The following is a 288,358-nucleotide window of genomic DNA, read 5'->3' as shown; positions in this document are numbered from 1 at the left end:
AGTGAAGTGTTTGATACTCAGTGGGGCAGTTTATTCTGTTTTTAAAACTATAGTCAGTTTCTCTTCAACCATTATGCAAGAAGATGTGGGAGAAGCCACACATCAAGAGGCACCTTTTGGAAATCCACCAGGAAGGTTGATGGAGCAACCTGGAAATACAAGGCTAACAGCAGGCAAGGGTTCCAAAAAGCCTTGTTCAGACCTGTCTCTGTGCTTCTCTCATGAGGAGGTTCACAGCTACCTTACTGCTCAAAAAGGGACTTCTTGTCAGGTGAGGCCTCCTGACCACCTCCCCAATCTGGCAGTTTGACAAAATCCCATAGATTTTAAGGTGCTCATGGTGTGAAGTTTTGGGAACCTTCCAGACTGAGTCTCTTTCAGTTCCTCAAGAGTTCCACGCTTGTTACCTGCCGGCCTTTGCCCATGTGGTCATCTCACCTTGGAACACTCTCCCCATTGTTCACCACTCCATTTGCCTAAATCCTGGAGAGTACAACTTCCTCCAGGAAAAAAACCATCTGGAGGAAGTTGAGATGAAACTTCCTCCAGATGGTTTTCCTCAAGCCTCCCCCATCATCTTAAAGAATCAGGTTGCCCTCCCTTGTGCCTTCATTGCCCACCGCCCCCATTACAGATAATGCCCCTTTCATTACCTAGCTAATGAACAGTCTGGAGAGGAGAGAGAAAAAGACATGAACTCCTGAAATCATGTGACATTTTAAATTTATATCTGTTATTTACTTTATAGCCAGGCATTATTCGAAGTACTGTAGACAGCTGATAATATTATAGGATGGATAGGTGAGTGCGACTGCAGGCCCTTGATAAGTCAGGTGTGTTGTTTGCACAGAGAGACTGTGACCAGGGAAGGCCTAACCTATAGGTTTTGGAGTATTCAAAGGTTTGAGGGACATGAGAGAGTAATGCATCCTTAGTAGCACAAGGAGGGTAAAGCCTCCTCTTGTCCCTGGTATCTGACTGCAGCAGCTTCTCCAGCTGATTCTCCAAAGGCATCCAATGGCTAGCTGTAATTTACATAGCCACCCTCTTTATTTTTTTTCATCTTAGGTTTATTTATTCACTTTTTATTAAAGTATAACATGGCTACAAAAAAAAATACACCTAAGTGGCAATTGGACGAAGTTTTACAAAATATACACACCCACATAACCAACACCCAGATCAAGAAACAACACCTTCCTACATCTTAGAAGTCCACCATGCCCCTTTCCAAGTTACTCTCTCTGTAACCCACAAGTTTAACCTTTATCTTGATTTCTAACTGCACATAATAATTTTGCCTGTTTCTGTTCTTCAAATATAGTTAGCCTTTTATATCCGCAAGTTCTGCATCCACAGGTTCAACCAACCACAGATTGAAAATATTAAAAAAAGACACAATGATAAAAGTAATATAAATAAAAAATACAGTATGACAACTATTTATATAGCATTTACATTGCATTAGGTATTATAAGTAATCTAGAGATGATTTAAAGTATACAGGAGTATGTGTGTAGGTTATATATAAACACTATGCCATTTAATATAAGGGACTTAAACATCTGTAGATTTTGGTGTCTTTGGGGAGTCCTAGAACGAATCCCTTGCAGGTACTGAGGGGACGACTGTAAATGGAATTATCTAATACATGTATGTGTCTTTTGTGTTTGATGAGCTCCCTTTTCAAATATAACTTAGGATTTATGCTTCTTGTATGCCATGATAAGAACACATTAAAAAGATAATAAAAAATCTTAAAGGGTATGTCGATGAAAAAGTAAGAAAGGAGGTAATGTTAAATTTTAATGATCTTATTTTTAACTGAAAAACATCCATGAGAAGTGAAAAAAAGAGTTAAAAATTGAGTAAAGATAAAAGGCTAAGAGTTGAAATACAATAGTGAAATAGTCTGGAAGAGAGTAAGAATAAGATAAAATACTAGAAATTGAAGGGCACCAGAATATGCCACCTTGAACTCTACCTCTTTGACATATGGACTGTTTTGACCTAAAGGGAATTGAGTATCAGAAGCAGCAGGAAGAGCTCTTTACTCCTTCTTAACTGCCTAAATATAGAGTATAAATTTCCCCTTTTAGCAAGGGAAATGTACATGTATAAAGGAAATTTGTAAATGTGTCTCCTCCCAGGAAGAAAGCTACTCCTTGGGACAGCTCTTATAACTTCAGAGCCTCTTACTTGGATCACCAAACAGCCCTTGTGTATCACACAGTCCCCCCTCACCTTCCCATAACTTACCTCTTGTTTCCAGAAGCCCAAACCCCACTTTTCTGCTCCCAGAAGCCCAAACCTGCCTTTTATTTGTTTACCCTAAGATGGTATACTGGCCTTCATCATCTGGTCACTTCCTGAAGTTTTCATTTCTTTGTGAACTCCGCTGCGTGTGTATATAATTAAATTTGTTTTTTCCCCCGTTTCTTGTTAATTTGATTCAAGGGTCCAGCCAGTAAAGCAGGAGGATAGGGAAAAGAAGGGGTTTCCCTCCATACAAAATTAATGAATACAAATATGAAAATAAAAGACATAAAGGATAATGACTATAGATCATAACAGATGAGGCGAGAAAGTTAACATATAAGAAGTTTTTTTTGAAGTATGAATAAGAAGTTAAAATCTAAAAATATAAGGGTAAAAAGTTAAATAAAATGTACATAGACATAGTGAAAGGATCATATAGAATTTTTTTGAAAAAATAATAAAATTTTTAAAAATATGAGAGAGTGGGGAGAAAGAGATTAAAAACAAAGTAGGTGAGCTTTAACATAGTCCTTAAAGAGGCCGGGCACCTCTGGCCATCCGTTTAAGCAGCAGAGACTCTGGTGGGCAGAAGTCAAAATGGTGGCCTTAACTCTCCCACCTTCTACCTCCCCAGAGGCATCACTTCTGTCAAACAGTTGGCAGGGACAACGACTTTGGGTGATGGTTCAAGCTGTGGTCACCATAGTGTTAGCATTTCTCGCAGTTATATGGGACAACTCAATGAGTTGGCTGACAAATCAACACTTAAAAGCCCTCAGCACCTTGGTGGTACGTGGTGGGTATCTGCTAAGTTTTTTAAAGGATTAGGTGCTAGGTGGAAAGGAGCAAAAGGAGATATAACACAGTGTTCACGTCCAACCCCACTTCCCAGGAAATTGCTGAGGCCTCAGATAATTGTTTTATGATGGTGATGATAACGGAAATTATACATATTTGTCCCTAAAGTGTGTCTGACACTGCACTAGGCATTTTTCCACAGATGGCCTCATTTTTAGAGCTCTCAACAACCTTGCAAATGCTGCATTTCATAGATTCTAAGACTCCATGTTTCCATATATTAATATCTTTAACATCAAGTTGAATCTTACAATCTATGTGATGAGAGTCTTGTATTGTGATTTAATTGTCAAGCTTATTTTTTGTTTCTCTTTTGCTAAGTGTACATAAAACAATGGCAAATCTTACAGTGTGTAGTGTGCTAGATTTGATGAAATACAGTAGATGTGACTTTCCATGCTCTCCAGATGAGAAAACACGTACTCAGAGGCCAAACAAGCTGTCTAACATCATATGCTGGTAAATGCCTGGTGTGACATACATACTCCAAAACTTTTTATTTTTCTTTCCTGGAAACCCAAGTGCTAGAAAGTACCTGATCTGTACTGGGAAGGTTGAACCCCAGAATGTGAGAGCTGAAAAGCTCCCAGGAGTCAAGCTTGTGCTTGGCACCAGGACAGAGGTGGCCCTGGACTCAAGCTGTGGCTTTCCTCTCCTCCCAGGTCACAGTACCACACTGTCTCTGTCCCAAGACCTTGTTTCTGCTTTTTCTCTTTCCTCTGTTCCACCTCCTGCCCCCCCCCCTTTTTTTTGACACCCTTTGGTGTTTTGGATGTTTCTTGTTATTTTTTGCTTTTATCTTACCAGCTGCTGGTTTCACCAAAGAGACAAAGAGACACCAGCAGGATGGGAATATCAGGCTCCCATTCTTTTTCTTTTGCTCCTTTCCAGTTATGTGACAGCTGGTTGGCTACCTCTGGAAATGTATTATGGCCTCTGAGATTTGATGAATCGGAGAAGTATGAGCAGACACACACATCCATTGCCTTACCAGGCCAGGAGAAATAATATTATCTCCTTGTGGGAACAGTTTATTCTCAGAGTGCTTTGATTTAAGCTTACAAGGAGAAATGCCCAGTTACGGAGCAATTTCCCAGAATATTCTGTTTTAGCTGCCTGGCAGTCCTTTGTGCTAAATGATAATGGCCCACATCTGGAGAAGCGTGGTGGGGGTCTCCCTGGATGCCTTGGCTTTCTGGTTTCAATCAAAGTGTCTTATCATTCTCTCACAGGTGCTTGGAAATGTAATGAACTTGTGAAGAGCAAAATGAATATGCAGTGCTGAAAGGGATCTTTTGATCCAAGCCCTTTATTCTGTGGATAAGGAAAGGGAGCCCCTGAGAGATGAAGTGGCTTGCCAAAGTCAGCCAGCAGATTATGGCCAGGATTATAATCTAGGTCACCGACTTAAAGTCATCCAAAGGTTTTCCTTGAAAAGAGCTATAGAAAACGTACAGTAATGTTTGCTGTGACTCTTTCTCGTGAGTCCTCCTTGAGCTCGAGCAAGCCACTTGTTTGCACTATGTATCAGCTTTCTAACTCATCTCCTTGCTTCCAGCTCTCCCCACACTAATAAACATCTTTATTAGTGTGAGATTTATCTTCTAGGTTGAGCTTCTAATCACTTCTCCCTCTTCAAAATACTTGGAGGCTCCCAAAGAATAAAGACCAACTTCTTGGCATTGAAGCTGCACTTGGTCTGCACCACTTCACAACACTTCCTTAATGTCCTCACTCAGCCTAAACTGCTTGCCGTTTTCTTTTCAAGGCTTGAAGTCTTTGTTCATGCTGTTCCAGCTACTGAAACATACTTCACCATAGTTCCGTCACTCCCTTAAGCCCTGGTTTTTTGTCAGGGAGGTCCATTGTGGCAGATCCTGGGAGGAGGGGACATGATGGATTCTGCCAATTTGCTATTGGCAGACTTCTTCTCTGCCCATTGAGTTATGCAGGCAAGTAGTCACCATGAGGCAGTCCACTGCAGGACATTCAGTGGAAAGATAGAAAGACAGTTTGGGGACAGTCTGGCAGCAGATGGTAGGTAGGTAGTGGGCATGAAGACAAGCCACTTGACAGCAGGTTTCAGAACTCCAGCTTCTGGGATGGTGCACTGTGGTGTCAGGTTTTGGGGACACAGAAGTAAACCACACAAATGTGGCCTTACCCGCAAGAAGCTTGCAGTTTGGTGGGTAGGACAAATGTTAGACGATTTCATCAAGTACTCAAAATCTTATAATTTTCATTTTACAAATAAGAAAACTGAGTCTTGGAAAGGTTGAAAAATTTCCCAAGGCTGCCTAGTTCGTTAGTTTTAGAGACAATTCCAAAGCCTATGCTCCCTTTAGTCATAATTTCACTTCTGGGGAAACAAGGGGTCAGGGTTGAGTAGTGAGGCGATGATTTAGGCCTGGAGTAAATACTGTTATTGTTCGTAATAGGGACTATTCATCATGGGAGAACACGCTTTACATATGCTATTTTTAAATTTCACAATAACTCTGCAGTAAGAATTAGCCTTTCCATTTTACAGATGCAGAAGGCAAAGATTAGCAAAGACAAAGAATATATCTAAAATCACCTACCTACAGGGGAGAAAGGTGTTCAACCTAGATCTATCTGACCATCAAATCTGTGTTCTTTCCAGTGGACTAGGCTGCCTCTCCACCACCAGTTACCTAAAAACCATTGAGAGCCTCTTTTTTTCTTCTTCTTCTTCAAGGGAAGGAGGGAGAAGGAGAGAAAGTGCATGTTGACAATAAAAATGAAGAGATTACAAATAGTTTAAATGTAAAAATGTCATGTTCCCCTAACTCAGATTTAGAAAACCCACCACAAATCTTGGGAAATTCTGCCTTCCATAATGGGAACTGTCACTTTAAGGCCTGTAGTTTTACCAGATTTGCACAAGGGGAGCTTTGAATCACAATCTTCACTTATTATCTTCATTTATTGTGCAAGTTTTCTCTTTCCTGTCTGGGCATCCACATTGGTGGAAAGTTCTTAGCGTCATGTTTAAGATTAATCAAATGAACAGAGATGCCCTTTACACCTCCCTTCTAGAGGCCAATGTGCAGAACTTCAAAGAGGCCCAACATGTTCCAGGTCTGTTCCTTATCGTTGGCCATACTCAGGGCACTACCTTGACATTGGCACTGCACACTCATGACAGGGTGGAGTATCTTGTTCAAAGGGGGCCCATCTCATGCATTTGTCTTGGCTTTTCCTTTACAAAACTTGATTAGATTCTGTTCTGTGGCTATTTCAACTTTGAATGGAGATGTAATCTCTTGGGTTTTTTTTAACCTAATAATTCAATTCTCCTCCCCCATCCCCCAACCCAGAAAACCATCTTTCCATAAGGCTGAGAACAATTAAATATTTTTATTGTTTTGTGCTTGGTTTAATGAGAATCTTCTGTGGATGTATTAGTCCATTCTCATGCTGCTATAAGGACATACCCAAGACTGGGTAATTTATAAAGGAAGAAAGTTTAATTGACTCACAGTTCCACAGGGCTTGAGAGGCCTTAGGAAACTTACAATCATTGGCAGAAGGGGAAGCAAACACATTCTTCTTCACATGGTGGCAGGAAGGAGAAGAATGAGAGATAGCAAAGGAGGAAGTCCTTCATAATCCCACCAGATCTTGTGAGAACTTACTCACAGTCACAGGACTAGCATGGGGGAAACTGCCCCCATGATTCAATTCCTCCCACCAGTTGCCTGGCACGCATGAGGATTATGGGAACTGCAATTCAAGATAAGATTTGGGTGGGGACATAGCCAAACCATATCATTTCACCCCAGCCTCCCCTAAATTTCATGTCCTCACATTTCAAAACACAATCAGGCCCTTCCAACAGTTCCTCAAAGTCTTAGCTCATTCTAGCATTAACCCAAAAGCCCAAGTCCAAAGTCTCATCTGAGACAAGGCAAGTCCCTTTGGCCTATGAGCCTGTACAATCAAAAGCAAGTTAGTTACTTCCTAGATACAATGGAAGTACAGGCATTTGGTAAATTCACCTGTTCCAAATGGGAGAAATTGGCCAAAATGAAAGGGCTACATGCTCTGTGCAAATCCAAAATCCAGTGAGGCAGTCAAAACTTAAAGCTCTGAAATGACCTCCTTTGACTCCACGTCTCACATCCAGGTCATGCTGCTGCAAGAACTGGGCTCCCATGGCCTTGGGCAGCTCTATCTTTGTGGCTTTGCAGGGTATAGCCCCACTTCTGGGCTGCTTTCATGGGCTGGCATTGAGTGTCTACAGTTTTTCCAGGTGCATGGTACAAGCTGTCAGAGGATCTACCATTCTGGGATCTGGAGGACAGGGGCCCTTTTCTCACAGCTCCACTAGGCAGTGCCTCAGTGGGGACTGTGTGTGGGGGCTTTGACCCCACATTTCCCTTTTGCACTGCCCTCTCAGAGGTCTCCATGAGGGCTCTACCCCTGCAGCAGACTTCTGTCTAGACAACCAGGTGTTTCCATATATCCTCTGAAATCTAGGTGGAGTTTCCAAACCTCAATTCTTGACTTCTCTGCATCTGCAGGACCAACACTATGTGGAAGCTGCCAAGGCTGGGGGCTTAAATCCTCTGAAGCAACAGTCTGAGCTGTACCTTGGCCCCTTTTAGCCAAGGCTGAAGTGGCTGGGATGCAAGGCACCAAATCCCGAGGCTGCACACAGGACGGGGGCCCTGGACCCAGCCCATGAAAAATTTTTTCCCTCTTAGGCCTCTGGGCCTCTGATGGGAGGGGTGGCCATGAAGTTCTCTGACATGACCAGGAGACATTTTCCCCATTGTCCTGGTGATTAACATTTGGTTCCTCATTACTTTTACAAATTTCTGCAGTAGCTTCAATTTCTCCCCAGAAAATTGGTTTTTCTTTCCCATTACATCACCAGGCTGCAAACTTTCCAAACATTTATGCTCTGCTTCCTCTTAAACTCTTTGCCACTTAGAAATTTCTTCTGCCAGATACCTTAAATGACCTCTCTCAAGTTCAAAGTTCCACAGTCTCTAGGGCAGGGGCAAAATGCCACCAGTCTTTTTGCATAGCAAGAGTGACCTTTACTCCAGTTCCCAACAAGTTCCTCACCTCTATCTGAGACCACCTCAACCTGGACTTCTTTGTCCATATCACTATCAATGTTTTGGTCAAAGCCACTCAATGAGTCTCTAGGAAGTTCCAAACTTTCCCACATCTTCCTATCTTCTGAGCCCACAAAATCTCTAGAAAGTTCCAAACTTTCCCACATTTTTCTGTCTTTTTCTGAGCCCTCCAAATGGTTCCAAACTCTGCCTGTTACCCAGTTCCAAAGTCGCTTCCACATTTTTGGGTATCTTTATGGTAGCACCCCGCTCTCTGCAGTACCAATTTACTGTATTAGTCCATTCTCTTGCTGCTATAAGGACATACCCAAGACTGGGTAATTTATAAAGGAAGGAGGTTTAATTAACTCACAGCTCCACAGGGCTGGGGAGGCCTCAGGAAAATTACCATCATGGTGGAAGGGGAAGCAAACACGTCCTTCTTCTCATGGTGGCAGACTGAGAGCAGAATAAGAAGAAGCATGAGAGCCGAGCAAAGAGGGAAGCACCTTGTGAGATCATCAGATCTCATGCAAACTTACTATCATGAGAACCGCATGGGGGAAACTGCCCCCATGATTCAGTTACCTCCCACCAGGTCCCTCTCACCACACATGGGAATTATGGGAACTACAGTTCAAGATAAGATTTGGGTGGGGACACAGCCAAACCATATCAATAGCCAAACCATATCAACATTTCTGAACCCAAAATGCTCAGAACTATTTTGCACCCCCTCAGGTAAAGATCAATGGTCTAGGGGCCAGGAAAAAAAAGCACTGGGTACTAGGCATTTTTAGTATAATTTTCTATGTCCTCATCATAACTATTTTATGGAGGAGGAAATTAAGGCTCAGGGAGTTGCTCAAGGTCACACAGTTAGCAAAGAGCAGAGCTGGGATCCAAACCCAGGTCTTTTTAATTCCAAAGCCCATGCTGGAATAGCTACAGCATACCCTCTGATTTTCTAAGAGACATAATGCAGTGGCCAATATGCAGGTCCCAGTCAATGGGAGCTTGAGTAAGTCAATGTGCTATCTTGAGACCCTCTATTTTCTTTTCCTTTATTCTGCAGGCAAGAAAAGAAACTCAAAGTTTCTATAATTCTAAACATTTCATGGTTTGAGTATTGTTTCTAAAGCCCCTCGTTCTCGTCACCCAGAACCAAAGCAAAAGAGGTTCACGTTCAAATCTTGCCTCATATGTAAATCTTTTCTTTATCTATTTAGTTTTTGCTTTAAGAAGAAAGGAAACCTGACTTTTTAAAGTGGAACTTTGACTCTACTGAGGAATTTTTTTCATTCCTGAAACTTTTCAAAACGTATTTACTTTTGAAGAAAGGAATGACTTAGTTTTCCCTTTACCACACGTGTCCTCTTTGTCAAAATAAAATGAATTCTTCTGTGACTATTCCACCAAACCTTTCCAATCTTCTCAACTAGTGCCCAGGACTTTCTGTATTTATTCAATAAACAGTTCCTGACAGCCTGCTCTGTGCCTGTAGGGTGTGTGCATGCGCGCGTGCATGTGCTTCTCTAAGATGGCTAAGGGAACACCCTAGCAGGAGAGACAGACACATCTAAAACTGAGTACACAAAGTGCTAAATGCTATAACAGGGGTGAAATTTCACTTCTTGCTACTTTGGGTCCAAGAAGCGGGGACCTTATGGGAGTCAGCACATGTGAATCAGATAAGAGGGTGGTGTTCATATGTCACTACCAGGGGTTCAGGGATAAGGTCTGACCCTAGGGAGGATGTCATTGAAAGTAGGAAGGACCCTGGGTCAGGTCACCAGGGCCCTAACCCTGGGTTGGGGATTAGGGGTGAACTCTGACCTGGTTCAGGACTGGGATGCTGGGCAGGGCCACAGATCTTAACTCAGAGAGAGTGACCCAGGCAGAGCCCTGAACCCACAATTCAGGCCAAACACAGGAGTAGAATCTCAACTTAGAGCTTAATGGATAACTAAGCTTAAACTTCAAGGGTTCCTTTAGCTCTAAAGGAGGAGGACTGGGTTGGAGGGAAAGAAAGGAGTGGAGCAGCAGATTGGTGTTTAGGTCTTGCAGACCAAGTACCCAATCTTTCTATCAGCTTGTACAGATGTGGGACAAGCCCAAAAGATGGAGGGTGGGGCCTGAAATCTGTCAGTGGTCAAATACAAAACTTCAAATCAGATTCTTTATTTTGTTTTTTATTTTTAGAGACAAAGACAAAGTCTCACTCTGTTGCCCAAGCTAGAATGCAGTGGTGCTATCACAGTTCACTGCAGCCTCAAACTCCTGGTTTCAAGTGATCTTCCCACCTCAGCCTTCTGAGTAGCAGGGACTATAGTCTGACGCCACTGTGCTGCACTTAAAAAACAAAACAAAACAAAACAAAACTGTAGAGATGGGGTCTTGTCATGTTGCTCAAGCTGGTCTCAAACTCTTGGGCACAGTCAATCTTCCTGCATCAGCCTCTCTGTGCCTGTAGCGTGTGTGTGGGGTTACAGGAGTGAGCCACCACACCTGACCAAGATGTTTTATTACAAGATCAACTACCTATTTGGCATTTTATGTCTAAGAAACATTCAAGTTCATCATGGCCAAAGCAAAACTTTTGATTTACAACTCCTTTGCCCCTCAACTTGTCTCTTGGTCCTCCCCGTTTAATAACAGGGCACTGTAATTCACCCATGTGCTCAGGCCAGACACCTAGGAGTCACCTTGGATTTCTCGACATTGCTTATTCCTGCATCGGCTAGGCTCTCCCCTCTGTCTCTCCTATCACCACCTTAAGTGTCGGTGGCTGAACGGGTAGGGCACTTTGTGGGCAGCACATAAGCCAACTCCTGATCATTAAGTGAGGATAGTTTGGTAAAATCACTTTCTGTAGGTTTAAGCCATCGTGATCTACTGGGTCCCTGAAATGGTCACATAGCTGATGGCTGCATTTCTGTTGTTGCTCCTCTGTGATCAGGCCTCTGTGTGGCAGTCAAAGTGACCCTTGAAAACATAAGCCAACCATGTCATTCTCCTGTTCAAGACCCTCCCAGAGGCTCCTAATCACTCTCAGAATAAATTTCAGTCTGTGTTACGGCTCCCTAGGACCTGCCCCTGAGGTCATTTGCTATCCCTCTTCCTCACTTTACCCTGGTCTACCTGGCTTGCTTTCTGTTCTTTGACTGTATCAACCTTATTTCTGTCTCAGGGCCTTTTTGCTTGCTGTTTTCTGTAGCATAAATACCCTTGTATCTGCTTATTTGTGGCTGCCTTCTTTTAAATCATGTCTCATTTCAAATGAGAGGTCATCTTCTCAGAGAGACCTTCTCTGATTACACTCTGTGATGTAGCAACTTGCCTTCCCACAACCCCCTCTAATTTCCACGTTCTATTTTTTCCACATTTTGCTTATCTTTACTTGACGTTTGTTTACTTACTTGTTTATTGTTTATCTTACCCATGACACCAATAAAATGTAAGCTTCCTGAGAGCAGGGACTTGTTTAGTCTTTTATTTCCAGCATGTGCAACAGAATGTGGCACCTAGTAGAGAGTCAATAAATGCCTTGAAATGCTTTAAAACTTCTTACCTCCATGCTCCAGGGCATGGTCTTCATTCCAGAGAGTCCATAAGACCACATCTCCTTAGAGGTGATGAGGGTTGGGAAGCGCATGGTAACAGAGCAGTGTAGATCAAACACATTGGGTGTAATCACATCATGTTGTCATTTATAAAAAATCCAGAATATGTATTGAGCAGGAAAGAATGAAGAATTTTACTGCCTCCTAATACATAATACATCCCAATGATTTAACATATAAGAGAACTTTGTAGACAAACCTTAGGCCAGGAAAGGAGTGGCCTGAGGATCTAATTTTCTCCTGCAGTCCAAGTGAAGAAGAGCGTTTATGACTGCCAGGCAGAGGTGAATTTACCCTGAAACTAATGACACTTAAGCTTTAGGGTTTCTCACTTGTATAGGTATCTTTCAAGGCTCTGAGAAGGGCTCCAGCAATGCGTTTGCATAGTCATATAAATGTGTGTGTACAATGTTCAAAAGTAAGGCATTACTTAAATTAGCTCAGGCCACTGCCTCTCTACTCCAACTTCTAATATGTCACACTTCCCCTTGTATTTGCTGGCATTGGAAAGCTGTGGGCATTGCTGGAATTTGGTGAGGCGAAGTTGAGTTGGGGATGCATTTGGTTTGAGTTTCATGAGATTTATTGATGTGAATCACTGTCTCCTCCATTCATAATTAAGTTGTGATAGACATCCTGTGGTAGAAAAGTCTTCCAAAACCATTTCTACCACCCACTGTGCTCTGGCAAAGCCAGAGGCGGGATCCCAATATGAACATGTCTGCTATTCTGTGGCAGCAGGAATACATGAATACAGGAGGAGAAACAAAAAGGGATCAGTAGCTAGTTTGTGGAAAATGCCTAAAATGATCAGATGTTAAAAATTCTAAGTGGTGGATTTGGTTCTCCTTGGCACCTAAGTCAAAATGGAAGTTCTCATCCACAAGAAATATACTCAACAAAGCAGTATGTGCAATTAAAAGTGCCCCCTGCATTAATTGTGTGAAATAAGAGGTTTTTTGTTTTGTTTTGTTTTGTTTTTTTTTTTTTTTTAAATGAGCATTCCTGTATTCACAGGGCACAGACCTGTATCAGTATTACCAATAGCGAGTACCTCAGTGTGAGGTCTCATGTCTTATGCATCCCAAACTGTCAAGCCCCATCTTAGATCATCTGGATTGTCTTAATGATGTGTCTGACACATCTGGTTCTCACAAAGTGTGATTTGGATCCAGAAGAAATGGAACCTAAAATTGTCGCAAATGCAGTGATATAGCCTTGTGGGACAGGTGTTTCAGTGGCAACATTTCTGTACATGCTCATCAAGTCCCTGCATACTGTTTAAGAATAATTTAATAGTATAACTATGTAGCTAAAAAACTAGAGATAATTTTAAAATGATTCAAATGTTTTGCTATATCTCAGTTTTAGATTAATTTTGTATCTTTTTTCAGAATTGTTGATTATACATGAATTCAAGTCTTACGAGACAGAACTATTTCAGTGGAAGCCAAAAGTGTAAACTGAAAAAAAAGAATCCTGGCTGAAACTTTAAATGTCAAAACTCTCTTTTATATCACAAAAATAACAAAATCTCTGCTGGTCAAAATTATGAAGATAAGAAAAGAATTACAATAACAAAGAAAATAGAATGAAATTGACAACAGAGGTAAAAAGATGATGACGAGAAGCAAGACACTTCTAGACAGAAAGCACAAAAACAAAGAAATAAAAATTATGGCAAAGAATAAGATAATGTATGCTCTCAACAGAACACACAAAAAGGTCAACAGTAGCTTTATTTTGATGAATTCCTTGTGCCCCTTTTATTGCGTCCTGTTGAAATGAGCAGTAATTTCATTCAACTCGATTTGGTGAAAGACAGTTTTTCTTTAAAAGAAAAATAGCAAAACTCTTTATATACCACATAAGGACATCAGCATCAAGCTAGTTAATCAATGTCGTCAACTCAAAAAGTATTTAAGGTTGGTCACACACAATAAAACTTGAAATGCTCTAAAAATCTTACAGCTCATGTATGAAAGAAACTGTATAGATATTTTTTTCTGACTTTGATAATCCTGAAATTTTACATGAAGTTCCCAGTAACAACTTACGGAGCTGAAACTTTTTCTAAAGGTTCCACAATGAAAACAAATTTCAAGACTCCACACTAGAGGAAGAAGAGTTCAATTTTCTGTTCCTTCTGCAGAAAATACCATAAAATTGCTGCATGTGAAAAGGTGAACAAGACGCAGCCAAAAATGGGAAAAAGTTAAAAGCAAACATTTGAGATTTTATATTTGTCAGCCTTTAAAAATGTATAGCCTTTGGTGATTTATTTTCTCATTCTAAATAAATATTCACTCTTGAACCTAATTTTGTGTTTACAACTTTGTATTCTTTTTCTCTAGGTGGACCTCCACAGGAACAAATCAGATCCATGTCAGGCGGCACCAAACCTAAATCTGCTTCTGCCTCAGCAGACAGGACATGGTAGCTGTGGCTGCTGTGGCTTCTGTGGCACTTGGGATGGAAAAACGTGGGATGCAAACCTATTCTAGCAATGCCTAGAGATGCAGGGGATAGAAATTTCTTCTGTCGACCGGGCGTGGTGGCTGAAGCCTGTAATCCCAGCACTTTGGGAGGACGAGACGGGCGGATCACGAGGTCAGATCGAGACCATCCTGGCTAACACGGTGAAACCCCGTCTCAACTAAAAAAAATACAAAAAACTAGCCGGGCGAGGTGGCGGGCGCCTGTAGTCCCAGCTACTTGGGAGGCTGAGGCAGGAGAATGGCCTAAACCCAGGAGGCGGAGCTTGCTTTGAGCTGAGATCCTGCCACTGCACTCCAGCCTGGGCGACAGAGTGAGACTCCGTCTCAAAAAAAAAAAAAAAAAAAAGAAATTTCTTCTATCATAATGTACTAGATAAAATTTATATTCGTTGAAACCATTAGCTACTCCTTGACCAACAAGGCAAGAGCTCTACTATATGGCATCACTCATGTAGATTGCGAACAAGAAAGCATGATTTGATCTGACCACCTCAAAACATTATTTTTGTCTCCTATTATATGAGGTTGTCCCCACAAAATTCATGTCCACCTGAAACTCAGAATTTGGAAATAGAGTCTTTGCAGATGTAGTTGTTTAGGTTAGGATGAGGTCATACTAGATTAGGATGGGCCCTAATATGGTGTCCTTACAGGAAAACTAGGTGAAGAAAGACATAGAAGCGGAGGCCATGTGAAGAGGGAGGCAGAGATTGGAGGTATACTGTCACAAGCCAAGGTGACACACCTGGGGCCATCAGGAGCCAGGAGAGGCAAGGAAGAATTTTCCCCTAGAGGCTTGGGAGGGAGTACAGCCCTGACAGTACCCTAATTTAGCACATCTAGCCTCTGGAACTGTGAAAGAATATATTTCTGTTGCTTTAAGCCACATAAGTTTGTGGTGATTTGTTATGGCAAACCTAGGACGCTAGTGTACTTGGTAGCTGGTATACTTTGGGTGAGACTGGAGCAGGTACTGCTAGTGGTCAGAATTTTAAGAGAGGCAAGCAGAGAAACCCCTGTCTCCATTGCCTCATGACTTTGTTGCAACACAAACATTCATGGTGCTTTCATTATACACAAATTGCCTGCACAGCAAGGGGATGGAGGAAGCAGTTAGACACAGTCTCCTGGCCTCATGGAGCTTATGCTTAGGCAGAGAGATGGCAGGATAAAAAGATGGCTGCTTCACAAGGGAGAAAAAGCAGAGCAGGGACCCAGCCTACATTTCCCACAGGGATTGCTGGAGTGGGGCAGGTAAGGGGGCATGAGTGGTTTGAGACTGAGCTGGCAACAAACTGGAGAAAGGCCTGAGTGCAGGGGGTAGGAGAGAGAGGGAGGGAGGAGATGGACTTAATCCATTTTCCAAGAGGATGAAACTGGGAGGAGACTGGAAAGTGTTTCAAGGTGATTTTTCCAAAGGATTTCCAGATGGGGTGCTGTTCAGTGACTGGTGGTGTGCTTTTGACAAAACCAACAGTGAAACTCTCCATTATTACCTAAAGCTTTCAGAGTGAGACCAATGTTCCTCTGATGTGGCATCTTATAGATACATGGTCATGAGACCTGGCTTTACGCGGGTTACTCATAGACACAGATATTCATAGTAGAAGGTGGGATGTGAGCTGGGCAGGAGGCAGGCTGCAAACAAAGCAGCAATTGAGGCCAGAAAAGGTGAAGGCACATTCCGTTTGGGAGCTAGTATTTGCTTCCCTAGGATTCTCCACAACCTAACATAGCTACAATCAAAAGGCAATTTATTGCAAAGTAAGTGATATGATTTGGCTGTGTCCCCACCCATCTTGAATTGTAGCTCCCATAATTCCCATGTGTTGTGGGAGGAACCTGGTGGAAGATAATTGAATCATGGGGGCGGTTTCCCTCATACTGTTCTTGTGGTAGTGAATAAGTCTTACAAGATCTGATGGTTTTATAAGGGGAAACTCCTTTTGCTTGGCTCTCATTTCCTCTTGCCTGCTGCCATGTAAGATGTGCCTTTCACCTTCCACCAAGATTGTGAGGCTGCCCCAACCACGTGAAACTGTGACTCTATTAAACCTCTTTTTCATTATAAATTACCCAGTCTTGAATATATCTTTATCAGCAGTGTGAGAATGGACTAATACAGTAAGCAGTTTTCTTTCTAGGGTGATTGTAACTATTGATGCTAACATTGGTTCCCAACTTCACTTCCCTGGCAAAGCAGGAAACAGCTAGAGTCCACTGCCTTTAGAACATGCTCTTAGAATTTTTTCAGTCTCATCAAAGCTTCATGGAAATCCTAGCTAAGTTTCTCTTTCCATTCAGGTGTAACCTCTGAAAGCCCCCTGCAAACTCTTCCTTTTCCTTAATTATCCTTTCAACCTTCAGAGTGCATTTGCCAGGGGTTCTGAATAGATCCTTAGTTGCAAATGTGGTGTGTTATTTCTAAGACTTGTATTTTATAAAGTACATCATAAAATTGTATCTCAGGGCCCAGGTGGTTAAGGGAATAATTCCAATGTTCTATTTATTCAGAAGCAAGGGGGGCTAATCCTAAAAAAAAATTCCTTTACGTATTGGCCAAGTCCCTGATGTACAGTTGGACCACATTATAAAAGGTTGTTAAATGGTTATGGCCAGTGTCAGTGGATTGAATCATCTCCCTATGCAGATGATGAGTCTTTGAGATTGGGGCTGTTCACAAACCCAGATAACTTTAGAATGCAAACTTGGGCACCTGGGGAATTGGCTGCAGCCACCTGCTTTTTTGGAAACTAATGAGGAAAAGGCATCTGTCAATTGTGTTCCCTTGGTACTAGCCCCAACTGATTCTAAAAACAACATTTAGTTGAAAATAAGCTCCCAAATGATGTCAGAGTTGGGAAGAAATTTCATCCCAAGTATCACTTATGGCCAACAGTCAATTTTTAATTTTTCCTTTGTGTCTCTCTTTTGTCTTTCCCAGGAAGCATATTCTCTTCTAGCTATGGCTCAAAGTCTATAAAACTTGCATCTTCTACCTTAGTGTGAACTTGCTGAACTCTAGTTGCTTTCACTGCAGGGAAGGGACTTTAGACCCGTCTCTGCTTCTTGATGGTTTTGTGAACCTGGATAAGTCACTTTCCTCTCTGTCTTGATTTTTCCCAAATGTAGAGTGAAGGTGGGAAAATCACAGATTCTCCACATTCTGATGGGGAGAAGGTTTTGCTTTCTTCCAGAGAACCAGTGATTCTGATCATCTACAATGTTTTACCTCTTACTTTAGGTGTCGCTGACAATTTTAGCAGTGTAGCATCATTCCAAATGTCTTTTATCTACTCTATCAGCCAAACTAGATATGATGGGTGATTTCATGTGTCACCTTGACTGGGTGAAGGGATGCCCAGATATCTGGAGTAAACATTATTTCTGGGTGTATCTGTGAAGGTGTTCCTGGAAGAGATTAGCATCTGAATAGGTAGACTGAGTAAAGAAGTTCCACCCTCACCAGTGAGGGTAGGTATCATCTAATCTGTAGATGGGCAAAATAGAACAAAAAGGCAGAGGAAGGGTGAATTTTCTCTCTTTGCTTGGGTTGGTGCATCCATCTTCTCCTGCCCACAGATATCAGTAGTCCTGGTTCTTGTGCCTTTGGCTTCAGCCTGGGAATTAGAACATCAGTTCTCCTGGTTTTCAGGACTTCGGACTTAGACTGAATTACACCATTAGCATTCCTGGTTCTTCAGGTTTCAGACAGCATATCATAGAACTTCTTGGATTCCATAATTGTGTGAGGCAATTTCAATAATAAATCTCCTCTTATGTGTCTATATACATCCTATTGGTTCTGTTTCTTCAGAGAATGCTAACTAATATACTAGATGATTAAATGGCCTCTGTGGGGTTACTGCACCAAATAGCTCCAACAGAGTCAATCACATTATATTCCACATATAAATGGCACCCCAGAGTTGTGCAATGTGGCAGGTAGGGAGGATGTGGTGGGAATCACTATTTCTGCATTTTGCCATTCTTTGATGAAGATAGTATCCTCAGTAATTTCTGCCTCCAGGGATGTGAAAGGGCTTTTTGCATACATTTTGCTGGGGAAGGGGGACTGCAGGGGACTTCCTTGGCATTTCCTGCTTGGGTCTTTCTTCACAGATTAGGAAGCCAGTGTGTGGAAGCCAATGTGAGTGCCTGATAATATGTTTCTAGCACTATATTCAGAAATTCCAGGATGGAGTTGATGTTTCTGCTGAGCTTACAATGAAAGTTGAATTAAAATTTCATTTATTACTTGACCTCTGTAAACCCTTACTCTGCCTGCTGGACTGCAGTAGGTTCTGGGTCCTAGGATTTAGTGTTTAATTAGGGCCAGTGCCTAGTAATTCCTCAGAGATCTTTTTATCCTGTTAAAAAGGCACTAATATTCCACACTACAAAGAATTACCCACAAATAGGAAAAGCAGTTGAATATTGAGCAGGAGAAAAACAAAACCAAAAATAGGACCACTATGACATTTTTTCATTCATTCAGCAATCATTCACTGAGTACTCACTATGTTATATTCTAGGCTGTAGTTTTCAACCACAGGTATCCTAGTATTGCTTACAGGTACATTAAAGCATTCTGTAAATAATGAAATGTTTCCTGCCAAACCATGAAAGTTAAATAGCCTGAGTAGTGTTCCATTACTTTTATCATGCCAAGTGCAATCCCACCTGATATGGTTTGGCTGTGTCCCCACCCAAATCTCATCTTGAATTGTAGTTCCCATAATCCCCACGTGTCATGGGAGGGATCCAGTAGGAGATAATTGAATCATGGGAATGGTTACCCCCATGCTGTTCTTGTGATAGTGAATGAGTTCTCACGAGATCTGATGGTTTTATAAGGGGCTTCCTTAACCCCACTTTGCCCTGCACTTCTCCTTGCTGCCACCATGTGAAGCAGGAGTATTTGCTTCCCCTTCTGCCATGATTGTAAGTTTCCTGAGGCCTTCCCAGTCATGCTGATCTGTGAGTCAATTAAAACTCTTTCCTTTGTAAATTACCCAGTCTTGGGTAGGTCTTTATTAGTAGTGTGAGAACAGATTAATATAGTAAATTGGTTCTGCAGAGAGTGGGGCGCTGCTGTAAAGATACCTAAAAATGTGGAAGTGACTTTGGAATTGGGTAACAGGCAGAGGAAGACAGGAAAATATGGGAAAGTTTGGAACTTCCTAGAGACTTGGAGGGCTCAGAAGATAGGAAGACATGGGAAAGTCTGGAACTTCCTGGAGGCTTGTTGAATGACTTTGATCAAAATGCCGATAGTGATATGGACAGTGAAGTCCAGGCTGAGGTGGTCTCAGGTGGAGGTGAGGAATTTGTTGGGAACTGGAGCAAAGTTCACTCTTGCTGTGCAAAGAGGCTGGTGGCATTTTGCCCCTGCCCCAGGGATCTATGGAACTTTGAACATGACAGAGATGATTTAGGGTATCTGGCAGAAGAATTTCTAAGAGGCAAAGGGTTCAAGAAGAAGCAGAGCATAAAAATTTGCGGACTGATGATGTAATAGAAAAGAAAAATCTATTTTCTGTGGAGAAATTCAAGCCTGCTGCAGAAATTTGCATAAGAAACGAGGAGCCGCAAGATGGCCGAATAGGAACAGCTCCAGTCTCCAACTCCCAGCACGAGCGACACAGAAGACCGGTGATTTCTGCATTTTCAACTGAGGTACTGGGGTCATCTCACTAGGGAGTGCCGGACAATCGGTGCTGGTCAGCTGCTGCAGCCTGACCAGCGAGAGCTGAAGCAGGGCGAGGCATCGCCTCACCTGGAAGCGCAAGGGGGAAGGGGATCCGTTTTCCTAGCCAGGGGAACTGAGACACACAACACCTGGAAAATCGGGTAACTCCCACCCCAATACTGCGCTGTAAGCATACAGGCACACCAGGAGAATATATCCCACACCTGGCCGGGAGGGTCCCACGCCCACGAAGCCTCCCTCACTGCTAACACAGCAGTCTGCCGCGATCTATCCGCAAGGTAGCAGCGAGGCTGGGGGAGGGGCGCCCGCCATTGCTGAGGCTTAAGTAGGTAAACAAAGCCGCTGGGAAGCTCGAACTGGGTGGAGCTCACAGCAGCTCAAGGAAGCCTGCCTGTCTCTGTAGTCTCCACCTCTGGGGACAGCGCACAGCTGAAGACCAACAGGGGAAGTAGCGGGAGCCGGTGCAGACGCGAACGACTCTGTCTGACAGCTTTGGGGAGAGCCGTGGATCTCCCAACGTGGAGGTTGAGATCTGAGAACGGACAGACTGCCTGCTTAGGTGTGTCCCTGACCCCTGAGTAGCCTAGCTGGGAGAAATCCCCCACTAGGGGCAGTCTGACACCCCACACCTCACAGGGTGGAGTACACCCCTGAGAGGAAACTTCCAAAGGAAGAATCAGACAGGTACACTCGCTGTTCAGCAATATTCTATCTTCGGCAACCTCTGCTGCTGATACCCAGGCAAACAGGGTCTGGAGTGGACCTCAAGCAATCTCCAACAGACCAACAGACAGTCCTTCTGACTGTCAGAAGGAAAACTATCAAACAGGAAGGACACCTATACCAAAACCCCATCAGTACGTCACCACCATCAAAGACCAGAGACAGATAAAACCACAAAGATGGGGAAGAAGCAGGGCAGAAAAGCTGGAAATTCAAAAAATAAGAGCGCATCTCCCCCTGCAAAGGAGCGCAGCCCATCGCCAGCAACAGATCAAAGCTGGTCAGAGAATGACTTGGACGAGAGGAGAGAAGAAGGCTTCAGTCCATCAAACTTATCAGAGCTAAAGGAGGAATTACGTACCCAGCGCAAAGAAACTAAAAATCTTGAAAAAAGAGTGGAAGAATTGACAGCTAGACTCATTAATGCAGAGAAGATCATAAACGAAATGACAGAGATGAAAACCATGACACGAGAAATACGTGACAAATGCACAAGCTTCAGTAACCGACTCGATCAACTGGAAGAAAGAGTATCAGTGATTGAAGATCAAATGAATGAAATGAAGCGAGAAGAGAAACCAAAAGAAAAAAGAAGAAAAAGAAATGAGCAAAGCCTGCAAGAAGTATGGGATTACGTAAAAAGACCAAATCTACGTCGGATTGGGGTGCCTGAAAGTGAGGGGGAAAATGGAACCAAGTTGGAAAACACTCTTCAGGATATCATCCAGGAGAACTTCCCCAACCTAGTAGGGCAGGCCAACATTCAAATTCAGGAAATACAGAGAACGCCACAAAGATACTCCTCCAGAAGAGCAACTCCAAGACACATAATTGCCAGATTCACCAAAGTTGAAACGAAGGAAAAAATCTTAAGGGCAGCCAGAGAGAAAGGTCGGGTTACCCACAAAGGGAAGCCCATCAGACTAACAGCAGATCTCTCGGCAGAAACTCTACAAGCCAGAAGAGAGTGGGGGCCAATATTCAACGTTCTTAAAGAAAAGAATTTTAAACCCAGAATTTCATATCCAGCCAAACTAAGTTTCATCAGTGAAGGAGAAATAAAATCCTTTACAGATAAGCAAATGCTTAGAGATTTTGTCACCACCAGGCCTGCCTTACAAGAGACCCTGAAGGAAGCCCTAAACATGGAAAGGAACAACCGGTACCAGCCATCGCAAAAACATGCCAAAATGTAAAGACCATCGAGGCTAGGAAGAAACTGCATCAACTAACGAGCAAAATAACCAGTTAATATCATAATGGCAGGATCAAGTTCACACATAACAATATTAACCTTAAATGTTAATGGACTAAATGCTCCAATTAAAAGACACAGACTGGCAAACTGGATAAAGAGTCAAGACCCATCAGTCTGCTGTATTCAGGAGACCCATCTCACATGCAGAGACATACATAGGCTCAAAATAAAGGGATGGAGGAAGATCTACCAAGCAAATGGAGAACAAAAAAAAGCAGGGGTTGCAATCCTTGTCTCTGATAAAACAGACTTTAAACCATCAAAGATCAAAAGAGACAAAGAAGGCCATTACATAATGGTAAAGGGATCAATTCAACAGGAAGAGCTAACTCTCCTAAATATATATGCACCCAATACAGGAGCACCCAAATTCATAAAGCAAGTCCTTAGAGACTTACAAAGAGACTTAGACTCCCATACAATAATAATGGGAGACTTCAACACTCCGCTGTCAACATTAGACAGATCAACGAGACAGAAAGTTAACAAGGATATCGAGGAATTGAACTCATCTCTGCACCAAGCGGACCTAATAGACATCTATAGAACTCTCCACCCCAAATCAACAGAATATACATTCTTCTCAGCACCACATTGCACTTATTCCAAAATTGACCACATAATTGGAAGTAAAGCACTCCTCAGCAAATGTAAAAGAACAGAAATTATAACAAACTGTCTCTCAGACCACAGTGCAATCAAACTAGAACTCAGGACTAAGAAACTCAATCAAAACCGCTCAACTACATGGAAACTGAACAACCTGCTCCTGAATGACTACTGGGTACATAACGAAATGAAAGCAGAAATAAAGATGTTCTTTGAAACCAATGAGAACAAAGATACAACATACCAGAATCTCTGGGACACATTTAAAGCAGTGTGTAGAGGGAAATTTATAGCACTAAATGCCCACAAGAGAAAGCAGGAAAGATCTAAAATTGACACTCTAACATCACAATTAAAAGAACTAGAGAGGCAAGAGCAAACACATTCAAAAGCTAGCAGAAGGCAAGAAATAACTAAGATCAGAGCCGAACTGAAGGAGATAGAGACACAAAAAACCCTCCAAAAAATCAATGAATCCAGGAGTTGGTTTTTTGAAAAGATCAACAAAATTGACAGACCGCTAGCAAGGCTAATAAAGAAGAAAAGAGAGAGGAATCAAATAGATGCAATAAAAAATGATAAAGGGGATATCACCACCGAACCCACAGAAATACAAACTACCATCAGAGAATACTATAAACGCCTCTACGCAAATCAACTAGAAAATCTAGAAGAAATGGATAATTTCCTGGACACTTACACTCTCCCAAGGCTAAACCAGGAAGAAGTTGAATCCCTGAATAGACCAATAGCAGGCTCTGAAATTGAGGCAACAATTAATAGCCTACCCACCAAAAAAAGTCCAGGACCAGATGGATTCACAGCTGAATTCTACCAGAGGTACAAGGAGGAGCTGGTACCATTCCTTCTGAAACTATTCCAATCAATAGAAAAAGAGGGAATCCTCCCTAACTCATTTTATGAGGCCAACATCATCCTGATACCAAAGCCTGGCAGAGACACAACAAGAAAAGAGAATTTTAGACCAATATCCCTGATGAACATCGATGCAAAAATCCTCAATAAAATACTGGCAAACCAAATCCAGCAGCACATCAAAAAGCTTATCCACCATGATCAAGTGGGCTTCATCCCTGGGATGCAAGGCTGGTTCAACATTCGCAAATCAATAAACGTAATCCAGCATATAAACAGAACCAAAGACAAGAACCACATGATTGTCTCAATAGATGCAGAAAAGGCTTTTGACAAAATTCAACAGCCCTCCATGCTAAAAACTCTCAATAAATTCGGTATTGATGGAACGTACCTCAAAATAATAAGAGCTATTTATGACAAACCCACAGGTAATATCATACTGAATGGGCAAAAACTGGAAAAATTCCCTTTGAAAACTGGCACAAGACAGGGATGCCCTCTCTCACCACTCCTATTCAACATAGTCTTGGAAGTTCTGGCCAGGGCAATCAGGCAAGAGAAAGAAATCAAGGGTATCCAGTTAGGAAAAGAAGAAGTCAAATTGTCCCTATTTGCAGATGACATGATTGTATATTTAGAAAACCCCATTGTCTCAGCCCAAAATCTCCTTAAGCTGATAAGCAACTTCAGCAAAGTCTCAGGATACAAAATTAATGTGCAAAAATCACAAGCATTCTTATACACCAGTAACAGACAAGCAGAGAGCCAAATCAGGAATGAACTTCCATTCACAATTGCTTCAAAGAGAATAAAATACCTAGGAATCCAGCTTACAAGGCATGTAAAGGACCTCTTCAAGGAGAACTACAAACCACTGCTCAGTGAAATCAAAGAGGACACAAACAAATGGAAGAACATACCATGCTCATGGATAGGAAGAATCAATATCGTGAAAATGGCCATACTCCCCAAGGTTATTTATAGATTCAATGCCATCCCCATCAAGCTACCAATGAGTTTCTTCACAGAATTGGAAAAAACTGCTTTAAAGTTCATATGGAACCAAAAAAGAGCCCGCATTGCCAAGACAATCCTAAGTCAAAAGGACAAAGCTGGAGGCGTCACGCTACCTGACTTCAAACTATACTACAAGGCTACAGTAACCAAAACAGCATGGTACTGGTACCAAAACAGAGATATAGACCAATGGAACAGAACAGGGTCCTCAGAAATAATATTGCACATCTACAGCCATCTGATCTTTGACAAACCTGAGAGAAACAAGAAATGGGGAAAGGATTCCCTATTTAATAAATGGTGCTGGGAAAATTGGCTAGCCATAAGTAGAAAGCTGAAACTGGATCCTTTCCTTACCCCTTATATGAAGATTAATTCAAGATGGATTAGAGACTTAAATGTTAGACCTAATACCATAAAAACCCTAGAAGAAAATCTAGGTAGTACCATTCAGGACATAGGCATGGGCAAGGACTTCATGTCTAAAACACCAAAAGCAACGGCAACAAAAGCCAAAATTGACAAATGGGATCTAATTAAACTAAAGAGCTTTTGCACAGCAAAACTACCATCAGAGTGAACAGGCAACCTACAGAATGGGAGAAAATTTTTGCAACCTACTCATCTGACAAAGGGCTAATATCCAGAATCTACGAAGAACTCAAACAAATATACGAGAAAAAAACAAACAACCCCATCAAAAAGTGGGCAAAGGATATGAACAGACATTTCTCAAAAGAAGATATTCATACAGCCAACAGACACATGAAAAAATGCTCATCGTCACTCGCCATCAGAGAAATGCAAATCAAAACCACAATGAGATACCATCTCACACCAGTTAGAATGGCAATCATTAAGAAGTCAGGAAACAACAGGTGTTGGAGAGGATGTGGAGAAATAGGAACACTTTTACACTGTTGGTAGGATTGTAAACTAGTTCAACCATTATGGAAAACAGTATGGCAATTCCTCAAGGATCTAGAACTAGATGTACCATATGACCCAGCCATCCCACTACTGGGTATATACCCAAAGGATTATAAATTATTCTACTACAAAGACACATGTACACGTATGTTTATTGCGGCACTATTCACAATAGCAAAGACTTGGAATCAACCCAAATGTCCATCTGTGACAGACTGGATTAAGAAAATGTGGCACATATACACCATGGAATACTATGCAGCCATAAAAAAGGATGAGTTTGAGTCCTTTGTAGGGACATGGATGCAGCTGGAAACCATCATTCTTAGCAAACTATCACAAGAACAGAAAACCAAACACCGCATGTTCTCACTCATAGGTGGGAACTGAACAATGAGATCACTTGGACTCCGGAAGGGGAACATCACGCACTGGGGCCTATCACGGGGAGGGGGGAGGGGGGAGGAGGGAGGGATTGCATTGGGGAGTTATACATGATATAAATGATGAATTGATGGGTGCTGACGAGTTGATGGGTGCAGCACACCAACATGGCATAAGTGTACATATGTAACAAACCTGCACGTTATGCACATGTACCCTAGAACTTAAAGTATAATAAAAAAAAAATAATAAAGAAACGAGGAGCCAAGTGTTAATCACCAAGACAATGGGGAAAATGTCTCCAGGGCATGTCAGTGACCTTCACAGCAGCCCCTCCCATCAGAGGTCCAAAGGCCTAGGATGGAAAACTGGTTTAATGGGCTGGGCCCAGGGGCCCCCCTCCTCTATGCAGCCTTGGAACATAGTGCCTTGCATCCCAGCTGCTTCAGCTCCAGCTGTGGCTAAAAGGGGCCAAGGTACAGCTCAGGCCATTGCTTTGGAGGGTGCAAGCCCCAGGCCTTGGTTGGTTGCAGTGGTGTTGGGCCTGTGGGTACACAGAAGTCAAGAATTGAGGTTTGAGAATGTCTGCCTAGATTTCAGAGGATGCATGGAAACATCTGGATGTCCAGGCAGAAGTTTGTTGCAGGGGCAGAGCCCTGATGAAGAACCCCTGCTAGGGCAGTACAGAAGGTAAATGTGGGGTCGGAGCCCCCACACAGAGTCCCTACTGGGGCACTGCCTAGTGAAGTTGTGAGAAGAGGGCCAGTGTCCTCCAGACACCAGAATGGTAGATCCACCAACAGCTTGCACCATGCATCTGGAATAGCCACAGACACTCAATGCCAGCCCATGGAAGCAGTCAGGAGGGAGGCTGTACCCTGCAAGGTCCCAGAGGTAGAACTGCCCAAGAACCATGGGAACCTACCTCTTGCATTAGCATGACCTGGATGTGAGACATGGAGACAAAAGAGATCATTTTGGAGCTTTAAGATTTGACTGCCCCCACTAGATTTCAGACTTGCATGGACTTACAGCTTTTTCATTTTGGCCAATTTCTCCCATTAGGAATGGGGGTATTTGCCCAATGCCTGTACCCCCATTGTGTCTGGGAAGTAACTAACTTGCTTTTGATTTTTACACAGTCATAGGCAGAAGGGACTTGCTTATTCTCAGTTCCCATAATTCCCACATGTTGTGCAAGGGACCTGGTGGGAGATAATTGAATCATGGGGGCAGTTACCTCCATGCTGTTCTCATGATAATGAGTGAATTCTCACAAGATCTGATGGTTTTATAAGGGGCTTCCCCTCCTCCCCTTCGCTCTGCACTTCTCCTTGCCATCATCACGTGAAGCTGGGCGTGTTTGCTTCCTCTTCTGCCTCATGTTCCTGAGGCTCTCCTGGACATGCTGAACAGTGAGTCAATTAAACCTCTTTCCTTTATAAATTACCAAGTCTCAGGTATGTCTTTATTAGCAGTGTGAGAATGGACTAATACACCACCTCTGGGCCTTGGCACCTGCAGCTCCCTTTGCTTGGAAGTCTTCTCTTACAGAGAGCACATGGCAGTTCATCACTTCCTTCATTTTCTTGATGCACTGAGTTATGTCAACTTGGTTAAGATGGAAACTGCATTTTCCGTAATTTCTATTCCTATGTCATTCTAGGTTACAGCTGGCAAAAAAGGAACGAGCATGAAATTTGGCAGGCTGAGGTAGAGCAGTAGGCCTTACTCTAAGAAAGTTATTATGGGCAGATGTGGTGATGAACAGACACGTTCCCCACTTGGCAGGTCCCCACTTGGACACATTCTCCTTCCTCTGCTCCCAAATTAATCCTTAGCCATGGCCTTGTAGAGGTGGTAGCTACACAGAAGGAACAGCTTTGTATAGAACTTTCCATAAGCTTTCTTCATGTTATTCCTTTAGTAGCTACACATCATGCCTTGTGAGTCCGCAAAGAAAGCTTGTGGAAAGTTCTTTGCAAAGCTCTGTGCCTCTGTTCTTTGCTCTGAAAAATGGAATGAGATTAATAGTCACTACATTATAGGGTTTACATGGCTTAACACAACCAAAGTGCTTAGGTCAATGCCTGGCACATGGGAAATGTGCAGTGCATGTTAGGTTTCACTATTGTGGTCACACTATTCAGCTTCTTATTGTTTGGGTTTAGGAACCTGAACTTAATGATGAAAGCAGGAACCCTCTGATGTTGAGCAGTGGAGTGACAGGAGCACTTTGGTCTTAGGATGATTAACCTGCCAGCTTGTTTTGAATGTAATCAGAGACCACACAACTGAAAGCAGGAGGCTTTAGTGGATGCCCAGGTGTGAAGTATCTAGCAAATCTCTCTGTCATAGGTACAGTCAACTAATGCCAAAGTTCCCCTAAGGATCAACAGACAGCCAAAAAGAAGTTCTTTGGCACTGCCTGCCTGGCCTCTGTCCCCAAGAATATTGTTCTCAGACATTGATAGCCTGATGCTTTAGGGACTTAAAACTAGAAGGAAACCAGCTATTTACATTATTTAGTAATTTGGTATAGTCAAGTGAACATAGGCTTAGACTTTTAGATTGGCATTTGTCTCCTGTTTTTGGTGAACCTTGGTGAGTTTCTTTACCTCTCTGAGCTTTAGGAGGTTTACATCTATAAAACAGAGAGAATATATCTACCCCATAGTACTTTTTAAGAATTAAAGAAATTAATGTTCCACTGTCCCCGGTACAGTACAAGGCTCTAAGTAGGCCTTCAGTAAATAGTGTTTTGAACTGAATAATAGTATAATATGTTTATCATAATAATTATAATTAGATAGGTTGTTGTAAGGAGTAAAAGAGATAAGGTATGTAAATCATCCTGTATGGTATTCAATATGCAGTAGGTGCTTAATAAATGCTAGTTTACATCTGTCCTCCCCCTCATTGAGCTGTTTGTCTTTTCCATGGGGTCTATGTGGTTGCCAATGGTAGGCAAGGCTTATATACCCCATCTCTAGCTCATGGTCTAACAGCAAAGTGTGAGGTCTTAGCTCCTTGATTCTCAGCTGCTCACGACAACTGTCTTAGTCAGTTTGGACTGCTTTAACTAATTACTATAGGCTGGCTGGCTTAAGCAAGAAACATTTATTTCTTACAGTTCTGGAGACTGAGAAGTCCAGGATCAAGGTGGCAGCAGGTCCAATGTCTGGTGAGGGCCCACTCCCTGGTTTGCAGATGGCTGACTTCTCACCATGTCCTCATGTGGCAGAAGGCATAAGCTAGCTCTCAAGTCTTTTCTCATAAGGGCACTAATAACATTCATGAGGGCTCCACCCTTATGACCTAATCACCTCTCAAAAGCCCCATCTCCAAATACCATCCCAGTGAGGATTAGATTTCAACATAGGAATTTAGGGAGACAGAGTCAATCTATAGCAATGACTTTCCCTGAGGCAGTTTAGAAAGCCCCTTTGTGCTGTGGACCAACTGGCCAGCAGCACTTCTCTTATCCTTCAGCGACTTGCATGTTAGCAGCTGCAGTTTCTCATGGACACAGGCCCTGTGTGATCTCAGCTGGACACGTCATCCAGACCATTTCCCTAGCCCATCTTGGAACTGTTGAGACAGTCAAGCTGCACTCTGTCGCAGATTCTTTGCCAAAGCTCAGAAGCAGCTGCCTATAACTCAGATTATCATTGGGCTTTGAGAGTAAAGTATGTTTTCTATACAAACACAAGAACTGGTTTTAAGCACTTCTTTTGTCCTTTGTGTGTGGCTTTATATTTTTAAAAGTTCCATCCCATCGATTATCATCTTTGTAAATATATTTATTATCTAAGGTTGCTAAATCAATACCCAGATTTGAATACACAGTTCTGAGTTAAGATATCTGGTCCCCTAAAAAAATCTTGCAAATTTGCTCACCAGATTTAGACTGAGAAGTTAATTAAAATCAATTGAGGGCACTGATAACACTAAAGGCTTTTACTGTTTTGTTTTTAGAAGCAACCAGGGGGGTTAGTACAAGAAGAAGTGCACAGGTCAGCCTTCAAAAGAAAAGGTTGCTATGTTTAGTTGTTCATTTGACAATTATCTATTCAGTAACTCCAATGTGCCAGACATTCTTCTAGGTGCTAAAGATAAGATAGGGGCACCAACAAATAGAATTTCTTACCTTCATGAAACTTACATCCTAGTGGGGGAGATAGAAATTTAACAAATCAAATAAGTGAAATATATAATGTGTTGGGTAATAGTAAGTTTTAAGGGACAGAATTAATCAGAAAGAGGAGTATACATCATTGGGGTTGGCACTGTGAGTGCATTGAGGGTGGCCTTGGGGGTGGTAAGAGGGTTGAAATTACTGAGTACTCTATTGGACACTGGGGATATGTGGAGGAGGAGTAAGGCAAAGTCACTGCCCTCATGGGAGTGTGGCAGCAGCTGTAAGCTTTCCACCAAAATGTGTTCTCTCCTCTGGTAATAAGATCATAACTGGAACAGATGTGGCTTCCAAGTCAGGGTCTACATTTCCCAGCCCCATCTTGGAATTAAGAGTGGCCATGAGAATAAGTTATTTCTAGTGGAGTATGAGTAGAAGTGACTTGGGTCCTACCAGGAAGGTGTTAAGATGGCATATGTGCCTCCTTCATGCTTGAATGTTGTCAAAATCAAAACTGAGTCACCAGTGTTATAAAAAATCCCTGACAAATAGAGCCAGAAAAGGCTATAGAGTTCTTAAGCTTGTATGCTTAATAACAAAACTATCTCAAAGACTCTACAGAAACTACAACTTTACACAAAGGTCACAGTCTTACATAAAAAATACTTCTGCAAGGACATCTGCCCAACAACTGTCTGTCCAGACTTGGACTGGCATCAGTCTTGTTATTGATCTTTGTAGCCAAAGATAATGATGTGTAATCCTCATTTTTTCCTTTAGAAACCTTAGCCTTTTTTATACCTCCATGAATATGCACATAGTTTACTATGGCATGCGTATTCCTGTTGCAATGCCATACTCCTGAATCAATAAATATCTTTTTTTTGGAGTACCTTTCTCTTTCATTATTTAGTTTGACAATGTGTTCTTCCTTCTGAGTCCTTGACTGACCACATGGAGGAGAGCTGCCCACTGACCTGGAATACCCACTCTAGACTGTTAAATAAGAGAGAAATAAACTTCTAATTTGTTAGTGGTATTGCACTTTTGGGGGTCTAGTTGGTATCACAGTTTAACCTTAACTAATTTATGGACTGTCATGTGCGTCCATGTGAAGAGACGACCAAACAGGCTTTGTGTGAGCGATAAAGCTCTTAAATCACCTGGGTGGAGGCGGGCTGAGTCCGAAAAGAGAGTCAGCAAAGGGAGATAAGGGTGGGGCCATTTTATAGGATTTGGGTAGGTAAAGGAAAATTACAGTCAAAGGGGGGTTGTTCTCTGGGGGGCAGGAGTAGGGGTCACAAGGTGTTCAGTGGGGGAGCTTTTTGAGCCAGGATGAGCCAGGAAAAGGACTTTCACAAGGTAATGTCATCACTTAAGGCAAGGACCAGCCATTTTCACTTCTTTTGTGGTGGAATGTCATCAGTTAAGGCAGGGGCAGGGCATTTGCACTTCTTTTGTGATTCTTCGGTTACTTCAGGCCATCTGGGAGTATATGTGCAAGTCACAGGGGATGCGAGGGCTTGGCTTGGGCTCAGAGGCCTGACATGGACCACTAATATAACATATCTTTAAGACTAAATACTACTTATTTATTTTCATGGTTGATTGCTATATTTTAGTCACATGGAAAGAAAGAGATATGGTAGCAGAGGAAAGGAATGTTTAATTCTGTCAGCAGTAGGTAGGTTAGGGTCAAGTTGGGAAAACCATGACAAAAAAAGATGATATTTGAGCTGAGTCTTGAGGAATGAATGAGTATTCACTTTGGGGAAGAAAAGGGGAAAGGGCACTTCAAATCTAAGTCACAGCATGAATAAAAGCTTTCATGGAGGCAGGAAAGTCCAGATTTGGTGTTACCTGTTGTTTTTTAAAATTCCCTGTAATCAGAAAGAATGGAAAGAAAATGTCATAGTCCTAACCTATTGTATCTCATTATTTGATTGCAAATTTTTGAATGCAGGAAAATAAAACACTGTACGTGTTAGAAAGCTACACGTAGCGGTTGGTTGTATTGTTTCCAAAGATTTCAAAGATGACTTTCACAAGGTTGTGAAGAACGTTTTATTCTATTCCAAATGTCTGAGTGCCCTTAGGTATGGGGGCTTTAGGTAGTAGGCTAAACTGCAGAGCTTCTTCTCTGAAACCTGAATGCGATCATGGTTTCTAAAAAATAGATACCTGCAATTGCAAAGATCCAATGAACATGGCTAATAAGATTACCTTTTCCAGTATAGACACAAAGGACTTTTCTCTAGTTATTAGACTGTGCAAAATTCTATTAGTACATTAGTTAGAAATAGATTTCTAACATATTTAACCCCTTCTGTTGTTTCCTTTTTGTTTGGAACTACCATTCACTACACTCTATTACTGAACTATGTGTCCAGCACTGTGCTAAGAGTTTCACATACCGTAAGCCAGATTATTGTGTATCACTGTTCTCAGGTGAGAAAACAAAGGCACATAGGTTAAGTACTTGTTCAAAGTTATATGATTACTGAATCCCGTAGTAGGGGCTTGAGGAGGTCTGTTTGACACTGAAACTCATTTTATTAACAAAGAAATTCCTTCTTTGCTTCCCTTTAACATTTATTTTTGATTTCCATGGTATATATTTTTTAAGCCTTGTTCAGGTTTTGGAGATATCAGACTTTTATTTTTTGAATTATGTGTTTAGTTATCGTGTTTTCAAAACATCCATCAACAACAAGAATCCTTTCTCAATTCTGCCCTCTGGGGCCACGCTGACTTTTCGTTGAGCCATGACTTGAATATAACAATGTGTCTCAAGTATTTCACAATACAGGGCAATTTCCTTTGGCCAAAAGTTACCTTACTGGGTCACAGGATACCCAGATTATGCAAGATTTCAAGGCATCCATATATCAGCATAAATCATCCTTAAATCTCTGGGTAAAACAAGGTCACCTTAGTCTTAATTCTTTTTCTAATTTTGGGGTTGACTGGTTAAGCTTTGATATTCATTGTCAGGAAATTAGTGGGTTTCTTGAGAGAAATGCTTTACTAGTTTCTGTTGTGTATCAATGCTGGAGAAGCGATAAGGAGGGGCTAACAGAAACTCAGAGTGAGCCATGTGTCAGGTAACATGTTTATGCTCTTGTATTTAATCATCACCACAAGTCTACAAGAAAAATACTATCATTTCAGTTTTTACCAGTGAGGACCATGAGACTCAGCTTTGCCTGAGGTTACCCAGTTAGTAAATGGTAATTCTGCAATTCAAACTGAAGCCCATTAGATTCCATCCAATATCTTTTCACGGCATGATGCTTGAGTGATTAAAGTGTTCTATTTAAACCAATTATTCTAGCCTAATGTTTTCCAAACTCTGTGGTCATGAAATCAATTTTATGGATTGCTATTGGCATTAAAAATAGTAGAGTAAAAATATTAGAGTGTATTCCATAAAGAATGAACAAACATTTTGTAAAACGTTTGTTTTAGTTCTACAGACAAACGTGTATTCAGTTGTGTCTAAGGATGCGTGACCTGGCTTGCCTTGTAAGATGTAGCTGCAGCCAAGAATCCTCTATCCTGCTTCTCTTTCTTGTGCCCTAGCCCACACACTAGACATGCTGTAGACCCGTAGAGTTCACAGGTTGAAACCAACCTTCCCCTGTGCCTCTGCAGTCCTGCTTCTCTTCCTGTGTTCTGTGTTTCAGGTAGGAGTGTCATGATCATCCTTAACAACTGCCTCTTTCTTAGCTGTTGCATCTAATTGTCAGATCTTTCAAATTTACTTAGGAAATAAGTCTCAAAACTGTCCCTTCCACTCCATCACTCCCTGTTGTTGGAGGCAAGAATGCGGTTTTATCCAAACCCTTTATCCTGAGCAACTAGACACCTGCAACCCTTCCTTCATCTTTCCCTCTTCAACCTATCTTTGACGGTGCTGCCAGGGTCTATGCCTTGGATGTTCATGTGTTATTGAAGAATTTACACATTCACGCCCTCACTGAATCCATACTGAGCAAATGGCGACTCTGAGCACATTGCCCCTGCTAAGAACCCTTCTGTAAATCTTATTTAGAGCAGAGGGCTCTACAGAGGGGTGTGTGTTTCTCAGGAGGTGCTCAAGGCAATTCTTTGGTATATAGGAAGAAAACATTTCTTCTCATATTTCATCTATGGGTAGAGAAATACATGAATGTAATTTATAAACATTTAAATATGCACATAAGATTTGAATATACTCATTTCTATTCTCTTTATGAGAAAAACTGTGAAATCAAAAATGTTTGGCCACTGTAGTGTATATACACTAGCAGTACCTTAGCTTTTCATATAAAGCCCTTTGTAATCTGGTGTCAATTTTGTTTTCTAAGTCCATGTCTGGTTGTTTCCTACTCCTTTCTCCCTCCATTCACACGCTCTGCTTCAGCTATACTAAGCTAAAATGTTTTTTAGATTTCAAGATATATATTTTTCACACTCTTAACATTTCTGGGATGCATTTTGTAGTTATTGTTAAGATAAATTTGCCAGTGGCCAGTTAGGGGAGCAAGTTGTGATAAAGTGGCCTTTTAATATATGTGTACATATATGAATATGTGTGTGTATGTGTATGTGTGTGTGTGAATGTGGCCTCAAAATCAATTACAGTCACAAACAATGTTATGGTCAACAACAGACCACATATACAAAGGTGGTCCTATAAGATCACAATGGCACTGAAAAATTCCTATTGCCTAGTGATGTGGTAGCCATCATAGTGCAATGCATTACCTTTTCTGTTTAGATATGTTTGGACACACAAACACTTACCATTGTGCTACAACTGCCTACAATATTCAGACCGGTAACATGGTGTACAGGTTTGTAGCCTAGGAGCAATAGGCCATACCACATAGCCTAGATGTGTAGTAGGCTGTACTTTATAGGTTTGTGTAAATGCACTAATATTTGCACAATGATGAAATCACCTAAGGATGCATTTCTCAGAAGGTATCCCCATCATAATGTTATGATCTACACTGATGGACTTGGGTGTCACACAAGTGCTAAATTCCTATTTAACAAAGGCCTCTAGTCAACCTTTTTAGGTGTGTTTTAAATAAATTTTCAATGTAGTGGTACATAAAATAAAGAGTAAAAGAATATTAAAAATGCTAGCAGAAGTTACCTATGGATAGAATTAGAAGTGTTTTTTTTTAAATATAGACCTATATTCAGATTTTGTACGGTGCTCATACAAAGAAGTACTTTTTATTGAGACATATTTCATTCATAGAAATGACTGTATTATGTATATAGCAGGTATAAAGAAAAATAAATCCTCATGTGATCGCTCCTTACTTTTAGAAACAGAAATTCTTTTGAAGTCCCCAGTGTGCTTCTCCTCTACTGTATTCTTCTCTTTTCTCCCAAAGGTAACCATATTCAATTACCCAGAATTTGTGTTTATCATTATGTTGCTTTTCATTATGTCTTAATAAGATATCTTAATTAGATATTAAGATATAATTAGATATATAATTTGTATATTATCTTGAAATTTGTTTCTCCCATTGAGTATTATGTTTTTGAGATTTGTCTACATGGATACATGAAGCCATAGTTCATTCATTTTCACTGCTACACAGTGTTTTATATCATCAATTCCTACTCCATTTCCTGTGACATTTATACTATTTCTAGTATTTTAAAATTATAAACAATGCTGTCCCGAACTTTCTTATGAACATCTCTTGCCACAAAAGTTTAATAATTTCTAATACCTTGTTCCTTATTTCCATCTGAGACCTTATCAAAATGGTCTTTACTATCCATACTTTTATCAGTATTCTGGTTATGACCACTTAAGTAATCTCTCAAAAAATTCAAGATTTCCCTACATATTTTTTCTGAGTCTTCACCAGAATTGCCCTTAGTGTTCATCAGTTCATGGCAATACAGGCTATTTCTAGCCTGCCCTTCCAAATTATTCCATCCGCTACCCATTACCCAGTTCCAAAGCTGCTTCCACATTTTCAGCTATTTGTTATAGCAACAAACCCACTCCTGGTACCAATTTCCAGTCTTAGTCCATTTTTGGCTGCTATAATAGAATATCATAGACTAGGTAGTTTATAAAAAACAGAGATCAATTTCTATAGTTCTGAAGGCTAGAATGTCCAAGGCTGAAGGACTGCATCTGGTGAGGGCCTTCTTGTTGTGTTATAACATGGTGGAAAAGCAAGTGGGCATATGAGACAAGAGAGAAAGGCACCAGCAACCAAACTCACTTTACAGCAACCCACTCTCATTAGAACTAATCTGCTCCTGTGGTAAAAATATTAATTAATTCATGAGGGCTCTGCCATCATGACCCTATCATCTCTTGATAGGTCCCACCTCCCAACACTGTTACATTAGGGATTAAGTTTCCAACACATGAACTTCTAGGGAAAGCATTCAAACCACAGTATAAACCAAGTTGCAATGTATTCAAGGATGGTATCTGGGTTCTCTCTTCTGTCATATCAGTCAGTCTATCCTTGCTGTATTACTTCAGTGTGTTAATGTTATACAGCTTTACAAGCCATCTGATATGATAAAAATTTATATAATCTAGGTACAAATCTTTTTAAACTTCATAAAAAACTTCTTGTTGGAATTTTGGTTGAAACAATTGATACTATGACATCTTTATGATATTGACTCTTCCTATCCATGAACATAGTAAACATTTACATTTACATTTATTAGTTTTTAATAATAGTTTTCTGAATTGTTTTAAAATTTTCTCCCTAGAGGTCTTGTATGTATGTACACATAACTCCCCCAACATATTATACTTATGCATTTTATGTTTGAATAGATGCTGTCTTTTAAAAGTTTACTTATTTCAAGTGCTTCCTCAATCTTAATTTGTAATTCACTTTTGCATATTGATGTTATATCAATCACCTTACTATCTTATAATAATTTGGATATTTTTTCAGTTTTTGACAATTGAAAATTACCAAATACACTATGAGTTTTCCTTTTCTTATCCTTTTTATTTCTTTTCTTGACTTACTGCATTGGTTAGGACCAATATTGAACAGGGAATTATTGTTTTGTTCTTTTCTCCTAGTAAATTGTTTCTAACATTTTACCTTTAAGTATACTTTACTATAGATTTCTGATAGGTAACTTTAATCAGATTAAAAAAGGTTTTCCTGGACTCCTAGTTCTATAATAATTTTAAAGTATAAAAATATTCTATTTTATTGAATATTAAAAGCATTATTGGGGTTGATAACTTGTCTTTATTATTAATAAAATGAATTAATTATGCTGATGGGTTTTAGATACCAAGCCAAACTTTCATTCCTGAGATAAATGAAATATTATCAAATTGTATTATGTTTTTTATTCATTGGTAGACCCAACTTGAAAATATTGAGTTTAGAATATTTGAATCTCTGTCCAAGAGAGGCAATGGTCTGTAATTTTTATTTTTCATATCATCCATGTCTGGATTTGGCATAGAAAGTGCACTAATCTTATAAAACTAGTTTGAGACTATTCCTCCATCTGTTCTCTTAAGGAATTTGAATAAAATTGTAATTATTCCTTGAGAGTTTGGTAGAACTTATTAAAATCATCCCTTTAAGACTGGAGCTTTCATAGCGGCAAGGAGATTTAAAAACAGTGACTCAATTTCTTTAATAGTTATGGTAGTATTTACGCTTTCTATTTTTTTTTTTTTTTGACTCAGACAAAATGGATGAATCATCAAGAGATATAATAAAACTAAGAGAAGTTAATTTCTAGCATTGCATAAATCAATTAAGGGGAGGAAATTTATGAGTACTATGAAATGGGCAATGCAGGCCTGGCGTGGTGGCTCACATCTGTAATCACAGCACTTTGGGAGGCTGGGTTGGGTGGATTACCTGATGTCAGGAGTTTGAGACCAGCTTGACCAATATGGTATAACCCTATCTTTACTTAAAATACAAAAATTAGTCTGGCATAGTGGCGAGTGCCTGTAATCCCAGCTACTTGGGCGGCTGAGGCAGGATAATCACTTGAACCTGGGAGGTGGAGGCCACGGTGAGCCAAGATTGTGCCACTGTACTCCAGCCTGGGTGACAGCAAGACTGTCTCCAAAAAAAAAGCAATGCAAAATGAAACTCTGGTATTTTAAGATACTTCTAAAAAGTATACTGTCAATCCTAAAGGTACAAATGAGGTCAAGATGTTGAGCATATGTTACAAAAAGTCATGAGTCATTCTTATACTATGCATAACTTCTAATGTCTAAAAATGATTCAGAAGAATCTTTGGGTTGAACATAGAACACTTTGTGACACAAAAGAAGAAAATGGTTTGTGTGGGTGGGGACAAGTGTATGCTATTATGAGTAGAAAATTTTAAGATATATTTATTTAGTGTAATGTCTTTCTTTTATATTCCCCCTTGAGAGAGTGTAATTAGTGATATGACTGGCAATGAATGAACTTTCAGAATCAAGGAAATGTAGTCCTCATTATTCATTAAAATGACTTATATTTTCTCATATCTCTGCTCTTGAGTAAGCACTTTCCTCTCCTCTTTTCATCATGTGATAAACTCCTATTTTAAAGACTCAGTTCAAACCAATAAGTCTTCTGTGACAATATTCTCAGTGTTCTCCATGTACACGGAAACCCACTCTATCAACAAGAGTAAAAACCCCTAACACAGAAATATTTGTTCTGAGTTGTTGGGTTGTTCTTCCCCACAAGACTGTAAGCTCATTGAGAAAGGGTTATATCTTAATAATTTTTGTGTATCCTGTAGACAGTGCAATGTTTTACACATCATAGCCAATTACTTTTCGGTAATGTTTAATAACAAATAAGCTGTTAGTTTATGGTCATCTCCTACTTTCTTGATTCTTTCATAACTTATTTGTCAGTAATCAGAGATCTGCATCAGAAATGAAACTGAGTATAAAATCTTAGGAGATAATTTTTCTCCCTTTTTTGAAATCCCTTATTATCTGGCTATTCAAATTGGTAGCTGGGAGGTGAGGAAGGGTCAGGCCTCTGAGCCCAAGCCAAGCCATCTCCTGTGACTTGCACATATACCCCCAGATGACCCGAAGTAACTGAAGAATCACAAAAGAAGTGAAAATGCCCTGCCCCTGCCTTAACTGATGACATTCCACCACGAAATAAGTGAAAATGGCCGGTTCTTGCCTTAAGTGATGACATTACCTTGTGAAAGTCCTTTTCCTGGCTCATCCTGGCTCAAAACCCTCCCCCACTGAGCACCTTGCGACCCCCACTCCTGCCCACCAGAGAACAAATCCCCTTTGACTGTAATTTTCCTTTATCTACCCAAATCCTATAAAATGGCCCCACCCTTATCTCCCTTTGCTGACTCTGTTTTCGAACTCAGCCCGCCTCCACCCAGGTGATTAAAAAGCTTTATTGCGCACACAAAGCGTGTTTGGTGGTCTCTTCACAGGGATGTGAATGACAGAAGTGATGGTGGCAGGCCTTCATATTTCTCCGTTTTCATTCTGAGCAAGGTCTTGCTTATTCTGGTCTGATGCTGTTGGATTTGATTCCTGTTGGCCTCCTGTAACCAGACCTGCAATGTAATCTTACACCTAATTAGACAGTCCTGCCGCAAGCCCTGGCCCTTGCCATTTGAAGGATGATTTATTTTTCTTTGCTGTGCTCAGCAAAGTAGAGGCTGCAAAGTCATTTGGGAGGTCAAACTGCTCTTTCCCCTGCTGTAATCAAGTCCTTCCAGCCTCCTGCCTTCTTTGGCCCGTGGATGGGTACTTCTTTCCAGAGGTCCCACAGCAGGTATGGGTGGGCAGAAGGGTGGTCTTTCAGTGTGGCATTCAGAGGGAGACAAAATGATACTTTTGTCTTCTGTTGAACCTGTAAACATGGATTCAATTTTATCTCTTGTCTACTTAAAATCGATAGATAGCTCCCACAAACTCTTTAGCGTGGGTAGTTACCCCTCAACATCCTGCTCTTACCTTTTTCTCCAACACTACCTCTCAGAGTATAAATTCATGGGAAAAAAATGCCATACAGCTGAAAAATTGTGTAGTTCTTCAAAGGACAGTCCATTTCGAGTCTCCTACTTTGAGCGTAGTGTTCTTCTGCCTGGAATGCTCTGTCTCTTCATCTTCTTCCTCCTCAATCCTCTTCAGGTAGTATGACTCTTCAAATTCTGTTTGTGTCTCCTTCTTCTGGAAGCCTTTCATGATTCCCCCCAGCCTGGGATAAATTCTATTCTTCCTTATTCTCAGTGCATTCTCTTGCACCATTATCTAAGGACATATATCACATTATATTTTAATTGTTGATTTAGAGGTTTTATCTTCTCACTGAGTATAAACTCTTAGAAACTAAAGAAAAATGCTATCAAAGCGCCTAGGTAGTGTCTCTTATAGAGTAGGTCCCAGGTAAATATGCTAGTCAAATTAACAAGTCAAAGAAGAGTTGAAGGGAGTACAGATGTTGTGTAAAATGCAAGAATGGGGCTGGGGAGAGGCCAGGCTGACCACGGAGTGTTGGGCAGATGGGAAGGCACAATGTTGGGTGGGTGGGTGGAGGTCATCTTGGGTGCTATTTACCTACTGGCACCTCTTAGGAAAGACAATGACTAGAGCCATTAGGTCTGATGGCTGATCTCTGGGCCAGGATCCTAGGAAGCGAGAAATAATGGGATAATGGTAACTTTATATCCTGAAGGGAAGTATAAATACTTGGCTCTGATCCAAGGCCCTTGACAGTAACTCTGGTTGTCTATTCTACTGGGCCTCTTATTGCCTCTACCAAACCTCCTTGCCAGTACACCCCAATCTCACCACACCCTTTCCTTTGGCTTTCTTCTTCCTTTCTTCCAAACAGAATTCCCCAGCCCTGTAAGTGAAAACCAGAGATGGATTAACGGCCTCATGTCAATACAGATAATGTTATGACAGCTTATAACCTGTTATTTGAGCATTAAACCTCTTATAGAGCTTCTGCTGAAGGAGAGGGCATGACTGGCCATGCTTATGTCCTGTGCCCTGCCCTTCTGGCCACCTATTGAAGTATGGAGGGGCGCCTGCCTCAAAGGCAGATTATGCATAAGAGGAGACTTGGGAAACCAGATTGTCCTTGAGAGAAACTTAAATGATAAAGTGAGTGGTGAGTGGTGACTAAGCAGAGAAAACTGGAGGGCAGAGAGGGTTGGGAGATTCTAACAGGCTCACATAGAAGTAGACGCCCCATGGCTGTATCGGTCCCTGTTGATGTTCTGTGAATTTCCACTGCGTTTTGTTTCTATGCAGTGCTCAGGTACCCCTTTGCTACCACTTCAGTTTTTGTTTTGTTTTCTTTTAGCTAGTTTGAGCATTGTCATTGCAGCCAAAGAACTGTGACTGGTTATGAGAATGTGAAATGGAGTGGAGGACTATCAGTCTGGGGTAGAGGGAGAGGTCTGGAGCATCAGAAATGAAGTTTAATGGAAATCTGAGTTGCATGGGGTGAGTTTTGGTAGAGGCCAGGTGTCAAGAATAGGTGAAGATGAGGACAGCTGTCGTCTTTTGGACCATGACAGCCACCATCAGGAATACCCTGATTAGAGAAGAAGGACTTGGATGGGACTTCCAGGCAGGGGATTGAATCATTTCTGGGACCCCTTTTCTTCAATATCTTCTCAGGCTAGCATGGCCTGAGTACACATTCAATAAACATTTGTATTTACTATGCCAGGCACTGGGATAAGAATCTTATGTGCATTAAATTATTTAATTCTTACAGTCTTTTGAAGTGTGTCTTACTATAATTTCCATTTTACAGATGGTGAAACTGGAGTTTAGGGAGGATAAGCTAGCCACCTGCTCCAAATCACACAGCAAATGTGGTAGAGCCAGGATCTGAAAGCAGGTCTAAATGTGCCAAAGCCCATGCTTCTTAGCATTACTCTATGCTTCTTTTACACATGGATCACAGTGTACTTTGTTTTAAGCCCAATGACTCTCCTGCTTTCAAATGACTGCATTAAAAAAATCACATAGTTTCCCATGCCCTGCTCCTCTTTCTACAAGCCGGGTCATGCTGGATCCTGGAGGTGCTTGTTGACTGCTCTCAACAAATGCTGCCAAGAGGCATTACCAAAATGTGAAATGATTTTCATTTGGAGAGGAAAAAACATGAGTAATAAGAAGTAGATTCCAAAAGCAACAAGCACTGGACTATTTTTTTTCCTTCAAGAAATGTTAAACTTGAAAGGGCAAGGCTATTAAATGCCTTGTTTGAAGATCAGACTATTTCTCAAACTTTCAAACTTTAAAAGATGAGACTAGCATTTACATATGAGGTTTCACACAGTCTCTATCACCCTTGAAAGACTGAATGATAGAAACCTCACTATAAGGAGGAACCGAGATGCATTTTCTTGGTTCTAACGACACTTTAGTTTCTCCAGTCACCAGCTTCAAATTTCTCAAGGAAGGCAGGACATTTTGCTAAAAATTTAATTTTAGTTCACTGTAATTTCAAAAACTGTGCTTATCTACTGAGGTAGCCTAGGTTCATCAGATCTACTTGCTTGCAGAGGGAACTTGGCCAACATCCTTAATTTCCCTGGGCCTCAGTTGTTTCTTCTGTCAAATGAAGACAGTTGTACTCACACTGCAGGGCTGCTTAGGAGGGGAAATAAGATAAGAAATATAAAGGTGCTTTAAAGTGTAAAGTGCTCTCTAAATGTAGGGGATTATTATCACACATTCTTCTAGGCCATGTTATTTATTAAGCAGGTGTTTTTGGCATGCAGATATAACAGCAAAGGAGATTCATTCATTTATTCAGTCAAGAAATATCCTAGTTATCTACTCTATATTGCTCATTACTGTATTTAAAAAGCCTAGCATAGTGACTAAGACCAATGCAATGTCTGTCCTTGCTGAGCTGAGGTCTAGCCGGAGACACAATCTACTGTGTTAGAGAAGTACATCATCATGATATATCCTGACATAATTGGAGATACGTGGGAGTACTCAGAAGTGTCTTCTCATCCAGATTTGGGGAATAGGAAATACTTAGTATTCTGGCACTCTTATGGGCTGAACTGCATCCTCCGAAAATTCCTGTGTTAACATTCTAACTCCCAGGACCACAGAATGTGACAATATTTGGAGATGGGGTCTTCAAAGAGTTGATTAAGCTAAGAGGAGGTCATTAGGATGGGTCTAATCTGATATATCTGATGACTTTATAAGGAAAGGATATTAGACATGGACACTCATAGGTGGAAGACTACATAAAGACACAGGGGGAAGACAACCATCTGCAAGCCAATGAGAGAGGCTTTAGAATGTACAGCCCCACCAACACCTTGATCTTAGATTTTCAGCCTCCAGAATTGTGAGAAAATAAATTTCTGTTATGTAAGCTGCCCAATCTTTGGCACTTTGTTATGGCAGCTCAAGCAGATGAATGCAAGTGTTAAGTAGACACTCAACAAATATTTGTTGAATGAATGAAAATGATACTTATCTGGGAACTGATTCATGACCGCAGTTAGCCATGCTTAGGGTGCATGCAAGAGGGAGGGGATGGCTAGAGTATTCCAGGCAAAGGGAACAGGATCTGGAAGGCATGGATGTTTGTGAGCAGGAAATATGCTCAGGATAACTACAGCATCAAGGATACGATGAGGTGGCAAGAGATCAAGGTGGAGGGTAAGAGAGGGGTCAGGTCAAGCTGGGCCATGCAAGCTAGGCGAAGGACTGAATAGAAGCGTCCAGGGGCTCCCAATCCCCCAAGTAGAAAGAAGTTACATAAGTTATGTCTGGGTTGTGATATACTACTAGCCTAACTACCACAGGCTAGACACATGACTTATTTAATTTAAACTTCGTGACAGACCTACAGGGTTCTATTATTGTCTGCATTGAGTAATTTTCCTAAGGACAAATGACTAGGAGGTAACACAGCAGGAATCAGACTTACACACTTAGTTTAGGGTACAAACTCTCCAGTACAATCTCTGAGTTTAGCCATGAAACTTCTTTAGGATGGGCTCAGCTCTGGCCAGTGCACCCCTTACTGGGAGGGCTGAGCCCTCTGAGTATGGGTTAGGAAGTTGTCAAGAGTAAAGGCATTGTATTTGCGGCATGGTATGTATCTGTGTGTGTTTGTGTGTGTGAGTGTATATGAGTATGTACATGTGAATGTGTACATGTGTATGCATGAATGTGTGCGTGTGTGAGTGTGTATGTAAATTTGTGTATGTGTGTAAGAGTGTGTGAATGTGCACACATGTGCACCCATGGCTGAATTACATGAGAAGAGTCCTCCATGGACAGCAGCGTTAGAAGTCAGTCTCTTCCTGCTGGAATGAAGTGATTGCTATCAGGGAGAAGGGAAGATGTTATGGCTTGGGCAAAATCAGCAACATTACTGAAAAGTTTGTGGTAATCTAAGGCAACAGAATATTGCCAGCACGTCAGCAGGAGCATTTTTCCTCGTCTCTCACCTTTCCATATGGAGGGCCTCCAGCAAGACCACCTCTCCTGGTCTCTCTGCCAGGGAAGAGGAGTGCCTGTCTGATGGTGGCTGTGGGAGGCAGTCTGTCAGTCAACGGGAGTGTGTGTCCTGGTCTGCTCACAGCCGTGCCTAGGCAGTCTGAGTCTGCCCTTCTGGGAGCCCCCCACTCCCACCATCCCCCATGCCAAGTGGGTAAGTTTAAATCCAGGCTGAAGTGTCTTGTTGACTAATCCTTTTGGCCCTATCTAAAGTCATGTTCTTTTATCAGCATAAAAGCTTTCTTTTTTTAAATCTATATCTGCCTGGCTCCTATGTCTATCTTAGTTGGCTTTGAATATACAAGAAGAAGGGTACATGATTTGTTGATCCCCTAAAACCCTAATGCATTGGATTTATAATAAAGAAATGCTTAATGTGGATGCAGGGTACTCAAGCAATGGAAGGCAGAGATATTCTAGATAATTCTCCAACTTATACACTTCCTGCCATACTCTGCATTTTCCCACAGGTTCTGGCTCTACTCAATGAGAGTGTGGATTTTTGAGAGACTTTCTGTCTATAAGCCAGCTGCAGATTTATTTTTAAATATTTTCCCTGTTAAATATTTTTGATACCTTTGTATTAAGAACGCTGATAAAAGAGTTGGATGACACACTGACTGTTTTGTAAGACAGGTATGTGTGCTGGGGGAAAGGAAGGAGTTAGAAGGGAGGGGGTATCCATTATCTCTTGCCATTGTACAAACAACCACAAAACTTTAATGCATACAGCAATAAACACTTATCTATCAGGAGTTAGCTGGGATCAGTCAGGCAACTCTGTTGATCTTGTCTGGGCCTGCTCACACATGGGGGGGTTGGCTGTTGGTTGGTCTAGCATGGCCTCAGCTTGGGTCACTGGGGTTCCTGTGCCTTGCTCTGGGTGTCTCTCATTCCTTAAAAAACTAACCTGAACATGGTCTTGTGAAAATGGCAGAGGTACAAAGTGACCCATAGGGAACATGTGGGGCCTCTTGTGGCTGATGCTCAAACTGGAACACCATTACTTCCACTTCGTCATATTGGCTACAGTGAGTCACATGGGATGGGGGAATGTACTCTGCCTTCATGCTTTTAAGCCTTCGTAAAACTCTGAAGTCCAAAATAACTGAGAGGAGTCGAGAAGGAGGGACCTATTAGTGCAATCAAGCTACCATAGCAGGGAAGTGAAGAAATGCTGGTGAAAATGACATGCCTCCATGAGTGAGCTAGGCAACTCACCTGCAGGCTGACCTGGATGGAAAGGTGTTTAGAAACCCCTGCCAGGGCTTCTCTCAGCCAGGAGGCATACTTCGGCTCTGCCAGTTGTGTTTGGCTGGTATCTATTCTGATTCACCAATGTCTGTGCTGTTCTGGCTGTTAAACCTTTTGAATGTCACCCCTGCCAACATCCATCCACTAATCTAACCTTGCAAGTCTTTAATTCTCGAAGATTTCTAATATCTATGTTCTCCTGTCTATAGATTCAGGGCCAACTCTTTTCTAGCATGGTTTCCTGCAGTTGCCTTCTAATACCTCTCCCTTTCTGTGGCCATAGTTGTATTCCTAAAATGCTCCTTCTGCTTAAAATTCTCCCTGGATGTCTTGTCCTTTCGTTGTCTATTACCTGCCCTCATCTTCAGCCTCATCTCCAGTGACTGAGATCATCACAGCAAACCACTGGGCCTTTTGTGCTCAGAAACTCTGTTCAACCTTCCTTTTCCATCTCATTCCTGCACATCCTTCAAGATGTGGCTTAGGCATTCCTTCCTCTGGGAAGTCTACCCTCCCTTTTCTCCAGCCAGGTGGAGCGAGACTTGACTCTCTGTGCGATTCTGGCTACTCATGCTTCCCTTTCTCATAGCACCTGCTATACTGCAGAGTGGTTGCCTCTGAATTTGTGCCTCCTGCTGGAGACTGGAGTTTCCAGAACAGGGACTCAGTTTTACTTGGGTCCATATCCACAGTACCCTTGACAGGGCCTGGCATACTACAGGTACTCTCTAAATGGTTTTTGTTTTAATGAAAATAGGTATTCACACAATTCGCAGTCTGTTTACTGTAAAGTACAAAATAGTCCTTCATTCTCCTTCCTCTCTCTCCAACCCTAATTTTCTCTGTCTCTGATGCCTCATAAACATACATGTACTCAAAGGGTTCATATAGAGTGTTAAGTAAAGTAATTGAAAGCTTCTGCTTTGATTTTTTCTAATTTCAGGAAGCTACTTGAACAGAGAGTAATTATTACCGTTAATAGCAATAATTTCCCCATAATCTGGTTACATGTTCTATTTCATTTTAATGATCAGAGCAGCTGTCTTTAAACAAGTCTGGACAGGGATCTGGGGGCAGAGCTTCCTGAGACATATTCTCTTTGGTCCAATTACTCCACTTCTGGAGCATGTCTGAGAAGGCAGCTGAGGGTGGGGGGCAGCATGGGGCAGTTTATGTCCCTCTGAGTCTTCTAGCACACAGGACTTTCTGGTGCTTTTCAACAGCAACTCCACTGTGCCACAGGAGGAGAGGCAGATAGGGTTTCTGATCTCATCATCTCCCTTTCTCTTGAAGCTTCCAGCGAGAGCTCTCTGGGGGCAGAGCCACAGATCCAAGCCAGCAGGTTTCCTTTCCTCTTCATTGGGAGATGATAACATGGAAAACCAACAACCCTATCAATGCCTTACAGCTTCTCAGGTCTTTTTTCTCCCCTAAAATTTGCTTTACAGGAGGAAACGGGGCCGTTTCAGATGGTTTCACTTTAAAACAAAACACAAGACTCTATGCTCTGAGCATTTGCTCAACATTTATTAAATGTCTGTAGTGTAGCTGCCAGCTCGCTCGTGCCACAGCATCTGCGCGTGCTCCGTGTGACTTCCTGGTCCGCAGTGTGTTGCCGTTCCTAGCACCAGCTCTCCAGCCAGTCAGACCTGGATTACAGTCCCTTCTCAGCCACCCATTCGGCTCCATGACCTCCAAAAGAAAGGCCCTGTATGCTTTTTCATCTCTGAGTTTTAGTTCCTTATTTGTAAAATGTGGATAAAAATATCTGCCTTGCATGGTTGACCTGAGGATCAGGCATATAGGTAGTAAATGACTGCTTCTGATCCCTATTTTACTAGTGTTCTCGGTGGGAGAGTCTTACAGAGCTGATTAAATGCACCTGGGCTGAAAATGCAAATTTCAGAAATTCAACAGGGGCAGGAATAATGGCCATTTATGAACAATGGATTTCAACTAAACTGCATCTTTCCCAATCACAAAGGCACAAAGATGACCTTTGGCATTTTCCCTGTAGTGACTTGTACCTAGCTGGCAGCTGTTTTCAATATGTTGATGATTTAGGAAAACAGTCAAAAATAATACTTTGGAAATTTTAGTCCCACAGCTATGAAAAGACCTGCAGGAAGAGAGAAGTTGTCTTTAATTAAGTCATTCCAAATTCAATCCATGGTGGGTTTTATATTATGTTTAAATGAAATAAACCTTAAGAAAAATTATTGGTCAACACACACATTTTTATATACACTTCCTGGCTTAAAAAGGGCTGGTTCCATAATTGGAGAAAATGTAAAATGTATAAAACACATGGAAACATATGTTGGCACTACTCATGGTGAGTTCTTTTCAAGACAAAATGTATTTCCAGGAAATAACACAAAATTTCCAAGCCACATGAGGTGGTTTGGATAGGATAGAGGCACCATCTTCTTTCCCTTATGCAATATTGTTAATGTTCTGGACTATAAATAGAAAAAGAATTTTTTTTGTATATTCAGTCTTTCTAGGTTTTTTTTTTTTTTTTTTGGTCTCATTATTATGAGACTATGAGGAATAAAAGAAGGAAAGCAGCTTTGGAATCACAATGGAAAGCAGTGCCTGTTGATAGGGGGTTAAGAATGATAATCATTTCTACCCTCCCCACAGGTTCTGAACCAACTGAGAAATAGTCACAAGAGACAGATGGAGGTAAGTGTTCTGGCTTCACTGATGGTAGCATTGCATTAGATGGCAGGACTTGGATCTGAGCCCCAGTAGGCTTCCTATTAATTTTCCCAAATCCAGGACTTTGGATGACACATTGAAGGGAGATTGTGAATCTGTGGAATGGGAAAATGCTTATGCATTCTGCTGCAAGAAGAATTGCTGCCCCTCAGTTATCTAGTTCCCATGGTAAGAACCACACGTCAAGGCTCTGAACTCCACCTGGTGCAGAAATGTGGACCCATGAAAGTTAGATCTGATTACTTCTCCAATAGAAAGAATTGAAGTACAGTGTGGGGAAGATGGGTTACAAGTTGACTCTAAGGCAGGCAGTCTCCTTAGGAAATACACACAGAGAAAAAAGGAGATGTAACATTGGCTACTTTTTTATTTCGTTTGAGCATTCTTTTCCCATATTATAGATGAGGTATTGGTGTTTTTCTGACACCAATTCTACAACATCAACAGGGTGTTCTACAATTCAATCATATTCCCACACTAACTACCTGAAGTTAGCATCAGACTCCACAAGCTTAAAAGCTCAGTCTCACAAGCCTGCCCTTACTTCAGAAGCCAGTCACAAGTTCAGGGCCCCCCAGGCTACCTGCACCTTGATTCTACTTGGCTAGGGATTCCCGCACCCCGCACCCTGCACCTTCAGGTCTGATAATTCACTTGAACAACTCATGGAACTTAGGAAAGTGCTATACTTAACAATTACCATTTTATTATAAAGGATACAATTCAAGAACAGTCAGTTGGAAGAGAGGTATAGGGCAAAGTAAGGGATGGCACAGAGCTTCCTTAACCTCTCTGGGCATACCATTCTCCCACCTCATGTGTGTGCTCACCAACCCAGAATTGCCCCAAACCCAGGTGTTGCAGAGCTTTTACTGAATCTTCATTGTGTTGGCATGATTGATTAAATAACGAGCCCTTGGTGATTGAACTCAATCTTCAGGCTTCTCCCTTCTACAGAGGTCAGGGGCTGGGGCTGAAGTTCAACTCTCTAATTACATGTGTTTCCAGCCCCTCCCTGGAAACTATCTAAGAGCCCATCTTGAGTCACTTTTTTGGCATTAAGTCAGATATGGTAAAAAGGGGCTTGGGATGAATATCAAAAGACACTCCTATCACTTAGGTAATTTAAAGGGCTTTGAAAGCTTGGTGCCAGAAACTGGGAGCAAAGATTTTTATTACACCATGGTACCCAATTGAAGTACCTAGGTGGCTCTGTAGAGTCTTTTGAAGATTAACTGTGTTAAAGTATATAATAACCATTTATGAACATTAAGTACCTTTTCCTAACTCACTGGTCATCAGACCTGTTCAGGGGTTCCCTAACTGTTCACCAAAAAAAAAAAAAAAAAAAAAAAAAAAAAACCTCATTTATCATAATCCAAAAATGTATTTTATACTTTTAAAGATTTTGCTTCTCAACCTGATAAATTAAAAATTGAAAAACCCCAAATTTGATAGATTTCCAATTAAAATTGAAGTCTTACCTGTGCCTTCACCTCTGGGAAACGAAAGTCTTTGTATTATGTATCAAAAATTGTTCAGAGCAGAATAAAGTACATGGATATGTTAGTATTAAAAGTTTCTATGTATGAAATTAGGGGCAATTTGGAAATACAGAAAATACATATTTTTATAACTAATGAATGCATGTCCATTTGGAAAACTTGGAAATCAGAGAAATAACTTCTAATTTTGCAAAAATAAATGAACTAAAATGGTTAATATCCTGATAGAGCTCTCAGGACCTCATTAAGATCATCTTTAAGGTTCTTTCTAACATTTATTATTTGCTTATTTAACAAATATTTAATGAGTCCTTCTTCTGAGTCAGACATTGTTCCTGACAATAGAGATAGGGAAGCAAAAGCCACTTGAAGTTCCTGCCTTCATGGAGATTATGTTTTGTGGCTCAAAATGATGATTTTATATTAATAATAATTATGACAAGCATGCATATATTACATATTATGATATGAGCAGTAACTGCCATGTATACTGGGACTGTATAAATGTTTCACATAGATAATTTCAGTTACTTTTCAGAGAAACCTCATGAGATTGGTGCTGTTATCAAATCTGAGAGTCAGAGGGGTTCAGTTACTTGACCAAAGTCACATAGTTACTAAGTGGCAGAAATGGAATTAGTCCTCAAGTCTGGTTGATCCATGCTTTTAACTCCTACTTCTTCTGAGGTAGGATTTTCTACTCCTACTTCTTGTATTTATTCCTTTTAAAGAGAGGGACTTTGAAGTATTGAAATCTCTCTCTCTCTCATGTGTATGCAAAATCAATTTTAAAATTAGCAAATAAAATAACGATTGCTGAATTTGGTCAGCTTGTCATAAAATCGGATGTTTCTGGCATTCTCTATTGGCAAGGCATCAAAGCTTCTGTCTTAATGCAAGGTTATCCTTGATTCACTGGAGCAAGCCATTAAGGAGGGAGTAGCAGCAAATTTCAGGTACAAAATTGTTGGCAGGGATGATAATGGAGAAACTGGGAATATTCAGGTTTGGGCAAAAGAAACCCTGAAAAATTTGTTTGAAGTGAGGAAAACTCCCTGTTTGAGGTTGGGTTGGGATTTTTGCCTTCTGCCTTTAGGCGATAAAGAATTAAAAGTAAAGGAAATAGCTCTTGGAAGGAGCTGGGGTGGGAGAGAAAAATAAAACCCACCTGGGTGGTTTTTCATAACAGACCTCCAAACCAAATTGCACTGAGGGGCACCCTGAGTGTTCCAACTGATGGCCTCTGAGTCTGGGGCAACCATCACCCTTGGCTGCACTTAACTTAAAAAACACCAGCAAAGGTTTCTTCTTTCATGTAGACTTACATTAGGTTTGAGCTGTAAGACAAGATGAGAAATGGTTGGGGTGGGTAGGGGAGGGAGTTGGGGAGGTGGGTGGGCATATTTTCATTCTGCCACTCTCTTTGAACTGCGTGCCACATGCTTCATGAGTTCCTCCCCTCAGGGCAATGGAAATAAAATTACCTGCCCAAGGAATTTTAGAGTGAAAAATGAACTCACACTCTCAATGCCAATATTGGTCCTGACACAAACGGTTAGTGGGGAAAAGAGAAGCAATTCCACAGACAGAAATCTGGGTCCAAGTTCTAAGCATGGTCACTTCTAGTTTTGGGGCCTCAATTTCTCCATATTCAAAACAAAAGTATGAAAGGTCAGGATCTGAAATTATCCCTTCAGTGCTCCTTAGGCTATGATTTTTGGAATTCTCCAGTGGGAAGCTGGATGATTCCAAACCCTGGAAGAGGCAGGGAGATTCTTCTAGTTCTTGGGGGAGGAGACATGAGCTTGAGGGACAGCATTTGGTGGAGGCACAAATGGAGTCCTAATTTCATGTTAGCCTGGGCAGAAGGCTGGGCTGGAGCAGAAACCCACAAGCAGAGACCATATGTCGTAGGCAGTTGCAGCCCTGCCTGGGTATAAGGAGAAGTTGGGTCCTGCTCCTTGATTATTAGAGCTTTCCAAAGGAGAGCTGGGTCTTCATCTTTCTAATTGTTAGCGTGTTATTTTCTTTAAAGAAAATTATATTTTCTAACTTTAAAGTTAGAAAAAATAATTGCCTTGATCTGTCTTTTCCAGTCTCCTTCACAATATAATACACATAAGGGATGCCAGTGTATAATCTGGATTTTATTTGCCCTCCCTTCCCTTCTCCCTCTCTCCTCCCTCCAACACCACCCCTGTTCTCCATACCACAACAAGTGGTGATTTGAGTTTTAATATGAGGCCATCTTTGATGATCTACAGTTTAGGGCAAGTTATAACTCATCCGGGTAGGCTTGCTGTCTGATAAAGGTTCCTTAGAGGGCTATTGGCTCAGCTGACAGAGGCCAGAGCCAAAGTCTCTGGATTTTGAATCCAGGGCCTTTCCTTGATAGCAACATTTCTCAGACTCTCTTAAATTTTGTCTTTGTAAGATACAGGGTCTTGTTTTGTTGTCCAGCCTGGAGTGCTCTAACCTGCAGCCTTCAACTCCTGGCTAAAGCCATTCTCCTGCCCTAGCCTCCCAAATCAAAACTATTTTTAAAACTGTTCAATCTCTCCTGGGCCAACACTTCCATAAAATTCAATAAAAATAAATTCCTGGTGAAATAAAGTGGAAAAAAAAAAGACAAACTACAAATCCCAATTTTTAATTAAATTCAATAGCCATAAAATGCTACTCTGTCACATTGCTCTAAAAGTTTCTAAATGCTCTTCTCAGTTTAGAGGCTTGGCCCTGGTGCATGGAACATGCTTTAAGCAACACTGGTGTGCAGTTCTTTCTCTACCTCTTCTCCTCTGACCATGTACCCCAGGAGGGGCAGCCTGGATTGGAGTGTGCATGCAGCACAGGTTTTGCAGTTACTCGGGGCTAGGGGTGAACCCCGGCTCCACTCAAGGGTGCTGGTGGGATCCTGCACAAGACACCTTATGTCTTTGATGCTCAGCTTTATCCATTCTGAAGTGGAGAGAATAACATTGACCTTTGAGGATTGCTTTGAGGAGTAAATGTGGTAAAATGTATAAGGCACCTAGCACACAGCAGTTGCTCCACAAGTGTTCATTTTTCTACTTTACAGAGAAGGAAGCATGGCTGATTTTTTTTACTCTTACTCTTGAATGTAGCACTTTACAACTTTCCTTTCAGTCTAGATTTTTCTTTTTTGCTCTCCATCCCTTAGCCAGCTACTACTTAACCCCTGATCACCATTCTTCACCCAGGTCATCATCCCTACCTGCTTCAGTGCCCTAGACTCCTGCTGTACTCCCCATGCCATGGCTGGCTCCTTCCTCCGGCTCACTAGAAGCTTCATGAGGGCAGGAACTAATCTGTTTATTCACCGCTATTTTTTCCATCTCCTAATCAGGTGTCTGGCACACAGCCGGTGGCTCAATAATTATCTTCTTAATGAAAATACGATGTCCTTGTTGAAAATCTGGGATTTTAGTGACAGTGAGAAAACAGCCCTACCTAGTCCTGACCAAGTGCAGATATCAGAAAGTTATAAATATTATCTTCTATTACCAAGACCCAGTAGGCCAAGGGAAGCCCTGCTGTTCAAATGGGATGTGAGTTAGTCTGCCTCTTACCAGAGCCTTGGGCTTCTGTGGAGCTAAGGGGAATAGAATTGGTTGTCTTTTCTTCCCTAACCACAAAGTCCTCACAACTGCATACACAGAATTCTGGATGGGGTGGAGGTACATGGGAGGTGAGAAGGTAGGTTGGTATAGAGGAGAGGGGAAAGTAAGATGGCACAAGATGGTTTAGAATCATAGACCTATAGAATGTTTAAGCCAGAAGGGTCCCTAGAGATCATCTAATTCAACCCTTTTGGAGACATTCTAATGTCATGCCTAAGTGTATGGACTCCGGGGTTAAATGGCCTGGCTTTAAGTCCAGTTTCAATCCTTCCCAGCTGTGTGACTTTTGAACATGTTCTTAACCTCTCTGTACCTCTCAGTTTCCTCTCTATAAATATATGTTAATATAATGATAGTATAACTAACTTGCAGGGGTATAGGAACTAAATGCAAAAATACATATAAAAGGTTTAGATTAGTGTATGATAAACAGTAAGTTTAAGAGTTAGTAATGATTTTTTATTTTATTTTATTTATTTATTTTTTTTACCTTTGGGAAAACTGAGGACCAAGATTTGCTTAAGGTTGTAGAACAAGAGGGTGACAGAGCCTAGATGAGTCTCATTCTCTCAAATTTCAGTTCTGCCTGTCCTACTTTTTTTCGAACATAGACCAAAATTTTAGAGGCCAAAATAGCTTGAATATTATCTATTTTCATGTGCCCATTTAACACATAGAAAAACCAACACCCAAAGAGGCTGAGAGACTCAAAGTCACCCATCCAGACAGTGCTAGTGTCAGAATAGAACATAGTCTTAATGACTGTATTCTCCTTCTGGGCCATGCAGAGAGGCTATTGATGATGAAAAATGGAGACAGACTAAGAATAAATGCTCATGTGCACATCCAGTCTCTCTCTGGGAAGTCTACTTAATTAGAGAGCAGTTCAGGCTTCACATGTTTTTCTAGTCAAACAGAAACTAAGTGAAAATGGCAACTTAGCTTTGGAAAGCTATGAATCCTTCAGCTTTTGGAAATTGTTAGAATTTGGAGGTAGCGTTTTCACTAAGGAGTCTTTTCTAAGGGGACAGGAATCTACGAGGGAAGCATTCAAGAGGCAAAAGTCTGGAGTTAGTTGGGCATCCTAGCCTGTGAGCATCCTGAGGACTGCAAGCCTCTCCCTGTCTTCCCCCTCCAGCTACGTACACATTACAGGAGCTATGCAAGCAGAGAAAAGTATTTTTAAAAATGAGACTAAATAACAGCACCTACCTCATAGATACAGTTGGGAGGATTAAATGAGTTATTTCATATAAAATGCTTAGAACGGTGCTGGTAGGTAGTAAGCGATCAATGCGACTCTATAGACTCCATAACCTCTGTTTCAATGGCTCTACATTATTTTATAAGATGGCCATGTTAATAGTTTTTAAAATGTTACTTACTGTGCTGGCATGATTATTGAGTGTTTATTTCCCTAGCATTTGTGCCAATGTTTCACCCTTATGGATAATGCATGAATGAACAACCTTATCTTAAAGCAGGAATCTGCAAACCATAGCAAGTGAGCCAAATCCAGCCCATCTCTTGTTTTGTAAATAAAGTTTTGTTGAAACACAGGCACCCCAATTTGTTTAAGTATTGCCTGTGGCTGCTTTGCCTACTAACGGCAGAGTTAAATAGTTGCAACAGAGCCTGTTTTGTTGTTGTTGTCGTTGTTTCCTTTTTTCTGAGCTTTTTCAGAAAATATTTCTGATGCCTATCCTAAATGAATAACCTTAAATGCACAAAAAGGTTTTCGTATTCTTTTTTTAAAAAAGTACACATACGCGCGCATGCGTACACACACACACACACACCACCCTTTCCCACTAATTTAATTCTTAAACACTCTCCATACATACTCAGTGTGTCTTTTGCAGAGAGCCATGAGGAAAAGGGAAAGAGGAAAGACAGCAGGCTCAAGTCTGGCCCTGATAGATCTGTTAGATGGCGTGCAAGCTGTTTTACATGGTTTGTTTTCTAAGTCCATTTGTCTACGTGCCCTACTTTTTAAAAATTGTCTTCAAGATTCAAGACTTTGTTACCTGTACATTTTCAGTTATCTTATGAGGAACATTTTATACTAAGGCAGTCATATGAAATAAAGGAAAGAAAACCATGTTCAGAGCCAAAGATCTGGGTTCTACACCTGTTTTTCTACTCATTTGTCACAGGACCTAGGGCAAATGACCTATATTTACAAATTCCCAGTTCACTCCCAGAGCTGGAATGTTCTGTGTGGCCCAGGCTCCAGCTGCTTTCCTCTGGATGGGGCAGTCTCCCATCACCCAGCCTCCCTGCCTTCACATCGCAGCATCATCCCACCCTGGAACTTTTAAAGGGTACCTCCATGATGTCCCTCCCTTCCTCCAAAGTGATTCTGGGGGCTTCATTTTACATGTCTTCCCCTCTCTGAGACTCAGATCCTCGTAGGAAGAACATGAACAATAACAGGCTACACCTGGATGATTGTAAAGGTCTGATGAGATCTGTAATATGTTGTTCTGCAGCTCAAGTGGGAGTAAAACTCAAGTCTTTTAACTCCTGGTCCTGTGCTCTTTTCTCCACTCTACAAGTATGGACTGGAATAGACCCCAAGAACTTTGCCCCCTTGAAACTTGGGCCAGAAATCCTACTCTTTGGGAAACTCAAATGCTGGAAGTACTTTAAAAATCTTTTTCCTCCATCCAAACTTCTGCCTCGTGGTCTGGCAGGATGCACAAGCTTTCAGCAGGCAGCTGCAGTTTTACTCTGTGCCAAGATGCTGCTTGTCCCAGGTTGCTTGGCAATACTTAATCCTTGGAGTCCCACACCTCCACACACACACGTCTATGCTTTCAGCTCTCAGTTGTTCGAAGAACACTTACAAACAGACTCATTTCGTCTTCAAATAATCCTTAGAAATAGGCATGGCATATATGATTCTCTATGGCACGTAAGAGGACTGAGGCCCAGAGCGGCCAAGTGAACTATTCAAGGTCTCACAGCGGTGTTGTGACTCAGGTAGGAGTAAAACTCCAATCTTTCAACTCTGGGTCTTGTGCTCTTTCTTCCACTCTACAGATATTTTTAAATGGCTTTTTGTCTTAAAATTTCCCACACCTGGCCTTCACGCCAAGTAAAATTTGTGTGTATAAAGTCAGTATTGTGAAGTTGGGAGGGAAGCTGGTGGGGAAAGAAATCACATGTTAATGGGCTTTGATGCTAGACAGGAACCTTTGAACTGAGAAAAAAAAGTTCTACAGATGAAATCTCTGCAGAGGAAAAGAAAATAATGTTTTACTTATTTTTTAAAAAGGAAACTGGGCCAGGCTACTGAGGTATTCTAACATATTAATTTCAAGGAATGAAAAAACTGTTGACATGAGAACTTCTTTGCAGATATGAGAAAAATTATACTTTATTAAGATTCTAAAGATGAGACAATTTCTTTTTCTACTGTTGGCCTTAGTTTCTTCTTCCATAACATGAGAGGGTGAGGGTTTCACTTTGTTTAGGCTCACTTTGGCTGCAGTAACAAGTTACCCTTGAGTGTTGTTAACTCACAACAGCAAGGATGCCTTTCTTGCTCTCTTGGGTTGGCTGTGGCTCTCCTCCAGATCTTCAGTTTTCCTGGATCACAGCTGGGAGGGCAGCTCCTCTCTGAGACATGCCAGTCTCATGGCAGAGGGGAAAAATGACAGAATCATGATTTGGCGATGAAAGTTTTTACTGGCAAATGACATCTGTCATTTTCTTTCACTTTTGTTGGTCAAATCAAGCATATGGACAAGTCCAATGTCAATGAGTGAGAATTATAATTCTTCTCAGGATAAGCCCAATAGGGGAGGGCCCTATGGGAGGGAACAACGCGTATCTTGGCAATAATACTATCTACCAAAATGGGGTCCAACTATGTACTGGACATCTACATTTGGATGTCTCACCTGAAATTCAGTATGTCCCAAACTGAACTCATCACCTTTGCTTCTCAAATGTACCCCTTTTTCTATATCTCTTCTCCATATAGAAAGCACCATCATCTCTCTATCTATCACACCACCCAAACCAGAATGGAGGAGTTATCCTAGGCTATTCCTTCTCGGTCTCACCTCCCACTTCCTACTGTTAACTAAGTCCTGTGGATTCTGATTCTGAATTACCTCTCACATTAATCTCTCCTCTGTATTTCCTCTGCCAGTGTCATAACTCAGGCGGGGGTTAGTGAGGCCTCATCTACTGTAATAGTGTCCTTCTGCATCTCCATTGCCAGGTCTGGGCATCCAGTATGGGGTATTGACTTGAGGAACAGGACATTGGGGAACCCACAGGTTATTGAAAGACCAGTAAATTATAAATAGTCAGTAATTTTTCTATTCAATTATCTTTTGCTTTTCTTCATTTTTTAAAGGAGGAAGGGGTAGGAGTCAAATACATTTAAGAGGAGTTGACATTTTCCCTGATCTAATATTAGTGAATTCTTCGGTTTTACATTTTAATGATACAAACAAAGATGATAGGAAATGCAAGCTTTTTAAAAAAGGAGAACCTCCCATGTGTGAGGCCACACATTGGAACGGTCTATTCACCCTGGAAACCTGCCCACTTGATATGAGGAATTGGAGTCATTCTTGTGCACTGCTGCTCCTCTCCACATCTGTTCACTGGCGTCCCAGGTGCTAGGAGCTCCAAAAAGAAAGGTAGAGTAGGAAGGAGGGATGGGGAGTGGGGCTTGGACCAGGAATGGTGGACCTAGGAATGCTGTAACTTCTGTCGCCTCTCCAGATGTTGGTGATGTGAAATTAGACACATAGCAGGAATAGACCTCAATTACCATGGAGTCTAGCCCCTGCATTTAAAGGTGAAGAATTGAAGCCTCCAAATGGGGAAGTGGCTTGCTCAAGATTACCTAGCAAGCTAGAAGTGACACTGGGGCCAGAACCCAGGACACCTGCCTAAGAGTGCAGAGTTCTTTATGAAGTTATAGTCTGTAAAACATACAAGAGCATGATTAAGCAGAGTCATATGCCTTGTGTATCTGACTCTTTTTGTGCATTTCTTTTTCACCTTTTTAATTTTCTTCTGCCATCATTGATGTTAACACTATGTAGTCTACTTGGAAGATACCACCAGTACTTCTAAAACTCTCCACTGGTATGTTTGCATTTGACTTGAGAGCCAGATGGGCTGCATTGTTGGGAGTGGACTGGTCTCTGAGTTAGAAGACCTGGGGCCAAACTCCAGTTGTATGACTCACTTGCTGTGTAACGTTAGGCTACTGCTTCTTCTCTCTGAGCCTCAGATTCCTCACTTAGAAAATGGGTGTGATAATGATACATATCTCTCAGGCTGCTTCTTGTAAAGTGTAAATAAGAAGTATAGAAAATTAGCTAGTACTGAATTTGATAACTCAGTTTTCATACTTTACTGTGGTATCTTCTCAGTACAAGGTACCAGGGCAACGAAGATTGCCCAGTGTCACCCAGCAAGCACTGGCCACAGGGAATGCCGTTTATACTGTCCATACCACTCACTAATCCATAGATGCAAAGTGACAAGAAGTCAGCTATAGGAGACTGCACAAGGCAAAAAACAAAGACAGGAGTGGGAGAATGATCAGTTCTTTCTGGATGGTCATAGGAGACCTTTCAGAAGAGATGGGGTCTTACTTTGTCACCCAAGGCTGGAGTGCAGTGGTGGGATCACAGCTCACTTCAGCCTCAAATTCCTGGGCTTAAGTGATCCTCCCACGGCAGCCTCCTGTGTAACCAGGACTACAGGCACGTGTCACTATGCCTGGCTATTTTTTAATTTATAGTTTTGTATACAGGGTCTTGCTATGTTGTCCAGGCTGGTCTCAAACTCCTGGGCTCAAGCAATCCACCTGCCTTGACCTCTCAAAATGCTGGGATTATAGGTGTTTGCCATCATGACCGGCCAAGAATTAGTTTTGAAAGGTGAAGCAAAACTCTTTAGGTGAGGAATTGGGGTAATTTTAGGGAATATAATACCATAAGCAAATACATAAAGGTGTGAACATGAATGAGTTTTGGAAAACTAAAGTAAGTAATTTAATCTAGGTACAGCACAGAATAGAAGCAAGGGTAGTAAATGAGCAGGCTGAGAAATGAGACTAGAAAGTTTGGGCCAGGATGAAACATGATGGGGCTGGAGTGAAAGCTAAGGAGTAGGAATTCATCCTGAGCCAGGGCTCAGAGGCTGACCTCCTGGAGTTAGCCCAACGAGGTGTTTTGCCTGACTGACATGGGGCCTTGATTTAGGTGGGGCATGCATTTTCCAGTTCTTTCTATTGTCTTCCCAGCCTTGATTCCACGCTGCTACTTCACTAATTTTTATTCCTTGCCTGGACTTTGAAGGCGTTTGAGTTTGAAAGGTTGGATGCAGAACACAGATGAAGTCAGATTTGAATTTTTGATTGATGCCTATGGCTGGATTCTTAGTGGATTATAAGTGGTAACACTGGCAGCCAAGAATTCTGTTAACAGACAGTTGCAGTACTTCATCTGGCAGATGACAAGATCCTAATCTAAGGCAGTGGTTAAGGGGATTGATAGGGAGGAATTAATCTGAGAATTATTAGGAGGCAGAACCCATAGGACTTGGTAATAAACTAAGATGAGGAGAAGGGGAGAGAGGGGAATTAGACTAAAGGGTTTGGGCGAGCAGATAGTCTTAGGACTAGGTATAGCCTAGTGCCCGAGGCAACATAGAGCCTCAATAAATAATTCTTAAATAAATAAATAAATAAATGGAAAAGGGATTTCAGATGGTTCACAGATTACTAACTTAACAAGAGACACATAATAGGTATTTGGTAGCTCTTAGTGGAATGTGAGCAGCAGGTCTCTGACAGTGATGAAGGTTTGGCTCTTATTTTAAACTCAGAACCAATTCCTCAAGATCCAGATAGCCCATGGAAGCCCATGGAAGGAACTTGGCTGGCATCCGAGGAGCATAAATTAGAGGCACTTGTTAAGAGAGATGCTGTCTGACATTTCCCTTAGGAGACTGCAGCCAAAGGAGTTCAAAAACTGAGTTCCTCAGCTTTTGGAGATAAAAGTTAGAGAACGTCCAAATCTGGGGCTGCCAGGAGGCTGGGCGCCTTCTTTTTCCTTAGCTCTGTCCTGCCATTGAAGCAATAACAAAGATAGAACCAGCAAAATAAATAAGTGCTCTGCGGATTTAAGGGATAATAATTTTACTGGCCAAATATTAAAATATCAAAGGCCCAGGAAAGGATACAGTTATGGGCCTTTGATGTACCATAAAGGCCCATTTCATGCACCAGTTGGGAGTATTTCAGGACAAAGATGGAATGATATTTTATGTTACCTCTGAGGCATAAAGAACACTTTATGAGCCAAAGGAAACCAAGTTTTCAAATGGCTGGAGACTGGCAGGTTACTAGTTTGAAATCTAAACAGCAACTCGGATTCCTAATTAAAATTACTCCCACCACCCTGTGCCCAGGAGAGGTTTACTGAGGTTGTCAGAAGGAATGAAATGGGAAGAGTATCCCAGGACCAGGCAAAAGGGATCCCAATTGGTCCAGTCACCATGGGGACCAGGGTCCCAGATTCCTATATTACTTGATGGGCTCAGGCTTACCAAGCCCTCAGGGCCAGGGAAGGACCTCCAGCCTGGAAGATTGGGAAAAAAATCAAAACAAAACAAACAAATGAAAGAGCAGTACTAGATTCTCAGTAAATGCTGCTGGGTGAATATGGAGTGAAAAGTTTTGCCTCATTCAGATATCTGCTTCAACGTTTCTTCCTTGAGGAATCCATTCCACTTTGGCCCCTTGCCTCTTTGATTTTTTTTCATTGATATATGATATAATATTAAGAAGTCATGCATGCTATTTATTTTTTTCATTGTATCTTCTTTTAGATTATAACTCCATGTGGACATGGTCTATATATTTTTCTTTGTGGAAGGACATTGCCTGACTCAGAGAACGGACTTGTAAACAACTGTTGAATGAATGAATGAAGGCCCCTTAATTGTGCTAAGGCGTGTGCTAGATGATTCAGACCTGGTCTCTCTCTTCTAGTATTCATAGAGTAGTGAGGGAGACAGACACTATGGTGTATTGAAATAAGTAACATCAATATAGAGTAATATACAGAATGCTATGAGGGTACCAAGAAAGCACCGAAGCAAGCTTGTTGGAAGAGGACAGAAGAAACATTCTGGAGAAAAGTGATGTTGCAGCCAACATCTGAAGGATGGATAGGAGTTAGCCAGATAGGGATGTAGAGAGGTTTTTGTTTTGTTTTGTTTTGTTTTTTTAACAGAGTCTCACTTTGCTGCCAGGCTGGAGTGCGGTGGTGTGATCTTGGCTCACTGCAACCTCCACTTCCTGGGTTCAACTGATTCTCCTGCCTCAGCCTCCTGAGTAGCCGGGATTGCAGGCATCCACCACCATGCCTGGCTAATTTTTGTATTTTTAGTAGAGATGAGGTTTCACCATGTTGGCCAGGATGGTCTCGATCTCTTGATCTCGTGATCCTCCTGCCTTGGCCTCCCAAAGTGCTGGGATTACAGGCATGAGCCACTGTGCACGGCTGTAGAGAGAATTTTAACAGCAGATGAAATGCCTTGTGCCAAGTCACAGAACAACGTGATGTGGCTGAGTAAAGTGTGTTGAATGAATTGATACATAAATGAATGCTTTAAAAATTACAATTTGTTTTTCTAATTATTCATTCAAGAAGCCATTCCAAAAAGCACTTTCTCATTAAGGGGTCATTTTACGGAACTGTGCATTGGCCTATTTTGTCTTTCTCTAAGAAAATATAAACTTTCCCAGGACCATGGGCAGGTTGACATAGGAACTTGGAAATAACAAAACAACACAAGAAGAAAAATAGACAATATATAATTGTTTTCTCTTACAAACACCCATAACTCACACAGCTTTTTAGAAAAGAACTGCAAGGATCAACTAGTGAGGTGTGATGAAAATGGCCCAGGATTTGAAATTGGAAGGATGGCTTCAAGTATTACATCAATCCTTACCAGGCAAGTCATTTCATGTCTCTCAGTTATAATTTCTGAGCTGTGAGAACCAAACTTTGGGAACAAAAAAGTGATGGACAAATAAAAGTAATTATTATTATTCTCACTCTATTATTTTGTTTGTTTTAGGTTGACAGTGAGAGATGCCCTCTCTTTTGGTTACAGTTCAAGGAATGTTAACACATGTGTGGATTTCTGTAACCTCAATCAGAATACAAAATAGTTCCATCACCCAAAAAACTCGTTCAGGGCTGCCAGTTCGTAGTCACACTTTTCCTGTATCCCTCGCCCCTGCAAACCAGTGATCTGTCCTCTGTCTCCATAATTTTGTTTTTTTGTATGTGTGAATGGAAACTGATAGATAAATGGACTCTTTTAGAAAACATTTTAACTTTTATTTTAGGTCCAGGGGTACATGTACAGGTTTGTTACATAGGTAAACTCATGACTGGGGGGTTGGTGTACAGCTCATTTCGTTAACCGAGTACTAAGCATAGTATCTGACAGTTTTTTTTTTTTTTTTTCTGAACACCTCTCCCTCATTCACCCTCCTCCTTCAAGTAGGCCCAGCGTCTGCAGTTTGCCTCTTACTGTCCATGTATGCAACCTTTTGAGGCTAGCTTCTTTCACACAACATAATGCCAGTGACACTCATTCAAGTTGTTCATGTGTCAACAGTTCGCTCCTTTTCATTGCTGAGTGGTTGGTGTTCCACAGTACGGATATACCACAGTTTGTTTATCCATTCACCCATTGAATAACACGCGGATTTCTACTTTTGGTGCATATGAGGGTACCTACTATAAACATTCATATATAGGTGTTTGTGTGAACATACATTTTCATTTCTTTAGGGCAAGTACCCAGTAGTGAGATTGGTATGTCACATATTAAGGATCTAATTAACTTTACGAAAATATGTCAGGCTGTTTGCAGAGTGGCTGGACCATTTTGCATATTCAGCAGTTCAATTTCGTTTTGAATAGTGGGAATGTGAGGCCCAGGGAAGTGAAGTGACTTCCTTTTGATCACAGAGCAAGTGAGGAAACATGGGTAAGAGATCGAAGGGTAGTGGCGACTCTCAATCCTGAACCTTCTTATTAAACTGAGACTGGACGCTGTTCGCTTCATGTAAGCCTAAGGACCTCTCTTGGAGGGGAGATCTATTTATTTGTTTGCTTTCTTCCATTTTATAGGTGAAGAGACAGTTGGAGAGATACGTTTAAGGAGCGAAGGGACCTGCCCAGGGTCTAACAACTTGTAGGTGGTGTATGGAGTTTGACTCCAAGCTTAGTGCTCCTCCCACTGTGCACATTTCCTGTGGATGGCTGGAAGTTAGAGCTAAAGGTTCATTTTAAATGAATCAACATTTCCACCCTCATGGTTATGGTACATTACAGAGAGAAAATTTCCATGCTTTCATAGGGTGAACTGTATGTTTATTAATAACTGTTCCTCAATTGCTTCAATTTTCACATTATTAAAAAGCTAAAGCTTGTCTCACTTGTCATTTTCTTCTCTCTGCTTGGAATGGATTTTTTAAACTGAGGCTGGAACTGAGAAATGAAAAGGATTTAGGTTTGGTGCCCTCTGTGCTTGCCAGACAGTTCCGTGCCCCAGGCTTGTTTTCTGTTGGCATTTCAAAAAAGAGTAGTTCCTACCTTGCCTTGGGTAAGGAGACAATTTGAGAGCAGGAGACCCACTCTGATTCCAACATCCCCGAAGCGTCCCATATCCAGTTTCATTGCTAAAAGGTGTTAGAGATGATTTTTAGTTCAAGGCTGCTTGTGTCAGAAGGGAAAAACTGACGGATCACTTTCAGAATTTAGCTTTTATGAGAGGCCTTAAGTCTATCCCAGGCTAAAGCTTCCTTCTTTAGCCCTACAAGCAGATAGAAAAGAAGACGAAAGCAAGGTAAAGAAGGAAGAAGAGAAAAAAAAATGGAAGAAAGAGAAAGACAAGAAAACAAAAAGAGAAATGAAGAAAAGAGGAAAGCAACTAGAGAGAGAGAGAGAGAGAGAGAGAGAGAGAGAGAGAGAGAGAGAGAGAAAGACGAGAAAAGCTACAGAGGAAAAAAAGGACTTGAAACTAGGGAGTTTATTTTGCCTCCATGGTGTTTGTTATAGATTATCCTAGACTAGCTAGAAGAGAACAGAGTAATTGGACCAAGCTAATTAGATCTTTATTTGATTTTGTGTTTGTTTGTTTGACTACTTAATTTATAACTTGGCAAGGAGCTTTATCGTATATACTCTGCTAAATGGTTTATCTAAACTGAGATTGAGCATGAACAAAATTGACGTTGGATTTGCTGCAATCAGACCACACAGCAGAGAGGAGAAAGTTCTTTTAAGTAAACATTGATGTCAAGGTGCAGTAGCAGACCTGACAGGGAGCTTGAGGGGACCGTAGAGTTGATAAACACTGGCTGGGCTGAGAGAACATAGATGAGCCCCCAGGAACAGGGTGGTAACCCTTCTAAGAATTTGGAGTTGACAGACAGATCTGAGTTTAATTCTTGCCTTGGCTACTTACTACCTTTTTGCTTTCTCTGAGCCTCAGTATTGCCACTTGTAAAATGGGAAAGTAATGCTTCCCTTATAGGACAGAGACAAGGATGAAATGAAACAGCAGGGAAGATGCTTAACATAGATATGGCTTTGGGAAAGGCTTGATTCCCCTTTACCTCCTTGCATGTGAAACACTAACTGGGAAGGCCAGGCAGAGCACATTTATGTTGCAGAAGAAGACTGCTACCAAGGTTGTAAACTGTGTCTAAACCGCTTGTTCACCCTAGTTCCCATTAGAATCCAATTCTGGGGCTTGATCAAGGTCCCTTTCTTTCTGGGTTCAGAGCAATTGACTTGTAATGCTGAGCATTTGCGGTGGCTGTAATGTGTCCTCTCTCATTTTGGGGTTCTCTGTGGAGGTGTCCTGCTCTGGTTATCTCTCTGATCTGCTCTCATCAGGCCTCTGGCTTCTGTTCTCTCATCACCTTCTCTGGGTCTCTCCTCCTGCAGCAACTGTGTGCTTTGTGCCCCTCATTGCTGCTCATTTGGCGTTCTCTACAATTATTCCTGGAAACATGCTCTTCTGTATATCATGCTTTTCTGTGTATAGCCATTTATTCATCTGTTGGAATGCAAGCTGCTTGAGTTCAGGAACTTGATTCCCATTGCTGGGTCTCCAGTTCCTAATACAATCCCTAGTTGTGTGACTCTGGGCAAGTCACTTAATCTCTTGTAGCCTCAATTTCCTCATCTGTAATAGGAGATAATTATAGCAGTTAACAGTACCTAAGGGCTAATTGACTTAATACATGTAAAGCTGTTAGTACTGTTCCTGGTTCATAGTAAATGCTAAATAAATATTAGCCACTATAAATGTTATTTTGAATGATTGTATGAATGCATAAATGTAGGAAGAAGACATGTTCCCTCCTATTGAGGAGTTTGGTCTAGTGGAGGGAACATACATAAACAACTCACAATGAAAAAATGTGATATTAAATTAGAAATCCATTTTTATAAGTATATAACAGTGTAAAGTGTTTCTGTTTCACCCTATCCATGCCAACCTCTATTATTTTTTGATTTTTTAAGTTATGGCCATTCTTGCAGGAGTAAGAAGGTATCTCATTGTGGTTTTAATTTGCATTTCCCTGATAATTAGTAATGTTGAGCATTTTTTCATATGTTTGTTGGCTGTTTGTATATCTCCTTTTAAGAATTATCTATTCATGTCCTTTGTCTTTTTTTTTTTTTTTTGAGATGAAGTTTCACTCTTGTTGCCCAGGCTAGAGTGCAATGGTGTGATCTCAGCTCACTGCAACCCCCACCTTCCAGATTCAAGCAATTCTCCTGTCTCAGCCTCCCAAGTAGCTGGGATTACAGGTATGCACCACCAGACCTAGCTAACTTTTTGTATTTTTAGTAGAGACAGGGTTTCACCATATTGGCCAGGCTGGTTTCAAACTCCTGCCCTTAGGTGATCCACCCACCTTGGCCTCCCAAAGCGTTGGGATTACAGGCGTGAGCCTCCGCGCCCTGTCCTTTGCCCACTTTTTAATGGGGTTATTTGTTTTTTTCTTGCTGATTTGAGTTTCTTGTACATTCTGGATATTAGTCCTTTGTCAGGTGGATAGTTTGTTAATGTTTTCTCCCACTGTATGGGTTGTCTGTTTACTCTGCTGATAATTCCTTTTGCTGTATGGAAGCTTTTTAGTTTAATTGGGTCTAATTTATTTATTTTTGTTTTTGTTGCATTTGCTTTTGGGGTTTTAGTCATGAATTATTTGCCTAACCCAATGTCTAGAACAATTTATTCGATGTTATCTTCTAGAATTGGTATGGTTTCAGGTCTTAGATTTAATTCTTTGATCTATCTTGAGTTTATTTTTGTATAAGGTGAGAGATGAGGTTCCAGTTTCATTCTTCTACATGTGGTTTGCCACTTTTCCTAAAACCATTTATTGAATAGGGTGTCCTTTCCCCAGTATATGTTTTTGTATGCTTTGTTGAAGATCAGTTGTCTGTAAGTGTTCTGCTTTATTTCTGGGTTCTCTATTCTGTTCCATTGGTCTATATGCCCATTTTAATACCAGTACGATGCTGTTTTGGTAACTATAGACTTGTAGTGTAATTTGAAGTCAAATAATGTGATGCCTCCAAATTTGTTCTTTCTGCTTAGTCTTGCTTTGGCTATGTAGGTGCTTTTGTGGTTCCATATGAATTTTAGGATTATGTTTTCTAGTTCTGTGATGAATGATGGCAGTTTGATGGGAACTGCATTGAATTTGTAGATTGCTTTGGGCAGTATGGTTATTTTCACAATATTGATTCTACCTATCCAAGAGCATGGGATGTGTTTCCGTTTGTCTGTGCCATCTTTAATTTCTGGTGGGAGTATAAACTAGTACAACTACTATGGAAAACAGTGTGGAGATTCCTTAAAGAACTAAAAGTAGAACTACCATTCGATAACAGTAATCCTGCTACTGGGTATCTGCCCAGATGAAAAGAAGTCATTATAGGAAAAAGACACATGCACACCCATGTTTATAGCAGCACAATTTGCAATTGCAAAGATGTGAAACCAACCTAAGTATCCATCAACCAATGAGTGGATTAAGAAAATATACTCTCTCTCTCTCTCTCTCTCTCTATATATATATATATATATATAAAATATATAAAATGGAATACTACTCAGCCATAAAAAGGAATGAAGTAATGTCTTTTACAACAACTTGGATGGAGCTGGGGGCCATTATTCTAAGTGAAGTAACTCAGAAATGGAAAATCAAATATGGTATGTTCTCACTTATAAGTAGGAGCTCAGCTATGAGGATACAAAGGCATAAGAATAATACAATGGACCTTGGGGACTCACAAGGGAAGGTTGAGAGGAGGGTGAGGGATAAAAGACTACATATTGGGTACAGTGTACACTGCTTGGGTGACAGGTGCACCAAAATCTCAGAAATCACAACTAAAGAAATTATCCAGGTCAGGTGTGGTGGCTCACGGCTGTAATCTCAACACTTTGGGAGGCCGAGGTGGGTGGATCACCTGAGGTCAGGCGTTCGAGACCAGTTTTGTTGACATGGCAAAACTTTGTCTATACTAAAAATACATAAAGTAGCCAGGTGTGGTGGTGTGTGCCTGTAATTCCAGCTTCTTGGGAGACTCAGGCAGGAGAATTGCTGGAACCTGGGAGGCAGAGGCTGCAGTGAGCCAAGATCGTACCACTGCACTCCAGCCTCGGTGACAAGAACGATACTCCATCTCAAAAAAAAAAAAAAAAAAAAAAAAAAAAAGAAATTATTCATGTAAGCAAAAACCACCTGTACCCCAAAAACTGTTGAAATAAAAATTAGTTATTTTAAAAAGTATATTAACAAGAGAAAAAAAGATTTATTTAAATTGGACCATTAAGGTAAGATTGAAAAGTCGAGAAGCTTGAAATTGGGGTGTGTGTGTGTGTGTGTGTGTGTGTGTGTGTGTGTGTGTGTGTGTGTTGGAGAGCGGGAGAGAGAGAGATAGTATATAGTGAGACTGAGGAAAAGGAGGGATAGAAAGTATAGTACCAGTCACTTAGATTACAAGGAGCTGTGAATGAGAATTCTCCAATTTGCTGTGAGTTTCCTAGCCAGGAAAGCAGAAAGTTAGGCCAATTTTATGTTAAAAAATCTTTGATCCTAGCAGTTAGATATTATCCTGGGTGATTTTTGTTCTCACAGTGACGACACTGGCATTATAGGAGGCATAATTCTTTACTGGGTGAGACTATTTCACATACTGCAGGACATGGAGCTTCCCTGGCTTCTCTGCCTGCTAAGTGCTAGTTGTATCCTCCAGGCACAACTGGACAATCAAAAAATGCCCTCATGGTTTGACAAATGCCCCTTAGGGGATGGTGCAGACCCTAGTTGAGAACCACTGAACCTAACCCATTTGGTTTCAACAAAAGAGAATGTCAAGATTCAGAGAGTATTGTAGCTAACTGTTCAGGATCACACAAATCATGTCACAGCCAGACCCAAAATTCAGGTTTCTTGCCTCTATTTTTGTTTCTATTAATGTTCCATTTCTCAGTGTTTGTTTATTTTTGTTTTTAATAGACTGTTGATTTTACTTTATCAGTCACATACTGAAGCAAACCCACCTTTTGTGTTTGAAGATTATGCTTTAACTTTCCAATCTGTAAACCATTATCCTGTATGGGGAGACACTGGAAAAAGTTTTCCAGTTATCTCTTGGGTAGAAACCAGAGGGCCGCAGTACTCTAGGAAGCTTGAAAAGTTCTGAGTGAGAAGTCAGGATGCCTGATTTCCTCTACCTAGACTGTGCCAATGTGGTATCTTGAGATTTCCCAGGCCAGCTTGACTCAATGATTCTAAGAATTTAGACAGAAAAGCCCAGGCTCTTCCTTCCTTGGCTGCATTAATGGAGGAGTGTCTGAGTGTCTCAGCCTGCGTGGTTGCTATCATGATGTTCATTCAGTGTTGGGAAATGCCTTACAGATGCTGTGCTAGGTAAGGAGGAGCCAGATGTTTTCTAGCTCCCTTGGTCAGCATAGGACTGCCTGGGACTTTTGAGGAAAGAACTTTGCATTTATATCTGAAATATGACCTGAGCGTTTCTGCCTCTACAGCCTAAGTCTGTGTAAACTTGATCAAATCTAATTCTCCCCTCAGAGCTTCACTCTGAGGGTACTGAACTCACATGGTTATTGGGGGTAATCTCCTCTGACATAATGGGAGAGTACCTTGCCTGTTTAAGGCCATCTATTGTGGCAGAGAACACTAGTGCTTACCACGGGTCTGGTTTCCTTTCTTCTCAGGCACAGAGCTAAGCCTCATCCCAGTCCTTTGCACTCATGGTAGAGACAGTGGCAGGTGGGTAGTACTGGTGTATTCTCTTCTGCACAGTACTCTATCCTCTCTTTTTCTGTGGCTGCCTTGGAGGCCACATGGTGAAGATGGCAGTGCCACATGATGGGAGGAGTCTGATCTCCGAATCACCATGAAGAAGTCTGCTGGATGAATACTTGATTGCACTGTGGAGTGGGCAAGAACTCTCAAATCTCAATGGCTTAACAATAAAGCTGTGCTTGTTATAGATATAGATGATAGCCTCCCTTGACTAATAAAATTGTTAATACAACCTAGCCGACTGTGAAAAAAGCACATGAATGAAGACTTCTGTTCTTCCTGTAGCTTTCTATCTCTATCCCTCCTCTTTTAAGGGTGATTCTGAAAAGGATACTCAGAACTTACAGATAATTTTAATTTCTGTGTGTCTTTATCCAATGGTTCCAAAATCCACCCCACCCCCTGGCACCATTGCTATTTAAAAGGCAGACAGACTTACTCTCTGTGACCTTAGGAAGGTCATCTTACAGATGAGGAAACTGGTGCCCAGAGAAGCCTGATTATTAGGTTGTGGTGAAGATTAAATGAGATCATGAATATGAAGCAAGGAGCACAGTGGCTGGCACATACAAAGTGCTCAATAATTGTCAGTCCCAACATTCTTCATTCTCCCTGAAGAGCAAAAGACTTTGCTTCCTGTCGAAAGAATCACTGAGCACAGGGAATGGTAGTTCAGGGGTGAGGTAAACAACTCCTGATCCTCTTATTCCAACTGCAGCCCTATATAAAATCTCATTTTTGTTTTTTTGAGGCACCTCAGACTGGAGCAAGTATTGTTTTTCTAGCCTTGGTGTTTTGGACAAATAGCTGCTATTCTTCTCTGGGCTTTAGTTTCTCTTTGGAACAGCAGGGCTGGACTAAATGAACTCCAAGAGCCCTCTAGCTCTGCCAGTGTGGAATTCCAACTTAATATGAGAAGACTGAAAGACTGTGGAGAGAAAGGTATCAAGGATAGGGAATGGACTGGAATAGAGGCTTAGCTGTATCACATAGCATGTCCCAAAGGACATAAGCCATGCTCCACGGTCATCCAGAACAGATTTATGGTCTTGAAGTTCATAAATAATCCCTGGATGGTGGATTCATTTAAATACCAGTGACATTGGATGCCACAATAGGGGACCAAGCCCATTCTTCTTAGAAACTGTTATTTTGAACTTTTGCAGGATTGGATTCACACTTGTTTTCTTTTCCTTTTTTGTCTTTTCTTTCTTTTCTTCTTCCTCCTCCTTCTACTCCTTCTTTCTTCTCACTCACTGTGTCTCTCCTGGCTCCCTTCTCATCCTTTCCTTTCTTCTTCCCTCTTTTCTACTCCCTTCTATTTTCCCAGTCCTGATTTGCTACCGAAAACTAACACATTTCCCTTTTTAAAATAACTTTGCTTCTTTCACTTCTTTTGATGCATGTGCTTTATTATCTGGGTTACAAACCAATTTATTTAGTTTATTATATTTTTCTCATATTTTATTTAGTCTTAGCCAAATACTGGATAGGGGTTGGGGTAAATAATTGTATCACTTTTTGGTTAAACAATCTTGGTGACCTAATAACAACACTGATAACAGACTGACTGGTTTATAAATTCGGGAGAGTGCCAGGCGCCACAGTTTTAACTATTATACTGTTGCATACAGTTGAGGTTATTGCAGAAAGAGATTATGGTAGGGAGCAGTTCTGGGAAATTCTGGGAAAAACAAGCTGAAGACAAATAGCTCTTTCCAATGCTGTTTACAGTCTTTAGGATAATTATAAATTCCAAGTTTTTGGGGACAAAATCATTAACTCTGACATTCCAATCAACCTTGAAATTAACTCTAATCTGAAACTTCAGCCACTGAGCAGACTTTTTTGATGTGCAATCATGTGCTTTTTTTCTTGGGGTAGAAAATTAAGAGCACAATTTGAAATCATATGGAGAGTGTTATCATAATATTTTATTCCCAAAATGGCCTTAATTACAATTACAGGGACATATAGAGATTTCACCTATATTAGGTCTACTTCCTACCCTACTCATTATATATTGGTTGAATATTTTAACTAGAAATGATAACACCACGAATTCTTAGCACAGTGCCCAGAAATGCTTTTGTGTACAAAAAGTCAAATAATTTTATTTTCTCAGCCACCCTGTAGCATAGGTATCACTATCACCATGTAGAGATGAAATTGCAGTAGTTTTGGACTTCAAAGTGATAGAAGTAATGATTTGATTCCCATTCTTTGATTCCAAAATTTCTCTTTCCACTCTTGTGCCCAGAAATTCTTTCTACTCACTATTGTTTTGGCTACCTCAAATCAACACCAATGTTTTCTTTTTTTCTTGTAAAATACAAAAGCTTAAAGAAGATACAACTTTGTAGAAAGGAATGCAATAATGTAAGTTTCTATTTTTCCTTTTATAAAATTTTTATTTTATTTTATTTTGTTTTATTTTTGAGACGGATTCTCACTCTTTTGCCCAGGCTGGACTGCAGTGGCGCTATCTCGGCTCACTGCAAGCTCCACCTCCTGGGTTCACGCCATTCTCCTACCTCAGCCTCCCGAGTAGCTGGGACTACAGGTGGCTGCCACCGTGCCCGGCTAATTTTTTGTGTTTTTTTAGTAGAGATGGGGTTTCACTGTGTTAGCCAGGATGGTCTCGATTTTTAATTTGTTTTTGTTTGAGACAGGGTCTTACTTCATCACTCAGGCTATAGTGTGATGGTGTGATTACAGTTCACTGCAGCCTCAACCTCCTAGGCTCAGGTGATCCTCCTGCCTCAGCCTCCTGGGTAGCTAGGACCACGAGTATGTGTTACACACCCATATAATTTTTTAAAATTATTATCTGTAGAGACAGGGTCTATGTTGCCCAAACTGGTCTTGAACTCCTGGGCTCGAGCAATCCTCCTGCCTTGGCTTCCCAAGGTGCTGGGATTATAGGTGGGAGTCACTGTGCTGGGCCTTCCATTTTTCATTAGGAAAGGATTTCATGGTTTTCTTCATTTATTCCCAATAAACTGCTATCTTGCCTTGTTATAATTTTAGTTGTTTTGTTCTCTTTCTTTTGAATCCTCCACTCTATGTCTGTAAGTACCTTGAGGAAAGAGGAGCTTCATTTGCTGTTCTCTATCCAGTGCTCAGCCCAGTGTCTGACATCTGCTGGGTGCTCACATACTGAGTACCCCTATTATGTGATTACCCTTTAACTTGTATTTGCTTTCCACATGTGATTATACAAGATCGATAAGACGACAGACGAGTGAATGTAGTTGGGGAGAGAGGATTAAAGCCTGTCACAAAGAATTAAAGATAGAGGGCACAGTGAATATTTGGGCTTATTTTCCACCAATGGGTGGAAAATACGTGAAGGGGCTGTGTTGGTTCTTCCCTGTTAGTCTCTCGAGATATGCTCTCTACTCTTCTCTGATTTGCTCTGGGCCCTCAGAGTCTGGCCCCTATGGAATGTATCACCCAGGTTCTTTCTTGTTTTCCAGTTGAGTTTGGCCAGTGAGTGCTGCAGGATACTGGAGGGAAGACAAGAGAGAAAGGTGTGAGTACGCAATCTTTCAACTCCTGCTCTACCTCACTGTGGTTGCATGTCTTTGGCAGTGGCTGCATCCCTTTCCAACAGCAGGCCTGGTGGGGCAGCCCCTCTTCCTGATCTTCCAGACTCACTGGGCAATGTTGATCCCTCTCCTTGTCCCTTTAGCCATGGGGGGGTGTGGGTCACAGCTCTTTGCCATCATTGGTGTCTGGGTATGTTACTATCTCTTGTTGGTTCCCTTAACACTGTCCACACTTCTGTAAATAATCTCTTCATTAAGTTTCCTTCAGTTAAACATAGTGGGTGTTCTGTTTCTTGTCAAGACACTGACTGATAGAAGGAACAATGGACTATGGATAATTACAGATGATGTGTTAACACAGGCTAGTCAAGCAGAGCCTTCTCCTGAAACCAGGGATGTGTCTGCTTAAGTGATAGGAAGTATACAAGCAGAGATGGCTGGCCTGGCGTTATGGTTCTGAAGCCCTCATCCCATTATTCACTCATTCATTCATGCTTGTTCAATTAGCCAGTGAATATTTATTGGGTGGCCACTATGTGTCAGGAAGTCTTCCAGACTCTGAAGTTAGATGACGAATAAAAGTGACAAAATAGCTGGTTGATTGGAGTTTACATTCTATTGAAAGAAGACATTTATTGTTTCAGGTGTGGATACAAGCTATAAAGTAGAAGAGGATAGACAGTAGGGTTGTATGGCTCTATGTTTGCTTAAAAAATTAATCCCCAGAACAAATACTTTTTATTTGTATTTGGCTCACTAAAACATGACTCTACAAAGGGTGAAAGCTTGTGTTTCTCATTTTTGCTCCTGGAAAGTGTGTTGGTTTCTTAGAATGTTCTGTGAAGAAAATCAAGTTTTCATAAAATAATGGACTGAGTTTGACATAAGCTGTTGTTCAGCTGAGGAGACCGACTCACATTTTATACCCAGAATGTCAGATCCAGAAAATAAAAATATGTCGGAAGTGCCTGGTAGAGCATCGACCAGGCAGTACATGTTGAACAGATGTTATTATGTAATCCTTATATCAATCCTTACAAGGTAGGTAAAAATGATTATATCTTGCTTTATGGATGAAAGAAATGAAGCTCAAGGAGGTTCAGAAGAAAGGGAGTAAAAAAAAAGCTTTGAAATAAGACATATGTGACAGATGACGCTAACATAAACAACACCCATGAGTACATTCAGAACTGTTTGATTCTCTGTAAACTTCAAGAAACACCATCATTTTTGTTACCACACAAATTAGCATTTTAGTATCTAAATGAAAATATAGAAATATTTGAATCTACTTTAATTCATAAAAATGTATAAAACACCCACAATCACTTCTTTCATTAATACTCTCATCAATAACAAATGACTTAAAACAAGCCCCATGGCTGATTCCAAACACTGGTGTGTAATTGTGCTACTGGGGAGAAGCATTACAAGTGATGACCTAGGTCAATGGTTCCCCAATTTTTCTTTACCAAAGACCTATTTTATTTTCTCAATAGTTGTCAATTTTTAAAAATAATTTCATAAATTTTCATTAATTAGAAAAAGAGTGCAGAATGAATATTTACTTTAATACTTCTTTAATATTACTTGCAAAAATGTTAGTACTTGAAACAGATAGGTTGAGAAGCCCTCATACTTTGTATGAACAATTACTAATGTTTATGAGAAGCCCTCGTGAATTGTTATTGCCCGTTTCTTTTTTAAGTTTTATTTCAGTAGCTTTTGGGGTTATAAGGAGTTTTTGGTTACATGAACAAATTGTATAGTGGTGGAGTCTAGACTTTAAGTGTACTCATCACCCAAATAGTGGGGTTATAAGGAGTTTTTGGTTACATGAACAAATTGTATAGTGGTGGAGTCTAGACTTTAAGTGTACTCATCACCCAAATAGTGGGGTTATAAGGAGTTTTTGGTTACATGAACAAATTGTATAGTGGTGGAGTCTAGACTTTAAGTGTACTCATCACCCAAATAGTGTACATTGTAGCCAACCAGTAATTTGTCATGCCTGACCCTGCCCCCACCCTCCCCACTTCTGAGTTTCTAATGTCCATTCTACCACTCTGTATGCCTTTACATCATTGCCCATTTAACATTTTTTTAAAAAATAATTTCAACATGTGTTTTATATTAATTGGGTACATGCACGGGTGTGTTCCGGGGCATATTGTGTGACAGTGAAGTCTGGGGTATTAATGGTTTTGTCACTCAGGTAGTGAGAATAGTACCCAATATGTAGTGTTTTGGTCCTTGTCCCCCTCCACGTTCCCACCTTTAGTAGTCCCCAGTGTTTATCCCCAGTTATTTTTCCCATCTTTATGTTCAGTATACCCAATGTTTAGCTCCCATTTATACATAAGAACATGTGGTATTTGGTTTTCTGTTCCTGTGTAAATTTGCTTAGGATGATGGTTTCTAGCTGCATCCATGTTGCTGGAAAACACATGATTTCATCCTTTTTATGGCTGCATAGTATTCTATGATATATAGAATTTATTTTATTTATTTTATTTTATTTATCCAGTCCACACTGATGGGCACCTAGGTTGATTCTGTCTTTGTTAGAGTGAATAGTATGGCAATGAACACACGAGTGCATGTGTCTTTTTGGTAGAGCACTTTGTTTTCCTTTGGGTATATACCCAGTAATAGGATTGCTGTGTCAAATGGTAGTTCTAATTTAAGTCCTGTGAAAAATCTTTAAATTGCTTTCCACAGTGGCTGAACTAATTTATACTCCCACCAATGATGTATAAGTGTTTCCTTTTCTCTGCAGCCTTGCCAGCATCTGTTCTTTTTTGACTTTTTAATAATAGCCATTCTGACTGGTGTGAGACGGTATCTCATTGTTGTCTTAATTTGCATTTATCTGATGATTGGTGATGTTGAACTTTTTAAAATATTTGTTGGCTGCTTGTAGGTTTTCTTTTGAGAAGTGTCTGTTCATATCCTTTGCCCACTTTTTAATGGGGCTGTTTTTCGCTTGTTGAATTGTTTAGATTCTTTAGAAATTGTGGATTATTAGATTTTTGTCTGATGCATAGTTTGCAAATATTATCCCTCTTTATGTAGATTGTCTCTTTACTCTGTTGATAGTTTCTTTTGCTGTGCAGAAGCTCTTTAGTTTAATTAGGTCTTGCTTATCAATTTTTATTTCTGTTACGATTGCTCTTAAAAAGACTAGCAATACATTATTTGGCAAGGCTGATATTCAGAATGGTATTTCCTAGGTTTTCTTCCAGGATTTTTATTGTTTGAGGTCTTATATCTAGGTGTTTAATCCATCTTGAATTTTTTTGTTTTTGTTTTTGTATATGGTGAAAGGTAGGGGTCTGTTTTCATTCTTCTGTATATGGTTAACCAGTCTTTCCAGCATCTTTTATTGAATAGGGTGTCCTTTCCCCATTTCTTATTTTTGTTGATTTTATCAAAGATCAGGTAGTTGTAGATGTACAGCATTATTTCTGAGTTCTCTATTCTGTTACATTGGTCTATGTGTCTATTTTTGTACCAGTCCCATGCTGTTTTGGTTATTGTAGCCTTACAGTGTAGTTTGAAATTGGGTATTGTGATGCTTCTAGCTTTGTTCTTTTTGCTTTGGATGACTTTGACTATCAGGGCTCTTTTTTGGTTTCATATAAATTTTAGAATAGTTTTTTTTGAATCCTGTGAAAGATGACATTAGTAGTTTGATAGGAATAACATTGAACCTGTAGATTTCTTTGGGCAGTATTGACATTTTAAGATAACGATTCCTTTAATTCATGAGCATGGAATGGTTTTCCACTTGTTTATGTCACCTGTGGTTTCTTTCAGTCATGTTTTGTAATTCTCCTTATAGAGATCTTTCACCTCCTTGGTTAGCTGTATTCCTAGATATTTTTGTTTGTGGCTATTGTAAATGGAATTGCATTCTTCTTAAATTTCTTTTTTTTTAATTTCAATAGGTTTTTGGGGAATGGGTGGTGTTTGGTTACATGGATAAAGTCCTTTAGTAGTGGTTTCTGAGATTTTGGTGCACCTATCACCTGAGCAGTGTACCTTGATACCCAATAGGAATTTCGAATTTCATTCTTGATTTGGCTTTCAGCTTGAATGTTATTGGTGTATAGAAATACTGCTGATTTTGTACATTGATTTTGCATCCTGAAACTTTTCTGAAGTTGTTGATCCATTTTAAGAGCCTCTTGGAAGAGTGATTAGGCTTTTCTAGATACAGGATCATATTATCCATGAAGAGAGATAATTTGACTTCTTTTCCTATTTGGATGCCTTTTCTTTGTCTTTCCTGATTGCTCTGGCTAGGACGTGCAGTACTATGTTGAATATAAGTGGTGAGCGTGAGCATTCTTGTCCTGTTCCTGTTCTTAAGGAGAATGATTTCAGCTTTTGTCCATTCAATATGATATTGGCTGTGGGTTTGTAATAAATGGGTCTTATTTTGAGACATGTTCCTTCAATGCCTAGTTTGTTAAGGGTTTTGCTTTTTTTTATCATGAAGGGTTGTTAAATTTTATCAGAAGCTTTTGTCTATGTCTATTGAGATGATTGTATGGTTTTTGTTCTTGATTCTGTTTATGTGGTGAATTACATTTATTAATTTGCATATGTTGAACTAACCTTATATTCCAGATATAAAGCCTACTTGATTGTGGTGAATTAACTTTTTGATGTGCTGCTGGATTCAGTTTGCTAGTTTTTGTTGAGGATTTTTGCATCTATGTTCATCAGGGACATTGGCCTATAGATATCTTTTGTTGTTGTTGTTGTGTGTTTGTCAGATTTTGGCATTAAGGTGATGCAGGTTTTGTAAAATGAGTTAGAGAGGAACCTCTCCTCATGGATTTTTTGCAATAGTTTCAGTAGCATTGGTACCAGTTCTTCTTTGTATGTTTGGTAGAATTTGGCTGTGAATCCATGTGGCTCAGGGCTTTTTCTTTTGTTTGGTAGGTTTCTAATTACTCATTTAATTCTGGAAGTCAATATTCATCTTTTCAGGGTTTCAGTTTCTTCCTGCTTCAATCTTAGGAGGTTGTATGTTTCTAGGAAGTTATCAATTTCCTCTAGATTTTCTAGTTTTTATACCTAGAGGTGTTCATAATAGTCTCCCAAGATCTTTATGTTTTTGTGGGGTTGATTATAATGTCACCTTTGTCACTTCTGATTGTGCTTATTTAGGTCTCTTTTTTGTTGTTGTTGTTGTTAATATAGCTAGCAGTCTATTGATCTTGCTTATCCTAAAAGCAAAACACAAATTTTTGGTTTTATTAGATGAATTTTGAGGTCTCAATTTCATTTTGTTCTTCTCTGATTTTTGTTATTTCTTTTCTTCTTCTACCTTTGAGGTTAGCTAGTTTTTGTTTTTCTAGTTCCTCTAGGTGAGAAGTTAGATCACTGATCTTTCTAACTTCTTGATGTAGATGTTTAGTGCTATAAGTTTTCCTCTTAGCACTACTTTTGCTGCCAGCCAGAGATTTTGGTATGTTTTGTCTCTATTTTCATGGATTTCAAATATTTTTTTATTTCTGCCTTAGTTTCATTGTTTACCAAAAAGCTACTCAGGAGCAAGTTGTTTAATTTCCATATAATTACGTGGTTTTGAGAGCTCTTAATATTGATTTCTGTTTTTATTTCACTGTGGTCTGAGAGTATGGTTGATATGATTTCAGTTTTGTTTTATTTCTTGAGACTTGCTTTATAGCCAGGCATGTGGTCAATCTTAGAGTATGTCTTGTGTGCAGATGAGAAAGAATGTATATTCTGTGGTTGATGGGTATAGTACTCTGAAAATGTCTACTAGGTCCAATTGGTCAAGTGTCAAATTTAAGTTCAAAATTGATTTGCTAATTTTCTGCCTTGATGATCTGTTTAATGCTATCAGTAGGTTGTTGAAATGCTCCACTATTATCATGTGGCTATCTAAGTCTTTTGGTAGGTCTAGACATACTTGTTTTATCAATCTGGGTGTTTCACTGTTGAGTGTGTATATATTTAGGATGGTTAAGTTGTCCTGTTGAATTGAACCCTTTGTCATTATGTCATGCCCTTCTTTGTCCTTCTTTACTGTTGTTGGTTTAAAGTCTGTTTTATCTGGTATAAGAATAGGAACCCTGTTCTTTTTTTTAAAAAATAAATATTTGTGTGACAGTTTTTTCTCCCTCTTTACTTTGAGCCTGTGGGTGTCATTACATGTGAGATGGGTTTCTTGAAGACAGATGGATGGGTCTCATTTTTTTTTTTTTTTTAAATCCAACCTGCTACTCCATGCCTTTCAAGTGAGGTGTTTAGCTCATTTATTATAAATTCAAGGTTAGTATTGATATGTGGAGTTTTGATTCTATTGTGAAATTGTTAACTGGTTGCTTTGTAGTTTCTATTGTGTAGTTGCTTTACAGGGCCTATGGGCTATGCACTTAAGTATTTTTGTGGTAACAGCTATTGTTCTTTTGTTTTCATGTTTAGAACTCCCTAAGGATCTTTTATAAGGCTGGTCTAGTGGTAACAGAATTCCCTTAGTGCTTGCTTGTCTGAAAAAGCTTTTATTTTTCCTTTACTTATGAAACTTAGTTTGGTGGGATATAAAATTCTTGATTGGTATTTCCTTTAAGAATGCTGAAAATGGGTCCCAATCTCTTTGGGCTTGTAAGGTTTCTGCTGATAAGAAACTACTGTTAGCCTGATGGGGTTCTCCTGGTATGTGATCTGAACTTTTTCTCTAGCTTGATATTGCCTATTTCTATCCTCACCCTTTAGGCTGTTCACTGTTTCAGAAGTACTGTTTTCTCCTCGTTCTACTATTCATTCCTGTGTACAAGAGCATGAAGCAAAGTTCTCTTCAGCTGGCTTGGGATCATGATGTACCTTTACATTTTACACAAAGTCAATTCTTTTATGTTGTTGTTGAAAATTTTTTGAATGAGAAAATGATCCTGACACTGTTTATAGGAAAATTGTTTATAGACTACAGAACCGGATTAACAATATGTAATCATTTTTGAAATTAGAAAATGTTAACACTGAGATTCCCATTGTACATTTCTATACTTTCTAGAATGTCTAAAATTAACTTGTAGAATTTTTGGTTTTTAGCTCTCCTTTTTATGACTGAAGTATAACTTACTTACATATGATAAAAGGTACAAATCTTAAACTTGTAGATTGATGAATTCTTACAAATGCATACCCCCATATAATCACCATTTAGATCAAGATATAAGTCTGTCCTAACACCTCAGAAGGTTCCCTCCTGTCTTCTATCCATCCCCTATACTCTGTAAAGGCTACAACTGTACTGACCTCTATCACCATTGATTTTGTCTGCTTTTATAGTTTCTAAAAATGTAATAATACAGTATTTATTTACTTGCATTGAGCCTCCTTTGTTATATTAGTGAGATTAATGCACGTTTTGTGTAGTAATATTTTATTTTTCATTGCTATGTGATATTCCATTCTGTGTATATGGGGCATTTGGGTCAATTTCATTTTTTGGCTATTAATAAAGTTGCTATAAGCTTCCTTACATCTTTCATTGTACAAATTAACAAACTTTTAAGTATATATCTAGATGTTAAATTGCTTGGTCATGGACTGTGCATTCTTTCAGCTTTAATAGACTCTTCTAGTTTTACAAAGGTGTTGAGACAGATTATACCACTACCAGCAGTGCTTAAGAGTTCCAGCTGCTCTACACTTTTGGAAATGCATGGTATTGTCATTTAAAACAAATTTTAGTAATTCTTGTGGATATGTAGTGACATCTCGTTGTGGTTTTAATTTACATTTTCTGATGGCTACTGATGTTGAACATGTGCTAATGGCCATTTGAACTTCCTCTTTCATGATATGCCTCTTTAAGTCTTTTCACTGACTTGAAAATTGTGCTATGTGTCCTATTCTTATTGATTTACAGGAATCCTTTAAATTTTTTGATTTTTAAATATCTCCCCCTACTTTGTTGTCTTTTCACTGTCTTAAAGACAGTGGTAACTTTCAATGAACAGAAAAATGTTATTATTACTAATGTCATATATATGCATCCTTTATGGTTAGTGTATTGTGTTCTATTAAGGAAATATTCACCTACCTCAAGGTCATGAATATACGATTGTAGGTTTTCTTCCAGAGGCTTTATTTTTTACTTATCAAATTATGTCTACTATTCATCTGGGATTTAATTTTGTGTTAAAGGTTTATTTTTCTCTGTGTTAGTATTCAATTAATTCATGACTTTTTTTATTATTATACTTTAAGTTCTAGAGTACATGTACACAATGTGCAGGTTTGATACGTAGGTACACATGTGCCATGTTGGTTTGCTACACCCATCAATTCATCATTTACATTAGGTATTTCTCCTAATGCTATCCCTCTCCCAGCCTCCCAGCCCCCAACAGGCCTCAGTGTGTGATGTTCCCCGCCCTATGTCCAAGTGATCTCATTGTTCAGTTCCCGCCCATGAGTGAGAACTTGTGGTGTTTCGTTTTCTGTCCTTGTGATAGTTTGCTCAGAATGATGGTTTCCAGCTTCATCCATGTCCCTGCAAAGGACATGAACTCACACTTTTTTATGGCTGCATAGTATTCCATGGTATATGTGTGCCACATTTTCTTTATCCAGTCTATCATTCATGGGCATTTGGGTTGGTTCCAAGTCTTTGCTATTGTGAATAGTGCCACAATAAACATATGTGTGCATGTGTCTTTATAGTAACATGATTTATAATCCTTTGGGTATACACTCAGTAATGGGATTGCTGGGTCAAATGGTAATTCTAGTTCTAGATCCTTAAGGAATCGCCACACTGTCTTCCACAATGGTTGAACTAATTTACACTTCCTCCAGCAGTGTAAAAGTGTTCCTATTTCTCCATGTCCTCTCCAGCATCTGTTGTTTCCTGACTTTTTAATGATTGCCATTCTAACTGGGGTGAGATGGTATCTCATTGTGATTTTGATTTGTGTTTCTCTGATGGCCAGTGATGATAAGCATTTTTTTCATGTGTCTATTGGCTGCATCAATTCTTCTTTTGAGAAGTGTCTGTTCATATCCTTTGCCCACTTTTTAATGGGGTTGTTTGTTTTTTGCTTGTAAATTTGTTTGAGTTATTTGTAGATTCTGGATGGATAGATTGCAACATTTTTCTCCCATTCTATAGGTTGCCTGTTCATTCTGATGGTAGTTTCTTTTGCCACGCAGAAGCTCCTTAGTTTAATTAGATCCTATTTGTCTATTTTGGCTTTTGTTGCCATTGCTTTCGGCGTTTTAGTCATGAAGTCCTTGCCCATGCCTATGTCCTGTAATTCAGGAAAAATTATTAAAAACACCATGGTTTTCCCAGTACACTATAGGCATCTTTGATATAAATCATATGACCATAGGTCTATATATCTGTTTTTGGAATTTTGTTATTCCATTCACTGTTTGTCTATTACTGCACCAGAACCACACTTGTTTTAATTAATGTAGATTTATAATATGTACAGTAAATACTCCAAGTTTATTCCTTTTCAAGTTATGTTTGTTTGGTTTGGCTGTTTGCATTTTTATATACATTTTAGCATCAGCTCATTGATTTCATGTAGTGAGCTGTGTCAGGAATTTACCCAAACCTCTTGCATCTCTTTTACTTTTTATGTTTGTCCACCCTCCACTCCGTAGTTTGTGTGTGTGTTTACTTTCTACTGCCTGCACCTGTGATTCTCACTGGAAGACTCCCTAAGAGCTACGGAGCCACTTTGCCCAACTGTACAAAAAGCAGGACATGCCTGAGAGTTTATGTGCTTCTGGGCAGATCTTAGCAACGACTAACTTTTGCAGGAGTATGAAAGCCCAGTTTATTTGCCTTGAAGGAGGAAAGCTCTGAAGTGCAACTTACACCTGTACTCCCTTGTCAGATCAGGCTGAAATAAAAAGTTTGCTTGCTTTTCTCCCATTCCATGTTCTACTTGCCCATTTTCTAATCAGTTTTCTTTTTGAGAACGTTTCCTTAATAAAGTACTTGAATACAAATCCTCATTTCAGGGTCTACTTCTGAGTAATCCAAACTGATATTCCAGGAAAAAGCTTCTGGAATTTTTGATTGGGATTTCATTGAATATATAGATCAAACTGAGGAGAACTAACAATATTAAAATATTAAGTCTCTCAATCTATGAACATGGTATATCCTTCAATTTATAAAGATCTTTAATTTTTCTCAGTAATGTTTTATAGTTTTCTATATATAGTCACACTCCACATAATTACTTTTTGATCAAAGGTGAACCAAATATATGAGGATGGTCATATGAATTATAATGGAGCTGAAAAAGTCCTATTACTTAGTGATGTTGTAGCCATCATAACATTGTAGCACAATTACTTTATGTTTTCGTAACTTTAGTGTAGCCTAAAAGTATAATGTTTATAAAGTCTACAGTAATATACAGTGATGTCCTAGGCTTTCATATCCACTTACTATGCACTCATTGACTCACCCAGAACAAATTCCAGTCTGAAAGCTCCTTGTACAGTAATTGCCTTATACAGATGTGCCATTTTTAATATTTTATACCACATTTTTACTGTACATTTTCTATGTCCAGATATGTTTAGATACACAAATATTTACCATTGTGTTGCAGTTGCCTCCAGTATCAGCACAGTAACATGTGGTCCAGGTCTGTAGCCTAGGAGCGATAGCTTATGCCATGTAGCCTAACTGTGTAGTAGGCTCTACGTTTATATTTAAACAATTTTTAAAAATTTATTTTTAATTGTATATTGACTAGATGTGCAGTAGACTATACATATATATTTTAAAATTTATTTTTAATTGTATGTTGACCTTATGAATTTAGTGGTCTAACTGGATTCACATCACTTCTAATAATTCATCCATATATTTAGATTTTCTACATACACCACATATACCATTATGTCACTTGTGTATAATAACAATCCTATTTATTCCTTTGCCATCCTTATGTTTTTTTTTTTTTTTGTTCCTCTTGACTTATTGCACTGGCTAGAACCTTCCAGTACAATAGTGAATAGAAGAGGTGACAGCACAAACAGCAAATTTCACTCACTCCGGGACATCATGAACTTGTGATTTCCAGAGTTCAAACTATCAGCTTAGAGGTATTGGAGGAATAATGTATAATCTCAGTTATAATAAACTCAATTTTATGCATTGACAAGAATTTGGCATCATCCTGTGGAATGTGTTTTATATATATATAGTCACTTAAGAACCACTGACCCAGTGTATTTACCAATTAATGTATTTACCTTCATATTAACCAATCAGTTAACTTTCAGAGATTAGGGGTGAGGCTTTTGTGTTGTTTAATTTTGATAATATTACAGTGTTCAATATTTTTGCCCAGCCAATTTATTTATCTTCTCTCTTCTACAGTGTTCCCAAGAGAACTACCAAACAATGGCTGAACTAAGAGCAAATAATTATTACACTAATGATTGTCTAAGTACTCTATTCTCTAATGCAAGCCATCTTCCACAAGAAGCCCTTCATTGACCTGCTCAGATGAACTCAGCTATGTGACTTGCAAGTTTACTCTTCCACTTATTACACTTACTTTATCACTATTTGTTCAATGACTTCCCTAAGAGCAATTAAAGCAGAAACTGTGCATGTCTTATTTGTTCAGTATTCTGTCCTAATATCCTGGCAAAAATATGTCATAGAGCTACCATTTATTGATTCTTAACTAGTATAAGAGTTAGATGTCTAAAATGTGACTCCAGCTACATGACACAAACCCCCCGGCTCACTCATTTATTCAGTCATTAAATAAATATTTCAGATATGTCAATATCTGCCAGAACTCTTGCTAGCCATTTTTTACTCAATATTTTATTTAACTCTCTCAATATTCCTGCAAAGTTGATATTTTTACCTCTATTTGATATGAGTAAACTGGGGCTGGGAGTGGCAGAGCTCATACCCAAGTTTGAATCTGTTTGAATTCAAAAGTGATGTTTTACACAAAACCGAATTTAGGCTAAAAGAAAGAATACGGTGGAGAGTAAGCCTAATGGAGGCATGGTCACTGTGTTGGAAGATCTGAAGGGCTGGCATGTGGCACCAGAAGAAACTATTTTGTATGGCTTCAGAAAGCATACCTGTAACCCATCAGTTACAAGCTCCAGATTTCAGAAAACAGGAAGAAATTTCTGAAAAGAATCATTCAATAGGAGAATGATCAACTTTATGTATGGCTTCAGAAAGCAAAACTAACCTATAAGTTACAAGCTCCAGGTTTCAAAAAACAAAACAGGAAGAAATATCTGGAAATAATTGTTCAATAAGAGAATGATCAGCTTTAGCGCTATGAGCACCTTGTGCTGTTATTCTGGTATAGACTCAGTACTAAGATATGAATACGATGGATTACTGTAATGTCAACCCTGCTTTTTAGTAGCTAATGGTCTCAAGGAGGAGCAGTACATCATGCCCCAATTAAGCATTTACTAATTTGCTGCTTGAGAGGGCAGTCCAAAGCATGACAGAAGCATAGAAGTAGGAGTGCCTGACAACTCCTCTGCAGAGTCTTTCTGGAGAAATCTAAACATAGAGAATGTTCTTACATAAAAAGTAGAAGATTTTTATGTAGAGAAGAAGAAAGGGGCATTTCAGGCAGAGGGAAAGGCATGTGAAGAAGCCCAGATGTCTAAGGAGCTTGCAGGGTGTATGGATGGAATGTCGGTAGTTTAGTTGAGCTAAGGCTAGTGTGCAGTGCTGGGGTAGTGACCTGGAGAAGGGAGCCAGGGCAGGCAGCAGATCATGAAGGACCTTGAAAACCCCCAGTGGAGTTTGGGCTTTTCCGTGAGTTCCACAAAGTAAAATTCTAAGCTGAGGCTTGCCCAGAACTGCCAGTCCATCTCCTTCATGCCTCCCAATATCTCTCAGCTAGTCCAACCTTCTGGCCCCAGTGCGGAAAACATGTTAATTAGTGATGAAAACCCCTCAGCTCTCCAGGCCGGTAAAGGCTTCCTGGGAGCACTTTGCAGAAAGAAAGCCTGGCTGTTGCTGTCAACAGTTCCAGTGACTCCCGTAGTAACAGAATTTCTGGTCCCCAGGCGTTTTCCCCATCTCTGGGGTGTGTCTGCCTTAGCTTCACTCAGAGGATCACGTCACTGTGGTCTGGTGCTCCAATGTGCAATCCATCCAGCGCTGGAACCTGTCAGGGACACAGGGAATTGCATGTGTCAGGCAGAAAGGGGCAGAGTCTTAAGGGCTAGGAGAATTTTACACGTAGCTTTTTGGCTCTGAAAGTGGTGTTTGTAGAAAAAGAATTTTTGCAGAGCATTGAGGAGCTCTCCCTCCCCTACCTTTTTGTTTTTCTTTCACAGGCCATTCTTATCTTTGTGTTGGATTTTGAAAATACGTTATAGACCAGTTGTTTTTTAGCTATAGTATCAATTAAATTATACTCGTCTGGAGCAAATTTGGCTACATTTTCCAAGCAGTTAGCAATAGACCACATTTGCAGATGAAAATGAAAGGGAAGGAAGATAAAGATTTTGGGGGCAACAGGAACCTGAATGTAATTTACTTGAATAGGCATCTGAATCCTCTACTTTCAATTTAATTGGGTAATTTCCTTAGTTAGAAATAATTCCTCCTCTTCACCCTCTGAACCATTCTCCATTCCCATCAGATTGATTACTATGATATTGATCATTTATCTATCCCCCCTACCCTCCAATCCACTGTTTTTATTACCCTTCTCTAACCTGCTTTTGCCCAGGAAGGCTGATATCTACTCCATGACCCAGGTTTTCCTGACCTCCAGCTTCTAGTTGGGTTTGGCCAATAAAAGGCATTGGCAGGAGATGAGAGAGTGGATGGGGAGAGAGGCTAGATATGTTATTTCCTACCCGTCTTCCCCTTACCTGGTCATGGTCTGCAGAGGCTGCATTCCTGTCTATGGCTATGGCTCCTGTTGAGTCAACCATCTTTCTTGGCTTCTGGTTTCTCTGGTCTGCGGCAATGCTGTTTCCTCCCCTTGCCTTCTTAGGTCTGCAGTGGAAATATCTTCCTTCTTTTGCCTGTGCCTGGATGTCTCATGTTCCTTGTTTGTTGCTTTAACTCTGCCCACACCCCTCAAGAAGGCCTTTTGTTAAGCTCTACTGGGTTAAATCAGAAGGATTTAACCAAGCCTTCTTGTCTTGCCAGACCTAGTGTGACAACATGACCAAGCCTATTAATTGCATTTCCCTGGAAACTTCCTCCTCTTTCCTCCATGACCTACTCTGCATTTCTGGGTTTAATTTGTGTAATGGCCTCCTTTTCCTGCCTGCCTTCAGTCTGGACTGCTCTCCCTTCCATCTTCATGCTGCAGCCAGAGAGATTTTGAAACTGCACATGTGAACATGCTACTATTCATGCTACTGATCATCCTTTTACGGTTCTTCACTCCTTTTCAAATCAAGGTTAAACTGCCTGCTTTCAAAGCCCTCCAGGACCTGGCCTCAGCCTCTCCTTCCATCTTCTCCTCTGTGCCTCATGGGGCCTCTGCTCCAGCTATGAGGAAGCACTCGCCTCATTCCATTCCCATCAGGCATGCTTCTGAGCTCCCAAGATAATGATATGTAAGTGATATTATTGAGCACCGAGCTATAGTTTTAATAGATAATTCCATTTCATTCTCACAACAACTCTGTAAAGCATATGGTATAACTGTTTCTATTTTACAAAGGGGGAATCTGAAGGACAGACAAATAAGAGAATTTATCTTATGGTTACTCAGCTGGGAAGTGGTGGAGACAGGTTTTGAATCTGGCTCCAGAGGGCTTGTAATTGTCCATGAGAACCTGAGAGTCCACTCTTATTTGAGATCCCAGCTCAGGTGTAATCTCCACTGAGAATTGTTTTCTGATTGCTTCCAGTTGAAGGAGTCATTCCCTCCTCTAGGTTTCGACATTTATTTCCTTAACTCTACCAAACACACTGCAGTTGTCTACATCCCTGACTGGGGATGGTATGCTTGTGCACTATGAGAACACTTCTTAAGAGAAAGCTTGCCTTCGTCTCCTTTCATTGGCAGACATGGTGTTAGATGCTGTACTCAACAACTGGGGAATGAGTGGATGAATGAATATACTTGGAACTATGGTCACTTGGCTCAAGACCATGTCTGTACATTCAGAAAAGGAAATGTCAGTTAATTATTCCTACAGATTGTGTTCCAATGTTGAAATTCTTTGAAATCTACTGAGAACCCCTCATACACTGGGTATTGTTTAAGGCAGAGTAAGAACAATGAACAAGACAGAAATCTCTGACCTCTTCAAGCTTACATTTGAGTTACTGATTAATACGTTAACAAATGTGGAATTAATAAATGAATAAAAAAGAAGGAATGCAAATCATATCTGAAGCAGTTAGATAGTAAAAATTTTAACTATGTGTATTTTTATACTAATGTAGCAATTTTCTAGTTTTTGAATATGTCCTATACGCCAGAGCTGAGCAAGATTCTTTATGTATTTAACTTACAGGGTTATAGTAAGAATGAAATAATATAATTGGTTTTTTGTTTTCCACCTGGGAAAGGGAGATAATGAGATGTGGAGAGGTTGGAGGATCTTTCTATGATCATGTAGCTGGCAAGTAGAAAGATTCTAATGTCAGCCTTCTGCCCCATCTGCCTGGTTCCACTCTGCTTCACCACTTCCGATGAGGCAAATACCAGCCTCTGGCTCTACCATTATCTTTAACATCACATGGAAGCATCCACACAGAGGGACTGATAACATTTCAGTGAAAAAAATTAGTTTGTTTAATCCTCTCTGGGAGAGGGACAGGGATGTAATTTTCTCTGTGAGCATCCTGATTTTACAATGTCAACACTGAGGCTTAGAGAGGTGAAATGGTAGTTTGTATTTCTGTGGGATCTGTGGCGATATTCCCATTTTCATATTTTATTGTGTCTATTTGATTCTTCTCTCTTTTCATCTTTATTAGTCTGGATAGCCATCTATCTATTTTGTTAATCATTTCAAAAAACCAGCTCCTAGATGCATTGATAGTTTGAAGAGTTTTTCATGTCTCTATCTCCTTGAGTTCTGCTCTATCTTAGTTATTTCTTGTCTTCTGCTAGCTTTTTAATTTGTTTGCTCTTGCTTTTTTAATTCTTTTAATTGTGATGTTAGGGTGTCGATTTTAGATCTTTCCCACTTTCTCTTGTGGACATTTAGTGCTATAAATTTCCCTTGCAACACTGCTTTAAATGTGTCCCAGAGATCCTGGTACGTTGTATCTTTGGTCTCATTGGTTTCAAAGAACTTAATTATTTCTGCCTTAATTTTATTATTTACCCAGTGGTCATTCAGGAGCAGGTTGTTCTGTTTCCATGTAGTTGTGTGTTTTGAGTGAGTTTCTTAATCTTGAGCTCTAATTTGATTGCACTGTGGTCCGAGAGACTGTTACTTATGATTTCCATTCCTTTGCATTTGCTGAGGAGAGTTTTACTTCCAATTATGTGGTCAGTTTTAGAATAAGTGCGATGTGGTGCTGAGAAGAATCTATATTCTGTTGATCTGTGGTGGAGAGTTCTGTAAATGTTTATTATATCTGTTTGCTCCACAGCTGAATTCAAGTCCTGAATATCCTTGTTAATTTTCTGTCTCATTGATCTAATATTGACAGTAGGGGGTTAAAGTCTCCCCCTGTTGTTGTGTGGGAGTCTAAGTCTCTTTGTAGGTCTCTAAGAACTTGCTTTATGAATCTGGGTGCTCCTGTAATGGGTGCATATATATTTAGAATAGTTAGCTCTTCTTGTCGCATTGATCTCTTTACCATTATGTAATGACTTGCATGGGTCCCAGAGGCAGGATTGGAACCCTGTTTTGTCAACTCCAGAGCCCATGCTCTCTCTTCTATACCAGCACTATCTAACAGAGCATTCTGCAGTGGTGGGAATGTTCTATATCTTCATTGTGCAATATAGTAGGCTCTAACCACCAGTGGCTATTGTGTACTTGAAACGTGACTAGTGCAATGGAGGAAATAAATTTTTAATTTTATATAATTTTAATTAACATAAATTAAAATCATCTTATACAGTTAGTGACTGCCATAGTAGATGGCTTACCTTATACCATAAAAATTAACTATGACAAGGACTCAGTTATATACCTCCTTACCTCTTTTTTCTCTTCCTCCTATCCCTCTCCTTTTTCCTACATTCGTTATTTACTGAGGTCCAACCATATATAAGGCAGATCATGGATGAGGGGGTGGGGTGGAGAAAAGATGGTCAGTCCTGGTGTCTGCTCTGGCTTCTGTTCAAGGTAGGGAGATTAGACGTGTGCATAAATAACTAAAATACAAAGTTGAAGGTTTAATGTTCTAAGTGCCCTGAGAGAGGAACAGATAAGGGGTGAGGAGATAATGAGGCTCACCCTGGCTCCTTATGGACTGTCAGGGGAACACGAGATAACTGCCATGAATGTGTGTTAACAGTAACATGCTTTGTAAATTGTCAAGCGCTCTGTAGACATGAGCTATCTAAAACATTGTCTTAACGGTGTGTGTTAACAATATTCCATCTATGATCTCATTTGATCTTTGCAAGCCCACTATGAGGTGTGCAGCATCACATTCTGTTTCTGAGACACGGAAAGGGGTGATCAGAAAGTGGAAGCACCTGTCTAAGGACAAATAGCTGGTGGGGACAAAGCCTGGTGTGTGGCTGTAGGTTTCTTCATTCCAACATGAGGAATCTTTGCACCTCCTCACTGCCCTTGACAGATTTTGAGAGTCATTACTATCTATCCGCCCTTATTACTGGCACCAGCTTGGCTCCTAGGGAAATAATTCCTGAGGTTTAGGTAATTCTGCTGAAGCTAGCTGGATGTGCTACAGCTACGCCCCTGACCTAGGGCAGGTCTTTTGAGTACACCAAGGTCTTTGTCATAACAGAGGATGTGCCAGAGAATGAGATCAGTGGTGAGGCCATCGTGGTGTGTCCACAGTGGATCCAGATTCCACAGCCCCACAGATTTTCCAAATGGGCAGGCTACTGAGGGACTCATCAGCCCTCCTGGCATTTATTCTTGAAGGATCTCAGCCCAGGAGAATCATAAGCTGGTTATCTAAAAGGCTCATAAGTGCCTTCCCATCTTTCACCCAGCTCCCTCCTTTTGTGGAAAGGTAAAGGCCTCAAGAAAGGCAAGAGCTGCTCAACTTTCACTTCTGTTGTGTTAACTCTGTACTTCTTGACTCCCAAACCTGTCTCCAATCAAATCAGTTTAGGTCTTTCTTCAGGATTTGCTTTCAAATTTCATACAGAAGAACACTGTGTGCAAATGATTACATAATTGCATTTGTTAATGTCTTCAGGAGATGGCTGGTTGGTGAGTGCCCATGGACTAGAGTGCCTGAGCTAAGAGGGCCCTTGGGCCTCATCCATCAAACCCTCTATCTTGCAGATGGGGAGACTGAAGTTCAGCTAAGTATAGTGACTTGCTCAGGCCACATAGCAAACTGATGTCTTAATTAAAAGGTTTGTGTCCATTTCTGGTGCCAGAAGTGTACAATCCAAGAAGCTTGAAGGGAGGGCACATTCCGTTCACACAGATCTATTCCCTGGGGGTTCTGATGGGGAGCCATGTGGGTGGCACATACGGATCGCCATTGTCCCTGCCTCATTATGAGCCTGGAGTCCAGCCTGAGGTTCCCATGCAAACTCAGTGTAGCTTCACCTTCAAGGTCCAGTTTTAATTCTGCTCCCTCCAGAAAGAGGTCCCAAACTTTTCTAGCACACACCAATCCCTCTCCTCATTCACCTCTTTACATTTTTATTGTCTATCCCACACTACTTTGTCTTTCTGCTGGGTACACAGCTCCAAGGAAAAAGAATTAGCAGGTATTTAACACCTGCTCTGGGCCAGGATTTGCATGATTATCTCATTTAAGCCTCTCAACAACCCATGAAGAGGATGTCATTATCCCTTTTTTGGAAGGCAGGGTGCTAATTCTCAGAATGGAGAGGTAGTTTGCCCAAGACTACACAGTAGTCTCATGAATTTAGTCAGTAAAATTTTATTATATACCTGCCATGTACAGGCACTGCTGTAGGTGGAGCAAAGCCCTTTATTTCATGCAGCTGATTTTCTAGTGAAAGAGACAGAAAATAAAAAGTAGACCAATTTACTTAAAGCTTTAGTCAAATGAAGTTACATATTGTTCTTGAAAATATTCCACAGTTTTCCCAATTTTGTTCCTGCTTCTTTCCCCATCGGGAACTCTAATTTATGAATTTAAAATCTACACACCCTCTTGCCCCTCAAAGTGGGTCATAAAAGCTGACATTTATTGAGCATTTACTATGTGTCATAACAGAGGATTTAAGCTCATGATATGCTTTATCTCTTATCCTTGCAAGAGCTCAATGAGGTCAATACTATTATTATCCAATTTTACAGACAAGGAGACTGAGGCTCAGAAAGGCCAAACTTATCCCTTATTGCCTCCTTGTCAGCTGTGTCTAATATGTGGTAGAGTTAGGATTTGAATCTAGGCAGGTTGTGTCCAGAACCCATGTACTTAAGTATTACTTTATCTCGGTCAGACAGAACTCATTTCACCTCTTAGCTACGTTGGAGGATGCTGTATGAGGCAGTGTGGTGTGGGGAGAGATCATAAGAATGGTACACAGAAGGTCCAGGTCCGAGCCCAAATTCAAGCAATTATGTCACCTTTCTGGACTTATATTCAAGACAAGCTGAGAGGTTCAAATATTCATCATACAGGATGATCTGCATAGAAATACCTTCTGATATAGTCCCTGAGATTCATAATAGATATTCAATAAGTGCTTTTTTGCTGAATCTGAATCTGGATGGAGTATATATCATAGTTTTCCTCCCTGGCACATTGTGACTCTCCAATAAAATTCCATTGATAATCTCTATCACTCCAACATGTCACCTTAGGAAAAGAATTTTTTTTTTCTTGTTTATCGTCTGATTCATCTACATATAAACTTTATGCCGACTGGACCATATCTTAATCACTTCCATAAACACAGTAGTCATCCAGCATATAACTTGCATAATACATGCAATAATTGTTTAATCAATGAAATGATTCCAAATAGCAAAGCCTGTTGCATTTGAATACCTGCCTTCCTGGCCACATATCCAAAGCTGCTGGCCCAACCTGAATCCAGTGTCTATCCCGGGTCCATTTGATTTCTTTCTCTGAGGAATTTGGAATTGAGAGTTGGAGATGGAGTCAGTTGACTGTGGGAAACAAGGCTGAGTCCTGTGAAGTTCAAGGCTATTTCTGGCTATAAAACAGATTACCTTAGTAGTGTACATCAACCATTTATTTAGCTCATGGATTCTGAGGGTCTGGAATTTAGAAAGGGCACAGTGGGGACAACTTATTTCTGTTCTACTATATCTGGGGTCTTATGTTGAACATGTAGAAGTCGGAGGCTAGAATTATCGAAAACCTTATTTACTCATGTCTGGCTGTTGATGCCAGCTGTCAGCTGATGGCCTCAGTACCTTTCCACGTGGTCTGATCACATGGGCCAGTCTGGACCCCTTTAAAACATGGTGACTAGATTGCAAGAATGAGTGTCTCCAGAGAGCGAGAAGCAGGTGGAACCATACTTCCTTTTCTGACCTAGCCTCAGATGTCATTCCATGTCACTTCCATTGCATTTTATTCATCAAGGCAGTCACAAAGCCCTGCCCAGAAATAGACTCTGCCTCTTGATGTGGAGTGGCCAGTTTCTGGAAGAACTTGTAGAACTGAAAATGTTGCTGTAGTCAATTTGGAAAATACAATTTGCCACAGCTGCTGAGTAGGCCTTATGGAGGGTCCCATGATGGGTTATACCCAAGAAGAAAAGTTAAAGATAGTTCACAGGAAGAGAACTGTTGAATGGAGCAGAGAAACCAAGAAATGCAGAAAGAAAATACCATTTGGCCAGAAAGAGTCAGGGGTTTGCAGGTTGGGTTGTCCGAAGGAGATACTTAAAGTTTGGGGTTTATTAAGGATCAACCCATGGGAAAGGAAGTGGGAAAAAGAAATACTGGACAGAGGGAGAAGTTGAGCCATCCTAGGGGCCTGACAAAGCCTCACCCAATCCAGCAGGTGATCTGGGGTGAAGTTTGCCTATCAGAGTTGCTCATTGTAAGGTTGAAAGGACTGCGCCTTTACACCCTACCTTACTTAGTCATGGAATGTGGGCTACCAGCAAGGGCATGGATGAGGCTGGTCTCTGTAGCTAAGGCAGTCCTGAAGGAGCTGGCAGCTGGAAACTGCCTGCTGATGGCACTCCCCTCAGCTGGGTACTGAGGTAAGTTTTACCTCCCAGGGGATCTGTGTAGTGCATCTCTATGTCTAACACTGGGGGAGGACTTTCCATTTTCTGTGTGTTCTGATTGTCTGTCCTGTAAGTGGATTCCATGAAATTCCCTTCCCTATTTTCAATACAGCACTCTCCATTCAGCTGAATGTATTTCCATATCTTGCAACTCAATATGTCAGCCTGAGGCTCTTGGTCTGTCTCTCTACCTGTAGAGTGGGAGGTTGGATGGACCTTCCTGTTTTGCAATCTGGTGATTCTTATCCCCTTGGCTGATGCCTTTTACATAGCCAGCTCTGCAGAAAATGAAACACAGCTCACTTGTTGCCAAGTGCTTCTTATCAGATACAGACCCAGACAGACACAGTCTGGCTTGGCTGTCCACGTGATTTATTCATCCAGTTTAGAAGAAAGCACCAGGTGATATCTGAGCTGTGGCAGCAGCCAGCTGGCTCCCAACACATTCCAGGTATAAAAATAGTTTACAAGGAGCACCAAGCTCCAATAACTCTTACTTCAGACTCTAGGAACACCAAGACAGCCTGGAAAGTGTTGGCAAACTCAGTTCCTGCCTTGAGTCCTCTGGGTTCTCATTTTCTGAGGCAGAACAGTGCCAATGGAGGCAGACTGCTGAGTGCACTTAGGATGTGGGTACTGAGAAGTTCCAGTGGTCAGACCTGATCACAGCGTTGTTCCAAGGAGCAGAGGTACACAGATTTGGGCAACACAGTATTGGAGTTGCACAGACCTGGATTTAAGTTCTTCATGCATCTTGTACTAATGACCTCACCATAGTCTCTGTTTCACCTTCTTAAAAGTATATCTAAAACCTAGTTCGTGGGCTTATTCTAAACAGTGACAAAACGATATGTTATAAAGCATCTAATATAATGCCAGGCATATTCTTGAATATTGCTAGTGTCAAAGAGAAACATAAACTTCCAGTTGTTGAGGATGTTTCAGGCACCATGACAAGTGCTAGGAAAATGAATATATCAAAATATGCTTCTGACCTCAAGGAATTTCAGTAACATGGATAATAAATTATTGTTCTAATAGAAACTCTGTCACATCCCAGCTAGGTGACCTTGGATGAATCATTCCACTTTTGTGGGTCTCAGTTTTCTATAAAATAGAGAAAATTATGCCTAATTCATAGCATTGCAGTGATGACTAAATGAGATGGCGCATGACAAGATGCCTGGTACAGGGCTGCCATTTATGAAGTGTCTCTCATTACATCACGAGCTCTGATCTGGCCTGTTTGCCTTCATGTTTCCAAGGGCCACTCCCCAGAAGAGACTCCTAAACACCCTGAAACCTTAGGGAGCCTTGCCCAGCCTCCTTGGCCATTTGACCCTGCTTCATACTTTACAGGCCATGTTAAGGAAAAAGTTTGAAATTACAGTGGACCAGGAGCCAGGAAACCCCAGGTTGAAGCTCTTGATTTGCCACTTTGAGGCTCAGAAAAATTAAAGTGCCACATAGTTATCGTTTCCGCATTTATCGGGGGAAGAGATTTGGAGTCGGGCAGCTTACTGTACTGGTTCTGCTCTTACTATGTGAAATCTGATGGATGAGTCTCTCTTCGAAGCCTCAGCTTCCTTGTTTGTGCAATCTCTCTAGGCTACCCCTGCTTCATGGGAGTATTGTTGTATTCAGTGAGAGCATGTTTTCGACATATTTAGTACATTACCTGGCACAGAGTAGATGGTTAATACATTTTCTTTATTATTATCGAGTATTTTTATAAGTCAAGACAAACTTATGAGGTATGTAATAAAAATAAAGCTATAAGATGAAGAAATTAGTACTCAGAGAGGTAACTTATTGTGATGTTTCATATACGTCATTTCAATGCAGGACACCTAGGAAGCGCTCGATATATATTTGTTCTGTCCTTCTCCAGATAAATGTCATTTTCAGTCCATGTATCACTTCTGGGATGCATTGCTTTTTTTTTTTTTTTTTTAACATTTTTAGTCTGACTTTTTTTTCCCCCAAGGAGCTGAAATCCTCTCCCTGTGGATAAAAGTTATTTTTTCTGACTGGGAAGCTTCAGGCAAGATATTCATTGGCAAAAGTTACAAAGGAAGCAAGATGTATGCTTGTTATCGATCATGAATCAGGCCTGGGAATCCAGGGCCCAGATTACTTGGCATCAAGTCACACTCTAGGCCACTCATAGCTTTGTTATTGCTTTTGGTGATTCGTGTAGAGGGAACGAGTGAGTCCCTTGTACTGACACGCACATGTACAAACTTCTAATGACTCACATCCTCTCCTAATGACAGCTGATCATCGTAGAAAGCTGGAGGGCTCCAGGGAGAGGGGCTCCAGTGGAGTGCCTCTCTCGGCCCCAAAACAGACTATATGGATATGGTGACTCACAGCTCAAAAGGCACTGAGAGAGAACGCCAGGGTCTGCTTGGCTACTGTGGATGATCTTGGAAACTATGAAGTCTGAAGATAGATCACATTTCTGGGCTTTCAAAAGAACTCTGAAACCCTCTAAATTTAGATTGGGCTCTCTCCTGGGATCGGTCATCTTAGAGAGATGTCATTTCATTAGGAAAACCTGAACTGAAATCATAATAGCTCATCATGCTGTGAATTCATATGCCCCTGGCCCATGGAGCTCAGCCGGCAAGACCTCCAGTTCACTTGCAGAGTTATTTTCCAGACCAAGTTCTAATCATCCCCAAACTGCTTAAAAGGTGCTAATAATTTCCAAGTGCCTCTCATGTCCTCTGTAGGCTTTCTGTTCAGTCTCCTGGTTAACCCTCTCCACACCATCACGAGGTAGACACCATTGTTCCCACTTTGCAGTGAGTTTAAAAAGACTCTCATTGTTTAAGTGACTCACCCAGGACCTCACAGGGGCAGAGCTAGGAAGTAAACCTTAGTTGGTCTGACTCTACAATCTCCTCTCTTTTCACTCAATCACATGGGACAGAGTTGTGGTCCTGCCTCCTTCCCAAGATTTCTGCACCCCATGTGTCGTTGTTAGATCCTCTGCTAACTTTAGATTCCAGTAAGATAGCCCTGTTCCTGACACACTGTAGATACCCAACCAAAACTTAACTGAAATGAAAATGTAGTGAAGTGTGTGATATTGGGCAGGACCCAGGTTTTTCTATTCATAAAATGGGAGGTTGATGAGATGGTTGATGAGAGTTGTATGCTTTAGGGCAGTGGTTCTCAATACAGGCTATACATTTGAATTTCTTGGGGAGCTTTTCAAAAACACCAATACCCAAATATTTTTCTAGAAGTTTTGGTTCAATCAATTTGGAGAGGGTCCCAGACGTAGTATTTTATAAAAGCATACCAGTGATTCTAATAGGGAGGCAGGATTGAGAAGTACTGAGTTAGAGTTCTCCAACCCTTCCATTCTTGCACTTGGTTGGTAAAAGTGATTGACTCATTGCTACGGTCAACTCTGTTCTATCTTACCACTGTCACATCTAATCTCACAAATTTTTCCACCTCCAATATTTGCTCCAATCTTCCCTGCTTTTTCTCTCTCTCTCCTGCTCACCCTTAACCCAAGACCATTATTCTTCTGCACCATTGCAGTAGCCACTGTGGTGGGAACTGGTGGTTGTCCATTTATTATTCACGTCCCTCTCCTTGTTCTTAATTGAAACTTGATTTTGTGTAAGCATTAATCTCTCCCACATGATTCAGGGAAGCTACCATCACCTCCAGTGGTCTAGTAGCACCACTCTTGGCATGGGATCCCCCCAGCAAATAGTATTAGACTTGGATTAGGCTTATGACCTAAGTAGCTTAATTAGATTGAAGGGAGGATAAAATTCTCCCTCTTTTCTGCTGCATATAAGCAAGGAAGCATATAGACTAGAATGCCTCTTGTAGCCATGCTGTGACTATGAAGAGAAACAGCTTTAGGCTGACATGGATTGGAGATATGTGTGTATATAATTATATATATATGTGTGTGTGTGTGTGTGTGTGTGTGTGTGTGTGTAGTGACTGTACTTAATATAGTTTCTGGCACATATTAGACATGCAATAAATATATGATGAACTATGAAGGAACAAATGAATGAATGTGCTCATCTCATTGGAATCAAGTCAGTCTGGGTCTCAGTATGCTCTCGAACAGGGGTTTGTTGGTAAACTTTTCCTGCAAAGGGACAGTTTGTATAATTTTAGGCTTTGTGGAGCACAGAGTCTCTGTTGCAACTACTCAACTCTGTGGTTGTAGAGCAAAAGCAGCCATAGAAAATATGCAAATGAATGAGGGCTGTGTTCCAATAAGACTTTATTTATAAAAATAGACAGTGGGCCTGATTTGGCCTATGGGCTGCATGTTTGCTGACCTTTGGTATAGCGGGGAAAAAAGTTTGGATGAGGTTAGGGATGACAATTCTTGGCCTGCCTGCAGACCCTCTGGCTCCCATGACAGACATCCCTAATCAATCATGCCCCCTTTTCATGCTGAGGGGCTGCATTCTCTCTCCCACACCTCAATCTAGCCCTAAATCAATCAGAGTTGGTTCGCTGAATGCAAACTCTTTGCCATCTTTATCTAGATAGTACTTTAAGTTTCTTACAAAAGCTGTGGTTTGGAGCTCACAGAACTGGGTTTTAGACCTGGGTTTTCCACTCATGTGCTGTGTGGCATTATCCTAGATATTTTCTCTGTGTCTCAGATATTTCTAATGTTGAGTTTTGCTGACAGACCTGAGAGATTACCTAGGTAAAGATTCCATAAAAAGACCTGCCTGGTTTTAACTCTCCCTGTTGCTTTGTGGGTAATTAGGCAAGGAATAATAATTTAAGCCAGTTGTGATAACAGAGCTTTAGAACCTAAGCTCATGTTTTTTGCTGAGTTATTAAGAGCATACCATGGCTTTAGTGGCAGAGAGCGGCCAGCGTCCCATTCCAGAATGCCACCTTTCCTCCCATTGTGCCACTTGTCAAGATTTCCAAATATGCCCCCTTTCACCCTGCATTTCAATGTTATTTTCATTCCGAGGTTCCTGACGTGTTTAATTCCTTGGCTAAGCCCTTTCCCCATCCAAATGTCGCCACCCTTGTCATACAATTTATTTTCTACACACACATAAAATCAAACCTGAACATTTTTCTTTACTGTGAACTCTTGAGAAATAGCCTTTGGAGCAGCCATCCATCACAGTGGCAATCACACTCCAAAAGCAAATTCTTTTTTATTTGTTTAGCACTTCCCATTCTAGATCAGATTTCATCAAGGGCAGCCTGTGTCAGCAGGAAAATGCCCCTTCCTTGGGTATGCATCTATCCCATAAATCAATCAAGGAAAGAGAAAAACAACTGTGAAGCACCTACTGTGTGCTAGTCATGTTGCTATGTGTGTTTACATACCCAGTTAATCTTCAAAGCAGTCCTGAAAGGGAGGGAGGTCAGTCCCCATCATGCTGATGAGAAAATAATTTCAGGGAGGTTAAATGATAAGAGAGGAGTTTGGAATAGGTTTGCTGAATCTTAGTTGTATCAGGGTTCTCCAGAGATACAGAGTCAATAGTATATGTGTGTGGATATGTGTATATATGTATATGTGTGTGTGTATATATATACACACACATATATATACATATACACACACATGTACATATGTATTCATGTGTGCATGTATACATTGCATGCATTTTCTCTATTAATCAGATGTATTTTAAGGAATTGGCTCATGCAATTATGCGAGCTGGTAAGTCCAAAATCTGCAGGGAAGGCTGGAAGTCTGGAAATTCAGTTATGAGTTGACATGGTAATCTTGAGTCTCAAATCCATGGGACAGGACAGCAGCCTGGTAACTCAGGGGGGGTTTCTATATTACAGACTTAAGGCATAATTCCTTCCCTGGGAAACTTCAGCTTTTTTTTTTTTTTTGAGACGGAGTCTCGCTCTGTCGCCCAGGCTGGAGTGCTGTGGCCGGATCTCAGCTCACTGCAAGCTCCGCCTCCCGGGTTTAGGCCATTCTCCTGCCTCAGCCTCCCGAGTAGCTGGGACTACAGGCGCCCGCCACCTCACCCGGCTAGTTTTTTGTATTTTTAGTAGAGACGGGGTTTCACCGTGTTAGCCAGGATGGTCTCAATCTCCTGACCTCGTGATCCGCCCGTCTCGGCCTCCCAAAGTGCTGGGATTACAGGCTTGAGCCACCGCGCCCGGCCGGAAACTTCAGCTTTTACACTTCAGGTCGTTGATTGGATGAGACCTCCCAAAGCATGGAGAGTAATCTGCTTAAAGTCAACTGACAAAACATTTTGTGAGTGTTAATCACATATGCAAAACATCTTCACAGCAACATCTAGTGTTTGACCAGTGCCCAGGGTAATAGCTGGCACATGGTAGACATAATAAATATTTGTTCAGTATCAAGTGAAGAGAAGAATGCAGTCTTTTCCCTTTCTCTTTTTTACACTGTTTCTAAGGCTTTTGTTCCCTCTCAAGTAAATTCTATCTGAATGTAAGTTCCTCTAAACACCTATCATTGTATCATAAATGTGACTAGGCACCATGGTCCAGCCAAGTTGGCACATAAAATTAATTATTAAAATAGTCTTTTCCCCCCTTATTTCTCATCCTTTCTCAGACTTAGGTGAGCTCTAAAGGAAAGCTTTCTTAAGTTTTCTTAGATTCAGTTGCTGATTTAGAGTGCACATCAAGACTGGCATAGGGCCGGACCTTGGGAGACTCCTGAGTAATGAATGTGGCAGATAGGATCCTTCTATGGAGGATTTTTGGTTAGGATGTTGGTTGGGATCTTTCTTAAAGGACTGGATCTTTAGCGCTCTTAGGAAAAGGTCTGAGTATCCATCATGGCTCCTAAGTCCCTTCACTATAAGGCCTCTGCCTATTTCTGCAGCCTCCTGATGATTACTCCTCTGCATTCTCAATGCTCCCACTGCAGAGACATGTCATGTTTTAATAGCCAATGCTCTTTCTTACCTCTGTGCTTTCTCATTCATTTCCTCTGATGGGAACACACTCTTCCCTCCTCTGCTCCTGCCCATTCTCACATGAGTAACTCTGAGATGATCCCTTAGGTCTCAGCTTGATTGCCATTTTCTTGGGAACCTTCCCAAGTCTGCAGTGGGGGCCCTAATCTGCATGTTTTGACCATAGTGCTTATTATACTGCCTGCTTAGCTGCGAGTTCCATGTGGGTGGGGTTGATGTCTCATTTCCTTAGGCATCTAGTGCCCAGGGTGATAGCTGGCGCATGGTAGACATATAATAAATATTTGTTCAGTATAAAGTGAAGAGAAGAATGCAGTCTTTTCCCTTTCTCTCTTTTACAGTGTTTATAAGGTTTTTGTTCCCTCTCAAGTAAATTACTACCTGAATGTAAGTTCCTCTAAACACCTATCATTGTATCATAAATGTTCCTTAGGAGGGACAATTAAAAGAACCAAGAGGTGACACTCTTCTCAGAGGAATTCATGGCAACCACACAATTTGCTCTCTTAGGACCAGGATCTGGTGAGCTGGCTTGAGCCCAAGTCATGAAGGATGAGTTGAACATGGAATCATTGCCCCATGGATGTACCCTAAAGCTGCTCCAAGAAATGACAGGAAGATGACAGGGATGTGTATTCAAAATTACTTTGAGGTGGTCTCAGTCCTATGTACTGTCCCCAGGAGCCCTGCAGACACATGAGCATCTTACACGGAGACAATGATGTATATGTGTTTAGTCTGAACTTGTCCAGCATGGCTGCCTCACTACAGCATACAGCTGCCTTGAAAAGTAGATAGATGGGGGTGTTCATCATTGTGGCAGGACAGTTTTTCCTTCCTTTGTCTATTTGCCAAGGCTGCAGGTCTGGTCACCATCTTATGGGATTTCTATTTTGCTTTTCTCTAAAAGTGAGAGCTACATCCTCCATGTTAAAAACCTTAAGGAATTCAATTCAAATCCATATATTTCAGCATTTCCAGAATATTTTAAATCTATTTAAACATAATACATTTAAACATACATTAGTTAGACACTGAATTATGCACTAGGAATGCAATCATGAGCAAGGAGTTGTAGACCCTGCCCTCCAGGAGCTTACAGTCTAGTGAGTATCTAGATGCCCAGAGAAGAAAATGCAGAAGTGGAGGACTTCCCCTCTTTCCTGTCCCCCCATAGCAGTTATGGTGTGTGGAGCACTAACTCCATGCCAGGCACTCAGCCAGGTATTTTACAGCTGTCGTCTCATTTTGTCTTCACAACAGTCCTCTGAAGTAGGTATTATGATGACTATCTGGTAAGGAAACAGCCTGAGTCCCTATAATTTGCTTAACAGCTTAAAGTCAGGAAACAGTAGCATAGATTTGTACTAAGGTCAATTGGCCTTAAAGCCAAGCTAATTCCTCATCACAGTGCCCTGTTTCTATCTAGTATCAGAAGCTTCACATTGAATGTGTTTGATTATTAGTTTATCTAGATATTATAATCAAGGTGAGGACAGGACACAGAGGACGCACAAAGGAAAAGTCATTTGGGCTGGGCTTCAGAGAATATGTAGCAATCCATCCTGAGGAAGACTTGGAGAAGGAATTCCAGACATGGGCACAGGGCTGTCCTGAAATATATGAAGGCTGTAAGGGTCAAGAGGTGGAGGGATGGAAGGAGAGGTGGGGAAGGAAGCTGTCAAGGCAGAGTGAGATCAGGTTGTAAAGAGGAATCTTGACTGTTTCCTTAGGAGATGGAAGCCATTGGTTATGTTTAAGTAGTAGAGTGACAGAATCAGAGTGGAGAGTAAGAATGAACCCGAGAGGCAGTACATAGAATTGGCCAGTAGGGTATGACAGAGAGCACAAGGCTGGGAGAACATTAGGAAGGTTGTAAATCATGATTCTATGTTGTGGACCTATTATATCAGTCTGACATGTTCCACCGGAACATGCTTTAGTTACCGGTTTTTTAGGTAGAAATGATTGTCCTACATCTCTCTTGTAATTACAGACTCAGGCCAATATCAGATTTTTTCAGCTATGAGGCAATAAAAAAATCACTAATTTATATATGATTTATATAATATATAATGTATAATTTATACAATAATGATGATGTAGGAAACACTGGGATGCATGACTCAGAACTCTGCTCTGTTCTAAAGAGGAGAACAACTGGAGTTATTCCTCCAGTTGCTCCAGTTCTTAGTCCCCTTTGAGGATTGTAGCAGTTGAAGAGCACTGCTTCTCCCAAGATCACACCCCTTTTCTGGGGCAGCCCATGTCTAGTGACTAAACTTTGCAGAGGTATAAATGCCTGACCCCCTTATCTGCATTTAGGGCAACTCTTAAAGACCCTTCAGCTTTAGAGCTTTCTTTAGTGATGGCTGAGATGTGTTGAGGCTGCACTGAAATTTATTTCTTCCTCTGCCTGACCCTGCTTCCTTCCCTTTCCTATCTCATTGGGCCATCCCAAAAGCACTCCCTTATGTAGTTTCTGCATGAACATCTCCATTTCAGTCTGCTTTTTTGGGAACCTACTCAATGGCAAATAATTGTAGCTAATGTTTGTGCCTGACTATATATGAGAGTTTATATACAGCCTCATTTTATTCTCACAATAAACATGGGTAGTAGGTTGCCTAAAATATATTACTATACTCTTGCATAGGTACCAAAGAATTTTACTGTCTATGATCTTAGGTGATTTTAATCCTTCCTGAAAGAAAGCAAGACAGGGATTCCTAACTCTTTTAGACATATTTGAAACTGAGGCCAACAGAGAAATAATTTCCCTATAATCACAAATCTAGCAAGGTTGCAGAACTAACTTTCTGGTCAATTTCAGTACATATAGATATTCCCATTTCTTTTCATGCCTTTTAATATACTAAGATCCCAGGCAGGGTGGACCAAGGATTTCTGTCCCCTGGTCTAAAAGCTAGACATTTATCAGTTAGCACCCACCTTTTAAACTCCCATTCAAAACTTGTGGCTGAAGACAGAATGGAAAGGAATGACTCAGACAATCTCAGTGGCGTGAAGGCTCTTAGCCTCTAACCCAGGGGTTTTCAAACTATTTTCTACCCATCTGCCCCAGGGACTCTAGAGAGAAAAGAAAAGGGAGAGACCAAGAGAAGAATAGGGGATAAGGCCCGAGAAAAAATAAGAAAATAGGCTAGAGAGAGAAGAGAGAGAAGGAAGAGAAGAGGAGGGAAGGAAGAAAAGAGGAGGGAAGGAAGAGAAGAGGAGGGAAGGAAGAGAAGAGGAGGGAAGGAAGAGAAAAGGAGGGAAGGAAGAGAAGAGGATGGAAGGGAGCAAAAGGCTAGCCTGCAGCTCTAGGAAATGAACAATGGCAACTTTCCTGCCCATGAGCCAGCGTGTTATTTGGGGCTTTGAACTCCTCAGGACAGTATGCTTTATCATCTGGAATAATAAACACTGACCTGGTGGCCCAAGGAGCAGGCAGGCCACGGGTTGGGGGTGCAGCTCTGTGCTCTGCCAACAACGGGCAGCCTGCTGTCTGTGTCGGCACAGAGGAGCCTGCCCGGCTGGGTGTCCAGGAGACACTGGGGCCAGGAGGGCTCCCAGCTGGTGCTGAGTGAGCTTTTCAAAGTCAACAAGGTCTCCAGGGCCAGTGGGACCCTCCCGTTGGTGGTAACTCTGACACTATGTGGGCCCTGGAAGGAGCTTGGTATTTTTAGCTCTCCAGTTGCTTTGAAAGAAAGAAACAGAGCCACAGTGTGCAATTTATTATTTTTTAGGACATAATAGCTAACAGCTCCAAAAACATTCTGGATATGCTCCACAGCTCATCAACGAGCACATCACCAAAGAATGAGGAAAGGATAAACACCATATGTATCAGAGTGCTGCTGGTGTGCACGGTGTCGAGCAACCAGATCTGCCATTGTCTCTCCTAGGGACCGAGGACAGTCACTACCCTGTTGGATCCTGTTCCTGTTATGAAAACCATTCTGGTTTGATCAGACCAAAGATGAAGTCCTAATTGCCTAGGCCACTAAGAGGTCATGGAAATCCCATGGGGTTGGAAGTGAATTCAGATCTTGAGCTATTAACCTGCTTGCTGTGGCCCTGGACACATCACATGGCTACCATGAGCCCAAGTAAAGCTCATAAATCTCTTTGCGCTTTAGCATTAAATAAATCTTCAAAAGAACAACTGTAGAGAAGTCCTGAGAGGCCAGATGGGTCCCAGTGCTCAATACAAAATAAACAAGATAAATGCTGAATGAATGAATGAACAGGAGGTACCTCAGGAGGTGTCTTAGTAGGTGGTAGTGGCCCACCTTAACCCTCAAGGGTAGAGGACATTGTTGCCTATGGCTGTCAGCTTTGTAATCTCTAACACTCCCTGGAAGGTAAAGAAGCTTTTATTTGTGGTGGTAAGCAGAGGCAGGGAGGGATAGGGCCAGGAGCTGGTAGCTGAGCAAAAGGTAGGTTCCTGGGGAACGCAGCACTCCGGGGGGGAGCTGACAAGAAGGTTCATGTCTGAGGCAGCACTTGCCCTGCAATGGGAAGAATTTTGACCCAGGATACAGAAGACCAAAGTTTACCACCTATTTGCTGTGGAGACCCTGGGCAGATCTCTCCTCTCCCAGAAGCACAGCCCATTCTGTTGTTGACTCTGCCTGAGTCTCTCTGCTGCAGAGTCCTAGGGCTGCCTGGTGCAGGCCCTCTTCCTCTTCCTCCAGGATGATCCTTCCAGCCCTGGAAATGTTCTTGCTGCCCTTTCTGCCTTGCTCTTCTCCTTTCTATCTTCTCTGCTGCCTCCTTGAAAGTGATCTTCTGACATGAAGATCAGATGTGGCCCCTTTCTGATGTACACACGTCAGTGTGTCCATATGTTTCCAGGCTGAAGTCCAAGCTTATTCACCTGGCATTCAGGGCTCTCTGAGGTCTGGTCACTGTGCTCTCTTCCCAGGCCAGTGCCTCTACTCTTCCGCACCTTAGGTGCCAGACACATTGCTGGAAGGCCCCACACTTCTCACATGTGTTCACCTTTGTATGCACTGTTCCTTCTGCACATGCCTTTCTAAAACTCATCTCAAGGTTCTGACCTTGCTTGGAGCATGGAGCTTGAGGAAGACTCAAAGAGCAAATCCCTTTCTTTGTACACAGCCCCATTATGGTCTTCCTGTTGCCTGCAATACTCTATTTTGGGAGACAGGTCAAAAGAAATCCCCATTAGAACCAGGTTATTATGGTCATGGGTGCATCCGTGGCTATCACAGTTGTTAGTACTTGGCAGTTCTCAGGAGATGATCAATTTGTGAATGTATCTATAAAATAGGGATAAAGAGCCCTTATGTTTCTACTTTATGTGGTTATAGGGAGAATCCAAAGAATGCCAAAACATTTTATAACAGTGGAAGCTGTGTATACTTGAGGGGTTGTCATTGGAATGATCTGATTCTAGAACAGAAGATAGAGGTGCAGGGTACCTAGGCAGAATTTCTTCCTTTATTCCTCTCTACACTTCTTCCTTTTCTCCCTCCTCCTTTCCCTGTCCTCTATCTTCCCCTTCCTGAACACCTACAGAAGTGTCCACCATTGCCTAAATGCCTAAGGAAATGCTAAAGAACAGGACAGACAAGATACCCCTGCCCCCATGGAGAATATTTTCTATCAGAGAAACAAAGCAAACAAACAAATAAACATGGTATATATTATTGGTTAAGCAATATGCATGAGTAGCAGGGTATGGTGAGAACAGAAGGTCCTCAGAACTAGGTAGCTGTGCTTCCAGTCAGGGCTGGCCACCCTGAGCCATGAGACAGGGAGGCTGAGAGCCATTTGCAACTTTCTGTCTGTTCCTCTGCTGGTTTGGAATGAGGATGCCCATCTCCGTGGATAATTGTGAGGCCTAAATAAAATGAAAAGACTGGTTTATGGCTTCCTAGAAACTGATCTCCTGGGGAAAGAACTTATTGAGTCCTCACCAACCTCCAACAATAAAGGGGTTTCTGTGGTTTCCTACAGGGAAAGGATGATCACCCAGGCTTTGTGTGGCAAAGGTGCCGAGTCCTCCCTTCCAGCCGAGGACCCAGCCACGCCAGGGAAACCGCTTTTCTTTGATATTTTCTGTATGGATTTCTAGAAGTTTGCCCAGGTCTTGCACCATGGCTTGCTATGGTCAGCTGTGATGGAGCTCTGACTTCCAGCTAGTTCCTGACTCCAGTTCTAATCAGAAGTGGGTGACATGGCTGACCTGCGGCCAGTCACTTCCCCTTTCTGGGCCTGTTTTTCATTTGTAAAAAAAATAGGGGATTGAATTTAAAAAAAATCACCCTTCAGTATCTTCTAGCATTGACATTCTCTAATTGTGACCTGGGAATAATTTTTCTATGAGAATACTTGGCCTCTACAACTAATGAGCTCCAATTAGCTTTACTGATCTCTATTAACTGAAGTTTCTAAGATGAAACATGGAGGCCTTGTGTACTTTACGCCTCTTTGCAGAGCAGATAATGTACTTGGTATCTTCAAGATTATGGAAACATGACATTCCTGCCATAAGGTCTTGGTAGAGTTCAGCTGGAAAAAAAACCAGAATTGGTTCAGATGTATCAGTGATCACAATAGATTGTGTTCTATTTTGTAGTAATGGCCTTGATGTGTGGTCATGTCCAAGTGTGTCTTTGCATTTGTTTACTCCAGAATCTGGATAAAAGTTCAAAGCCTCCTATAGACTCCACAATACAAGTATCTCCCATCATTCTGTCTCTTTGCCCTACAGGGTTGGAGGTTATTTTTTGTTCATTTTCTTTCATAATATATTCACTAACTACTTCTATGCATTAAAAACTGCATATATGTTACTGGCAATCCTTACACCCTCCTTGAGAAATGGGTACCATTCTTCTAGTTTTACAAGTTGAAGAAACTGATATGCAGGGAGATTCAGTACTCAGCTTAAGGTTGTATGGCTAGGGAACAGCTGAGCTGTGGCTAACTCTTGTAGGTCTAATGCCAAGGACCATAAGTCTTCAACTAGCAACCTCCTCTTGTTAATTGGATTGTCACTTGAGAGTAAGGTAGTAAACTTATGATCTCAGAGCAGGCTAATCAATCTATAAGGTCCATCTGTCAAATTCACAGACTTATTCAGCCAATTGCTAGGACATGCTTTCAAACTTTAAAGTGTATAGGAGTCACCTAGGATGATTTTCACATTTAGAGTCTCTTACTCAACACTCAGCAATTCTGCCTTTTTGGGATACAAGTTGTCTTGAACCATAGACCGGAAAACAAAGCACTCCTGGGGACTGGCAGTCCCATTTAGTGGTCAAGTCCTCAGAATTATCCCTCCTGCCTTCTGGGGGTACCCTATAGACACATTCATAACAAAACAAAAAATAAAATTCCAAGTTTGTTAAGGTCTGGGCAATCATAGAACACCCCACTGCAAAACAGTGGTAAAGGATATATTGGAGAAAGTGATGCAAACTGAAACGTGCCTTCCTTCCCCTCCTGGACTTAGATTTGAGTCTACAATTTCAGATCTGCAAAGAAAAATATCTGGTTTAGTGAAGCCAATCCCAGGTTTACTTACCCAAGCAGCCACAAGAACGAGGATGTCTTGCCTGATCCTTTCACCTTAACACAAGTCACATGGAAGAATAGTCAAGGGATGTCTCCCTGGAAAATGCTTACTGTAGGCAGACAGGAAATGGACAATAGTTCACCATGCTTGGACCCAGAATGGCAGGGGGGAAGAGCCTCCTCTTCCTCTTCATGCCTCAGGAAGCACAATAGGATGTGTTCACAGCTGCATGCTGTGTTTCTATGGTGTGTCATCACCCACTCACAATTCAGGGTATGGTACTGTTAGGATCTAATCCAACCAGGTGGACAATTCCTCCTTCTCTGGGAAGAAACTGGTTGGGGGCAGAGGCACTGAGTACAAGGATAAGAGTTGTTCTCTCCTTCATGGGCCAAGGCTGCAGTATGAGGTGAGGGATGACAGGGGTGTATTCCCGCCCCTCAACATCATCCTTTATTGAGAATCAGCTCTGTGCCAGACCCTGGGCCAACAGAGAACTCAAAGAAGAGTTCTTTTTCTCCTAGAGGAGGCATCATCCACTCCACTAATATGAGAACCTACTTCACCAAGGCACTGGCCTGGTGAACAAGACAGTCCTGGCCCCTGTCCTCATGAGGCTGGCATTCTAGATGGGGAGGCAGCCAGAACCTCTACCAAGTAGGGAAACAAAGAAAATAATGAGCAATTATGATTAGTGTTATGAAGTTCACAAGTGAGGGGCAGAGATAGAACAACGGTGGGAGAAACCACCATACACAGGATGGTCAGGGAAAGTCTCTGAGGATGTAACATAAATAAATAATACATATGTTATAAAATTTAAATTATAATACAGTGTTGAAAATATTCTGGGAGCAGAGAGGAGAAAACAGTTAACTCTCTGGCTGCGAAACTTAAGACAATTGAAGCAACTTGCTCAAAGCCATGCCGTGGGTCACAGGCAAACCCAGACTAGAATCTAGGGCCAGAAATGTTTCTTTTACTTCAAGCCTTTATCTTGCCCCTTTTATTCTTGTGTCTTGGATCACTTCCTTTGAGTTAGATTGCCTGGTGGGGGAGAGTTGTCTTCAAAGAGCTAGCCTTTATGTCTTGGAAGAAAAATCAAAGGTCATCACAAAGAAAACATGTGTCATGCTAAAAGTCTCTTCAAAAGGACAATGAAAATTTTAAATTATACTGTGAATTTAAGTGTCCAGCACTCCCTGATTATCAATGGGTTTATCTACTCTATAGACTTATTGTAGGATAAGAAAATAGATGGAAAACACTTTATAGATTATAAAGTAACATACACATGCTAGAATTGATCAGATACCTGACACACACGGCATGAATATTTACTCTTTTATCTTTAGAAAGCCTCTATTCTCATACCCTCTTTCCTCTGAGAATTAGAAACAAAAGGGACTTGGTTTAGAAGTGGTGAGAGCTCCTACAAAATGCTTTCTTCCCATCCTCCTTTTATCTTTCCCAGGGATAATCACAGCTGCCAGAAATGTGTCACTTTAAGCAGTCTTCTGCATTTCATGGAACATCTTATTTGGATAAAACTTAAATTACTACACCAGTCTTTGCACACTTTTTTCCCTTCTCTTTTCCAAAAACTGCTGTGACTAAGCTTGACAAACTATTGATTTCTACCAAAGCAATTTCAAAGCCTTTTAGATGTTAGAGACCAAAAGGATGAGAAGAGCTGAAAGCATTGATGAAATTCAGACTTTTTTTAGGATTTCAGACCCACAGCTTCCTTCCTCCAGGCAGTCTTCCCAGGTTGGCTAGCAGCTAATGGGGATTTACTCAATACCAGCCACCTGAGCATGGAAATCATGTCCTCTTTTTTTATTTTTTATATTTTGCTTTTATCCTCCCAGTCAATGACAAACCTATATTCTGGGCATTGAGGTTACAATGATGAGTCCTGTGAATAAGCTTTCAAGGCATAGTAGACATAAACAAGTAAATAGTAGACATAAATAAGTAAATAGCAATGGTAGTGTGAAGTGAAATGTTGTAGGAGCATGGAGGGAGTGGGAGAGATGATTTCCTACTGGAAGGATGAAGGAAGAGTAGACCTTAATTTTGGTTATTGGAGAAGGTGGTCTGTGAGCTGGTCTTTAAAAAATAATGAGAATCTTATAGGCAGAGCTAGGGCAGCCAATGAGGGTGGGAATGGGGAAATTTACATCATAAAAGAGTAGCTGCTGATACATTTCAGGTAGAGCAAAAGCAAGAACTAAAGAATAAAACAATCTTTTGGGGAGAAAAATAACCCTGTTTGCCTAATGCATATAATGCGTGACAAGAAAACTGAGTGAATATACTATAATGAAGAAAGCATTTGGATTTGGTAAGAGCCTGAATTCAAAATTAGGTCCATGTTACCCCATTTACTGTATAATCTTGAACATCTCTACCTATGTTTTATGTCCTTAATTATGAAGATAATCATGCTTGTCATTCAGAGTGTGAAGAATTTATACTCTAATTTATATGAAAGTGTTTAGAAGGGTGCTTGGCTCAAATTAGCTGCTCAGTACATTTGAGAGCCTTGTTAGGCCCTCAGGAGAAGGCTAGAAGCTATTGAGGATGGAAATCCAAGGACAGCTGATCTTAGTAGGCCTTCGTATCACAATTTGGGTAGTATGCCTAACCTTGTCGACTATGTGTTCTTGGGTATGTATATTAATCTCCCGTAGCCTCCATTTCCTTGTCTAGATTTGGGGGTTGTTGATCAGGAAGGGACCCTCTCCTCTATTCTTCCCACATTCCCACCTTGAACCATAGAGGGAAGAACTTGCATTCTACTCCCCTCTCAGTGCTGAATGGAACACCTATAGACTTTCAGATCCTTACACACTTCTCTTTAAAAGGAGTATCTAACGTGATATGTACCAGATTATCTAAAGTGATAGGTTCCAATGAAAGTCAAATGCTAACCCCTTCCTATTAAATGAACTCACTGCCTTGGACAACAATCCCAAATCTTTTGTTCTGTCTTCCAGCTTTTCCACCTGTAACTGGACAGCTGCTAGTCAGACTGGTACGTTATGGGGAAAGTGTAGGTCATACCATTTTCAAATGGAAACCTAAGCCATGTTCTCTAACAGAGTTAACCCATAACTCTAATTTTGAGTTATAGGGACAATAGGTTACCAAAATGGTCACATATTTTTGTGCCTGTTCTCATTCAGAGGTGGACTTCATTACTCTACCTGGGTAATCTGAACTGGCTTTGTGTCTCGCTTTGGCCAAATAGAGAAGCAGAAGTGATTATGTAAGTCCTGAGCCTGGGCCTCAAGAGGTTTTACCTGCTCCCTTTGCTCTTCTGAAACTCTGACCTTTGTGTGAACAGCCAGGTTAACCTCCTGAAGGGAGACCAAATGGAGAGAGGCCTAGTTATCTTAGCCAGCCTAGCCAAGGCCATCCTAGAATGGGATGGTTTACCCATGAGGTGGTGAAGATGTTTCAATGAGCTCAACCAAGATTGTGCCCAAATCCACAGAACTGCCCAGCTGACCTAAAGATTTGTGAGCAACAACAGATAGTTAACTGCTTTAAGCCTCTACATTGTGGGGTGGTTTGTTATGTAACAGAAACTGCCTGATACACATTATGATAACACATCTGAAAAGTGGTACTTGTTTCCCATTTGGCTGGCAATCTTCATGTAATGATCCATTTTTGCTGCAGAAGGAAGTGGGTATTGAGCACTCGGAACCACTACAGGAATGACTGGTTCCTCATAAGGTTACCAGCAATCCTAAGAGGGCTACCAGGTATGGCCACTCAAATTGTGAACAGCACTATTATAGGAGGCTCTTGAACATCCGTAAAGCAATATACACTCTATGAGATAAATGGTGCCCCCTGGATTTGTGCAATATGAGTGGCCCTTAGGATTAAGCAACATAATATATGTAAAGTCTCTGGCATATATTTGATGTAAAATAAACATTTTTATAATAATTTCTTGGTATAGAAATATTTTACTCTGTTGAACTTTATAATTAATACTTAATTATCAAATAAACTTCCATTTTCTCATCAGAGAAATGTCTGGGGAGTGATAATAGTGGCGGTGGTGGACCGGATGATCTATAAGGTTCTTTCCAGCATGGCTACTCTGTGATTCATGGGGGAACACAAATCTTCTCATAAAAAGAAGCCAAAACACATGACCAAGCAAGCTCCTTTGGTGAAGTTGGGGGCATAGCCCCAGAAGCACATCACGGCAGGCCATCCATCAAGCGGCCATGTCAGCAGCCTGAGACGCAGCCCATAAAGCTGCCAAAACTGCCCTTAGCAGTGCCCCAATCAAAGAGGAGGCAAGGGCAAGGCCCCGGTGCCAGGATACCCCTGCTTGGCAGGAAAGAGACTGTGCTGTGTTCTGAGCGGGAATCTAAACAGTTAATGGGCCACAGAAGCCACAAATAAATCGTTTGGTTTGAGATCAAAAGCAAGCAGCCTAGGGAACTGGAAAATTGATGCGACGCCTTTTTCCTGTCCCCTCCTCTGCCTCCCACCCAGCTTCTGAATGTTTACACCAGACCTAAAGCTCCCAGGGACAATTTTCAAGCAGAATTTTGCTTACTACAAATGGGGCTTTGGAAAGGACACTGAGGCTAGGAGAAGTTGAGTTTCAGTCCTGGGTTTGCTACTCACCAGCAGTGTGACCCTGGACACTAATGTGTGAGCCTCACCCCAGAAACTCTTACTCAAGCAATCTGGTCTGGGGTCTGGTTGTTAGTATTTACCAATCCCTCAAGTGATTCTCCATGACAACCAGGGTTGAGAACCACTCCACCGTTCTAGATTTTGGGTCCCTCGCCTGTAAAATGGAGACAGTAAGACCGACTTTGCAATGTTGCTGCGAGAACCAGTACAGATGTATAATAGATGTATTGCCGTCTGGCACAGCTACTTGTCTGGAAGGATCTTATGCCTTGAGCTAGGTACACATAGGTCTTAGGAAGGCAGCTATGTTCACACTTAATCAGCTACCTTTAATATGAGAAATGTCTTGGCTCTGCAGGATAGGAATCTGTGTGGGCAGAACCAAGTGGGGCCTGAGGAATGGAGTGGGATGCATTCATGATGTCCTGATCTTAGGAAATACTACCCCCCAGTCACCCAGGAGCTGGTTCCATTTGTTCCCATGTTCCCTTTATGAGTGGTAATCAGTGGCACTTGAGTGTAGTTAATATTGTCCTGTCAAAGAATGAATGAAGAAACAACTTTGCTCCATTTATCCAGCCACTGTTGGGACCTGGTCGGTGTGGGAGGTGGGAGGAGGTCAACGGAACACACAGTTGCATCCTATTTCCTTTTATTGCATGATTTATTTGGGCATACCAGCCTGAATTCAGTCAACAAGCATTTCCACGGGGCTGACTGTGTTGGGTGCCCAGGATACAGAGGTTATTTCGACCTTATCCTTGCCTTTGAGCTGTTCACAGCACAAAGGAGGCAAATCCAGGTAGCAGTGGTAAGGGTCCCGTGAGCAGTCTTCCTGTTAGTGGTAAGTTGCTTAGAGAAGGCTGATGTTGGTGCAGGTGAGGAAACGAGGAAGTCTATTTTCCCCAAAGCACAATTCGAATGGTGTCACTCTCCTGGTCATATACTTTTAGTGGCCTCCTGTCCCCTGCTGCAGAATAAGAGCCAGATTCCTTAGCCAGGTATTCACAGCCCTCCTTGGCCTGACCCCTCCCAGTTGCAGCCTCAGTTCCCTCCATATTCCTTGTGCTTCGGCTTGAGCCACATGTAACTATTTGATATTGTTCTGACACACTGTGTTCTTGCACACATCTGCCCTTGCACAAGCCTGAAATGCTTTTCTTTCTCCATACTCAGTCTCATTTTGTCATGTTAAACTATATTGGCTGTCCACTCACAATTGTCCCTTTTATGTCTGTGCACAAATTATTTCCTCCGTTGGGAATAACCTTCCTCCTGTCTTGTGTCAGGAGAAGTACCTTCTAATCTTTCAACAGATTCAAATGTTACTTCTTCTGGTGAGCCTTCTGGTCTCCCCAGTAATGATGGCTTCCTCCTCTGGGCTCCATTTGCTCTTTTGAGTATCTCTACCTCAGTTATGGCACCAGTGTAGGTGAGAAAATAAATGGACACAAGCAGTGGGTCTTTGCTCTCTTGGGAAACCCAGGTATTAAAAATTTGTTTTCTGCTCCTCTGTTTAGGGTTACCAGATAGTGGCTGGTAACTTGAATGGATTTATCTTCATATTGATCTTATCTTTCCCTGGATTTGACATCTAGCTGTTTCCTGGAATTAGATTTCATTTCCACACAAAACAGAAAATCTCTTGCAATTATATTTTTGATTTTGCAATGTTTTATGCAATTTGTGAGTTAAAAGACTTGAAGACCAAAGGATCAAATGCATTTGAGGTCGACCTGCAGAAGTTGGGGAGAAGAGCCAAGGGCGGCCCATGGTCAAGTTCTTGGAATCTGAAATTAGGTCAGAAAATTGGCTTTGAGTTTTATTATTCAGTCCCACTCCCAGGCCACAAGCAACTTAGATTTTTTTTCTCATTTTTATAACTGACAATATCAAATTTTGGAGAACTCAATTGGTTTTTGGTTAACCTTTTCTGCAATCTCAAAGTACAATGGAACGGAAAGAGCACTAGGTTCTAGTTGTCTAACATGACCATGAGTTCCTGTTCTATAGACTTGTATCTTCAACTATAAAATGAAGAAATTACAGTCTCCAAGATCTCTTCTAATTTGAATATCTTAATTAACTTATTTGCTGTGTCATCCTACAGCAGAATTTATCATACTATTCATTTTTTTCTACTAAGCACCAACCATGGGCCCTTTGTCTTCCTCTTGCCCTCTATCATCCACCAGTTAGCATCACCCAGATTGTTGACTTCCTACAATAAAATTCCAGGCAATCTGACATTCAAGGTCTTATGTAATCTGCTTCCACCTGACGTTTTCTAAGTACTACCTTCCCTCAATCACAGGCCCAATATTTCCCGAAATGCCATATACATTCAGGCCTTTATGTTTTGGAGGATGCTATTTTCTCTGCCTCTAATGCTTTTCTGATATCAGCATTTGGTGAATCCTATGCATGCTGTCCCTAGATACAAGACCATTAGGAGTCCTTATTTGGAATTTCAAGTGCATCAAGTTACCTTTTCTGCTTATCCCTTTCCTGCCTTGACCTGTTTTTGATATTCGGACTCTGCTCACCTTCCTAAAAAATTAGCCTTAGGATGTGTTTCTGATATCATGTTTTTATAACTTTTTTTGGGCAATCCAATTAAATCCAAGCCTAAAGTCTTTTCTTGCTTCTTCCCCTAATCTTAGAATCCTAACCTTAATCACTCCTTCCTCATCCAGTTAACAGATCTCCCTCCAGCTGATTGAGAGACATGGCTAAACGACAACTCTTAGTCTGTCCCTGGCTCCCTTTTACTACTGCTGGACCTTCAGAAGTGCTTCTCTTCTGCTAGGACTTTCTCCTGTTGCCACTGACTGACTCCAGCCCCAGCACTGCCCTATCCTTTCTGCTCTGGGGATGGACATGTGTTACACTGACATCAATGATGTCAGTGATTTATAATGATCCAGCACAGAGCCACACACCACCAGCGACCCCCTTCACACCCACATTGGCTCCCTTGCTTCTTTTGATAACAGAGTCTTTTCTTGGAATCAAAACCACGAGCTGGTTCCATTTGCTCCCGTATTCCCTGTTTGAGTGGTAACCCAGTTGCACTTGACAATAGTTAATATTGTCCTACCTAAGAATGAATGAGGAATAATATTGTCCTACCTAAGTGCCCCATTTACCAGCCACTGTTGTAACCTGGTCAGTGTGGGAAGTGGGAGGAGGCCTATGGAGCACACAGCTACATCCTATTTCCTTTTATTCCATGATTTATTTGGGCATATCAGCTTGCATTTAGTCAACAAGTATTCTATTCTGGGAAAGGACTTCAAGTTTAAGGACTGCCTATTGGTTAGTAGGAGCCAGACCAAAGTGGGTTCTTGAATGTCAATCAGAAGCATTGAGATCTTTGAATTTTCACCTTCTTATTGCCTGTAATACTTATAGTCACAGAGCTGACTCAATTTGTATGCATAGCAATCTAGTTTCAACATGCTGTCACTGAAAATTTTAACCACAGGGATCTTGGGAGACCTCTGCCTGAACTTCTGTGGGTAGAAAAGGAAGACAGAGCTCAGAGAGCAGTTGTTTATGAAGGTCTTCTGACAAACGAACCTGTACTATCAGGATTTCAAGAAGATTTTATGTGATTTATTTAAATTCTAAGGGATGTACATGTGTGTAGGCAGTTACTGTGATTGTAGCTGCTACTGCAACTGCTACTATTATTATTACTGTTATTACTCTTATTGATAATATTAGTGACAATTGAGAAGTATTAATGTAGTGGTTAAGGTGATGGTCATTGAAGCTAGACTGCCTGTTTCAAAGCCAAGCTCAGTTTTCTTATCATATATTTGGAATGAGGATGTTAGCAGTATCTATTTCATGGTATGTTTCTCAGAACTCAGTGTTTTTATATACATGAAGAGCTTAGGGAAGTATTTGGTTAGAGTCAGCACTACGTAAGTTGTCATTGCTGGCATGGTGTTTAGTAGTATTATCACTGTGTATAGTCATGACTTATCTTCAATTTCAGACAATCTTTAATTGATACAGAGAATCTATGAACACTCCAAATGCCTAGGACTGTCCTGTGCATATTGCCATAGCATAGTGTGAAATTTCCTGAACTTTTCAGGCACAGAACCATGCCCAAGAGATATCAGAGAATAAAAAAGTATTCAAGGGCTCATGTTTCTCAAACTTGGAAAGACATATGTGTGGGAGGAATGGTGGTATGTCAGTGCTATATACAGAGTTAGAGAATAAAGATAGCATGTTTTTACAGAATATGATATTTACTAGGAAAATGTAAGTAACTTAATATTAGGTGATATTGAATCATCCAGAAATATCACAGAATAAAGGTAAAGTTGACATAATTCTTAGAGAAGTCATTGGTCTTAGAAGGACTCTTGTAGAGCTCTGTTTCAGGCTTTACCTTTAGGACCTTCAGGGACACTTCATCACTTTTCTGTGACCTTAAGGGTCCTTTGGGAATAATGTTTGAGAAGCACCGACACCAGCTGCACCCTCTGGGGAGTGATAACAGAAGGCAGAGTATGAGCATGGCCTTGAATAGTAAGCAGGAATTCTGCAAGCAACAGGGGTGGGAATGGGCCACAGCTTTCTGAGAACAATGTGATCAGGGCAGCATTTTTTGAAGTTCGTGGTGGCAAGTTACAGTGGAGAAAAGGAAGTGAAAGGGACTAGAGTCAAGGGGACCAGTTCAGAGGCCTCTGTAGTCATTCAGAAAGTAGGCAAAGGTGTCAACTTATCATAGAAAACGTCTCATGAGGATGCAGGGTGCAGGCTGGGAGATAGAAGGTAACCTAGAAGTGAGGACCATGGGCATTTGGGTCACTTCTTCACATAACTTACTTGTGCCTCCAGGGCTTGTTTGAGCCCCATCTCCTATATGTCACTTCCATTTGATGGTAGAGTGCTGATGAACACACCCAACTTTATGGCTTGGTGGGCCAGACAACAGCCAGTTCATCATGGGAAGTTCAGGTCACATGGTAACTTGTAGCCCATGGTTAAATGTTCAATATCTACTAAGGCCCAGTAGGGAAAGCCAGATGAGTGGATATGGAGGTGGAGAGAAGGAGAACAAAGTGAGAACAGTGTGTAGGGAGGTAGAAATGACATCCATCCCAAGGTGGAAGTAAGCCAATGTGCCACTGGCCTGAGACAGACAATGCCATAGGGCTGGGGGAAGCCTTCAGAGTGTATAATCTTGGGGAAGTAACAGGACATAAATTTGTATTTTCCTTTTTCACATTTTAATTAAAATATACTGGGTGTGGAATAGATATTAGAGACAGTATTTTAGAAGTTCGCAGAAGACAGTGATAGCTTTGGACTGGGCATTGTGGAGAGGTGGAATGGGAGAAGGCTTCCAGAGGATATGGCACTTGGCCTGAGCCTCAAAGACTCAGTAGGACTTGGAGGGAATGAGAGAGCATTGCAAACAGGGGAAAGGCATTGAGTCTGAAGTCCTTAAAATAATGCAACTTGGCTCCTGACTTTGATTCATGGGGGAGGAATTCACCCAAGGCCATCAGCCAACTGGAAGAGCTAGAAGGTCAAGGACTATACATTTTTTTCATAGCATTTCTCATTTGTTTGAGCTTAAATGAAGCTGAACCCTGCAGGGAAATGAGCACACGTTACGCCTCTCCAAAGCCAGGAGGCTTCATGGCCAGGAAACTATGCTGGTCGGATAGTAATGCAAATGACTAATGCACCCTTCCGAGGTCTCATGTGGTTTGAGACCCCAGGAATCTGGGCCAGGCAGGAGACACATAGGCGGTGGCTCCGAATGAGAATGAGGGTGATTACACAAGAGGCGGCTCAGTTTGGTGAAGTGTTGTTCTGGGAATCAGGAGTGAGTTTCGCTCTCCAGTGTCCCTGAACAGGCCAGGTTCCTTCTCTGGTTTCAGTTACCTTATGAATGTCTGGATCTGACATACTAGGGGGCTATGGATGGCCTGGCAAATGTTTAGCCAGGTCTGCATCCTAATGACAGATGTTAAAATCCAACCACATAGCCTTACTTGTTGCTCCCTAAACACCTGCTTTACACATCACTATGCCTTTAAACAGTAAGTTCCCTTTACCAGGACCAGGCTCAGGGACAAGTCACTGCACATCTTCCTACTCCCCCTTTAAGATTCAGTTCATTTCTACCTTACTGGGAAGCTCTGACTCTCACAGATAGAGCTGGTCATTGCTGCCTTGTGCCCCCACAGCACTTGGGAATACAAAATTTGCCACAACTGGGATCTTGCAAAGAAATGTCAAAGGATTATCTCTTGCTTTTCTCCTGTGGGCTTTTCAAATTCAGGGAGGTCTTTGACTGCGGCTTTTCAGATCAGAATTCTCAGCCTCTAACACTGAACCTGCCTGGAAAAAGGGCAAATAAATGAGACACAATCTTCAGAGATATAAAATTGTTCCTAATGAAGTTGGAGAGACTAATCTGTTACTTGGGTCTGTGTGAGTGGGCAATCTTTTCACCTACTTGAGAGTTAAAAATTATCATGAGATAGCCTCCCGATTTACTTTTCTTTCCCAGATTTGTACATTACAGGTGCAATATTAGAAAGATCACAGGGCACAGAGTTAGACAGATGTGGATTCAAATGCAAGGTTCACCACTTGACTTGTTATGTTTTATTAGAAAATCCACTTAACCTTCTGAACCTTCTTTTCTTCATCTATAAAATTCAATAATATTGACTCCAAAAGATTAGCGTGAGGATTAAGTGAAGCAGGATACATAAAACTAGCATCAAAGGTTTTAGAAAGTATGTTGAACACCTACTGTGTGCCAGTCTGACACCGATAACCTTTAGGGAATCCTAATTGTGTATCTTGAAAGTCAGGCCAAAGTAGAGTTTTTTTCCCCAGGCAGAGGACTCAGAGGTGAATTTACTTTCTTCCTAATCAGAAAAGAATTGCAGATGGGTGGGCAAGGTTAGGCCAGCTTCAAGTCTGGCAGATACCCAGTTAGGCTTAGCTGTGTCTATCCTGGTGCCAAAAATGCTCATCCACAGAGCAGGGCTTTATCCTCAGGGAATGAGGGAACAGCTGCCCCCAGCTGTGCTTGCCACATGTGACTTTGCTCTGTTGAGACAAGCACTGCAAGTGACCTGCTGCCCAGTGATGTCCCTTCCTCTGAGGCTGGCAGGGCTCTTTCCAGAGCACCCCTCCTCAAAGGGACCAAACAGTGTGATTCAGGTAACAGCCACTGATCTCCTGTTCTTCAGCACCAGGCTGTTTGATCTGCGCTTGCTCATTGAATCTTCAACTAGCCTAAGAAATAGCCACATTGTGCCTATTTAATACATATGGGGGAACTAGAGCCAGCAAATCTGTGATACTAGAATTATTTGATTTATCTCAGCTTTAAAAACGGAATTCTTTCTTCTATATAGTAGTATAGAATGGGGAGATTCGTACTTCATCTTCAGAGGACGTTGATAATCACAACACAGTAATACAAATCACAGTAATAGTTAACAACATTCATTGAGCTATTATTGGGCATTGTGTAGGCAGCAGTGTTTTTTATTTATTTATTTATTTATTTATTTATTTATTTATTTATTTTTTAAATGAGGCAGAATCTCGCTATATTGCCCAGACTGGAGTGCAGTGGTGTGATTTCGGCTCACTGCAACCTCCATTTCCCAGGGTCGAGCATTCCCATACCTCAGCCTCCTGAGTACTTGGGATTACACACGCCCACTACCACGCCTGGTTTTTGTTTTGTATTTTTAGTAGAGATTGGCTTTTACCATGATGGCCAGGCTGGTCTTGAACTCCTGACCTCAAGTGATCTGCCTGCCTCACACCCTCCCAAAGTGCTGGGATTACAGGTGTGAGACACCATGCCAGCCTAAGCAGTGGTTTTCAATGGAAATTAATTTTGCCCCCCAAGCCCTGAAACATTTGACAATGTCTGAGACATTTTTGGAGTGCTATGGCATCTGGTGGGTAGAGGCCAGCCATGATGCTAAACATCCTACAGTACATAGGACAGTTCCCAACAACAAAGAATTATCTAGTCCAAAATGCCAATTGTGTGGATGTTAAGAAACCCTAATACAAATAATTTCAATGGATTATGTCTTTTCATTTTTATTAAGGCCAGGCATAGTGGCTCACACCTGTAATCCCAGCACTTTGGGAGGCCGAAGTGGGAGGATCATGAGGTCAGGAGATAGAGACCATCCTGGCCAACATGGTGAAACCCCATTTCTACTAAAAATATAAAAATTAGCTGGGCATGGTGACGCGTGCCTATAATCCCAGCTAACCAAGAGGCTGAGGCAGGAGAATTGCTTGAACCAGAGAGTCAGAGGTTGCACTGAGCCGAGATGGTGCCACTGCACCCCAGCCTGGCAACAGAGCAAAACTCCATCTCAAAAAATAAAACTCAACAAGGTAGATATAATTTTGTCCCTTTAAGACAAGAAATCTGAAACACAGAGAAGTTAGGTACTTCTTGCAAGATGGCACCAGGATGTAGTGATACTGGGAATTTCCCAGGAATCCTGAGGCCAGCACTCTTGACCACAACAGGGTCATTAGCTCATTTGAAGTTCCTCGAAGTACCCAATAGAGTGCCTGGTGCTTACAGAAATGAAGAGGCTGTCCTGTGAAAAGATAATCAGGGAAGTCCTCCTGAAAGGAATCCTAAGCTAAACTTAGGCTCGTCTGAGTCCCACACTAAAAGTAGGTGGCAGGCTTTGGGCCCCAACCCACCCTTTGTGCTTCTCAGCCGGGACCCTCCACAGGGTCACGCTGTGTTCAAATGAGCAAATGGATGCCAAAGTGCTTAGAAAAGGACCAGAGCTATAGGAACATGAAGGATAAATATCTCACATGGGTTTTTCACAGGAGAATGCCTTAAAGCCTTTAAATTGTACACATCTCTACAACCTACCTAATGTGAAGTATTCATGGGTGAAGGCTACAGTAGGGGAGACTCTTCAGGCAATAAACTCTTCCATATTACCACCCTCTCGAGCCCAGGGCAAGCTTCCATCTATGGCTTAATGCTCATTGCCAATCATGCACAAATGTAATCCTATTTAGGTGGCCCCAAAGCATGTGTGAACTGATTTTCTAAACTAATTGGACAAATTGGTTTTCTAGATTGGTTTTCTGGGGTTTTGATGGCTTTTTTCTTTGAGTTTTCATCAAGGTTCTTAAGTTGACAGTATTTGACAGCACCTTGTTTTCAGTTTACATTGCTATCGTCTTAGCCAAAGGAGGTCTCCCCAGTGTTTCTTACACCTTAGACCCTTAATTTCTGTACTTAAAAATCTCATGATTCTTTGCTAATAGAGCTCAGAGGGTCCTAGAAACTATTTGGTAAAATCTAAACATTTTATGGATGTGGTAATTGGGGCTCAGAGGAAAAGAAAGTGACTGCTATTATAATAATCACAATCATAATAAGCAAGAATCATCATCATGACTAATATCTTTGCATATGTGTATAAGGTTTTAAAGCTTATAAATCATTTTTATTTAACTGTTCTTGCTTGAACATCAAAGCAAAATCATTAGGCAAAAAGACAATAGTCTTACGTTGCAGGTGCAGAATAGATAGAGTTGCTTAGAATTACAGTTAAGAGAAAGTAATTCTTGTCCCTGCCCCTAAACTCAGGTCTTGTGGCTAATTATTATGTATTCTTGCCACTCCACATCTCTGCACACAGCTACTTAATAAGCCAAACCAATTTCCTAGCCTTTTTATTGTTTTGAAGGGCATGAGGAGGCCATGTTCGATGAAGTCAGACGGATCTGGGTTCAGGGTCTGTTTTTATACCCAACAGAAGTGTGACCACAGACAAACTATTTAACTTGTCTGGACCTTAATGTCTCTATCTTAAGAACATATTTTTGTATAATTATTGATCATGTGTTAGTACCTATTATAACAAAATGGTGGCTTTCACTATTAAAATGGATTACTCTGACTTTTGACTTCAACTGGCCACCAATGAGGTCACTATGTGGTGTTCTACTGCTCTTGGAGACATAAGGTATTTTTCTGGCTGAACTCTTATTCCTGTGGCAAATAATGAACCATTCTCCTTCCTTAAAGGGTGACCTCCTGCTCATGGAAAGTAAAACAAGTTATGAAGACTTGCTGCACCCAGAGGCATCCTTCATGATTAAAGGATAAACACACAAGTCTTTTGAGCAAAATAGAATGTTTCTTTACAACAATTAAAACAATCTTCCCCAATCACATACGATGGCTGTTTTGAAGCTGTTTTCCCACTCCAAGGTCAGACAGGGGCCAGGACTCTATTATTCTTTCATCTCCAGAATTCACTTCATTTGTAGCTTAATAAGAACCAAGCATGCCTCTGGCCAACAAAAAAGCTGATTACATACAAGGCTGCATTATTGCTCTACAGCCTCCAGTAGCATATCCCCCATGGCGCCTTGCTTCTGTGCATGCCTGTACATGCTACATAGTCCCTACTTCTCACTAAAAAGTGTGCTAACCCATCTTGCACACCCCCAGTCCCCACAGCCTGCTCCTTCTGGGGCATATCAGTTTCAGTGAATAACACCAACATCACTGTTGTCAATCACAACAGAAATCTGGTGGTCATCTTTGGATGGTGGAGATAAAAGAACCATTTCCTTCGGAGTTTAACTTTGAAGGGCCTTCCAAATCTAGCCCATTTCTAAGCTCCAGTCTCACTACCCTCATTATGACTACTCTCATGTCCTACTTCAACTGTTAACCATTCCAAGTCTGCCTCCAAAAGTTCAACATCACTGGAGAGTAAAGGTGAAACATATCAGAGGTCATATCATGAAGATCTTCGTATGCTGTGCTAAGGAGAGTTTATTTGGTAAGTAATGGGGAGCCAAGTGATGGGAATAGATTTGCATTTAAGAAAAATCATTCTTACTGCAAGTGTAGATGGTGAACTAAAGATATATAAGTAGAAGAGAGAGACCAGGCTACCGAGGCAATCACAATAATCTCTGTGAAATGGTAATCGTAAACTTAAGTAGTGTGGTGACAGTGGAGATGGAGCAGATGGGATGGTGTGAGAAACAGTAATGTGGTAGAAATAAAAGGATTGGCATTTAACAGGGCCCAGGGGATGAGATGGACCAGAATCTTGGATAATGAAAAGGTTTGTGTCTTAAATGGTTGGAAACATTTACACTGGAAAACAGAAAATGCAATGAGATGATGTATTTCTTTAAATACCTCAAGAGCTGTCAGAGGGAAAAAAAACTGATGATTCAGTTTCTGAATGTTTTTTGAAGGCAAAACAAAGGCGGCTGAAATTGGGAAATGTGGATTTGAGTTTGGTATAAATACAGCATTCTCTAAAAGATTTCTACTAAAGGTTGCCCCAGATGGACTCAGATGGGGAGTTCATTAATTCACAGATAGGTTCAGTCTCTAGTTGCAAAATGTGGATGATTCATTTATAAACATGAAGATTCCTTCAAATGTGATGATTCTAGGATTCTCTGTGGCCCAGAGGACTAACCTCATGAAGAGGCACAACAATGTCATCAAGACAGCGCTGGGCTGGTAATCTGGTACCCAATGTTCTGGCCCAGTTCTGTGCCTGCCTAACTTACAGGGTGACATTAAGTCAGTTGCTTTTTTCTCCCTGGGTCTTCCATCAACATAAAAAAACAAGGAGTTGGTATAAATAATAATAATAATAACAAGAATAGCAAATACCCCATGAATAGTAGCTGCTTTTGTTGTGGTCAAGCATCATGCCCCATCTTTCATGCATTTTATGGTCTTTAATCCTTACAGCCACACTATGGGCATTATTCATCTCTCCATTCTACAAACAAGGAGGCTAGGGTTCACAGAGATTATCCCCTTTGTTGTTTTTACATGTTGTGATTCTGTTGTTCCAGTGTCAATGGAAGTTGAAGCTAAGTCTTGTTATTACAGCCCACTAGAGAAAAGACCCACAAACTGCTGAAGAAGTCCCTGCCTTTTCTGGGGTTTGATTATTGCACCTTCCCTGGCTTCTGAAAGAGACCCCAAGATCCTGTTTCTTACTCAAACTAGCTGGTATTTCCACTCCACGAACCATTACAATACTCTAGTTCTCAGGTAACTTAAAGGTGGGTGGAGGATATAATTTTAAATACACAAATAGGCACAAATGGCCATCTTTCCCTCTCTCTCTCGAGATCAGGTACCATGTCTGATTCACTTTTGTTTGCCCAGTGACTAGTGCAGGGTCTCACATTTTTCAGGCACTCTACCAGTATTTGTTGAATGAAAGGCTTGTGAAATACTTCATAATGGTTACAAAAAATGTATTCACAATGGCTATTAGAGTATATATACATTCCACATCTACTATGAGCACAGAACTGAACTCAAAGTGGGAAAAGGGCAAATTTGCAGGAGAAAAAAATTTTTCCTTTTTTTTTTTTGAGACAGAGTCTTGCTCTGTCACCCAAGCTGGAGTGCAGTGGTATGATCTTGGCTCACTGCAACCTCTGCCACCCAGGTTCAAGCAATTCTCCTGCCTCAGCCTCCCGCATAGCTGGGATTACAGGAGTGAGCCACCACCCCTACTAATTTTTGTATTTTAGTAGAGAAGGGGTTTTGCCATGTTAGCCAGGCTGGTCTCGAACTCCTGACCTCAGATGATCCACCCTCCTCAGCCTCCCAAAGTGCTGGGATCACTGGCACGAGCCACTGCACTCAGTCAGAAAAATTTTTTTAAATTAGAACATATACTATTTGAGATGCCCACTGCACCCAACTGGAGCTCTCTAATAGACATCCAGATATACCAATAGCAGAGCAACACAGGAGGGTGGGTCTATGAATAGAAATTTCAGAGTGATGGTATCTAGATAGGTGGCATTTAAGTCCATGGGACCAGGTGGGATCACCAAAGGAGTAAGAGTAAAGACAGAAAATAGGACATAACCAAAGGAAAGCATCCTTAAGCACTCCAACATAGAAAATGGGGAAATGTGGGGAGGTGGGGAGGGAAACCAGTAAAAGGGACTAAAAGTCATAGCAAATGTTTAGGAGAAAAGCTAGAAGTTAAGGGAAGTGTCCCTGAAGCTAAGTGAAGAAAAGAAGAAAAAGAAATGATTGATTCAAGTGCTGTTGAGAGTTTAAGAAACATGAATTTACCATAGTATTTGGCAATGGGCAGGTGACTGGTAATACTGATGAGGACAGTTCAGAGACGTGGTGATATTGATGACAGCACAGAGATGAACATTTGCACAGAAGGCTGTGTTGATCCCTTGCTTCTTTGATTTCACATCCATCCCATTCCACACTTCTTACTTAGTTTTACATTGCAAGGAAATTCAGTTTCTAATATTCCTTGCCAAGTGGCTTCAGAGCAGATCGTATTTATGGGAGAAACTGGCAGAAAAATTACTGGTGGACAGAAGGAAAAGACCAGCTAGAATATATCTCTCCCTGCTTTGAGTAACCCCTCCAACAGGGCTTGCATCTTCTCCATGATTCTGTCTACCACTGGACAATCCTCTCTTTGTGGGTCCAAGTTCTTACTGAGTAGACCTGCTGAGGCTCCAGCTTCCTTGGAGCTTTGAAAACAATAGCTCCTTCCTCCATCTCCCTCATCCTCCTTCTGGTAGTGGCCTTCTACTGTGGTTAATATTGGCATTACCTTACCTTTTCCTGGCCACTCTTTCATCTCTTCCCCATGCAGAGCCCACTCCCAGAGACACGTCTGACTTTATTCATTTTATTTTTGGTCAGCAAAATCTGGAGCCCTGCGTTCCACACATTCTGAGCTATTATCCAGGCATCCCTGTGGTTTCCAAGCACATTTTTGAAAAGGACATGGGGACCTGATCCACTGGGTGTTTTAGGGAATGGCCCCTGGGGTGGCTGATAGCCTATTAATAGCTAGAGTAGATTATGCCTTCTCCTGAGGCATAATCCCTCTCCCAGGTGCAGTGGGCAGAGTCATCCACAGGAAAGGTTTAAGCAAATAAATGTGCTACCGTTATTTCTAAGTGTCCCATCTGAAGAATGCTGAAAAGAAGGCACACGCATAAATTAACTCAGCATGCTTTGCATAAATGAGTGGGAGGTAAATTCAGTGGGCTACAGAAATGGGAAGGGGGGTCTCAATTTCACCCAATTATTTTCTCCAGGTGAATAATGAGTTTGATATTTGAAAATACTAAAATCTGAGCTTCTTAGATTTTGAGTTTCTTGGTATAATTCTTGTATCTCTAGGACTCCCAAGTCTATTCATGTACATTGTGTCCCTTTAATAATAATAGCCCATATTTCACTGGCCTTTCCCCCAATCTGCTTCTGCAGGCCCTTTAAACCATCCCAAATGTTCTACTGGGCTGGCTTTTCTCTGTCTCCCCAACACCCCTGTCAGATGGTGCCAGTTCTCGGCTAGGTTCTGATAACACCTTCTTCCCTTCTCCCTTCTGACCTAAGGGTGGTAAATCCTTTCTTTAGGTGCTGGTCTCTGGGTGCCTCACCATCTGTGATGGTTAATGCTGAGTGTCAACTTGATTGGATTGAAGGATACAAAGTATTGATCTTGAGTGTGTCGGTGAGGGTGTTGTCAAGAGATATTAACATTTGAGTCAGTGGGCTGGGGAAGGCAGACCCACCGTTAATCTGGTGGGCACAATCTAATCAGCTGCCAGCGAATATAAAGCAGGCAGAAAAATGTGAAAAGCAGAGACTGGTCCAGCCTCCCAGCCTACATCTTTCTCCCATGCTGGATGCTTCCTGCCCTCGAACAATGGACTCCAAGTTCTTCAGTTTTGGGACTCTGACTGGCTCTCCTTGCTTCTCAGCTTGCAGACAGTCTATTGTGGGACCTTGTGATGGTGTAAGTTAATATTTAATAAACTCCCCTTTATATATATATATATATGAACCATATATATAAACCATATATATGAAACATATATATAAACCATATATATGAACCTTATATACATATGAACCTTATATATATAAAACCTTAAATATAGGGTTACATATATATGAACCCTTATATATATATGGTTCATATACATATATATGGTTCATATATATGTGGTTCATATACACATATATATAAAAAGGGGAGTTTATTAACTTACACAATCACAAGGTCCCACAATAGACCATCTGCAAGCTGAGAAGCAAAGAGAGCCAGTCGGAGTCCCAAAACTGAAGAACTTGGAGTCCAATGTTGGAGGGCAGGAAGCATTCAGCATGGGAGAAAGATATAGGCTAGGAGCCTTTATATTCGCTGGCAGCTGATTAGATTGTGCCCACCAGATTAACGGTGGGTCTGCCTTCCCCAGCCCATTGACTCAAATGTTAATATCTCTTGACAACACCCTCACAGACACACCCAGGATCAATACTTTGTATCCTTCAATCCAATCAAGTTGACACTCAGCATTAACCATTACAGATGGTGAGGCACCCAGGGACCAGCACCTAAAGAAAGGATTTACCACCCTTAGGTTAGAAGGGAGAAGGGAAGAAGGTGTTATCAGAACCTAGCTGAGAACTGGCACCATCTGACAGGGGTGTTGGGGAGACAGAGAAAAGCCAGCCCAGTAGAACATTTGGGATGGGCTAAAGGGCCTGCAGAAGCAGATGGGGGAAAAAGCCATATAAGGTTTATACATATATATATATATATAAGTTCATATATATGTAAAGGTTCATATAAAGGTTCATATATAAAGGTTCATATATATGTAAAGGTTCACATATAGAGGGAGGTTTATATATAAAGGTTCATAAAGGTTCATATTATATATATATATATATATATATAATATGAACCTTTGTGCCAGAAGGAACAGCTTTCCCATCCCCAGTAGTGGCAACGTCCCCTCCCCGACCCATGCTGCCATCAGTCTTTCCACTTTTGTCTGAGGAGATAAGCCCTGCACTGCCTGAGGCAACAATGATGGCCTCCTGTGAGGCAGTTGCCAGGCAAGATAATGTTGATTCTCTTCAGGAGTCACCTTAACACCTCTGTTTGCTTCTAGACCTACAACTAGATTAAAGTCCCAGCAGACCCCTAGAGGTGAGGTTGAGAGTGTGACCCACGAGGTGGTGCGCTACACTCAAAAATAACTGTTGGAGTTCTCTAATTTATGTAAACAGCAATCTGGACAACAGAAATGGGAATGGATATTAAGGCTATGAGATAATAGTGGAAGGAACAGAGTTGGATCAGGCTTAATTTGTTGATTTGGGCCCACTAAGTAGGGAGTCTGCTTTTGATGCAGCTCAGGGAGTTTAAAAAAAAAAAAGTTCTAATAGTTTATTTGCTTGGTTAGCTGAAATATGGATTTAAAGATGCCCCACTGTGAGTAAGCTGGAAATGCCTGATCTGCCTTGGTTTAATGAAGAGGAAGGGATCCAAAAGCTTAGGGAGTTTGGGATGGTAGAGTGGATTAGTCACTTTAGACCTACTTATCTCAGCTGGATAATTCTTTCCACAAGAATTAATTTAATTTACCCTGATACTACAAATGATTGGATAGACTGTTTTAACCATATATTTATTAACTTTAGTTACTATTATTTTAAATAAAATATTGCTAATTGAGTAGTAGAAAACATTACTTCATTTCAACAAAGTTACTAGATAGTTTGAATTTTATGCCATATCTTTATCTGTCAAGTGAATTTCTTATGTGTATTGAGTTTTAGTTGGTAACAATTAACTTTGAAAAAATAAATTGCTTTTCACAGCTTGCTTTTCTTTGTGGATAGTGCATGTCACAGAATATTCTGAATCTTAAGCTTCCTTCCCTATCCAGACCAAATTCCCAACTTCTTACCACTGAAAGATGTTTTTCATCAAGTGAGCTCAGACCTGATCACCTAAAAGGACGAGTTGTTCTTTGGCCAATGCCCTTACAAGATATACCCTTGACCAATGACTTGCAAAATAGATTTGTGAGGGCAGCACCTGCATCTTTGAAGATCCCTGTAATTGCTTTTCTCTGTATGTCAGATGTAACAGTGGGAACTGCAGTCACTCAACTACAAAATTTAAATACAGTGGGAATAGTTGGATCCCGAAGTGGCAGGGACCAAGTGGCAGCACTGAACCATCAAAGGCAAGGTGGGCCTAGCTACTGTAATGGACAGCAGTGGTAAAGCTGCAATCAGCATAGTCCGACTTGTGTAGAGCTCTGGCATTGGCTAATTAATCATGGTGTTCCTCGAAGGGAAATTGATAGGTAGCCTACTGCATTCCTACTTAATTTATACAAGCAGAAAACTAGGTCAAATGGACAAAAGATTAATTTGAATTATAAAAACAGAATCATGGCCCCTCATTCAATTTCCAGACTTGAGCCAGTTTACAGACTCAGAACCCCTTGAATGAAGGGGAGGCCGGGTCCCCTTGAGGAAGGACCCCGCTATATTACCGACAATTTATGTAGTGAATCTTCCTCCCATGCTTCCCTGAGGAGACCTCTGGCATTTTACTAGTGTAATTGTGCGTTGGGGAAAGGGAAATCAGATATTTGGGGGACTACTGGACACTGGCTCTGAGCTGATGTTGATTCCAGGGGAATCAACCCAAAACATCATTGTGGTCCTCCAGTTAAAGTAGTGGCATATGAAGGTCAGGTAATTAATGGAGTTTTAGTTCAGGGCCTACTTACAGAGGGTCCAGTAGGTCCCTGGATTCATCTTGTGGTCATTTCCCCAGTGCCAGAATGCATAATTGGCATAGGCATACTTAGCAACTGGCAGAACCTTCACATTGGCTCCCTGACTGGTAGGGTGAGGGCCATTATGGTGGGAAAGGCCAAACGGAAGCCATTAGAGCTGTCTACGTAGAAAAATAGAGAATCAAAAACGATATCAAAACAAATAATAAATCAAAAAAATAGTAAATCAAAAACAATATGGAGATTAGTGCCACCATCAAGCACTTGAAAGATGCAGGGGTGATGATTCCCACCCCATCCCATCCCTGTTCAACTCTCCCATTTGGCCTGTGCAGAAGACAGATGGATCTTGGAGAATGACAGTGGATTATCATAAGCTTAACCAAGTGGTGACTCCAGTTGCAGCTGCTGTAGCAGATATGGTTTCATTGCTTGAATAATGTGTACCTGGTATGCAGCCATTGACTTGGCAAATGCCTTTTTCTCCATTCCTGTCCATAGGGCCCACTAGAAGCAATTTACCTTCAGCTGGCAAGGCCAGCAATATACCTTTACTGTCCTACCTCAGAGGTATAGCAACTCTCCAGCTCTGTCATAATCTTATTTGGAGAGATCTTGACAGCTTTTTGCTTCTGCAAAATATCACCCTGGTTCATTACATTGGTGACATTATGCTGATTGGATCCAGTGAGCAAGAAGTAGCAAACACACTGGACATATTGGTGAGACATTTGTTTGCCAGAGGATGGGAAATAAGTGACTAAAATTAAGGAAACTTCTACCTCAGTAAAATATCTAGGGATCCAGTGGTGTGGGGCCTGTCAAGATATTCCTTCTAAGGTGAAAGATAAGTTGCTGCATTTGGCCACTCCTACAACCAAGAAAGAGGCACACTGCCTACTGGGCTGATTTGGAGTTTGAAGACAATATGGTCCTCATCTGGGTGTGTTACTATGGCCCATTTAATGAGTGACCTCAAAGGCTGCCAGTTTTGAGTGGGGTCCAGAGCAGGAGAAGGCTCTGCAACAGGTCCAGGCTGCTGTGCAAGCTGCTCTGCCACTTGGTTTACATGACCCAGGAGATCCAATGGTGCTTGAGGTGTCAGTAGCAGACAGGGATTCTGTTTGGAGCCTTTGGCAGGTCCCCATAGGTGAATCATGGCAGAGACCTCTAAGATTTTGGAGCAAGGCCCTGCCATCTTCTGCAGATAACTACTCTCCTTTTGAGAGACAGCTCTTGGACTGTTACTGAACTTTTGTGGAAACTGAACATTTGACTATGGTCATCAAGTCACCATGTGACCTGAACTGCCTATCATGAACTGGGTGCTTTCTGACCCCCCTAGTCATAAGGTGGGTCATGCACAGCAGCATTCCATCATCAAATGGAAGTGGTATATATGTGATTGGGCTCGAGCAGGTCCTGAAGGCACAAGTAAGTTACATGAGGAAGTGGCTCAAATGCCCATGGTCTCCACTCCTGCAACCCTGCTTGCTCTCCCCCAGGCTGCACCGATGAACTCATGGGGAGTTCCCTATAATCAGTTGACAGAGAAAGAAGACCTGGTTCAGAGATGATTCTGCATGATATGCAGGAACCATGCAAGAGTGGACAGCTATAGCACTACAGCCCTGTTCTAGGACATCCCTGAAGGGCAACAGTGAAGGGAAATCTTTGCAGTTGGCAGAACATCAAGCAGTACACCTGATTGTGCACTTTGCATGAAAGAAGAAATGGCCAGATGTGCGATTATATACTGATTTATTGGCTGTAGCCAATGGTTTGGCTGGATGGTCAGGGACTTGGAAGAAGCATGATTGGAAAACTAGTGACAAATTTAGGGAAGAGGTATGTGGATGGACCTCTCTGAGTGGCCAAAAACTGAAGATATTTGTATCCCATGTAAGTGCTCACCAACGGGTGACCTCAGCACAGGAGGATTTTAATAATCAAGTGGATAGAATGGCCTGTTATATGCACACCACTCAGCCTCTTTCCCCAGCCACCCCTGTCATTGCCCAATGGGCCCGTGAACAAAGTGGCCATGGTGGTAGGGATGGAGGTTATGCATAGGCTCAGCAACATGGACTTCCACTCACCGAGGCTGACCTGGCCACGGCCATTGCTGAGTGCCCAATTTGACAGCAGCAGAGACTAATCCTGAACCTTGATATAGCACCATTACTCAGGGTGATCAGTCAGCTACCTGGAGGCAGGTTGAATATATTCAACCTCTTCCATCATGGAAAGGGAAGAGGTTTGTCCTCACTGGAATAGACACTCTGGATATAGATTTGCCTATCCTGCACACAATGCTTCTGCCAAGAAGTCCATTTGTGGACTCATGGAATGCCTTATCCACTGTCATGGTATTCCACACAGCATGGCCTGACCAAGGCACTCACTTTATGGCTAAAGAACAACCTGCTCCTAAATGACTACTGGGTACATAATGAAATGAAGGCAGAAATAAAGATGTTCTTTGAAATCAATGAGAACAAAGATACAACATACCAGAATCTCTGGGACACATTTAAAGCAGTGTGTAGAGGGAAATTTATAGCACTAAATGCCCACAAGAGAGAGCAGGAAAGATCTAAAATGGACACTCTAACATCACAATTATAAGAACTAGAGAGGCAAGAGCAAACACATTCAAAAGCTAGCAGAAGGCAAGAAATAACTAAGATCAGAGCAGAACTGAAGGAGATAGAGACACAAAAAACCCTCCCAAAAATCAATGAATCCAGGAGCTGGTTTTTTGAAAAGATCAACAAAATTGATAGACCACTAGCAAGACTAGTAAAGAGAAGAATCAAATAGGTGCAATAAAAAATGATAATGGGGATATCACCACCAGCCCCATAGAAATACAAACTACCATCAGAGAATACTATAAACACCTCTACACAAATAAATTAGAAAACCTAGAAGAAATGGATAATTTCCTGGACACTTACACTCTCCCAAGACTAAACCAGGAAGAAGTTGAATCCCTGAATAGACCAATAGCAGGCTCTGAAATTGAGGCAATAATTAATAGCCTACCAACCAAAAAAGTCCAGGACCAGATGGATTCAGTCAAATTCTACCAGAGGTACAAGGAGGAGCTGGTACCATTCCTTCTGAAACTATTCCAATCAATAGAAAAAGAGGGAATCCTCCCCAACTCATTTTACGATGCCAACATCATCCTGATACCAAAGGCTGACAGAGATACAACAAAAAAAGAGAATTTTAGACCAATATCCCTGATGAACATTGATGCAAAAATCCTCAATAAAATACTGGCAAACCAAATCCAGCAGCACATCAAAAAGCTTATCCACCATGATCAAGTGGGCTTCATCCCTGGGATGCAAGGCTGGTTCAACATTTGCAAATCAATAAACGTAATCCAGCATATAAACAGAACCAAAGACAAAAACCACATGATTATCTCAGTAGATGCAGAAAAGGCCTTTGACAAAATTCAACAGCCTTTATACTAAAAACTCTCAATAAATTCGGTATTGATGGAAGGTACCTCAAAATAATAATAGCTATTTATGACAAACCCACAGCCAATATCATACTTAGTGGGCAAAAACTGGAAACATTCCCTTTGAAAACTGGCACAAGACAGGGATGCCCTCTCTCACCACTCCTATTCAACATAGTGTTGGAAGTTCTGGGTAGGGCAATTAGGCAAGAGAAAGAAATAAAGGGTATTCAGTTAGGAAAAGAAGAAGTCAAATTGTCCCTGTTTGCAGATGACGTGATTGTATATTTAGAAAACCCCATTGTCTCAGCCCAAAATCTCCTTAAGCTGATAAGCAACTTCAGCAAAGTCTCAGGATACAAAATCAATGTGCAAAAATCACAAGCATTCTTATACACCAGTAACAGACAGAGAGCCAAATTATGAATGAACTCCCATTCACAATAGCTTCAAAGAGAATAAAATACCTAGGAATCCAACTTAGAATGGATGTAAAGGACCTCTTCAAGGAGAACTACAAACCACTGCTCAATGAAATAAAGGAGGACACAAACAAATAGAAGAACATACCATGCTCATGGATAGGAAGAATCAATATTGTGAAAACGGCCATACTGCCCAAGGTAATTTATAGATTCAATGCCATCCCCATAAGCTACCAATGAGTTTCTTCACAGAACTGGAAAAAACTACTTTAAAGTTCATATGGAACCAAAAAAGACCCCGCATTGCCAAGACAATCCTAAGCCAAAAGAACAAAGTTGGAGGCATCACGCTACCTGACTTCAAACTGTACTACAAGACTACAGTAACCAAAACAGCATGGTACTGGTACCAAAACAGAGATATAGACCAATGGAACAGAACAGAGCCCTCATAAATGATACCACACATCTACAACCATCTGATCTTTGACAAACCTGACAAAAACAAGAAATGGGGAAAGGATTCCCTGTTTAATAAATGGTGCTGGGAAAATTGGCTAGCTATAAGTAGAAAGCTGAAACTGGATCCTCTCCTGACTCTTTATACGAAAATTAATTCAAGATGGATTAGAGACTTGAATGTTAGACTTAAAACCATAAAAAACCCTAGAAGAAAACCTAGGTAATACCATTCAGGACATAGGCATGGGCAAGGACTTCATGTCTAAAACACCAAAAGCAACGCCAACAAAAGCCAAAACTGACAAATGGGATCTAATTAAACTAAAGAGCTTCTGTGCAGCAAAAGAAACTACCATCAGAGTGAACAGGCAACCTACAGAATGGGAGAAAATTTTTGCAATCTACTCATCTGACAAAGGGCTAATATCCAGAACCTATAAAAAACTCAATCAAATTTACAAGAAAAAAACAACCCCATCAAAAAGTGGGCAAAGGATATGAACAGACACTTCTCAAAGACATTTATGCAGGCAACAGACACATAAAAAAATGCTGATCATCACTGGCCATCAGAGAAATGCAAATCAAAACCACAATGAGATACCATCTCATACCAGTTAGAATAGTGATCATTAAAAAGTCAGGAAACAACAGGTGCTGGAGAGGATGTGGAGAAATAGGAACACTTTTACACTGTTGGTGGATTGTAAACTGGTTCAACCATTATGGAAAACAGTGTGGCGATTCCTCAAGGATCTAGAACTAGAAATACCATTTGCCCCAGCCATCCCATTACTGGGTATATACCCAAAGGATTATAAGTCATGTTGCTATAAAGACACATGCACACATATGTTTATTGCAGCACTATTCACAATAGCAAAGACTTGGAATCAACCCAAATGTCCATCAGTGACAGACTGGATTAAGAAAATGTGGCACATATACACCATGGAATACTATGCAGCCATAAAAAAGGATGAGTTCATGTCCTTTGTAGGGACATGAATTTAGCTGGAAACCATCACTCTCAGCAAAGTACTACAAGAACAGAAAACCAAATACCGCATGTTCTCACCCATAGGTGGGAATTGAACAATGAGATCACTTGGACAGGGGAAGGGGAACATTACACACTGGGTCCTATTGTGCGGAGGGGGGCGGGGGAGGGATAGCATTAGGAGATATACCTAATGTAAATGACGAGTTAATGGGTGCAGCACACCAACATGGCACATGTATACATATGTAACCTGCACGTTGTGCACATGTACCCTAGAACTTAAAGTATAATTAAAAAAAAAAAAAAAAGAGGCATGGCAGTGAACTCATGCTTATGGAATTCACTAGTCTTATGTTCCCCATCCTGAAGCAACTGGATTGATAAGAGTGGTGGAATGGCCTTTTGAAGTCACAATTACAACACCAGCTAGGTGACAATACTTTGCAGGGCTGGGACAAAGTTCTCCAGAAAGCCATGCATGCTCTGAATCAGCATCCAATATATGACACTGTTTCTCCCACAGCCAGGATTCATGGGTCCAGGATTCAAGGGATGGAAGTGGAAGTGGAAGTGGAAATGGCACCACTCACCATCACCTCTAGTGATCCACTAGAAAATTTTTGCTTCCTGTTCCCACGACATTATGTTCTGCTGGCCTAAAGGTCTTAGTTCCAGAGGGAGGAACACTGCCACCAGGAGACACAACAATGATTCCATTAAACTTGAAGTTAAGATTGCCACCTGGACACTTTGGGCTCCTCCTACCTTTAAGTCAACAGGCTAAGAAGGGAGTTACAGTGTTGACTGGGGTGACTGACCAGACTATCAAGATGAAGTCAGTCTACTACTTCACAATGGAGGTAAGGAAGAGTATGCATGGAATACGGGAGATTCATTAAGGCATCTCTTAATATTACCATACCCTGTGATTAAGGTCAATGCGAAACTACAACAGCTCAATCCAGGCAGGACTACAAATGGCCCAGACCCCTCAGGAATGAAGATTTGGATCACTCCACTAAGAAAAAAAACACAACCTGCTGAGGTGCTTGCTGAAGACAAAGGGAATGAATACAGAATGGCTAGTAGAAGAAGGTAGTCATCAGCACCAGTTACAACCACATTACCAGCTGCAGAAATGGGAACTGTAATTGTCATGAGTATTTCTTCCTTCTTTTGCTAAAATCATGTTTGTACATGTATATACTTGTACTAAGAAAATATCTTCATTATATTTGCTTTTTCTGTATGGTGTGACATAAGATTTATTGACTTCATATCAGCATTTAAGTATTGTTAACTTTATATAATAGTATTTGGGTTGGGGATTGGTGCCTTTCCGGTTGTATGAAGGATAGTTGTATTATGTTAGGTGTAATTATGACATTATTGTCTTTATGATTATGTATGATCTCAGGAGATGTATATAGGTTCAAGTTGACAGGGGTTGGAATTGTGATGGTTAATGCTGAGTGTCAACTTCATTGGATTGAAGGGTACAAAGTATTGATCCTGGGTGTGTTGGTGAGGGTGTTGCCAAGAGATATTAACATTTGAGTCAATGGGCTGGGGAAGGCAGATCCACCCTTAATCTGGTGAGCACAATCTAATCAGCTGCCAGCGAATATAAAGCAGGCAGAAAATGTGAAAGGAGAGATGGGCCTAGCCTTCCAGCCTCCCTCTTTCTCCCATGCTGGATGCTTCCTGCCCTTGAACATTGGACTCCAAGTTCTTCAGTTTGGGGACTTGGGCTGGCTCTCCTTGCTCCTCAGCTTACAGATGGCCTATTATGGGACCTTGTGATCATATACGTTTATACTTAATAAATTCACCTTTATATATTTATATCTATGTATATCCTATTAGTTCTTTCCCTCTAGAGAACCCTAATACACCATCCTTGATTAAATCCCTTCACCCTCTCTCCATCTTTGTAAAAATTCTCCTCATTAAATTATTGTTCAGTGAAGCCCTGCTGACTTTACTGCCTCTTTCCTGCCAAGACCAAGATGCTATATAAAGATACTTCTTGGAGTCCCAGGGGGAGCCAGATTAAATCCAAGGAAACTTTTTCCTTTGCCATTATTAGCATTTAACATTGGATGTATTGATTCAGTGCCTGCCCTGGGTTAGGCATCCTCTCTTGTTCTAACTGCCCTGACTGTGGTTTCTACTTTGACACTACAGGAGGACCTCTCATCCCTGCTGGGTTCTGCTTGGCATGATTCACTTTGTGCCACATTGCTGTTGCTGCCAGTCTCCTGATGTTCACAAAGTTGCAAGTGCTTGCTGTGCCCAAGTGGAGTCATGTTTCCTAGAGCCTTCACTGTGCTGAGGCCATGACAGTTCCACCCAGGGTTGAGGAGAACATTCCCCTCTCCTACTGTGACAATCTCACTGAGCACAGCTGTCTCTAGTTACAAAAAGCATCCTCCCTCTCCATGAAAATAGTTCCCTTTGGCCTTCTCCTGGAGGCCCCCTTCCATGGTCTCGAACACAGGTTTGTGCAGCTGGTTTAGGAGTGGTAATAGTATTACGACAAAAAAGATTCTATGACCAGGTAAGTCTGGGAAACACTGGATTTAAAGAGCTAAGAAGGAAGTTTTTTTCCCCCCCCCTAATTACTCAGAGCCTCTAAGTGCACTGTGAATTTCCAAACGGGGGTTTATTCAATACAGCATCTTCCCCTGTTATTTGGCCATGAAACACTTCTATCAATGAGCATTTCACAGAAAACACTTCCATGAAATCCTGGTTAATGGTTGTATTAGTCTGTTCTCACGCTGCTATAAAGATATTAACTGAGACTGGGTAATTTATGAAGGAAAGAGGTTTAATTGACTCACAGTTCCACATGGCTGGGGAGGCCTCAGGAAACTTACAATCATGGTGGAAGGCAAAGGGGAAGCAAAGACCTTTTCACATGGCGGCAGAATAGAGAAGATCAAGGAGTGAAGGGGGAAGACCCCATATAAAACCATCAGATCTCATGAGAACTCACTCACTATCATGAGAACAGCATAGAGGAAACCACCCCCATGATCCAATCACCTTCCACCAGGTCCCTCCCTAGACACATGGGGATTATGGGAATTATAATTCAAGGTGAGATTTGGGTGGGGATACAGCCAAACCTTATCAATGGTGTCACTGCTTTCCAGTAAAACTAGTATATTAGTATTTTCACTAATTTATAGTAACAATAAATTTTTTCATGTTTTTAAATTTTTACCTTAGACAGACAGTATGGAATTGCCCATGAGGGGCTGCTTCAAGGAGAGGCAACATAGTGGAAAATAACTGGAGCTGGGCTCAGCCAGACTTGAGTTGGAATTCTCTCAGTTATTGGGTGGCATTAGGCAAATCACTTAACATTTCTGGGCCTCAGTTTTCACTTCAGTAAAATGAAACCAATATATTCCATTAAATATGATAAAAATAGAAAAGTATCTATCCCAGTTTCTGGAACATAAAGGGTGCTCAACAAATGTGATTTCCCCTCCTTAGAACAAATCTTTCACATGGGCTTATCTTTTATCAGGAGCCTCATGACTATTTCTAGATTTTTCTCCAGGATCTAAAGGATGGGTAGGACTGGAGAGGCAAACAATAGGTCTCAGTGAATTAGAGGAGATTAAATCAAGAGGGAAACAAATCATCTTTATAATCTCAACTCATTAGCTATGGCAGCAGCTGGAGTAGATTTGAATTCTTGGAACTGAATTTTGATAATACCCTTTGAGGCAAAATCTACAAGGATTTCTTTATTTCTCATTTCAAATCTGGAAAAAAGTATTTTCTCCTCTAGTTTCTATTTCTTTTTCATGATGTTACATAATCCTTGTTACAAAAATAATTCACACAAAATTCCACCACCCAAACACATCAGATATTTTCATTTTTGTTGGTGACTTTTGGTCTTTACAGTGTATCCAGGTTGATGCCTTGTCTTCAAAATTATTCCTAATTATTACATTATATTCAAAGATTATTATGAGGATTAAATTATGGTAATGTTTGAAAACAAAATCTGCTCTGATTGGTACAAGATTATGTCCCCACTATTAAATAATTTTGATGTTTGCAATCCTTCTATTGTTTTTTGTCATTATGCATGACAAGGATATTTTGAGATACAAATTTTTTTCTTCTATATCTCTGACCTCCCACTCAAACCCAGAGAAGCTGTCCTTACTCCAACCTGGAGGTAGCTTGAGGCTGGGCTAAAAGCACAGCCATCTCCAAAGTTCTTCTGTTCCTGACCTTTGTTTTCAAAAGCTTGAGGTGGGGGTGAGAGTGGAGCTGAAAGGAGAGGACAGCCAGGGGATCTGGAGAGAGGCAGAGTGTCTTGGAAAAAGCAGGAAGAACATAACTCTTCCTTTCTTTTTTTTAATGTTACTATCTCCCAAACCTCCTTGGCATATTAGGGTGTGGAGAGACAGAGAGAAAACTACATTCCCAAGAATATCCAAAATGCAGGAATCTTATGTCTTCATCCTGGCAGGACAACTGGGAAGGTGGCAAGACCTAAGAAGGGCTGGGAATGGTGTGGGATGTGGGACCTAGAGGAAAGGGTTTTTGGCCTTATGAATGATTCTTTTTCTCTTACAGATGACACAGAAACAAGAGAGGGAAGCTGAGTTCCAAGGCATTGTGAAGGGTGAGGGTGGGTAACAACAGACAACTCACCACCAACCTCTTCCTAACCCCACAGAGCTTCAGCATCACACATGATCCTTGAGCCATGACACAACTCTGTGTTTAGAAAAACCCCAATAATGGAAATTAAATTTCCAGGGCCATGGGAGAAATTGGTTTCAGAGTCAGAAATTGAACTGAATGATAGAAATAGGATGCTTATTTTACTGTGAGTGAGCTAAAATTTATATTTGCTACAAATATACATTGTTTTATTTTTTCTTTCTAGTTTGTTTGCTTAATGATTGATTGATTGGATCTAAAGTATATACATACATATGTATATAGATTTTGTATCATCTAGATTTTTGTACAATAAATTCCCTTGTGGAGAAATACTGGGTCAAAATATATAAACATTTTTAGATCTCATTTCATAGTTCCAGATTGCTTTCCACAAGAATTAATTTAATTTACTTTGATATTTAGCATGATTGAATAGACTAGTTTAACCATATATTTATTAACTTTAGTTATTAGCATTTAAAAAAATATTGCTAATTGAGTAGTGGAAAATGTTACTTCATTTCAACAAAGTTACTAGATAGTTTGAATCTTATGCCATGCCTTTATCTGTCAAGTGAATTTTTTATGTGTATTGAGTTTTAGTTGGTAACAATTAACTTTGAAAAAATAAATTGCTTTTCACAGCTTGCTTTTGTGGATAGTGCATGTCGCAGAATATTCTGCATCTTAAGCCTCCTTCCCTATCCAGACCAAATTCCCAACTTCTTACCACTGAAAGATGTTTTTCATCAAGTGAGCTCAGACCTGATCACCTAAAAGGCCAAGTTGTCCCTTTCAGTTGAGATGGACAGGTTCTAATTAAGCACTACTATGATTATAAGGAAACTATTCACTTATGAAATACAGAGGATTTGTGACAGGGAGTGAGGAAATCCATTGCATTATATAAATGGTTACAGACACCTGGGAGTTAAGAGTCACTACCATTGACTGCACATTTTCTAAAGGAAATAACCCAGATGAAAAATATGCCTTAGGTGGAGACACACACTATAAGCCTTGTGTAAGTAAACTCACATTTCAAGAAAAAATTTAGATTCAAGACATACATAGGCAGATTTGCTACATGAAGGTATCGTGTGATGCCAAGGTTTGGGCTATAATTGAACCTGTCACCCAAATAGAGAAAATAGGATCTAATAGGTAGTTTTTCACAATCTCTTCCTCCCTCTCTCCTTTTGGAGTCTGCAGTGTCTATTGGTAAATCTATATTTTATTTATAAAAATGGGTCTAGAAAAATTACAGCTGCACAAAATGTTACCCTGGAGCACTTTATTCCATTCAATTCAAGCAAGTTTAAGAGTCCACAGTGCTGAAACTGAGAAGAGCACTCGATAAGGAATGCCCTATTTTCTTCATCTGCTCCCCTTACATGGAGAAATTTTGCTCATCTTTTAGGTAGCTTGACTCAGGTATTATTGCCTCCCTGTACCATCAGGAGGGATAGGTAATCCTGATCTATGCTTTGGTTTCCATGTTCTTTTGTATTCTTGGAAATCATATGCCTCTTTCCCCCGTGTCTTCAATTTTTCACTCTCAACTGTACTTTCTTTTTTTAAAATTTAATTTAATTTTAAGTTCTGGGATACATGTACAGGATGTGCAGGTTTGTTACACAGGTAAACGTGTGCCATTGTGGTTTGCTGCACCTATCAACCCATCAACTAGATATTAAGCCTTGCATGCATTAGCTATTTATCCTGATGTTCTGCCTTCCCGTCTCGTTGATAGGCTCCAGTGTGTGTTGCTCCCCTCCCTGTGTCCAAGTGTTCCCATTGTTCAGCTCCCACTTATAAATGAGAACATGCAGTGTTTGGTTTCCTGTTCCTGTGTCAGTTTGCTGAGGATAATTGCTTCCAGCTCCATCCATGTCCCTCCAAAGACATGATCTCATTCCTTTTTATGGCTGCATAGTATTCCATGGTGAATACATACATTTTCTTTATCTAGTCTATCATTGATGGGCATTTGGGTTGATTCCATGTCTTTGCTATTGTGAATAGTGCTGCAATCAACATACATGTGCATGTATCTTTATAATAGAATGATTTATATTCCTTTGGGTATATACCCAGCAATGGGATTGCTAGATCAAACGGTATTTCTGGTCCTAGATCTTTGAGGAATCGCCACACTGTCTTCCACAATAGTTGAACTATTACACTCCCACCAATGTGTGAAAGTATTCCTATTTCTCCACGGCTTCGCCAGAATCTGTTGTGTCTTGACTTTTTAATAATCACCATTTGAATGGCGTGAGATCGTGTCTCATTGTGATTTTGCTTTGCATTTCTCTAATGATCAGTGATGTTGCACTTTTTTTCATATGTTTGTTGGCTGCATAAATATCTTCTTTTGAGAAGTGTTCTGTTTATGTCTTTTGCCCACTTTTTTATGGGGTTGGGTTTTTTTTTGTAAATTTTTGCTTAAATTCCTTATATATTCTGGATATTAGACCTTTGTCAGATGGATCAATTGGAAAGTTTTCTCCCATTCCATAGGCTGCCTGTTCACTCTGATAATAGTTTCTTTTCCTGTGTAGAAGCTCTTCAGTTTAATTAGATCCCATTTGTCAACTTTTGCTTCTGTTGCAATTGCTTTTGATGTTTTTTGTCATAAAATCTTTCTGGGCCTATATCCTGGATGGTATGGCCCAGATTTTCTTCTAGGGTTTTATAGTTTTGGGTTTTACATGTAAGTCTTTAATCCGTGTTGAGTTAATTTTTGTATAAGCTGTAAGAAAGTTCAATGTCAGTTTTCTGCATATGGCTGGCCATCAGCTGGAACCTCGCTATCCATAATCAAGCATGCTTCAGTCTCTTTCAATTTATAAAAGGCTCTCTGAAGCCCACATACACCTCCAGATACTGACATCTTTCTCTTCTTCTCTTCAGTGCTGAATTTCTTGACAAAACTGTCTATGCTCTGTCTCCACTTCATTTTTAATTCCTTCTTCAACCCACTGCAATCTGGTTCTTTCTTGTAATTCCACCAAAACAGCTATCACTAGACTTACCTTCCTGGCGCTGAACCCAGTGAACAACGAGTTACCATTGTACTATCCTTATCAGAAGAACTTATCACTGTTGAACACTGGCCCCTCTGTCTTTATTTACTCTTGCCTTGCCTCTGTGACACCACATTCCCTTGACTTTCTTAACACCTTTCTGGCTTCTTCTCCTGAGCCTCCTTTGCTGGATCCTCATCTTTGTCCTGACCCCTAGTAGATGGCAACTCTTCCACTTCAAGCACCATCTCCACTCCCAGAGTTTCTATCCATATCTTTGCCAATATCTGCTGTCTTTGTATCTCAGCTCTACTCATCACTTTTTAGTTTTACTTTTGTGTATTCAAACTCCAATATGGCCTCTCTCAAAGGAGTTTTGAAATCAGTATACTCCAGAGTGAATTCATCATACTCTCCCCTAAACTGCTCCTTCTCCAGTATCTGTCACTTAGCAATATTCTTCTATAAGTTTTGGGTTTTTTCTTTCTTGTTTGTTTGCTCAAGGATTTATTGACTAATCGATTAGATCTAAGTTGTGGTTTTTCCAACAGTCAAGGAAAAAGCTTTACACTTCATTGTCAGCCTAGAAAAACTTCCTGTTTTACCAAAATTACTTCCTCAATTCTCCTTTTGAATGTGTCCCATCAGTATTGTCAGTGATACGTAAATTCTTTGCAAATCCTGAGCCTTTTAAAAAATTGAAGATATATCTTTTTATTTTACAATTTTAACTTTGAAACCATAAATTTTCAATGCTCCTTATGCACTGGAAGTAGACTGAATGCAAATAAAGCAGAGCTTGCTTTAAAAAAAAAAAGATCTGGTGCTTTGAAATGTTTCCAACTATGTGAAAAACAATCACAAAAAGCCGATTCTATCCCCTTTGTGGCTATTGGATGAAGCTGCAGTGGAAGAAGCTGCTCAGCTGGGACATATCTTAATCATGTTTCTAGCCAAACTCTTGCAAAAACACATCAGTTAGAAAAATTCTGAATACTAATGACAATGCCTTACGTTTGCATAAGCAAAAACATGCATAAGGGATTGCTTCACAATATGCAAAGTATTTTAGAGTCATTATCTTGAGTCTTGCAGCTGTCCTGACAGATAGGCAGGGCTTACTTTATATTTTGCAGATGAGGAAACTGAGGTCCAGAGAGAAAGTTTTTCAGCATGTCGCTTATAAGCCTTACTGCAGGAGTTTGAATTCAGGTCTATGTATTCTGAGTTTAGGACTACCCTCCCTCACACTACACCTTACCCTGCCTTTGACTGCAGGAATTCCAGCAAGTATGCTGCACTGTCTTCTTTTCCAGGGAATAGAGCAGATTGGTTTTAGCAGAAGGGGAAAAACATGGAAGAGAGATAATTTAGAACACCATTATAAAGAAGCATAAAATTATTGTAATGACAAAAACTGCAATTACTTTTGCTCCAACCTAATAGGTTGGCCTGAAAATTAGGGGTTAGAGAGGAGAATAGCAGGAGATAAGGCTGGAAAAGTTGGCTGGAGTGGCACCTTAGGATTGCCTGAATTCTCTCCACACTGCAGGACACATATTTAGAAGTAACTTTCCAACATAGCGTGTTCTGACTCCTACATCCAAAACAACTGTGCAATGGACCATGTAAGCTGGGAATAATCTTCAAAGTGGCTCCAAGTCAGTATGGTAAGTGGGTAGCTAAGTTATGGTAGTCTGTGCTCACATTTAGCATATCAACTCCCCACCATCTCCTTGCACCCCAACTTTACCTTCATTCACAATTAAAAAAAGCATTGTGTTTGAGAATGTCGACCTTTCTGCATTTCAGGCTCTTTGTGGGCAGGAACTACATCGTGTTCATGTGTAATTACATGCCTTCATCTGTGCCTAATACAGAGCCTTGCACACAGTAGAAACTCAATATTAGATAAATAGACAAGTAGGTAAAAGGAATTTGGGATCTAGAGAGGTTCAGTGATTAGGGATGGAGGAGGAGGTGGCAAATTGGGAAAATAGTGGGTTTTATAGAGAAACAATGCATTTTATCGACAAATGGGGCTTTCAACTATGTTACTTGGGTAAGTTCCTTTACTACTCTGATCCTCATTTTCTTTACATGTGAATTGGAGATACTAACATTAAGTTTATATTGTTTTAGTGAGGATTACATTCAATGTAGTTAGATTAACATATAGATATTTAAATGTATCTGTCACTAAATGTTTTCACATTTCTCATATGCAATTTTCTTTCTGAGTGAAGCAGTCCATCCATTCAGGTGTGCAAAACTATATATTACTGTGTTTTGTTTTCCCCTTAAACTTCATTTTGATTGAACTTCTATCCAACTGAGCTGGTAAGAATATAAGTCTTAACTATTATTGGGGCTTTATTCTGCCAAGTGTTGTGGAATGGTCCCAAAGTCTTATGCAAGTCAAGGACAAGGGAGGTCTTCTCTGTCCATCGGCCAGCTCACCAGATTTTCTCATGACTGGCTTTTGTCTTCATGAAGGCTCTTAGCTCAAGTATGTTTTCTGGGAAGACTTCAGGACCAATAATATAAAATAACTCTTCCCCTGTCTTTTCCCCTGTCTTGCTATTTTATTTTCTTTCTAGCACACATCAATATTTTTTTTTTTTTTTTTTTTTTTTTTGAGACAGAGTCTCCCTCTGTCGCCCGGGCTGGAGTGCAGTGGCCAGATCTCAACTCACTGCAAGCTCCGCCTCCCGGGTTTACGCCATTCTCCTGCCTCAGCTTCCCAAGTAGCTGGGACTACAGGCACCAGCCACCTCGCCCGGCTAGCTTTTTGTATTTTTTAGTAGATACAGGGTTTCACCGTGTTAGCCAGGATGGTCTTGAACTCCTGACCTTGTGATCCGCCCATCTCGGCCTCCCAAAGTGCTGGGATTACAGGCTTGAGCCACCACGCCCGGCCAATATCTTTTTTTGTTTTTCTTTTTGAAATAGTCTTGCTCTCTCCCCCAGGCTGGAGTGCAGTGACACAGTCATGGCTCCCTGTAGCCCTGACCTCCCAGACTCAAGCAATCCTCCCACCTCAGCTTCCCATGTCACAGGGACTACGACATGCACCACCATACCTGGCTAATTTTTCAAAGATTTTTGTAGAGATGGGGTGTCCCTATATTGCTCAGGGTGATTTCAAACTCCTGGGCTCAGGCGATCCCTCCCAACCTTGGGCCTCTCAGAGTACTGGGATTATGGGTGTGAGCTGCGATGCCCGGCCAATATCTTATACTTTAATGTTTGATATTTCTGCCTTTACCAAATATCATGTAACCTCTATGAAAGCAGTATTTCCTGAGCCTAGAATACAATGCCCTTTTGCTGATTTGTCTCCATGGGCCTTACCATTAGGCAACACTAAGACCTGAAAACAAAGAGAACTGATGACTTTGTCTTCAAACTTTCTTCTTCCTTTGTTTTTGCCCTCTCTCCTCCTCCCCACAGATACCTGTGTATTCTTTTCAATAGACTTAGGGCTTTAAAATCTAAAGGAAGAGATATGGACTTCTGGCTGCTTCTATTTCCAGCACCCGCCAAGATATCTGAAGCAATGGATTATTAATTGGATTTTGTATTCAGAAAAAGTGAGGATTAGTTTAAGAAGAAAAACATTAGGAGAATAAAAGATTTATTCCAAAATTTCCATGTTCTCTTGATGTTGCTGTTACCCAGAATATATCTCCTTGGCACTAACTTCTACATGAAGAAGTCTGTTTCTACCAATATTCAAAATGTCCTGTCTAGGGGTGAGGTAATCAACCATCCTAGAGTGCTTAAAACTGTCCTGATTTTAGCAATAAAGGTTCTGCATTTCAGCCATTCAGTCCTAAGCAAACTGAGATGGTTGGCCACCCTACCTGGAGTAGCATGGTATTTAGCCTTCAGAAAGGGCAAGCAAGAAGTTTCAGAAAATTAATGCCCAGGAAGCAACCCTCAATGAGGAACAGGGAGTTGGTAGATAAATAACCTCTACCAAATGGCAAAAAAACTGGATAACTATAGGTGTGTATTCTTCTGTTTCTAAGAGTTCAGCAGGATTGAACCACAGTTGCCCACGGCAGTAGCTGATTTGATAATACTACGTTTATTTGCTCCCTTCTTTTCTTTCTCTTCTTTTCTACATCCCTACAGGTGTTTCCTGGCATTCCTTCCCAGATAACCTACTTGCACCTCAAATTCGTCTTAGGGTTTGCTTCTGGGAAAACCTGAAGCCAAATGACTTACAACGTGCAGAGCCGGGCTGACACTTGCATTGATGAAATCCTCATCCTGATATAACTACGTTCAAATGTACTGGATTCTTTCTCAGATTTGGATGAAGCTTTCGATAGTTGAGTACAAAACAGTTGGCGAAAACTCTACACAGGCCTAACAAAGATAGCAACCAAAGGGGGTTTTTGTGACTCTTGGCCTGTTCAACCTCAATTGTTTCTATACCCTAGAGGTGTGTATTGGGCTTAGAAGAAAGTTTTTTGAATGCAGAGGCATTTTCTTTTCTCTGGCTCCTCTGTGGATATTTTCTCATCTTAAGGTTAGTATCTTAGTCTATTTGTGCTGCTAATATGATATCTGAGACTGGGTAACTTTTAAAGAACAATTTATTTCTCACAGTTGCAGAAGCTTAGAAGTTCAAGATCAAGGTGCAGCAAGTTTAATCATTTGGTGAGGGCTGCTCTCTCTGTTCCCAAGACGGCAGCTTGTTGCTGCATCCTCCAAAGAGAGGGGAATGCTGTGTCCTCAACATGGTGGAGGGCAGAAGAACAACAGCCAAATGCTTTGTGAAGCCTCTTCTATAAGGGCCTCAATCCCATTCATGAGGGAGGAGCCTTCATGGCCTTATCACCTCTTAAGGCCCCCACGTCTTAATACTATCACATCAGCCATTAAGTTTCAACCCCTGAATTTTGGAGGGGACACATTCAACCTATAGCATTTTGCCCACTCTCCAAAAATAATGTCCTTCTCATATGCAAAATATATTAATTGCATTCCAATAGCCCCCAAAGTCTTAACTGATTCTTGCATCAACTTAAAAGTCTAAAGTGTAGAGTCTTACATAAATCAGATGTGGGTGAGACTCAGGGCACAATTCGTCCTTTAGCAAATTTCCCTGTAGCTATAAGCCTGTGAAATCAAACAAGTTATATGATTCTAAAAGGTAGTGGTGGGACAGCCATAGGATAGACATTCCTATTTCAAAGGGAGAAATAGTTAAGAAAGGGGTAACAGATCCCAAATCAGTCCTAAACCTAAGTGGGCAAACAATATTGTCTTAAGGCTTGAGAATAATTTTCTTGACTTCATGTCCTGTCTTCCAGAAACACTGGGGTGGGGGTTGGGTCCCCAAGACTCCATTGGACCATGCCCCGTGGCTTTACTAGGCATAGCCCACACAGTAGCCCTTACAGGTTGGAGTTGGGTGCCAGGAACTCTTTCAGGCTGGTGTTGCATGCTGGTGGCCCTACAGCTCTGGGGTCTAGAGGTGTCCCTTCCACCATGGATCCACAAAGCTTTATCCTAGGAAGGTTTTCTTCAGGGCCCCCCCTCCAGTGACCATTCTCTGTCTGGGCCCTGAGCTCACTGAGGCATCCTTTGAAACTTAGGTGGAGGTAAACAGTACTTCCACAGTGTAGACGCTTTGCAAGCCTGCGGAATTAGCACCATGTGGATGTCATCAAGTTTTACAGCTTCTACCTTTCAGGGTGGTAGCCTGAGCCATATTCAGGCTCACTTGAGCCACAGGAGTACCTTGGCTTAGAGGCCAAGGAGTACTGAACCAAAATGCAGGGAATGGAGGAGACATTAGGCAGTCTTGGGCTGTAAGTCCTAAGGTCTCACAGTTGCTCTGGCTCCCCACCCCACCAAAACCTGTTCTACCCTCAAGGCTCTTGTGCTCTAGGCCTGTGATGGGCATAGCAGACTTGAAGATATTTGAAATACTTTTGAGATTATTCTCCCATTGTCTTGGCGAATAGCATCTGGCTTTCTTCTATCCATATAAATCACTATCAAACAGTCACTTGGCCATACCCTTGGTTTTATGTTCTACATATGGTTTTTTCTTTACATGGCCAGGTTTAGAATTCTCTAAATCTTTAAGTTATGCTTCCTTTTTAATTATAAAGTTTGTCTTTAAATATTTTCTCTTCTCACATTTTACTATAAGCAGTTAAGAGAAGTTGCATAGCACCCTGAACACTGTCTGCTTGGATATTTCTTCCACCTAATATTTCAGTTCATCACTCTAAAGTTCTGCCTTTCACAAAGTCCCAAGACACAGTCACAATTCATCCAAGCTCTTTGCCACTTGGTAACAAGGATGACCATCCCTCTAATTTGATAAGATAGTCCTCATTTCCATTTAAGACCTCATCAGAATGACCTTTACTATTCATATTTCTACCAGTATTATGATCACATTCACTTAGGTAATTTCTAAGACAACTGAAACTCTCTCTCCAGCTTTTTTTCTGAGCCTGCATCAGAATCACCCTTAATGGCCCATTTATGGCAACCTAGGGTCCTAATATTCACTTCAAAGCTGTCTCAGCCTCTACACATTACCTAGTTCCAAGGTCAATAACACATTTTTTAGGTATTTGTTATAGTGACACCCAACTCCTGGTAACCATTTTTGTCTTAGCCTGTTTATGCTGCCATAACAAGATACCTGAGCCTGGGTAACTTATAAAGAATAGAATTTTTCTCTCATATTTCTGGAGGCTGAGAGGTTCAAGATCAAGGCAGTGTAAAGTTTGGTTGTTTGGTGAGGGGTGCTTCATGCTTCCAAAATGGCATCTTTTGGCTGTATCCTCCAGAGGGGATGAAGGCTATGTCCTCACTTGGTGGAAGACAGAAGGGCAAGAGCTGAATGCTGCATAAAGCCTCTTTTAGAAGGTCCTTAATCCCATCAAGAAAGAGAAGCCTTCATGACTTAATCACCTCTTAAATGCCCCAACTGTTAATATTATCACATTGGCCACTAAGTTTTAACACTTAAATTTTGGAGGGGACACATTTAAATCATAGCAGCTAGTGAAGAAGGCCTAAAAAAGTCCATCAAAGAGACATGCATGTGTTCCCTGAACCTTGTTCTTGACTCACATCTAGAAGTATTAAGAACAAGAGATTTTGCTATTTCCCTAATGGTGGAGTAAAGATAAGGGGCTATTTTGGGAGCAAGCCTCACTCCCCTGGTGTCCGGCCCAAAACCACGTTTCTCATAAATGCCAACCATGTGTTCTTTTGGAGTGACAAGATTGAGTATGAGACGTGACTCAAAAGGACTTCATGATGAGGTTGGGTGAAAGTGTTGTACGAAACCAGCTGCAATGTCATGAAAACATGGGAGCAGTTTTAAGAGGAGATTCACACAGCTAGGAACTGAGCCTTCAAACTAGCAGCCATTTGAATGCAGCCATCTTGGCAACATCTTTCAACCCTAGCCACACCTTCAGATGACTGCATTTCTGGCCAACGGCTTGACTGCAGCATCATGAGAAAGCCTGAGCCAAAACCAGCTAAGCTGCTCTTGGGTTCCTGAACACAGAAACTGTGTGATATAATGTTTATTGTTTTAAACTGCTAAGTTTGGGGGTATTTTATAAATACCTATGAGATCACAGATAACCAATACTTTCTGATAAAAAAAACTGTTGAATGTTCCCAAAAGGTAATCACTGAAGTGTCCACAAAAGCAGCCCACGAGTGAAAATGTCAGCTTTGAACATTTGCCAATCCCAGAGGGCACCGATGGCAAATCACAGCCATATCAGAAAGCTTTTTTTTTTTTTCTCTTGTGACCCCGCCCACATTCTGGGCTAACAAGGTGGGGAGAAAAAGTGAACTAGGGACCAGACCCAGAAAAGATGCTGACTCCTCAGATTTGTGAAAAGATGTTTTAACTTTCAAGTAGAAATGTTTGACACTTACATGCAGCTGGGATTTTTTTAATCGCTGAGATTAAAAAGAAAGACCAGAACAATTAAGAGAATTGCCCTAGCTTTCACCCACTGGGCAGGAAAAAAGTAGCCAGAGTGGGTATGAACAGACTATGGGGGAGAAGAATAAAGTTCTGTGTTTAGTGAAGTCGTTGTCTTTTAACCTTGTCCTTACATTAGGATTCACAGTCCTCCACAGCTTAGGTTCTCATCTTTTCAGCATCAACTCCTCTTTTGCTAGTGATAAACCAACTTATCTTTGCAATATAAGTATCACCTGTTCTAAGCAAGGTCTCCTGGGTCCCCAAGTGAAAATTATCTTCCTCTCCCAGGATATTTTAGCTCTTCTTGGCTGTCCCTTCCATATTGCCACACATCCTTTGTGGCATTTTTTTTTTTTTTAAGAGTCAGGATCTTGCTATGTCACCCAATCTGGGGTGTAGTGGCTATTCATAGGCATAATTGTAGTGCATTTTAGCTTGAACTCCTGGGCTCAAGTGATCTTCCTGCCTCAGTCTCAGAAGCAGCTGGCACTACAAGCACGTGCCACCATTTCTGGCTGCTTTGTGACTTTTTTTTTTTTGAGATGGTGTTTTGCTCTTGTCACCCAGGCTGGAGTGCAATGCCACAGTCTTGGCTCACTGCAACCTCTGCCTCCCAGATTCAAGCAATTCTCCTGCCTCAGCCTCCCAAGTAGCTGGGATTACAGGTGCCTGCCACCACTCCCAGCTAATTTTTGCATTTTTAGTAGAGATGGGGTTTCACCATGTTGGCCAGGCTAGTCTTGAACTCCTGACCTCAAGTGATCTGCCTGCCTTGACCTCCCAAAGTGCTGGGATTACAGGTGTGAGTCACTGCACCCAGCCATGACATTTTTAAATGTAAACAGTTCCTTAAGTTGACTTATCTTGCTCTTGTACTGGATTGTGAGCTCCTTGAATTTGATCCTATATGGATAAAGGTTATAATAGAGATCCAAGGACTAATCATGCAGAGATTAAGAAGATGATCACTTTGTATTTGAGTTACTACATAGAAAGTATGGCTGAAAGTCCTTACCTTCCAGAAAGGTATCGAGTGGGGATAAAACATTAATAAACAAAGGTCCTATAAACTGCCAGAACTCACTCAAAGATGAAAATATGGGAATTGAAGTCAGATGCAGAAGTCATAGTCAGGTGACCAGCTAGCATGCCTAGAACATGCTAAGTAAGCAAACAGGTCAGGAACCAAGTTGAAAGGAGACAGGAAGTCCAAGAAGAGACAGAATGGACAACAGTGAGAGAAGATTGACAAGAACTTAATTTTCTTCAGTAGTGTGCAAGAATCCAGTGATGAGTACATACTCCCAGAGCTCTTCAACTTGACTTAGAAGCATGGTACCCTGATTCTGATACATGATAGTATTTATAAACAGGCAGAGCTTAGGACTGCTGGCTGGATCAGAAGAGGACCCTTGTAGTACATTTGGATTTTTTTTTAATTTTTCTTTTTTAATAAAAGATTAAGACAATGTAAGCTGTTGACATTGAAAAGTGAGGGTGCACTGGGATGTTGAAGGTGATGAAGGGCCAATGATCTACTGCCACAGGCATTGCTTATGGTGCTATCCTCAAAAGCTGTGCAAAATAAGGAAGGGAGTGCATACTATAAGCTGAATGAACACAATTTCATCAGACAAACTTAAAAGTGATCCTACAGCCTATCTGGGTGTTAATATGGAGTGGCTCAGTTTCTCCTCTTTCCTTTAATACACTCTAGGCAGGAGATCAGATCTCAACAAGTCCCTCAGAGGGGGCTCCCTCAGGTTATCTAAATAGGGAATCAATCACTGCACAGGGCTGCTTTCCTCCGAATGGAGACTTCCAAGTGATTAACACCACACAAACAGCAATGGTAGGGAGGCAAGACCATAAATTTTACACTAACTTCCTTCTAATTGATGAGTTCGCCCACCACTTTCTGCCACATGAGGTTGCGATGCCTTGGCCTTGACCCAGACCCAGTTTCTCCGCACCCCATTTCCCTAACCTTCTACTCGCTCACCTTCCAAAGTGAATCAGTGCTATTTGCCTTGAAAGTTTCCAATCCTGGCTGGTTAGCAGCCAGCTGCAACCCATCAAAACTCTGATTAGGCATTTGAAAGGGTGGAGCATTTTTCATAAAATGATTGACAATGGCTTCTATCTCACACACCTGCTGCTTTAAACACCCCCATGAAATGTCAGCAGGGAGTGTAAGTGATAGATTGCAGTGGTGCTGCCCAGTGTAGGAATGTTAAGTGCTAGGAGATGGGAGTGTCTGAACCTCAGCTACTGGAAAGAAAACAAAACAAGAACCCCATCGAATCCATTTCTGAAGAGAGCCATGAGGGCACATTTCACCCATCCCAGCTTTCTTAGTCCAATGTAGCATGGTTCTCAGCACTGGTAAGCATTGTTGTTAGTGTCTGACAACCACAAGGTTGTCCCTGCCAAACGCAGGGCCTGGCTTCAGGGCATCAAGTCAGGCAGCCCTAGAGTCATTTCTGGCCACCAGGCATTTTTATGTGGTTCAGAAACTGGCCATTTAGGATTGATTCAAGTTTGAGGGATTCTGAGGGCTTTCTCGGTGCCTTCAGGGGTAGGACCTGGCCAGTGGCGAGACTCTGAGTGATAGTTTTCTTGTGGGCAGGTTGCCAAATCCAAATGGCCCAATATTAAACTCAATGCAAGTACAAACTTTTCCTCAGGCCAAATTATTCTTTCTGGATGGCCCAAGTTAAGAGGATGATGAAAAGGATTCCAGATGGAGTCTGAGAGAAAGGGTTAATGAGTTAGGTACAGAGCTGGGTCACTAAAGTTGAAGGGTAACCTGAGTCCAAACACTTTGAAGGGTGGTCTTCAGATGGGCAGAGTTCAGTGGTAGGGAACCAAGAAGGAGCAGACCTGGAATATTACTCTTGAAGGCAAGTAATAGGATGAGGTAAACCCAATTTATGTTTCATATCTGGTGGAAATGGCTCTTCTCAGTTACCAATAGTGAAGAATGGATACTAAGAACTTTATAAATTAGTTTCAGTTCATAAGTGTCAGGACATCACCTGGGGATATATACCAGATATTCTCCCTGTCCTCACAGTGCTAAGATGATATTAACTGAGTATTTATAGTCAAGTTTGATGAATGTTGGATGGAATGGAAAAAGTGCAGGGAGCTTTGAGAGTTCCAGGTCTTTTGAGCTTTGAAAGCACAGGGAATCTTGGGAAGTAAGGACATTTCTTATCAAACATTTATTGAGCACCCGTATATACTGGGTACCATAAGGGTATGGGAGACTGCCTACTACTGTAAACAACTTAGGATTTATTTGCAGTTTTTTCTCATCTCTATGTCCACAAAAGCAGAGTGTAACAAGGCAGTGTGGCCCAGTACAAGAGTAGCACAGAAGTAGGAGTGATTATAGATTTAAGCTATTCTTTTAGTTATGAAATATTCCAAATATACACAAATAAGAAAACATGTAGGTATATTCATTGTCCAGATTTAATAGAATTGTGTTGCAAAATGTGCTACATTTCTTTCTTGTGTCCAAGAATACAACAATTCCATATACAACTAAAGCCTGGCTCCTCTAGCCTGTTCCTTTATCCCTCTGAGGTCAGAGCGCTCCTGAAGTTTGTATCATTCCCATACATTTAAAAAAACGTTACAACATCTGCATGCCAGATGTATCCTATCTTGTCTTTCCTTTTCAGGTATGCTGGCTTTCATTAAAACATTTTTATTTCTAATTTTTTCAGGTTCATCAATCTCTTTATGTACTTCGTGTTTTACAAAAAATCTTTCCCTACTCTGAAGGCATGAGATACTTTTCTCTCTTGCCTAACAGTTTGAGTTTTGCTTTTACCTTTGTGGATACAAACCTTCTGGAATTTGCTTTTATAAATTTTGAATTTAAAAAAATCTAATTTTACTTTCTTCCACATAGGCAGTTTCCCCAATATTTATTGATTAGTCCTTCCTTTTCTAATAGACATCTAACGTCCTATATTATCTTCATGGTTCCCATATTTGTATAGATTCTGACTCTTCTTCTCATGGTTTGTCTATCCTTGTGTTAACACCCTACTGTTTTTTCATAACTATTCATATCTGGTAAGGTACATCTCCTACTTCCATTGCCTGGTTATTCCTGACCCTTCAGTCTATTATAAAATGTTGTGATCAACATCCTGACTTTCCTAAAAGCCCATTTTAGAGATATCACATTTAAATTATATAGATTTTTATATTAATTTATGGAAAAATGTCATCAGTATGATTGTCTTCCTTGATATAAATATGATTTTTAAAAATATTTATTTTTTGAGACAGAGTCTTGCTGTGTTGCCCAGGCTGAAGTGCAGTGCTATAATCGTGGCTCACTGCAACCACCGCCTACCAGGTTTCAGCGATCCTCTCGCCTAAGCCTCCTGAGTAGCTGGCATCACGTCCAGCTAATTTTTGTATTTTTAGTAGAGATGAGGTTTCACCATGTTGGCCAGACTGGTCTCGAACTCCTGACCTCCTGACCTCAAGTGATATGCCCATCTCAGCCTCCCAAAGTGCTGGGATTACAGGCATGAGCCACCTCACCCAGCCAACATGATTTATCTCTACATTTATTTAGATAATTTTTTGTGCTCTTCAATAAAGTTTTATAATTTCCTCAGTAAAGATGTCAACAGATACTTACATATGTTTTGAATGATTTGTGTCTAAATGCTTTGTATTGCTGTATTGTAAATGGTGTTTATAGTTTCTAAATTTTTTCAGGTTTACAGCCACAACCGAAGTTTGTTGATACAGTAACCTGAAATCATGATGAAATATTAGTTTCTATGTAGTTTGTCTTGGATTTTAAGTAGATAATTTTATCTCTGCTTATGATACAATTTTATTTCTTATCTTCTCCAATCTTGATATTCTGTATTTTGTATTTTTATATTGAAGTCAGAGTTTTGATTTATTGTGGTGTTTAGGACCTCTAGTATAATTGCTCTGCTGCATTCTGAGTAATTTGTCAGATTTTTGGTTTACTAATTTTTCATTTGCATTATTTTATTTTCTTCATTGTGTCTATAATCTATTTCATTAATTCTCTTTCACATTGATCTTTTTTTCCACAGTGTCTTAGATTAGGTTAGGTTATGCTGCAATAACAAACCATCCTAAACTTGTCTTAGAACAACAGGATTTTGTTTATGTTTCATGTCCTGACAAAATTAGTGGAATGGTCCCTTCCTCACAGTTACTTATAAATCTAAGATGATGGGACCACCACCATTTTGTTTCTGCATAATCTGAAACATGTGGTTTCTCAGTCATGATGGCAGGGGAAGAAAATATGTGTCACAGACTGAATGTTTGTGTCCTTTCACCCCCAAATTCATATGTTTAAGCCCTAACCCACAATGTGATGACTTGCAGGTGAGGGTCTTTGGGAGGTAATTCGGGTTAGATGAGGCCATAATGGTGAAGCCCTGGTAATGGAATTAATGACCTTACAAGAAGAGACAGAAAACTTGCTCTTTCTCTACCATGTGAGGACACAGTGGGACTGACTGTCCACAAGTCAGGAAGCCCTTATCAGGGACTGAATCTGCCTTGATCTTGGATTTCTCATCTGCAGAATTATGAGAAAATAAATTTCTGTTCTTTAAGCTACCCAGTCTATGGTATTTTGTTATGGCAGCCTGAGCAGACCAATACAGCATGAGGAGTCATGCACCAGCTTTTAGTGCTTTGATTCCAAAATGACAGACATTTCTGATGACTATCAGACAGAATGAGTCACATTCCTCCATCTATTTATAATGTAGCTAGAAAATGCATTCTTCCTGGGGATGAGAAAAGGAGGAGCAGATATTGGTATATAATGTCAAAGTAAACTATATGTTTTATTCTTTGTAGCTGTGATGTGTGCAGTTTTTGTATATTTCAAACATTGATATTTTCCATTTCAAATTAAAAATTTTAATCTAATTATCTCCAGTTTGGGGAGGGGATTGTCTGATCTGATCCTCTCAATCTATTTGGCTATTGTAACTGATCTTTAGCTGTATTTTCCCCACCTGATGCAATCCTGTTTGGTCTTGTTTTTTAAAGTATATCCCCAGAATATTTTGTTGTTTTTGCTTTCTTTTGCCATCTATCCCAAGGATATTACTGATCAATGATCAATTTTATGCTCATTGATTGGTGTAGTGATTTCTGAATCCCATGACTAGGTAAAATTCAGTCTCCAAATATGAGAGACTGGCAAAAAAGATAGAAAAACCTGTCTATCTCTGCATTTTGATTGGAGAGTTTAATCCATTTTATATTTAATTACCGATAAGGAGGGATTTAGGTCATGTTGCTATTTGTTTTCCATATGCCTTACAGCTTTCTTTGTTCCTCATTTCCTGCCCTACTATTTTCTTTTGTACTTTGATTTTTTGTAGTAAAATGTTTAAATTACCTTCTCATTTTCCCTTGTGTATATTCTATAGCTATTTTCTTTGTGCTTCCGCAAGAATTACACTTAACATTCTCAAATTATAACACTCTAATTTGAATTTATACCAGTTTAACTTAAAAACACAGAGACTCTGCTCCTCTGTAGCTCAATCTCCACCCCTTTGGTTGTTGTCACAAAATTATATATTTAGTTCATGGTTTGAGGCACACAATGTCTAATCATTTAAGTGCACAAGTCTCTTGAATTATGTAGAAAGCAAAATACGGAGTTGCAAACCAAAGTTACAGTAATACTAGCTTTTAGACTGTTTTTCTAAAAGTATACATTTTTAGGAAGTGCATTTAAATCATGTAGAAAACAGTAAGTTACAAGCTGTTGTTACAATAATATTGTTTTATAGTTGCCTATGTATTTACCTTTATTGAGGTGTTTATTTCTTTATATGGCTTCAAGTTACTGTCTAGTGTCCTCATACTTCAACCTGCAGGACTCCGTTGAGCATTTCTTGCAGGAAAAGTCTAGTGGTAATAAACTCCCTCAGCTTTTGTTTATTTGGAAGTGTTTTAATTTCTTCCTCTCTTTTGAAGAACAGTTATATCAGATATAAGATTTGTGCTTGACAGGTACTTTTAACACTTTAGAGGCCAGAAGAAAGTATACTAATATATTCAAAGTTTTTGATATCTGCCAATAATCTCATTGAGGATACTTTATGTGCAACGAGTCACTCTTGCTGCTTTCAAAATTCTCTTTGTCTTTAAACAGTTTGATTTTAATGTGTCTTTCTATGGGCTTGAGTTCATCTTCCTTGGAGTTTGTTGAGCTTCTTGGATGTTTATATATTTATATATTTCATTAAACTTGGGAAGTTTTCAGCCATTACTTTTTCAAATATTCTCTGCTCCTTTCTCTCTTCTCCTTTGGATCTCTGACAAGGCATATGTTGATCTGCTTGGTGGTATCCCATTGGTCCCTTGCACTATTCGCTTTTCTTCACTTTTTTTTTCTTCTTTCTAAGACTTCATAATTTCTATCATCCTATGTTCAAGTTCACAGATTCTTTCATCTGTCTACTAAAATCTGCCTTTGTGTCCCCCTGGTGAAATTTTCATTTCAATTATTCTATCTTTTAGCTCCAAAATTTTTTTTGTTTTATTTTAGGTTCTCTTTCTTTGATATTTCCATTTGGCTCATCTATCATTGTCTTATTTCTTCAGTTCTGCCTTTAGTTTTCAGAGGATTTTTAATACAGTTGTTTTAAAGTATTTGTCTAGTAGATCTGCTATCAGATATTTTTTCAGGGAGAGTTCTGTTGATTTTTATTTTTTTCTTTGAAAGGGCCATATTTTATTTCTTTGTATGCCTTGTGATTTTTTCTTCGGTTGAAAACTGAATATTTGTAGTAACTCTGGAAATCAGACTCTTTCCATTTTTTAGGGTGTGCTGTGTGCTGGTTTTGTTATTGTTTTTATTATTTTTGTTTTTTGATTGTTCTAGGCTATCTCTGTGCTAAGGATCAGCCTGAGGTATAAACTTAAGGTTTTTACAGGTTTTTCTGAACCTGCACCTTTCCCTGGGTATGCAAAGTCACTTTTTAATTTTCTTCATATATACAGTTGCATTTGAATGTCTTAGTCTCTAATATCTGGCTCCCAAAAAGGAAAAAAAAGACAAAAGGCAAGAGGAAAGTATTCTGGCCGTTTAAGTCCCTGGAAGTCACTTCAGTCAGAATGGGAGGTGCTTGTAATATGAGGAGACTTACAACAATGGCCACTGGCCCCTTTGTCTGCACCTCTGTGATCAGAAGGAGAAATCAGCAATCAGAGCACAGATCCCTGATATTTGGAGAAAGAGTCCTTTCCTATACTTCAGCTTTCACAAGCTGTATGCAGGTTGCTTCAAGAACAGCTGCCTGCCGCTGGTCTTGGGGTGGGATGGGTACTGTCCAAAGAGCTAAAATGGACCAAAATTAATGGTAATTTACCATCGAATCCCTCCCCTGAAATTTTCAAGCCTCCAATAGACTTCAGAATTCCAAAGTAGTTATATCAGATAGATTTGGTGGCACAAACATTGTCTAGATGGGGAGACAGACTGCTGTTGTTTACTACTTCTCCATCTTCTCAGAATCCTATTTTTGGGTTGATTTTATAGAAATTAGTGTAATTTTTGTCTCAGATATTCCAAAGGAAAGGAACTAGCATAAGTCTCGAGTCCCGAAATGAATGAATTCATAGAAGCAGCCTGTGTTTTCAATGTTTCTATATTTGAGCTTTGTGAGTTCCCTCATATTACAAGCACCTCCTTTCTGCAATTCAAAGAAGCTGATACCAGGTTGATAATGATGCCAATACTTTGGGTCCTGTAGTTGAAACTGACTGAGATTGTTAGCAAAGAAAGATAATTTCTATTTAATTATGTTCTAACTTTAGAAAATGTGTACAATAACTTTAGAGTTGATAATAAATTTTGCCATAATAGAAGGCCTTCAACCATGAACAATTCAATTGCTTTTATATTTTTCAATAAATCCTTTTAATCTTTACCTATAAGTTTTGCCAAATTATTAAAAATGCTTTATTTTAAAATTTGACCAATACACATATCATAGTATATTCATTAAAAATATAATTAAAACATGATTCACAACAGTTATAATTGTATTTTGTTCTGTGTTATTCCATTTATATTTCTGCAATATCTATGTTTAGCTAGTAAACAAGCTGAATTTTCTTCTTAATGGGTTTTGCAAAATATATAGATGTACTATGTTTCATTTTTATTATTATGATCAAGTTTAAAGATCTGAGAATAGCATTTCTTTTATATTTACTTTGAAATATACCTGCAAGCTATGCCTACATCCTCAGTATAGTAAGTCAGCAAAATTGTGGAATATTACATGACTGATATAGATATCTAACTTCACACTCAGAAATCTGAGGTATTATTTTTCATTGAAACAGAAGGAAACAGAAGGACTTTATTTTCAGTAACAGTGAGCAAAGCAATTGGTAATTTTCTACAAAAATTGAAAGACTGGACAACATTGTAAAAAAAAAAGTTACTTCAGGGCACTAGGGACTGACTAAAAGGCAGACAAAAAAAAAAAGAGAAACATTTACTTTTGAAAAACTTCTAGAGCTTTGGGTAAAAATAAGAACTCTGTGGTAGTCTTGTCTGGGGTTTGTCCCCTCTTTCTTCCTCCACCAGACTACTGGGGGTGGGCAGGGGTGGGGAAACTAGCTTTGTTGGCCTGGAATTGACTACCAAACCCTGCAGCTTTACTGCCAGAAGCAATGAATTCAATTTGAGGAAGGAAGCAAAAACTTACTTTGCTAGCTAAAATGACAGAGTTAGTTGGGAATGAATGGAGACAACCCACAGCACTGAAAGAACAAGACTGCCATTCCAATTTGGGTTGACTGACAGACCAGTCAGAAGCTGTATGGAGAGACTGTGGAAAGTACAAGTTAAACTTTTCTAATGTATGGAAAACTACACATGCATGGAAAGACCAGAGAGCCCCCCCACCACCAAAAAGAAAAGAAAGCCAAGGGAGCCTTGAGAATTGTCTGACACTTTAAATGTATTCCTCAACTCACATAGAATAACTGGGATGAGATGCAATAATCCAGATGTTATATTTCCTAGACAAAAACTTCAAAGTAGCCCTCATAGATACATTTAAGTATTTAAAGTAAGCCATGTTCAATGAATTAAAGAAAAATAGCCTAGCAGTAAATCAACAGAATCTAACAAGTAGAAAATTAGATATTTGAAAGAATCAAATGAAAATTCTAGACTAGTAAAGTAAAATAATTGAAAGTAATTTTTAAAAATCACTGGATGTCCTCAACAGTGTAGTTGGGAAGGCAGAGAAAAGAATCAGTAAACTTGAAGATAAGTAGAAATGATTCAAACTAAATAAGAGAGGAAATTGTTAAATTTAGTATAGTCTCAGTTACCTATGGGACAATGCCAGGTGTTACCATACATGTATCAGAGACCCAGAAGAAGAAAAAGGATCTGTTTTGAAATATAATGCTTTAAACTCCACACGTGAAATGAAAATTTTAACTTACAGATCTAAAAATTTTAATGAACCTCAAGTAGAATAAACACAAAGATAACCCCATCTAGATACAACATAGTCAAATCGTTAAAAGCCTAAAGGAAATAGAGATATTGAAAACAAAGAAAAAATAACTCATCGCATATAATGAAACAATTCATGGCTACAATGGAGTCCAGATAGAAGTGGATGATTTGTTCAAAATGTTGAAAGAAACAATTGTCAATCAAGAATTCTATACCCAGTAAAATTATTCTTCAAAAGTTAAAAGTGAAATGAAGAAATTTCCACAAATAAACAAAAACTAAAGGAATTCATTACTAGCATACTTGACCTACAAGAAATACTAAAGTTCTTAAGGTTGAAAGGAGATGATACTGTATGATTACCTGGATTCACAGAAACAAATGAAAAATTCCAGAATATGCACTTTTATTCATCTATTAATTTCTTTAAAAAATCATTAATTTCATCTATTAATCTCTTCAAAAAAGCATAAGCAATAGCCATAATTCAGTAAAATTGAATTTAGAACACATATAGTTGTGATATATATGACAATATTGGGGGAAGGAAATGAAAGAAGGGGGAGGGAAATGAAGCTATACTGGCTTAAAGTTGCCATCTTTTGCTGAAATAAAGTGAGTATTAACTTGAGATGAGTTGTGATGTTACAGATAATATTAAAATCTCTAGAGCAACCCCTAAAAACACTTCAAAACTATAGTTAAAACATCAAAGTAATTAAAATAGTATACTGAAAATATTTGTATAACACAAGAAACTAAAGGACAGAAAGGGGAACAAAAATCATGAGACATGTATAAAACAAATAAAGTGGTAGACATAAATCCATCCATATCAATAAGTACATTAGATATGAATGGACTAAATACTTTAATCAAGAGGCCTAGATTGTCAGACTGGATAAAAATGCAAGATCCGTCTTTAAGTCTTGGATTTAAAGATAAATAAGTTGAAATTTTTTTAAAAAGGAAAAAAACAAACCATGCAAACGATAACCATGAGAGAGTTGGAGTGGCTTTCTTTTTATCAGAGAAAATACTTTAAGAAATATCACTAGGGTTGCTGGCAATATGACTGAATAGGAACAGCTCTAGTCTGCAGCTCCCAGTGACATCAACACAGAAGGCAGGTGATTTCTGCATTTCCAACTGAGGTACCCGGTTCATCTCATTGGGATTGGTTGGACAGTGGATGCAGCCCAAGGAGGGCAAGCTGAAGCAGGATGGGGCATCACCTCACCCAGGAAGCACAAGGAGTCGGGGAACTCCCTCTCCTAACCAAGGGAAGTCATTAGGGACTGTACTGTGCACTCTGGCCCAGATACTGCACTTTTCCCATGGGCTTTGCAACCCACAGACTAGGAGATTCCTTCTGGTGCCTACACCACCAGACCCCTGGCTTTCCAGCACAAAATGGGGGTGGATCTACCAGTACAGTGTTCGAGCTCTGATAAGGGACAGACTGACTCCTCATGTAGGTCCCTGACCCCTGTGTATCCTGACTAAGAGATACCTCCCAGTAGGGGCTGACAGATACCTCATACAGGAGAGCTCTGGCTAGCATCCTGCAGGTGCCCTCTGGGATGAAGTTTCCAGAGGAAGGAACAGGCAGCAATCTTTGCTGGTCTGCAGCCTCTGCCTGTGATACCCCCAACAAACAGGGTCTGGAGTGGACTTCCAGCAAACTCCAGCAGACCTCCAGCAAAGGGGTCTGTTAGAAGGAAAACTAACAAACAGAAAGGGATAGTATCAACATCAAAGAAAAGAAATTCACTCAGAGACCCCACCTGAAAGTCAACGACTTCAAAGACCAAAGGTAGATAAATACATGAAGATGAGGAGAAACCAGTGCAAAAAGCCCCAAAATTCCAAAAACCAGAACACCTCTTCTCCTCCAAAGGATCATAACTCCTCCCCAGCAAGGGAACAAAACTGGACAGAGAATGAGTTTGATGAATTGACAGAAGTAGGCTTCAGAAGGTGGGTAATAAACTCCTCCAAGCTCAACGAGCATGTACTAACCCAATGCAAGGAAGCTAACCTTGAAAAAAGATTAGATGAATTTCTAACTAGAGTAATCAGTTTAGAGAAGAACATAAATGACCTGATGGAGCTGAAAAACACAGCATGAGAACTTTGAGAAGCATACTCAAGTATCTATAGTTGAATAGATCAAGTGGAAGAAAGGATATCAGAGATTGAAAATCAACTCAATGAAATAAAGGAAACAACATTAGAGAAAAAAGAGTGAAAAGAAATGACCAAAGCCTCCAAGAAGTATGGGAATATGTGAAAAGACCAAATCTATGTTTGATTGGTGTTTGTGAAAGTGACGGACAGAATGGAACCAAGTTGGAAAACACTCTTCAGATATTAACCAGGAGAACTTCCCCAACCTAGCAAAGCAGGCCAATATTCAAATTCAGGAAATGCACAGAACACCACAAAGATACTCCTCGAGAAGAGCAACCCCAAAACACACAATTGTCAGATTCACCAAGGTTGAAATGAAGGAAACAATGTTAAGGGCAGCCAGAGAGAAAGGTCAGGTTGCCCACAAAGGGAAGCCCATCAGACTAACAGCGGATCTCTTGGCAGAAACCCTGCAAGCCAGAAGAGAGTGGGGGCCAATATTCAACATCCTTAAAGAATTTTCAACCAAGAATTTCATATCCAACCAAACTAAGCTTCATAAGTGAAGGAAAAAGAAAATCCTTTACAGGTAAGGAAATGCTGAGATATTTTGTCACCACCAGGCCTGCCCTGTAAGAGCTTCTGAAAGAAGCACTAAACATGGAAAGGAACAACCAGTACCAGCCACTGCAAAAACATACCAAATTGTAAAGACCATTGATGCTATGAAGAAACTACATCAACTAATGGGCAAAATAACCGGGTAGCATCATAATGGCAGGATCAAATTCACACATAACAATATTAACCTTAAATGTAAATGTAAATGGGCTAAATGCCCCAATTAAAAGACACAGACTGGCAAATTGGATAAAGAGTTAAGACCTATTGGTGTGCTGTATTCAGGAGACCCATCTCATGTGCAAAGACACAGATAGCCTCAAAATAAAGGGATGGAGGAAGATCTACCAAGCAAATGTAAAGCAAAAAAGCAGGGATTGCAATCCTAGTCTCTGATAAAACAGACTTTAAACCAACAAAGATCAAAAGAGTCAAAGAAGGGCATTACATAATGGTAAAGGGATCAGTGCAACAAGAAGAGCTAACTATCCTAAATATATATACACCCAATACAGGAGCACCCAGATTGATAAAGCAAGTTCTTAGAGATCTACAAAGAGACTTAGACTCCCACACAACAACAGGGGGAGACTTTAACACCCTACTGTCAACATTAGACAGACTAATGAGACAGAAAATTAACAAGAATATTCAGGACTTGAACTCAGCTCTGGACCAAGCAGACCTAACAGACATCTACAGAACTCTCCACCCCAAATCAACAGAATATACATTCTTCTCAGCACCACATCACACTTATTCTAAAATTGACTACATAATTGGAAGTAAAACTCTCCTCAGCAAATGCAAATGAATGGAAATCACAACAGTCTCTCAGACCACAGTGCAATCAAATTAGAACTCAGGATTAAGAAACCCACTCAAAACTGCACAACTATCTGCAAACTGAACAACCTGCAATGGAATGACTACTGGGTAAATAACAAAATTAAGGCAGAAATAAAGATGTTCTTTGACAAAAATGAGAACAAAGACACAATGTACCAGAATCTCTGGGATACATTTAAAGCAGTATACAGATGAAAATTTATAGCACTAAATGCCCACAAGAGAAAGCAGGAAAGATCTAAAATTGACACCATACCATCACAATTAAAAGTACTAGAGAAGCAAGAGCAAACAAATTCAAAAGCTAGCAGAAGTAGTAACTAAGATCAGAGCAGAACTGAAAGAGAAATGAAAAACCCTCCAAAAAAAAAAAAAAAATCAATGAATTCAGGAGCTGTTTTTTTGAAAATATCAACAAAATAGACACTAGCCAGACTAATGGAGAGAAGAATCAAATAAATGCAATAAAAAATGATAAGGGGGATATCACCCCCAATCCCACAGAAATATAAACTACCATCAGAGAATACTATAAACAACTCTATGCAAATAAACTAGAAACTCTAGAAGAAATGGATAAATTCCTGGAAACATACACCCTCCCAAGACTAAACCAGGAAAACGTCAAATCCCTGAATAGACCAATAACAATTTCTGAAATTGAGGCAGTAATTAATAGCCTACCAACCAAAAAAAGTCCAGGACCAGATGGATTCACAGCCAAATTCTACCAGAGGGGATAAAGAGGAGCTGGTACCATTCCTTCTGAAACTATTCCAAACAATAGAAAAAGAGGGAATCCTCCCTAACTCATTTTATGAGGCCAGCATCATCCTGATACCAAAACCTGGCAGAGACACAACAAAAAAAGGAAATTTCAGGCCAATATCCCTGATGAATATTGATGCAAAAATCCTCACTGGCAAACTGAATCCAGCAGCACATCAAAAAGCTTATCCACCACATCAAAAAGCTTATCCACCACTACCAAGTCAGCTTCATACCTGGAATGCAAGGTTGGTTCAACATATGCAAATCAATAAACATAATCCATCACATAAACAGAACCAATAACAAAAACCACATGATTATCTCAATAGATTCAGAAAAGGCCTTCGACAAAATTCAACAGCACTTCATGCTAAAACTCTCAAACTAGGCATAGATGGAACATCTCAAAATAATAAGGGCTATTTATGACAAATTCAAAGCCAATATCATATTGAATGGGCAAAAACTAGAAGCACTCCCTTTGAAAACTGGCACAAGACAAGGATGCCCTCTCTCACCACTCCTATTCAACGTAGTATTGGAAGTTCTGCCCAGGGCAATCAGGCAAGAGAAGGAAATAAAGGATATTCAATTAGGAAAACAGGAAGTTTAATTGTCTCTGCAGATGACATGATAGTATATTCAGAAAACCCCATTGTCTCAGCCTCAAATCTCCTTAAGCTGATAAGCAACTCAGCAAAATCTCAGGATACAAAAATCAATGTGTAAAAATCACAGGCTTTCCTATACACCAAGAACAGACAAACAGAGAGCCAAAATCATGTGTGAACTCCCATTCACAATTGCTACAAAGATAATAAAATACCTAGGAATACAACTTACAAGGAATGTGAAGGACCTCTTCAAGGTGCACTACAAACCACTGCTCAAGGAAATAAGAGGACACAAACAAATGGAAAAACATTCCATGCTCATGGATAGGAAGAATCAGGATCGTGAAAATGGCCATACTGCCCAAAGTAATTTACAGATTCAATGCTATCCCAATCAAGCTACCATTGACTTTCTTCAGAGAATTGGAAAAAATTACTTTAAATTTCACACGGGACTAAAAAAGAGCCCTCACAAAAAAGACCCAAGACAATCCTAAGCAAAAAGAACAAAGCTGGAGGCATCATGCTACCTCACTTCACACTGTACCAAAAGGCTACAGCAACAAAAACAGCATGGCCCTGGTACTGAAACAGATACATAAACCAATGGAACAGAAGAGAAGCCTCAGAAATAATGCCACACGTCTACAACCATCTGATCTTTGACAAAACTATCAAAAACAAGCAATGGGGAAACGATTCCCTATTTAATAAATGGTGTTGGGAAAAGTGGCTTACCATATGCAGAAAGCTGAAACTGGATCCTTTCCTTACATCTTATACAAAAATTAACTCAAGATGGATTAAAGACTTAAATGTAAGACCTAAAACCATAAAAACTGTAGAAGACCACCTAGGCAATACCATTCAGGACATAGGCATGGGCAAAGACTTCATGAACACAAAAAGCAATGGCAACAAAAGCCAAAATAGACCAATGGGATCTGATTAAACTACAGAACCTCTGCACAGCAAAAGAAATTATCATCAGAGTGAACAGATGACCTACAGAATGGGAGAAAAATTTTGCAATCTATCCATCTGACAAAGGGCTAATATCCAGAATCTACAAAGAACTTAAACAGATTTACAAGAAAAAAACAACCCCATCAAAAAGTGGGCAAAGGATATGAACAGACACTTCTCAAAAGAAGACATTTATGCAGCCAACAAAGCTATATGAAAAAAAGCTCATCATCACTGGTCAATAGAGAAATGCAAATCAAAACCACAATGAGATACCATCTCATTCCATTTAGAATGGTGACCATTAAAAAGTCAGGAAACAACAGATGCTGGAGAGGATGTGGAAAAAGAGGAACACTTTTACACTTTGGTGGGAATGTAAATTAGTTCAAGCATTGTGGAAGACAGTGTGGCAATTCCTCAAGGATCTTGAACTAGAAATACCATTTTGACCCAGCAATGCCATTACTGGGTATGTACCCAAAGGATTATAAATCATTCTACTATAAAGACACATGCACACATATGTTTACTGCAGCACTGTTCACAATAGCAAAAACTTGGAACCAACTGAAATGCCCATCAATGATAGACTGGATAAAGAAAATGTGGCACATCTACATCATGGAATACTATGCGGCCATAAAGAATGAATTCATGTCCTTTGCAGGGAAATGGATGATGCCGGAAACGCTCATTCTCAGCAAGTAACTCAAGAACAGAAAGCCAAACACCACATGTTCTCATTCATAAGTGAGAGTTGAACAATGAGAACACATGGACACAGGGAGGGCAACATCACACACCAGGGCCTGTGGGAGGGTGCAAGGCTAGGGGAGGGATAGCATTAGGAGAAATACCTAATGTAAATGACAGGTTGATGGGTGCAGCAAACCACCATGGCACGTGTATACCTATGTAACAAACCTGCACGTTCTGCACATATACTTTAAGTTCTGGGGTACAATAAAAAAAAGAATTACTAAAGACAAAGAGTAATTTCATAGTGATAAAAATGTCAATATATTAGGAAGATATAAGTTATAAATGTACATATACCTAGAAAGAGAACTCCAAAATACATTTTAAAACTGATTGCATTGAAAGGAGAAAGACAATTGAAATATTGTAGCTGGATATTATATTAGCTGTGGTTCTTCAGAAAAATAGAACCATTATTTTTATATATATGTGTGTATATATATAAAGCGTATATATACATATATACACATGAATGCACATTTATATACACATATACAGATACATACACATAGATATGTATATATACCTATTTATTATAAGAAATTGGCTCATGTGATTATGGAGGCTGAGAAGTTCCAAGTTCTGCAGTTGGCAAGCCAGAGACCTAGGAAACTCAATGGGGCAAGTTCCTATCTGAGGGCAGGAATAGTGTTTCAGCACAACAGCTAGGTGGGCAAAATTTCCTCTTACTCAGCCTTTTGGTTCCACTCAGATCTTCGACTGGACAAGGCCCACCCACACTGGGGAAGGCAATCTATTTTATTCAGTCTATCAATTCAAATGTTAATCTCACTCAGAATTGCCCACAAAGACACATCCAGAATAACATTTGACCAAACGCCTGGGCACCCCGTGGCTCAGCTGAGTTAAGACATAAAATTAATCATCACAGAGCTTTCAGCAATTCCCTCTAAGTAACTGATATATATCTTTACTGATTTTCTGTTTAGCTGTTATAAGACTTGAGCAACATTATCAAGCAATTTAACCTGACATTTCCTTCTATTAGCTGTCAGATATGTTCCATATAAAGGAGTCAGACTAGCCTAAACACATAAAGTGGTGGTAACAGGGCTACCAGGTAGGTTAGCCTGTCATTAACTTAAAGCACAGCCAGACACAGTGATGGGGACAGTAGGAATGAGAGCTAGGCGTAAGGCCAAGTAAGTGGCTTATGCTTATTTTAATGATCAGGGCCACATCTTGTGCACCAGCTCTAAATGGCATCAGAAGCTAGGCTGACTTGACTACCTCAGTCTGAAGACCAACTTCAATCACTTTCAGTCGATATTATCATGGTAATCTGGTATTCACTCCCCTCCTTATAAAGGATTATACATATCTACTTCCTTGTAAAGGATTATACATATCTACCTGTTACTATAAATTTGCAGTACTTCCCTATGGGAGAACTATTCCCAGCAACACAGATGTGGTGCTTGGACATGTGATTTGGTTTAGCCAATAGAATGTGAAAGAAAGTGCCATAATTATGTCCATGCAGAAACTGAGAGCTGTTTCGTGCTTCAACATTTGTTCATTTATCTCTGCCACAAGAATGACATGTCCTAGATAGGATCTGTGTCTTCAGCCTGGATCCCAGAATAAAAAAAGACCCGTGAAACGTTCCTGCAGCTGACCCATAACCTGGAACGAAGCCACAGCCTATTTGAAGTCAGCATGTAATGTGAGTGAAAAATAAGTTTCATTATCACTGAGATGTTGTTATGGAATAACCTAATGATATCACTGGTAAACCTTGACACTGAACACCCCAATTGACGCCACTCCTCTAGCATGGTAGACATGCATTGGAATATCTTCCCAGCCACTTTTCTTTTGCAGAAGAGGGTCCTGATCCATAGATTAGGGCCATGAGAGCCATATTGATATGTTATCTCTGTAGCACCCTCTGGCTGTAAACTGGTTAAAATAGGCGACATTCTTTCCTGTGAGAATTTTACCCAAGGCCTGGAGCCTAGAAATTGGGAGTCAATTAACATACATTGAAATGCTTCCAAAAAGGTCTATAAACTACTGTGTGCCTCTAGAGAAATCCCTATTCTTATCCCATTTTGTTGTTTTATTAACTTCTTTTGGATTCCATGTGATATTCTAAGCCTTCTTTCCTGCAAAAGCTTTTAAACCCAAATCAGTGCTGGTTGGTTTCTATTTATTTGAAACCAAAAGAACGTTAACTAATATATCAAGCACATAAAGCTACCTTGATATTACTCAAATTCATTCTTCAAATGTTGGCATAGCAAAAGCCAAGTCTTGCCAGGGCTGCTCCTACAGTGGCAGGGGACGTGGAAAGAGCCCTGGGCTAAGGGAGTTGGCCAGTCCTTAAGTCTGGCCAGGAACAAAGCAGAGCGTGGACTTCCTAAATTCCATCCCTGCATTATAATCTCCACATGATATATTCTTGTTTTCTTCATTGCCTTCCTAAGTAGGGTCCAGGTTTTCAGCAGGCTTGGGGGTCCCTTCCCTGGACCACTGGAACAATGGATGGGGCAGAACATGTATGATACAGAGCTCTCTTGCTGTATGAATGGGTGGTCTCTGGCAGGGTTGTTTTTGGCCAAGTACGTGCTGTGTATTTCCAGTTACAGTTGCATATTGTTGCCTGAAACTTCTTGGCAGTATTTCAACCAAATGCATTAAAATATATTTGCCTTTATTAAGAAAAAGAACAGACATGCATTAACACAGGGTTTTGAAAAATTAGGGGCAGCTAACTAATAAAATAAGTTTGTAAGAACAAGGCATGGAACTGCTTTTATTGGCATTTCCAGAATTTTTTTTACTTCTGGGCATCTGAAGAGAATGTCTATCCAGTTACCAAATTTTCTCTGGGGTGCCTGCCAGATTTCTGGACACAAAGCTTTAAAATTTTAAAAGGTGATAGGACAATTAGAGAGGATGTTTCTTTTTCCCATGTGGTTCTAGCCAAACTGTCCTGATTACTCTCCTGAGCTTTAGATTCATGTATCTAAATATCTGCTTAATATTTCCAATCTGGAGGTCTGTCCCCACCAGGCCTAAGCTCACTTTGGTGCAAGCAAAATTTATCACTCAGTCCTCAACTCTGATATTTTTCCTTCAATACACTCAATTTATATTGTTACCACTATCCACCCATACAAACCAATTAGAAATCTCTTCACTATTTGACTCCACCCTTTATAATATTCCACATCCAATTAGTCACTACCTTCTATTGATTTGACTTTTAAAATAGTTTGAGTTTGCTATTTCACTACCTCAGTAGAAATAATGCTGATCATTAAAATAGCTTTTCAATCAGCCTCTTGATTAAACACTCATTGTAATGCCTCCTATCCCATCAGTTATTCACATTGCTACCAAAGTGATCCCCCTAAAGTTGGGGGATGATACTTGTTATAAATCTTTGAATTTGATGCTTGCTATAGAACTAAATGTTTGTGCCCAAACCCCAGTTCATATGCTGAAGTTTTAACACTCAATGTGATGGTATTAAGAGATGGGTGGTGGCTTTGGTAGGTGCTTAGGTTATGAGGGTGAAGCCCTCATGAGTGAGATTAGTGCCCTTTAAAAGAAGATTCCAGAGAGATCCCTTGCTGCTTTCCTTATATGGAGACACAGCAGGAAGTTGTCTATGAACTAGGAAGCAAGAGGCTTCATCAGATATTAATGTGACAGCACTTTGAATGTGGACTTAAGCTTCTAGAACTGTAAGAAATAAGTTTCTTTTGTTTATAAGCCACCTAGTCTACGGTATTCTGTTATAGCAGCCCAAATGGACTAAGACAATGCTGTAGGCAATGTGAAAACATTGAAATATTTAGAAGGGCATTTGAGACCCTCTAATTATCAACCTTTATTTTTCAAACACTATTTTGTGAAATGATAAAAAAAAAAAACTGTTAAAGCAATGAAAAAGCCAAAGTTCTGAGAACTATGCTCTTCTCATGTCACACATTTATCATGTGCCCAAGTAAATAAATGGAATAAAGAGTTATGTTCCTCCCTTGAATATGAGCCTTTATCAGTCCTCATTTTCTGTCCTGGAAGGAGCCACAGTATTGAAAAGTTTGATTATTGTATAGCAATGAGTATGCAGTTGAAGCCAAAGACTGGTCAGAACACATTCTTTTTTTTTTTTTGAGACAGAGTCTCGCTTTGTCACCCAGGCTGGAGTGCAGTGGCACGATCTCCGTTCACTGCAAGCTCTGCCTCCCAGGTTCACGCCATTCTCCTGCCTCAGCCTCCTGAGTAGCTGGGACTACAGGCACCCGCCACCACGCCCGGCTAGTTTTTATGTATTTTTAGTAGAGACGGGGGTTTCACCATGATAGCCAGGATGGTCTCGATCTCCTGACCTCGTGATCCACCCGCCTCAGCCTCCCAAAGTGTTGGGATTACAGGCATGAGCCACCGCGCCCGGCCAGAATACACTCTTTACAGGTGGAGGAACAGGGCAAAAAAGGTACAGGAATTTTTTCTCGAAAAGAATAAACATTTCCTGTTGTCAAACACCACCATTTTCTGTGCTGTCTTGAGCCAGCTTATGGGATATCTGCAGCACAATATCACTCAAGCCTCATTAGCTCCCATCCAGATCTTTCTTATGGGCTTTCTAGCAGCATGAAGAGAATATCAGATGTGCACATCCCTCCTCTGGATCTCCCTTTTAAAATCCTGGGTGCAATTTCTAACACCTTGCCTACCCATTATTGCTGGTTCTCATGTGTGTTGAGATCTGTTCATAGAAAATAAACACTCCTCAGCCCAACACTTGCTTTTGGACACCAGCTGCATGACATAGTCCCACTCTGCCCTTTTTTTTTTTTTTTTTAAATCTACTGTTCCCTCAAGCTCTAAACACCTGCCTCCACTATGGAAATCCGATAAGCCTCAGCTCACTGTCACCACAGCTGATGCCCCAGCTAGAATTTGTTGCTGCCCTCTCTGGCTTGCACTGCATTTGATATGAGTGCCTCGTTAGCATTACTTCATGTTGTTAAGTGTTAAAATTAGTTGAATATGCTTTTACTATCTCCAGTAGATTGAACCTAGGAATTGTGACCTTTCTATATCTGTACCCCAGAAGACTGAGCACAATGATTACTGATTGAGTGGATAACAAAGCCCCCACCCCCTAGGTCTAGTTAGTGCAGGAGTCCTATCTGTGCCATTTTCTTTGATTTGTGAGCTCCCTTGTGAATGGGAATTTAAACACCAGGGTCCTGGCCCATTGAATCAAAGGAATTGAGTGGGAAAATATCATTTCTGGCATTTTAGAGTGGACAGATTTGCCTGCCATCAGCAAAACCTTTCTGAGAGAGGTAGTATAATATATAACCTTCAGGGGCCACATAATGAAGTTTTGGGTGATTGTATTGTTCACAGAATGGGCCAGAGATTTTCCTCTTACTATAGGTAGAGTGACACATGAGCTATTACCAAGGTGGGACGTTTGAGTACACTAAAATAATTAAAATTACAAACTTAAAAAAATTGATTAGCATCTGTCAATCTAGAAATTGTATTCACAAATTATTTTTGAAAATAAAATTATTTCTTAAGAGTAATGTCTGATAACTGAACATGTCTTTATATTGGCTCTGTGAACATTAGAAATATAAATTATATACACCCATATATTTTAATTCCTCCACAGTATCCCTCTGATGGAGTCATTTATTCAGTATAGTCTTATTTTTTTCCATTAAATTGCCTGACCATTCTTCAAGTTGTAATTTTTTTTTTTTGCTTAATAAATTCAATTTGATTTTTGTTTAAGAGTATAATATTTTTAATTGAGAAAACTCTACCAGTATGTGGTAAGCTCAGGAAATTCTGTTAAATGGAAATATTTATAATTTTTATTTTTATGTATTGAAATATGTATAGCCCCAATATTTTCATGGATACAATCTTTTCCCATCTAGAAAAGTTTTGACAAATATTTTTATAACTCATCCAATAGATTCTTACATCACCAAATTTAGATGTTTCAAAAATATAAGTATTCTCAATATTGTATTCTGGCACAGAATACATATCTATCCAATTAGAAATAGTAGCTCCAGCAAAAGATCCTTTCCCCAAGTCAAGATATTCCAAAGTGCACTTACAGAATTTCAAAGTTAAATGTTGCAGACTGAGTTATCATTGTCTAAGTGGTTTGGTTTCTCCCTTGCTTACATGGAGATACATTTCAAGCTGTTTGTAAGCTTTGTTTTCTATCACTGCAATTCACTTAGGGTTTCAAAAGCTGGTTTTTTAATGCTTTTTCTTTGAATGATTAAAAACTACGAAAAAAATGCAATCACAGTTTAAAGTGGTAATTTACAAATGACTCTGAAGTTGATTTACATAGCTCTTCCTAGGCTCAAACATTTCTAAAATCTGATTGATAATGGGACAGCAAAGAGCTCAGTCATATTTTTATAAATATACAAATTATAGATATGAATTACTAAAGATATGTATTATTATTAATTTCTGTGTTTGTGAGAACCTGAAAGAGCCAATACCTTAAGATGAATGCTGAGTGGCTAACTGTGCCTGATTTTAAAATGGAACCAAGGGGCCATTTGCTGACTAGAGGTCACACCCATACTCTGAGGTCCCAGAAAACCCTCACCGCTGCTTAACTTTGGGAATGTGATGGCCGACTGTTCCTGTTCACATCACCTGAACCAACCAGTCAGAACTCCGCTGCTTCTACCAATCAGACCTGAGCAAGTTTGAATCCTTACTTTGCATAAACAGACCTGATAGGGAACCTGGACAGGAACTTTGTATAAAAGCCAAATACTGCCTTTGTTCTCTTTTGTGTAAAGCCCTCATTATTACAGGGAAGGAAGCATCTCCCCTGGTTTGCAAACTGTTCTGTGGAATAAAGTTTTTCTTCTAAATTCCTTTTCAGAAAAAAATTTGTTCATTTCAAATTCAACATTATCTTTGCTAAATTTCTCTGAAGATATGGATACATTTTGATAACTACAGATTCTATTTCAATTGTGGAATATGACAATGAGAATACAAGTGTAAATTATATGTGTACCAAAATCAATTTCAAATACATTTGCATGTCACCACAGATTTCTCAATTTAGTAAAAATATTATTTGCTATAATGGAATACTCTACCAAAATTATTTATATGACCACCATAAAAACACTTTTATCTTCAACATTTGACTTTTTGTAAAAGTTTTGTAAAAGATTTTGTCAGAGTGAACTAAAATTTTTACTTTGATTTTATACATTTGATTTTAAAATTGCCCATTGAGATTATTTCTATTTGTAACATCACACTGATGTTTAACTATTTGCAAAATTTTACTTTGTTCATAGAGACAATATATTAATAGTTATTACTTCACGTTTATGCAAGTACAAGAAAACCTTGAGTTAAATAGGAACAAAATTATCTTGAAGAATCTGATAGAACCAGTCCCTGAAGATGAATGAGAAGTCATGCTTCACAGAATGTTATGTGGAAGTACTTTCTACAGCTGTCCATGTGGACTTCAGGTAGAGGTTTTTAAGTATTCCCTTAAAAGAACAATTAACTTGTGAAGCAAGTTATTATCTTTCTGCAGATTTGTGTGTCCTGATGTTCATGGGTTCAGTAATATCACCATGGCTCCTATGGAAGACAAGAAATGTTGCAAAATGTTTTGTAAATGTTTCATGTTCAACTTTTTTGAGAAGTGAGAACTTAATACATAATTTTTCATTAAACATGCACTTTCATTCTTGATTGCTGCTGAAATATTTATCACAAAAATATGACAACAAGACCACTGTAGCATGTGTGTTTACACTGCTGGATATATAATCTACCTCAGAACTACTCAGCTAGTTTTTTTTCCCTTGCACATACTTTATTTACACTTAATCTATAATTTCACAAGCTTTCTGCTTACCCCATGGACTAGTAGCCTGGAAGATTTGTGTATCTGAAAGCCCAAGGCAAGGTCCACAGCACAACTTCAAATGGCTGGTGGGGAAAGTGGAATGAATTTTCTGCCACCACTACATGGGACCAAAAGGAGTTAGCTAACTCTATCCAATCATATCTGAGTGTAGTTAATTTTGTCAGTGAGTACCCAGCAAACTGTTGTTGAAGGAGAACATTTTATTTACCTTGCATCTGAAAAATGTCAGGAAAAAATTAATGTATGGTTTACTGTGATTCTTTCCTATTTCATCATGTGCTAAAGTGAGAACTTTTCCCATGCATACTTGGCAACACCATGGCAGTAGCTTGATGTACAGAGTGGTTTTCTGTCAGATCCATCTCAGGGCATTTTAATGCAACTACCAAGAACATCTTTTTAAAAATGAAAAGTTCAGGGCAAGTCCTAAAATAGATAGGATGCTAAGACAACTAGAATATACTAGAACTTTCTCAGGCAAATTAAGATATATAATACTTTTTACAGAAATATAGAGACTTAGATGTTACACTTTTCTCTCAAATAAGATTGTCTTAGAAAATATTTGCTTTACCAAAATTATGCTGATCATTTCCCAAGTATCAGTCACTTAATCTCTATTCTTTTATTCCCAGTAAAAATCACATTATAAAAAAATTTATAAAACAGTTTTAGCAAACTAAGGATAGGAAGGAAACTCCTCAATCTGGTAAAAGGTATCTATGAGAAAAACCCAGAGTTAATATCATACTTGGTGATCAAATATTGAATGCCTTTCCCAGAAGATCAGGAACTAGGCAAAGAGGTCACTCTCAATTAGATCTATTCAATATTTTACTGAAGCTCCTAGTCATTGCAATAAAGCATGAAAAAGAAATAGAAATATGAATGCTAGTGAGGGAAAATAAAACTATCTCTATTTGTAGTTGAAGTTAATGTTGGCATAGAAAATCCAATTTCATGTTACCAGACAACTCTGTATTTGTGAGGCATGTGATACTTTGTTTCAAACATGGTTATTGACTCTTATGTGTATGGTATGGACTGTACTAGGACCTCACTAGGAAACCCCAGAGGAAGGAGTGAGATCACCATGATAGGATTAGCGTCATAAATAAGAGGAGGAGACCTGAGCTCACATGTCTACCACATGAGGATACATTGAGAAGGCAGCTGCCTGCAAGCCAGGATGAGGGTCCTCACCAGGAAATAAATCTGCCAGCACTTTGATCTTAGATTTCCCAACCTCTAGAAATACCAGCCCAAGTGGACTAAGACAGTAGCTATTATAAACCAGATGAGAAAACTTCATCCAGCAAATTGAGTCATAGCCAAAACTAGAACTTAGCTTGGTTGACCCCCAAACCTTAGGTTCAATACGCCAGGCTCCACCATTTTTTGCCCAGTGGTGTAACTGAAAGGGAGTTCTTCCTTTCACAGAAGGTGTCTGGAAAAGGACGAACCATCTCTATGGGTAGCCATTTTCTGCCTTCACGATGTGGAAAATTTAAACCCTTTCGACAGACGGACTGCCTGCACACTCAGGAGACAAACAGATCCTGGCAAGCTCTTTGCTCCAAAAATCACCCTTCTCCAATTACACTCCCCCAAGTTCCTCGATTAGCAGGCCCCAGCAGCTTCTCTCCACTGAGCCAGTCTGGGGTTGAGGCCTAATGCATCACAGGTGGGTTCTGGCTCCAAACTCATTCCAGATGGTCTCACAGTCTATGCTTCCCTGCAACTCATTATATTTTGGCTATCTTGGGATCACTAATGATGCTGAAGGGCTATGAGTCCCGAGGATGGCAGAGACATATTCTGAAACCAGGACCTTTGAGAGGTGTTATATATTGGAACACCCACCATAATATATGCATTCACAGGGAGCAAGCATATGCTGACCTTGACTCTCAGAGGTCACTGTGAGGGGCTTATGAATTTGACATTGTGAATGGTCTGTCTACTTGGGTCACAGAACAAGTATAAAGGGATCAACTGTGCTGTTACAGAAAATAGCTCTATTGCCGCTGGGCTCTTGAGAGAGTAAGGATATATCCTTGAACCCTGTTAATTGCTGTACCAGTTATTCCTTAAGAGGAGGACATGCTTGGGCAATTGTTTTGGGGCACGGGGTAAGTCTCATGGATTTTAACCCTTTTACAGCCATATCCTTCAGAAAGAGGGTAATATTCTGTTAATTGCATCTTCATATAACAAAACACTATGTTCTACAACACAATTTTTGGCTTCCTTTCTAGCTGGAAAGCTGCCCAAGGCATATACTAGAAGTTGAACAAATATCAGATTATTCAAGAGATATAAGTTTATGATATGGTTTTGGGGGGAAAAAAAAAGCAAAACACACTTGAAACTATCCATGTTTGGGTGTCTTAAGAGCTCAGGTATAAAATCTTATCAAGAGACAAGAATATAATATTCAGAGCCAATCATCCTTGGAATTCAATCTCAATCCCATCACAAGCTTGGATAATTTGTTGGAGAAACTATTCACTTTTCTGACAGCCATTATCTGTGAAATGGGGATAATATCAACATAAAAGGGTATTCACTGATTTTGTTTGCTTTCTCACTTGTGTATTTTTCATCATCGTGAATTCATGCATTTGTTAGTTCATTCCCCTAGTCTCTTTACTGTACCAGGCACCATGTTAAGTTATACAAGAAATTCAGTCTAGGAAACAAAACTGATGTTTAACACAATTCAACAATGTGTTGAGCACTCACTATGCACCAGTTGCTATGCTAGGCAACAGGCAGAGGGGTGTCCAACACAATGACTATCCTCATGGGGGTTAGCGTTTAGTAGGTAGTAAACAATATTGTATAATGTGATTGCTGCTTCAACTGAATGTTCTGGTACACTGGAACATGGGTGGGCATAGTTGTCTTTACTTGACTGGCTCACAAAGGACCACCACTGTCTAGTGGACCTGGGTTCTTAGGAGGAGTTGGTAGGAAGGATCTGGGCAGGAGGAAGTTTATGTTGGGGCCATTCTAGAAGAAATCAGTAGCATATGTAGATACATTCCTAAAGTTATCCTATTTTCCTATTTCTAAAACTCTCAAAATATATATTACTATTCCTAGAATTTTCAAAATTATATTACTGTCTATACTTTTCTGTGCCATTCATGTGTTCACTACCAGACATAGCAATTTTTAATACTCCATGTTTTACTCCTGAAAAAAGAACAAACAAACAATTATAAGCATTGGTAACATTGAAATTCTTTTCAACCACTGTGGCAGGAATTGCTAGTTGCTTATCTGAATCCATTTTTTCTTTCTGCCTTATAAGCAGAATACTGACTTATTTCTGGCTACAAGACTGCATTTTTTTTTTTTTTTTTTTTTGGCTTCCCTTTGGGTAGGGGAGATGGTTGGCAATGAGATGGTTGTTTTATTTTTAAGTTTCTTAACATGGGTTAAGAAACAGGGTTTTCTGGGGATTTGTCTTGCAGGGGGAGTCATAAGGTTATAATATATGACATTGGACACAGACCTAAGTAAATATAGCATGATTCTACCGTGAGCCTGGGTCTGCAATAAGTGTGTATCAACTCTTTACGCATATTACGTTTTCACCTCAATGCAAGCTGCTTCCTGTTTTCACCGTTCCCTCACCCAAGGCCCTACAGTTTATTAGGGACAGGAATAAGATTCAGACTTTAGTTTGTTCCACTACAAATTGGAATTGACAGGAGTAGGAATAGTGGGACTTGAGACAGTATATGCAAAGCACACAGCATTGGTCTTTGAATGTAGTTGGTGCTGAATCTATTACAAGTTTCCTTCACCCTTTCCCCTTTACTTTTTGGTATACTGGACTGCAGCAATATCAAAACAATCCTGTTGACAATCAGCATGAATTCTTTGTAGAATGTGTGCGTAGTGTGTACTCACACACACATAGATGAGGGAAAGCGGTGGTTCAGAGAATATTGCATAGGTATCAAGATGCAGTGCAGGGTCTTGTGTTTATTTGGACTGCAACAGAGGATATGTCAGCATCTCAACACCTGGCATGGAGAGTGGACCTCTTGATTGGTGCCTGGTTTCAATACCCATTATGAAATCAAGTTTGGCCCATGAGCCAGGTGCCTTTTTATTCATGTTTGTCTTTGCAGTTTCTGTCGCATATATCTCCCTGATGTCTGGGCTGCTGTACAACATAAAAATCATGATCAAACAGGCCTGAGGATCAGCTACTAGGCAGGACTCAAGCCACCTATGTGTATGGTTCCCATACATACATGCACATATACAATGTAAAGTTGTTCTCAATAGCAGCATGAGGAAAAACTAGTAGCAGAAGCAGTCAGGGGTGAGTGTTGTGAAAACAAGGCTTTCGGCAGCTCTTGGAAGCCTGGCCACACTTCTGTGTATGTCCATACCTGTAGAATCTGCCATTGCCTGCTCCTAGTTTCATTCCAATGCTCATGCTTGCCATCTCCTGCCTCCCTGTATTTACCCCTGCTGTCCCCTCCTCCTGGGATGTCACTCTCTAACTCATACACCCTTCAAGACTTTGTTAAAGCTCAATGATCTCTAGCAGCAGTTTAGATAGATTGTCTCTCTGCTAAATCATGAACTACTGGATAGAAGAGATCATGTTTTAGTGATTGCAATTCCAAAAAACAAGAAACCACAAAACCCCGAAACATAATATGCATACTTTAGGATTTTATTTTAATGTAATGAAATGCTGATATGAATAAGAGTATTTCATAAGAATATTCATAAAACTTAAAAACAAGTGAGATGGAATATTTGATACTTTTAAAATATTTTTATAAGCATAGTAAAAATCAAGTTAAATTAATGCTAAACACACACCATTCTAATACATTGGATAAAAGCAAACACTGTACACAAAAATTCATGAAAATTTAATATTGTACTTTTAAAACTCAGATTTCATTTAAGAACATCAATTTCGTATTGGTTGGATAGGCAGTGTTTGAGGAGATTACTATCTTTCATTTTACTGGTTCTTATAATTCTGATGCAGAAAAACATGGATCAAAGCAAAGGGCTGGATGACTTGAAGACAGATGAGCTGTTTTATAACCAAGAATTGTCAAATGCATCATCTGAGAATAAAAAGTTTTGATATTTAAAAATTTTTCAAGTAAGTTCAATTTTTCAGTTTCTTTGCTATCCCTTTTGTATTCTATTTGCTTGGAAATCTTTCATCTAGAGCAAGGTTGTCCAACCTGTGGCCCAAGATAGCTTTGAATACATTGCAACACAAATTTGTAAGCTTTAAAACATTGAGGTTTTTTGCAATTTTTTTTTAGCTCATCAGCTATCGTTAGTGTATTTTATATATGACCCATGGCAATAATTCTTCCACTGTGGCCCAGGGAAGCCAAAAGATTGGACACCCCTGATCTAGAGTAAGAAGCAGGCTTGCTGTTAGGTTCTCTGGAAAAAGAGAAGAGTACGTATATATACACATAATAAACACACAGTCTGATTCCCCCTTCCTCTGCTTTTTGTTCTATTTCAGTCCTACATGTATTGAATGATGCACACTCACACTGAGGAGGGCCATCTGCTTTACCCAGTCTGCTACTTCAAATGGTGATCTTCTCCAGAAACACAGACACAAGGTTTAATGAAATTACCTGGGCACCCCATGGTGCCCAATCAAATTGGCACATAAAATTTAGCCATAACACCTGCAGTAGAATAATTTGCATAAATTGTCAATTTCTTCTTCCTCACCATCTCTTGTAGATTAAGGAAACACTACATGTTCTAAATGATCATGACTCTTGGATTTGAAGTTTAAATGCATATAGCTGTATTAGGAGTCTCCAGTGGAAAAGAACCAACGGAATATATACAGAGATATTTAAAGAGATAACAGGCATTGGCTTACATGGTTATGGAGACCTTGTTGTCCCATGATCTGCCATCAGCAAGCTGGAAAACTAGGAAAGCTGGTGGTGTAATTCAGCCTGAATCTAACCGCCTGTGAGTTGTGAGTTCAATGGGTCCAGAGAACTGGGAATACTAATGTCTGATGTCTGAAGGCAGGAGAAAATGGACATCTCAACTCAAGCAGAGAGCAAATTTGCTCTCCCTCTGCCTTTTTCTGTTCAGACTTTCAATGGATTAGATGATGCCCACCAACATTGCGAAGGGCCCTTCTGCTTTACTCAGTTCTCAGTTCATCAGTTAGATTGCTGATCTCTTCTAGAGACACCTTCACAGATACACCTAGAAAACATGTTTTGTTAGCTATCTGGTCACCCTTTAGCTCAGTCAAGGTGACACATAAAATTAACATCACAAGTCTACCCCTTGTCAACTTGGCACTTAGACATCTCTTTACCATACCATACCAAACCCTAGTTTCCAAATAAAGATAATAAGGTCAGAATTCTAACATGATATAATCCTGTGTACAACTTAAAATTAACCCCTTCTCCCCAAAAGCAAAAATTCTGAATGTTTAATCTGTTATCCTATGCTTAGATACTATGATGTGAAATTAATATTAAATACTGATAAAGTCAATGCCTTATGTTACATAAGAGAATGAAAGAAAAAGATTTGCTTAATATGTATCTATATATGTACACAAATGTATATTTAACAAAATGAGAAAATATTCATGAGAATTACAATCCTCATTTCTATAATTGGCCACATGGTTGTAGCTGGTATTTATAACTTCTTCTAACACCCATTCTGTATTCTCTGCCTTCAGCAAGAGTCTCAACTTGTCATAGTTATTTACTTTTCAGTGTGACCCTAACCTTCATTCTTGAAAGGTCTGGGTCACTTTTCCTGACAATTCCTGTCTGGATTGGGTTATAGTTTTCTATTGATGTTAACAAAGGGACATGGTAATACTAAAAGACACCCTAGGGGGTTTCCTGTATCCCAGACATTCTACTTTACCTCAGTTGTGGAGTAGTAGAGTTCAATTTCCTCTTGGTAGTCCATATCAGTCACCCCAGCCCACATAACTCCTTTCTTTTACTGTTGACTCAGAGGCAGGAGGAGTCCAGAGTCCAAAGTCCAGGTGGCAATCCTAACTTGCAGTTCAAAGGAATTATGGTTGGGTCTCCAGGGAGAACCATTTTCCCCTCTGGAACGAAGACTTCTAGGCCAGCAGAGCATAAAGTTGGAACAGAAAGCAAAAGTTTTGCTACTAAGTGAGAGGTGCCACTATATTTCTACCCCCTTGATTGCTGGCTATCAGAAATAGCACCATATATTGGACACTGATTCAGAGAGTATACAGTCTCTGGAGAACCTTACCCCAACTCTTTAAGGTATTGCAAACCTAGTTAGCCCCACCATCCTATGAACCCAGCTGCTTCAGGATAATGAACATGGTAAGATCAGTTAACTCGATGAGCACGGGCCCATTGCCGCACTTCTTTTCTGTGATGTGAGTTCCTTGATAAGCTTCTGTGTGGAATATCATGGTGGATAAGGCATTCTGAAAGTCTACAGATAATTTTGACAGAAGCATTGAGTTCAGGGGAGGCAAATCCATATCCAGAATAAATGTCTACTCTGTAAGAACAAAATGCTGCCCATTTCATGATGGAAGAGATCCAATGTAATCAACTTTGCCACACTAGGTGGCTGGCTGATCACTTCAAGAAATGGTGCCAAATTGGAGGCTCAGTGTCATCTTAGCTGCTATCAGATTGGGCACTCAGCAAATCAGCCTTGGTGAGTGGAAGTCCACATTGCCAAGACCATGCATAGCCTCTATCTCTACCACTATGACCATTTTTTAAAATGAGACCATTGGGGAAAGAGGTAGTTGGGGAAAAAGACTGATAAAATGACCCATTCTGTGAACACCAATCACTTTATTAAAATCTTCCTCTGTTGAGGTCACTTTCAGAATTCACATGGGACTCACATCACTTTTTGTCCATTCAGAGAGGTCTGTTGATATACCCCTTCCAAGTTTGTCATCAGTTTTCTAGTCATATTTTCTTCCAACTCTGAATTATTGTCTGCAGCTCATGAATTGGTACACCATACCGGGCCATTTCTTCTGAGCAAAGTCCACAACCAGGTACGGTGCCCAAATTTCTGGCCACCAGCAGAGTTTCCCTTTACTACTGTTTTTTTAGGTGTATTCCAGAGACAGGCTGTAGTACTGTCACTGGTCACTTTCAGGCAGCACCCATGTTTTATATAGAGCCATCTGTAAACCAGGCACAAATCTTCTCTTCCTCTGTCAATTGATCATCAGGAACTCCCATGAGGCCATAGGTGCAGGCTGGGAGAGAGGTAGTATAGCATGAATTGGGACTACAAGCATTTGGGCCACTTCTTTACATAACCTACTTGTACCTTCAGGGACTTCTTGAGCCTGATCACACACATACAATTTCCACTTAATGTAGCGTTGCTGTGCACACCTAACTTTATGGCTTGATGAGTCAGATAACTAGTGCATAATGGTAAGCTCAGTTGCAGTGGAAACTTGGTGACCCGTTGTCAAGGGTTCTATTTCTATTAAGACCCAGTAGCAGTCCAAGAGGCATCTCTCAAAAGGAGAGTAGTTATCTGTAGCTAGATGGTAGGGCCTTGTTCCAAAATCCTAAAGGCTTATGTTGCAAATCACCAATAGGGTCCCGCCAAAGGCTCCAAACAGCATCTTTCTCCATTGGCATTTAAGCACCTTTGGAGCTGCTGGATCACATGGCCCAAGTCGCAGAACAGCTTGCACAGCTGCCTGGACCTATTGCAGAACCTTTTTTAAAATTCTGGGCCTCACTCCAAACTGGCAGCTTTTCAGTTAATGTGGTAAATGGGCTGGAGTATAACATGTCCAAATGAGAGATACATTGCTTTCAAGATCCAGACAGGTCCATTAGGTATTGTGCCTCTTTCTTGGTTGTGAGAGGGGCCAGATACAATAGCTTATTCTTCACCTTAGAAGGGATATCTTGATATACAACTGAGACTCTAAAAATTTCCCTGAGGTATAAGGCCCCTGAATTGTAGTTGAATTTATTTCTCACCTTCTGGCATGTAAATGTTTTATGAATAAGCTTAGAATAGTTGCTAATTTTTGCTCATTAGGTCAGCATGTCAATGTCATGAACCATTGTAATGCCCTGTAGAAGGGAAAGATGGTCAAGATCCCTGGAAACCAAATTATAACATAGGGCAGAAGAGTTGATAGACCCCTGAGGTAGGACAGTGAGGGTGTATTTCTGGCCTTGCCAGCTGAAAGGAAACTTTCTGGTGAGTTGTATGAACAGGTATGGATAAAAAGGCCAGGTTAATAACAGTATACCAGGTATCAGGGGATGTGTTAATTGGCTCAAGCAATGAAATCACATCTGGTATAGCAGCTACAACTGGAGTTACCACTTGATGAAGCTTACAGTAATCCACTGTTATTCTCCAAGATCTATCTTCTGCATACGCCAAGTAAAGTTGAATGGGGATGTGGTGGGAATCACTATCCCTGCATCTTTCAAGTTGTTGATGGTGGCACTAATCTCTGTAATACCAGCAGGGATGCCATATTGCTTTTGATGCTCTATTTTCCTAGGTAGAGGCAGTTACAATGGCTTCTACTTCACCTTGTCCCTCATAATGTTACAGGTGGGTCTTTGTTCTTAGAGCTCCCAAGATGTAGAGGGCCATTCCCAAGATGGGGGCAAGCCTTTTGTTCTCTGACCTGGGGTTCTTAGCCTCACTGATTCCAAGGAATGAAACCTTGGGCCATGCAGTGAGTGTTATAGCTCTATTAGAAGCAATGGGTCATGGAAGAGAATTGTGGAACCCAGCAACTAGTATTTACCTCGATTAAGATGAACCCTGGGTCCTTAGCTATGCAGGAACAATGGTGAGCCTCTAGCTCAATCGGGAGTGGCAATGGGTGCCTTGCTGGATCAGAAGCACAGCGGACACCCTGCCAAATCTGGAGGGGTAGAAGTCAACAGTGGGTCTGTGATGGTGGCAAACAGCACTGGTGGATGGTGAGTAGAAGCTCAGTTTGAGCCATAACAAACACGGACCAGAATGCCTGGGGTTTATATCCCAATCGTTGCCCCTCCCACTGTGCTCTCAGTTGATAGTTGATTATTTTACCTCCTGCCTTTAGCCTAATTGGTATTTTAGTGAGCCCTCTTTACTACCTGATTGGTAGTGTGTGAACTGAGTTACAAGCCCCATGTTTAAAGGTGGGTGTTTTCACCTTCCCAGCTAGGCTTAGGAATTCTTAGTCAGCCTAGGAAATCCAGCTAGTCCTGTCTCTGAGTCCCCCCTCTCAACAGGAAAACCCAAGTGCTATTGGGGAGGTTGGCCGATGACCACTCTAACTGCTTCCTGCTGAATTGGAGCGTAGTAGGGGTCATGCAGTTGAGATTTCCTCAGGAGGGGTGCCTTCGGTGTCAACAACAGAGCATGGGCTAGCAAGCCGGTCCAGGGGTTCATGGTAGATCTTAGTCATAGGCTGCATCTGGGGCTCCATTTGAAGAACATTTGTAGTTTTACAGCTTCGATTCTGGAAGAGACAAACTTAAGGAGGTTAAAGATACAGGGATGCAGAAAGAGGCATCCTTAAGGTCTAGGACTGTAAACTACTCTGCTTCCTCTGGTATTTGAGAAAGCAGAGTATAAGGATTAGGTACAGCTGGGTATAGAGGGACAACCGCCTCATTGATAATCCTGAGATCTTGCACTAACCTCCACCGTCTGTTGGGTTTCTGTACTCCTAAAATTGGGGTACTGCAGGGGCTACTGCATGGTTTTACTAGGCCTTGGGCTTTTAGGTCCTTAATCTTTTGGAGTTCTTGTTAGGCCTTAGGTCTAAGGGGGTACTGCTTTTGGTAGGGAAAGGAGGCAGAATCTTTTAGTATAACTTGAACAGGATGGGCATTCTTCACTTGTCCATATTGTCCTTCTGTTACCCAGACTTCAGGATTAATTCCTTCCTCAAGTTGGGGACAACAAACATGTATTCCTTCTCCTGTGTTCAGGTGTATAATGGCCTCTGCTTTTGCTAGAATGTCTCTAACAAAGGAGTGGGGCTTTCAGGCATAATTAGAAAGGCATGTGAAAAGAGTAAAGTTCCCCAGTCACAACTTAGTGGCTGGGAGAAGTATCTAGTGACTGCCTGTCCTAGGACTCCTCAGATAGTGACAGATCTGGAGGACAGTTGTCCAGGACAGGCGGGTAAGACTGAGAAGGTTGCACTAGTGTCCAGGGGACAGTTAACCTCCTGGCCCTCAATGGTTAAGCATACTTGGGGCTCTGTGAGGGTGATGGCATGGGCTGGCATGTGCCCTGGGCACCCTCAGTCCTGCTGCTGGATCATCTGATTAGTGGCTTCTGACTCATAGGACTTTCGCCCCTTGGGGCCGTGGGCCTTCCAGTGATTCCCTTGATATAAGGGGCATGGAAGAGGGGGCAGCTTATTTCTATTCGGACAGTCTTTTTAAAAGTGTCCTTGTAGGCTGGGCGCAGTGGCTCACGCCTGTAATCCCAGCACTTTGGGAGGCCGAGATGGGTGGATCATGAGGTCAGGAGATCGAGACCATCCTGGCTAACAAAGTGAAACCTTGCTAGCCGGGCGTGGTGGCGGGCGCCTGTAGTCCCAGCTACTTGGGAGGCTGAGGCAGGAGAATGGCATGAACCCGGGAGGCAGAGCTTACAGTGAGCCAAGATCGTGCCATTGCACTCCAGCCTGGGGCACAGAGCAAGATTCCGTCTCAATAAATAGTGTCCTCGTAGACCCCACTGGAAGCAAGCCCAATTAGGCATTCGATTTGCCCAGCCTTTCCCTGTTCCAGAGCCTACAAAGTCTACTTGCCTGAGGGCCATGACTAAAACTGTGGACTTTTGTTAATCCTGTTTGTCCTGTTCGGCCTGCTTCTCCTGATCTCTATTATAAAAAACCGAGGTTGCAAAGTTCAATAGGGTTTCTAAGTTTTGCTCTTGGCCGAAGGCAGACTTCTGAAGTTTTTTCTAATGTCTGCAGCTGACTGAGTGATAAACTTATCCTTCAAGATTAGTTGGCCTTCAATGGAATCAGGTGATAGAGAGGTATGGTTTCTCAATGTCTCCCTTAGTCTCTCCAGAGAGGCAGTAGGATTTTCTTCCTTTTCCTGTGTTATAGTGGACATCATTGAATAATTTATAGGCTTCTTCCTAGTTTTCCTTAGTCCTTTTAGCACCAAGTTAGCAAATGTCTGCGGCACCATCTGCATGTTCTGATTCTGTGTCCCAGTGAGGGTCTACACTGGGAACTGCCTGCTGGCCTGTGGAGAATTGTTCTCTTTCCTCTGTTGTCATCCTATCATTGACCTGACTGAGATACCAGAGATCGCCAAACTCTCAGGCTGCAGTTATGGCGGCACTTCTCTCATTTGGGGTTCTCTCATTTGGGGTCTGATTTAGCAATAACATTATCTGTCTCCATGTCAGATTAAAGTATTGTCCTAACCCTTGTAAAACATCAATATAGCCATCATGGTTATCTGAGAATTTACCTAGGTCTATTTTAATTTGCTTCAAGTCTGAGAGGGAAAAAGGTACATGTACGCTGACTGGGCCAAGTTCTCCAGAATACATCTTAGGGGCGTTTTTGCCTTGGGGGAAGCATTTCCCATATGAAAAAAAAGAACATAGGGATGCCAGCACGCCTAGTCATTTTCCAATGAGCATTAGTCCTAGAGCATCCTCTGTGGTCCTAATGCTTATTCCTTTCTAGGATGTGTAACCACCCATGGACCTCTGCTTATCAAATTAGTTATGCTCACTGATGTAGCAGTCCTGTGACCCTTTTCCTGCCTGTCTTGACCACAAGGAAAGGGGTCCAGGCTGCTGGATTCCAGTGGTCTTTTACCAGTGTGCCCAACATTGCCTTTGTACTCAGAGGTGAGTTCTAGAGCTGGGCTGGATTCATGAGTATTTCATAACAACCCAGGTGCCTCATCAAGATACATTCCCATAAACAGTTATTATGCAAATTCATTTCAGAGAGGGTGTAGGTAATCTTTTGAGTCAGGATTGAGATAGGGTTTTGATTCTGTATTTAAGACTTGACTGAGTGCAAAGAGATGGCACGTTTGAGCAAACAAATTATTAGGCAATTCTCCTAACTCTGCTTCCACAAGAGTCTCCCTATCAATTATTGAATACCCATTGTGGTTTTTTTTCCTCAATCACCCAGGAGGAACCATCTATCATACTGTCTTGAAGGGAGATCCTCTTAGGTCTGGTCGGACCTTTATATGGTAATGAAGATTTAAATCCCCTAGAAGATTTAGGAAATCTGCTAGGTTAAGGGAATTTTCTGTGGTTACTGTTAAATCACCTTTTTCTAACAGAATAGCCCCATACTTTAAGATTTGAGTTAGTAAGCTATCTTTTTGCTTTTTGACAGGATAGTTCTGAACTGGTGAGGTGTGCTCACAATGAGGTTTCCTCTAAAGATTACTCTTACTACTTTCAGCAAAGCAGTTGCTGCTGCCGACTGAATGCATTTGGTCCATATGTGGGTTACTACATTAAGGATTTTTGATAGGAAGGCTATGGGTTGTCAGTGGTCTCAGTGTTTTCACACTACACCCTTGTTTACACTGACAACTAGGTAGTATTGGAGTGTTATAGGGTCAGGGAGAAGACCTTCAATTATCAATTATAGGTTTTAAATTTATCCTGGCTTTTAAAGGAATAGGGCACACTTTTTTCTTTACTACTTCTTTCTCTTTCTCTCTTTGACTCCCTCTTTGTCTCTCTGCCTCTTTCCCCTCTCTCCTCTTTGTAGATGGATTTTGGAAGTACAGTGGAAGGATGTTCACTTGTTCCCTCATTTGTCACTATAGGAATATACACCTCCCTTTAATTTACTCAATTAGTTTTCATCCTGATCTATTATGTTGTCATAGACATAGTTCCAGTTGTTAAAGTGCTGGGTCATCAGTTCTAAGGCCCTGGCCAAGGAGCCAAGGCTTGGTGATTGTGTTGCAGAGGGGTAAGCTGGGTAGAAACTGGGGGAGAAGAACATCTTACACAATGTAGAAGAACAATCCTCCTAGCCATTTACAAACTTGGAGCCCTGGCAAGGGTGGTGGAAAACAAGTCCCACATAACTGCCCATGTTGAGAGCTATATACCTAAATTGGGAGGGGCACCAGGGACAAGACCCCCTGGGTTCATAGCCTAGATGCCTAAGGATGCAGCATAGAGCTTCCCTAAATCCCTTTGGAGATACAACTTGCTCTAATACTTGGGAGAGGAAGTGAAAGTCTGAAGCATTAGTACCTAGGAGGCAGGGATTGCAGGAAGTAGATTCAGAGGTAAGGAGAATTTTGGAGCTACACTTTCAGGAAAGTCATGGTCGGAACCCAAGAGGTATGGGTCAGAATAAGAGGTAGGGGCATACGCATGGGCGACTGGGGAGTAGAGACTTCTGGCTGTGCCATGATCCCAACCGTCCAATTCCAGGAGTTCGGGACGACAGTTTTCTACCTCTAGTCAGCCTTCGGCTTCCCCCAGGAAATTGTGAAAGTGGAAGCTGGTTCCAGGCAGACCAATGCTCCCAACCCAGAAGGGTTAGGGGTTGTTAGAAGCCTTTTCCCAGGAAGCCTCCCACTTGAGTCTTAAGTCCGGCGGCCATGCTAATCATTTCTAACTGGCCAACAGATGCCTGATATTTTCCTCTAATTCTAAGGAATAATAGGACAAAGAATAGCAAGTGATAGTGGTCTGATATTACTCACCACTTTGGAGAATCCCCATACGAGGCCACCAAATGTTACCAGGGGTCTTTGTTCTTAGATCTCCCAATATGTGGGGGGCCGCTCCCAAGATGGCAGCAAGCCTTTTGTTCTCTGACCTGGGGTTCTTGGCCTCATGGATTCCAAGGAATGAAACCCTTGGGCTATGTGGTGAGTGTTATAGCTCTATTAGAAGCTGTGAACCATGGAAGAGAACCATGGAACTCAGCAACTAGTGTTCAGCTCGATTAGTATGAACCCTGGGCCCTTAGCCATGCAGGAACAATGGTGAGCCTCTAGCCCGATCAGGAGTGGCAATGGGCACCCCACTGGATCTGCAGGGATGGAAGTCAACAGTGGGTCTGGGATGGCAGCGAACAGCAGTGGTGGATGGCAAGTGAAAGCTCAGCTTGAGCTGTAACAAACACGGACCAGAAGAGTGTGTAGTTGCAAGATTTAATAGAGTGAAAACAGAGCTCCCATACAATGGGAGGGGACCCAAAAGGGGTTGCCCACTCCAGGCCCGAATGCCTGGGGTTTATATCCCAATCACTGTCCCTCCCACCATGCTCTCAGGTGATAGATGATTGACTATTTTACCTCCTGCCTTTAGCCTAATTGGTATTTTAGTGAGCCCTCTTTACTACCTGATTGGTAGTGTGTGAGCTGAGTTACAAGCCCCGTGTTTAAAGGTGGATGCTTTCACCTTCCACAGCCAGGCTTTGGAATTAGTTGTCCTAGGAAATTCAGTTAGTCCTGTCTCTCAATAATAGCCCTTACTCTACAGGTCAGGAAACCAATGTGGGGTTTCTACTACCTGCTAAGTATATCTATTTTATTTATGTATTCTGAATCTGGGGAAATAAACACAGGGTGGGTTTGGGAATCTACAAGACCCACTGTAAGACAGACTTGAGTTAAAATTCCATTGATCACCTGACCTCCACAGCCCCTACTCTTACTGTAGAGCCACAGTGATGTTCTGGGCTTCTGGAATCAATGTCATTTCTGAGTCAGTGTCTAGTAGTTCTTGAAAGTTCTGATTTCCTTTTGTTCAATGTATAGTTAAAGTGGTTAAAAAAGGTAAGTCCCTTTGGGAAAGGCAGGGTGAAAGATTAACAGTGTACATTTTTGGTAGTGTATTGAAGGCCTGCTTTGAGGGGACCTTGCCTCTCCTTCATTCAAGGGGTATACATCTATAATCTGCCTCAGTCCTGGGAATTGAGGGATCGTAACTGTTTATTATTCAACTTAGACTTTTGTTTACTTGATCTAGGACTTTGCTTATATAGATGAAGTAAAAGTTTACTGGGCTTCCTATCTATTTCATTTCTAGGATTATGATTAGCCAACACCACAGGTCTGTGTGAGTCCAACTATTCTGATTGTGACTGACTTTGCTGTCCATTATGGTGTTATTCCCAACTTGCTTTTGGTGATTGAGTGTTGCCACTTGGCCCCTGCCACTGTGGAATCCAAATATTCACATTGCATTTAGGTTTTCCAGTTGAGTGGTTACAGTCCCTACTGAAAGGTCTAACCTACAGATAATTATAGAGTTCTTCAAGGACACTGGAACTCACCTAACTAATGTATTTCTCAACATATTAGTAAAAGGTAGGTCTTCAGAACTCTCCCAGTGTGGGTGAGTAGGTCTTAAGTGAGAGCCACACTAACATTACAATCTCCCTACGCCTTTGAATTCTTTTTTCCTACATTAAACCAAGGGAGGTTGAGCATTTACATTTTTTCATGGTAGGCCATCTTATTCATATTTCAGCCAATCAAACTGTAGAGCCCTTCCTAACTCTGAGCCAGAACATCAAATGCAGAATCTGCTTAATGAGTCTATAGCAATAAATACAGTCTGATTCATAAGATTTTTCTACCATTATCTGACACCTTTATCACCCATTCCCATACATGGCTGTGGATTTCTGTTCATATAAGTTAGCAAACTCAGGTTCTTTTTGAGTGTAGTGTAGCCCCTCCTGGGTAATACTTTGTACTTCACCTTTAGATATTTCCTGGAACTTGAGTCTAGTTAAAGGTCTAAAAGCAAAGAGGGGTATTGGTAGGTCCGGAGCAGAGCCAGCATTGTCTTACATAGTAACTGCCTCAGGGTGGGCCATTACCATTTCCTCAAGCAATGCAGGGTTAATCTCAGATTGAGAGAGAAAGGCTGTTATTGCTGGAAATCAGGAGGCTCCTTTTTCTGGGAAAAAGGACTTACTTAGGAACTCAATTTCCCCAGCTTCATCAGAATCTTCCCACATGTCCACATTTCAAATTATAAGATCCCATTTGTTCCCAGGCAATTCCCTAACTTTACAGTAGATACCCTACAAAGCTGGGAATTCAACTTGCATTGTGATTCAGCTAATTTCAGGATCAGGCTCTGCATTTGATTTTTAGTTATTTAGCCCGGTAGCTACAGGAGATAAGGTTCCCCTCTAGTCATGCCTAAAATTCTTAGGTCATTTCTGTACTGCTTGAGGTAGGAATTTGAGTCCCTGAGCTCATCTTTTTCTTTTTCTACTTTGTCCTGTGGCATTAGCAGCAACAACTCAATGCCATTTGTTAGTTTTTCAAAAATGTTTGAAAGTATGTAGAGTCACTTAACTTAAGCAAGCTCCTTGATATAAGTGGTTGATTAGAAGTATTGAATGCAGATATTTTGTGTGTCTCTATAAAGAGTTTATGCCATAGAATATCACCGCTTTCTTTGTTACTGGAAAAAGTTATTAGTGTCTTTAAATCTAACCAGAGATTAGAAAGTCAATTTCAGAAACCCCAGAACCAGTTTAGAAAATTTATTTTCATTCTCCTCTAGAACCATTCTTTCAGTACCAAAACCTGTATTAGACAGTTCAGGGAAAGAAAGAACCAGTATAACATACACAAAAATATAAAAATTGGCTCACATGATTACAGACATCAAGATATCCCATGACCTGCTGTCTGCAAGCTTGAAAGCTGGGGAAGCTGGTGTAATTCACCTGAGTCAAGAGGCCTGAGGAGCTGGGGAGCCAATGGTCTAAGTCCTTGTCTGTGTCTTGTGTCCTAAGGAGAATCAGAAACACCAATATCTGAGAGCAGGGAAGTAGAGAGATGCCACAGCTCAGGCAAAGAGCGAGTTCACATTTACTGACTTTTAGTTCTATTCAGGCCTTCAATGGATTTAAAGATACTAAGTGACTATTTCAGAGAGACGAAAGGTAAGAGTGAGAAGAGTAAAGCACTCATCCTCCCTTACAAGCAGGGGGCAAAAGTTAAGACCATGTTCTTTAGAACAAGATAGACTTGAGTTCAATTCCTGCCCTCCAAGTCACCTGCCACGTATCCTTGGGCAAATTATTTGGCTCTATGGTACCTCAGTTTCCTCTTTAGTAAAATAGGCATAATTATAATTACTTCTACCTGTGAGGGTTTCATGAGTTTTATATTTAGAGAAATAAACATAGGCCAGGCACAGTGGCTCCCACCTGTAATTCCAGCAGTGTGGGAGGCTGAGACAGGTCAGGAGTTCAAGACCAGTCTGACCAACATGATAAAACCCCATCTCTACTAAAAAATACAAAAATTAGCCAGGCATGGTGGCACACGCCTGTAATCCCAGTTACTTGGGAGATTGAGGCAGGAGAATCACTTGAACCTTGGAGGCAGAAATTCAGTGAGACAAGATTGTGCCATTGCACTCCAACCCAGGGGAAAAAGCGAGACTCAGTAACACACACCAAAACAAAACAAAACATGGCATCTGTATCTACTATAAGAATTAATTCGAGTTTTCTATTCTTTTTCCCCTGATCCTCCTACCCCAAACATGAGTCCCCTTTTGGTCAGATTTACCTTTTCGGGTGTTTCCGACACAAAGTGAGACAGGAAGAAAGCTGTTCTTTTGGTCCATAAGCCAAACCTCTAATCAAAATTCCTGAGGGAGATTTGGAGACCTACATTTCTTCTCCTGAGTACACCAGCCAGAGGCACTGGGTAAATCTCACAGGCATGGAGATGTAAACTCATGGTTCCTGGTCAAGAGCTTGGCAATATCAGAGGTCTTACATGTTTCTGGGCCATATCTTCTTAATATGCTTATTGGAGTTTTGGATGTTATTGTGTTTTTCCTCAGGTTTTTTAAAACTTGGAGTAAATAACTTTGTATATTTTAATACTCAGGAATCTAATATATACTAAATTACTTTTGTAGCATTTTCCAATTTACAAGGCCCTTTCACAAGTTTTCTTATTTAATGTGAAGATATTGTGGTAAACGGGAAGAACATGGGTCAACTCCATCCTATATGGGTTTGAGCCCAGGGAAAAATGAATAAAAAGTCATAGGTAGGCCAGGCATGGTGGCTCAAGCCTGTAATCCCAGCACTTTGGGAGGCTGAGACGGGCAGATCACGAGGTCAGGAGATCGAGACCATCCTGGCTAACATGGTGAAACCCCGTCTCTACTAAAAAATACAAAAAACTAGCCGGGCAAGGTGGTGGGCACCTGTAGTCCCAGCTACTCGGGAGGCTGAGGCAAGAGAATGGCGTGAACCCCGGAGGCTGAGCTTGCAGTGAGATCTGGCCACTGCACTCTAGCCTGGGCAACAGAGCGAGACTCCGTCTCAAAAAACAAAACAAAACAAAACAAAAAAAAGTCATAGGCAGGGAGGAAGGTGAAAATGGGATTTGGACAACAAAGAAAAGATGTCACAGGCAGGTTTTAGAAGACTTTTGGAAATAAAAAGATCAGGGTACAGCTGCAGGCTGGGCGTGTATGTACATGCGTGTTGGGTCATGGGAAAGTATGTAGATGAGTTAACTGGAGAGCACATTTATGGTGTTAATTTGCTGTATGCTGTGAATGGAACACTTGGCATTGCTCAAGAGGCTGCAGTAAAAATTTAGGCTACCTCTTATTTTTGGATGCTAATTTTTTCTTGATAATTATACTATAACAGAGGGGATTACAGATTGAATAGCTTGTATAAAGGCGATATAAACAAATTACTTGTAGCACACATCAAAAACTAATTGCTACACACTAAATGTATTTCTTCATAGTCAAGAACCCTAGGCGTCTTCTAGGTCTAATATTTCTAAGACTCAGTATTAAGTCCAATCAGAATGTCTACTTTCTATGCTAAATGGAATACATAATACAAGTAAAATTCTAATTTGTGAATAGTGAACACAAATCAGTAATAGTGAATAATACAGTTTTAAAAATTCTATCATAATAGGTTTATCTTAAGTGGTAACTTTTTCACTAAAAACTAGTGTTTGCATTTGAAAAACAAGTATGTATGATAAAGAATTAGCTCTGTTATTAGTATTTTTTCCTTAAACAGTGTATGGTCTATATCTATTCAGCTTCAAAGAAAGTGCACTCTCTTCCACACTAAATCATAATAGCAGATCAGTTTACAATACGGGTTATACAAATGATGTATATTATATTGATGGCAGTGGCTGCTGCCATCAAGCTAACTAGAAGGCGCGGTGCCCTTGCGGGGTGGGGGCGCAGTGGCGGCCCGGCGGCAGGGTGGGGGCGCGGCTGAGGCTGCATACTCTGTGGAGCTGGTGGGAGCTCTGCCCCTTCCAAGTCGGGGCAGGAGCCTGCTCAAACCGTGGTTGCAGACCCAGGTTTCCTGCTCTATGGAATAGGCAGGAGACCCACCCTACTGGGCAGAGCTACAGCCACCCAAACTGCAGCTGTGGGTGTGAGCCTCCCTGTGCTCCTGGAGGGTGCCAGGAGCAGGCAGGATGTCCCCTCCTGGGTGCAGCTACAGTTGGCAGGCCTGAGGCTGCAGACCTGGGCCTCCCACTCCACTGAGCTGGCAGGAGCCAGAGAGAAGCAGGAACCCCATTCCTTCTGAGTTGTGGGGTGGGAGCTCCCCGGGTGCAGCCCTCCTCCCAGGTGCAGGACCTGGGCATCTTTGCAGCATGCATCCTCTAGGGCCTGTGAAGGCCCATGCAACCTCCCTCCCCACATCCCTTCTGGCTGAGGGATGTCTGCTGCTGCCTGGCTTCTCTCCTTCTCCCACACCTGCTCCAATCTTGGAATAGGGTTGGGGCCTGGGGTCATGAATGGCAGTGGGAGGCAGATTGATTTCTGGGTGGAAGGGGGTAGGTTCCCAGTAATGCCCCACCTTCAGGACAGGGAGGGCCTGAAGGCTGGGGGCCTGGCTGCCAGTCCCATGAACCAGAGTGGGAACTCTGACCTCAGAACTTGTGGTACTTTTTCCAAACTGCCCATAGCTGCCTATGGACCAATTGGCACACACTCCCTCCCCGCCTTTGAGGTCCATAAAAGCCCTGTGCTCAGCCTAAGCAGGGCAGAGGATGGCCAGAGAATGAAGAGGGCAGAGACATTACCTGCCAATCAGCTAGAGAGGACCTACCCTCTCTGCTGATAGCTGGAGATGAGGGAACAACCAGTTGCAGAGAGGAGCTACCCTCTCCACTGAGAGCTGCAGACATCAGGAGGATCAGTTGCCGAGAAGATCTACCCTTCTCCAGGGCCTCTTCTCTGCTTAGAACTGAACACTCAATGGATGACCTTCCTACAGAGAGGAGCTACCCACTCCAGGTCTCCTCTGAGCTGTTAACTCAATAAAGCTCATCTTCATCTTGTTCACCCTTCACTTGTCTGTGTACCCTCATTCTTTCTGGATGCAGGACAAGAACACAGGCAAAGGTGCCATGGCCACAGAAGTCAGGTTTCCAGCCAGAACGTTGACACCCCGGAGATCCCATAACAATATGATCATAAGAAAATGTATTCATAAAAATTAGTGTAATTGCATATAGCTGAAAAGTTTATGATAAAATGTTACTTATGCGAGTGACACCAGCATAATGGTGGACTATGAAGCTCTAGTCTCTCATTCTCCCTGAAAACATCAAATGCACAATAGGCTGGCTGAAATAGCTTTATGTGAGCTCTAGAAACCATATGAGAATCTATAGAAACAAAGTGAATGCCCAACCAAGAGGAAGTCTTACTGAAATGGTAGAAAATTATTAAATTTTGCTCACTTTTGCCCCAGTTCCTCCATTGTCTGGCAGAGCAGTCAGAAGGAAGAAGCCATCCAATTCCCAGTTTCTCTCTTGGGACAGAAAAACTATTTTCAACATTCTGGCTTGTCAGGTGGGGTGGCGGCGGGGGCAACCATCCAAGAAATGATTTGTCTTACTTGACTTGGAACTATAATGGGAATAGTTTGCACAGTTTGAATATGAGGTTGGAGGATGAAATTGAGAGAAGAGAGACAGATCCTCTCATTGTTTTATACTCAGAAAAAGAGAAGTGAAACTAAAGGCAGGTAGCCTGGCGCTTAGGAACCAGACTCGAAACCAGACCTGGGCCTGCCTGAGCTAAGCCTGGTAGTTAAAGATTGACCCCTGACCTAACTGGTTATGTTATCTATAGATTCCAGGCATTGCATGGAAAGGCATTGCATGGAAAGGCATTGCATGGAAAGGCATTGCATGGAAAGGCATTGCATGGAAAGGCATTGCATGGAAAGGCATTGCATGGAAAGGCATTGCATGGAAAGGCATTGTAAAAATCCCTGTCCTGTTCTGTTTCATTGTGATTACTGGTGCATGCAGCCCCCAGTCACGTATCCCCTGCTTGCTCAAATCAATCATGATCCTCTCATGCGGACCCCCTTAGAGTTGTGAGCCCTTAAAAGGAACAGAAATTGCTCACTTGGAGAGCTGAGCTCTTGAGACAGGAGTCTTGCCTGATGCTCCCAGCCAAATAAACCTCTTCCTCCTTTAACTCTGTGTCGGAGGAGTTTTGTCTGTGGCTCGTCCTGCTACAAAAGCAGCAGTCAGTGCTATGGCATGTGATTGCTGCTGAGGCTGCAGACCTGTAGGTTCTTGGGAGACAGAGTTTATGGGCAGAGAAATACAGTAGAACATTCAAGGCCCTGAGAAGAAGCAGAGAGGAGACTCTTACGGAAATGAAGATATTTAAAGGTAGCCATTGATATGGGGAATTAGGGAGGAAAAGCACACGCACAGATCCAAGAAAGTTAAATTCCTTGGAAAGACCTGAGAAGTGTCTTAGTCATCACCCTAGACTGGCTGACCAGTGAAGGGCTTCCCCCACAGCCAGCCAGTCTGAAAAGGGTTGAAAAGATAGCTATTTTTGTTCTAAGTACCTGATTTTCAACAAAAGACTACAATGGATATAAAGAAACAGGAAAACAGACCTTTCAAGAAAAAAAATCTTTAGAAACTGACTCTAAAGAAATAATGCTTAAACTTACTATACAAAGACGTAAAGATAACTGTCTTAAATATGCTCGAAGAGCTAACAGGAGACAGACAACTAAAGGAAACAAGAAAACGACGTATAAACAAACAGAATGGCCATAAAAAAGCTAAAGTTACAAAAATAGCCAAATAAAACCTGGAGCTTAAAAATGCAGTAACTGAATTGAAAAATTCATGGAGTTGTTTCATAGTAGACAGGCAGGAGAATTAGTGAATTTGAAGACAGGTCATTTGAGATTCTCAAGTCTGAAGAGCAAAAAGAAAAAAGAAAAGTGAACCAACTCTAAGGGCACTATGAGATATCACCAAGCACCTAAAAGAATTCATTTACCATTAGATCTGCCCTGTAAGAAATGATAAAGGGTTCTTTTAAGTCGAAATGAAAAGATACTATAGCCAGTACCCTTAAGGCCATGTGAAAATACAAAATTTTTCAGTAAAGGTAAATACATGGAGAAACAAAAACCTGTATTATTAAATTTTGGGTTTGTAGCTCAATTTTCAATTCTTTTATCAAATTTAATAGATACTAATATAAATGATTATTAATCTTATGTTAATGGGTATATAATATATAAAGATGTAATTTGTGATATCAATAACAAACTACAGGCACGAGGAGTTGTAAAGGAGTTTTTGTATGTGATTCAAGTTGTTGGTTTCAGTTTAAAATACATTGTTATAACTTTAGGATGTTAGATATACCATAATCTCCATAATAACTATATATAGAATATAGAAGAAAGTGAGAAAGAAATCAAGGCCAGGTGCGGTGTCTCATGCCTGGACTCCCAGCATTTTGGGAAGTTGAGAGAAGAGGATTGCTAGAGTCTAGGAGTCCAAGACCAGCCAGGGCAACATAGTAAGACCATCTCTACAAAATGTAAGAAAATATTAGCTGTGTGTGGTGTCACACTTGTAGTCCAAGCTGCTCAGGAGTCTAAGGAAGGGAGAGTTGCTTGGGCCCAGGAGATTGAGGCTACAGTGAGCTGTGATCATACCACTGTACTTCAGTCTGGGTGACAGAGGGAGAACTTATCTCAAAAAAAAAAAAAAAAAAAGGAATCAAGACATTACAAAAAAAAGTCAGCTAAACACAAAGGCAGGTAAATTAGGGTTTTAAAAAAGCTATAAGACATACAGAAAAATGCCAAAATGGTAAAAGTCCTTCTCTATAAGTAATTACTTTAAATGTAAATAGATGAAATTCTCCAAAAGATAGAGATTGGCAGAATTAATTTTAAAGAGACAAACAGGATCCAAGTATATGCTGTGTAAATGAAATTCACTTTAGGATATACAAGTATAGGTTGAAAATTAGTAGACAGAAAGATATTACATGCAAGTAGTAACCAAAAGAAAGCAAGATTGGCTATGTTAATACCAGACAAAATATACGGTAGCTAAAAACTGCTAAAAGACAGAAAAACATTAAACAATGATAAAAGGGGCAATTCATTGAGATAGAATAATTCTATACAAATGTAGCAAACATCAGAGTTCTCAAATATATGAAGCAAACACTGACAGAATTGAAGGGAGTAATAGATAGCTTTACAATTATAGTAGGAGATGTCAGTATCTCACTTTTGGTAATGGATAGAACAACCATATCGAAGACAAGTAGGATAATAGAAAACTTGGATAACATATAGGCCAATTGGACCTAACCAACATATACATTCTACCCAAAGGCAAGTTGTACATTTTTTTCATGTACACATAGAACTTTAATTCTCCAGAATAGACAGTAAGTTAGGCCACAAACTAAGTCTTCAATAAGTTTGAGACAAATCTCTTACATATAAGGTATCTTTTCCAATCACAAAGGAATGAAACTAGAAAAGGACAGAACATCGAATATCAGCATGCAACAAAAGTGAGTTTGGACACTTACAGTATACATAATAATTAACCCCAAATGGCTCAAATACCTAAACACAGAAACAAAAATTATAAAACATAGGGTAAAAAGCTTCATAACATTGGATTAGATAACATTTTATTGGATATAATACCAAAACACAGGCAACAAATATATAGATTGGACTGTATCAGAATCAATCAGAATTAAAAACTTGTGAGCACCAAGGATTTAATCAGAATAAAAAGGTAACTCATAGCATGCGAAGACATTTGAAAATCATATCTGATAAAGGGTTAATATGTAGAATATATAAAGAGCTCATACATCTCAGTACCCTATTCAAAATTGGTCAAAGACTTGAATCAACATTTCCTTAAAGATTCATGAATAGCCAATAAGCACATGAAAAGATGCTCAACATCACTTATAATCTGGGAAATACAAATCAATCACAATGAGATGCCATTTCATATCTTCTAGAATTACTACTATGAGAAAATGACAAAGTAAGTGTTAAGTGTTAATAAGTGGTAAGGGTTTAGAAAATCTGGAACCATGTGCACTACTAGTAGAAATGTTAATGGTACAGCCACTATGAGAAACAATATGGATATTCAAAAAATAGAAAGGTAATATGATCTAGCAATTCTACTCCTGGGTATATGCCCAGAAGAATTAAAAGCAGGGTCTTGAAGAGATATTTGTATACCCATGTTCATGGCAACATATTCACAATAGCCAAAAGGTGGAAGCGGCCCAAGTATTGATAGGTGAACAAATAAAAAATATACATAGATGGTATAATATTATTTAGCCTGAAGAAAGTAGGAAATTGATACTTGCTACAATCTGAAGTATTTTGGAGATAAGTGAAATAAGGCAGTCATAAAATGATAAGTTGTTTGATTTTGCTTATGAGGTAGGGTAGTTAAATTCAGAAAGAACGGATGCTCTGGGCTGGAGGGAGAGGGAATTGGCAGTTATTTAATAGGCACAGAGTTTCAGTCTTTCAATATGAAGAAACTTCTAGGGATGAATGGTGGCAATGGTAGAACAATGTGAATGTACTTAATGTCACTGAATGCTATGTTTAAAACTTTCTTTTGAGAAGCATCTGTTCATGTCCTTTGCTCATTTTTGACTGGATGTGTTTTAAATTTGTTTAAGTTCCTTGTAGATTCTGGATATTAGACCTTTGTCAAATGCGTAGTTTCAATATTTTCTCCTATTTTGTAGGCTGTTTACTCTGTTGGTAGTTTTTTTTCTCTTTTTCTTGAGATGGAGTCTCGCTCTGTCACCCAGACTGGAGTGCAGCAGTGTGCTTTCAGCTTACTGCAACCTCTGCCTCCCGATTCAAACAATTCTGTCTCAGCCTCCCAAGTAGCTGGGATTACGGGTGTGTACCACCATGCCCAGCTAATTTTTGTATTTTTAGTAGAAACTGGGTTTCACCATGTTGGTCAGGCTGGTCTCGAACTCTTGTCACTGTAATCTGCCTGTCTTGGCTTCCCAAAGTGTTGGGATTAAAGGTGTGAGCCACTGCACCCAGACGGTAACTTTTTTTGCTGTGCAGAAGGTCTTCAATTAGGTCCCACTTGTCAATTTTTGTTTTTGTTGCAATTGCTTTTGGGGACATAGTTATAAATTCTTTGCCAAAGTCTATGTTGGGAAGGGTATCTCCTAGGTTTTCTCCCAGGATTTATAGTTTGAGGTTTTGCATTAAATCTTTGATCCATCTTAAGTTGATTTTTGTATACAGTGAGAGGTAGGGGTTCAGTTTCATTCTTTGGCATATGGCTAGACAGTTTTCCCAGAACCATTTATCAAATAGGGAGTCTTTTCCTGCATTGTTTTTGTTGATTTAGTCAAATACCAGGTAGGTGTGTGGGTTTATTTATGGGTTCTCTATTCTGGTCAACTGGTCTATGTGTCTTTTGTACCAGTACCATGCTGTTTTGATTACTGTAGTTTTTATAGTATAGTTTGAAGTCAGGCAATGTGATGCCTCTGGCTTTGTTCTTTCTGCTTAGGATTACTTTGGCTATTTGGGCTAATTTTGAGTCCAGGGGAATTTTAGAATTGATTTTTCTAATTCTCTGGAAAACATCATTGATATTTTGATAGGGATTGTGTTGAATCTGAAAGTTGCTTTGGACAGCATGGCCATTTTAACTACTGATTCTTTTAATCTGTGAGCATGAAATATTTTTCCACTTTTTAAAATGTCATCTGATTTTTTTCAGCAGTGTTTTATAGTTCTCCTTGTAGAGATCTTTTACCAACTTGGTTAGATGAATGCCTAGGTATTTCATTTTCTTTATGGCTATTGTAAATGAGATTGTTCTTGATTTGATTCTCAGCTAGAACATTACTGGTGTGTATAAATGCTGATTTTTGTACATTGGTGTAGAAGACATAGAAGCCAACAAACATTTAAAAAAATGTTTAACATAACTAATCAGAAATGCAAATCAAAACCACAATGAGACACTATCTCACACTAGTCAGAATCATGATTTAAACAGTGGCAAGGCTGCAGAGAAAAAAGGAGTGCTTATCAACTGTTGGTAGCAATGAAAACTAGTTCAGCCACTGTGGAAAACAATTTGGATATTTCTTTTAAAAACTTAAAATAGAACTACCATTGGATCCAGCAATCCTACTAGTGGGCATATATCTGAAGGAAAATAATTCATTCTATTGAAAAGACACACACACCCGTATGTTCATTGCAGCACTATTTACAATAGCAAAGACATGGAATCAACCTTAGTTGCCCATCATGATACATATATACATTGGAATACTATGCAGCCATAAAAAGAATGAAATCATGTCCTCTGCAGCAACATGGATGGAGCTGGAGGCCATTATCCTAAGTGACCAAATATAAGAAAAGAAAATGAAATACTACATGCTCTCACAAGTGGGAGCTAAACTCTGAATACATATGAACATAAAGATGGGAACAATAGACACTGGGGACCACTAGTTGGGGGAGGCAAAGGGGGTTGGATGCTGAAGAACCACGTGTTGGGTACTATACTTACTGTCTGGGTGTTGGGATCATTAGAACCCTGAGCCTCAGTGTCACACAATGTACTCATGTAACAAGTTGTCATGTGTACCCTTTAATCTATAATAGTTGAAATTTTAAAAACTTACCATCTTAGCATTTTTGCATTAAATATATTTCACCACAATTTAGGTTTTAAAAGTTTAAAAATAAAAGCAGATTCAGGATATTTTATGAAATGAAAGTTTTATGAAAAATGTGTATATATGTATTTGCCCTGTTTTAGCACATATAAAGTGGTAATTAAGGAGAGTTTAAGGAAGGGACTCTTTTCAGAGAAATCTGCAGGATTAAATGAACTGTGCTAGGTATCATCCATTCATTCTTCCAAATCCACTCTCCACCTAGCTTCTGTCTGCCCTATGTCCCAAAAGGTTGATCGGTATGGATGACGTACAGTTTTTATCCTCTGGCTCTGGTTAAGTTTGGCCAGTGGAAACTGTTCATGATTTTTGCATGTTAAGTTATGTTACTGGTCTTTGTCATACTGATTTTTAAGCACTTTATATAAGTAGATAGCCTAAAGAAGTAAATTCCTATGTGTGGAACTTCAGATATGATAGGGCAAAGGTGCTGTGGGAGAGGAATAGATTGTTCTGCAAGATCAATAAAATTTCTCCAGAGGCACACAGACTCCCCCCCCCCCCCCCGTCACCACCCTCTTCACCCTCTTCCACCTTCTTCCAGTCCACCCCAGCAGATCTCCTTGGTACAAACTTACATAAATCTTATATTTTTTGTGATGGGATTGAAAAACTGGAAAGTGTACATGTTTGGCTTGGAGTTAGGAAATCCCGTTTTGATTTGTCTTCTAACTGGGTAACAGTGGGAGAGCTATTATGTCTCTTGTAAGTGGCTGAAAATGCCTACTCATGTAGGTTATGGGGAAGCTTTCATAATATGTGAAAGAATCCAGTAGTGTCTAGTTAAGAAGGAGAACAATAGATGCTAAAGGTGGAAGGAGGACAAAGGGAATCATCTACAGCATTCTCATTCCTCAAGAACCAAGGAAATATATTTCACTTCCTCCAAAAGACTTCCTCAGAATCTCCTTTTGACTTAGATACAAGAGATAGTTCCAGGCTAAGCATAATCAAATGCTGCTCTTGCTAATGCAATACTAATTTTATTCTATGAATAGCATTTTTCAGTGTTTGTAAACATTTCCATGCCGATAGAACCCTTGACCCTTCCATTTGCCCTTTATGCCCCATTACAATAGTCATTGTATTATTTCAGGGTCTCCTCTCCTCATTTTAACTGTAATAGTAGCCTCCTCACTGTCTTCCTGTCTCTAGCTTAGCTTGACTAGCTTCACAACTCCTCCACAGTCTCTAGAAGGAATTGTAACTTCCTATCATGGGAACCCAAAGTCTGTCACAAAAACTCGTAATTGCTGAAACCCTTGTATCTGTTATAACTGCCGGAGAATATGACATTCGCCTTGTTTCTGCCTTCCAACTCTCACATGAGTGCATCTGATTGATGCACAACATCAATTTGGGGGCAAGGGAATTTGGGAAGTATAGTTTCTTAGGTTTTCAATCCCTATGATAAAGGGGAAGGCAGAGAAGCAAATAGAAATGTGTGCTTGAACACAATCAAAGCCTCATATCACCTGGCTACCCCTTCCTGATGATTGGGCTCCAACATCTTCTTAAGCCTCTCCTCTCATTCATTATGTGCTCTAGTCTCACTGAACATCTGGCTCTTTCCTGGGATGTATTCTAGCTTATGCTCTCTCTTCATTGGTGGCCCTTTCTTCCTGCAATTGGCCTAGCTCACGTTCACCACTCCTTTAGGCATTAATTCATACCTCACCTTCTTATGGAAGTTGTCCTGATCACCCTGTCTGGTTGGGTGCACTTTGCCCATGCTTCCATGTCACCACATATTCATGCCATGCCTTATACTCATCTGTTTACTTGTCTGAACTCCCCAGAGATTGCGGCTTCTAGAAGTTAGGGATTATATTTCAGTCTTGGTATCTCTAACACAGTGTCTTATTTAGTGCTTATTTATCCACAGGAATGAAAAGACATTCAGCAAATAATTACACCACACGTACCCACAAGCCAGATACCATGATGGTTTTATTCATATTTTTATACCCAGAAATTATCTACTTTTAAGATTCACTAGGAGACACAAGCAAATAATGCCATACCAAAAAGAGAAAAGGCTGGAAGTTGGTATGAGGATTGGGGGAGAATGTGACACAGACAAGCATGAGAAGATGCAAACAACCATGCTGTAAAGTCTTCATTTATTTGAAGAAATCATTGTGATACTTTCTGCCAATTATCTTTCCTCTTCCAATTAATGAGTGAAAGGTCATCTGTGGAGCCAGGTTTGTACCCCATTCCACTTCAGTATAATCCTTCCTTCCTCTACCACCAGGAGCAGGGTGGTTATCAGAGACCTCAAGCTTCTCTTCTGTATCCTTACAAGGAGAAATTCATCCAAACACTGCTTCCACCCCCAGCCATGAGCCAGGCCATTAAAGCATAAGACACAACTCCCCCGGGTTGACTAGCCCTTCAGGAACCCCTGGCCTCCTTGAGCCTGAAAGCCTTGGGGTTTCTGGCCCTGTCAAGGGTAATTAGGGACTCCTGTACAAATGAAGCCTGTAGTCTATCAAAATGTGTAGACATATGTGGTTGGCAGCGAGTGGGGCTATGGCTTAGCAAGTACTGGAGTCTCACTATGGAGACACATGATCCTTGTCTGCTTTGCTAGGAGAAAACCAGACCCTTTCTTTTTTCTCCCCTTTCCCCTATGTTTTCAATCGGTCTGCAGCCCTGAGATTGCTCATAGGGAGAGAAAGGTGAAAGTATATAAAAATCTGATCTTGTTAGATGCAGAATTGTATGTCCAGTTAATGTTTAAAACTTTTAAGGCTTTGGTCTCAGAGACCTAGGCTGGAAGCAGGAGACATTTATTCAGGTCCTCTTTACACATAAACATGTTTCAGCTCATTCCCCTACTCTATAAAGAACACAAGTTGGTTCTTAACCTTTTCTCTCATCACAGATCCCTTTGGAAATCTATAGAAAGTCATGGATCCTCAGGAAGTCAGTAAGTGCAACTTACGTCTTAGCCACATTAAAGCTTGGTTTTTATCTCACTATTCCTTTACAGTATAATCACTGGGGACATTTTCCCCCTGTACCCAGACATAAATCCTAACAGATTCCTTCACACCTAAATATTATGTCTGTAGTCACTTTATATTAAAGCGTAGGTTTCATTTAGAAGTCAGAATATCTAAGAAATTAACCTGAACTCCAAACTTTAGTGTGTTCTTAGTTTGGGCCTGCTTGTGTGAAAGGTTCAAAAAGGGAAGGAGGGAGTCAGATGCAGTGGCTCATGCCTGTAATCCCAGCAATTTGGGAGGCCAAGGCAGGCGGATCACAAGGTCATGAGTTCAAGACCATCTGGCTAACACGGTGAAACCCCATCTCTACTAAAAATACAAAAAAAAAAAAAAAAAAAAAATTAGCCAGGCATGGTGGCAGGCACCTGTGGTCCCAGCTACTCAGGAGGCTGAGGAAGGAGAATGACATGAACCTGGGAGACAGAGCTTGTAGTGAGCTGAGATTGTGCCACTGCACTGCAGTCTGGGTGACCAAAAAAAAAAAAAAAAAAAAAAAAGGGAAGGAGGGAAGTAAGGTGATAGGAAAGTCCTTCTGGAGCTGATCTTCTGTTCTAATTGTGGCAGATGTTTAGAGTTGAGTCCTTTCCTTGTCCTTGGGGCTTTGGAGCTTCTTACTGAGCACCACCTGAGCCTACGGTATTTGTGATGTGGACCATGCACCATTCTCTTTACATGGCTTCTTGGCGCCTCTTCTTAAGGTTTAGATTTTAGATCCTTGCTCTCAAATTTTCTAGACCTGTGGCAGAAGCTCTTGGGCAGGTGATATGGTTTGGCTATATCCCCAACCAAATTTCACTTTGAATTGTAATAATGCACACATGTCAAGGGCAGGGCCAGGTGGAAATAATTGAATCATGGGGGAGGTTCCCCCCATACTGTTCTCGTGGTAGTGAATAAGGCTGAGATCTGATGGTTTTATAAGTGGGAGTTACCCTGCACAAGCTCTTACCTGCCATCATGTAAGATGAGGCTTTGCTTCTCCTTTGCCTTCCACCATGATTGTGAGGCTTACTCCAACTATGTGGAAACGTGAGTCTATTAAACCTTTCCTTTATGAATTACCCAGCCTTGGGTGTGTCTTTATTAGCAGCATGAGAACAGACTAATATAGCAGGTTTCATACCACCTTTGAGCATCAGTCTCCCTCCTACTTCCAGCCCCAGGAAATACTCCCATATCTCTAGTCTCAACAGAGTCTGGGGGGTGCAGATTGACCTTAGAGCAGTCTCTGTCCCTGTGCCACAGGTAGCTTCAGCTTTCCCAGGAGTGAGACTCGCATTAGTCTTATGTCTCCCCCCACATCTTTCAATGGTACTATGGAAGCTCCCTTGACATTAGGCTGAAAGTGAAGAAATTAGCATCCACCCCAACACTTCTGGATGGAGGTGGAAATCTCCCAGACAATACTTGCTATCTTCATACATCCTTTGTTTTCTCTACATTCTTATGCTCTTGATCTGCCCGGATCCCAAGAGTCTTGGATCTGGTTCTCTGAATTTCTTTTGGTACCTGTTATCTGAACTGTGGGATTACAAAGGACATGAAAGAGACTATCACGGTGGTGTTTCAATAAAAAAAAAGAGTCCCAACATCCTAAACAATATATACATACTTTTCATATGATTTCAGGCTTTAAGTCTTGCCCTGAATAGAAGCCAGGGCAAGAGTGCTTAGGTTAGACTCATTGATTCAGTTTTCATTAAGTTCCTGCTACATCCCTACATTCTATATTAGTTGGACATCAATCCAATAGGGATACAGGGGGTAAATATGTCTGAGCCCTTACCTTTTAAAATATGTAAACTAGTTATCAGAATACTTTGTGATAAATGCTATAATGGAATAGGGAGGTGTGGGGGAAAGCATTGGTGTCAATTAAGGAAATAAGGAAAAGTCCCAGAAGAAATGATACTTTAAAGGAGACCCAAGGTAGAAAAAAATGGGGTAGAGGTGGTTGAGGGCATCCCAAAGGAAAGGATCACCACACATAAAGGTGGATAATTGTAACAGGATGGAGAAAGCAGTTCTCACAGGGGCACCTGATGGAAGATGAGTTTAGAAAAGGTAGCAGGGGTGTGGGGCCTTGATTGCCTCACTCAGGAGGTCCTCTAAGCATTCTTCCAAGTCTCCACGTTGCTCATCAGAATTAACTTCAGATCTGTGAAATAGGCAGGAAGCCATGGTGGAGCATCTTTAGTAACTGAGGCATGAGATTATGATAGCCTGGATGAAAGTTGGGGAGCAATGGTGGAAGAGGTAGAATTAGTAAAACCTGAATGTAGCAGAAGGGAGAGGAAAAGTCTAATATGATTAAGGTTCATGGCTTAGGAAATAGAGTGGCTATTTTCAGAGGGAAAAATAACATAGGTGGAAGCAGAGCAAGATGGTGAAATAGAAAGTTCCACCAATCATCTCTTACCCCACAAGGATACCAAGTTAACAGCTATCTACACAGAAAAAGACATCTTTATAAAGAACCAAAAGAGTCAGCTGAGCCCTCTGAGTACCTGGTTTTAACTTCATATTGCTGAAAGAGGCACTCAAGAATTGGAGAAGCTGTCCTAAATCACCATCACCACCTCTCCCCTAGCCCCAGAAACACCTATGTGGTGTGGAGTGTCTGAGTGCTGAGGGAGGGAGAACACAGCAATTGTGAGGCAATGAACTCAGTGATGTTTTGTTAGAGCAGAAAGGAAACCTGGACCAAACTCAGCTGATCCACACCCACGAAGGGAGCATTTAAACCACCTCTAGCCAGAGGAGAATCCCCAATCCCAGCAGTCTGAACTTGACTTCCCACAAACCTTACCACCAAGGGCCTAAGCCATCTTGGTCTCCAAGTAAACTTGAAAGGCAGTCTAGGCCATAATGACTGCAACCTGTAGGCAAGTAGTAGAGCTGAACTAGGCCCAGAGACAGTGTTCTCTGGGGTACACCACCTACTGAGACACCAGCTGGGGCAGCAAAGAGAGTGCTAGCATCACCCCTCCCCTAATCCCAGGCTGTACAGCTCACAGCTCCAAAAGAGACCTCTTCCACTTGAGAAGGAAGAATGGGGAGGACTTTGTCTTGTACCTTGGATACCAGCTCAGCCACAGAAGGATAGGGCACCAAGTCAAGAGGCCCCCTTTCTAGGTCTTAGTCCCCCAGACAACATTTCTAGAGGGACACCCTGGGCCAGAAGAGAACCTTGAAGGAAATAACAGTCCTGCCAGCATTCATCACCAGCTAAAGTGCTGAAGGAAATACCTTTTACCCTAGAATAGTACATCAAACAAAAATATTCTTCAAACATGGAGAAATAAAAACCTTCCCAGACTAATAAAACCTAAGGTATTTCATCAATACCAGACCCATCCTATAAGAAATGCTAAAGGGAATACTTCAATCAGAAAGAAAAAGACATTAATGAACAGTAAATAATCATCTGAAGGTACAAAACTTACTGGTAATAGTAAGTACACAGAAAAACGCTATTATAAACACTAACTGTATAAACTACTCTTATGCTAAGTAGAAACACTAATCAAAAATAATAATGACAACAACTTTAACAGTACAATAAGATACAAATAAAAACAAGTTAAAGTGAGGGGACAAACTTAAGATTTTTAGTTCTCTTTGCTTGCACGTTTATGCAAGCCTTGTGGTGACCTCAAACCAAAAAACATGCAACAAATACACAAAAAATAAATAAGGAAGGAACTAAATCATATCAGAGAAAAATCATCTTCGCTAGAGGAAGACAGGAAAGAAAGAAATACCATAGAACAACCAGAAAATACCAAAATGACAGGACTAAGTCTTTATCAATAATATTGAATGTAAGTGAACTAAACTCTCCAATCAAGAGACATAGACTGGCTAAATGGATGAAAAACAAGACCCATTGATCTGTTGCCTACAAGAAACACACTTCACCTATAAAGACACACATAGGCTGAAAATAAAAAGAAAATTATTTCGTGCCAATGGAAACAAAACCAGGAGTCACTATACTTACATCAAACAAAATAGATTTGAAGACAAACTATAAGAAGAGACAAAGAAGGTCACTATATAATGATAAAGGGGTCAATTCAGCAAGAGGATATAGCAATTTTAAATATATACGCACTTAAAATAATGGGAGTACCTAGATATATAAGGGAAATGTTAGAACTAGAGAGATAGACCTTAATACAGTAATAGTTGGAGACTTCAACACCCTGCTTTCAGCATTAGACAGATATTCCAGACAGAAAATCCAAGACAATCTGCATTATGTTGCAAATGGATCTGATATTTACAAAACATTTCATCCAAGAGCTGCAAAGTACACATTCATTTCCTCAGCACATAGATCATTCTCAATGATAGACTATGTTAGGTCACAAAACAAGTAACAAAACCTTCAGAAAATCGAAATATCAAGCACCTTATCTGACAACAAAATAAAACTGAAAACAAGAGGAATTTGGGAAACTATACAAATACATATAAATTAAACAATGTTTCTCATGATGAGTGGGTCAATGAAGAAGTTAAAGAAACTGAAAACCTTCCTGAAACAAATGATAACAGAAACAACATACCAAAACCTGTGGGATATAGCAAAAGCAGTAATCAGAGGGAAGTTTATAGCTATAAGTCCCTACATCTAAAAGAGGAAAAACTTTAAATGATACATCCTGAATGAGAAAAGCAAGAGCAAACCAAATCCAAAATTAGAAGAAATAACAACTAGAGCAGAAATAAGTGAAAAAAATATAAAAGATCAATAAAACAGAAAGTTGGTTTTCTGAGAAGTTAAAAACAAACCTTTAGCTAGACTAAGAAAAAGATCCAAATAAATAAAATCAGAAATGAAAAAGGAGACATTACAACTGATACTACAGAAATTCAAAGGATCATTAGTAACTGCCATGAGCAACTATCTGCCAATAAACTGGAAAATCTGAAAGAAATTGATGAATTCCTAGATACATATGACCTACCAAGATTGAACCAGGAAGAAATTCAAAACCTGAATAGACTAACAAGTAACAAGATCAAAGCCATAATAAAACGTCTTCCAGTAAAAAAAAAAAAGCCCAGGACCTGATGGCTTATTACTGAATTCTACCAAACATTTAACTAATATCAATTCTACTCAAATTATTCCAAGAAATAGAGAAGGGAATACTTCCAAACTCATTCTATGAGGCTAGTAGTGCCAAAACCAGAGAAACACACATCAGGAGAAAACTACAGGCCAATATCTGATGAATATTGATGCAAAAATCCTAAAAAATATATTAGCAAACAAATTCAACAATACATTAGAAAGACCATTCATCATGACCATGTGAGATTTATCTCTGGGATGCAAGATGGTTTAAGATATGCAAAATAAATAAAATATGATATATCAACAGAAAGTGATAAAAAACCATATGATCTTTCCAGTTGATGTGGAAAAAGCATTTGACAAGATTTAACAACCCTTCATAATAAAAACCCTAAAGAAACTGGATATAGAAGGAACATACCTCAACATAATAAGAGTCATATGACAGACCCACAGCTAGTATCATACTGAATGGGGAAAAACTGAAAGCCTTTTCTCTAAAATCTGGAACACAACAAGGATGTCCACTGTCACCACTGTTATTCAACATATTCCTAGAAGTCCTAGCTAGAGCAATCAGACAAGAGAAAGGCATAAAGGACATCGAAATTGGAAAGGAAAAAGTCAAATTATCATTGTTTGCTGATGAAAAACCTAAAGACTTCACAAGAAAACTTATGACTGAAATCTGGTAAAGTTGCAAGATGTAGAATCCCACATACAAAAATCAGTAGCATTTTTATATGCCAACAGTGAACAACATTAAAAAAAATCTGAAAAGCAATTACATTTATTATAGCCACTCGTAAGATTAAATACCTGGAAATTATCTTAACCAAATAAGTGAAAAATCTGTATAATGAAAACTATAAAACACCAATGAAAATGTAAAGAGGGCACACACAAAAAAAGTGGAAAAACACTCTGTTCATGGATTGCAAGAATCAATATTGTTAAAATGTCCATACTTCCCAAAGCAATCTACAGATTCAATGCAATCCCTATCAAAATACCAATGACATTCTTCATGAAAAAAGAAAAAAAATCCTAAGATTTATATGGAATCACAAAAGACCCAGAATAGCCAAAGCTATCCTAAGCAAAAAGGACAAAACTAGAGGAACCACATTACTTGACTTCAAAATTATACCAGAGCTTTAGTAAACAAAACAGCATGGTAGTGGCATAAAAACAGACATAGACCAATAGATCAGAATAGAGAGCCCTGAAACAATTCTACACACCTACGGTAAACTCATTTTTGAGAAAGGTGCCAAGAATACATGCTAGGGAAAAGAGTCTCTTCAATAAATGGTGCTGGGAAAACTGGATATTCATGTGCAAAAGAATGGAACTACACCCCTATCTCTCACCATATACAAAAAATCAAATCAAAATGAGTTACATACTTAAATTGAAGCCTTCAGACTATGAAACTACTACAGACTATGAAAACATTGGGGGAAAATCTCCAGGACATTGGTCAGGGCAAAGACTTCTTGAGCACTAACCCACAAGCACAGACAACCAAAGCAAACATGGACAAATGGGATCACATTAAATTAAAAAGCTTCTGCATAGCAAATGATACAATCAAAGGGAAGAGACAACCCACAGAATGAGAATATACTTGCAAACTACTCCTCTGACAAGATTAATAACCAGAATATATAAGGAACTCAACTTCTAGAAGAAAAGCTAAACTGATCAAAAGATGGGCAAAAGATTTGAATTAGACATTTCTCAAGACAAATGTCAAACAGGCATAGAAAAAGGTGCTCAACATCATTGATTAGAGAAATTTAAATGAAAACTATGAGATGTCATCTCACCCCAGTTAAAATGGCTTATATCCAAAAGAAAGGCAATAACAAATGCTGGTGAGGTTGTGTAGAAAAGGGAATACTTGTACACTATTAGTGGGAATGTAAATTAATACAACTACTATGGAAAGCAGTTTGGAGGTTCCTCAAAAAACTAAAAGTTTAACTATCATATGATCTAGCAATCTCACTGCTGGTTATATACCCAAAAGAAAGGAAATCAGTATAGAGTATAGGTAAGAGAAGCTATGAGCATTGGTCAGAGGAGCAATATCAAGAATTAGCTTCAAAGAGTAAACCCATTGTAAGAATAGGAATTGAATTAAAGTGTTGGGACTGACATGCCAGCCTGAGGTCCCTGACCAGACCAGCCAACTATGGTTCCTATGCCTATCAAATCTCTCCCAATGATCTTTATGTACTAGAAAAAAAAAAAAAAAAAAAAAAAAAAAGACTTTCATTTGGTTTCTATCCATCACACCTCTACTCCTGCCCACAAATAATTCTTGATGCATCCCTCTCAGTTGTCTATCCTGCCTTACTTCTGATGGCAGGGGCACCTGCTTCTGGATTCTGCCCTTTGCTTTATAGTGAGCTCTCTGACTGCTATGTTTTATTTCAATATTGAGTGTATCTGATGTTTACTAAAATACTGTTTGGTGAGTGGTAAAAATAAAGAAGCACTGTCGATGCTTTTTGATGCACACAAACATTAGGAAAAGTTAAATGTCTGTATGATTCTATGAAGTTTCAAGAGATTCTTTGATTACTCTTCACTTATTGAAACTGTTGGTAGTGAAAAAACAAAAAAATAAAACAACTTTTTTTCCCAGTGTTTGGAAGAGGCTGTGACTCTGAGTCATTGTAGAGTTACTCTGAGAACCAAGCAGTTCATCAATTTCGGGATATTGAGGACAAGTCAGAGGTAAGAGCCAAAAAAAAAAAAAAGAGGTAAATACTGCAAATACTACCTAGGAGGCAAAACGAGTGACCAAGGATGTGAAACCAAGGCCAGTTGTCAAGGGTCAGTGCTTACAGGTCATATCCTAAGTCAGGAGGCATTGTATCATAGTTCAAATATGAAACCTCAAGGCAGTAAGGACTTGGCTGGTATTAGGGTCACCAGATGCCAAGGTGGCTAAGAGTTGTAACAAAAGTTAACAAGTTATGGACAAAAGTTAACTTAAGAATATTAATGTGGAGCACTTTAGAATAGTGTCAAGAGTAAGACTTGAGTATCTGATGAATTTCTCCCAAGCTCCAGAATCACACATACAGCCACAGTCTCAATAGCTCCCCTTTATTGTCTACCACCTCATACATGGCCAAACCCAGAGCCATAGGCATAAACTGAGGGAAACGTACTGCTGCATCAGTGATGGGTCTGAGCTATGTGTTTATTAGCTTGTTTGAGCCTTCCAGTTCCGCCCATGTTTGATCTTTAATGCACCATTTCAATATTTTGATGGAGTGTTGCTGGGCCCATCTGACCTTATGACTTGGTGGGTCTGGCAGGATTCAGCTCATGATGGGGAGCGTGGGGGTACTATAACATTCATTTTGGTGGTAGTTGAGGGCAGTTTGAAGGACTAACTGGTGATAGTACAAAAATACCCACTCTCTTCTGTTTCTACTTCTATCAAAGAAAACCTTTTTCAAGATATGAAATAGTTACGAGGGCATAAACGAAGTTAGGAGAAAAGATCAACTAGATTATAAACTATAAAGTTATTTCTCCTTTTTCTAGGCTCAGAAGAGCACATCTGAAAGTAACTTAAAAACTTATAGGTTTGACATAATACTTCTGTTAATCAAAGAATAGGATGCAAGAGTAGAAAATATGCAACTTTTGTAAAAGGAGAAGGTAGAGTTTTGAAAGTTATAGATCAGTGAGCTTAATATCAACTAGTAAATTCTAGAGAAAATTACTAAGCAGGTGGAGAATAAAGCAGCACTATCTATGAGGAACTATTAAATACCTTACTATGTGAATTCCTTTTAAAAAGTTCTAAATTGGTAAAATAAAAAGTTGTACAGTTATCCATTAGAGATGATATGGCATGGCTCAAAAAAGCTAACATAGGCCTGGGGATAACAGTGAATGTATACTGTCCATTCCAGGGGCCTGTGTGGTGATTGTCATCCCAGGACTTGCCATCAATTCCACACACATTTTTTTCCCCAGTGGAAACTTCTATCATATGGTTTGCCAGATCATAAGGCCCAAGCAACAGGGCTGATTGCATCATGGCCTGGACAAGCATCTGTTGTTTGTTTTTGTTTTTTTTTCTCCAGCTCTGGGTCTGGTCAAGGCTGTCAGGCTTTCACATCACCTGGGACATAAGCCAGAGCAGCTCCCCTGTGTGTGGGATCAGCTTCCTCCAGAACCTGAGACCCATCAGGCATTGTGCTTCCTCCTTCGTGGCAGGAGATATAAGTGGCAGCAATTTGTTTTTTTAGAGGAAATTCGAGAATACCTGTGACCATTGGACCTCTAAATATTTTATGGATATGGCCAACGTTTTAATATTCTGGAGTATATGTGTCTTACCAAGGCTGCCAGTATGCTGGCTAACTCTTGCTCAAGTGGATCAATCAACAGAAGTTCATTGATGTAATAGATCATTGTAAAGTTCTACGGGGTATCCAGATGGTCCAGATAACTTTAAGCTATTATGAAATAAGGCAGAAAAGTTAACTTAGGCCTGGGGATAACAGTGAATGTATATTGCTCATTCCATCTGGCTAACAGGACAGCCATCATTGCATATTTTAGTGATGCTAGCGTTCTACTCACTGGTACATTTTCTACTGCCTTCATAAATTTGCCTTCAGCATCTTCCTATAGGACACATCTGTTGGGGTTTCCAGTCATATACATTGTATACCCTTCAGCAAGTCTGTTTCTAAGCTTTTTATACCTTCTTTTGCCATTTAAGCACAGCATTTTTTTTGCATTTAAGCTTTGCTGAGTATGAACTACAACATCCATGCTTCTAGAAGCCATCATAATAGCAGATTCATACCATTTCTGGAGATCCTTGGCAGGCTGTTAAGTCCTGCATCTTAGGAGATTGTGCCCAAATCAGTAAACTTTTCTTTATTTACCCTCTTTCATCAACCATGTCAGAAGTCAGTTCTCCGTGCATTCTCCTATCCTTTACTGGTAACATATTGGCTAGGAGAAGACTTCCTATCCATGTTTCCAGATATGATTAGGCTTAGTTATAGCATAACCTAAGCTTGGTCACCAGGAGGATAGAAGACATGCAGTTAGGTCACAAAATCTCTGCAATTCTTACAGCACTTTATTTGGCAAGGGGATGTGTGCTAGTTCTTAGTAAGCAGGGGAAGGCCCCATATGCAAGCACAGAAGATTTACATAGGTTAGGGGACCAAAATCTTCAGAGGTATCAACCCAAATGAATCTATATTCCATGTATTATGTTCAAGATTATAAATATCAAATGGGATCATAAATACAATGGGGAGAAAATAAGGGGCACCTGGGACAATTGCCATAATGATAAACATTTCTGCAGTCTCCTTATTTGTTGTGGGTATGTGTGTTTATAAAATGATATTGGTCAGAGAAGCAAGATAGATCAGGCCACTGAGCAAATAGATCAGGCCACTGAGCAAAATAGTCACTGTTCTAGAATCAAAGAATATCCCCTTTCACCTCATGCCACTCTCCTGAACTTCTGGGAACTGGACTCTGTCTGCCTAGATCTATAGCCCACTTCTCCCTGCCTTACTTGGCAACCATCCAGGGGCTTATCCCTCAGGTTGACTGCAAGACTGCTCCCAGTCCTGATCCCTGTTGGCTAGCTCTGTCTAGAGGCTTTCATATCAGGGTGACAGATGTACAGATAAACCTATGCTATTGCTACCACTGCTGGTAAGGAGTGGCTGCAGAAGAGACTTTCAGACTTAGAGCAGCTAATCAGGTCTCATCACCACCACTGACTGCCCATGTGTTCTCTTGGGAGTTACCAAACCTCTTACAGCACCTCCGTTAAATAGGAATATAATCCTCACAAATGGCAAATGTATTCAACACAAGAATAGGTGAAATAACATTTCAATGACATGTAGATTCTATGTATTGGTCAATGTCACAATAGATGACACACGTTGATTAGGATGAGTTTGACAGTTGATTTACAGTTGGCTATTTTAGAGATGTAGCAGTAAAGGAACCATAAGGCATAGTCCAACTTGGGGCTTGGGTCAGGTAAAGAATGAGGGAATGGGAATAGTTCTTAGAAGCTTGAAGCAGAGATTGTAGAGAAGAGGAATACAGCCAGCCTGAGGCAATTTCACAGGGAAGGAGTTAGAGTAAGTACACTGAACGTCACTCCTTTTTTCCTGTCTGGTCCTCCATTGGCTGAACTCAGCCAGATGTCAAAGAGCAGGGGAGCACACTGATGTGGTTCATATAAGTCAGTCTCTCGGGCAGAGAGCAAAACAGGAAGGCTGGGGAGTGGATCTGAAAGGGCAAACAGAAGCTGCTTTGCACAGTTGCAGGTTGGGCAGAAGAAAATGGCAACTGTGTGTTAGAATTCATTCAAGTAAAACTCTGGTTGCTAATGGAAGTGTCAAGCATTTAACAGTCCAAAATAAGAGCAGAGAGTATTTTCAAAAGATTTAGTATCCCCTAAACATTGGGCATTATGTTAAATGGAAACTCCTATTAGCCTATCAGGTCACCATTCTCTCAACAGTTTTTATATTATAGGTATTAGCCTTTCTCATTCTCACTTGAGAGACTCAGTGGCTTGTCCAGGTCATGTAGCTAAACAGTAAGCCAACTCAGACCCAGATTCTGACTCCACAACCCATGCTCTCTCCATTATAACATGAAACCTCAGATGTAAATATACACAAAACTGGCCCTTTAAAAGATAAACAGCCCTATTGGGCAAGCTTGTTTGGAATTGGGAAGGTTAACAGAGGTAACTTCAACATGTGGGAAACAAGCTGATGAGAAAGGAAATCCTGTTCTTGTCTTGGCCCTATAAAGAAAACATTGAGCAAAATGCTGACACAGCTAACCTCCCAGAAAACCCCCCAGACTGACTTCTGCCTAACAGGGCTTAGGATTCATGTGGTCAAGCGCATTTTGTAGTGGGTTATGTGGTTGTTTCCCTAGGTCACATGAAACTGAACCACATGAAATCACCAACACCCTGTTCACTTCTTTACTGACAATTTTCCCTTTGATTCACCTTCCTAAATTTCCACTTATGTTACAGGTTACCAGCCACACAAGCAGGCTCACAGTAAAAACTATACGATAGCCAAGGGCAAAATAAGAAAGATAAATTTTTGTTGAGTATTTTTTGTCAGGAAATATGCTGGGTACTTTTTACGTTAAACAAACACTCAACTCTTTCTACGTACAACCACTTCAATCTTTAAGCTCTGTTGGTTTCATTTTACATAAGATGTAACTCAGAGGTTTAAGCAATTTGCTTAAAGTCACACACAGGGCCTAAAAAAATGTGTGGATAGAATTTTTACCCAGTTCTTCTAGAAACTTTAGACATCTAGCCTGAGGCTAAAGATTCTGTGCTAACACTTTGCTGGGGAATAAAATTCTAAGGAAACAGGAGTTGGAGGAAAGGGAAGAGACAAGGAAAAAGGAATGGGGAAGAGACAAGGAAAAAGGAATGGGGAAGGGGAGAGGGAGATCAGCGTAACCGTGCATTTTGGGTTACCACAGCTTGGCAACAAGCCAATTACCTAGTTTTGCTGGGCATCTTTAGAGGGACCCTATGAAGCTGCTGTGTCTCCACACTGGAAGAAAGAATTTGTTCACCACCTCGCACTGGGCAGATATGGCTCCACTCTCTCATTCTCACTTGAGAGACTCAGTGGCTTGTCCAGGTCATGTAGCTAAACAGTAAGCCAACTCAGACCCAGATTCTGTCTGACTCCACAACCCATGCTCTCTCCATTATAACATGAAACCTCACTAAGATGTAAATATACACAAAACTGGCCCTTTAAAATATAAACAGCCCTATTGGACACTTCTAGGCTGTTCAACTGAGGAAGTTAGCTCACTGAACTGTGATATGAAAACCCCAGGGCAGAAGGCAAGGGGCGCTGGTGTGGGCTGTCAGGTAGGCACTGGCAGGGCACGTCCTTGAGGGACCCAAGGGATGAGGAGCAATCGACTCTGCTCCTAGTAGTCTCTGCAAGCCCCTGTTAATAGCAACACTGGAAGCTGCAGAGATGAGGGTCTGAGATCATGCCAATAATGCCAGCCCTCTCTAGGACTCAGCTATTCAGAAAGCTGGGTGAGGGTAGACCCTGTAGGGGCCATAATCTAAATCTCCCACAACTGAGGGACACAGATCTGTTTTTTCTTCTTACCCTTGAATGATTCGTTTTTTCTTCTTACCCTTGAATGATTCCCAAAAGGTTTTAAGCAAAAAGTCAATCTAGAAAGGACGGGTTGATTGGAACATCATTTAGGTTCTGAAGGTCAGGTGCCATTTCTTAATATCTAATGTTTTCCTTGGGAAAATTTCAAAACTATGAAGCTAATTATTCTCATTGTAGAAACTCTAGAAAACATTTGGAAGATATATAAAAGTAATAGGAAGAAAAAACCACATGTATAATAGCTAGAAATAGCCATTGACAGCATTATGTACATGTCCACATAAAAGCATCATATAAATGTTAAGCAAAAAAGGAATTAAAATTGCATATGAACAGTGTATCATCTCATTTTAAGGTATTTTTTATTGTGGCAAAATGTGTATAAGTTTCCATTTTAACTATGAAGAGCACAATTTGGCAGCAGTAACAACCCTTCAACTATTACCTATTCCCATTGTGTGGGTCACAAGTGGGAGTCCAACAGCATACCTCTGGGAAATCCCATGCCTATGATAGCTGTAAAAGGCTAAGTTCAGCAACCAAAGCCTGATAAGAATAACATGATGAGGGCTCAGGGATGCAGCACCAGCAGCTAGGAGTCTGCTGAGGTTCATTACAAGGTTCAAGAAATGTGGAAGGACATGGCATCTGCTGTGCTTCTGTGGCATCCCCAGAGAATAAGAAAAGGATATCTTTTGCTTAAACCACAGACCAGGTCTATAAACCTACAGTTTAGTGTCTACTGTGGGAAGAAAGGTCTTCTCCCGTAACATATAGTCATCTGCCTCCATGGTAAAGCCCACACTCCCCAGATTCCCTTCTGAAATGAGCCCGAGTCTTTAGATAATGAGAATCTGGATTGCTCTACTAGGCAAGTACCCTAGGCCTCCCCAGGTGCAAGCTGAACAGGAGGGAAACAAGGATGGGTAGAGTGGAGGGAGGTGTTGACTATCAGTTACAACCTGGGGGCTACCTGTAATAGAAGAGATTGGATCTTGATTCATTAATCCACCTGTACTAAGTCTTGTGGCAATTGCAGTGAGTAACCTCAAAGGCTGAAATGGAGGAGAAATGGTGATGGGCATGACTGGTGGAAAGGACGGACGGTATTCGATGTTTCTTGCTCTGCCTCCTGTCTTCTTGGCTTTCCTTTCATTTCACCCATTAGCTCTCAACACCTGTTGCCTGCTTTCTCTGCTTTCTGCCCTAGGTCTTCCCTGGCACCTCAGAGTTAGGTCGATGTGTACTCACTCAATGCTCATGCTTAGGCTGACCTGGACATAGAGGGGGGTGATACACATGAGTAAGCCTTCACCAGTGAGGAATGGAGTCCATGCTTTTATCCTCTCCTGCACCCCAGTTCCATCTATTGAGTGGATCATTCTGAGGCACATTCTGTACATCTCCTCAGAGGTCCCAGTGGGATTGAGCCCTGGCTGTTCAATGATGAAATGGATGGTGCATCCTTGCACTGGCTTTCTTCTTTTTCTGTCTTACTGTTTCTATCTCCACAACTCCTCTCTTTCTTGAAATAACTTTCCCAAGTAAATTGCATGCTAGCAAGCCCTTATCTGAGTCTGTGCTTTCTAGGAGAACTCAGGCTAAGATAAGTAGTATATATCCAACTCTGAATATCATAAGCCTTTCTATATCAGTATAAAGTACATAAACATTTCTAATGGCTGTAACATAAGGCAGACTCTCAAGCCACACTGCCTGTCAAATGACTTAAGTAACCTTGGACAAATCATTTAACTTTTTAATGTTTTTTTTTTTTTTTTTTTTTTTGAGGTGGAGTTTCCCTCTTGCTGCCCAGGCTGGAGTGCAATGGCACTATCTCGGCTCACTGCAAACTCCGTCTCCCAGGTACAAGTGATTGTCCTGTCTCAGCCTTCCAAGTAGCTCTGATTACAGGCATGTGTCACCACTCCCAGCTAATTTTTTTGTATTTAGTGGAGATGGGGTTTCACCATGTTAGTCAGGCTGGTCGTGAACTCCTGACCTCAGGAGATCCACCTGCCTCGGCCTCCCAAAGTGCTGGGATTATAGGTGTGCGCCACTGCTCCCAGCTGGTGTCAATTTTCTTGTATATAAAATGGATCATAGTAATAATCCTCACAGAGTTTGAGAGAATGTTAATTCAGATTAAGTGCTTTAAACTTTGCCTGGCACAGAATTGCTAACACTTACATTGTGCTTTCTATTATTTTTATAGCAAATTGGCTCAATACCGTTTTTCTACTCTTTCCACAATTTTTTCACAGTGAAACAATGCACTGGGTGAACCATATTGGCATGAATTGGGTCTGCCAATAATGTTCGCTGAGTGAACAAATATCTGAAATGCAGATATGATTTACACAGTATTTCCTTAGGATAGATTTCTAGAAGTAGAATTTCTGGGTCCAAATATCTCATGCCTGTTGTTACTGTAAGCGTATAACACCCTTTCTTATAATGGCCTATTTTTGCCTGTGACCCCTAAGATGAAAGTTCTTGAGGTAGGAGCCAGGCCTTTTTGTTCTTCATTGAATGCTTAGCACTTGACAAATTAAGGACCCCTTCTTTGTGCCAGACCGTATATTAAATGAATAAATGCACATAAGGTATTATATATATTTCTAAAGTGTTTTCCAGAATAGGTGGCATATCTTATTTTTAGTGAGCTTGTAAAGTATAATAAAAATATAACTATATTGATGAAGACATGGAAGACATTTCATTAGAAACTCATACAAGACATAGGATCTGAATTTCCAAGAGCTGACACTCAGAATGTATTACTGTAATATAAACTTACTCATCTACCCCATTAAAAAACAAACAGGTTTCATTTTGCAACTGTGTCAATACCATGGGGCAGAAACGGATCCCATAAGAAAAGAAACATTTGGCCTTCATAATTAAAAGTCAATATTAGACGAAGACCCCAAATAGGCCAGGCAATCACCTGCCTCCTCTTAGTTCACGCGTTGAGGATTCCTCCCTTATATACTGTGGGAGAAACAGCTGCTTTGCCAAGGCTCACCTGGTTAGAATTTTTCATGGAGCGTGACTTTGAGAAAAAAGCCCAGTCAAGCAAAACTGTGCAAATTAATTTGGGTTTATGTTACCAAGTGTGTATTCTGACCGGTTGTCTGCAAAGGGGTCTGAAAGAAAATTGAAACATTAAGTGTCATATAAACAGAAAAAGTGACCACTTTGGAAGCAATAAAATTAGTACCTTCTGGCAAATTAAACTCAGTTACACAAGGATATTAAGTATAAACACAATGGATTGAATCAGACACAATATAAACAGCTACTAATTTGGAGATTGGTAGGATTTTAAAAACATCTTAAATTATTACTGAGCATTTGTATCCTATCATGATGGGTACTAGAGACATGGGGATAATGATTCATTCTCTTCTATCAGGATTATATAGTTACAATATAATGCATATAAAACAAATTGCAATGGGAACACACACTAAAGCAATTCGTTTTGCTTGTCATGAGTGGGGAGCGGTTATGGAAATCTTTTATTTCCAGGTATAATGCAGACACAATGAGTCATCCTGGTCTTTGAGATTCAAAGTTTCTTGGCTTAAACTTCTGTCTCACAAGATGAGAAACTCACTGCCTTTCTAAACTTGAGATTCTTGAATGGGAGGGTTCCGAAGAGGTTTATATTTTTCCTCGTCACAATGGCTATGGGTTCCCGATTCTAATGAATTAGACCGTTTCATCAATGCCTGGCTCTCACACATATTTTCTTCACATTGCATCATTCCTACACTGAAAACCACCCCATGCTTCACTCCTCTAAAGAGGACCGACACCAGCTATCCAGCATCAGACTTTTCCTAAATGACTGGTAAAGAGAAGGGTCTCAAATTGTAGTGTCAAATCAAGTTTAGCCTAAAGCTTCCTCCTTACATATTTTAATTTCAGCCTAAAGGTTTGTCTGCACATCATGAACTGTAACCTAAATAGTTGTAAATAGACTGTATCCTACTCTTGTGACAGTCACCAAGTTTCGGCCAATCTAAAAAGGTGGCCAACTGTTCAAACCTTGTTCAAATAAGGCAAACCCTGAGCTGTAACCAATCCAGCCATTTCTGTAAGTCGCTTTCCTTTTTCTGACCGTAAATCTTCCACCATAGGGCTGTACTGGGGTCTCAGCCTACTCTGGCTCAGGAGGCTGCCCAATTCACAAATTGTTCTTTGTTCAATTAAACTCTTAATTTAGCTAAAGTTTTTAACGGTAGCAATCACACCACCAGCTCAAGTATTTAAATATTCTTATTCTTCTGTCTTGTGTCCATTTGGCCACTAGGAGTTTGACTGTTTCTTACTCTTTCTCTTTGAGTCTACTTCTCACTGTTGTACACCCTAGACTCCCAATTCTTGTAGGTAAATAACCCCATATTAACTTACTTCACTTTTTATAGATTTGAGGGGTCATCATTGTAGTGTCTTAAATGTAGAGGGGGCATGATTTATTTCAGATAATGGCATAACAGGACAAATGGCAGGGACATGGAGATCTGAAATAATTCTTTTCAAACCCTAAATCTAGTCTGAAATTTATAACCAGGCATGCATTGGCAACAGCTGAGCCTCGGTGTCCTCAAATTAAAAATGGGGACATAAGCTATCTCACAAAGTTGTCATTTTACCAGATAAAATGGTATCTGGGCAGGGGGAGATTCCTGAACAGGGATAAAACCTTGAGATTTTAGGAAAAGATTGAAACAATCTGGCAAGCTGTGGGCCAATGAGGCCCATAGACAAATGGAGTTTTGTGTGTGTTTCTTGGCATACTTACACTTTAAATTAGTTATAGACATTTAAAAAATTAGAATACTTCCCACAGAAGTTTGGGCATTCAGCATTTTGAAAGGTCAGAAGATCTAAAGCTGGTCCTGCCAGCTTTTTTCTCCCTCCCAACAACTGGCCAGGCCTGTACTACTAGCTGTCTGGTTGGCTTTACTCCTTTCTGTTGACACCCCATCAGCTTTTAGGGCTGTGCTCCTACCATGTGTGCAATTCCAAGGATCTTGTTATGGAAGGCAGATATCAAAATATCTGGTCCAATGAAAATTCATACAGTCATGAAAATAGAAGGACCAAACCACTGAAACTGGGATTCTTATGGGACTTTGAAATATATGGTTGCTGGAATAGTGTCACGGTAGCAGGTAAAGGGTCGTAAAGGTAGGTAGGGATGGGATAGAGACTAAACATTTAAGTTCGGATGAAACTCAGCAATACTGCAACACAGTCACTCAGGCCTAGCTCACTTATTCGGTGCAGGCTTTGCAGCAACAAGAGCTATAGTTCAGTTTCTAGGACTCTAAGTTCCTTCTTGACCTGTTTCCTCTTATCTTATCAAAACAGTTTCAGCAGCTAGAGAATGCAGGTAGGTAGAGAGGCCCCTCTGTTGGCTGATTCCTTCCATATGTGGGTTATTTCATTTTCCAAGGGGCCCTAGGGTTTAGCAAAACTACTTGTTCAGTGTAATCACCTATGAGCTAGTATAAACTCAAGCTTTGCTGCAATTTATTAGTCACTGACATGCCAAGAAAAAAACGGTTGAAAAAAACTAAGAAAACAGCTATTTGAGATTCTAATCTAAGGTTCATTTGAGCATGTTTGGGGTTTAAAAAATATTAGATCTATTTCTATCAGCATCCATGCAACATCCTACACAGAGTGATATTTTAAAGCCAATTTGGCTTCAGTGAGCCCACATTTCCAAAACAACCCCAAATGGGTTTTAGCAGCAAGCCTCTAATCCCCAGCAATATTGGTGTTTGAAGCCCTCTAATGAGGAATCAGGGCATCAGGCCCGTCTTAGTGTTGCTCTGTAAATTCTGAATGGCACAGAGCATCTTTTAAACGTAGAAAGCTGGTACGCTCTAGAGCAGATGAATGTCTTTCTTGAAAACTAAGTAGTCATCACGTTAGTGCTGAGTAGTTTCTTAAAAATCTTCCTTTTAAAAATTAGGGAAGTATAGGCCAAGAGAAGAAATTTCATTCAGCAAGCTGAGCCCTTACTGCTTGTGGCACTGTGACATAGTGGGAGAAGAACTCTTGCCTTCATGGAGCTTAGAGACTGGCAGATGAGTCATACATGATAAATAAGTGTAAGACAAGGGCTAGGATCAGTACCATAAAAAACTACCATAGACATATTTGATCCGAGATGGTGGAAGGTCCCAGAGGAAGTGACAACTAAGCAGAGATCTTAAAGACATGGGAAGCAAGTAAGCAAAGCAAGTGGGAGGCAGAAGAGTGACCTGCCAGGGGGTAAAGAGGAGTTCTGGCTTCTGGGCAGTGGTGGAGGGAATGCCCTGTGCCAAGTTCTTTATTCTTACTCTCCCACACTTATGCTCCTCCAAACTAGCTTTAGAATGTTGCTGTTCCCACCTCTAATTATCTTTCTGTGCCATGCACTATCCCAGACTCTGCAAATGCTTAATTCCAAAGTCTAGTCAACAGACTATAATTACTGAAATGTCTGTTTTGTCAAACTTACTTGCTTATTTTTTGGTAGAAATGCTAACAGGAAATATTCCAAAAGATTTTTCAAAACTTCTAAATCCATAATGAAGAAAAAAAACTCCTTGGCTAATTGGACTTTAAAACATTTTTTTTTCCATTTTAAATTGCTTGTCAGAGAAGTCATTGACCAATAAGATGATACATTCCGTTCTTATGTTGCTATATGGGACCGAAGTAACTGAAAAATATTAACAATCAGCCCTGTGATGGGAGGCACCTGGATATCTTGGCCCCCTTGTTAGATCACTGGACAGTTCATTAGTGCGAATGTTAACAGGATTAAACAAATGTTTTTGCTAAGTCAGCTCTAGCCAATTATATTGCTTTTGGCTAAGGACATCACAAATCACACTGAGCATAGGGTAGGTCGTCTGTATTTTAATAATCATGTTGAAATATTAACACTCAAAAATACTAACCTTGTTTAAAGAATTAGGTCCACAAGAACCCATTCATTGTATTGTCACTTTAGAAATAGTGGTAAAAAATCTTAGCTCTCATTTTAGAATTGATATTGATGTACATGTCAAACGTACACGTCAGTCTAACATACACGTCAGTCTAATGTACACATCAGTATCTGATAATAGGTTACTTTCTCTGAGATAGTGGGTACTAGTTAAACACCATCTTAAAACTAGTCATGATTCTGAATTCTCTGGTAGAATTAAGATTAATTACAATCCAAATAAAGTTGAGATGCCTAGTGGTTCAGCCTTAGAATGTCACATTTAAGAAAAAAAGTCAGTTATTTCACATTTTTAGAAATATTTCAAAAATGCAAAAGGTAGAGGGTTCTAGATGTTGCCACATGTTCTAGAGTTTTTCCCCTATTTCTCTCACATGCAGAGATGTTTGGCAGTCTCTTCCCTTGCTCCAGACTTTCCATATTTTCAAACCTGGACCTCCAGTGGCTCACATCTAACTTACTCTTCTCTGGATATGTTAGTTTCTCTTCTGCCACTAAATGCTTGCCTTCTCCAATATAAATTATTACCCTGGTCATGCAATGCCTCAGTTCTCTCTCATGCTAATTAACCAAATTCTGCAAAATCAAGGTTCAGGAATTAAGCTGATAAAGACTGAATTCTCCTGGAAAGGATACGTGACAGAGGGAGACAGTATGACTGAAGCAAAGTGGTTGTAAATATTTACATTAACTTTTTCCCTGTCAGTTTTAGAGGTCCATCTATTCCAGAGTATTGTAACTTCTCTTAGTAAAAAGAATGAGCTTTGACTGTGCATATAATGGTCCCTAGGCAATTTATTTAAACACTAGACTAGAAATTTGGTATACAAATAAGCCTGTTGGAAACCATTTTAAAATTTAGTCTGTGGAGTCTTCTGATAGTCATTAACTCAAGAAACAGTCACTGAGCACCTAGCATGTGGGTCTTGGAAATTGAGATAATCAAATAACCCCTGCCCTTGAGCAGCTTTCGTTTCATTATGGCCCATTAAAACATCACCTTCCTTTGGGACTGTAAATATTAAGAGCTCTTATTTAACCTCAAACAGCCAAGACAGCACTCTAAGGTCAGAGGAGGGTTGTCTGTGAAGCATTTGCCCTGTCATCTTAAAAGTGCAGCATTTGTTCACATGTAACCATACTCAATGCCTATATAAGAGCTACCCTTGGCTGGTGCGCTGAACCACCCAATTATTCCTACCTTAAAATCTGTGTGATCCTCCTTGCTCCTGAGCCAGTTGCCCTAATTAAATAAAACTACTCCAGCTCCTTTTAAGATGGCTAACTGGGGTTCCAGGAGCCAACTAGAGTAACTGACTAGATTCCTTCATCCTTGCCCCACACTTTATAAATATTTAAGCAACAGACGTGGGAAAATCATTGTGGATGATGTTTGTAAAACAGATAAACAAATTTGAGCTTCTCATGTAAGGGGTTGGTCTGATTAAGTGAATGGGGGAGTCAGAGCGTGAGACATGTCATACTTTATTAGATACCACAGCCAGTAAATGTAAGTGCTAGGAGGTATGAGATTCCAAAGTCTTTAAAAAGTCATATAAAGGGGGAGTTGACTCAGTTCGCGGGAAAGGGGGCAGTCATTGTCATGGAAAAGGCTAAAAAGAAAAAGTGTTAATAAAGGTTAGGTGGGAAATTCACCAAACCAAGAGCAGGCAGAACATGCCTAAAACTAAGTGAGCCAGTGTTCCCTAGAGAGCAGAGCCTGAAACAAGGGTCAAAATGGTGACAATTTAATTAAAGAGTACAAAACTAGGGCAGCAAGGATGAGGCAAAAGGGATGTGAGGCAAGGAAGTATTGAAGCAATGTGAAGTGATACATGGTCATGCTGGCAACAGATTTATGATAAACTGAAGAGACACAGCATATTGCTTGACACGTGCTGCATGGCATGTGGGACTTCTCCAGAGAAGCCATGAGGAAAAACTACACCTGACAATTTACGATGGGGCAGATTTTATCTCCCCAGTGACCTCCTGTGCCCTGTTTTCTCTTGGTTAAAATTTGCCATATAGAAGTTGTATCATCTGGATCCTCTTTCAGCTACTTAGGCAGCCAGACCCCATGCCCTCAGTTGTGATGATTTACCCTAGACTGGAAGTATCAAGTGGAGCCAGAAAATCCAGGCATGCAGCTGGTCAGCCTGGCTATGGGGTGACCACTCTGGCATTCTTAGAGCAAGCAACTGGTTGGCCTCAGGTAGATCCTAGGGTTGTTAGTCAAGTTGAGCAGAACAAGCTGCTGTGAGTCCAGGAAGTGGGTGGAAGGTGGTTCATAAAGTTTGTTTGATACAAGTCTGCTGTGACTGGACAGCAAGGAACATCCATAAATCTAATTATTTCTCCACATTGGCTACCAGCATTTTTGTTTTTGAGAAGAGTCTCACTCCTGTTACCCAGACTGGAGTGCAGTGGCGCAATCATGGCTCACAGCAGCCTCAACTTCCTGGGCTCAGGTGATCCTCCCACTTCAGCCTCCCAAGTAGCTGGGACTACAGGCATATACCCCCACATCCAGCTAATTTTTTTGTATTTTTAGTAGTGATGGGGTCTCACTATCCTGCCCAAAATGACCTCAAACTCCTGCGTCAAGATATCTGCCAACCTCAGCTTCCCCAAATGCTGAGATGACAGATGTGAGCCACTGCTTCTGGCCCAGTGTGATTTTTTAAATACCTTCTGTAGTCTCAAATTACCAAAGGGTTTCCCAGACCCAGATCAGCCCATGCCTGTGGAGTCCAGCCCCTTCTGGCTTTGAGACACATCATATGTTGCACAAAGCCTGCCTGGCAATTGGATTTGTGGTGGAATGAGGTGGACATCAACATGCACGCTTACTGCATGATTGTTCATTCCCTGCAAATGAGTCATAACCTTTCCCATCAGTGCTGGGCTCCACCTCCTTGTTCTATCCATTGAGTGCTCTCCATCTCTCAAAGTCCATTTAAGACTAGAACAGAGTAAACGCACATGGTACTTTGAGATGCAAATAGCCCACTTTCACTAGCACCAGTCATGACTAGATAAGGGATTGGGAATTTGAGATGGGCCCAAATGAACTTTGATAGAATGGTCAATATTTGATGAAACATAATTCATATACCATCTTTGGAACTGATGGATAACTAGAAATATCCAAACATCAGCTTGATGTGCCTAGCTCCAAGAAAAATGCTAGGTTAGAGTTGTGCACACCGCTGGAGCTGAATGGACACCTCCAGAGTGCCATTTCTAGTTTACTGTGACCATCTAAGATCCCATTGATGGCTATCTTATTCTCGTTTTCCTGACCAGGCTCACCCTTCTCCAGCCAGGCCAGATAAGAGGGTGGTGAGATATGGCAACAAAGTGTGAGTCCTAGTAATGTAACAGATAGCCTGGGCAATTGGCAGAAATACTGCTGTGGAAAGGGAAAAGGCTTTGAATCTTATCCAGGTTCAAGATCAGATTTCCATCTTACTGAATGGGTAATTCAGTTAACCTCTCAGGATCTCAGTTTTATCATCTGGCAAATTAAGTGTTGGATTATACTTCTGCATCTTAAAGGAAGGCAGAAGACTGTTGTTTTGATGGAGGTACCTTGTCTTAGGCTGGGTTCCTTTGAAGCAGAGCCAGAAAGAGGATTCTTATAAAAGCGACTTAGTGAGAAAATGCCCAAAGAATAGAGCAGAACTTCAAAGATGTGATGTCAACTGAAGTTAAATCTCAGCCTTCTTTCTATGAAGGGCACTGGAGTATAAGTGGTATTACAAAGTTGTCCCACCTTGAGGCAAGGAGATTGTGTTATCTTTTATTGGTATAGGCTGTAGACTACCCTAAGGAGGGCAAGTGTAACCTCCTAGGCAAGTGTAGAAATTCTCTAGAGGAGGAGGCTGTTGTGAGCTGTAAGCAAACAAAGCAGCTAGAAGATGCTTGTACTAGTAAAAAAAGATCTGAGGGCTGGGCACGGTGGCTCATGCCTGTAATCCTAGCCCTTTGGGAGGCCGAGGTGGGTGGATCATGAGGTCAAGAGATTGAGGTCAACATGGTGAAAACCCCGTCACTACTAAAGATACAAAAAGTTAGCTGGGCATGGTGGCGCGTGCCTGTAGTCCCAGCTACTCGGGAGGCTGAGGCAGGAGAATCGCTTGAACCTGGGAGGTGGAGGTTGCAGTGAGCCAGATCATGCCACTGCACTCCAGCCTGGTGACAGGGCAAGACTCCCTCTCAAAAAAAAAAAAATAAATAAAAATAAAAATAAATAAAAATAAAAATAAAAAATCTAGGTAAGACACCATTATCATTTATTGTAGCCCACCACTCAGGTCTACTGCTCACATGAAATTTACTCAATTCTGGCACAGTTTCTCTAGGATTCTGGTTGGTGACAATTTCTGGGGAAACTTAGAAGAGCAATATTGGTAGATGAATGAGACCCTCCACTATGACTGAGCCAAAAGCCGGTAATATACATATTTTTCTCCTCTACCACCTAACTCTATATTCTGCTTCCACTTGGCTACGCAATTCCACTAGTCTCGATGGGTGTAATTGATGTGATGTGAACTCTGAAGAATCTTGGACCCTGGTTACTATACCCTTATCAGGCCATTATTCCTGTGCTTGACCATGTAGAGTGACAATGACCATGGAAGTACTAAAAGATGCCACAGTCAGTTATCTGGGTGAACTTTTTCCTCTGCCTTTATCATGAGGCTACAGTTTCTATCTCATGATGAGCAGGACTGATAGTAGCTTACAGCATGATAACTCCTTGTACAGGCACAGGGATCCCGAAGTGACCAGGCATCAGTCATAGTGCTAAGATTAGTGGTACTCTGTTCCTTAGTGGAAGCATTCCACATGAGAACTAGGATCTCCTGATCCATAAATCCTGAAGTTAAGAGATCATAAATCCCCAAATAAATCACTGGGAATGGTGGTGAGAGGGACATTTCTATTTCTACCTCTTGATTCTGGGACTCATGTGCTTTGCTAATGAGAACCTAGTACCATATAGTGACTGAGGATTCAGAAGGATAGTATGGTAAGTATCTTGAGCTGGCACTTCAACTGTACCTGTAAGAGGTTGCTTCACTACTCCATCAGGTCAGAAAGCTTCTGGGTGGTATGTTGTATGGTAGCGTCAGTTGGCTCTATGCACCTGTGCTCATGTGAATTTGACTTTCATTCCTGGAATTCAGTGCCTTATGCCAGGTTTCCTAAATCCAGCCATTCTTGTGCAAGTGATTTAAGGGAATGCTTTCAAGAGAAATCTGTAAGGAGGTGTGTTAGTCCATTTGCATTGCTATAGAGGAATAACTAAGACTGAGTAATTTATGAAGAGGTTTATTTGGCTCATGGTTCTGCAACTTGTACAAGCATGGAACCCACACCTGCTCAGCTTCTGGCGAAGCCCAGGAAGCTTTCCCTCATGGTAGAGGGCAAAGGGGGAGCAAGGTATAATGCATGCAAGAGAGGGAGCAACAGAGATGCCAGACTCAAACTATCAGCTCTTGCATGCACTGAGTGAGAACTCACTGATGGGAAGGGCACCAAGCGCCAGTTATGAGAGATTCACTCATGATCAAAACACCTCCAACATTGAGGATCACATTTCAACATGAGGTTTGGAGGGGACAAACATCCAAACTATCAGGAGGAGTGGGGGGAAATTAGGGCAGAGGAAAGGGTAAGCAAAGATATGGTTTCAGCTGAAGTTTACTTGAACATGACCCCTTGATCTCTGAATGGTACCATAGTCATGGCACAGTAACATGAATGGTACCATAGTAATGTCCAACCCTGAGGCAAGGGATCTGTGCTTTTGTATCCTGAAACCAGGCAGTGCTTTGTCTTGAGCTACTCTGGGGCCAGCACAGCAAGATGAAGTGGCTTTCATCAGCTGGGGCAGTTTTCTGGAGAAGTATGCATCTGAGTCATTAGCAGCCCCTATCCATGCCAGTCCAGGAAATCAGATCTAGGGTGACACCCCAACAGTTGACTCTACCATATCTTGTCACCATATCTTGAAGGGTTTGGATTACCTTGGGATGACTGTCAGTCACTAAACCTGAAGGTGCCCCATTCCAACCTCCAAATCTGGGAAATCTAGGCAGCTGTAAGACTAGAATATCTCTACTTCTTCACTGTACTATCACTTGATCTAGTCAACAACATATTTGCTAAATCTTGACTGTGGCAGACATGATATATTTTAGAGATACAGAAATAAATCAAACAATCTTGCTCTTATAAAGCACTCCATTTCTAGCATTTTATAGACAGCATTAACTAAGATTTTATACAGCAACAAGTCCCACAATCTACCAGTCACAAAGCCATCATCAGGGCAGGGCATTAAATACTATAGTCACCAGATGTTTTCATAGCCCTGTCTGTGATGTTTGCCTCTATCAGCTTCCTGATCTGATTATTCTGGATGATTCTGACTTCTCTGCTGGGACTTCTCTGCTGGGACTTTTCTACTAAGTCAGCACAAGTAGTCATGATAGCAGCTTACACTTGAGAGGTACTTCAAAGCACATTAAGTATTAAAATGATAAACAATTTAAGCATTCTGGAAAGTAACCTATAAATGAAGTGTCTCAAAGTATGGCCCACTTCAAATAACTAGGGGTACTTTTTAGAAACAGATTTCAGGGCCCTTTTCCAGAATTACTTAGAGTTTTTAGGGCTCCGATTTGCAGATCTTTAGTGTTGCATTTTAAGCACCCTTGATACTATGCACAGTAAGATATGAGAATCACTTGCTAGAAAGTAGGTAATTTATGGCTCTTCCTTTTTGTGAGAGATGAAGAAACTGACTTTGGGCTTAAGTCAACCTCATACCATTGACATTTTGGACCAGATAATTCGTTGTAGGGGGCTGTCTCATGCACTTTAAGACTTTTAGCAGCATCTCTGGCCTCTGTTCCCTAGAGTCAGTAATGTCTCTCCAAGTGTGACAACCAAAGATATCTCTAGTCATCATTATGTCCCTTGAGGAGCAAAATTGCCATGTATATCTCTACTGTTCTAAGGTATGGTATCTCATGAGCAATAATTATACACAAATTTATCAGTTGGACTTTTTTTGAATCCTGGCATTACTCATTGGTTGTACAGTCTTAAGGAAGCAACTCAACTCAAAGAACCTTTGTAATCACCATTTGAAAAAGGCAGGAAGAATACAGTCACAGATTCAAGGGGGTAACTTGTACCTCTCACCACATCCTCAGATTCCTCCATTCTTCCCTATGGGTTATGGCAAATACTTGTACCACCTATGAAAAACAGGCTGCTTGCTATGCCAAGATGGCATCAAGACATATCTTCTGTATCCCATCTCCCTTTATGTTTTTATTGCCCATGTGACCCTCATGAATAGAACTAATGAGTCAGTATGGATAGTATTAATAGTTCCTCAAAAAATGGAAGATGGAAATAGACTAAAGCAGGCATTGTTGGTGCCCACTTTTATCCCTCAGAATTTACTGTTTTATTGTGTTTCACTCCACTTCCAACTTGCAGCACACCTACGTGTTCATGTTCAGAAGCTGCCGTGATGCCATATGCAACAGGCTGGAAACGCTGAAGGATGACCACTGCTCAGCAGCAGTCAACCAGTGATGGATGAGAGTTGGTGCACAAATACCCCAGCTCCCTCACCTCTCAGTTTTGATAATCCTGAAAAAACACGTACTACACTATTTCTTCTGAGATTAAGCCCCTGTTACCCATAGTGGTAGCTAAATATAGTCCTTGGCTGTATTCTCTATCACTTTGAGTCCCCTGCCAGTGTTCTCTACACCTCCTTAATAAACCACTTGAAGCAAAAATCAAGTCTTTCTCTCATGGTCTGCATCTTGGGGAACCCAAACTAAGATACAGTCTCAAAAAAGCTAACATTTGTAAAACATCTAGTTTATTTTTTCATCTTACCCTACAAGTAACAAAGACAACAACAAAACCAAACCAAACACCTCTCATGGGAAAGGGGACATTCAACTAAGATTCTTTGAGTTGCTTTTTCTGTTAATGTTATGCCAAATTTAGAAGAAAAGAATGCCAGAAGAGGGCAGAGAATATGTATTATATCTATATCTTCAATATGTATTATATCTTCAAGACATGAGGTCTTGCTACGTTCCCCAGGCTAGAATGCAGTGGCTATTCATAAGCACAATCATAGCACACTGTGGCCTTGGATTCCTGGTCTCAGGGGATCCTTCCTCCTCAACCTCGAGTACCTTGGACTACAGTCATGTGCCCCTGCACTCAACTGAGAATACGTACGTTGGACACAGTCATTCCTCAGTATATGCAAGGGATTGGTTCCAGGACCCCCACATATACTAAAACCCATGCACACTCAAGTCCTGCAGTTGGCCCTGTAGAACCCACGTACACAAAAAGTCAGCCTTCCATATATGCAGATGCTAAATATTGAGAATACTATGTTTTCAGTTTTTGCTTGGTTGAAAAAATCTGCATATAAGTGGACCTGTACAAAGACCATATTGTTGAAGAGTCAACTCTACTTTGTATTTCACGTGCACCTAACCATGCCTTGGTATTCAGTTGCTAGTGAGAAGGTAATGTATTCAGGAAGGCAGTTAGACCTCATGAGTGCTGGCCACTATCTCACAGAGCTTGTCATTGTCTAACAGGATTCTGGAAGCTTTTCACCATGAATTGCAATTGTATGGCATATAAGAACATAACATTCCTCCAGAATAAAGATCTATGGATTTTGTTAAGTCTTCACCAACTGTTTTATATTTTATCAGCCTAAACACAGAAGAGCCTTTTCAACAGATGGATTACATCAGATTCTGTAAACACTGTAATTGTTTGGCAGGATTACTGCTTACACTGAAAAATGTAATTTGCAAAAATACACACCAACGACACATACCCAATATATACAGTGACAGTTTGTGCTGTAAAAGAGGTCTTGTCATTTGCCTTCTGTACAGTGCTCATTAACCAAATCCAGAATTGAGCAGCAATTATCTCCAATATCTTAGACTGCTGTTTGTCATTTTACTGTTTCCTGGGAGTTAGAGAAATGAGATAAAGCATATCTCTCATGTCTTTCTCCTGAGCATATTCATAAAGACAGACCATGGAGGGTAGCCAAGTGACACAGTGTTATAATGAAATCAGCCCTTTTAATTAGGTACGGGCAGAGCAGATATTTTGCTTTACTAAAACATAAGCATCCTGTAGTTTAGGTGGTTTCACAGTCATTGCTCAAGATTTACAAATATGCTGGTTTATCTGGCAAGGTATTCTCAGATGATTGTTCTGGGAATGAATCAGAGGGCTTGGGAAGAAAACATCTTAACTTACATAATTTCATCAGCCTCCGATTTTCATGGAGTATTTTATAGCTAAAAATCAAGGAAGGAAGAAATTGCGAGTAAATCAGTCTCAGGTCTGCTGCCAGTAGGAGGAAGAAAAGCAAACCTAGGTCCATGAGAAGTTCGCGGCTGAAGGAAGAACCCTCCATTGGAGACCTTCAAAGCAATTGTGGGGTTATCATATCAATACTTAAAGGCCTGCTCTGTGCCAGGCACTAGGCTACGCATGCTACTCCTTATGTTGAAGCTTCAGTGATTTTGAAGTGAGAATTCAAGCTCAGGGGGCTGTAATGTCTTGCCCAATATTGGCTGTAGTCAGGTCTGGATTCAGTCTTGGTTTTGCCAAGTTTCCAGGCTCTGAACCTATGTTGAGACAGGTTGTTTATATTTCTAAATCTGTTTTTGACAAGTGTTCAAAGGGATTAGTGATGTCTCAGAAACCTTTGTAGCCCATTAGGACAACATTGTCTTTCCCTTGAATACTCCAAATTGAGGAATGGTGAAGAGGCAGGAGGAAAACAAAATAAACTCATCTTAAAATATTTGAAGAGGTCTCTTTCAGTTGAGACAGTCCATGGTCAAACTTTGTGGCAGAATTTTTTTGTCCATCCAAAGATAAAGTCGCATCATTACATACAATATTGCTTCAATGTTTGGATTATAAGTAGTAATCCAAGTCTGAGATTCAAAGTTAAAAAATAAAAAATGCAAAGAAAACCCAATCCAAGTAACTACTATTAATCTTAAGACACTGTACTAAGTTATCATGTATGTAGAAAAGCATGAAATCCATTAAGTTACAGGTCAGTGAATTAAAGCAAAGTGAAAATCTTTGTGTAACCACATCTCCCTAATAGCTTAAAAGATATTACCTAGAAGGTACTCATACTCCCCATAGATCACTACACCCTCTCCTTCCTTCACCTTGTAACCATTATTCTGAAGATTTCTAAGCTGTTTAGTTTTGCCCGAGTTCAAGTTTTGTGTAAGGAGAATCACATCTTTGCTCAATATCGCTTAATTTATTCACATCGCTCCATGTGGCTATAATTCATTTTGATTGTTATATGGTATTCTATTACATTGGGTTAACAGATATAGCAAATAATTCAGGACACCAGTTTAAATTTGAATTTTAGGTAACTTTTGGTGTAAGTGTCCTATGTGCTATTTGCAACATAATTATATTACAAGATGTTTACCTAAAATTAAGATGGACATCCTCTATTTCATCTGGCAAACCTAATTTTATGACACAAGATTTAAGAGTCTTTTAAACTTTTGGATGGTTTCCAGCTATTGACTATCACATATGCTTCTATGAATATTCTTATTTTTGTCTCTTCATTGATTTTAAAGCTAATTTCTCTTTTTAATCTGTACATATATTTAATAAAAATGCTGTCAAATTTTATATGTTCTGAATATTAAGTAGTTTTGTTGGATGATTGTATCAGACTTTTGCCGTAACTTAATTTCCCTTTTGTTGGTTATTTAGATTCTCCAGTACAGTTGTGTGGAACTACTCTGTATAGTTTGGAGAGCACTAGAGAAGTAAACGAAAACATATCTGCAGAACAAGCAAAACATCGTTTGATCTGCCTCAGGCTCCATCTTCTAGGGAACATAAGCTCACACATTGGAGGTGCAATCCCAAGCAAGAATGAAGGGTAGAAGTGGGGAAGAAAGGAGGAAAAGCACATAAAATGTGCGGTATTACTGAGCTGGCCACGGCTTAAGAAAGCTCTACAGCTAATTGCTTAGTCACAGGCAGGGCCTTGAGAAAGGCACATGGACCCCCTAAATCTGACGAAGGATAGAATGCTTCTATTTCTTTCCTACAGCTCTTCAAAGTGGGACGCGTCGGGGTGTGAGCTTTTCCACACTTCCAGGTTTGGATAATCTGGCTCTGCTGTTAGAACACTAGGGAAGCCAAATCCTCTGTGGTTGCAATCTAGTCAGATCTGGGCAGTGGAGCTTCTCAACACCCCCAGACAGGAAGGGAAATGGAGATCTTGCAGACTGTCAGTCTTTGCTGGGGGAAGGAAAGACAGCCAACTGTGATAGAAAGCAGGCATTCACTCAGATAGATGAAGTTATCACTGTGGCTGCAGCAGCCTGGGGCAAAAATCAGGGGTTATAGGGCAGGCAGGTGAGGGCTGATCTGAAGTGGCACATAGATCAAGTAAAACTTTGATTTCCAACGGGAACAGGAAATGGGTAGAAAACAAGTCAAATACCAGTTGTGGCCATACAAAAATCCACTACCTGCCCCCTGCAGCCCCCACCCCTGATAAAAACACCATAATCATGAATGTTGAAATCTTGAAAGCTCAAAGTCCCTAAAGTCTAAAATTTTGAAAGTCGTAATCCTGACAGATCAAAATATCAAATTCTGGGAAATGACAAATTTAAAGAGATTTACATTTAGAAAGAAGGATTTGAGAAACAAAACCACAACAATACTTCAGAGGCCACTTTACACAAAACAGGTAATAACATACATTTTTCACAAGCACGAACACTCAGTTGTACTAGTGACAGTTGCCTGGGTGTAACAGTTGTGAGCAGAGGAACCATGCTCATAAAGAAATAGGTCATAAGGTGAAATATGTAAGTGTGTATCACTTACATTTGGGTGCATCCAAGTTTATAAGTTTTGGTAATCTGAAATACCATGGCAGATAACTCAAGTTTTCTGCTGAGATCAATGAAAACCCACAATGGGTCACAACTTCATATGCAGTCACTTTTAGAGCTGAGGTCGAGAAATTTTATCTTTCACAAATGTAGATGTACAAAAGGACATCTCTTCATTTATTAAGTTTCATTGTTTATACATACTAATTACACAGCTAATGTTGTGATAACTTTCATGGAGTCAAACTTGCAAGAATATATAAATTAGAACTCTAGAAGTATAAAATTTATTCCTTTAGTATTGGAAATGACGCAAAGATGAAATACATAGCATAGCAAGCTGTAAAAATTAATGGTGACATTTTAAAGTATTTGAATTTTATAACTTTTGGTGGGAGATTCTAACATTTGGCATTATGACATTTGGGGTTTTGTCTTTCAGGATTATGATCCAAACCTGCACAAACAAATCTAGCTTCTATTTGTACTTATTTTTCCAACATTGTATTATGAAATTGATATACAGAAAAGGTAAATGATAGAGCAAGTAGTATGTGTCTATAACCTAAATTCTACGATAAGTATTTGTTCACTTAATTCAACATTTTAAAAATGCATTTCCTAGTTTTAGAATCAGACATTTTACCTCTGAACCACGTAAGAATTCCACATTTGTATAGTATTAGTTAAGATACATCATGAAATAAAACTTGCCATGTGAATTTTGAAAGGGGTATATTCCTATAACCTAGAATTCAGTTATTTATATTTCTATCATGACTAACAGTTGAGCATTTGTGTGCTCATTAGCTTTTTTAAGAGTGTTTCCAGTTGACAAATAATTGTATTTATGGGCTAAATACATAATATCATACTATAATGGCCTATAATCAGGCTAATTATATCACCACACTTGCTTTTTGATGAGAACATTTAAAATCTATTCTGAGTTTTGAAATATGATATATTAGTAACTGTAGTCATTATGCCGTGCAATAGATCACCAGAACTTCTTCCTTCTAACAAACTTTGTACTCTTTGACTACCATCTTCCATCTCTCCATCTACCACCCCCTGCTCAGCCCCTCTTAACCACTATTCTATACTCTATTTCTACGAGTTTGACCTTCAGATTTCACATAAATGAGATCATGTGGTATTTGTCTTTCAGTGCCTGGCTTTTTTCACTTAAGCACAATGTCCTTTATGTTTATCCATGCTGTTGTAAATGACAATTCTCTTTTTAAAGACTGAGTGGTATTGTAGTGTATATATACTACTGTTTGGCCATTCACCCATTGGTAGGCACTTTAGCTGTTTCCATAGGTTGGCTATTGTGAATCATGTGGCAGTGGATGTGGGAGTGCAGATCTTTGACATACCGATCAATTCCTTTGGATATATTCCAAGTCAGGACTGCTAGATCATATGGTAATTCTATTTTTAGTTTCAGGAACTGCCATACTGTTTTCCAAAATGGCTATATTAGTTTACATTTCCATTGTATGAGGATTCCTTTCTCTCTACATCCTAGCCACTTTATCTTTTTGATGACAGCCATTTTAACAGGCGTGAGGTGATCTCCTGGTTTTAATTTGCATTTCCTGGATTAAGAATGTTGAGCATCTTTTCACATATGACCATTTGTATGTCTTTTGAGAAGTGTCTATTCAGATTATTTGCCCATTTTTAAATAGGGTTATTTTAGTTATTACATAGCTTGAGGTTAATGTTTTGGATATTAGCCCCTTATCCTATGATTTGCAAGTAGTCTTTTCTGATCGGTAGGTTGTTCCTTCGTTGTCTTTGTGTAGAAGCTTTAGTTTTTTGCAATCCCATATTCTACTGTTGCTTTTGTTGCTTGTGCTTTTGGGGTCACATCCAAAAAGTCACTGCCCAGACCAATGTCATGAAGCATTTATGGTATGTTCTCTTTTAGATAACTGCTTATCCCAATATTGTCAGAGTGGCCTTATTGAGAAGAATCTCACTAATTAACCTTGCCAGAGGTTTTAAGTTGCCTCACAAATCTTAGTGTTTGTCCAGACTGTTTTTCTGTGGCCTCCAGGAGATCAGGATGTGCTATGTTCTGTCAGTTAGAAGAGACAGATTAGAAGCCAGACCCTCTAGATGTAGCTGAAAAGATTGGGGTATTAGATGTTCTAGTTCCTTCTATACTCATGGTGAAGCTGGGACCAGATGTTTACCTCCTACTGTCTCTGCACTAAGTTGAGGAGAGAATCGGTGGCAAATGCCTATACTCACATTCAAACTTGTCCCTCTGATCTTGAGGAGATAGCCACTGGGAGTGGGCTCACTTTATGTCCACCTTTGTTTTCTGCAGTTTAGGAAGACTTGGAGATACAGAGCCCCATCAGCTTCCAGAGCTGGGTTGTTAAAGCAGTCCCCTTTAGTGAAAGTTATGGAAGTTGTGGCACTCAGTGCGTATATGCTCTTTCCAGGAAGGATGAGAAGACCTGAATTTATCATTGGGACAAACTAGAGAAGGCTCAACAAATGCTGAGCTCCTGTTCAGGATACCAGGTCTATTTTTTATCTGCACATTTAGTGCCCTAATGCAGGTTAATGAGAAGCCAGGCAGTCAAGTTACCACTGGAAGAGTGCACTGTCAATCCCTTCTGGGGAGAAGCATGAAACTGTTTTAGCCCCTTCTCTGTACTGCTGCTGGGAGTGTTTGTGCACCCATTTAAAACCACCACTTTGGTGATCTAGGGAGACTTGCACATTCCTAGTCTTCTCTACTTCCAGAGCTTAGAGGTTTAAGATATAGTCCTTTGGGTGTAAGCTGTAAAAGCTGGGGTTCTTGATGTGTGGACAAGCTCCTGCCAGGAGGAGTTAGTAAACTTTGAGTTATCACGTGGGTGAACTTGGGGAGATAGCTAAAGTAGTACTGAGGTCCTGCTCAGTCTGCCAGAAGCCTACTATTTATTGAATCTATTAATTCCCTGATGCAGACTCAGCTGCCAACAGTAACAGTTGGCAGAGCATGCTGGCAAGGTTCTTCCAGAAAGAAACAGACCTTTGAGTTTTAGCCCCTTCTCTACTCTTATCCTGAGGGATGAAGCCACTGGGAGTGCTTGCACACCTGCATAAGACTACCACTTTCTATGATCTAGACAGACTCATGTATGCCCAATCCCCTTTACTCTCAGGGTTGGTGAGAGAAGAGGCAAACTGGAAGCCTTAGAGCATTATAAATGTGTTCCAAACCCTCCTAAGAGAGAAGTTGGGTGTTGGGAATTCTTGTGATTGCATGGGCACACTCCCTGGCGCAGGGTCCATGCTTGAGTGTGCCATGTTTTCTATTCATTTGATGTGAGTACTTTCTCAGTTGACTGGTACATAGAATTTTTATTTTTTATTATTTATTTATTTTTTATTTATTTTTATTTTTTGAGATAGAGCCTCAACCTGTTGCCCAGGGTGGAGTGCAATGGTGCAGACTTGGCTCACTGTAAACCTCGCCTCCCAGGCTCAAGTGATTTTCCTGCCTCAGCATCCCGAGTACCTGGGATTACAGGCACATGCCACCATGCCTGGCTAATTTTTGTTTTAGTAGAGACAGGGTTTCACCATGTTGTCCAGGCTGGTCTTGAGCTCCTGACCTCAAGTGATCCACCTGCTTCTGCCTCCCGAAGTGCTGGGATTACAGGCATGAGCCAGCGTGCTCGGCCAGCTTCAACTTGTTTGACTTTCTTTCAGAGGGCCTGGATCTGTGAATGGATGTTTATTTGGTGCATCTGTTGGTGGCGGAACAAGTTGGAAACCTTTTGTGCCATGTTGAGATAACTTCTTCACTGGCTATTTCTGTGGCTGTCTTTGAGAAGTCTCCATTCAAATATTTTGGTGAGTTTGAGCTCTTTTTATTGTTAAATTTGGGAAATCTTTAGGTGTTCTGGATATGAGTTCTTTGTCAGACATACGTTTTGTAAATATTTTCTCCCAGTTTACACCATGATTATTTTCTTAATGATCTTTTTTGGTGAGAATGTCCAATTTTGATGTGTTGTATTTTTATGGATTTCATTCTGTTATCCTCTTTAAAAAATCCTTCCTGTCTCCAAGTGTAAAGATCTTAGGTTTTCTAAATGCATTGTAATTTTAAGTTTAGTTGTATAATCCATCTGAAACTAAGTTTTCTGTACTATGTGACATGAGGTGGGGGTTGAGGTTTATTTTTCCTAAGTGGATGTCTGATGATTCCAGCACCATTTACTATAAAGATGATTTTTTGACAAATATATAGTTAGCATTAAGTGCAGACCAATGCCTGTTTATTCTTATGTCAGTGCCACACTATCCTGATCACAGCAGATTTGTAAGACTTGAACTCAGTTGAGTCCAATTTTTAAGATTGTTTCGGATATTTTAGGTCTTTTGAATTTCCATGTGCATTTTTAAATAAGCAAATTTATTTTTACTTAAAGAGCCTGGAGGAGTAGGACTGAGATTGCATAGAATTCATAGGTCACTTTGGGGAGAACTGAGAACTTAATGTTGAGTCTTTTGATGAATAAACATGGTATCTCTCTCCATTTAAGTCTTTAAAAGTTTCTTTCATTGGCATAACACTTCCAGAATGGCAGAGTAAGGACCTGTGAAAAATCGAGTCCTCATTAAAAGTAATAACACTAGCAAAAAATTGTCAAGATGAACTCTAAGAACTCTGGAAATCAAAGTCCACAACAATTTGAGGAGTGTTTAAGAAAACCAGCAAGAATCTGAAAAGTATTAAGAAAAACAGCTGGATCTTATAAGAACAGCAGACTCATGCTTTGACATGTCCTGTTTCCATTTCCTTTCCCCCAGATCCAGGGTAGTCTAGTAAACCAAGAGCTTCATAATCATGGTTGCCATGAAAAATAGCCTAGCACTGAAGGAGCAAAATGGGATTGGTTTCTTCCTCAAGAGCCCAGTTTCTAGACTATAATTATTTGAGCTATCTGGCAATTTCCTGGAAATCTTCAATCACAGGGCTTGTCTTTATTGAACCTGACTTAGCTTAATCTTTGCAAACAGCTTTTTCCCTAGGGCATTTATCAAAAATATCATTTAACATTTGTAGCAGTGATAACAGTTGGGGTAATCAAGAAGCTGGCCAAACTTAAGGAGTTGGGAAATGACATGCTCATAAAGAGTAAGAAAGCTCCAACATATTCCTGAGAATCTAGAAGGTGACACACATGTTCAGAACTGTGCACACACTAAGTTGCATGCATTGTCAGAGAGGACCTGAGCAGGAGCTGAGGCTAAGGTAGGGCTGTAAACTGCTTGGCAGAGCATTGAAGGCATGTTCCAAAGTAGACTCAAAGCACAAGGGTACCTGAAGTGACTAGATGACAGCCATTGCTTGAGATACAGTGAGATTCTTACTGTGTCCCCTAGTGAAAGGATTGGCCTATCTAGTAACAAGATCCTCTGAACCAAGGCCACAGGGTTTCAGAGACTGGAGACAGATTACCAAAGTTGGTCACAGGAAATGACAGAAGTAGAGCCACTCTTTTCCATTCCTAGCCTCCATGTAATTTTGCTATTGGTGACATAGAACTGTTATATGCTTACGTATTTTTGCTATTGGTGATACAGAACCATTATATGGTTATGTATTTTTGCTATTGGTGATATAGAACCATTATATGCTTATTAATTTAGGTAATATTCTATTATAAGAATCCTCCCAGGACGATCATTTTTAAGCTGTGATCTTGACTGTACTTTTAACAGGCTATGATATCATTTTGTCTAGCCTGGAGCTCTGGGTATTCCATATGGGATAGTACCAGTAAGCCCCATGGTCATGTGCTCATGGCCAGCCGAGTTTGCTGTAATGTGAATCCCTTGTTCCATTATTTTGTCACTGGACCAACATTCTATGGGCCTTAGATAGGTAGCAGTAGTCAAGACCCTGCTGGCAGGAAAGGTACACTTACCTGGAGTATTTTAGTTGCTTGCAATTTGTGTATTTTGTGGCAGTCATTAGAACAGCTTTGGTGAATGGGAGCCGATGGTTTGGGGCCCATGTATAGACAACTTCTGTCACTGTAGCTATTCCACTCACGGACTTACTGGGAAAGCATTGATGTCAAGTGAAAGAGCCATTCTGTCTACTTTATTGTAGATTTTCTCTGTGGAAGGTGTTCTATAGTGGTTATTAATATGTAATAGGAAAGTCTTTGTAGTGTCAACTCTTATGAGTATGTCCCTATGCCTCTTCCCCAGACCTTCACATTTATCTTCCAATACTTGTTCTTTTAGGTCCCTCACCAGCTAGCCAAGTCACTACTGTCCATGGTTCTGTGTATATTATAAGTTACATATTTTTACCCACTAAGTATGTCTACATGTGCTCAAGATCTGCTCATTGGGATGATTTTTCTCTCAAGTTGAGTTGAGCTGTAGTATAGTAGCAGTCCCTTTTTGCTTATACCTCCAGGTGGGATGACCCATATGGAGATAAACTTTCTTTACTTCTGTCAATTGGTCATAGGAAATCTTCTACCATGTCCATAGGTGTGAGTGGAGTGCGTGCTATCAGTAGAATGTTTGTGAATGACATGGTGGTCTGAGCCAAATAATTGTGTACTATGGTTTGCTTGTGTTCAACCATGTGTTCCATTTTTTGATGGATTACTGCTGGGCCTACCTGAACTTATGACTTGGTGAGTCTGATAGAAACCCATGCAGGATGGGCAGTTCTAGGGGTCCCTTGGCATTCAGTATAAGATGCTCCATCTCTAGCATGTCCAATAGCATGCCAGGAGCTATTTTTTTTAGTCGTATACAGTTCTCCTCTATGGAAGGCATACACTTGCTCTAACACAGATCTGTTGGATTTTTATTAGAACGTGCCATAAACTCTACGTGACATTTTCCTGCCATCATTGACACTTCTAATGCCATAGGATCTTCCAGGTTGTATGGTCCAAGCAGCAAGGCCCTTTCCAATTCTGTCATTCAAAGCTGGCAGCCTCTTGTGTCATCCGATATGTAGGTCAGAACGTTACTCTCAAGGGTAATGTATGCTGCCTTCAGATCCTGAAGGGTCATGTCAGCCTTCATTCTTTCTTCATGGCAAGGATGTCCTTTATTCTGGGGGTATGTCCTCATATGCCCCACAATTCCTGAGCTAAAAAGTTCAGTGATGTGACAGACCCATGAGTCTTTATAGGTTTTAATTCTCACCCTCTGGAGTTCCTATGACAGATTTCCCACTTGTTTACCTGGGCTAATTTTATGATGTCATTGATAAAGATAACTAACGTGATATTCTGCAGTGTCCAGGTATACCAGGTCCCTTCAGACAACATTTTGATTGCAGATATAGTAGTGGAGATAACCCCGGGACTATATATGTATGCTAATGTCTCCCTGAGGCTGTATAAACCTGTACAGAAGATACCTCATATACTTCTTGAGATTATAGTTGTCTACTTCATTTCTCCTGGATCTTTCCAGGATCCTGACTTTTGTAGTGGTCAGATTTAATGGAGATGTGATAAAATAGTGGAATTTTTAATTGTGACAGTAATGTCATTTCCTTTCAGGGTATATTTTATTTTCTGTCTCAACCATTAGAGGGTGAGCTTTAGAATATTCTATTTGGTCTTCACTATAATATCTTTTATTCCATAAGCTAATATGACTATTAGGATTGTAGTCTGGTACCACTAAGGTTCCATGATCTCTTAAGATCCTATGCATCTAAATTAGCTAGGCTATATTGCAGCTTGCCAAAATTCCAGCTATCCAACAGCCTGGATTTGAATGGAGCTAGTACATGTCCCTCTATCCAGAATAGAACTTTGCTGCTAAAGGGACAAGATGAGAAACTATGGAACTTGTGCCTAAGTCAAGGTCTTCCTTTTTCTTAAAGCCACCGTGGATATTTTGGAATGCTCAGAAATTAGTTCAAACAACTTCATTTCTTTAATATAGTAGATGCTCATAATCTGCAGGGAGACCAGAATATAAAACACATCTGCTAACTCTAGAAAGGTTTGACCCTTTCCCAACCCTATACTCTGCCAAATCTAAGTTTTCAGAAGTGGAAAAAGTTCATATAATTGATAAGTTCTTCAAAAATTGCTAACACATTGAATGTATTGCTTATAAATAGCCTTATCAATGTGGATATTATTCTTAATACTATGAATTTCCAGCAGTCACACTGATGAACTTGAGCTTATAGGTATTAAGTGCCATTCAGTCAGATATTATAACTAGAATGGGCTTAAATGAAGATAACTTATCAGGTATACCGTATTACCTAACCATGTAAAAATAGATGCATACAATGTCTATTGTAAAGAGAATTTGGATTTTTTTTAACATATAACATTATGTGTAAGTATAACATATATTAAGATGAAGAACAAATTCAAATGATCCGATTTGGCCAGCATAAAGTTCAGTGAAAACTAAGCATGAGTACTAACGTTCTTTGTATATTCTGCTACTATGCTATACAGTTAAAATGTTAAAATTTACATTTCTACATGAAATTTGTATAGCCAGTTCTAAGATATGGCAAGAAAGAGTGAACATAAAATCTAAATGATTACCTAATAACAGTGTAACAGTGTTTAGATAAGAGTCGAAACTGCTTTGCAAGTCTAATTCGCTTCATTAATTTGAGGGACACAGCTTGAGATAGAAAGCCTCCAGAACAGGCAAAGCAAATCATGGATTTGCAAAGCACTGATCCTGAATTTGAGAATGTGTGTTGATAACTCAAACCCAACCCTCTTGATTCATAGAATATATTGAGATCCCAATGTTGTTCTAAGTGGCATCTACCATTGGTCTATGAAATGAAACCTATTTGTTCTTTTCTTGGTTTAAAACCAAACAAACAATTATCCATTCATTTCTTATTTTTTTTGAGATGGAGTCTTGCTCTGTCACCCAGGCTGGAGTGCAGTGGCGCAGTCTCAGCTCACTGCAACCTCGGCCTACTGAGTTCAAGTGATTCTCCCACCTCAGCCTCCCGAGTAGCTGGGATTAGAGGCACCCATCATGCCCAGCTAATTTTTGTATTTTTAGCAGAGACGGGGTTTCACCACATTGGCCAGGGTGATCTTGAATTCCTGACCTCAGGTGATCCTCCCAACCTCGACCTCCCAAAGTGCTGGGATTAGAGGCGTGAGCTACCGTGCCCAGCCATATCCATTTCAATACTGATTGTGTCACCCATGGAGGTGTGTAGATGGCCTCCAGCTTTTATACCTTCAGGATCTACTTCCATGTTCATGTCAAGCCCATATTCTTCCCAGGTTGCTCCCAGTATAAGCCTTAGGCCTGCCCCATACGGAATTCTGCTCTAGGGCTCCACAATGGCCTGTGTGAGATTGAGCTGTACCTCAGAGGCTCTTTCTACTCAATTCTTCTGCCTTCTCCCTTCTCCTCCTAATAGGTATAAGCCTGCATGACCATTCTGAAGGTTCCCCCACCTTCTACTACCTTCATCATCCTTTAAGGGCCATTTTCTAATATGCCCAATTCTATTTTGGTGTCTTTTGAGAAGGACCTAGACTGACATTGGTAAACTAGGAGTAGCAAAGTCAGATATGTAGGATTTTGTCCTTTGGTGCTCATGCTGGTGACTCCTAGAATACAATCTTGTACGTTGGCAGTAGCAGATGAAGATAGGAGAGATGACCTCCAGGAGGCAGACTTCTCTTCCAGGTTCCTGCCAGGTATGAATATAGAATGACAAAGCACATTTGAGGGCATGTCTTCCTTACCAGACCCAGCCAGAAATGATTCCAAGATCACCTAGCTGATCTCATGCTCTATCTGGATTTGACTGAAGATACACTTATTCACCAAGTCTTGACTGAGTCACGTTTTGTGCAGGTAAACATTGATGTCTGTTCAGTTGGCCCACAAATCTAGGTTTCGTCAAACATTGGTATACAGCATGCTCAGGTTTTACACTAAAAGCCTGGAATTGCCATGACCCTTAGAACTTGCAGCTTCAATTCTATAATATTAGAGAGAATTTAGTACTCACTAATTCTAAGGTTTATGACCAAAAGGAACCTGTGTATATCAGATGAATTTCTATACCATTTCAGGAACATATGAGGATATGGTATTAGAAGCTTGATGCAAAACCCTTTTGGTCACATTACATGGTAAGAATTCATATACCTCCCAGATTCTTAGGCCTCCCTGCCTTCTGAGCCCTCCAGTCCCTTGCTCAAAAAGAACCTGGCCATTGCCATGATATTTCAGTACCAACTGCCTCAGCTTGTCCTCAGAGTTTGACTTGGTGTGACCCACCTCACTCCACCCCAGTCAGGGGCTGAGGCAAGTTCGACACTGAGGTCAGACTCTAGCAGGCCCAGAGAAACTGGCTCTCTCACATGTTCATACTCAAATGAAGCACTGTCATGTCAAGTGTGAAGCCTGGCAGCCCCAGTGGGCTTCTGTTTCAGGTAGAAAGAGTCTTGTTTTAAAATTGGTTCTTGCATAGTTGGCTGGTATCAGAAAGTTAGTACAACCTTATACCATACATGACAAATTCAAGGAGTAAAACTTAAGTAGTAAAATGGAAACTTGAGACTTAGAAGCTTTTGTCTTAAGAAAATACCTGGACTTAAAGTGAGAGGTGGAACAGGGTGTGGGGGTGAGGAAGCACAGTCAGCTATCCAAGTGTGCTAATGCCCAGGATGATCTGATCCCCACCAACCCTTAATTCTTGGCATGGATACAGATCTCATCAAGTCACAACAGGAAAGAAGTTCCTCCAGTACTTTTGTCTGGAGTGTAGGGATCTCTAGTTCAGAGATATGATGGAATGCCATAATTTAGGTTCATGAACATCTGGCCAGCATGGCCAGCTGCTCTAGCCAGGTAAAGCAAAACAGACTCGATGAGCCAAAGAGGAAGGTACAGAGTCAAAGTGGGGAAGTAGGAGGCTTGTCTCCATCTCAAAAGATCAGAGGCCTCCAGAAGTCACTGCAGAAAAGAGAAGCAGCACTTGATAATTCAGTCAACTGAGTATTTGCATCCTTTTCTGCATGCTTATTACACTTAAGTAGAAAAGCATCTGTTTGCTAGTGTGCCTCAGAAGTCAGATCTGAAGGATTATCTAATTGAGGAGTAAATATAGCCAAAGGAATAATCAATCAGCATGTTCCCTTTGGGCACCAGCCTCATGGTGGCTAAATTTCTCAAATGGAAGGATGACAGGCATTTCTTTTGTCTAGCAAATAAATTAGAAAGCTTGGATCAGAAAAACCAATTCCAAACTCCTAAAAAATTTTTTCTATACTACACTGAAGATTTAACAGGTGGAGACAAATCTCAGCTAATAGACAAACTGATGGCTAAGTCCTCTTGTCTCTCATCTTTTGGGAATTTGGTCGAGTTGTTCCACATGCCCCTCAGGAAGTCCCCAGCAGAATCTGGCTCATGGCTGCCTCCTCCTGTTAGCTATCTGCTTACTCCTTCACCTCTAAGTTTTTGCTCACCCACTCTTGGTGATTTCAACCCTGACCACTCACTAAGAATTATATCCCTCTACCCTTGGCACACCTGAGACCCCTTTATTTTGGTCCATTTTTATATGATGATCGTTTATCACACAGACTAGTGAATTTGCTTACATTCATGCTATATTAGAATACGTCTCTTGACAGCAAGAACAGAGCCTACAGCGGGGTCTGAAATATAGTAGGCCCCATTAGTTGGCTATCTTCTTACACAACAGAACCTGGCAATTAGAAAAAATTATGGCATGTAGAAAAGAGCCCATAAAGGGCAGAAAATATTTGAATACTGCATAGGGATTGGCTAGTACCTGTTCACTGATCTACAAATTATCAAAGAGGATTTGGAGACTTAATGACCAATCTTATGTCTTCTGGTTACCACTTGTACATCCTTCCAATATGAGGATCATGGTTCAACATCAAACTTTACTGAAATCAGAACTAGTGATTGCAAGGCACGCTTTTCTGTGGCCATTGCTGATAAGAGGCTTATTATAGCCAAGAGTCTTTAGTTTTTAACCAAGTGATACTCTAGAAGAGTAGGTCAAGTATAGAATTGAGAGACATGGGAAGGCAGATGGCAGCCTGGAAAAGTCTATGCAGGTGATATTTCTGAAAGATTCTAAGCATTCCAGATAGTCACATTCAACTACTGTTAATTAGACCATACGAATTGTCTGGCTCCTAATGGCATTTTCAATGTAAAAGAATAAAGTATTTAGTCCTGAGGAGGCTGAAGCCTCAGTATATCCCCCCAATAACTATACTCTGAGTAGCTTATCTGTAGCTAAACACACCCACAAAATTCAGTCATCCTATATACATGCCAAGAGTCTATATCCCATGCACCTGAACTTGAGGGCTGATACTCTATTCCAATGATTTCTAATGCCCAGCTTTGGGTATAACATTCCAGCTTTGGGCATTCTCCTTTAACATCACTACTCACAGTAGACAACCACTTACACTAGTCAGTCACAATATTACAGGGTATACTTTTGCCAAGTTATGGCTGCCTTGTGGTGTAGATGAGGCCTAACTACTGTAATGCCTTAGCACTAACTTTCCCTGGATGCCATGAGGCTGGGGATAGATATAGGTTGTATTATTCTGGGACACTGGTAGGATGCCTAGGGTATCTTTCCCTAAGCAGCCCCAAAGAACAGAGTAACTTGGTCTTACCTATGGATAAGAAACTGGCTGTGCCAGACACAAAAATGCACTGTCCAGATCCCCTCCCTCAAAGAGGCTTTCTTCCGGCTAAAAAGAATAGAAGACAGACTTCAGCTGTCAACTCCTTTAAGGTCCAACTCAACTTCAGAGAACTATTCCACCTGAGGTCAAACTCTTTCAGAGTCAGCCCGCTTCTATAGGCTGAGCCAAGGACTTTATAAAAGCTTTTAGCCCTTTCAGTCCAATGAAGGATAACATGAGCAGTTTTTGATTAAATGATCCTCCTCCCTCGGGTTGGCTTTGTTGGGGATAAACTCTACACTCGGTTTAGAAGTTTCTTTGGTCGTTCTAGACCTGTGCCAAGAAATCCTGTCATCTGGTTGCTTTGCTCAATTTAACACTCAATTGTTAACAAACCAGCATCAGAATGATCATGGCATGTCCTCCAAACCCTGGGTCATGTGGCAACCGTGGTTGTACACTCCTCAGAGCTCCCCTTAAGACAGAGCTGACCCATAGTTGCAAGTTCTGATCTGCTGCAGTGTTCCAACTGAGGCCATACTCCTCCCAGAAGTTCCTATCCAAAAACAGCACGGCCTAGAAACCAGGGCCCGGCCATTTCCGCTCAGATTCTTCTGTGAGCAATCTTTCTGCTGGAGCTTCTTATTGGGCTGCCTGCAACTCCTTCAGTAGGTACCAAACCTACACAGACATCCACATGCTTTCCCTGCCTAATCCTACACCTTCCCCCTTTACGATTCATAGCTGTTAGCCCTAAAACATTTTGTACTAACTCCATCTAGGGTCTAGTGCAGCTTCATAAACTAAACTTCAGAGCTTGGTGAAAGAATTTTCAAATTTCTTCATGTGTTTTCATGGAGGTCTTAACTGAGCATTCTACCTCTGAACTTTATCAACCCCAGTGAGGACTTGAAAGATGCTTTAACCCAGACAATGTTTTATCAGTTCTAAGAGAAAGTAATCCCATAGAGTCATGGGGCAATACTAGCTTTAAACCTGGTTGAAGAGAGTCATTTGAAGATGGGCCCCAAGGAACAGGACACTGGATAAAGTAGCCCTTCTGAACTACCATAGGCAAAAGAAGCTTCCCTCTGACAAAGTCAGCTGTTTTCCAGTTCTGCGTAGCTGGTCTCAGCTTCTGTCAGGACTTAGTGCAGTTATATGTAAGTGGGAAGTGATATTCTAGATTCAAATTTTGGGTATTTCCCAGTTGTTAACCTTAACAGATCAAGGTATCATAACTACAGGACTAAGTGCGAGCTCATAGCTGCTTCTGAGCAATATTTACCCCCAGCAAGTTGTTTTTCTTTCAATGGTCCATAGAATTCTAGAATAAGACATAGCCACCTCCACTCTGAAAACACAAGGCTTGGGTCACTATTAATTGATGTCCTGCATTGAGGGAAAAGGGGTGAAGGAACCAAAGTCTGAGTTCAAAGATCACATGTTACAAACTAAGGGATTAATTTGATAATGTAACTTGGGGAGGAAAATATTCTTAGTGTTACCAGGTACCTCAAAATTCAAGTAGTGGTTTGTATGTAAACGATATCACCTTTTCATTTATTACAAGAATTGCTGCCAGACAGCTTTAGGGTTAATTCATTTTTGTTCCTCCACTCTTGCCTTGCCCTGCACAAAGACAGCCACCAATGTAGATTTCAGAGGTTCAAGATTCCCATGTGACTCCTATTACATGTGCTTAACATGCCAACTCAAGCTGATGGTACAATACTAAGGCAGTCTCCAACCCACCACATGCCAACATGTACCATGATAGGTATTGTGATAAGTCTATAAGATAAAGCAGGCATGTCACATGTGAAGCAGGCTTTGGCAAACAATGTAGAAGATATCATGGAAAGTAGAGCAATAGAGGGAAGAGATAAAATCCTTTGTATATGATGCAAATAACAGTGGAGAACAAAAGGATAGGAGAGAACTTCATGGTACCAAAGTCAAGTCTTTGCTTTTGCTGAATGCTACAGTTTGTGATGAGAAGTGTCAAAAATTTGAGCACGTCAAACATTCAGGCAGGTGGGTTATAGGATTCTTTTAAACCAATCTCCATAGGATATAAAAAAACAGATACAATGTATATTAAAGATAATTAAGACAATTGGAAAAGCAGGTTGAAAAAAAGCAGATGAGCTTTTTAAAGCATTATTTGCAGTCCATTCATATGGTTGTCTTGAAGAGGATCAAAATGTATGCTTGAAAATTATACTTTGTGAGACTTGTAATATCAGAAAGTAGTGTGTACCTAGTTGGATTTTTTTTTCTCCTTTGTATTCTGCTTTCTGTTCTCAGGAGGCCAACATGCATAAAAGATGTTACAGGACTTCTGAGATGTCTGGTTTGGGCCAAATGGGAGTCTCAGTAACACAGTAGAGAAGGGAATTTCAGGGCAACCCTTCCTTTTGCTTCCTTTAAGTGAGCTGTGTCTATTAACAGAGGGTCAACTTTCTCACAAGGTAGCCCACTCCTGCCTTTCAGATTCTAGCATGCAATGCTTTCTTCCTCTTTGGAGCTTTGGGTGATGACACTTTGATTGCTACTAGTTCTAGGTTGTTATATTGTTTGCAATTTTGCCCATTTGTAGGAAAATCCTCATTGAATTATCCTAATTTGAATGTAGTATTTGAATTCTCTAACAGAGTGCCAGGCAGAGATAATGCCATCAGCTACCCTGTAAATAGTCATTAAAGCATTATTTCAATTCCCCGTATGTTCTTCCATGCTTCTTTTGACTCATTCTGTTAGTATAGTTAAGTAGTAAGGCCAAGAGAGCAGTATCACCAGGAAACAGGTTTGGACTAAATATTTACTGGGTAAAAAAAACATATCATTTAAAGATGAGAATTGACCAGAGATATGGCAAGATCCAGACAGTTTGGGTTCTGTATAGAAGGATTTTCATTTCAGTATTTAATCTGTTATAGAATTATGACTATTTTGAAAGGCACTAAACATTTAATATTTTTATTCCATAATCACTACTATGAAGTTAAAGTTTCTAATATTCCTTTTCAATTAAAAACACTTTTAAATATACTTAGAATCATCATTTAATAGTTTGTAAAGCAGGACGGTCTGGGGGATAGTTAGCCTTGTTGCAGCTCTTTTTCCATACCCTTCTCATGCATAACTTCCTTACTAGTTTGATCCCATATTTCTACCCATAAAAATGTTAAAGGTGTTTGAGTATGTAAGAGAGCAAAACATAGAATCAAGCTCTCAGAAGTCTTTCTGCATGACATTTACTAATGATTTCTGAACTACATGACCAGCTTATTTTATTGTAGTACATGCTTGACTAGATCTTGGTATTAAGCAAACCTGATATACAATTTAAGTGCCAGGCTTCATACAACTCAGACTCACAGGAGTGGGATCCAGGATACATACAATCCTGTACATATAGCATTCTTGGGGTTATAAAGGCAATACCTCCAAGCCCTTCTTATTGGGGAAAAAGCCACAAAAACTTTACATCATAACAGGAAAATACAGATTTTCAAGGCTTAAGTCTTAATCATTGTCATTGCTTTCCAAGCCAGAGGTCAGAGAAAAGCAGCTCAGAAGCCAAGATTAGGGCCCTCAAAAAGGATGGCTGAAGAATGAATCTCCAAGGATCTTATACAAAGTACCCTCCCCAGAGGGCAGTTGAACCATGCTATGGTTCAACTTGGTCCACTGCTAAGTCTTCAGCTCTTTTCCTTAAGGGTGAAAAACACCACAAAAGAGCCAGTGGTCAAGTAATTGAAGGGTTTACTCAACTCAGATGCAGAGGGAAGGGAGGCTCCAGTGGAGAGAGGGCACTATTGGCAAGAGGGTTCTCTGACAATGGTGGATAGACAGAGAGCCTAGTCCCAGGGATGGAAGATAGATATCCCCCTTCTCCCACTAGCAGGATATTCTAATAGTGTCAGAAGTAGACTAATGTCCCAGTTGGGAGGGCAAGAGGGGAGGGATATCAGAGGTTGCCTTCTTTTGTAGCAATTTAGCAAAGTATTTTGCTGTGAGTGACTTATTCCTTATAACTTTTTCTGCATGCTCACTTTCACAGCAGAGTAGGTTCCATGAACATGGGACAGAAGCAATTTGAGGTGGCAACACAAATAAGACAGGAATTACCAGCTTAAGACCCTGGTAAAAGAATGAGTCATCTAGGAAAGACCTAGGACAAGCAACATGGAAGTCCTCAAGAGTAAAAAGTGAGAGACTCACCCTGCATAGGGCTAGGGTTCAGCGTGGCCATGCCATCCTAAGAGGGGAGCCACAGCCAGCCAATTGCCAGGATGAGCTGATCTCCCTAATCCCATGAGCTAGGAGTCAGTTCTGAAGCCATGCTTGACAGCAGGCTGTGCTTGCATTCCTGAAAATGCTGTTGTACTCAGAGGAGCTGCTTTTCAGAGATATAAAAGCTTAGTGTTGCCATGTTGACCATGTAGTTCAGGCTCCAATTGCTGCAAACAATAAGAAAAAACAAAACAAAAACAAAAAAACAAAACAAAACAAAACAAAATTAATATTTACCTGGAATCCTTAGCTGTTTCATGATGACAGATATTGAGTTCAGTCTTAAAGGCTCCTAGGTTGCCAAGTGCTAGAGAGGACACTGCAGGAGGTATTTAATCTTGTGGGAGATAGATATTAGTAGTTTCTACCTTGTTGGCTGATGAACAAAAATTTGTGGCTAAGTCAGGATTTAAGAAATAAGCAAGTCAACTGTAGGGAAATTGCTATTTGTTAATTAGTGAGAAAAATTCTTCAGGGACTGGGTAAGTAGAAGGTGCATTTCAAAAATGAAAGAGGTCAGTTCGCCTCAAACCAGGAAGTTCAAAGAATTGCCACAGAGCTGTTGAACTCTATACTTATTTTCTGTGTATTTTATCTCCTAATAAACTGTAGAAAGGGTCATCCACCCTAGAACTTAAAGTATAATAAAAAAAAAGAAAAAATCATAAAGATAAAAAAGGGTCATCCATAGAGTGGCTTTCAGCTACCTACTACACAGTGATCTCTCCCAGGCCTTTTTGTCCCAGTACCCACTGGAAGCTATTTTTTTCTAAGGCATATAGTTCTGTCACAGAAGTCGTGCCCTTGCTATATAACACAGATCTATATTGGGATTTTATTAGAACACGGCATAAGCTGTACATGACACCTTCGTCATAGGCACTTCTACTGCCATGGGATATACCAGGTTGTATGGCCCAAGTAGCAGAGCCCTTTCCAACTCTGGGTATAATTTAAAGCTGGCAGCCTCTCGTGTCATCTGGTACATAAGTCAGAACATTACTCCCAAAGGTGGCATATGCCACCTCCAGAACCTGAAGAGGCATATTAGCTGTCATGCTTCCAGAGTAAAGGGCGTGTCCAGAGTAAAGGGTGTGGTATTCCCCCACGACCTTTGGACTCCTAAAAATTTTTTCTTAAGTGACAGCCCATGAGTCTTTGTGGGTTTTGACTCTCCCCCTCTGGAGTACCTATGATATACTTGCTACTTCTTGTTCATCTGGGCCAGTTATATGATATCATTGGTGTAATTAACCAATGTGCTCTTCTGCAAAGGGTTCAGATGTACCAGCTCCCTTTAGACAACACTTTGAAGGTATAACAGTGGACATAGCCCTTAGACAATAGCATACACATATGCAGGAAAGCTCACTATAGATGCAAATTCCAGGCCTCCGTGCCTTTACTTGCAGGGCACAACCCTCTCTTCTGACAGACTCACTTATTAGTAAGTAATGTCCTGGATATTTGCTTTTCTCTGGTGGTAAGTTCAAGATTGTGCTATTCATAAGGGCAGTGGTAGCCTTTTTTTTTTTTTAACCATTAACTTATGTGCAAGCTTTAAGAATCTTTCAGGTAGCAATCAAACACATAGCCAATATATACTTGTGCCATGTGATTTTTTGAATTGAAACTTAGGAAGCATAAGGCTTTTCATTAGTGATTCTTAGAGCAAGTGTGCCTCAAGTTCTTACATAGGACTTGGATTAACATCCTTTGCCAGCCACTCTGATTCTATGATCTGAGTGACTGACTGCCAGATGTTATGCTTTTTAGGTTAAAGCCATTGTCTTCCTTCTGGGCAAGGTCATTGAGGAAGAGAAATTATCAGGACCCTGAAGACTTGGACAGAGAAAAGTATTGAACTGAGGGATACAGGTGTCCCAGCAAGACTGAGATATGACCCACATAAAGTGCTTCTCGCCATATATGCAGGCTTTGTGCGCTATTTCAATCAGATGTTCGAGTCCTATTAGTACGCCCACCTGGGATGAACTGACAGATGTTTACGACTGCCTATTGTCAGCTGGCTATTCTCTAAGGAGAAGGCCACATGAAGGCCTTTCAGTGAGAAAGCATAGTAAGAAGTCCCAAAGCTAGTTCAACTAGAAGGATAGGGGTGGACTTGTGACCTCTGCTTCAAGGTGCCCTAGGACAGAAGTTCATTCCTCCATGGTGCCAGTTTTGCTTATTAATAGAGGTGCCTACTAGGTCTTCCCATTCTGTATTTAGCTACCTAGGAAAGCTAAGTATTTTATGTACTAGGAGAAGCTAAGCATTTTATCTAATCTGAAAAATATTGCTCATTTCAGTTCTAAGCAATTTATTCATTTTTACTTGATAAGTATATAGGCAGGGATAGCAGACTATACATTTGTGAAATATAGTTGATATAACATAGCCTACTGGAACACACAAAAGCAGAAGGGTAGAGAATGAACTAAGATGAAGCAGATGTGCATAAATGGAGAATAATTGTACACTAAGAAACATTGTCTTAGGATGGCTCATTTTCAGTGAGCACAGTCAGGGTATATTTGCGACATAAGATGTAGTTAAGGGCTCAGAGGACATTTATGAATTGTATTCAGCATCTGCATGAGAGAATCTTTATGATAGTACCATCATACGATTATGATTCAAAGTAAATGCAATTGCAGTATTTATATTCAGGACATTTATGGGGCTTCTGGTGGGATAAAGACACCTATGTATACCCACCGGCCTAAGCTTAGGATCCAGTAACTCAAATGTTAGTCTCACATCATGGGCATAAGTGATCCAAAATTTTAGTAAGAACTGAAAAGTTGTATAAACACATGGCAAACCATTAGATACCTACATTTTGAAGATTAAAAATACCAATTGTTCTTCTAAGTAAGGCAGAGAAAGTCATGCCAGTAAACCTGTAAAAATCAACTTGCAGGCAAACCTACAAGAAACCGCTGAAAGGATTGCATTTACATTATAGTAACTGTTGGTAGCTCTTTAAGAGGCACCATTCAGTCTACCACTATCGATAAAATTGATTAGTTTATGACAAGACTACTAGAGAAGTCCTCAGACTGCATGGTTGAGGCCATTCTTATCCCAGAGACATGAAAACTATGCTAATGAATGACCCTGCAACTCTGCCAAGGGAAAGAAGTTCTAAAACTACCTGCCCTCCACCCCCCAAAAACAAACCAACCAGGCCTTCAGACCACTCAAGAACAATGGTCACAGAAAGAGGCCAGGTGTTAGAGCTTAAGAAGGAGACTTGTGCATCATGCTAAGGAAATTTCAAGTCTCTGTGCTAGTATTACTCTGGCAATGGGCTGACTGCTGAAGGAACGTGACCGCAGTTTCAGTAGTGTCCTTAGAACCTAAAAGGATGAGGCAAACAAGGCTGTATTTTTTTTATCATACTACAGGTGTAGTCTATGGAATGGTTTGCGATTCTTACCTATTGATAGTGTCTTAAGTCTTAAAGACTTACTTAATAAGTAATTATATAATAATTACTATTACAATAATTAATCTGTATTCAAGTGAGGTAGCTAAGCCTGGCATTTGCAGAATAAGTTTGTCATAGAGCCATGCTTTGAAAGGTGTGTTGAAGTCTTGCTTACACATTATCTTGTAAATCTAGGTCTAAGGTACAGAAAGCTATATGGTTAAAAGGTTCACCCTTCATATGGTCAAAGTGTTCCTGTTCCTTTAAAAATTCTTTAAATACCGTATGTCAGACTAAAGTATTTTTATATTTCTCCTACTAAAGCTAAGTATGTTACTTTCTCTCAACACTTAATGCTGGCTGATAAGTAGACTTTATATATTTTAACCATAAAATGCAGAGAAACACCTCAACAAACTCGTTGACTAACTTGTCCCACATTCTAACTAATACCCAGAACATCCTTGTTATTAAAGCCTGTAGGTGTATACAGGTGCTACCCTCAAGACTTACATGGCACTTCTTACTGATAAGGATTAAGATGCTTGAGAACCAAAGAAGAACTAAAGAGGGATGCATGGGTCCCAGTGGGCAGGGAGACTTTGATTGGCCTCCCTGGGGTCAGAGACAGATGGGCTGGCTCTCAAGGCAGCCAGAGATCCTAGTCCGTTTCCAAAGACAAAAATAATGTCAGACAACTTACTTAGCCATAAATTAAAAACAATCCCCCTTCAGAGAGAAAACTTATGTAAAGAAACACAGAAATGTTAAAACCTGAGTAACAAAGCAGAGATTAAGCATGAGGAAGTAGCAGCAATGTTAAGATCTAAAAGAAAAGGAGAACCAGCTACATATGTCAGGCAGTCTGAGACTTTGCAAAATAAGTGAACAATTTTTAGTATGCGGAGTTGGTGCCCAACAAGTTAGATTGTCTCTACAAATACAGAGCTCAAGCTTGTGATGAAATGTGACAAGGCTTTCTTCAGTAGAGATTAGTGGATTTTTATCCATAGGCATGAAAGGAATATGTCTTCTTACTGTATCAGTAATTCTCTGGAAAACCTGTTCCTCCTGGTTTCATCTAGATAGTGCCTGGACTCAAGGTCAAGTTTGTGGCTGGCACTCACTTGTATGCAGTGATTGGGTTAAAATCCATTAAAAAAACAGTAAGTTATACACATGGCAGCCGATGTGGGAGGAAACTCAAGAGGCTTCAGCATTAACATTTTTGTTGAGAAATTGTCTTTCTGGGAGATCTGTTTTAGAGACTAATTTAAGACTCAAAATGTAGTAAAAGGCTTTAAATTACAGCTGCCCCCTATAAAAGCACTTTCTTATAACAGCTTTGAATAGAAAAAGAACAAGATAAATAGCATCCAAAAAGATGAACGTAAGCAGAGATTTGGCTTAGAGTAAGGAAAGTAGTAACAAGAAAGTCCTTCATAATCTGGAAGATGCAGATGTGAGCAGGAAACAGGAAGCAGAATGGAATATGGGCACATGTGTCTTCTCAGCCAAAGATTCAAGTTCAACCCAGCCCCACAAGAACAGCATTTGGATGGCAGCCCCCATGCCAATAAGTGTAACTGTCTGAAGACAATGGATACATACCTGGGTGGAAAGTTGCCACTCACTGACCCAAGGGTACTCAGAAGTACCCAAAGCCAGTATGTATGTTGTTTGCAGGTCTACCTGGCCCTTTCTCACTACCTGAATCCAGACTGTTGTAGAGTGACAGGAATATAGATGCCAGGCCACATGCTTTTCAGTCAATGTAATCATCTACCCCTAAGTTTTTCACAACATTCACTCAAGTACAGCTTTCCCAAGATAGGCAACTTTGGTTTTTCACTTATTGATACTGCCAGACACTGTTGCCTCACAGCAACAAGGAAGCTAGCAGGAGATTTTGGGTAGTGGCTGTCTCTCCTAGCTGTATCTGCTTTTCTGTGATTCAGAATCAGTTGTAAGATCTTTAACTTTTTATGCCAAAACACCCTGATAGCAAAAGCTAAGCCACATGCACCTGAGATTGGTATCTGGAGGAAGGCAAGCTTTTGAGACTAGCCATATGGAATACTTCCTATACATGCCAAGAACTGGGTATGCCACATACCCAGGACTATTGCACAAAGCTGACCAGATTCCTAGGAAGCAAAAACATCCCTAAGAGAAAGCCATATCCTCCTAAAGATAGGCTTTTAGTCAAATTGTAGCTGACATTCTTATGTTGTGAGATTGATCCACTGGTCAAGCTTGTCTACAAATCCCTAGGATCCTGTTGACTCATTGGAATAAAACAATTCCTTATGAAAATTGGCCAGAGAACAAGTTGTTTGCTTAAAGTGAAAAGGGGAAGAAAATAAGACAGTGGCCCAGGGAAACTTTCTATTTGACTTGAACTCCAGAGTGGAAAACAATGGATCCTGTAGTAGCCATCACCTCTATGCCAAGCCTTTTTGCCCCAACAGGAAAGCCTAAAATAGAAAACTTTGCCCTATAATGCAGGGCTTCTGGTCACAGCAAGCAACTCCTAACTCTACTCGTATCCTTCATCCCTCTCAAGATCCCTGGGTAAAGTAAGAACAAACAGTTACACTTCAGTTTGAGTTATCTGGAATTTTACGTCTCCTTCATGTGTTACTGTAACTTCTTTAGAATATGACTCAGGTCAAATGTGATGGTATTTGAAAGGCCTGTTTGGAAGGGCAATCCAGGTAGAATTGATAAGAGAAACACCTACACATTCTAGAAAAAGTTTGCTGAAATCTAAGAGCAAGATTTTGAATATAGATAATCTGAAGACTTTGTATTGTCCGCCCAGCTCCTCAAGAGGGAGAAACGCTGCTGAAGGCTGTTACAGTGCTTTGAGTAGCCTTTGGTCAGAGGCCAGTTTCTAGGTGATTTCACATTACATAGATAAAACAATGCAATTTGTTTTTGGGATCCTGCCCAAGACCATAGTACCTACAGATTGTCCTACTTCCTCAGTCTCACATGCTGGCCATTCTGGTCCAGCTTCCATACTCCATTTTTTACTACTTCCATCTGAGAGATAAATATATCCTGTTTGTGTTGCAGCCCTGCTTCCTTGGTGGGATCCTCAAAGTGGGACTAAGACCTGCAGGTTCGTAAGTTAGATGCTGTTGGAATTAAAGGTAGTATCACTCTTTGTGGGCATCGTTCTGGCTTCTGCCCAGGAGGTGTGGTCCTCATCTGGCCTCTGAAGGCCAATCTAGCACACCCAACAGATTTAGGGTTACTGCAGACTCCTCCAACCCCAGTAGTTAATTAAAATCCTGAGAACAAGGTCCTGAACACAGAACATTTTGAAGCTAGTTTGTGGGATATTAGAATACAGTTGGGATCCCAAATGTGAAGTCTTGTTTATTGTTAAGACTAGGTCATATTCCATTACCAGTAAATTTCTCTATAGTTAAGGCAAAGATGTAAGTAGTTAAGTTTATTCATTCTTTCCAAGTCAATTTAGTTAAGACTTTAAAAAGATCTGTACTTCTGGTTAAAAAAAATTAGCCCAACTGACTCAAGGACATCAGAATTACCATCCTACATCTAAGTTAAGACAGTTAAATATCCTTCCAACATTGTTGGCAGCCCCACACTGCTAAGATTCGCGAGGAATGGAGAAATGAAGTCAATAGAAAGGATTATATAAATGACTGTTACACATGACTGGAAGTGTGTTATAGTCAGAAATCTGCATTTAAACACTTACTATTGTCTAGGGTCTCAGTGATTAACTGAATGTGATCACAACTAGTGGCAAGAAATTTCCCAGTAATATAACAAGAGGAAGTGTTCAAAACCCCTTCTCTTTAGGGAAATGGGGGAAGAGAAGAACACCAAGCTTGAAAGTCATTCCAGGAAAAGAATCTGAGACAATAAGGATAAACACAAGAGCTAGGGAACAGGAGTGAAGCTGTATATGCAACGACTAAACACAATCCAAACAGCTCACTTGTACACCAGTGAAACCCAACGGCAGGACAAGAATACAGATAAATCTTAAGGGTCTTTGAAAGAATGGGTACATTTTCTGGTATGAGAACTATCTGGGGATAAGAATTTATCTAGTCCAGTGAAAATCCTAGGGATTCTGTGTAGAGCCACTGTATGAAGATATAGAAAGTCTTTCTTCTGATAGAGTAGAAACCAGTATACAGGAGATACGGGAAAACATGCAGATAGGTGTTCCTGAAGAGTGAAACTAAGAAGATCTCTCTGAAAAGTCATTTGAAAGGCCTGTTTAGAAGGGCAATCCAGGTAGAATTGATAAGAGAAACACCTACACATATTCTAGAAAATCTAAGAGCAAGATTTTGTAAACTTTTGAAGCGATGTTTACAATGAAGGGTTGACTTTTAGAATCAAATGAAGCTTTAGACACAAATATCTAACTCATTCCCTTCATTCCCTTCCAAGAAACTGATGTTAGCATCTTTCCCACCCATGTACCAATTCTACATGTTTGCAGCTGTGACAAGTTGCATAGCATCACCTTTAGTTGTAAGTGGTACCACAGAAGTTAATTTTTCTCCAAATTATATTTTATGCTTAATTGTATTCAGTAAGATCCTGTTCTTTGTGACCTGCATATTATGCTAAGTCTCTAGTTCTTTAATGGGCTTCAATAAAGTTCATTTTCCACCACAAAAAAAGTGATTCTGCCTTTATGTTTGTCTCGTAGGTCCAATAGAAGCAGATATAGGTATGATCTAGAGAAGCACACCTTGAATCTCAAAAAATCAGGACAGACAACACCATAAGAAACAGCAGGCAAATAAAAAAAAAAGAATCTGGCTCAGACAATAAGGATCAACAGGTATTAAGGGATAGGAAATAGAAAGTACCAAACATACAACTTTAGAAAAAGATTGTCAAGAATGACCAGGCATGTTTGCAATGAACCAACTCACTTCTTGAAGTAGGTCAAAGTGGTACTTAGGTATCAGCTATGCAATTGCACTGTTATGTGCGCCTTAGAACATGGTTCTCATTGGTGTAGGTATAGCTGTTGGAATTAAAGGTAGTATCACTCTTTGTGAGCATCGTTCTTGGGCATCTCAAGTTTTAGGAGTACATGGAAGCATGTGTTGTCTTCAGAATGGTATGAGCAAATGCAGGCATACCTCACTTTGTTGCATTATAGATAGTGGTTATCAATTAAGTTTGTGCCAATCATGTTTCAGGCAAGTAAATGGCACCATTTTTACAACAGCATATGCTCATTTCATGTCTATGTCACATTTTTGGTAATACTCAATTTCAAACTTTCATTGTTAGTGTTATGTGATTAGCATTCTTTGTAATTTTAGCTGTTTTGGGTACCATGAGCTGTGCCCTTAGAAGACAAACTTAATTGATAGTCACTGGAACAGTCAGAACACATTTATTCCCTCGTCTTTCTCCTGCCTCCCTAATCCCTGAGACAATATTGAAATTTGACTAATAACCCTAACAATGACCTCTAAGTTTTCAAGTGAAAGACTGGTATGTCTTTCACTTTACAGCCAAAGCTAGACATGATTAGATTTAGTAAGGAAAGTATGTAAAAAGCTGATATAGGCCAAAAGTTAGGCCTTTTGCACCAAACAGTGAAGTTGTAAATGTAAAGGCAAAGTTAGTGAAGTTTTACTCCTGTGAATACATGAATGATAAGAAACAAGATAGCCTTATTGCTGATAGAGAGGACATTTCAGTCTTCTGGGTTGAAGATCAAACCAGCTATGACATTCCCTTAAGCCAGAGTCAAAGCAAAGCACTTACACTATTCAAATCTAGGCTGAGAGGTGAGGAAACTACAGAAGAAAAGGTAGAAAGTGGCATAGGTTAAGTCCACGAAGATTTTAGGAAAGATGCTGTCTTCATAATATAGAAGTACAAGGTAAAGCAGCAAGTTATGCAGAAGATGTAGCTAAGGTAATTGGTGAAGGTAGCTACACTAAACAGATTTTCAATGTAGAAAAAACAGCCTTCTATTAAAAACAAGATGTCATCTAGGACTTTCATAGCTAGAAGTCAATGCCTGGCTTCAAAGCTTCAAAGAACAGGCCGACTCTTGTTAGAGGTGAAAGCACCTAGTGATTAAGTTGAAGCCAATGCTTATTTACCACTTAAATTTTGGTGTCATTAAGAATTATGGTAGATCTACTCTGCCTGTGCTCTGTCAATAGAATAAAGTCTGGATGACAGCACATTGGTTTACAGCATGATTTACTTAATATTTTAAAGCCCTCTGTTGAGACCCACTGTTCAGAAAAATATTCCTTTCAAAATATCATACTCCCTGACAATGTACCTGGTCACCCAAGTGCTCTGATGGAGATATACAAGAAGGTTAGTGTTTTTTTTCCATGCTTGGTAACAACATCCATTCTGCAGCTCATGGATTAGTAATTTTGATTTTTAAGTCTTAGAGGAATGCATTTTGTGAGGATATAGCTGCCATTAATTTCTGATGGGTGTGGCAAAGTACATTAAAAACCCTCTGTAAAGCATTCGATGTGGCCAATTTCTTCCATTTGGAATGAGTGCATTTTTCCAGTACCTGTACTCCCACTGTATCTTGGAAGTAACTAACTTGCTTTTGATCTTACAGACTCCTAGGCACAAGGGACTTGCTTTGTCTCAGGTAAGACTTTGGACTTGGACTTTTGGGTTAATGCTGAAGTTAATTAAGACTCTAGGGGATTGTTGGGAAGCCATGATTGGTTTATGAAATGTAAAAAGGATGGGATATTTGGGAGGGCCCAGGGTCCTGAATGACATGCTTTGCTTGTCCTTACCCAAATATCATCTCGAATTATAATCCCCAAAATCCTCATGTGTTGGGAGGAGGGCCCTGGTGGGAGGTGATTGGATCATGGGGGTGGTTTTACTCCATGTTGTTCTCATTTTAGTGAATGTGTTCTCACAAGATCTGATGGTTCTACAAGTGTTTGATTGTTCCTTCTTCACATGTTCTCTTGCCTGCCTTCATGGGTGAGACATGCCTCTTCCCCTTCTGCCATGATTGTGAGTTTCCTGAGGCCTCCCCAGCCATGTAGAACTGTGAATCAATTAAAACTCTCTTCTGTACAAATTACCCAGCCTTAAGGCAGTTCTTCATAGCAGTATGAAAATGAACTAGTACAGCTGTATTCTAGAACTATTTGTGAGAAAGTTATCCTCTAGTACTTGACTTTGGATCAGTCTCACCAAACTAATCGCTAGAACAGAAGTAGAATCTTTTATAATTTCAAATGAGAAACAAGGGAAATTTGATTACTTGAAGAGAGTAAATGAAGATGAGACCTCCTTTCAATGCTTTTGTAGCCAAGAACCTGTCAGGAAGAACACAAATTCTTCCTATTCAGTTCAATAAGTATGGCTGACAAACTCGTGTGATTTAGGAAGTGTCATTTTGGTGTTACAGATGAGACCACTGAGAATGTACTTTCACTTGCTAGAAAAATACGATGGTCCTAGAAGAGGCAGGCCCAGGGCATATCTGAAGTCATTCATAAAAAACATAGGCTGGCCAGGCATGGTGGCCCACGCCTGTGATCCCAGAACTTTGGGAGACTTAGGTGGATCAGATTACCTGAGATCAGGAGTTTGAGACCAGCCTGAACAATGATGAAACCCCATCTCTACTAAAAATACAAAAATTAGCTGAATGCTGTGGCATGCACCTGTAATCCCAGCTACTTGGAGTCTGAGGCATGAGAATAGCTTGAACCCAGGAGGCAGAGGTTGCAGTGAGCCAAGATCACACCACTGCACTCCAGCCTGGGTGACAGAGCGAGACTCAAAAAAATAAAATGAAAACACACACAGGCCTAAGGGGACAATCTGAAGGAATGCTGAGTACAGGAGAGAAAGTATTACTTTAAGGAGCATCTTAACTAGGATGATACCCGAGTCTGACAAGTTAACCTAAGCTTCATTTTTATAAAAGTGGAACTTTTCACCTTAGCTTGCTTTAGAGGTTGTTAGAGACTCAGACAGTTATTCTGCAAGGAGGATAAGGAAGGAATTTCCCTGCAGAGACACTAGCTCAGAACTGTGCTGTAGTGTGTCTTCTTCCAAACTCTTTCCTCTCGTCCTACAAATTTCAGATCTGCATCATGGTCAGAGACTCTCCCTACCTACACTCATTTTTTCCAATTTAAGCAATTTCCCCCGATTTATCTGATTGCATTTTGGCATCTGATTCTTGGACTCAAACTAGTGCACTAATATGTTGTCACTGACAGACAGGGATCATCCTTCTAAGCCTCCTGCTCCTACCTGCCAATTGCCAGCATGACTAGAAGGAATCCTTGAAGCATTATATTCAAAAGCAACACTGATTTATTGCGAATGAGTTTTATATATCCATTGAGTTAAAGCTTTATTTCTGCTCTTAAGAGTGAAACATTTAAAATAAGTTACTATAAAATATTATTGGCCAAACACTGATCTGTGGTGAGGCCGTCTACATTCTTTGAGAAAGTGGAAGCTACTGCAATAGCCTAAAGGAACTTTTCAGAGAATCCCTTTGACCTTCAAGTTGGAAGCTTGTTTGATTAGATCAAGGGCCGGCAAACTAAGACCTATGAGTCAAAACTGACCTGAAGACTGTTTTTGTACAGCCCAGAAAGCCAAGAATGAGTTTTAAAAGGTTGTAAAGTAAAAAGAGGCAAGGAGAAGAGATAAGACTTTTGTGACCCCAAAGCCTTGTATACCATCTTGCCCTTTTGCACCAAAAGCTTGCTGACTCCTGAATTAGTCACCAATTCCAAGATGAGAGATAACGTAGAGCTGCCCAAGTCCTCCTTAGTACCAGTAGAAGATGCTTCATATATGGAGACTAGCTAGCAGTAATGCTTCACTAGATTTTCCACCCCAGTATTTCAGTGTGATAGTCATGGCTCATGATAGCTTAATGAAATCGAGTAGGTCATATCAGCATTTAACAGCATGATAGTATGAAGGATATTAAAATTCTAAGTGTAAGCTGTTTTACAAAGCTTGTTTCAGTTATAAACACAGGTGTATGTGTTCCAAGTCATGCTATAAGTTACTTATAACTACTGGTTGCAGTCAAGTATTTGAAAGTTACTGTTAATTTGTTAGATTCTTATACTTATCAGCAAGGTTAATGCCTAACTAGTACTCATCCTGAGCCAGGTACTACATAGGGGATATACATGCTTCCCATTCAATCTTTAAGTTATTCTAATTTTACAGATGTCAAGGTCCAGGGATTAAGCAAGCTCTCATAGTAATACAGCTAAGTAAACAGACTAGCTAAGATCAACCTGAATCTAATGCCAAAGTCACTTTTCACAAGAACACTTCCTGACAAAATAACCCAGTTACAACTGGAGGAACTGAATAAATAGAAGATATTCCAAGTTTTTCTTGGAAAAAGGGGTCCTCAGAGGGTACTTTTATAATATGAAGGGAAGGTTAACTGAAGACTTTTGAGATAGTACACGTCAACTACAATAGTGTATGTCTAGTATAACCCCAGAAGGAGGACGTTCAAGTTCCAAATGAGGTAAAGCCATTTGGGTAGTATGTTTTCTTCCAAGTCATGGCTTTTCTTGACATGACTGGAGTCTTCAAATGTAGAAATCCCACCCTTGAGAGATAAGGCTGAATCACTAGAGGCTGAAGTTTCAAATCACATTTCAATAGGTAAATGAACTATATGAGAAGCTACTTTGTGCTAGGCTCTATGTCAGATTTTTTATATGTTCCCATTTGGCTTTCAGACACCTTCAGAGGGCCGTGTTCCATTTTATTGAGGGAGATCTGAAGAGATGAAGTGACTTGCCAGACCACATGTCCAGTGTCAGATTTCAAGTTCTTTGAGTTGAGAATCATTCATTTGAAAGCCATTTATCTAGTGGAATAATGCCCCCCCCCTTTTTAATGGAGTTTATATATGTCCCTTTAGTAGGAAATGGAATGGATTTAAACTATCTTGTAAATAAAAGCCAATGCTTTTAACTGTAGGAACAGTCATTCTTCACTTTTCAAACTCATGACTCAAGCTTTCTTTGAAAAATGTTCTCAAACATGGGTTTCACAGAAGTCAGTTACTCTCCCAGTAAACTCAGACCTTGTGCTCCCATTTAATCACATTGTATTACAGGTATCATCTCTACCTTTTGTGAGTGTTTAGCCCCTCATCGGTCTACAGTTTACTTCTGCTAGTGTTATAATTTTGTATCTGGTACTGTACAATATTGCTGATACTATACAAACAAGGTAAATTAGTGGACGTGCTAGTGTATAGATGTTTTAACTGCATTATCATAAAAATCCTTGGTGCATTGTTATATAGATGTTTATGGGCACTTTAGGGATATTTGAAGTTGAGGTTTTAGACAGGCTGGAAATGCTTTTTCCCATTTAGGATAAGCTAATCCTTCTATCCAAGTGTGTTCCATCCAACATGTTTTCAGGAAAGGATCTTTGATAAAAAATTAGATGAAATTAAATATGCACTTTATTGCATCTCAGGCAGAAGTAAATAAGAGATAATGAAGGAGTCAGATGCTTGTCCTTGTATGGAGAGACACCAGGCAATGACTACAGACACAGACCAAGCCAGGTGCACTGAAGTGGCCATAAATACCTAGTGGCATTGTCTTTAATACGCCTTTATAAAATAGGTACACTGTTTTCAGAACTTTATCAAAAGTCAGCCTTATTTTGAGGTGAAGCATTCTTGGGAACTATTAACCAGTATAAATTTTCCAAGATCAGATTTATTTTTTAATCTGCACATAAGTTATTCACTGTGTTGGGCTGTCAGAGACTTAACATTCCAGAGCTTTGGAGCCCTGCCCACTGGTTGCCAGTGGTGACAGCCTGCAATAGTTGTGACAACTAAAACTGCCCTCATGAGTTTTTAAAGTGACCTGGGTGCGTGGTGACACTGTCCGTCTTAGGAGTTGTTGCATTACACTGTCCATCACCATTGAGAGCTGATCTCGGTCCACAATTTAAGAGGGAATTGAAATACCAGTTACAGTTGACAGACAACACTAGCAGGTTCCTCACTACCACCCTGTGGTTGACACATAAGGAATAACCACATAACTTGTGAGCTTCAGAGGCCGATATGCCTCTGACGTGTAGGAGTATAGGTCAGTCAAGAGAAGTGGCTTCAGACTCAGATTTCATGGGCCTAAGTCACAGCAATGTGAGAATAGGTTATTTGCTTATCCTGTTCCTCAAATTACTCATCTGTCAAGGGGGTATATTTTAATAGCAAGTATCATGGGTTTGGCAAGATACTGTACAAAGCACCCGATAGTGCTTGGCACAAAGAACACAAATGTTACATGCTATGAAGTTATTCCTCTCTAAGCTGGTGTTACCAAGTTAGGGAACTTGTATATTAGGAAGATATAAGTGTTGTCCACTAACTCATACCACAGGGAACTCAAGTTCTGACAAGAGGATTCATTTATCAAAATCTAGATTTGTAGACCCCTTGACAGAGTCCAAAACTGCATTTAGGTAAAGGGAGATCTACAGGTATATGCTCATTGCTCTGAGCATATTTTCAAGGTTGTAAGCTTGGTTATTTTCTAAAAGTCCTATGTTGCTAAGAAACAATTACTGTTATGACTAAAATAAAAAGCTAAAGTATTGTCTAAAAATCAAGTCTTGGTGTTAATGAAGGAAAACCTGAACATTTCCATGTCTCTTTCACTAAGTTTAAGATAAGCTCATTATTGATCAAAACCAAGTTAAACTTAAAGGTAAAGGCATCTGTTTTACATTATCTTTTATGACTTGCAATATTTGACTGGTATTTCTATTGTGGTATAAATGTTTGAAGAGCAAGGTCCCTGGTTTTCTGCTTCCCAGAACTATTAAGAACACCAATTGCAATCACTGTCAGTCCTTGGGGGACAATTTGCATGTGAACAACTGATTAGTCAGCCTGTCTGTTCATTTTTACATGAACTGCATGTCAGACAATGCCTCATATCCTATCAGGGGCCTTGCATTTCCATTTTGGGAGTTTAAAGAATTTGGTATCCCAGATTAATCTGCCTTCTGAGCATGAAAACAGTGGGTAATATTTTCCATTCCTTTCATTGATGAGCCAAAAACTCAAGGTGCAAATGGGATTCGATCTTTAAGACACTTTCCACCACACTTTATGCAAGTCTTCCCTCTCCTGGCTCCAGGAGGCAAGAATTTGAATCATAAAGGAGACTATTCTCTTGACACTTAAGTCTCTCCAGCTTTCCAGGCTTAATGGACTATTTAATACTTCCAGCATCACTTATGCATCTTCCTAGAGTTCCTCTTCCTAATTTGGGCTTGTTAGAGGTATTTGTCCAAGAGGAAGTCAAATGGCAGCCTCCAAGAGGAATCTTCACTAAATACAATCCAAAAATAAAACTTAAAACTAGTCTTTGCTGCTGTGCAGCATGACCTCTATGCAAACCTTAAATCATTTTACCCTGTATGGATAGGGCTGATAGGCTTGACTTACCTATCCAACAAGCTTTCCCATCCCCTTCCTCCCACAATGGAGCCTGTGTTTTTAGTAAATACCTCCAAAATTTCTAAGATAATCCTATTATTTTGTATACAAACTGAACAAGTAGTAACCAAACATGGTCAGATGTAGACAAAAAATAGATTGTTAGTGACATGGTTTGCCATGTTTGTTGAAAGAACATGGGCTTGGAGCATGTGGTTAATACTGTCAACTTGATTGAAGGATGCAAAATATTGTTCCCAAGTGTGTCTGAGGATGTTGCCAAAGGAGATTACTATTTGAGTCAGTGGACTGGGAGAGACCCACCCACCCACCCTCAATCTGGGAGGGTACCATCTAATCAGCTGCCCACACGGCTAAAATAAAGCAAGCAGAAGACAGTGGAATGAGCAGACTTGCTAAGTCTTGTAGCCTTCATCTTTCTCCCATGCTGGATGTTTCCTGATCCTGAACATCAGACTCCAAGTTCAGATTATGGACACTTGGACTTACACCAGTGGTTCGCCAGGGGCTCTCAAACCTTTGACCACAGACAGAAGTTTGCACTGTTGGCTTCCCTACTTTTGAGGTAGTAGTACTCAGACTGGCTTCCTTGCTCTTCAGCTAGCAGATGGCCTATTATGGGACCTCACCTTGTGGTCCTGTGAGTCAATACTTCTTAAAACTCCTTCATATACACATCTATCCTATTAGTTCTATCCTTCTAGAGAATCCTGACTAACCCAGAGCAAGGCCCTTGCTATTCATGGAGAATTATATTCCTTTCAAGAAGTTGCTGTCATGTTGCTGAGACCAAGAGCTTGACTTGACCAGAGAGCTCCAAGTGCTGATGAGTCTAGAACTGTCCACTACAAACTCAGTTCTGTCAGACTTGCTAAGTTCATTCATAAACTTAGACAAGGCCTGACAACAGTTTATTTAACACAGAAGTGAAATAGCCAGGAACAAACCTGAACCTAACCAGATTAGGATGGTATTGTATTAGTTTTCATACTGCTGTAAAGACAGACCCAAGACTGGGTAATTTATAAAAGTTTATATTGACTAAGTTCCACATGGCTGGAGAGGCCTCAGGAAACTTACAATCATGGCAAAAAGCAAAGGGGAAGCAAGACCCTTCTTCTCATGGTGGCAGGAGAGAGAAGTGCAAGCAAGAGAAATGCCAGACACAAAACCATCAGATATCATGAGAACTATCATGAGAACAGCATGGGATAAACTGTCCACATGATCCAATCACCTCCCACCCTTTACACATGGGGATTATAGATCCCTCCCTTGACATGTGAGGATTACAACTTGAGATTTGGGTGGGGACACAGAGCCAAACCATCAGTTATATATCTGATATATAAACACAGCTAATATATATACACACATATACACATATACATACACAAGCCTATTTGTGTTTTTGGTAGACAATATGGAGTCGCGTCTTGTTTGACATTGACAATCGGTGTATTTAGACCATCAATGTTTAAGATTGATATAGTTGGATTTCTTTTAGTTGCCCTTGGTCTTTGTCTTCCAACTCTGCTTTCTCTGGTTTTAACTGAGCATTCTGTATGATTGCATTTTTTCTCCTCAGTATATAAATTACACTTTGCTGGTTGCTTTTGAGACTGCAGTGTACATTTATAGCTAATATAAGCCCTCTTTCATGTAAGACCATCTCAACTTCTTAGTGCAATTATCTTATCACAATATACTCCTAGTTACTCCCTCCTGAACCTTAACATTTGCCATTCATTTATCTAAGCTGTAATCAAGTATATTGTTGCTATCTTGAATAAGCCAGATCTGTTGAGAGAATAGATTTTACCTTATTTGCTAATAATTCTTTATATGTAGATCTGAGTTTGACCTGCATCATTTTCCTTCTGAAGAGTTCAACATTTCTTGCAAGGTAGGTCCTACCAGCAACAAATTCCCTTAGTGTTTGGCTCAGTGGTTTCTCCACTTTTGGGGGAGAAAGTCACTGGGTGAGAGTTCCAAGGTTGGTGGTTTCCCCAAATACCCCGCAAATTGATACGTCACTCCACTCTTCTTGCTTGCATGATTACTGAAAGTCCAGTGTAATTCTTTCTCTATAGGCATGGTTTTAAATTTCTAGTCTTAATCCCAATGTATTTGCCATTAAAGTCTAGTTCTAATATTTGCTCTACCTTCTCAAACCGTCTTTTAGCATCTTTTGGAAAAAATTGGAAAGTGGACATTATATACTGGGTAAAATGAATTGATGTAAATAGGTTTTGTGTTTGGCTAGTTTGCTGCTTGCCATAGCTGTGTCAGAGGCTAGGCTTTCCCCTTTATGGTCTTGGTTTCTGTCACTCATCATCTCTCTGGAGTTTAGAGACTTCTTGAATGAGGCCCTGAGATGTAGTTTTTCAATTGCATTTCCCTACCCCTACACGGGAGAACTAACTTGGTAGTAAGATGTGAGGGGCAAGGAGGTATCCTGGAGTCCTCAGTCTTTTGGTGAGCCTATTTGCCTGGGTTGTGATCTTCACAAGTGCTTCTCAGTCATTTTTTTCCCTTTCCTCTAACTTAAGAGACAAGGCTTGGGAGGCTGAGGCAGGAGAATGGCGTAAACCCAGGCGGCGGAGCTTGCAGTGAGCTGAGATCCGGCCACTGCACTCCAGCCTGGGCGACAGAGGGACTCCGTCTCAAATAAATAAATAAATAAATAAATAAATAAAGAGACAAGGTAGCTGGAGCATGCTGCAATTGAGCTTTTCCTTTCCCCCAAGTCAGTTAAGGCCAATAAAACATCACTAGTTTAGGTTTCGGTAAAATTTCTTTGAGGCAGAAGAACAGAATGCTCTAGTGTATTTTAAAATGGTTATTTTTCCCCTCCTTTACCAGAAGCAGGAGAGGGATTTTCCCCCTTATCTTCACTATGAGAAGTTGGTAGGGCTCCTAGAAACAAAACTCACAAGAGTGTGCCCCCCACTTCCCAAGAAAGAGTTTAACTCTCAAACTTGCCCACACTAAACCTCTAGCAATTCAGTTACAGTACAGGTTTCCTACCTTCAGTGCTTGGTTCTAATAAAGGTTTCTGCTAGTAGGTTTCTACCTTGGTAAGTTACCTGTCTACTTGTCTGTCTCTCCAATTCTAGAGATAGTAACTTGTCCCATGACCTCAATTCTGATGGCTCTAGGAAGTATTGATTTTTAATTTGTTCTGCTTTTTCTAGTTTCAGGGATAGGAGGCACAAGCTCTTCAGACATTAGGCTCCAAACCAGAGGCCTCCTACCACACACACCTTTTTAGACAGCTCTTCCATCCAGGATAGGGTACAACATATCCACAAGAGTCAGGATTAGTCATAGGTAGCTTATTTAACACTTCACACCAAGATGTGTTGCGTTACAAAGCCTCCAGTACAAAATTATTCTTTGTTCTTGGAAAGAAATGGATTATGGGTTTAACAAAAATCCTGCTCGCCTTGTACCTGTTTTTGGGGCAGCCACCTTCCTACTCAGAACAGGATATCCTTTTTCATTTGAAAAAATATTTTCCTCCATATCCCAAGAGACTATAAATTCTAACAGTGAGAAAAATCAGACCCGTAGCTCTGATCATAATTATGGCTTCTCAAGGGGGAACAACCATTACATGGCATTTGACAATGAAAAGTTGCCAAATGCATTCCCTGTGCATGGTTATTGGCAATGTCTTTTTGACTTAGCACAGGTAAATTGTGTTTAGTCACCTGTAGAGAAATGATTCTCCTGCGAGTCTGAGGCACAGCAGCATGGTGAGGCAGCTAAGCCAATAGGAGAAGTGGGGAGCAGGCACTCATTTGGCCTGGATCTCAGGTTTAGACACTTAGTGGTTTCCTGACATTTGAATGGCCTCACCATATCTGGTGTCAGCTGAGGCATTGCATGCCGATTGAATTTTTTTTTTTAGAATTACTTCAAAGAGGCCCAAAGCCACATGAGGATGTTGACGGTAATGTCCTCATGTTACCATCTTGACTTTGCCACTGCTGGAGAAACTGCTAGAACTAGACTGTACCTGACATCTCAATGGGCCTGCCACTCAACCATTCTTGCAGAATAAAAAGGGACTCTAATTGCTTTCCCAAATTCAGCTTGGTAGGGAAGCTTTGACAGGTATGCAGGAACAGAGGTGGGCAATAGCTCCTTGTAGGTTCTGGAACATGGAAACAGTTTGTCCATTTTGTATAGTCTTTGTAGCTTGAGGCAATTATAGATTCCTTATCCTTCTATTAGAGCAACACAGATAGTTACCAAGTTCTTTATTAGAGATGGGGTCTATGCTGTTACCCAGGCTGCAGTGCAGTGACACAGTCATAACTCATTGCAGCCTCAAACTCCTGGGCTTAAGGGATCCTCTAGCCTCAGCCTCCTATCTGGGACTTCAGGCATGCGCCACCACACCTGGCTTACATGGTCTTCTATAGATCTGTTCCATGCCGCTGTAACCTATATGCTGTCTGCAGGCATCAGCATTTACAACAAAAACTCTAGGTGCTGCCCTTAAATTACAGTTTACCTTTCTCTGCTACTTTCAAACTAATTTGGCATTAGAACTTCAAAAAGTCCGAGATACAGTTTTGGGTGTTTACTGATGCAAGGTAGTGGCAGCAAAAGGCAAAGCGTTCCCTTCCATAACAGATCAGCTTGGTTAGTAGACAGTCCTATAAGATTGTACTGTACAAAAATAGGTGCTTTATAGACTCAAGACAATCACTGTGATGATTTTGTATGTCACCTTAACTGGACCATGAGCTGCCCGAGTATTTGGTCAAACATTCTGGGTACTTGGGTGGTCAAAATAAAGGCTGAGGGTATTTCCGGATGATATTAAAACTTCAGTTGGTAGACTGGGCACGGTAGCTCACACCAGTACTCCCAGCACTTTGGGAGGCCGAGGTGGGCAGATCACGAGGTCAGGTGATCGAGACCACCCCTGGGTAGCATGGTGAAAACCCCATCTCTACTAAAAATACAAAAAATTAGCGGGGCATGGTGGTAGACTGAAAGATACACATTGCCCTCTCCAATGTGATGGGCCTCATCTAATCAGTCAAGGGTCTGAATAGGAAAAAAAAGGCTGACTCTTGCCTGACCTTCCTTAAAAAACTGGGACATCAGCCCTTTTCTGCTTTCTACTCCAACTGAAACGTCAGCTCTTAGAGGATCTTAAGCCTGCTGGCCTTGAGACAAGCACGACTCCATTGCATCTTCTGGTTCTCTGGCCTTGGCTTGGACTGAAAGTAGACCACCTCTCCTAGGTGTCCAGCTTGCCAACTGCAGATCTTGGGACTTTCTCAGCCTCTATAGTTGTATGAACCAGTTTGGGATGAATCTTTCTATACACATCCTGTTGGTTCTCTTTCTCTCGAGAATCCCGACTAATATAACCTCCAAAGTGGTGGTTTTCTTGTTTTATAGATGAAAAATAATTTGAGATTAACCCAGAGTAACACTTAGATTTTCACTGAGATTACTTCAAATCTCATGCTTATATTCATACACTTCAGTGACCACAGAAAAGCCAAGCAAGCACTTTGGAAATACCAAATTGTGAGCAGAGTACCAGGGAGAAGAGGCAGAAAGAGCTTTACAAGCAGGAATAATAGACTGACCTGAAGCACAGGATTTAGAGTTTACAGTGTATTCAGGGCAACAAGACTAGCTCTGAGGCTGGAGCCAACGACAATGAAAATAAAGTTGACTCAACATTCTAAAAACAGATGAAAGCATTTTTACTACCAGAAGATGAAGACAGCTTTGAGCACTGAGCTTTAAAAATGGGTGCCGAATTGCAACCCACACTTCAGCCTCCTTCCTACACATGTTTATTCTTACTTCCCACCTAGTCTGTGCCCAGGTAAATTCTACCCCAGCTTCTGCAAACCCAATTGACAGCTTACTTCAAGGGCATTTTAACCCCAACTTTTTATCAAGTTCTTTCATATAATCAAGAGCTAATGTATACACAGTTCATAGGATCTTCTCTCTTGGAATAGGGACTTGACTTGTTTGTGGGAAGCACCCTGGGGAATACTCAACTCTGGGCATTTAAAACATCTAAGACGATTAAAAGCTTCAGGCAACTTTCTAGATGCCCTCATCCAGTAAGCAGTGTTTGAGCTTTGAATATTCAGTTACTGTGCCCGTATTACAAAAGAGATAAGTTAACCCAAATGTTTTCCAAAGTCCTTGTAAATTAAGGACCAAGCTGAATTTGGGAAAGCAATTCAAGAGTCTCCCCTCTCCCCAGATAAAGAGGTTTACTTGTTGTTACTAACAGCCCAGATGTCCCTTATTTGCCAAATAACCACCTCCACGCAATTCATCTGCTTGCCCTAAAACCTTTATATGGGTGATAAGAAAAATGACTCAGATTTCCACAGAGGTCCATAAACTTCTTATAAGTCTTACAACACCTCATGTCATGACAATCAATTCAGTCCTTCTTAAATCGTTTTACCAGCTGCCCTAACTGCGTGGCAGAAATTATTGGAGGAGCTCATGGCCACAGGCTATAGAAACTTGAGTCTGTGTAAAGTGGAGAGGCAGAGTCAAAAAGGGAAACAACCTCAGAGGTTTCTGACACCAGATAAAGACTATTGGAAGGCTTATATCTTTGACTTATGCTCATTTTCCTTAAGATTTTAGATTCATAAGCTACCATTTCTCAAGCAGGTTAGAGAAACGTTCCTAACAGGACTACAGACCATGGACTGCTGGATTCAATGTTTCAATTAGGCTTGAGTGTTTGCCTAGAGTCACAGCTGAAGATAAATTCACTCAGCTCTCTCACTGAGGTGGCTTAAGGAACTGCAGCACCTTACAAAGTTAAGGGCCGCCTTTGTTAGTGAGCTCAGCTGAGGTAGTGACTGCTGGAACGAGTTACAACCTCTGAGACCATGTACTTTTAGGTCCTTGATTATAAGGGATGGAATTAAGGTGCCTGAATTTTGATAGTCAGATTTAGAGTAAATAGGAAAGTTGAAGAAAGTTTGGTCTTAACATTTGTTTCATGTTGGTGGAAGCAGCCTGTATATGTGGCTATGAGATTGACATGCCTAACACCAAATGCCTAATGATTGAGCGACTTGCTGGTCAAGGGTAGAGACCCAGGCATCATGGCTTATGCTAAACTTAGATTATCCAAACTAAACCTGAATTTGGTCACTTTGCTCTGCATAGTATTTGGAGAGTCATTTCATGTCCAACTCGCAGTAACTTCATTTGTAAGACATAGTGAAATTAAGGAATAGCAGACTGCCTATCAGAAGTGCCAAACCATTTCTCTTCCCCGTCCATGAAAGTCAGCAGGTGTACCTCATCTGTTCCCTTCCATTCAGCTGGTACGTGGCCATTAACTACTATTGAGTACAAACGGACTGGAGCATTAGCATCAACCTAGCATTTTAGCTGGCCTTCAAGCACATTTTAGTAAAACCCCAAAGCAGTATGGTTCAGTCACAGTTCAACTTGAGCTCTCGTTTGCTCCATATATGGAAAACCCTAACCCAGAACAGAATGCGCCAAAGAAGTGCCCAAGCCCTGACCTCGAGTTTGCTTTGGAAACCCTAGTATAAGACAGCAGACATTACACAGATGCATGTAGTCAGAAACAGCTTTCCTGTAACAGCTCAGCCCTACCTCAAGCCTCTTGTAAGCTGGGGGTAGCTTCTCTTTTTGTCTTGGAATCACAGGGATCATCAGCAGCTACCACGATAGAGCATAGGTTCTCCTAGTAACGACTAAGAGAGCCGAGAGAGACTCCGTTTAGGGAACCGGAAAGGAACTCTTGCAAGACTTCCACCTCCCTTAAAGCAGGCTGGGAAAACTACAGATAAAAATGAAGGAAATATCTCAAGTCTATGCAGCCTCCCAATGCTTGACAGAACTGCATACTTGGAATTATGGTAGAGAGATGAGGTAAAGAACTAACTCTCCTGAATAAGTGAAAATATAACATCTCCACTCCCCCCCACCCACTTTTTTTTTTTTTTTTGGAAGAAGTCAGAGTCTTACTAATTTTAACAGAAGTTAACAAGACATTTTTCCATATCCTGGAAGAAGGACTAGAGAATGAGAGTTCTGCTGAAATAAAAAGAACTCAAATACCATCTCACTTCTCTCCCACTTCTTCTCCCTCAGCACCATCCTATAACAAATCTGCCAGCCTAGAGTAGTGAACCACGCTGACCCAAGAGAAAGCAAAAAACTCCCCCCAAACCCCGCACTCGACTCCGCTTCCAGCACTGCTCGGCCAGGCTTCACTTTTAAAGGTGAGCATCATTGGCGCATGCGCCACAGGAAATAGAGTCATCACAGGAAGGGCCAAAAACACCTGTCTTCTCATCCCTCTTTTTTTCACTTCAAAGGCATGCACCTCATCAAGGAAGAGAAAGGAAAGCTGAGAGGAACTGAGAGAGCAGTTTTAGGTGGTGGGTTAATTATGCACAGTTGTGTCTTCCTCTCTCATTTCTCAATCTTCGCCCCAAGTCCTGCCTCCAGGTTTATGCTGCAGAGTGTCCATGGAGGGGTGGCTCTTAAATGATAGCTCTGAAAAGCTTGACATTATTTTACTAAGGGAATTCAAGAATTATCATGTGGGCATCCTCTTGGATAGGATATACTGTGCCAAAAAAAGTATTTGTTGATTATCTGAAATTCATCTGTAATTGGGTATTTCATTGTACTTTTATTTGCTAAATCCGGCAATCCTATCCAAGAGGATGCCCACATGGTAATTCTTGAATTCCCTTAGTAAAATAATGTCAAGCTTTTCAGAGCTATCATTTAAGAGCCACCCCTCCATGGACACTCTGCAGCATAAACCTGGAGGCAGGACTTGGGGCGAAGATTGAGAAATGAGAGAGGAAGGCACAACTGTGCATAATTAACCCACCACCTAAAACTGCTCTCTCAGTTCCTCTCAGCTTTCCTTTCTCTTCCTTGATGAGGTGCATGCCTTTCACTTCCTTGATGAGTGAAAAAAAGAGGGATGAGAAGACAGGTGTTTTTGGCCCTTCCTGTGATGACTCTATTTCCTGTGGCGCATGCGCCAATGATGCTCACCTTTAAAAGTGAAGCCTGGCCGAGCAGTGCTGGAAGCGGAGTCGAGTGCGGGGTTTGGGGGGGAGTTTTTTGCTTTCTCTTGGGTCAGCGTGGTTCACTACTCTAGGCTGGCAGATTTGTTATAGGGATATACTTGTATTGCACACTTACCTGTTGTTTATATAAAATTCAAATTTAACCAGGCATCCCACTCATGGGGCCCCAGACCAAACGGAAGGCCCCCTTACTAACCCCCAGCCAAATGCTGGTTGAGTTTTTGGGATGATAATGAGGAAAATAAGGCCAGAAGACCCACATTGCCCCTCATCTGTAGCACCTGAAACTTGGAACCACCCAACAGATCCAGTTCTGCCCTGCCCTGAAGAGAGTTGCCTTCATTTTCAGTAGAGTCTAGAGAGTAATCTAAAGTTTGAATTGGCCCCTGGAGGAAGAACAGTGTGTTAAACTTCCTATGTGACTTGAAATAAATTTCATCTTCTCTGTGGGTGTTAATTTCCCCAACTGTTAAGTGACTCAAAGAATTCAATAATGATGGCTACTATTCACTGAGCCAGGACTTCCTGCTCCTTATTTCTAATTCTTTCAACAATACTGCTAGTTAGGCATTATGATACTTATTTTACAGATTTACATTTTACAGAACTTGGAGAAACAATGGTCCCACAGGTAGAGCTAGATCAGATTTGAACTCTGATCCATTTGATTACAAATCCTGGTATCTTTTCAGTTCTTTATACTCCTCTAAGTTTTTCTGGGCTGTTTCTTCATGTTTGTTAGATTAGTGGTTGGTTTGTTCTTCAGAATTAGGTAATTCGGGCACATGATACAAAGCTAAAAGGGTACAATAGAGAAAAAGACTCCCTCCATTGCTTGTCTCCCATTCACTGAGCTTTTCTCCCTAGACACAATCAGCCAGTTAATAGTTTTCAGTCACTCTGTTCATTTTCTTTTCCACACAAGGTAGACTTCTATGCAAATTTTTCTACATTTCCCTTTTTTCACCTCATATATGCTGGAAAATTCCCATTTCAGTAAACATACAGGTGTCCCATTGTTCTAATGGTTGTGTATTATTCTGTTGCGTGTATGCACTATAATTTATTTTTCCAGTGCTTTACAGAATTATACTTAGGTTTTTTTTTCCTCTTTTGTAATTTTTACAAACAATGCTATAATAAATATCTTTCTACTTGCTGGTTTTTTTTTTTTTTTTTTTTTTTTGGTGTATGTGCTACCTGTGGGATACATATTTAGAAATGGAACCACTTACTCAAAAGATATAATCTTTATTAAACTTTTAGAGATACTGCTAAACTGCCTTCCATAGAGATTGGGGCAATAATTTATACTCCTCTCAACAACATATAAGACTAGCTGAGGGCTCACAGAGTTCATTCCTTATCAGATTGGCATGTTTGTGATCTCTGCCCACCTGATAGGTAAAAAAAAAAAAAAAGGTGTCTCATCGTTGTTTCAATTTGCATTTATTCTAAATGCAGCTGGGGACCTTCTCATGAGGTTGAGAGTTTTTTATTTCTGTTTTTGGAAACTGTCCATCTGGGTGGTCCAGGTCTTAGGAATAAAGATGACACATGGGTATATTTTCATGCTCTTTTGGTAAAATACGCCAAGCTGTGAGAATTTTTCCTATTAACTTGTAGAGCACATCATCTCAGAAAAATTGTCCCTTTGCTCATGATTTGAGTTTCAAATATTTGTAGGTTGTCTTTTAACTTTGTGTATTGTGATTTTTCTAACTCAGTGTTTTATTTTTATATAGTCATATTTATGGCTTCAGAATTTTATGTCAAACTTAGACTTTTCCTAGTTCAACTTTCTAAAATGAATTCTCCAATTAGTTTTTTTCTGCAGTTTCATACTTAAAGTATTTAAACATTCTGATCAGAAATTTGTCATCTGCATCTCAAATAGTTTTTTCCACATCTATAATTTTCTATTGAGTTTTTGTGGTAGATTATTTTATTGTCCCAAGTTATTTGACCTCTGGTCTCTGTAAGATAATTTTACATCTTAAAGTGTTGCCAGTGAACTGCAGCACCTCTCACCCAGGGAAGCAGTCTATACCTGTCCCCATTGATGTGTGCTTAAAAATGATCACTAATGTTTTTACAAATTGATATATTTCACACTTAAGTTTTACTTTAATGAGCATCATGTGTTTCTACCAAGTCTTTTGCTTTCATTAATTTTCATAAGGATGGTGTGTCCCAGATAAAAGCTGTTCCTTCAGTCCAGGCCCAGCAGATTCACAGACACCAAGAAATAATGTGAGTGAGAAATAAATGTTTTCTATTATAAGCTACTGAGACTTTGTGAATTTTGTTTTTTCAAAGCTGACTAGTTAACAGTGTTAATTGTATCTCTGTTTTTTACCCTCCTATCATGAAGTATAATGTATCTAAAAAAGGACACAATTGTTCCCTGCCATACATTATCACCAGGTTAAATCCTATGTGATGTGATCATCAGCATCCAGGTCAGAAGTCAAAATTTTGCCAGCCCTCAGAAACAGGATCGGACCCCTTCCTCACAGCTATGAGTTGAGTTGTGTACACCCCACAAATTCATATGTGGAAGTCATAACCCCCAGTACTTCAGAATGTGACCACATCTGGAGATCAGCTCTTTAAGAGGCAATTCAGTTAAAATGAGTGCATTAGGGTGGACTTTCCTCCAGTATGACTAATATTCTTAGAAGATGAAATTAGGACCGATACATGTACAGAGGGAAGAGCATGTGAATACGCAGGGAGAACACAGATATTTACCAGCCAAGGAGAAAGGCCTCAAAAGATACCAACTGGGTCAACAACCTTGACCTCAAACATCTAGCCTCCATAATTGTGAGAAAACACATCTGTTGTTTAAGTCACCCAAAGTGGTACTTTGTTGTGACAGCCCTAGCAAATGAATACACTTATTATAGTGGTTTCCTCCCCACACAGTAGTGATAACCTCTGTACTTTCCTCCAACATCATAGTTTATGTTGTGTGTTTTTCAAACTGCATAGGTCAAAACTATATTTGTGTGCATGTGTGTGTGCACGCATATGTCTGTTTGGCTTCTTGTACTCAAGATTATATTTGTGAGATTTATCTATTTATTTGCTATAAACATATTCTAAAACATATATAAACATATGCTAAAATAATGTATTAACCAATTCTACCGTTTGCAAGCTTTTGGGTTGTTTTTATTCCGGGCGTATTACGGATAATACTGTTATAAAATTCTTGCACACATCTCTCAGTGCCTATATGCACACATTTCTGTTGAGTATATACCAAAAAAAAGAATTGCTGGGTTATAGGTTCTGTGTATGTTCAACTTTAGTAGATATGTCAAATGGTTTTCTGAAGTGGTTTTAGCCATTTGTACTACCACTAGCAGTTTGAGAATGTCTCCATTGTTCTACATCCTTGACAACATTTAATGTTGTCAGACTTAATTTTTGTCATTCAATAGTAGAAAATGGTTTCTCACTATGGTTTTAATTTCTGTATACAAATGAGATTAAGTACTTTTTCATGTATGGATCGGTAATTAGAATATCCTTTGGAGTGAAGTCATTTTTTATACCCTTGCATGCTTCTATCGGATTTTCAGCATTTTTCTTATTGATATGTGGATATTAGTTATATATAATGAAAGTGAGCCTTTGCTGGTTTATATATGCTGTCAATATAGTCTTTTACTCTGTGAAAATATAAAGTTGTTTCTTACTCTACATTATATTTAGAAATAAATTCCAGGTAGATTAGTGGGTCTAAATTAAAAATAGAAAGCAATGCAATTTTTTAAAATAATATAGGAAAATATCTTTATGACTTTGAAGTAGGAAAAGTATTTTTAAGCAGGGAACAAAAAAATAGACTGGCAAGTCTGATCACAACAATACTAATATATTGTTCGTCTAAAACCACCATTAAAAGTATGAACAAGCAAGTTCACATAGGGTAAGCCAAATTTTTAGGGATGTCTAAGTAAGCTAAATCCTCACTCTCATGGGCAAAAGTTTATGGGTATTATTTAAAGTTGATTCATAAAGAAGTAATAATACATACATTACTTAAAGATTGGAAAGTACAAAAGCACGTAGTAAACCACTGTTTCTGGGAGTAGGAATGGAGATAATGGTGGATGGGAAAGTGATGAAGAAGAGAACTGTTGGGTTTCATTATAATCCCTGAATACTATTTGATTTATTAATTATGTACATGTGTTACTTTGAGTTTTTGTTTTTTTTTAAAGATACTTTTTTTCCAGATATAGTAGTGTTTCTTAAACTCTTAATGAAACACCTCTGGAGGGAAGAATGAAGGCACATACCCAGAAATGTTGGCATGCCCTAAAGCTGTAACAACGAACCCAAAAATGCTTTTATGGCCAGACACAGTGGCGAACTCCTGTAATCCTAATGCTTTGGGAGGCTGAGACAGGAGGATTGCTTGAGGCCAAGAGTTCTAGACCAGCCTGGGCAACATAGCAAGACTCTGTCTCTAAAAAATACATGCTTTTAGATTTTCTATATATTTGTATAATATATGTATTTTATAATAAAATGAGAATTTTATATTCATTAACATGTTAGTTTTAATGTGAAATATTTATTTAAAGTACTTACACATTCACCAAAATCTCCAAGCAAATTCCATATTCACCAAAATCTTCAAGCAAATTCCATGCTCAGGAAGATCCAGCAGGCTTATTTTT

This window comes from Rhinopithecus roxellana, chromosome 12 (assembly GCF_007565055.1).
Source record: "Rhinopithecus roxellana isolate Shanxi Qingling chromosome 12, ASM756505v1, whole genome shotgun sequence".
Taxonomy (NCBI): domain Eukaryota; kingdom Metazoa; phylum Chordata; class Mammalia; order Primates; family Cercopithecidae; genus Rhinopithecus; species Rhinopithecus roxellana.
This window is presented reverse-complemented; position numbering follows the sequence as displayed.